Source organism: Panthera onca, chromosome C1 (assembly GCF_046562875.1).
Source record: "Panthera onca isolate mPanOnc1 chromosome C1, mPanOnc1 haplotype 2, whole genome shotgun sequence".
Classification (NCBI taxonomy): Eukaryota; Metazoa; Chordata; class Mammalia; order Carnivora; family Felidae; genus Panthera; species Panthera onca.
Genome location: NC_138346.1, coordinates 2,958,767 through 3,208,065, shown reverse-complemented (window position 1 = coordinate 3,208,065; position 249,299 = coordinate 2,958,767). Strand labels below are relative to the sequence as shown.

The following is a 249,299-nucleotide window of genomic DNA, read 5'->3' as shown; positions in this document are numbered from 1 at the left end:
CCCAGGCCTCTGTCTCCGTCTGTGAGGTGACAGAGCTGGGGGCTGGAGAGAACGGGATTCGATGGGCCAGCGGCTTTCCCGTCAGGCCTTCCCGAATTCTCTGGGTCAGAGACAAGGCCCACGCCGGTCAGTACGGCCCCACTGACAGACTCGTGTTCTGCTGCTGTGCCCTGCTCCCCCCGGGGCGCTCCAGAGGACCCGGGCCCCGAAAGGAAGCCTCCCTTGGGCCTCCTGTCCTCTCCTCCAGCTGACCAGCCGCCCTGGCCACACGGCCCAAGGCAGCGGCAGGGCCCCCCCTGCAGGCTCGGGGGAGCAGGGACATAAGGAATTTTTCACAGAGAACCAGTGTCTGAAGGGGACTCTGGGCACAGGAGGCTGGCACCCCACCCTCAGATGTGCGCTGTTAGATCAGAGAACATACAGATGGAAGGTTCCAAGGCACAGCCACTTCCTGTGTGCCCCCCCCCCCTCCCTGTGTCACCCGCACCCTCCTCCCTCAGAGGACAGCCCAGGTGCTGCAAGGTGTTGAGCTAACATGGCACCAGGGGCTCTAGGGACAAGCCCCGAATGGCTGGCCGCAGATGTGACTCGGCCCCCGGAGGGTGGCCCGCACCCAGGCCACGGGCCCAAGGCGGGCTGGCCCAGAGCGAAGGGGGCTTGGGGGGAGGCGCACAGGACAGTTGTGCCTGCCCCAGCAGGCAGTGTGTGTGTGTGGGGGGGGGGGGGGGGAGGTTTCCAGAACCTTCCTCTGGGAACCGCCTCCTGCAGTCACACCTCCTGGGACAGAGGTCCCCTGCAGGGTCCTCGCCTGCCTGCGGAACCTGGTGGGTGGCAGGCTCACTGCTGGATGGAACACACAGCCGGACGCCCAGGGGAGGGGGAAGGGGGAGGAGCCGCTGGCTCAGGCTCTGTGCCCTCCCGGGGACCCGGCCCACGCGTGAGTTCGCCAATAAAGACCCCCGTTCCCGGCCGGCCTTCACTGTGCTTTTTGTCTCCCGTGCCCACAGCGAGGGGACAGCCGCCTGTGCCCTGAGAGAGTCCTGGCACTGGGTGGGCACCGAGCCCCCTGTCCCCAGCTCCACCAGACACAAGAGCCAACGTCCTCAGCCCCACAGAGCCTCCACGTCCTCATCTGTAAAATGGGCTGTGGTGCTGACCTGCCCTCTCCGGGGGTCGTGGAGAGGGTGCACTGAGTCCCACGTGGGAGGCGTCTCTGTCCTGCGGTGGAGCAGGTTCTAATGAGCAGGGCGCCAACTCCAGGCTCCTGGTCCCCGAGTGTGACCACCGGAGCTATATGACGGCTGGTCCCCAGGGCACTGCCGTCCAGACCCGGCAGGGGTGCGGCTCTGAGGGTGGGGCTGGGGAGCCCTGGCGGCCGAAGGCGGCCGACACTCTGATGTCTCCTTCCTCCTCTCGTGCCGCCTGCACGACCCTGTTGTTTCGAGGGCCTGGCAACGGAGGGGGCCGGGAGGGGGTGCGCGGTGCACACAGACCTGGCCTCAGGGGGTGCTGGCCCCGGGTGCTCAGGACAGCACTGCGCAGGGGGCCACCTGACTTGGGGGGGTCCCTGCTCACTCCCTGTAGCCTCGGGCAAGTCCCTCCAGGGCCTTGGGACCTCAGTGTCCCAGGGGTGGGTTGGGCCAAGGCCAGTAGGGGGCGCCCCACAACCATCCTGGGTTCCGGGAAGACCTGGGGTCCCGGTGGAACTGCCCGAAGCGGGGTGAGGTGGTGGCTGGGACCCAGCTTTGAGGCCTGGGAGGAAGGAGAGGGCGCGGGCGCCTGTGCTGGGCTCTCAGGGGCGACTCCCCAGACGCCCTTCTTCAGACTCTGCTTCCTATGGGCTGTACAGAAGCCCAGTGTCCCAGGAGCAGCCCCAGGAATTCTGGGTCCCTCGTCTGAGGCCGGTGCTGGGAAAGCCATTTTTGTCCTTAAGACGTTCCAGGCGATTCTGATGCTCAGCGGCCTGGAAACCCCCAGCCCACCAGCAGTTCCCCTGAGGGGAGCAGGTGATCCCTGCGGAGTCGGGCTGACCCCAGCAAGGCCACACTGTCAGCTCCAAGCCTGTTCGGCGCCCGGAAGCCTGTCGGCCAGCTGGCGAAACCCCCATTGCCCAGATACAGGCATGCGGAGCTGCAGACTTCAGTGAGGCGAGCAGACCAGTGCCAAGCCCAGGAGCTTCCCAGGGAGCTGGCAAAACACCGGGGAAAGGAAACCCCATCCCGGCCCCGTCAGTATGTGCGGGACAGATACGAAGAAAAACGAGGCTGTGCCAAAGGTGGGGAGCGAACGTCACCTTTCTCAGGACTAGCGATTGTGTTAGAGATGCCGCCCTTGCCACCAACACGTGCAGGTTGGATGCGGAGCCCGACTCTCCCCCCCCCCTCCTCCCCTCTTCCCCCTCCCTCTCCCCCTCCTCCCCCTTCCCCCTCCCTCTCTTCCCTTTCCTCTTTCTTCTCCCCCTCCTCCCCCTTTCTCTCCCCCTCTCCTCCTTCCCCCGCCCCCTCCTCCTTCTCCCCCCTCCTCCTCCCCCCCTTCCCCTCCTTCCCCTCCTTCCCCCACTCCTCCTCCTCCTCCCTCTAAATGACTCTGAAGTTCATATGAAAGGAACAGTGAACAAATGCAGCTGTGGCCGCCAGCCTCCAAGAGGGCCTCCAGGGCCCCCCGTCCCGATAGCACATCCTGTGTATCCCTCCCGGACTGGGCTGCAGAACAGGGCGGAAAGGACCGCTCTCGCTTCCGGGTGGGTAATAAAGACTCCCATCTTCGTTGCTCCCTTCTCTCTGGGGAAAGCCTGCGGCCGTGCAGGTAACAGAGGCCCGTGCAGGCAAGAAGTGAGGCCTCCCGCCCCAGTCCAGCCTTCAGATGACTGCAATCTGGCTGACCCCTGGGTGCCAGCTGAGGACAGGTCCTGAGGCAGAGGCACCTGCTCAAGTGCCCCAGGGCCATGAGGCTGCGTGAGATCGCGTGTTTGTTGTCTTAAGACACCAGGTTTTAGGGCCATTTGTTACGCAGCCACAGGTAACTAACAACAATACCCAAGAAGATTTACGGGGAAGGGTGATGGAGAGGCTTACATTTCAGATGTGAAGACATATTATAGAGCCCAAGTCCACCAACCCAGGTGGTTCTAACCCCAAGATACGCTTCACTCAGATCAACAGTCCACAACGGAGAAAGCTGAGATACTGCACACAGAAAACATTGCCCTAAGATAAAGACACCACAGCACATCCGTGGGGGAAAGAAGGCATCGTCAGTAATGGTCCTGAGAGTGTTGGTAAACTACTTGGGGGAGAGGGGAGCATGACCTTATGGCACCCCATTCCCAAAATAAATCCCAGACGGAAAAATAGACACGGTAAGCCAGTGGAGACGTAAGACGCCCAAAGAGGCGTGGGCGGGTCAGGTGCGCGGGGATGGCTTTCACTGCCTGACGGTGCCGGGCCGAGTGTATGGGACCGCGTTACCTCCTGCTGGAGACAGCGCCTCAGCCGCCCATCCCGGACCACTCTCTGGTAGGTGCATCGAGCCGGAAAGACGATCCCATGTGTTAACTTGGTGATCTCACACTCTGAATCTGTCCCGGAGAAAGAGACACAGAGGTGGCACCATATTGGTTACCACAGTCCAAGATGACACAGCCCGAACGTCCAGTAATAGAAGTGACGAGAGGTCACTTCAAATTCTTGAAGTGTGATATATCCGCAGTATGGTGAAATTTGAAGATCCTCTTGCCAAAGACTGACCACATGGGAAATACTTGAGATGTAACATAAAATGATAAAACAGGACACACGCACACACACACGTGGGGCCATTCTACCGTCAACAAGTGTAAGGCTGGAAGGGAAGATTCCCGTGTGTTAATGGGGACGGTCCTTTGCTGCTTCACATTTTTCTGTGTTTTCCAAACATTCTGCAATGAACGTGTGTTAGTTTTATCATCATAAAAAGAAACAAGCAGCATATTTTTAAGAACTGCACCACTCAGGAGCAATCTGTTGAGAAAGATCTGTTTTGAGCTCCTGGTATCGGGTTTCCCAAACTGACCTGTCGTGTGAGGGGCTGAGTCTCCTCTCCGCGAGTCCCCGTAAGGCCTCCGTTCTTGGCACAGCACAGTGCTGTGCCCAAGGGGAGGCAGCTCCCTGTGACGGGGGCCTGTCATCGGAATACCCTGTCCTCATTTCCTCCAGCTGGGTTGGGTGCACGTTAACGCTTCGTGTTCTGGCTGCAAGCACGAGGGCAGACTGACCCCTCTGTTCCCCGTCCAGTGGCCTCCCCGGGGTGGTCCTGGATAGGTGAGAGCCAGAGACATCCATGAGTACCCGCCTTCCCCCTGCAACCACTTGAGGCTGACGCTGAAGGCTGGGGGGAAATCCTGGGACTATCTGAAGCAGGAGGAGAGCCAGGCGGAGCTGGGCTGAGCTGGACTGGACTGGGCTGGGCTGGGCTGGGCTGGACTGGGCTGGACTGGGCTGGGCTGGGCTGGGGTGGGCTGGGCTGGACTGGGCTGGGCTGGGCTGGGCTGGACTGGGCTGAGCCGGGCTGGGGAGGGAAGCGTGGAATCAGGAAGCAGGAGTGAGCAGAATAGGGAGCACCCTGCGGACCGGTGATTAGCTAGTCAATCGTGGCAGTAACGTGTGTGACAACTGAGTTCTCAACTAGACTGCATGCATCGTGAGAGCAGGGACTGGGGTCCCCAGCTCACAACCTTCTCCCCAGCAGGTGGCAGGGCCAGCAGCTGTGCTGGCAGCACAGGTGTCATCCATCCAGGAATCAAGCTGTCACGATCCCCTGATACCCTTGAGAAGTTGCCCGACTTTGCCAGGAGCGAGGGCTGTCCCACCGGGAGCCACCTGGGCCTCTCTGCCCCGTAACAGCAGCAAGCCAGTCCCAGGGAGGTAGCAGGAGGCCTCTGGCGAACTTGGCCCTCCCCCGACCCTGCACATCCGGCACACTGCACAATGGTGGCTGAAGGAAGGAGGGGTGACAGGCGGACCCTCACCTGGCCACCCCAGGCCGCGGGCTGCTCTCCCTGCACCTGCGGGTCCTTGGCTGGGAAGTTCTGCTTTGACCACTGGCATGAGAGATGTCCAGAGACCCCGCCTCAGCGGCCCAGGTCCCGGGCCCAGCGGAGAAGCAGACTTGAGGGATGCCCCGGGGACCATCGTGAACAGAGCCGCAGGGGAGGCTGCAAGCCGCCGCCGTATTTTTAGATGACCCCATGTCTTAGCCATCTTTGGCTCTCACAACTCATGATGACACCGGGGCTGCCCCAAGGCCAAAGCCGTGATATGACCTGGAGCCTCTGGATCCAGCGTCCCTGTCACCAGCCTGGCGGAGCACTCAGGGATGCCTCCTTACCTCTCCGGGCACCACTTTAACCACCAAAGACTTCCCTACCACCACCCTGGACCCCGAGTTCTGAAAGCCTTTGCTCACGAGCCTGCGTGATATTTACTGTCCCCCACTGGGAGGTGGACGGAGGCCACTGGGGTGCCTGTCGATGACCATTGGAGAAGCCAGTACCTCCCAGGCCCTCCTGCCTCCCAGGCCCTCCTGCCACCCAGGCCCTGAACTGGGGCCCCCATGTGCCCCTGAGTCCCTCACACAGGCTCCACTGTCCCCCTAGAATGCTTCCTGCTATGTGTCCTGGCCCCTGGGGCCTGGGGGACCTCAGCCTTCCTGACGTGGCCAGTGTGGGCTTTCAGAGCAGACGGCCTGGGAGGAGTGCGATCTCTCCCCCCCCCATCGGCCTCTCCCTCCCTCCCCTCCCCCTCCCAGTGCAGACAGCAGCTAAAAATACCCCTCTGTCTGTCCCCACGTGGTGCCCAGCCCAGCCCAGCCCAGCCCAGCCCAGCCCAGCAGGCCCTACGTGCCTGTCGCTGGCTGGGAAGTCCTATTCTCAGTCCTGAGTTCTTAGAGGTCCGGGGGCCGACTGAGAGGTACGATCCAAGGGGCCCTGGAGGGTGGGCACCCCGGGAACAGGAGGTGGGAGGTACAGCAGGAAGCAGCAGGGGAGGGTAGGTTACGGTGACATAGCCTGCTTGGTGCAGAGATCACAGGGTGGGAGAGAGACCCCCCAACCTGGTCAAGCTGGGCCCCTTGGGTTGCGGTGAAGTCTCAGCTGTCACACTCCCCTCCGTGTCCTGGCCAGAGAGGTGGGCAACAGGGAGGCCGGGTGACACCCTCCAACGGCAGCCAGGAACCCCGTGTCTAGTCACTGGCCACAACTGGCTTGAGGCCCTTTGCTGTCCTGTCCGCTGAGCCCTCCTCACTCCTGGCCTGGACAGGCACCAGGCTGAGGCTCTGAGACTCTCCAGAAGCTCCCACCCGTGTGTACTGAGACCACAGGGTCACAGGCATCAGCAGACCCAACGAAAGCCCCACGAGAAGGTGGCCCCTGTGGCGGTAGCAGCTGGCCACAGGGGACACAGTAATGATGGGAATGTGAGGCCTGGGGACAGTGGCTGCGGGCTCGTCGCCTGTCCTCACTGGGCTGGAGAGCCTCCCTGGAAGGGGGTCAGGCAGGACGGGTGCTGGGCGGGGCCCCTGACCTGTCCTGTCCAGGCTTGAGCCCAGCCAGGTCCCCTAGGTGGGTTCCCTGGGCACTGCCCTTCTCTGTTGCGGCACTGGTGTGGGGAGGGGAAGGGCATTGGGCTCCCACCATGGCCACGGCCACGGCCACAGCACCAGAGCTCGGTAGGGCCCCCGCCCCTTGGCACCCACAGTTCATACTTCTCTTTCCCGGGGTTCGTTATTTTGATCACACATTGAAGCAAACATTTGGTCCGCAGAGACGTCCGGTCGGTCTCCTTCCATTTATGGCTCTGGAAGGCGCCCCCTGGTGGACAGACCATTTCCCAGGGGTGCCGCTATTTTTGGTTGTAGGTAGTGCTGGGCAAGATTTGGGGCAGCTTTCTCGGGGTAAAATGTCAGAGGTACATAAATGAATACACGCACATAATTAAGCCCAGAAGTGGATTTGCCGAATCAGATGATATAAACACCGATTCGACATCGCTCTCTGGAATGTTCCCCTCAGTCGTGTTTGTCTTTACCAACCTACACCCCAGGACCTGTAACCTGGGGGTTCAGCGCGTGGGCTGAGCCTGACTCCCCCACTCCTAGCTGTGTGACCTGGGGCAAGTGGCTTGCGTCTCCCCACCTTTACCCGGATCCTGACAGCACGGACCTCACAGGGTTGTCGTGCGGCCTGGCCACGGGGAGCATTGTGTCAGGGTGCACACGGAGTCCCTCTCCCCCCCAGACTCTGGATCTTCACTCCAGAGAACAGGGACCAAGGTCGCCCAGCAAGGTCACGGCAGCCCGAGACTCCGCTTACCTATGGACAGTGGGGATCGGTGGGGCAGGGGAGCTCTCGAGCACTCTCATCACCATCCCAGCAATGTCCGATTTGGCAGGAGAGGAAGCCACTTGGACGTGGGGGGGGGCCACAGGGATCCCATCCCCATGCTCCGGGGGTGGGGGGGAGGCGTCTGTTCCGTGCAGCCCAGAGCTGTGGAGGGGTCAAGGCGTGGCTCTCTTGCTGGCCTCGTCCCGCCCTGATTGCCCGGCCAGGGTTAGGTCTCGGGCCCCCTCTGGGCCTCAGCCTTCTCGCCGCAGAATGGGACTCGCGCAGAGCCCTACTCGCAGGGCTACGGGGCCGGATCAGGCGAGACGCCGGGCCAGGCGCTCGGCACACCGCTGACGCTCAGTGTTTGTTGAAGACAGAAAGGACTGACGGTCGGCCGGCCGGCCAGGCGGGCGGGCGATCGGGCGGACGGACCGCGCCCCGCCCCGGCTGACCCTGCCCGCTTCTCTCCCCAGGGTCCCGGGGGCGTGGGGCCCGGCTCTTCTTCCCCGTGAGCGGGTGGCACTGGCAGCCATGGTGCGGAACGTGGACGACCTGGACTTCCGCGTGCCCTCGCACGCCCAGGACACGCTGGACGGCCTGCAGCGGCTGCGCTCCCAGCCCCAGCTGGCCGACCTCACGCTGCTGGTGGGTGGCCGGGAGCTGCCCTGCCACCGCGCCCTCCTGGCGCTGAGCAGCCCCTACTTCCACGCCATGTTCGCGGGCAACTTCGCCGAGAGTTTCTCGGCGCGAGTGGAGCTGCGGGACGTGGAGCCCGCCGTGGTGGGGCAGCTGGTGGACTTCGTGTACACGGGCCGGCTGACCGTCACGCAGGGCAACGTGGAGGCGCTGACGCGCGCGGCCGCCCGCCTGCACTTCCCCGCCGTGCAGAAGGTCTGCGGCCGCTACCTGCAGCACCAGCTGGACGCCACCAACTGCCTGGGCATCTGCGAGTTCGGGGAGCAGCAGGGGCTGCCGGGCGTGGCCGCCAAGGCCCGGGCCTTCCTGCGGGAGAACTTCGAGGCCGTGGCCCGGGAGGACGAGTTCCTGCAGCTGCCCCGGGACCGGCTGGCCACCTGCCTGGCCGGCGAGCTGCTGCAGGTGCAGCCGGACCAGAGCCGGCTGGAGGCCCTGCTGCGCTGGGCGCGTCACGACCCTCAGGCCCGGGCCGTCCACCTGCCCGAGCTGCTCAGCCTGGTGCGCCTGGACGCCGTGCCCAGGCCGCGCGTGCAGCACCTGCTGGCCACGGAGCCGCTGATCCGGGGCTCGGAGGAGTGTCGGGTGGCCCTGTCGCAGGGTCACGACGAGGCGAGTAAGGGGCAAGGAGGGGAGCCCCGGGGACCCCGCCTGGGAGGGGATGCTGGGGACAGGTGCCCTGAACCTCGCAACTCTGCCTGCCTTGGGCCGATTACCTGTGAGCGCACCTCTGTTCGGTGCCCCGTGCCCCTGTGCGCCCCCCGCCCCCGGCCGTGAGGGGAAGGGGAACCCAGGTCTTGTGATCTTTCACAACCCCGGTCGGCACCCACAGCTGGCGGCAAGCCTGGAAAGGGACCTGAGGCAGCATGGGGAAGGCCAAAGCTGGGCTGGTGGCATCCTGGGGGGGGGTGGCCGGTCAGGGAGGGCTCTCCAGAGGACGCAGCGTCTTAGCTGGGCCTTAGAGGAGGGATAGGAGTCGGGTAGGAGGGAAAACAAGCCGGGAAGACCGCACAGCTTGGGCACAGCAGCAGGCCCCCCTCCTGCCCCTTAGAAAGCTCTCGGGCATTCGTGGCGTCCAGGCAGTGAGCGTGGCAGGCAGGGCAGTTCCTGACAAAGCTTCAGACCAGGGTAGGACTGCGACAGAGAGCCGATGAGCCCGTCTGCGGCTGGCAGCCTGCTCGGGGCCCAGCTCTGGAGGACTCCTCGGGAGCCAAGTCTGGGGACAAAGATGCAGCTCAGGCCAGGGTCAGGGTGTGGGGTGCTACCCTCAGGCACCCCCAGGGCACGGCGGGCCGGCCCGGGGCCCCGCCCCACTAGGCGGTCGCCTTGTAGCTGCTGGCAGCGGGCAGTCTGGGCCTTCTGTAGAAGGGGCCCGAGAGGCAGGAGGGCCCCGGGGGCCCGGGAGCTCCGGGCGGTGGCTTCTTACCAACCAGGGTGGAGGCATTCCAGCGTCTCCCGCCGGACCAGGGTCATCCCGGTTGGGCACGCGGCACGCCCGCCCAGGGGAGGGTCTGGGGACAGAGTCGGGGTTGGCTGCAAAGATGGGTGCAGGGACGCCTCTGGAAGGCACGTGGGGATTTCTGGCAAGGAGCGGCTCCCAGGTCTGGGGCACACATGCACCTGCTGGCCCGCATCTCTCCCAGTCCTGAGCGCTTGCCTTCAGCCCTGGGGCCGTGGCAACCACGTGCATGTGCACATGTGTTCGCACACGCACGCACGCACGCACGCACACACACGCACTGAAACGCACATCACCCCACACAGGTGCCCTGACACGGCTGCCCCACCAAAGTCCTGCCTCCGAAGAGGCCACTGAGGCCTAAAAGCACCTGGGGGCCCCTTGCACGGGGAATACGGTCACCTGCTTCTCTAACCCAGCCTTCCCGGCCCCACAGGCGCTGCCGGGCCTCCCGCAGAAGCTGCAGGAGGTTCTGGTGGTTGTGGGCGGGCGGGCACTGGAGGATGAGGAGGGGGCCGAGGAAGCCACCCCTCACGGCAGGAACTTCGCTTTCTACAACACCAAGGCCAGTGAGTACCCCTCACGCTGTCCCTGTGGCCGACGTCAGCCACTCGTGTCCACCTTGCAGGTGGAGGGAGCGAGGTGCACAGGGGCCCGCCGAGTCCACCTCCTGCTGTGCCGGGGCCTCGCGGGGGGGGGGGGGGTGGGGGGCTGCAGGAGAGTCTAGAGGCCGTGGTGGGGGCAGGGGAGGCTGACAGTGGGGGCACCGGGGCCCCCTAACCCTCTGGCCCCAGCCCCCAGCTTTGGTCTTTTGGGCCCCGGAGCCCAAGGTAGAAGCTTCTGCCGCGTGGGAGGATGGCCCCTGGCCTGCGCGCCCAATGGAACCCCAGCCCCAGGGGGAGGGCGGGCGGCCGGGGGGCAGGTGGCCTGGAGGGTGAGAGCCCAGGGGCGAGGGCAGCTCACACAGGTTCTAATTCCAGCCTTAGGGTGGGTCACCTCACCTCATCTGTGAAATGGGCTCCTCACGTGGTTGGGCAGCGGACCCAGTGGGCAGGGACTTGGCCCCTCCTGCCCGGGGCCCCATCACCGGCGGGGTCTCTGCAGGGGCCACGTTGGCCCTGGGAAGCTCTTCCAAGAGCTCCGACGAGGGTTGGCTGCTGTCCTGGGGCCTCTGGGCCAGTCGCCAGCCACCGACGGCCATCAGTAGCTGGCAGGCTGGAGGCAGTGTGAGGCCGGCTGGCCCAGGTCAGGGGCTGACGAGAGGGGATTTGGGGGCTGACGTCAGGAGATGAGCTTTGCTGGCTCCGCCCGGGGGCAGCTGTCCCTCCAACGCCAAGGGAGGACGGCAGGGGGCACGCTGGCAGGCAGAGAACTGGTGACTGCTGGGCAGAGTCCCCACCCCAGGGTGACACACACATGAGTCAGGGGGACACGCAGTCCCTGCCCAGAGGGCAGGTGCCCGGCAAGGCCCAGAATTCTGCGTGTCTTCCCAGGGGACGTCGCCGAGGCCTGGGTCTCCCTCAGAGCCTTCCACAAGCACCCAGAATGTGTCCGTTTGGACATTCCCACACTATCTCATTTTTATCTTTCCAAAGCATTTTCTCATCTCTTGCCTCAGTTTACCTCCTGTAGCTCCTTGAAGGTGGGTCCAACGTGGGTGCAATTACTCTGTCCCTCAGTCATGGTGACGGTAATCCTAACAGGTACCACGTGTGCCCTGTGACAGATACACGTGGTCAAAGATAGTCCCCGGGAGGTGGGAATCACCCCTAGGCTACCGAGGAGGAGACGGAGGCTGTGGGTCACCCGAAGCCACACAGCCCGCGCACAAGAGCTAGGGTTTGGACTCACACTGCCTGCTGCAAGGCCCGAGTCCGATCCCCTACGCCCTTGTGTAGAGAGACCCCCTAGTGACCGGAGATCGGGCGCTTTGACCCGTCACCCCATCTGACTGAGGAGGGACCCAACCCAGGGGCCAAATTGTCCATTTGGGGTCAGTGAGGCCACCTGCAGGGTCAGGGCGAGACCCAGCTTCTGGAGCCTGAGCCACCTCCCGCAGTCCTGTGTCCAGTCCGGGTGCCGGGGGGGCTCCAGGGGGCGGGGTGGGGAGGAGGGGGCCGCCGAGAGCCAGGCCTGGCAGGGGCACGTGGGGGCCCGGGGTGTCGCCCCCCCCCCCCCGCCCCTTGCTCCTCCCGCCCGTGAGGGAACATCCCCGCACCCACTGAGGGGCGAGGGGGGCCCCGGCAGGCAGCGAGCTCGGCCGCCCTGACCCCCCTGCCTGTCTCTCTTCCTCCAGAGAAGTGGATGGTGCTCCCAGACTTCCCCGACTACCACAAGTGGGGCTTCTCCCTGACGGCACTCAACAACACGGTCTATGTCACAGGTGGGCAGGCGCGGCTCCCGGCAGGTGTCGCTGGTGGGGGTGACGCCGGTGAGAACCAGCCCTCCCCTCCCCTCGCGGGGCCCCCGGCCGTCCGGTCAAGACTCCCGCAGACACTCCCGTGACATGAACACGAAGAGATTGAAAATCCACGGGCCATGGGTGCGAAGAACCGTTCCGTGTTCTGCCGGACGGAGACCCAGGGAGGCTTTGCTAGGAAGGAGCTGTGTGATGGGCAGGAGGGTCGCTCTGTTCTTGTCAGTCTTAGAAGTTGGGGGCCCGTCTAAAAGTTGGTTGGGGAGGGGCGCCTAGATGGCTCGGTCGGCGAAGCGCCCGACTTCGGCTCAGGTCACGGTCTCGCGGTTCGTGGGTTCGAGCCCCGCGTTGACAGCTCAGAGCCTGGAGCCTGCTTTGGATTCTGTCTCCCTCTCTCTCTGCCCCTCCCCTGTTCACGCTCTCTCTGTCTCTCAAAAATAAATAAACACTAAAAAAAAAATCTATTTTAATTTGGTTGGGGAAACAGCTTTCACGGCTGAAGGTCTGAAACCCCTGATCTCGTCTCCCCTACTTACGGGGCCTGGAGCAATCCGTCCAAGTCACACAGCTGGACTGCGCCACCCCCCGTCCCGCCCCGCGCCCAGGCCCCGCGTTGGGAGGACACCGGACCCTTGGTAGCCAGCACCCACTGGCCTGGGGACCCCAGGCTGGCGGCCGCCTGACCCCCTCAGAGCTCTCTCCTGCAGGTGGCTCCCGGGGCACCAAGACAGACACCTGGTCAACCACCCAGGCCTGGTGCTTCCCTCTGAAGGAGGCAGCCTGGAAGCCAGTGACACCCATGCTGAAGGCCCGCACGAACCACGCCAGTGTGGCGCTCAACGGGGAGATCTATGCCATCGGCGGTAAGGCCTCCCTCTCCGTCCTCCCCGGGGCCACCTCCTGCTCCGTGAAGTCCCTGGGGTGACGAGACCCATAGTGGTCCCCCCGCCTTGGCTGTCACCTTTGATTCCACCATGCCCCCAGCCTGAGCACTGAGGGCCGCCTCGTCCCTCCTACCCTCCAGAGCTGTGACAAGGAGTCACCCCAGGGACCCTTACAGTTAGATAAATATTGGAAAAGACAAAGACTGTGGCCGAGAGCAAGAGTGTCCCAAGGCCTCTGTAGGTGACAAAGCGGCCCTGAGGCCCCTGCCTGTCCTGCCTGTCCTGGCCCAGCAGCCAGGCCCCAGAGCAGAGGGCCCACACAGTTCCTGAGCCCGGGGCAGGTGGGGGCAAATAGGAGTGGCCTCAGGGGCCCCCCGCCGTGCAGTCTGGAGTCGAGGGTCCCTGGGTCCAGGTGCCCATGCTGCTTGACGGTATGGCCCGGGGCAAGTGCCCTCGCCCCTCGGAGTCTCGGTTCCCTCTCTGTGAAACGGGGTGAGTCAGCCGCCTCGCGAGGCCAAGCCCTTCCCCTCCCGGGATGCTCCCCGCCGCCTCCGAGAAGCCCCCAGGCCTGCATTTCCGGGAACTTTCCCTTGCCCCTCGCCCCTTGCGGCCCTGACCCCCTCCCGGCCCGACAGGGACCACTCTGGACGTGGTGGAGGTGGAGAGCTACGACCCCTACACAGACACCTGGACGCCCATCAGCCCGGCCCTCAAGTACGTCAGCAACTTCTCCGCGGCCGGCTGCCAGGGCAGGCTGTACCTGGTGGGCTCCAGCGCCTGCAAATATAACGCCCTGGCCCTGCAGTGTTACAACCCCGTCACAGGTAGGGGGCACGGGACCCAGGCGCCCGGCCACGCAGGGACACTCCTTGCGTGGCTGGGGGGTGGGGGGTGGGGCGAGTGGCAGGGGACAGAGGCGGGCAGCCACAGGCCCCCCTGCAGGCCACAGTCCCATCTCGGCGAGCCAGAGGGCAGGGACCCCGGGGACGGCGGGGCCAGGGGCGCAGGGAGCAGGCAGCCAGAGGCCTCTTACAAACGGTCACAGCCCCACCGAGGGGTGGCTGTGACAGCGGAGGAAGGGGGGGGCCCCGGCGGGGGGCAGGGAACCGAGGGGGTGGGTAGCCCGCACGGAGCCACAGCCCCGTGCCAGCCGAGAGGCATGAGGGCGGGGGGCTAGGTGGTGGGGAGCCCATCTCCAGGCCCTGGATGCTGCCCGGCCGCTGCGTCTGCCCGGAGCTGGCCTCACGGGCCGGGAGCGGTGGCCCGGACCCACAAGTCCTGGTGGGCACCCGCTTGGGCTCTGGACTCCGTGCCAGGGTTTGGGCCCCAGCTGGGCTCCCTCCGGCTCGGTGGCCTTCCTGGCCCTGGCTCTCACCCTCCGTTCTGTCCTCTGGGTGGTAGAGATGATAATAGGACCCGTTTTGGAGGGTGGGTGTGAGGAGGATCCCAGGGTCAGGTGGGACCCCCAGACTCGACCGGGTGGGAAAGAGGCAGAGGCCCCGGGGCCCAGGCAGGACGGTGGGGGGTGGGGGCGGCAGCCAGGCCAAGGCCTCCGGAAGCCCTCGAGCCCCTCCTGCGGACCTGAGGACAAAACTCTGCGGAGCCCCGCCCCCAGAGGGAGAGTGGGGCTCCGGGAGGAGAGGGCAGCGGGGTCCACGCCCCGCAGGAGGTCTCCGGGACCCGGGGAGCGGCCACCCTGGTGACGGTGGGCCTGGTGCCGTGTCCCCGCAGACTTGTGGAGCGTGATCGCCTCGCCCTTCCTCCCCAAGTACCTGTCCTCGCCCCGCTGCGCCGCACTGCAGGGGACTCTCTACCTGGTCGGTGACAACACCAAGAAGGTCTACATGTACGACCCCGGGGCCAACCTGTGGCAGAAGGTGGGCCTCAGCCTCACCTCCCAGGGCAACACCCCACCCCACCCCAAGACTCTCGACACCATGAGAGCGGGCCTGGGGACGGTGGGGCTGGGGGGTGTCACCACGGGGGGCTGACCGTGAAGGGAGGTAAGGGGCCCGGATTCCAGGACAGAAAAGCCCAGGACCGGGGACTCCCGGTCACCATGGGTGCTCCGTCCCCAGCGCGGGGTGGTCTGTTCTTCTCGGGGAGCCAATCCAGGCTCAGCCAGAGGTGCTTCAGGGACGGCCGTGGCTGTCCTGGTGCGGGCCAGGCCCGGGAGGGAGGGCGTCCCCCACCCACGGGGGTGCAGGGACGGGGATCCCTTGGCTGTGGGTAAGCTGGGAACAGCCAGCTCCTTGGTGCCCCGCTTCCCTCCTTGCTGCCCCCTCCTCTTCTGCCTCGGGGCCCAGGGAGAGAGCAGCTGCTGGGCATCTCAAGCCCCGGCCTTTCTCTGTGTTCCTTCTGGAGAAAGAGGAGGGGCGGTGCCCAGAGCCATGGCGGCGGCCTCAGCCCCAGCGGGACACCCTAAGCCCACCGCACCTGCCTTGAGGTCCTCGATCCCTGGAGGCCCGAGGAGGTGGCACGGCCTCCTGCGGCCACCCCAGGAGGGCTGGGCGGGCCGGCCGGGTGACAGCAGGGCCCCTGCCCTCCTGCCGCCTGCAGCTGTCCCCTGGCGTCAGAGCTCAGCTGACCGGAGGCCCCCATTACAGTGCAAAACAGGTGCAGGGTGGGCCCTGCCAGGCAGGCCCTTTCTTTCTGGGGCCTCCCAGCTGGGTCACGGCCCAGGCCACCGATCTGGGGGCATCCCGGCCACGAAGGGCTCTGCCTCGCCCCGTCCCGGCCCGGGGTGGCTGCCCATCGTCCTCGTGTGGAGGCCACAGACGGGCTTCTTCCCTCCCGCCCACCCTGGGCTCCTCCACAAGGGCCCTCATGTCTCTCTGGCCTCACGAGCCCTGTCCAGGGCACCCCTGGGGCCCCACCCACCTGTCCCCTCCAAAAGAGCAGCCATGAATCAGAGGCCCGGCCCGGAACGTGCTGGGAGGCAGCTCCCAGCGCCTCTAACACCCTGACTTCAGATATGAGTGACTTTGGGCCTAGGGGACCAAGGGGCCTGGGGACATCATCCTGGGCGATGTGGGCCGGAGAGAGAGCACGGGCGGGGCAGTCTGAGGGTCCCGGGGGGAGTTACGGGGAGCCTGGGTGAGGTCCCAGGTAGCAGGTGTGCCGGTGTCCTGGACAGGGTGCTGGCCGTCCTCCCTGCGTGTCCCCCGTGTCCCGCCCCGAGGGCACTCTGGCCACCGTCCCCGCCCGCCCGCCCACCCGCTGGGCACTGACCGCTGCCCACCCACAGGTGCAGTCCCTGCACAGCCTGCACGAGAACGGTGCGTTGGTGCCGCTGGGTGACACGCTGTACGTGACGGGGGGCCGCTGGCAGGGCGTGGACGGCGACTACCACGTGGAGATGGAGGTCTACGACCGCGGGCGGGACGCCTGGACCCACCACGGCGCCCTGCCCCGCCTCTGGCTCTACCACGGGGCCTCCACCGTCTTCCTGGACGTGTCCAAGTGGACCCAGCCCTTCAGCCCCACCCAGGAGCACTGAGCAGCTCTGGGTCGGACGGGGGGTGGGGGTGGGGGTGGTGGCTGAGCCCCCCACCCGGGGGACGGCCCCCCTTCGTGTGCTGCCTGTCTGTTCAGCTGGTGCTGCCGGGCCCCCCAGGGCTCGGGCCACCAGGGACATCAGAGGACACCGCAGCCGCCACCCCGGCTCTGAGCTGACCAGCGTCAGGGCTTTGGACTCTGGCCGCCCGCACGGAGGCGAGAAGGGGCCGTCCTGCCCGCGGGGCGTCTGAGGCCTCAAAGGAGCCGAGGGGCCCGGGGAAGCACGGGGAGGGCCCCCGCGCTCTCCAAATGCTGCCGCCCCAGCCGTGTGTCCGGCCGTGGCTTCTGGAAGCCACATCACAGAGCGAAGGATCCCGGGGCGGGGTCTACACCAGGCGTCTGTGGGCCTGCTGCTGCCTGGCCCGCAGCTGTGTGACCGCAGCCGGCAGCTGCCCGTCTCTGGGCCTCAGGCTCCGCATCCATGGGGCACTGAGAAGGGAGAAGGCCGGGCTTGGGGCCCGGGAGAGAGGGTCAGTGTCAGGGCTGAGGGAAGACACAGTGAGCAACGGCTTCCCCGGAAGGTGAGCAGGAGGGGTGCTCTCTGGCCAGGAATCCCCCGATCCCAGAAATCCCCCGATTTCTTGGGGTGGTTTGCTCCCATGACGCATCGAGTGTTCCCAGCAGACCCATGAGGGGAAAGGTGGGGGTCCTGCAGGGACTCCGGGGGATGCCTCTCGGGCACGGTGGTGCCCTGCTCCCAGTTGGCCTCCTGAGCGAGGGGAGTGCCTAACGGGCTCCTGCCAGCCTGTGCTGTGACTCAGGGTGCCTCGGGTCTGCCCCAGGGCGCCTTGGGTCTGACGGGGGTCCCACGTAGAACTGGTTCAAGCCTCCCTGCTCCTTCCCACTGGTCCTTAACAAGGTATTGCACTGAAGGACTCTCACTGGGTGCTCAGTGGCCCTCCCCCTTGGTCACAAGCTTCATCAAGGGACCCAGGACTACAAGTCGGGGGTCCTAGGTCCAGCCTGGCTCCAGCCCTGGCACTGACTGAGGTTTGGGGAGCCCCCACCTCCCTCTGGACCTGGGTTTTCTCTTTTAAATTAAAAAAAAATTTTTTTTCATTTATTTTTGAGAGAGAGAGAGACAGAGTACGAGTATGGGAGGGGCAGAGAGAGAGGGAGACGTAGAATCTGAGGCAGGATTCAGGCTCTGAGCTGTCAGCCTGGAGCCCGACGTGGGGCTCGAACCCATGAACCACGAGATCGTGACCTGAGCTGAAGTTGGACGCTTCACCGACGGAGCCCCCCAGGCGCCCCCTGGGTTTCCTCTTCTTTGAAACCCACTGGGGACGGGAGGGGCCTCTGACATCCCCGGGTTCTCAGGAAGGAATCCCTGGGTCCCTCCACGTCCACTTTGCTCCCAGACCTGGTCTCTCATGCCCACTTCTCGTGGGAGGATTGAATGTGTCTCCCAGGGCTTAGGCAGAGCTCCACCAGCTGACTGGGTGTCCTCAGAGCTGGGGGTCCTGCTCCTTCGGAGCGGATGCACATGAAGACGAAGGTTCTGGCACCCTTGAGTCTCTCCACACGAAAACCTTCTGAAATGTTTTCTGAACGGTTATTGAAGACAGCCACGCACTCTTTCAAAACAAAGACTCAACATGTCACATGGACTTCTTTTTTTTTAAATCACAGTTAGGTAGTCGGAAGGCGGTATCTTAGAATAAGGCCCGCTTCTGCTCCCGCACGCCTCATGGCGATGCGGGGAGGCACCTGGGGTGGGGGCGCACATCCCACTCCAGGGCCCGGTCCTCGGCCCGCTGGTGCCAGACCGCCCCTCATCTGATCAGCTGCGCTGCCCCTACACGGAGCACCTGGGTCGGGCCACTCGTGTCCTTCAGGGTCACAGGAGGAAACAGATGACTCTTGGAATCGAGTAATGGGGGACGTTTTCACAAAGGGCTACTTCCAAGGCGTAGGCAGGCTGGAGAGGCTCCCAGCGGGGGGGTCCAGCAACAGTGGGGAGCTGTCACCTGCCCTCTCCCACCGGGGACATGGGAAGGAGCAGCCACAGCCTCCAGCTGGAGGGAGGGAGGTGCCAAGGGTCTGGGGCCTTTGCTAAAGGAACGCAGCCTGTACCACTGTCCCTTGTGGCCCGGCGGGGACCAAGTGGCCGGACAGATACCCCGACCTCACTCTCTTTCCTGCCTCCCGGACTCCTGCCGGTGCCTCCCACTGGCCAGATCCAACCAGAATCAGAGGGAGAACGGGCCACTGGCAGAGAGCAGGTGGAGACAGGGCACCAGGATGGGCAAACGGATTTGCCTCGCAGGAACTGAACACTCAAGGGATCCTCACGGGAGACAGACGCTAACATACATTCGCACGAGGAACGTCTGCAGAGCAACCCAAGCCGTCTTCTTCTCTTCCTTGGAAAACAAGGACACATCGGTTTGGGGGCCAGTATGGACTTCCAGAAAGGAGAACGGATAACCTTGGGACATGCGCAAAAGCCCACCAAACTCTCAGGCCCACAGGAAGGAGAGCACCTGTCCTGCCCCAAAGAGCTCACGTCTGCCGGGCGGGTGCACACTTGTCTTTCTCACAGACGGTGTTGGGTAAACTGAGACTCCTCAGCAGCCCTGAGACTTTGGTGACCAAAGAGTGCTACACAGTGCCCTCGGTGGCCACCAACCCAGGCTCAACTCCTTTGGTTCCCAGATGAGCCAGGGTCCATGGACGCTTCTCACCACTTCCGCTGGACTTGGGTTTTCCAGTATCTCGCAGACAAGACCCTCCTGTTATTGAGCATCTTTCCTGTACCAGGCAGGGACGGTGACTGCTGGAATCAAGCAGTTGACAGTCCCATGTAAATATCTGTAATAAATGAAGTGATCCAATGACTGTTCACTGTGGTCAATTCAGACCTCTACTCCAGTTGGTCGACCAGTTGGCCCGGTGGAAAGTATGAATTTTGACCAGGAATCTGTGACTTAAGAAGGGGTGGTCACAGGGGCGCCTGGGTGGCTCAGTCGGTCAGGCCTCTGACTTCGGCTCAGATCATGACCTCTCGGTCCGTGAGTTTGAGCCCCGCGTCGGGCTCTGTGCTCACAGCTCGGAGCCTGGAGCCTGTTTCGGATTCTGTGTCTCCCTCTCTCTCTGCCCCTCCCCCGTTGATGCTCTGTCTCTCTGTCTCAAAAATAAATAAACGATAAAAAAAATTAAAAAAATAAAAGAAGGGATGGTCATAGCCACACAAAAGGTAAGACTTTCTGCTCCTCCGGGGGGGCCATGTCCTTCATCTTCAGTCCCCAGTGCCACTCAGCCGGAAGTGTGGCTACTGTTGCTGCGTGCAGGTGATTCCCCCAGGCCCCCGGATCACGCACACGGGACGGTGGCCAGGCACGACGTCGATTAATTGCAGGAGGAAGTGGGCTGCAAAGAGAACCTCCTTGCTTGGAATAAATACCCCAGGAGCCAGTGTCACTTCCCCAAAGCTAATCGGCTGTCCCAGGGCTCTTCAGGGCCAGCAGCTGGGGTTATTTGGATTGCAACCACACTTACGAATGTAATTCTTCTCACAATGGCAAGACAGAGCCACCAATATGTACCCTCTTACATTAAACTCAAAGGTGAGCTAGGCTGATTTTTTAAGTTAATCAATCGAAAACATGGAAACGATGAGCAGAAAATACACCAAGAAACCCTCCGGGTGGAAGTAAGAAAGACCAGACCTTCCCTTGCCAGACCCAGGCGGCCCACGGACCTGTCCAGGATTGCACGGCTTACCCCCAGCACTTGACCCGTGCCTGGCATGTAGCGGGGAACTGAGCAAATGTTCACTGAATGAGCTGCTGACGCCAGGTCGTGAAGGCTAGACCTGGACGAGTGACCTTGGGCCAGTCCCAAGATCTCAACCTCAGTTTCCTCATCTGTGCAATGGGGGTAATCACACGATTCGAGAATTAGATGATGTCATGTGTTTGGAAGGTTCCAGTAAACAGCAAAGGTCGCCTTCCTGGACATTGGGAGGCCACACAACAAGTTGACTTCAGGCTCCCACTGTTTTCGGGGGCAAAGGGAGCTTTTATTCCCATGACTTCATCGGCAAAGGTCCTTCCTTTGGAGGAAAAGAGAAGAGTGAGAACAGCTTGACTGCAGCAGGCTGATGGGAAGCCAGGGCTGAGGCCGTGACATGAGGGCCCAAGAATGAGGATTAGGTTTCAGCCAGGCATGAGGGCGCACGGGGGAGGCCACCTCGGGCTCCGTCTGGGCCCCCTTCTGTGCCCACTCATTCAGTACTTCCATCCTGAGACCCATTACCTCAGCCCCAGATGCTGCCCCGGCTCTGAACCCCCGGGCTGCTGCCGCGGGGGGGGGGGGGGGGGGCTGGGGGACAAGCTGTCTGGTGCCACCGGAACCTGTTTCTGGTGCTCCTTGACCTGGGGGAGTCTTTGCTGAGGCCTGCCCTCCTCTGAGCGGATTTCATTCCCGAAATGTGACCCCCAGAAACAGGAAGCTCCACCTGCAGGCCCCATGCTCTGCGCTCCCCTGCCCCAGGGCCAGGCTGTGTCGTCACCTTGGGACGGTGTCATGGGAGCCTGCACCAGCACCAGAACCGATTTGATTTGGGCCCTCCGGCAGGGCCCATGACATCACTAGGATTGTTCACTGTTTGGGAAAATAACTGGGTTTCACATGGCAGCTGTCCTCCAAGCTGGCCTCAGGCGGGCTGGGGCTCTTCACTGGGAGGTGGAAATGAAGTCACGCGAACATCTTAGGGACCCCACGCCCCCAACTGGATCCCTCCATTCCCAGGGGTCCCCGGCACCGTGAAAGGTACACAGCCAGAGCCTCGCCTTCCGTGGCGTCAGGAGGGCCAAATGGCACCCGGCCCTGACAGCAGTACGCCTCACGTCCCTGCGGACGGAATCCAGGCCAGCAACCAGCAGTGGGGAGCCCAAGCAGCCCGGCCTCCATGCTGAGGCCACCTTCCTCCTGGCCTTGGCTTTGTCTGCTCATCCCTCACGTGTGAGTGGGATCCCAGACAAAGGCTCGGGGGCAGCGGCCACTATGCCCGCTCTACAGAATCAGCACACTGAGTCTCAGAGGGATGAGTGCCTGAAGGCCCCATATGTGCCTCTTCCAAAGCCACATATGACCTTTGCTCCAGGTGGCCAAGCAAGAACCAGATTTGCTGAGCAGACCCACTGCCGGGTCTGTCCTGTGCTCCCATCATGCTCTGCCACATGACAAGGCTTGGAGCCTCCGTCTTCACGCAGGTCTGAGGACAGCCCCCCGTGACGTGGTGCTGATGGCCCGGGCCAGGGACCCTCACCACCGAGGCAGCCTGGAAGGCAAGCAGGCTTCCCTCACGGCCCCACACGGCACCCACTGTGACCTCGGCTCACCCTAGAGCAGCCCCAAGGGCATGTGTCCCTTAATTCCAGCTTGCAGGCAGGGAAACTGGAAGGAAACTCCAAGAAGCTCCAGGACAGACCAGCCACCCACCGGGGGTGGGGGGGGGGGAAGCCAGGGCTTGAACGTGGCCTCCAAGAGGTGTCTCTTTCCTCCCACCGCGCAGGGCTGCCCCCCACAGCATTCTACCCACCAGCCAAGTGGGGAGTGCTCCCTGGGTTCAAGAGTGGCCAGCCACGTGCGTTTCCCTGGCCTTCCCTCACAGCCAGACCCCCGTGGGCAATCCCCACCTGTGCTACCTGGTTGTCTCAGGGAAAAGACAGGGCCACGCGTTCATCCATAACCCTCAAGCTCATCACGTAGCTGCAATTTCTCGCCATCCAGAATAGGAAGGACCGTAATGGACAAAATTTGTGGCTGTGAAGATGTGAGCACGCCCAGGGGGTGAGAGAGCCCGGCCCCACCCCCAAGCCCAGGCTGTGTGTCCCTGGGCAGGCCCCTCACCTCTCTGGGCTAGTCAGTGCGGTCCATGAAAAATGGATGAGGTGCTGGGTGTGGGCGTGCTTTTTCAGAAACATGAAATTACTGTTCACGGGCCGCACCTCCTGGAGCCAGGAGACTGCAGGTTTCGGCAAAGAGAACACACCCCACGCTTGGCGTCCAGTGGTCCCAGATAAAGTCTCCCCCCCAGAAATGAAAATGGTCAAGATTTTAGTAGTGGACTCCAAGGCCCGTGTCCCAGCACAGACAAGCACGTCATTACAAAGTTCTGCACACCCAGCTTCTTAACAGACCTTCCTCGTGGGACCAGCAATGAGAACCCACCCGAGAAATGCTTAATCCTTTGAAGGCTTTATAATAGCCTCCACTGATTCGGGAGCCAGTGTCCTCGTTAGTAACAACACTGCTGAACGTTTGCAGAGGAAGTAAGGCCGTATATTTTGTCAAGTACATATTATGCAAGCCAGTATCTCTCAATTGTCTTCTGGAGCATCTGTCATTTCTACAGGAATTTCCATTTTTCATTCTGCTGAGAAATTTTTTTTTTCAAGATTAAAGACAGAACTTCTCTGTTGTAGTCTTAATTTGCCTCTGAAAGATCCTCACAGAATAAGTCTATGGGACACACTGACCCCCGGGGAACAAATTCTCAGGGTGAGGCAGGGTATTTTTTTGTTTAAACACTCTGACCCCCCCCCAAAAACACCCCAATTCTACCACCATATTCACATCCTACTGAAAAAGAGGCAGAATCACAGAACGATGAACACCGAATACCAGGCTTTTTCTAAAATATGAAATATTTCCTGTGTTCCCCACTCCCCCCAGCCCCCCTACCCCTTCCCTGTCTGGTGTAGAAAACCAGCCACCGAAACAGGGCATGAGTGGGGGGGCTCCTGATTTAGGATTACCCACGATCCCTCCCCCAGGCTAGGGAGCCACCGCCTGCCACACTCTGTGAAATAGGACAGGGTGAGGTTCAGAAGAGATGGAAATCATCCCTCGGTGGGGGCAGACCTTTGCAAGGTGCAATCGTTAGCTGTGTCTTCTCTCACTCGTGAACAAAGGACACTGTGTGCCCACCAGGTGCAGGCACTTCGGTGCTATTCCCATGCCCTTACCTGCCACGGGGAGACAGAAAGGCAATGGGCATGTAAGGGAACAAAGCAGCCCAGAGGGGATGAGGGAGCTGGCTCTTTCAGGGAGGAGCCTGGAGTTCAAGCCTGCAGGATCTGGCGCCCCATGCCAGCAGAGCCCTGTGCCTGGCACTGGAATCTAGCCCCCACACCTGGCTAGGTCACCAGAGGGCTCAGGCCTCCCAGCCTGGGTCTAGGTGCAACCATATCCGTGCAGGGTGGCTGCCCCAGGTTGTGGATTCCCCCTCCGTGCCCCTGCACCGGGATGGGGAAGGACAGCGCACTCTGAGTTTAGGGCATCCCAGCCATGGGCAGAAGGCAGAGCCAGAAGCGTAGGGTCCCCACCTGGGAAAGAGGCACTGGGCAGGGTCTTTGGGTGTCGTCCCCGCTCCGGTGTCCTAAACCTATGTTGGCAAGGCCTGGACCTCACGGGGCGCCACCTGGAATAATGGGGATGGGATGCCTCGAGGTCCCCACCGACCATGCACGGAACAGACAGGGATGAAGGGATGCTCCCAGGCTCAGAGGAGGGAAGCGACCCGGCTCCCCGTAGAGAAAAGGCTGTCAAGACGACAGAGGGTCCAGGGCCAGAAGAAGGGGCACCCCATGCCCCCCGAGAAGAAGAGCTGGACAGCGCAAAGGAATGGCCCCGGGGCCTGGAGATGGAACGCAAACCCGCTCGACAGGAGGGGGCGCTCTGGCCAACGCGAGCGAGGCCTCCCCCTCCGCCTCGCCTCCCCGCGCCCCTGTTCGTTCCCGTAGTCCCCTCCTGGCGCCTCCAACCCTATGCCGCGCCCCCGCCCGCACACCCTACTCTCTGTACGCAACCCCCTACCCCCCGCTCCGCCGCGGTCCCTCCTCTCCTCTCCTCACCCCTTCTCTGCACCACCCTCCACGGCTGCAGCGCCCCTTCCCCCGTTTCCCCCTGCTGCGCTCCCCCCACCTCCAGGGCAGCGCCCACCCCGTCCCCGCGCTGTGCGCGCGCGCGTACACAGGCACACCCGCGCGCATAGGCGCGGGCACACGCATTCGTACACCGGCACGCGCGCGCGCGCACAGGCACACGCACCGCGCTCGCACACAGGCACACGCACGCGCGCGCGCACACCCGCTACAGCGCGCGCCGGGCCCGGCAGGGGGCGCAGGGCCGTGACGCGCGAAGGGCGAGGCGGGGGATTCAAGCGCGTTATAAGGCGCGGAACGGGAGCGCGGTCCCCCAGACGCCGCGCTCCGAGCCCAGAGGGAGCCGCCGCCCGCATGGCCCCCGCCCGCCGCCCCGCCGGGGCCCGCCTGCTCCTCGTCTGTGCGGGCCTGCTGGCCGCCGCCGCGGGCTTCGTCTCCCCGGAGCCCGGAGAGCCCGCCGAGAGCCGCGCCCGCCAGGAGCCGCGGCCCGGGAACGAGCTGCCGGCGGAGAACCGCGCGGGGCCGCCCGCCCGCCCGCCGGTAAGACGCCGGACCCCCTCGGGCCTCGGTTTCCCCACCCGGAGCGCGCGCGTCCCTGAGATCCCGGGGAGGGGTGGGGGCACCGAGCGCAGCGCGGCGTCGCGGGCGGAGACCGGGGCTGGCCCGGGCGTCCGCCTTCCTAACGTGCGGTGGAAGCGCGTGGCCGGCGGGGCTCCGGGAAGACGCGGGGAGTGTGGACGCGGCCCCTCCGCGCGGACGGGCGCCGGCAGGGCCAACCTTGGCCGGGACTTTGGGGGTAGTTCTGCGGCATTAAGGGCAAAATTCCACTGGCTCCGGGTGAACCGCCTTTTCCCCGGGGTGGGGGCAGAAGGAAGTTGGGAAGTGGGTAAAATGTAAATAACTTGACCGGCATGAAACTGGGAAGAACCTATTTGTGAAAGTGTGACCGCCGCTCCCCGAATTTACTAGGCGCAGTTGTCTCTGAAAAACAACAAAGAAAGTGCTTCCCTTTCGGTCTGGGGAGCGTGTCGGGGATGGGGGCGGTGTGTGCAGGGCCCCTAATGACCTGCGGCTTCTGGCCCTGAGGGGATGATCTTGAGCTCGCCTTCTGGGCCCGGGGGCGGGGGGAGGGGACTCCAGAGGAGCCCTCAGCTCACCCTTGGAGCCACCAAGGCCAAGGACACCGCCTCCAAAGAGGGTGGAGGTGGCAGCCAGCCGGAGGGCTCCCTGGGAGGAGCCTCCCCAAAGTGCTTCTCCCACCACTGGAAGTCAGGAAGGCCAACCCCACCCAGACCATGGGTCACGCTTTCTGGAGAAGGGTGGCCAGACGTCAGGATACAGTCACCTGGAAGCAAGAGGCCCGGGTGCTCCCAGGAGGGGTTCTGGCCTCGGACTCTGTTTGTGGGGCCCACACGGGACCAGAGGCTCCCCCACCTCCTTTCTGAGAGCCTCTCACAGCTGGGGACCCCAGTGGGACAGGACAGCTGCCTGCCACCCACCCACACTGCCACGGGCCGCCTCCCCAGGCCCCAGGGAGGGCCCCGGCCCTCCACCTGTTTCTGCCCCCGCCAAACCAAACTGGGGTCCGAGTACTGGCCCAGCTGGGAGGGTCAGCTTGGCGCGCCCGTCCAGCCTCTGTGGAACCCTCTGGGCACGCGTTCCCGACGAAGGCAGAGCGAGGCCGTAAGGTGGAACCCGGTCCTGTGTCCACGGTGAGCAGCTAGTAGGACGGCACCTCGCCCGGCCCAGGAGGCCCTGGGCACTCTGAGCCCTTTCTCTGTCCAACCCCAGGCTCTTCTGGCACGGGGGGCCCCGTGTCCCCACCACTGCACACTAGCTCCCGAAGGAAGTCCCCAGGCCCTGCGGAGTGGCCAGGAGACCGCCAGCTCGGTCTCCGATGACAGGTCCTGGCCAGCTCTGAAACCCCGGCGTCCTCCCTTCAGCCACCGTTATTGGCTTGTGACCTCATCTAAGCCCTTGGGCCGATTTCCTTCCCAGCTGGTGGCCTCACTTGGGGCCAGACCACCTGAGGCCCAGTGGCTGATGAGCCAAAGGCCCCTCCCTGAAAGGCACCTCCTGGGATTTTGCTCCGTGTCGGCACTGGTCCGAATGCAGCGTGCACAGGAATGGATGTTTCTAGAATCTCCCCTGTCCTTGTTCTGGAGGTCCTGAGGAGGCTGAGTGGTGTCACTCCGCATTCATAACAGATCAGTGCTAGGCCGCCGGGCCTCCTAACCGTCCCGTTCTTGTGCTGTCAGCTGCCGTAACCCATGTCCACTCCAGCGGGGGCCGCACAGGGGGCCCTGGTGGCACAGTGGCCTCCTCCCGAGCACTTTTGAGCTGGCGGGCTCCCAGGGAGCTCCTGTGGAGGGAAGCCGGAAGAGGCGGGCCAGCCAGGCCGGGATTCTCACCTGCTCGGTGCTCCACGCCCCCCGCCCCCCACCCGCGGCCCAGGCCCTCTTCTCCACGGAGCCCAGGCTGCAGTGCGGCCTGGTCACCCTCCCTGTGTCGGGAGGGCGGGAAGCTCGGGCTGGGGGCTGCGCTGGCTTTGAGGACACCAGTGTTGACAAGGACCAGGCCCCGAGGGTGCGGAAGGCCCGTCCTGCGCACAGGGACATCCCGAAAAGTGTCCTGTCTGCTCAGGGCGGGGGCGGCGCCCACTGCGGGAGGCAAACCGGCCTGACGGCTGGCTGTGTTCCAGGAGCCCCCGGCCGAGGGGACACACGGCATCGAGCCCAGGGATGCCTGGATGCTCTTCATCAGGCAGAGTGATAAAGGCGTCAATGGCAAGAGGGGAGGCAGAGGCAAGGCCAAGAAGCTGAAGGTGAGCACGGGAGCTCCAGCAGCGTGTGTGCACGTGTGTGTGTCCTGGGGGAGTGTGTGTGTGTGTGTGTGTGTGTGTGTGTGTGTCCTGGGGGGGCACGTGTGTGTCCTGGGGGGACCCGTGGGGAAGCAGGGGGCCTCCACCTGCAAGGCCTTCCCTGCACCTCCAGCCCACCACCATCACCCCCTTGCCCCCCTCTGCAGCCCCACGGGCACACCCCGAGCAGTGCCAGCGAGGACAGACCCTCACCCTTGGCCTGGGGTCGGAGAGCACAGAAAGTGCCAAGCTGGGGCCCCAGGTGACCCGGAATTTGAGGCCTGTTGCTATCATTTTTCCTGCACCCCTGGAAAGCCAGGCAGCGCCCTCAGCGACCCCCTTTCTCTTCCGTCTGTACCCTAGGGAGGGAGGCCCGGGCTGGCCTGGGATGGCCGTCCGGGAGGGTTGCAGTCAGGCTGGACTGACACACCCTCTGGTTCCCAACAGGTGGGAGCCTGGGGGCCCTGGAGACTGCGGGGTTCCCTGTCTCATTCCTTCTAGCCCGAGACCTGGAACCTGCTCTTGATCTCTAGCTCACTAGACATGTCTCCTCACTGCTGAGGTTCCTTTTCAGCTTGGCTTCCCAGGGCCCCCGGGGCCCCCTGGTCCCCAGGGCCCCCCTGGCCCCATCATCCCACCTGAAGTGCTGCTGAAGGAGTTCCAGCTGCTGCTGAAAGGTAGGGGTGCGCCCATGTGGACACGCACCCTTGGCGTGAGTGGGGCCGGAGGAGGGTGTCCTGGAGGAGGTGGCTGGGCATGCCCGTGTGGGCCAGCCCTCGAGGAGGCCCCTGCTCTGTGACAGGGGGGCTTGGGTGAGGCTGAGGGTCGGGTTGGGGGTCTGGGAGGAGCGTGGTAAGGGGGAGGCTTCGCAGGGGAAGGAGGACTTGGCCACTCGGGGACCAGCACCCTACCCCATCTGGGATTGGGGCCAGGGGACCCGTACCTCCAGAGTGGGGACCGTCAGTGAGGGATCAGAGCTTCTTAACTTTGCAAAGTGCTCCTCTGATCACAAAGCAACCATGGGGATTTGAGACTCACCCCAGGCCCTGGACTGAGACCCCAGCTTCTTTCCCTTGATCACCTGTGTCCCTGCCTCTTTCCCTGGCAGGTCTCAGCTGCTGGTCAAGAGCCCCACGGGAGGCAGGGAGGATAGTGTCCTGGGCAGTCCGGGGTGTTGGGGGGGGGGGGTGAGGGGGGGGGGCAGGCGGGGCGCTGAGCTGTTATGTCCGGGGGACGGCCCTGCATTTGGGCAGCTGCTGAGTCCTATCTCCCAGTATCTTCCAGAGTTCACTTTATTATGACAACTATTAGGAGAACCTTTCCTCCCCTTCAGCTCGCTATAAGCGGAGAAGACAGGAGTGGGCAGGGGGAGGCGTGGGCAGGATGGAGAGGTGAGGCAGCAGAACCTGGGCGCTGGGTTCAGTGAGTCCGCCCCGAGCTTCCCGGTAGCCAAAGTTCGATGGGAAAACAGGAACAGCCGCGGGCTCGGGAAGCCACGTTTTCCAGGCCCTGCAGGCGGCGAGGGGGTCTCCCGTGGATCTCGGAGCGCGGGCGCCGGCGCGTGGGGCGCGTGCAGTCGGTAGTGGATCCGGGGCAAGGGTCGGGGACGCGGGCAGGTGGGCGGGCGGCGCGGCCACCGCTCGCTCTGTGCCAGGCGCGGTGCGGCAGCGGGAGCGCGCGGAGCCCGAGCCCTGCACGCGCGGCCCCGCGGCGGGCGCGGCCGCCCCGCGGGAGGACGAGGAGGCGGCGGCGGGGGACGCGGGCGTGCTGGCCCTGCTGGCCGCGCCCCTGGCCCCGGGCCCGCGGGCGCCGCGCGTCGAGGCCGCCTTCCACGGCCGCCTGCGCCGGGACGCGTCGGTGGAGCGGCGCGCGCTGCACGAGCTGGGCGGCTACTACCTGGTGAGCCCGGGCCGGCGGGGGCGGGGACGGGGACGCGGGCGGGCGGGCCCGGGCTGACCTCCGTGCGCCCCGCAGCCCGACGCCGAGGGCGCCTTCCGCCGCGGCCCCGGCCTGAACCTGACCAGCGGCCAGTACACGGCGCCCGTCGCCGGCTTCTACGCGCTCGCCGCCACGCTGCACGCGGGTGAGGCTCCCGGCGGGCGGGGCGCGGGGGGTCGCCCCCGAGCGCTCGGAACCCCGCCGCCCGTGACCGCCCCCTCCCCCCCCACCCCTGCAGCGCTCGCCGAGCAGCCCAGGCGGGGGCCGCCGCGCCCCCGGGACCGCCTGCGCCTGCTCATCTGCATCCAGTCCCGGTGCCAGCGCAACGCGTGAGTTGGGGGGTGGGGGGGAACTCTGGCACTAGACCCGCCCCCCCCCAGTCTCCTCACCCCACCCTAGCGCTGCCCAGCTTGGAAAGACCCTGTCCGCCAGCGCCGCCGCACCAGCCGCCGGTGACGCTACGCCTCCTTCCCCTCTTTCCTGATCTCGCAGTCAGCTCCCGGCTCCATCAGGCCATCCTTTTCCAGCAGCGGGGGGTGGGGGGGGGGCGGCGCACGGTGCTTACCCCAACACTTCCCCAGCCTGCCCGCTCCCCTCACCTGCGCTGTCACCCGGAGGCCGCAGTGCCTGTGCAACCCATCACTGCCCCTGTCTCTTCTGCCTGTGAACTTCCTTCTCGCCGTCCGCTCCCTGACACGATCCCTCTTTCTGCGGCACCTGCACCCCGGAGGGCAGGGGGCAGCACCCTCTGTATCCCCAGCGCCCCCAGTGGAGCCCAGGCACAGAGCGCGCGAGCTCCACAGCACTTGGAGACAGAGTGCAGAACTTCCCAGTCCGCGGTTGGAAACCTTCCATAGATTGGCCTGAACCCACTTTTTTGGCATCACTGCTGCCACCACACCCCCACTTCCAGCTGTACCGGCCTGTGTCCTCTTTGCAGCAGGGCCGGGACCTTTCAGCCCTGGCCTGGGCCCAGGCTTGCCTTTCTGGGCACTCGCAGAACCCCCTTGGCCCTGTGGAGACTGTCCCCACTCCCCTGGAGGATCCAGTGCGGATGCCACCCTCCACCAGAAGACCTGGCCAGGACAGCTGTTACCACTGCACTGAGCTGGGCGGCTGTCGTTTGCTGGGGTGGTTGTGAGCACAGGAGGTTGGCGGGGCCCGGGGTGCGGGCTGACGGTCTTCCCATTTTGGCTGCAGCTCCCTGGAGGCTGTCATGGGCCTGGAGAGCAGCAGCGAGCTCTTCACCATCTCCGTAAACGGTGTTCTGTACCTGCAGGTGCGTGGGACAGGCTCGGGCACGGGGGGCACCACTTGGGCGAGGCTAGGTGGGTGCTCAGGATCCCTGGGAACAGTGCCCTCCGACTCCAGGCCTGGGAGAGATCGGGGCCGCACCGGGGAGCTCACACGGGTTCGGGCAGAGCAAAGCCTCCCCCCGGCCCCGGGCACGGCCGCCGTCCTCAGCAGCCGCCCTGCTCCTCAGTCCGCTGTGTTCAGACCTCCCCGGCATCCCACAGAGGACTGGGGCTCCCTGTAGGGACAGGTGGCAGGAGGGAATGGAGGTCGGCTCTGTGCCCTCAGGCTGACACTGTAACACCCTGGGCCTGTTGCAGCCGTGGGAAGCAGATGTAGTTACTTTCTACACAGGATCCTGCGTGACCGTCTCTTCTGGCACTGTGGGGCCCTTGGCAAGTGACAAATTGATATGTGGATTTAGTAAAAGAGAAAGAGTTGAAGTGCAGACATGTGGAGTGACAGCTGACCCTTAAATAGCAGCATGCCAGGCCCCCCCCCCCCCCCAGCTCTTTACGTAAAGTACCTGCCTTGAGGTCACCAGAATGGAAAGTTTTTATTTAAGTGTAGGTGATGGACAGCGTTCTCACTGTTCACAAACACGGGAACGAAGGCACAGGAAGGTTACGTCGTTTGCTTAAGCTCCCACACAGTTGGGAGGCCAGAGCCGTGGTCGCTGTAAGGCATCGAAGGGTCAGGTCCCAGGCACTGCCGGGTGGCACGGGGTCCCCCTGGGGTCCTCGGATGCAGACGGTTGGGGGAGTCCCCAGATTCTGCATTTGGGGGGCTGGCGGTCCCCAGGCTGGCTCTGACCCTCCCTGCAGATGGGGCAGTACGCCTCCGTCTTCCTGGACAACGCCAGCGGCTCCTCCCTCACCGTGCGCAGCGGCTCCCACTTCAGCGCGGTCCTCCTCGGCGTCTGAGCGGCCACACCGGGCCCTTCCTTGTGCCCGGCAAACAGAAGCGGGTCCGAACGATACCCGGGCCGGGCGGCGCCGGAGTGGCGGGGGGCCACGCGCCGGAGGAAGCCCCTGGAACTGCCCGTGTGGGTCCTGCCGCTCAGCCCAGAGACGGCCCAGCTCCAGCGGCCCAGGGAGGTGACGTGCACACGGCACCAGGAGTGATTTCAGGAGGTGGTCTTTCAAGAGGAGGAGAGCCCCATCGGGCCGTTACTCGGCAAACGTTTCTATGGGGCTCAGCGCCCAGAAATACTCGCTTTGTCTTGGGGAAGCTGGGTCCCAAGTTCATTGTGACGCTGTACCAGTGATGGACTGGGGCGGAGAGGCCAGCGGTTGGCGGGGGGTGGTCCTGTGAGGGGACACAGGTGTTTCTTCCCAGGTGCCGCTGGGGAAGTTACACGGCAGCCTGGGCCACGGTGGCTGCAGGGACCTGGTGCCGCAGGGGGGCGGGGGCGGGGGGGGGGGGGGCAGGCTAGTCTGACAAGGGTGTGTTCAGGCCCAGAGGGAAGAGGGCGGTGGCTGCAGTCACCTTACCATCCAGCGGGCTTCAGGACGGTGACGGTGGCCAGGTCTGACCGATCTCCCAGAGCACACAGCTCGTGTCCCCTCTTGGAATCCCAACACCTCCCTCCTGCAGGGGGGAAGAGGGGGGGGCCGGGCACAGTACATGTGAACTGGGCACTCGGTGCCCTTGGCAGGCCTGGTGCGATTCTCAGTAGGACTGGTACCCACCCTACCAGGAAGGGCCGGCTGCTGTGGGTCCTGCCTCCCCTGGCTGTTTGATAAGGGCTGCTGTGGCCACACCCTTCTCTGGATTTCCCTTTGCGTCCAGTGGGCATATTTTAGAGAAGCTTTACCCTTGAAAAAGCCACGGACCTCCTCCATTTTCTCAACCTAAGTGTATTACACACCAGTTTGTTGAAGTATTTATTGTATGATCTTGCCGGGTGGAATGTATTTATATAAATAACTGACTTCGTGATGTGGTTCTAGTGCTAAGAACTCTTATTACAGGACTTACGCACAGGGACAAAAACAAAGCGCAGACCTGAAAATAAAGAACCTTAAACATTTAGGCCAGGTCCACTCAGGACGGCTCTGGGACAGTGGCTTTCTGGGCACTGGGGACTCGGGAGTCGCAGACTGGCTCCTGGTTGAAGATGCCGAGTGGATAAAAAGCGTTCTGCTTCACGCCTCTGGAAAGTCAGGGGTCCTTCTCTTCAGTGACACCCCGTCGTATGGAGTCCCGGTCCCCGGCAAGGAGCCTGGCTCCACACTCTCCGGGGAAGGGTGTGCTCAGAACGTGGCAGGGGGGACTTGCAGGCCACCAGCTCCACTAACGGCGCCGAAGGGGCGATAAGGCGCCTGCGCGTGCTGGGCGGGGCCAGCGCAAGTTACCAAACTGCTGCTTCTAAGGCAACGTGGTGGAAACTTACATCATCCTGAGGCAAACACTTAAGGGAGGCCCAAGAGCTGCTTTACTAAAACTCGGTTGCGGTGATCATGTGACCGGTTTTCCGGATCAATAAGGGCTTGGGAAGTATTTTAGTTTCTTCCTGCAAGTAGACTGCATTTTTTAACATCTTCACCAGAAGGGTTCCTCTTTCAAGTGTCCTCACAACTGACCTCAGCCCAGCATAGAGCCAACTGCACGCACATGCCTAACACCAGAAGCTGGATTTCAGAGGTGTTTGCTGCTCCGACCGGGAAAGCACCTGTTTTACACCCAGGGGGTCCAGATGGGGGGGACTCAGGAGACCCGGCACTCCAGAGACCTGGGGCCCGACTGCACCCATTATCAAGGGAATCAGAAATTAGCCAAATTCCATGTCGTTCCGGGAGGGCCTGCCAGAGGCACCTCATGTATCAGGCTACCCCCTCCCCCCACAGCTAGGCCTAGCACCCCGCCCCCACACAATGTTCTGCAACCTTATTTCGCACAGAGAACTGAAAAAAAGCCAGAAGGCTCCGACAGCCTGTCTGGGCAGGTCACTTTCTCAGTTTCCCACTATAAGATGCCACGTCCCCAACCAGGCGCATTACGAGGGCGAAAGAGCACAGGTGAGGTGCCCATGAACTACAAATGTCACAGCAGCCTGTGGGGTCACCACTACAGGCCAATCCAAGATGCCATGACGGTTTGGCCAAGGAAAGACCCAGAGCATATCCAAAAGCAAACACAACCTCTGAAGGGTCAAGAATCATTCAAATGTAATAATGCAAAAGACTAGAAAAAAAAAAAGAAACCTTTATTTACAACCATGGGAGTCCCACAGGAGTACACGAAACACACGTAATGTGCACACACACACACACACAATGAACCTCTGAAGTCAGCACATGCCGCGCCCCTGGCCTCGCCGCGCCCTCACTGCCCTATCCGCACCACCATCACCGTGACGTTGTCCGCCGAGCCCCGCTGCACCGCCTTGTTGGCCAGCCTGTTGCAGGCTGCTTCATAGCGCGCGTCCACTGTGGGCTTCCCTTCTCGGCTCTGGATCTTCTCATCCTACCGGACAGCAAAGGGGCACAGGTGAGCGGGGGATCCGGTCACCCTCCGAGATGTGGTCTCTGAAAGGAGGAACTGCTCCCCAGCCTCCGTCAGGACAGGCAGCAGGACAAAAGGACCGAGGAGTCCCCTGGGTGGAGTTCACACAGGAAAAGTGCACTGGGGGGCCGCGGGGAGGAAGCCGCGTGCAGCTCAAGCAGCTGGTACCCGGTGAGCTCTTACCTCCAGGCAGGACAAGATGAAGTTGACAGCTTCTTCCGGGGTAAAGACCTTGAAGAGGCCGTCACAGGCCAGCAAAATGAACCTGTAACGGGAAGAAGAAATACAAACGGGTTTTAGCAGCAAACCTTATAAAATGGCTGGACGATGCAGGTAAAACAAACACTTATCCAACTACTCAAAGGCTAAGAATTTTTTAAAACCAATTTAACTTCTGAGAGGTGGAAACTAGCATTTATAGCCATGATACCATCCATCAAAACTGGACTACCCTTCTGTCCGCCCACAAGATGATTATGGACTAACCCAAACGCTAGGTACTTCTTAGGTGAGCTCGAGGTAAATCGTGGAATAAAAACATCAGGTGTTACGGCAAACACTGAATTTCCATCACCACGTGACTGTGTAGACACAGACACGAGGGCCTCGAGCCCTCACGACCCTCACGAAGCGCTGCAAGAGTCCAACACGGCAGGCAGGACAACCAGGTACGTCTATGGTCTGAGAACAGGACCAGGTCCCTTTCAGAGGCCCCCTCCTCTGGACTCTCGAAGGAAGTCCTTGTGTACAACAGGGTGCAGAGGGGGGCTCCCCCACAGCTCTGACGTGGTCATCCCTCTCTGCTCATGCTAACACCCAGGTCTTGGTTTGTCTTCTGGCAGGGCGCTTCCCCCACAGTGTTCAGTGAGCACGCAGGGTGCCTGGAACCCAGCAGGTGCACATCCGGGGAGGCTCCCGCCCCGCCCCCCTCCCGTGGTGACAGAGCCCAAGTAACTGGTCACACAAAGCCACGACTACAACCCAGAGCAGGGGAGCTGGCACAGCGCACGCCACAGGGGGGCCCGGGCAGGGTCTGGAAAACCAGAGGAGGGGCTGGTGGAAGGAAGCATCCCAAGACCCCAAGGCCGGCAAGCGCACACGGCCCCGCAAGAGACGCTGGGCAGGCGGGGCCGTGGGGAGGTGCCCTCGCGCGGTGGAGGGAGCAGGCCCGCTCCTTGCGGCTCCTCGGGGCTCCTCCTCGGGGCTCCTCCTCGGGGCTCCTCTTGAGCCTCGGGCTGCCTACCCAACCTTCAACTCCTCGCTGAGGGGCCCTGGCCGTGGCGGGCACGGCCGTCTCTTTCTGGCCCCAGCCCGGCGCTGCTTCAACACCTCCCTTCTCCACCAGTCAAACTCCTCAGCATGGAACTCAGGACCCCGCACAACCCACCCCCCGCCCCCCAGCACCCTGCTGGCATCCTTCGATGCTCTCTGCTACTGCTGCCCGCCCGCCCGCGTGTCATGCTCTCCTGCTGCAGTGGCGGTGCATCTTCCCTCTGCCGGGAGGCCCTTCTCTCTCCCACAGGGACGTGGCCCAGGTCCCCCAGAGCACCCGTGCTCCCGACACCCGGTGCCGGAACCCCCCCGCCCCCCCCCCCCCCACGTGCGCTAACCTCCTGGACTGGGGGACCCGCCAGGGCAGAAAGCAGTCTGTCTGTTCCTGCAGTCAGGCCCAGGCAGTGCCCACGACAGGACCGCTCCACCCACTCCAGGCTCATGACACAAACTGAAGTCGGGAAGGGAAACCGGACCGTGTGCACGCACCCCCGTGCCTGTGGCACGGCCACGTACCTGTCGTTGGGGGTCAGCTGGCAGCGTCTGATGTCTGGCACAGAGGTGACCCCGCAGCGCTTGTACTGCCCGTCCCCGATGGAGCGCGACACCTCCAGCACACCCAAGACACGTCCGTCCCTAAATCGGGGAAACAGACTCCATGTGACAGATCGTGGGTCCACAGTCCTTCGAGGCAGAGGGAAGACGGAGCCCGCGAGTCTGCTCTGACCCGCGCTGCCGGCCCTGAGCCTCAAGGAACACACGCTCGTCTGCACGTTCCGTGCTGAATCCTGGGCGCCTCCGCCCCGCGGCACCCGACGGCACGGTACACCCCCTGGCTGGCACGGGGCAGCCCCCGACCCCCAACCTGCTATCTTGCCCACACTCAAGCTGGATGTGACAGGACTGGGTCGGGGCCTAGATCTGCTTCTCTATTTCGTGTTTGCCCTGAAGCCCCTCAGGCCACATCTGAGCCCGCAGCCAGGGTAACAGCTGCCGCAGAAGGCCACTTTGAACTTGCACCCAACCGGACTTGGAAAATACCTGAAGGTAACTGTTCCCAGATGCCGAAGCACCGCTTTCTTTACACAGGCTGTGAACGTGGTTTACCTTAACCTGCATCAATTGTAGTATTCTGCACATTAGACTTTTACCCATTCCAATTTTTAATTAATTTATTATTGTTATTTTTTAATGTTTTATTTTACCTTTGAGAGAGAGGGAGAGACAGAGCATGAGCAAAGGAAGGGCAGAGAGAGAGGGAGACACAGAGTCTGAAGCAGGCTCCAGGCTCCCAGGTGTCAGCACAGAGCCCGACATGGGGCTTGAACCCACAAACTGTGAGATCGTGACCCGAGCTGAAGTTGGACGCTTAACCAACTGAGCCACCCAGCACCCCAAGTTTATTTATTTTAAGAGAGAGCACGAACAAGGAAGGGGCAGAGAGGGAGGGAGAGAGAGAATCCCAAGTAGGATCTGAGCTGTCAGCACAGAGCCCGACACGGGGCTTGATCTCATGAACCTTGAGGTCATGACCTGAGCCAACATCAAGATTCGCACACTTAATCGACTGAGCCACCCAGGTGTCCCTACACGTTCCGTTTTCCAATGAGGCATCCAGAGATGGGGAGGCAACCTAGAAGTGGGCCTGCATGTCTGTCAGCAGGGGAAAGGGCCCCCGCTCGATGCCCCCGAGAACAATCCCGATGGGCCTGCGTGCTACGCGACCTCCGGCAGCTGCAGACCCCTGGGGCCGCAGGCCCTCGCTGGTGAAACCAGAGAAGGCGCACACGAGGGACGCGTGAGTGCTCAGCAAACGCCAGAGCCGTTCGCGGGGGTCTACAGAGCTTTTCCAAGTGACGGAACATTAGGAAATGCTCCGCAGAGATGCTCTGCAGATGGCTGCGGGTGGCAGGAAGTTCCTCACTGGCCTGGGCCGCTGTGTTGGCACCAGAATCCAGTCCGGTCCCGGCCCTTCACCGTGGCCACACCGTCGCCCTCCCGGCGGGAGCCTCCTGCTGGCATCTTTAGTACAATCATGGAAACGAACAGCAAGGGGGACAAAGTGCACAGGAGCAGAGGAAGACCTGGGTGGGGGGAGGGGCGCTCTCAGCCTCCAGAGCACTAACTGGGAAGCCGCTCAAAGCGCGAGCCCCACAGGAACCCGAGGAGGCGCTTCTTTGGTGACCTGTGACTAGGCGTGGCCTCCCCCGCCCCAGGCACGAGCCTGGCCTGCTTCGACGCAGCCGCAGGTCCCCAAGACCCGGTCAGCGCCAGCAGCTCCGCACAGAAACCGGCACAGAAACCGGCCGGGGGCGGGGTGTGAGCACAGCAGGCCCCGCCCCCGGAAGCACAGCCATTTTCAGTGTGTCCCACGCCCTGCGGGAGCCACAGCAGGGAGCGCCAACGATCACGGGGCCGGAAGAGCCACCTGTACTTCAGAAAACGACGTGGAGAGCTGACCCGCACTCCCAGGCGCAGGACACACGCACGCCAACAACGGACGGGCCGTGTGAAAGCAGGCGGTGAACTCGGGACGCGGGCGACCCCGCACGACTGTCCTCACGGAAAGGGGAGGGACCCAGGTCAACGTGAATGCCGACTGGACGCCGGTTTCCAACCAAGACAGCGCGCAATAGCTGGGGAAATCGGCCAGGAAAGGAGAGAACCCCGGCAACCAGAGTTACTCTCTGCGTTCTGTCTGCAACGAACCTTCAAACAGGGCAGCCTCACACGTGGCAAAAATGTTCGCTGCTGAATCCAGGCGGTAGATGCTGAAATGTTTTACTATTTTACATTGTTTTCTGTAGGTCTCAAAGTGTCAATGATAGCAGCAGCAGGGCGGGCGTGGAGAAGACAAAGCCGGCCCGCTGCGCTGAGCCACCGCCCCTCTCTGAGGGGCTCGTCCTAGCCACACCGTCAAACGACATCGCTAGGACACCTCAACACCGCTCTCAATTCCGTGGAGCCTGGGGACAGAGGGTAGCCGCCACATGGCTGATACTCCTGTCAGCCACGGGACTGTCAATGTCCAAATTTTTTCAAGGAGTTCGGGCAAAAGCAGAATTTTAAAGTTCTAAGAAAGCCAAAGGAGCTCTCAGAGTTGTGACTCCTCTCCAGAGGCCCCGCACCACTGGCCGGAAGCAGCCTAGAGCAGCAGTGATGGACAGAAAATGCCCCTCCGGGGACAGACGGCCGCGGGCTTCCCCGGACCCCTTCCTGCTCTCTCACCCCCCACCAGACATCAAGTCCTAACGGTCATACTGTAAGACCGACCAGAAAACGCCCTGGCTAAACTCCGGTAAACGTCCTTCGGTAGAGAAAAGACGAGGAAAGAAGTCAGCCTCGTCAGCCACCTTCGAGAAACAGCGTATGAAAATCAGAGCGGGCATGCGGTCGTCAAAGGTGTAGACAGAGACGGAGCCGCAGACGGAGCAGGTCGGTGCGGGCTACGAAGAGCTACTGCCTTCACCACCTCAGATTCTCTCCTGGAGAATCTGCCTAAAACTGTGGCTTATTCAGTTGTGACAAATGACAGTATTCAAGAAAGTTCCCAGGCACACGGTGCGAAATCCCACAACCTCCATTCCCCTGCCTCCCCGGCTTCGACCTTGGTCTCCTCCTGCCACAGACACTGCGGAACACGGCAAGTTCTGCCCTGGGAGGCCCCCCGGCCGCGGTGACGGGGAGCACCCGCCAGCCCTGTTACCTGACATTCCCGCCAGCCTTCTGTATTCTCATCCGCTCCTCATACTGGGTGGGGTTGTGCTCCTTGCTGAGGCTTAAGGCCGCGTGCTTCTGACTCTCCTCATTAAACCGACACAGGATTGCCTGGGAACACGGACAGTCCCACGGTCATGAAGTTCAAAGTTACCAGGTGAAGAGAAAGGTTAACAACAGAGTTTCAGTTCAGTCTCCCGCTGACAAACACGAGTTCAGAGCATCAGGCGGCAAAGAAGCGTCACAGAAACCGCGACCAGGGAGAGGGGCCGTGGTGCGGGTCCAGTCTGGCGCCAGCACCGCGGGACAAGCAGCCAGTCGCTGACCCTCCGCAGGCCGCTGCCCTCTCGTCTGCGACACCCAACGAGGATGAGAGCCCCGGGAGGCGTCGCTACTCCCAGGATCCGCTGCAGGCAGAGGGGAGGGCAGGAGGGCGGGCTGGCCAAGCGCCTCCATTCGCCGCCGCCACCGCCTCCACCACGTGGGAACTTCCGGGGAAACCTCAGTCCTGCGGAGCAGGAAGCTCGGAGGATAGGTGTGTGCCTGAGGTCACAGAGCAGAGCCAGGAGGCAGACAGCATGCAAATTTGGATCAGGCTCAAAGGTTTTGTTCCCCCCCACCGCCCCCCCCCAATTTTACTCATGTTACTTGTTATTCAGTCTCAACACATGTGACCTAGGGACGGTCTGCTAGAATATCACCACATAAAACCCACTGCACAGGGACCGTCTGTGATGCTCACTGCTGTCCCCCCAGCGCCTAGTATTTATGCAGAGATCACTCTAAACACGACGGGGTGCGGGCAGCGGTCTCCAGGTGCTGCCTGAGAGCGGGAAGGCTCACTTGGTCACCGTGACCGCTGCCGCAGCACCAGGCTCGCTGAAAGAGGTCCTGCCGCGTGGGGAGGGGGGCGGAGCCAGGTGGCAGGGCGCTGCCCTCCAGCTCTAAGCCATTCCCCACCGCTGGGGCCGGGACACTGGCTGCCACCAGTGGGAAATAAGCAGGTTCTCGCCCGCGGTCACGTGGCCTGGGCTCCGGACACGGCATCACCTAGTGCTTCTCCAACTACTTTTGACTTATTTGGAGTTGAGGGAAGGGCTCGCCCTGTTCCCTCCCAGCCACCTGAAGTCAGAGACATGCAGCTGAGGAATATTCAAGCTGCTCGCACAGGGATGACATTCTGACCCACAGCCCCATGGCGGCAGAGCGTGTGTGCGTGCACGCGCACACACGCACACGCTCCCCAGGGCCCAAGACGGCCCAGAGAGCAAACAGCTCCGGCACAGCTGCCAGCCCCCTGCCCGGAACGTGGAGTCTGCAGAAGCCCCAGCAGCGGCCCCGCAAGAAAGACCTCAGCCCGTCACCACTTCCCGCCCCGCCGAGCGCACGCTTCCTGGTGCCGGCCACACCCAGCGCCGCCGTCCCGGGAGCGGCTCCGGAGCCACGTACCCGACTGTCTCCGAGGTTGGCGATGTACAGGATGTTGTCCACGGCCAGGACACACGTGGCAGTGGAGCCATCTTTCCAGGCAGGCTTCCTGGGGGCAGACACGTCAGAAACACGGTCACCGCCGACCGACACCCGCGCTTCGAGACTCCCTTCCAGAGCTGAATGGTAAGGTCTGTACCCTGACACGCACGTTAGCGGTCAGGAGAGCTTACTCGGTGGTGGGCGACTGTCAGAAGACCTCCGCGCTCACACACTCATCTTTATGTGATTACACTTACTGGCTCGAAGCTTGTTTAAGGAACTCTTCATCAGTATGCTTAAAAGTGTCCAAAAGGCATCTCTTCACGGTTTTCTCTACGCTGATTACATCTCCTGTTACGGAAGCAACCAGACGACAAACTCTTAAGGGCAAATTCTCCTCCCGCTGCCATTTTGTTTCTGTGTCGTGACCAAGAACATCCCACTTCCTCGCCCGTAAGACAGGGTCAGTGGAGTTTGTTAGCAGTCTCCCAGGTGTGAAGGCAAGACACTCACTCACACACACACAGCTCACGCAAGGTGCCATCACGCAGACGACAAGTCCTACGCCAGGCGCCTACACGGCCCCACCTGCCCACCTCGAGCCCCGCTCCCTTCTGCCCCACCTTCAGAGAGCCACTGACGGTTCTCTGCAACGTGACCCGTCTTCCTGATTTACACCGACAGCAAACACCAAGACGAACACGAACCGACTTTGTTCTCAGTCTCACCTTTAGGAAATTTCCTGATCAAGTTCTGATGCAAGTTCTGTGCAGCAAATTTTGAGGCTCGAATTCCTCCGTGTCCATCAAAAACAGCAAAATATGAAACCCGGGTACTGGAAGAATCAATTGTCAGTTACTGAGATTTTCACAAAGATTGCTCCTGTCCACTAAGGTTTCTAAATCTTATTTCAAACAGTGAGCACTGAAAAGACTGAGGATGCCCCGTGCTAAGACATCAGCCACACTGTCACAACGGAGAAAAAAGACACAACGTTAACTGAGACAAACGTGGAAGTAACTTTCATGGTATTTTTTATTCTAAGTTCATTTAAGTGATTTCTGCACCCAACACGGGGCTCGAACTCATGACCTGGAGATCCAGAGTCACACTCTTCCGACTGAGCCGGCCAGGCGCCTCAACTTTCACGGCATTTTTAAATTAAAAGTAAAAAACTCAGGGCCTTGGCTGGCTCAGTCAGTGGAGCATGAGACTCCTGATCTCGGGGTTGGGGTTTCGAGTCCCACATTGGGTATAGAGATCACTTAAAAATAATCTTAGTTAAAAACTCCCATTTTTCAAAACTCAAGATTAACTGATCTTTCACTGAAGATGAAACTAAAATTCAGAACTTGTATTTAAAACAGATTTCGTTTTAAACCTAACACACCAATACCAGTTACTGATCCGAGACCATGAAAAATACCTCGGAGAGCAGAGGTAATTCCAGAATTGTTACTCAGACTGACCCAGCAGCGAATTCTCAATGCCCACCTTACCACTTATTCCCCTTTCAAATTCTGCCAGAAAGCTTTCATATACAGAATAAACACCATTAACGATTTAAAGCATTTCAAGCAAGAATGAAAATGCCCACGGGAAATGACATTCACTCTGCAGAGCTCTTTCTCAAACATGTTTCGAGTTCCTTTTCAACAGAGACCTCATGAGCTGTGACTAAATACCTTCGTCTGGTTCCTAACACACGGTACCTGCTAAGGCACAGTTTAGTGAGCCCAGTGAGACCCACTCCCCGGGCTCTCCAGAGGCCTTTCCTGGCTTCGAAAGGAACTCCAAAGCATACCACAGTGGTCAACGGCCGCCTAACACCAGGGACTGTGCATACACGTGGTCTTCTCCGCACATGACCAGGTACCAGCAGGGACCATCACTTCCTCACCTGGACAAAACCCACCGACACCAATGGCTCCGGCACACTGTCCGTTAATAACAGATTGTGACTGTGGAAACACGGCGGTGCCCACACACGTGATCCTTGCCCTAGAGTCCCCCGTGTGCACACACGCATGATCCTTGCCCTACAGAGTCCCCCATGTGCACATGGGACGTGTGTTAATGACATGCCTTGATGTCCTGCCTTCTGATGTCTTTCCTCCATGCCTCAGAGCTTATCCAAAGGCCTCATTTTAATCTGCACAGTTGCAGGAAAATTTTCACTGTTCTTCTCCTTGATGTCATTTCTGCTCTTTCTCTTTTGGGCCCTGACCATGACATGGCTCTCCTGGATCACCATTCGCCACTGAAGCAGCTCCCCCCTCCACCTACGGGCTCGCAGAGTAAGAGCGCTCCCTGCCGGAAGCTCCTCAGACACTGGGCAGTCTGTTCCCATTTAACAGGGTTCTCGGCTCTGCCAGAGCCGGGAACAACTTGGGGCCAGACAGCTCTCTGTCGCAGGGCGTCTGGCAGCAACCTGAGCGCCCCCGCCCACGTGACGACCAAAAACGTCAGGAAGGGAAGCACTGTGCAAAATCAAGAACCGAGCAGTCCAAGCGACAGGCCACGCTCCTGAAACCTGCCCACGGAACTCGGGCCAAACGGTCCACAGAGGCCTGCTGGAGCAGGGACACTCACATGAGGGACGATGGGGGCCTGCACTCCTCAGTGATGTCGTTCAGGATGACGTGGGCGTCCTGCATCTCCTCCCGCTCGCCCTTCCGCTCAGCCACGTAGCCTTTCAGACCAAAGATCACCGAGGAGGCTGCGGGAAAGAGAACAAAAGGCCAATACAAAACTGTGCTCTTCCCTCCAGAAGCCCTAGTCCCAGAGCAAACGGGGGGGGGGGGGGGGGGGGGGGGAACGACAGGGGACTCTGGCTGTTTCACTCAGTGATGTCCTAACCGTGCACACGAATAAGCTGCTCCCCCGCAGCCACCTACCTCCCCAGCTGCAATCTGTAACTAAGATCAGACCACTGTTGGACAAGGACGGTCTCTAAAAGGCTGGGCAGTGGGGCCGCCTGGGTGGCTCAGGTCATGATCTCACGGTGGTGAGATCGAGCCCGACACTGGGCTCCACCGCGCTGGGCACAGAGCCCACCTGGGGTTCTCTCTTGCTCGCGCGTGCTCTCTCTCTCTGCCCCTGCCCCACTCTCACACAAACTCCCCCTCTCTCTCAAAAAATAAAAAAGAGAAGGCTGAACACTGAAGAGGGAAGTAGCAGACGACAGCAAGTTAGTACCGACAGCTTCGGTTAAGGCATTAACAGCAGAGCAAGGAATGTGCTGTCGTCCCAAACCGGGGCAAGGGATTGTGTGCAAACCCAGTCTTGTCAGTAATCTAATGAGGGCAGAAAAATTCCTAGTTTAGACACATGCATGGAGTTTATCCCAAATGCCCTGTTGGACACGTGAAACTCTATTCCCATGCCTGAGGCTGGTAATGAATTTGAACAAACAGTAAGACAGTTGCTTCTACTTCAAGTGAGGAAGGAAAGGATAAAGGAGCACACACACCATGGGCACAGAAACCTGCCGACACTGAACGGCCAGGCCTGGTTAAGCTCCTTTTCGAACACCCTAGGGCTGTGTAAACAATAGAACGAACACGTTGACAGAGCCGTTGCTGGTAAGCACGGTGCTCTTGAGGCTCGAGGCCGTGACCAGCTAACCTACGGCCCCGTCCTTAAGCGGGTCAGTAGGCTCCTCACACGCCTCCCAGTGGGGTGCCTCCCGGCGCACCCCACGGCTTTCGCTCGGAAGCTCTGGGGCAAAGGACAAAATGATCTGTACGGTGTGTGAACATCCACGGCTACCTCTCTTTAACTGATACTTTTCATTTCTTCTCCACTCTGACAAGTTACAGAGCTGACTACAAATTTCAACCGGTTTTTCCAGCCCCAGGCTCCTTCTTGGGAAGCTGCCTACTAAGCTGATCACAAATTCAAAGTGCTCAGCAACAGGCTGTGAACAAAGACAGGGGTCAGAGAGAAAGCGGGGGCCCAACAAGCTAACCATTCACTAGACAAGGTGAAGTCAAAATGACCTGGGTTTTCTAACCCTCGAAGAACAAACGTGGGTTTCCGTCCTGACCAAAGATGGGCCAGAGACGAACAGAAAAGTTAGGAGAGGAGGCAAAAGTAAACTCGGAAGTCTGTCTGCAAAAAGAGAACCCTGCCAGTTTCTTAAACACAGACACGAAACAGAAGTGTCCCGAATGGGAAAGCTGAGCTCGTTTTTGCTCTGGGTTGTTTTAAGATGGGAAGTCTAATACATTTGTTTTCAAACTGTCTGAAAACCTTTACAAACTTTCTTTTCCACAAGCTCTTCGCTGCCGTTCTCTTCTTCAGGGGCTCTTCTCTTTGCTCCTTTCCCTTCGTTCTTTACCGTCTGGGACATCGAAGCGTCAAGAGAACCTGGACACGAGGAGAAGCCAGACAGACACAGCTACAGACTGTCAAAGTCCCCAGCCGACCAGGCTCCACCCCAGCCCCGAGACGAAACGACGTGCGGCGCGAGCACCGGGAGAGAGGCAGGCACAGGGATCTCATGGCGAGGACTTGGAGGGGTGGGCAGTGGGCCGGGTGCCCGCCAGGAGGGACCACAGGTCAAGATCCAGGTCCTGCTCAGGCCAACTGTGAGAGGATCTGCAAGGAGGGTCGTCAGTGGTAAAAACAGCCCACATTTTGGGGCTGTGACACACACGAGGCTCCATACCCACAGGCCCTTATTAACAGGGAAGTTTCCAAAATCTGCAAAGTGACACGTCCTGAACAAGTCAAGAAAGCATCAAGTGCCCCGAGAGGGTTACAATGAGGTAAATGTCAGGTTTTAAGAACCGTGTATTGCGAAGGGCCAAACAGGACCGCTGAAGCCATTCACACTTGCAGAGGGATGAGTCTGTACTCAAGCCAAAAAGCTAAGAGCACCTGCAGGGTGCGTGCGTTTTGGAAGGAGAAAGTCTAGTCTCAAATTAAGGCAAGTGACTTGACCTCCCCGCCTCGGTTTCTCGACCCGTAACACAGGGAGAACACTGTCATCTCGGAAGGTGGGGACGAGGTAAGTAGAAGCATTTATCACAGTGCCTGGGTCATCACGTACCCAATAAATGGCAGCCGTTGTCATAGTAAGCAGCCCTAAGTACTCTCTGCATAAAAGCATGTGACCATCTACTCAATTATCCTTCACCAGACATTTCTGAGTACAGAGGAAGGGAAGAAAATGTCCCTGCAGAGTCAATTACTTGCAAAAGGACAGATATCTGCAACAGTAGGACATAACACACACCCTGCCCCACATAGTAAAGCACGTTAACTGAGAAAATTTCACTAATGTTTCCAACATACTTTCCCCCAAGGTCTTTCCAGTAGCCTCCCGTCACGTACTGTTTATCCCAGCTTTCCCGTGCGTATGTAAAACGATCTTCCTCTCTTTTAACTCGCAAAACAGAGACATTTTTATAGCTTTGTTACTGACTCCTAATTGAATCACTTGTAGTCAGAGAATGTGGTCTGTGTATGAAATCAATTCATTAGTGGGACTTACTTTATGGCCTAGAATGTAGTCGATTTTGTATACGGTGAATATGTCTTCTCAAGAAATTCAATATATTGGATGCAAGGTTAGATTCTAAATCCGAAAAAATCAAGCCTGTTAATAATGGTGCAAAATCTTCTAAGTTGTTACTAGTTGATTGTCCTTTGTCCTGGGAAGAACTAAGACACAGCTATGTTGAATTTTCTTTTATTAAACCTGTAAAGAGCCCTGTTAAGTTGATGTTTGCACGCATTAACTTTCATTGTAAGGCTGCTGTCCTTATAGGCAAGGTTTCAGGTTTAACTGTGAATGAGAGAATGCTGTGGTGTTTTAGTAAAGCCCCGAAAGCCTGAGAATTCTCACGTTAGAGGCCTGTAATAACTTGTTCTAAATACAGAACTATGCTAACTTAATCCATACATTCTAGACTAACCCTGATTATTTTTATGTAATGAATTAGTAACGCAAAAGATCGACTTGAAAATCAGCAGCAAGTGTTGTACTTGACGACATAAGGAAGGTATTTACACCAGCAGATAAATGCAGGTGAAAATAGACAGCCTGCCCCCTGTCCCCTCACTCTTGTCCTGTGGGCCCCCCGTCCTGCCCTCACTTAGAGTGATTCCACGTGAGAAGTCCTCGGTGAGACAGAAGAGGAGACTCATCACTGTGACCACTGACCGGAACCTGCTCTTTTCTCCCCTTCGACCTAACTGGGATGTAGAAAGGAAAAAACATTTCCAGGAACAGGTAGAACCAATGTGAACAGGCTTGGCAAAAATGAAATCAAATCAATAAAGGTTCTTGAGAAAAAATAAGGACTGAATGAAAATAACCAACTAAGGTTTCAAGAAATTCCAAGAAAACTCCTGCACATGGTCTGTACTAGTTACTAAACCAGTGTCATTCAGATTGTATTTTCTTGAGATCAAAATTCTTTTTAATGTAGGTGCCATAAAAGAGAAGACTATCTGTTTTTATAGGTTCAGGGATATTAAAAATATTTTAACTATGTCATATAGTCAGAGACTTCTGCTGAATACACTGGAGTCTGTCACTAACAGAGGCAGAGACGGACTGCTTTTTTTTTTTAATAAAATGTTAAAAACAAAGTTTAAATGACTAAGCTCTTAATTCTTAAAGTCAGTTGCAAGAGGTGGAACCCCAAGAAGTAAACAATAATCACCAAAAAGTGATGCTGTATATAATCTTTTTGTTTCCACCCGATGGTGCCTATTTCTTTTGTGATTTTAATACATCTCATGCTGTATGCTGGTTTCATGTCATCCTAAGCTCTGTAGAATCTATTAATAAATACATTTTACATAAGGATACAATTTTTATGTATTATTTCCATTGGCACATTGAACCTTTTCCCTCCCACTTACCTGAATCCCCACTGCTGGCTGGTGGGAGATCATCAAAAAGCAAAGGTCCCCCTGATCCTGAAACACAGCAGAACACTCAGTGAGCCCACAAAACCTGGGGGAGGCAAGAGCTTCAGAATCCATCCCACCAGGACACCTACGCAGGTCAATGAAATCATCTCAAAACTCTCGTGTCAATCCAGTGGCAACTCATACTTCGGTAAATAATGGCTCGAACCTATTTTATTTTAAAGTCCTATCAATCAAAGGAAACAAAAATCTGCCTGAAAGAGTTAAATCTGATTTCAGCTGGTAAAGTAAACACTCAAATGAACCGGAGGAAACTGCTCAACGTTTTTATGCAGCTCCTCAGGGCTAGCGACTAGTGGATTTTTCTGCCTTACCTGATGCCATGGATTCAAAACTTAAGACAGTCCAACACCTAAAACATCTGTGTGTTGAAAATGGGGGAAAGGGAGAAAGATTTGAGACAACTACAACCCCAGGATGACACGTTGACACACACCTGGGAGAGCCTGAAGACTGTACCTGAGTCAGTACTGCTGGCCGGAGGGAGGTCGTCGAAGAGCAGAGGTCCCTTCTGAGCTTCTTTGCCTACAACACAGAGCACCTGCTTAAAGAGCATCTGGTCACCAGCCAGGACACATTTTCGGGGGGGGCGGGGGGGGTACCTTCTGAGATGTTTACTATTAAGTTCAAATTTTCTCCTCTTTGTTGGACAAACTTTTTAAAAGTATTTTCTGGACAGCCATTTAACACGGACATTTGCTTCCAACAGTTACAGTCAACAGAAAAGCGATGAAAGACGACCCAACTGGCATTTGAAGGGCCACTGGGTATTTTGAGGAAAACAAATATTTTTTTTCTCCATAATTTCATGCCTGAAAGTAACAAACGCTTAAAAACCTTTCTTTAAAAATAAATCCTGGGAAGAAAAATACAGATTCTAGGCCAAGAAAACAATTATTGGGTCCCTCAAGATAAAACTTCAAAGACAGAGGGACTCTTCCAAGATATGTGGTCTTCAAAAGTCCTATTTCAATAGCATTCTGAACTGACCACCAAATAGAAGGTCAAACAAATGAGCACAGAGAAGGTGAGGGGCTGAAGGAAGCAAATCGGTGTTAACCCGGCATCCCCAGCAAGTGCCCACGTCAATTACCATCTATGGAGAAAATGAGGAATTTCAGATACTCCAAGACAATAAACTCAGCAGAAAGCCAGGGAAATTTTTTATCTAAAAATTTACACACCAAAAGTACCTGTCTTAAATGCTTTATACTCCATTATCCCTTTCCACATAAAATTTAACCACCGTTCCTTATTCTCCAGCTTTCCCCCAAATTTCTATGTAAGCTATTAAACACTTGAACGGGTGTGTGTGTGTGTGTGTGTGTGTGTGTGTGTGTGTGTGTGTGTGTGTGTAAGGGCTGAAGACGCAGGTGTGCACAATCCCATCCTGCATTTGGCCCCCTCTGGGTGTGTGTGTGTGTGTGTGTGTGTGTGTGTGTGTGTGTGTGTGTGTGTAAGGGCTGAAGACGCAGGTGTGCACAATCCCATCCTGCATTTGGCCCCCTCTGGTTCCCCGGAGTTCAGGTACAGAAATGTCCTCATTTCACAACCAGTTCAATTGTAAGCTCCAAAAGGCTCCGTAGCGTCCTTTTGCCTCTATGTAGAAACGAACTGGGTATCAATCCTACTCTTACAAAAGTTTAAATTAAAATATAGAAACTCCAAGGAAAGAAGTATCTTCAGGGGTTTTTAGGTCAAAAGTACCTTAAATACCTGATAAATTTCTGATTTAACAAAAAGTAGTAACTCTTCTGCTTTACACCCTAATTCAAATGGGAAATGTCTATTTCATTAAATTATACCGTTCTCCCTCAGGATTTCCCAAACTAACGGCAAATACTACCGTTTATCTCACACATGACATAAACATCCTACAGAAAGTATTCAAAAAGCAGCATCGCCAGGCCATTAAATGGCATGCAGAATGACCACTTAGTCAACAGTCCTCCTCCCAGGATCCCTAATGTTCCGACAGGGCACTTCCAAGAGGAACCCAAACCATATTGTGTCTGAGCCTCAAACGCCCATTCTCCTGACAGACTCCAAATGCAGGACAGGCGCACCGCGTTCAGTGGGGCCCGGGGGCCAGGCGTCTCAGGAGACAGAACGTTACAGGGAGGAGGCCGGCCTGAAAAGCAGCCCACCCTTCCGCTGGGGCCAGGTCAGCGGGAAACCAGGTTTTCGCTTCTGAATTAAACTACCCATCTGAATCAGGTCCCCCGACTGCCACTGTCCAACGGGGAAGTCCTCTCTCCCCAGGGAAGACATCTTCAGTTCTTGCAAGCATTCCTCCCAGCACAGCCCCGGCCCGGCCTCTACCCTGTGGCTACAACTCGGACACAGGGCACGGATCCGAGCAGCACCCCAGGCAATGGCCCGTCTCCGCGGGCTGAATCGAACGCGCTTCTCCACTCCTTCTCACTCTGGGATACTGGAATCCCGTAAGTGCGATTTCAATTAAACATGAGAGCATCTCATTTCTTTTGGCCACAGCTGAGAATGGCTTGTAAAAGTAATGAACATTTACTGCCTTCCAGGCACTGTTCTATATTCTAGCACTCTATCTATCTTCAGTGCATCAATCCTTACAACAGTTTTACAAGGTGAGTACCATTACTGTGTTCCTCATGGATGAGGAAACTGAGGCAATCAGGCGCAATAATGCCCAAGGGAAAGCCCGTAAGGGGTGGGGAGTCCAAGCCAGGCAGCCTGGCTTCCCAGTCCATGCTCTCATGAGGTGCCACACTGCTTCCACACGGCATCTCATTTAACCCTTCCAACAACCCCACGAACACAATCTCGAGGCTCTAGGTCTCTGGAATACGTCACTGAAAGGATCAAATAGCTTGCATTTGTATTCTTAAAAAAAAAAAATCTGTGGGGTATCTGGCTGACTCAGTCAGTAGAGTATGCAACCCTTGGTCTCGGGGTTCTGAGTTCAAGCCCCATGTTGGGTGTAGAAATTACCTAAAAATAAAATCTTAAAAAAATTTACGGGGGCGCCTGAGTGTCTCAGTCGGTTAAGAATCTGACTTCGGCTCAGATCATGATCTCGCGGTTCATGAGTTCCAGCCCCACATCGGGCTCTGTGCTGACGGCTGGGAGCCTGGGGCCTGCTTCCAATTCTGTGCCCCCCCCCCCCCACTCTGCCCCTCCCCTGCTCACGCTCTCTCTCAAAAATAAATATACATTAAAAAAATTTTGTTTTTAAATCTGTAAGTCATAGATGCTGTAACAAAAACTTATGATCAGCCAGAATCTTACATTCTATTTTGGATAAATAGTAATTCAAAGTATTTGGGGCTGCAATATTTAAGACAAATGTGACTGTGACCCAAAACTTTGGAAGAAGGCCCCCCAGAATTCTAAATATAAGAACTTAATGAAGAATGAGACAGGGCTAAAGACTGTTTTCCTTTACACTTAATCTCACCTAGGGTTTTCTGTTTCGAGTCCTCTACATTCTGAAGCTGAGAAAACTACTTTTGGGTGGATCATATTCACATCAGCTAACGGCTGCCATGCACACTAAAGCAACAACAGGGTCAAATATTTCGCTTCAACTGTTCTCTGCACCTGAATCTTTTCAGGCTCAAATGCAATGTACCACAGAAGCATCAGAAAAAGCCCCCACTCTGCCCCCCCCTCCCCCCCCCCCGTAACAGAGGAGTGTGCATGTTCCACTTTCTTTCAGGCTGATGCCCTTGTGCACGAGCATTCTAACTTCTGGAAGGCAGAAGCATACTGCACACAACAGTACACACACCCTTGTTCATATAAGCCCTCGGGGCTCGTTCCAGCCAGCACACCTGGGTCGAATTACTCTTCCTGACAGCTAGGTACTTGGGGGGGGGGGGGGGGGGGCGGGTCATCCAGTTCCCTTACTGGTGGGCACGCAGGCCGATTCCAGTGTCCCGCAGGACCAACAATGCCACAGCAAACCACCAACGTGTCCCCTACCTAATGTGCTAGACTGCTGCTCAAAGGGTATGAGCGGTTTAAGCCTGGCAGATGCCAACATTCGTTCCCCCAAAGCTGTGGTAACTTCCACTCCCAACACACTTCACGAGAAAGTCCGTTCCTCTCCATCCTCACCGCCATGTTGACAAATTTCAATGTGATGGGTGAAAACATGGAACCATCAGTGATGTGCTATTCCTTTCCCCAGTGACTGAGGAAGCGCAGCTCTGGTTCCAGCTGCTGGTCATTCGCATCTCTTCTTCCATGAACTTCCACGAATGGCCTTTGACCATTTTCAAATGGGTTATTTGTCTTTTTTTCTTTTTTTTTAGAGAGAGCATGCATGCAAGTGGGGGAGGAACAGAGGGAGACAGAGAGGAAGGGGGGGAAGAGAAGGGAGGAGGGGGGAGGGGGAGAGGGGGGAGGTGGAGAGAGGAAGAGAGAGAGAGAGAGGGAGGGAGAGGGAGAGAGAGAGAGGGAGGGAGAGGGAGAGAGAGAGAGGGAGGGAGAGGGAGAGAGAGAGAGGGAGGGAGGGAGAGGGAGAGAGAGAGGGAGGGAGGGAGGGAGAGAGAGAGAGGGAGGGAGGGAGAGAGAGAGAGGGAGGGAGGGAGGGGGGGGAGAGAGAGAGGGGGGGAGAGAGAGAGGGGGGGGAGAGAGAGGGGGGGGGAGAGAGAGGGGGAGAGAGAGAGAGAGAGAGAGAGAGAGAGAGAGAGAATATGAATCTTAAGCAGGCTTCACGCCCAGCGCGGGGCTCGATCCCACGACTCTTCCCAGAACCCAAGAGTCGGCTCAACCGACTAAGCCATCCAGGTACCAAAGTCTTTTTTTATTATTACTGTGTATGAGCCTTTCATTTATTAAGGCTCATTAGTAATGTGTACTTAAATTATTTTCTGTTCATCTTTTGCCTTTGTGGTTATTTTGTCCCGCAGAATTTTTTATTTTTACATAGCTAAATCCACTTCAATTTTTTATGAGTTTTTTCCCTTGCTTATCGCTGAAGTTTTATAATTAAAGTCTTTTTTTCCCTAGTATCTTAACCTTTATTCTACATTTAGGTCTCTAGGTTTTTTCCCAAGAAATATCCTGAAGACAGACTGTCCTGCAGTATTTAGCTAGTCCCCACAGCTGACCGTCGGTTTCAAAGCATACTGGCGTAGCAACCTAGTAAGTGAAAGAACCACCCTATAAAACTGAAACCAGCTTACTGCCAAAGCAACTTTAAACCAGGACACCTTTAACTTGTTTGGATTATCAATGATAAGCTGTTGACCTTAAAGACATCAAGTGAGCACTTCCAGGAGTAAGATACAGCAGAGAAGTTTCACTCCGGTCTGACATGGACATACTTCCTCTTTTTGACAAGCCCTCTACACACAAAAGACTGGATTCACTCGGCAATCTAATCTGTAAGGGGAGTGAAAACTAATAATTTAGCACAAAATCTGAAAACATTTAATGCGTTCCTTCTCCATGTTTCTTCAGATCATAAAAATTAAAAGGCTTGGAGGCAGGAGCATTAGATGGAACGTCTAAAACAACAACAACAACAACAATCAAAGAGCTACTTAAACAAAATACACTTGATGTGAGCGGAGCAGTGTGAAATCTCCTACCTTTTCACAAAATCCAGTTAAGAGTGCATTTTTACTCCCTTTTAGGTAGCCGCTGAAGTTCACAGTTCATTTACTAACATCCGCTAGGCACTGACCATGTGCTACACCTGTGCTAAGCACCTCACATGTAGGTCCCTCTCTAGTCCACGAGCTCACAGAAGGAGCCAGCAATCCCATTTTACAGATGTGGGGAACGGCCACAGAAGGCAGTTAGTGGATCGGAAACCAGTTTGACTACATGTCCAAAACCACCCTTCTCCAGGACCGTGAGAATGACTAGTCTTTTACCGGTCGCTGCAGTAGCTCAGAAATCTGTGGCACCCGGACATCATATGTGAGGGTCACGATGATGCAGTTTTGCCTCATCTTTCCATACACTGTATTATTTTTTGTAATGTTTCTTTATTTGAGAGCGAGAGAGAGCACCCACGCGTGTGCAGGGGTGGGGCAGAGAGAGCGAGACACAGAATCCGAAGCAGGCTCTAGGCTCCGAGCGGTCAGCACAGGGCCCGACATGGGGCTCGAACTCACAGGTGGCGAGATCATGACCTGAGCCAAAGTCAGATGCTTAACCGACTGAGCCACCCAGGCACCCCTCCATCCACTTTATGAAACCAACCTTATTTTCCTTTCATGTACTCCATTAATTTTATCAGTCAATACCACAGATTTTCTAAAACACAATATGGTGTTCAAATTAATTTTTCAAAAATCACAGTATTTCCACAAGATAGTGAAATCAGAATCTGTCCTTGTTCAAGCGATTTTAACCTGTTACCTCTCATGTTGTCAGTTTTAACCAACTGCACGGCCAGAGAACTTTGGATCCCAATTCTTACCACTCACTTTACTGCTTATCCCGCTCAGCTTCTGGCCATCCACAAGTTCAGAAAACATGCCTTCTTTGTTTTTAAAGCTATTTTAAAAAATATACTCAGCCAAGCAGGGCCTGGGCAGTGTCAGTGCCCTTCCCACAAGCAGGGGGCAGTTTACTCATCCAGGGAACAGGGGTTTAAACACTTTGCAGCCCCTTTGCCACCCTGGCATCTCAGCCAGGGGTTGGAGACACCCTCCCCCCCTACCCTGGATTTGGTGGCAAGCTGCCAAGTACCAACTTGTAAGCCTTCTGAGTTGTCAGATTTTGTATCACCTAAAGGGTGCCCTCCCCTGAGCAAATTAATTTCTGGTAAAAAGTCACAGTTTTTTGTTTTTTTTTTTTTTAAATGATAGGCTTACAGGCACATCCGCAAATCCACACTCTGCCCCAAACATACTCAGAGAGAAGGTATATTCCATCAACGGGGTTTTAAAAAAAAAAAAAGACTGCACACACCAGGCCAGAGCTTTTAACCCCAACTAGAACAATTTAGGAAGTGAATGGTCGAGTTGAGCACACAGGCTCAAAGACAGTTACTCAGATGCTTCTGTACCATCAGAATGGTAAGTGGGGAAGAGTTAACGGTGCCATTACTGGGAATGATGGCCCCACAAAGGCTGGCCAGACGGTTCACGTGCCACAAGCCAGAATCCAGGCCTGGCGCAGGGCAGGACCACCCCTCCTTAAGAGCCCCAAGCTCACCACTCCTCCACACTAGTATGTTCACGCAGTCCGGAGAACTGAATGCCGCCGCCCGATCGCTGCCTTGCCTAGACAAATCACAAGTCCACCCAAGCTCAGAGGCCCCATCCCAGCACCGCCTCCTTCCCCAGCGTTTCTGGATGGACTACAATCACTCCTCCAGTCCCTGCGGCATTTCCCACGGTCGCTAACTTTTGCCAGTTTTAATTATAATCACTTGCATTCCCGTTTAAGCTCTCTGCAGGCAAAGACTGGAGCTCGCTGTACACCTCCCTATTCCCCACAACAGTAGTTTCCAAACCACAGTCTCCAGACTTCTGCCGCACTGGCCAAAAGCCCCTGGGGATTTAACCACACAGATGCAGGACCCTACCTTGGAGGCTTTCCGATTTAGTGGACGGAGGCAAGCCTGGAAATCTGAACTTGTTTTCAAAGTTTTCCAGGTCTTCTGCCACCGAGTTAGGCTTAGAAAGGAGGCCCTATAGAGTGGAGCGTCTCCCTGATCGTCCCCGCGTGTGAAAGCACTGATCAGCCTCGCCGAGCGAAACCCGGGGCGGCCACAACGCCTAGGATGCGCTGGGCTAACAAAGGCCTGGTCCCAGGCCGCTCGAGCGCGGCGGAGCTCACACCACCGCGACGAGAACACGCACAGCCGCCGAGGCCCGGGCGCAGCCGATGCGCGCACCTGCGCGGGTGCTCTGGCCTTTGGGGAGACGGGGGACGTCGTGGGGCCCGGGGAAGGAGGGAAGAAACTACTGAGAAAAGTAAAATCCTAAGAGCGCTGGGAACGAGCCCTCTCTCTGGGCGTCAGAAACGCGAAGGACCGCGCCGCTGGTTGCTTCGGCGTCGGGGGTGGAACCAGAGCGGACCGCAGCCCCGAATCTGCGGCCCGGCCGCAAGGACAGCGGCGGGGAGTCGGCCGCCAGGCCGCGAGGCCGGGTGGTGCGCGCGGGGCCCCGGGCTCTGGCCGACCCTCCGCCGCCGCACGTGCGGGCCGCACACAAAGGACGCGGCGGCCCGCGGCCGGCTCCCGGGCCCGCCCTTGTGCCTGCGCAGCCGACATGGCGGAGACGCGCCGGGGCGCCGCGGGGCCCGCCGCCCCGGCCCGGCAGGCCGCGCTCGCCCCCGCTCCGCCCCGCCGCCCGCCTCAGGCGCCGCGGGCCTCCAGGCCGCCGCCGCGCGCCCTCCCCTGGCCGGCCGGGCGGCCACCCGCTTACCGGCAGCCGGGCGCGGCGAGCGCTCGGGCTCCGGCAGGTCCCCGAACAGGTCCATGGCCGAGACTGGGCGGCAGCGGCGGCGGTGGCGGCGGCAGCGGCGGTCGCGCAGCCCGAGGGCGGCGGCGGCAGCGGCGGCAGCGGCGGCGGCGGGGCGGTGGCGGCCCGGGCGCCGTCAATCACCCGAAGGCGGGCCCGGAACACCACCAATCGGCGCGCGGCGTGGCGCGGCCACCCCAGAGTCCCGCGCGCGGGTGGGCGGGGCGGCGCGCATGCGCCGAGGCTGATTTCGCCCTGGCGGGCGGAGCCGACGTCGCGGCAGCCACGTTCCCGGCAGGCGGCGGGTCTGGCTCTTCCTGCTGTCCTCCGGTAGGGCGTCCGGTGCCAGGAAGCCGGCCTGGGGAGAATTGCCGAAGCTCAGGGGACCAGCGTAGTGGGCACTCTTGTCCGGGAAGGCGTTCCGTGCCGTAGCCCTCACACCGCCGCGGTCGGCCCTGACCCCGAAGCCCGGGGGAGTGCGGGGTGTGGAGGGCGTGTTCCCTCGACCTGTCTGCCCCTGTCCGCGCTCCTGGCGGGCGGGAAAGACGGCGCTTCCGTGACGCCGGGGCTCTGTCCCGCGACCGCCAGCCCGCACGCAGCGAGGCCTCGGCGTTCCCCTACCCAGTACACACAATTTGAGCGAACGTGGACATCGGGCCCTGGCGGGGGAGGAAAATGAGGCCCCTCTGATCATGTCTGAACTCAGACAAAATGTGAAAGTAGTCCAAGCCACGAGCCCTGCCTGATACGAGTGACTGCTGCTTCTGGACCGATCACAGATTTAGCTGTGTCTGATCTTCCTGCCTTTCAGATAAGATCGATTAAGGCATCCTGTCAGGGCATCTCTTCCTCTTGTTGACATTTTTTTCAATCCAGAGCAAAGCCCCCATCCTTAAAATGTTTCCCCAAATTACCGGCCACGCATCCCAGTCTGCTAAGTGCTTTCCAACATCTGACCACTGACGTTTCCAGGGTGGTGGTCTCCCTCCCTCCCTCCCTGCGATGAGTAGGAAACCCACCTTGTTTCCATTGCAGGGGTATTCCTGGTGATGTCTGGCTTTAGGACTTTGAAGGGCCCAGCGAGCCTTCACGCCTCTGTCTTGCAGGACTGCTCACTCCTCGCCCTCCCCAGAGAAATGCCCCTCCCTCACAGCAGAAATACTCTGCAGTAACAATACTCACAGCCTCCCATGCCCTTGCCTCTCATGCACGGGGCAGCCGACCCCAAGCCAGCTTGATCTCCTGACTTCTCCAAAACAGCTCTTGCTAAGCTCTCCGGTAATTTCCCACTCCATTGCTAGATGCGACTGACCTTTCTAGTCATCTTACACGAACCCCAGCAGCATTGACACCTTGGCCACTTCTTGACTCGCAAGACACGTCGTCGTCGCTCTCCTGGTTTTATTTCTGTTCGCTGACTGCTCTGTCTCTGCCTCCTCCACAGGCCCAAGGTCTTCTGCCTGGCTGTTCGTGGATGGAGTTCTTTAAGACTTGATCCTGGGTCCTCTCCTCATCCCATACTCCCTCCCTTGGCAATCTCGTCCACACTTGGCTTGAATTACTGTTCATCTGAACATGGTTTGTTAATTTATATATCCTACCAGCTCCAGATCCACATATTCAAATAAGTACCCACGTGATGCCTCACGGATGGCTCAAAGGTACCTCAAACTCAACAAGTCCCGACTGAAACCATTTTTTTCACTCTCCACCCCTACCCCCTTCAATCTGTTCTCCTTCCAGGGTTGACGCCCTGTGCTCCTACACCAGAACCCCCCTAATGGAAGACAGCCTCTAAGGTGGCCCCCATGGTCTCCACCTCCTGGTATACAACCCTTGTGTGGTCTCCTTCCTTTGAGTGTGGCCGGGGCCCGTGACTTGCTCTGGCCAATAGAGTCCAGCAAAGGTGTCAGGATGCATGTGATTACGTGGATATGATTCTTTCACACGGGTTTGTGACACCCATCCTGCCTGGGGACTCACCCTCCCTTGCTGACTTTGAAGAAGCAAGTTGCCATGTTGTGAGCCACAGTAGAGGAGGACAGCAATAAGGAACTGAGGGTGGCTTCCAGGTGATGGCAAGAAACCGAGGCTTTCTAAAAAAAAATTTTTTTAACGTTTTATTTATTTTTGAGACAGCAAGAGACAGAGCATGAACGGTGGAGGGTCAGAGAGAGAGGGAGACACAGAATCTGAAACAGGCTCCAGGCTCTGAGCAGTCAGCACAGAGCCCGACACGGGGCTTGAACTCCTGAACCGTGAGATCATGACCTGAGCCAAGGTCGGAGGTTTAACCGACTGAGCCACCCAGGCGCCCCTAGAAACCGAGGCTTTCAATCCAAGAACCCATAAGGCGATGAACGCTACCCACGGTTATCTGAGCTCAGAAGCAGATCCTTCCTAGTTGAGCCTCACGTGAGACCCCAGCCCGGGCCAACACGTGACTGCAGCCTTGTAGAGGACCCAGCTGCGCCCAGACTCCTGACCTGTGGAAACTGCGGGATACTAGACGGGTGTGGTTTTAAGCTGCTGAGTTTGTGGTCATTTGTTAGGCAGCAGTAGATGCCTGACACACCGTCCATCACCAAGTCCTCTCAGTTTCATCTTCTGAATGTCTTCTGGATCCACTCCCTGACCCCACCCCCGTCAAGTCTGTGTCACCAAATCACAGCCTCCTGTCAGGCTTCTCTCTTGGGGCTTCTCTCAATCCCTGGTACTTGTCTTTCTCTGTCTTGTCCCAGGGCATTTTCTCAGGTCCCCTGGCTTGAAATGTTCTCCTCGACCCCCTTCTCCTGGGTAAATTCCATTCATTCCTCAGATTTCAGCTGAGTCATCAATTCCTCAGGAAAACCTTTCTTGAGTGCCCCAAGCACCCTTTACAGCTGTTGTCATAGTTACAGTTTTACAGTTGTTTATGTCATCATTTCGTGGATGAACCGTATCTCCCGTCAGAATGTGAGCAGGTGGAGGTCAGGAGCCATGTTTGGTCCTACACATAACTGTACCCTGAGCACCGGCACGTAATAGGTGCTCGTATACATTGGTTGGATGAATGAATGAGTGAAAGACTGTGTCCATTTTTGAAGTTCAAAGTGCATGACACAGCCTTCCTACCTCAGGAATATGAGGAAGGTTGGAGCCAAGAGTGACGCCCCCTGGGTACTTGCTCAGGACTGCCCAAGCCTACTTGACTATTTTGCTCTTAGAAAAAAATCATGACTTCGGATTTTAAGAACTTGAGCTGTCTAGAGACAAGGAAAGGGAGCACCTGATGTCCCAGGATGTTATCTAGCTGCCTGTGTGGCCAATGATATTTTCTAGTTTGTGGCCACAATACCTCCCATCCCTCCTGCTCTTCTGAAATGTATCCTGCCCCCTTCCATCAAGAGGTAGGCTGTGAGTCGTCTCCCATGGCCCTGGGTGAACTGTGACAGCTTTGACTGGTAGAGAATGGAAGATGGGCCATTGTATGACTTCCAAGGCTAGGTCCTAAAAGGCCATGCAGCTTCTGCCTGATGCTCTGGAGACACTTGCTGGGGAGTCGGTCAGCGACTAAGGAGTTCAGTTGCTCCGGGGCTACCGTGCTGGAGAAGCCCCAGATGGGCGCTGTATTCGGCGACGCCAGCCGAGCTCCCAGCCAATAGCCAGCCTTGGCTGCCAGCCTTGTAGGGTGAGTCATTGAGGACATCCATCCCTGAGGAAGCCTCAGATGACCCCAGCCCCGGCCACTATCTATGACCTCGTGAGAGACCCCAAGCCAGGACTGCCCAGCTGAGCCCTTTGAGAATTCCCAACCCACAGAATCGCAAGCAAAGTAAGCAGTGTTTTTAAGCTGCTAAATTTAGGGGTAATTGATTATACAACAATAATACCAGGAAGAGGAATTTGACGGGGAGTGCTGACACATCAAAAGGCCAAAACGTCACTTCTCGGCCTTTTGGCTAAGGTCAGGTGCAAAAACCCAAAACATAAGGGACTATCTTTGGGACCAGGTCAGCAGGTAACCAGAGGGGCCTGGAGAAGACTGTGGGAGGCCCCCCACCCCGATGGGCCTGGAGGCTGTAAATGAGGGCTTAACAAAAAGTGAGGAAGGTGGAGGAAAGAATACCATTGTTACGTACATTTAGCACAGCTGTTACCCACAATATTGTGGGAAATAGAAAATGTACCCAATGAACTGATGAATCTGGCTAAGGAGATTTCCAGGGAAAACACCGGAAGTGCCAAGTGCACAGACAGCAAGGACCTCGAGTGTCAAGCCCCCGCCCTTGTGGGATTCCTGACCCACAAAATATGAACAAAACGGAGTGATTGTTTTAAGCTGCGAAATGTGGGGGCCCTTACAAGGGCAGCAGTAAGAATTGAACAGCCTGATAACCACACCTGTTTTGTGCACTGTGACAGACGGCTTGGAAAATGAAAGATGGCTTGGAAATCACAAATAACCATTGTCTTCCAGGGCGGTGGAAGGATTTTATAGCAGCCCTGGTTTGGGGAAGTTTGAATAAATATCAGAAAAAGTCTCTCACACTGTGAAAAAGTGATCGACTTTACTATTCCTATTGTGAAGAAGGGGAAGAGAACTTAGAACACCACGTGCCTGTTTGGGGCCTGTCACTAGTTAGGCGCTTTGCATATGATAATTTGATCTAATCTCTTAACAGCCTTTGGAGGAAAGTAATGTTGCCTGTTTGGTAGGTCTGCAGAGGGCTCCCCTTGAATCTTCGGGTGAGAACCGATGAGTACGAGCATGTGAGTAAGATAAGTACCTAAGGCTGGGGGAAGGTCAGGAAGGAACAGGGTTAGTAATTCTCGAAGTTCACACCGGGCCAGAAATAGTTCCTGCATCTGCTAGCGGGAGAGGAACATGCTCAAAATACAAAGGACGTGTGTGTGTGTGTGTGTGTGTGTGGGTGGGTGCCTGAGTGCCCGTGTGGAGTGCACAGAAATGGTGAAAGGGCTGGCTGTCAGGGGGCCTGAACTGGACACCTTCTATCTGGGGCCTTTGAAGTCAGGTGTGGGGGCACCTGGGTGGCTCAGCCGGTTGAGCGTCCGACTGATCTTAGCTCAGGTCACGATCCCAGGGTCTTGGGATCAAGCCTCGCATCGGGCTGTGCACTGAGCATGGAGTCCGCTTAAGATTCCCTCTCCCTCTCTTCTCTCCCCCGCCCACACACACTCTCTCTCTCTAAAAAAAAAGAAAAAAAGTCAGGTGTGATTTTTAGATTCATTTTGGGGTAGAGGGCAGGGCACAATGGCATGAATAAGCCCCGTGTTCACAGCTCTGTAAGGAATGGAGAGGAGTTGGGTGGGTGGGTGGGTGGGTAGGACTCGAGGTCTCAAGTTAACTTGGGGTCATTTCACAAGGGGTCCTAAACGCCAAAAGGATGACTTTAACTCAGTGGGGGAGCCGCGGACCTTTCCACAATTAGAAAAATTTCAGTGTCCTTAGAAGGCAATGGAAGGGCACATGCTCTCCTGCTTGCGCCCTCTGTCTGCAGACTGGAGCCATGTCACGGGAGGATAGACCCTTCTTTCAGGGCAGAAAGAAGCCCAGAAGCCTTGTAACCCCACCCACTTCATACTAGAAGGGAAACGTGGCCCACTCGGAATGCCCCTTTTCAGATTCACTCTGTTGGCTTTTCTTCATCTAAACGTTGACCTGCCCGAGGGCACGGTGCGGGACCTTCTTTGGTCTGCAATTTATTCACTTCCAAAACCATATTTTTTAGTTCTTTGGCTTTAAATACGTCTGTATTTTGACGGCACACCTGTGCATATCTCTGGCCTTGGCTTCCTCTTGGAACTCGACATACCTGTATCCCCACCTGTCCACTCAGCAGCCCCACCTGGATGTCTAATGGGCATCTCAAATGATGCCATTTACAATATATGCCAAACACAACTCCTGCCTTGTCCCCAAAACCTGTTCACGCCAGTCTTTCTCAAATCACCATCCGCCCAGTGGCTCCCGCCCAACCCAGGCACCGGCCTCAGTTCCTACCTTTTCCTTACACCATACGACCAGTTCAGTAGGTGGATCTTACCTGTTCCGCTTCCGCGATTCTTCCACATCCCATTTCTGTGACTGTGACCCCAGACCAAGCCCATTACAGGCATGCCTAATTTTACTGCGCTTTGCTTTATTGTGTTTCACAGATACTGCAGTTTTTACAAGTTGAAGGTTTTGGGCAACCCTGTGCCGAGGAAGCCTATCGGCACCATTTTCCAACAGCGTCTGCTCACTTTGTGTCTCTGTCGCATTTGGGTAATTCTCGCAATACTTCAAACTTGTTCATTATAATCGTTGTCGTGGTGATCTGTCACCCGTGACCTCGGATGTCACTACTGTCATTGGGGACACCGCGAACCGCGCCCATATAAGCCGGAAAACTGAATCGATAAATGTCCTGTGTGTGTTCTGTCTGCTCCCCCCGCCGGCCACTGCCTCGTCTCCACCTCTCCTCGGGCCTCCCTGTTCCCTGAGACACAACGATATTGCAATTAGGCCAGTTAATAGCCCTACGATGGCCTCTACGTGTCCAAGTGAAAGGAAGGGTCGCACGTCTCCCACTTTCAATCAAAAGCCAGACCTGAGGAAGCTCGGTGAGGAAGGCTGGTGGAAAGCTGAAACAGGCCGGGAGCGGGGCCTCTCGCACCGAACGGTCGTCCAGGTTGTGAACGCGAGAGATGAGTTCTCGGGGAAATTAAAAGGGCCGCTCCAGTGAACACGGATGGTAAGAAAGCAAAACAGCCTTATTGCTGGTACGGAGAAGGTTTTGGTGGTCGGGATAGAAGACTCAGCCAGCCACAACGTTCCCGTAAGCCAAAGGCCAATCCAGACCAAGGCCCTGGCGCTCCTCGTGAAGGCCGGGAGGTGAAGAGGCTGCCGGAGGAAAGTCTGGAGCGAGCAGGGGTTGGTTCAGGAGAGAAGCGTGTCCGTAACACAGAAGTGCAAGGGTAAGGTGAGGCTGCGAGTGCTCGTGCCGGAGCCGCGGCAAGTTCTCCGGGAGACCCGGCAGGACGATGGTGGGGGCGGCTGCCCTAAACAACAGACGGGCGGTGTGGACGGAGCCGCCTTCTGCTGGAAGGAGACGTGATCGAGGGTTTTCACGCTGGAGAGCAGACGTCAACGCCTGGCTCCAGAGCCGCAGGGGACAGGCTCTCTTACCAGGGGCCGGTGCGACTGGGGACTTGACATTGATGCCAGTGCCCGTTCACCGTCCTGAAAATCCTGGGGCCCTTCAGAATTATGGGAAATACACTCCACCAGTGCCCCGTAGGCAGAATAGCACAGCCTGGATGAGTGCACGTCTGTTCACGACGTGGTTTTCCAAATATTTTAATCTCACTGTTGAGACCCAGGGCTCAGAACAAAAAAAGAGACTCCTTTCAAAATATTAGTGCTCACTGACAACGTACTGGGTCACCCAAGAGCTCCGATGGAGAAGGACAACGAGACGAATGCTGTTTTCCTGCCAGCTATCACAGAACCCATTCCGCAGCCCGTGCATCAGGGGGTCGTCTTGACTTTCAAGTCTTTGCATTTCATGAGGCTACAAGTGTCATCGTGATTCCTCTGAGGGATCTGGGCAAGGTAAACTGAAACCCCTCTGGAAAGGATTCACCACTCTCTGTCTTATATTGAGAACATTCACGATTCACGGGAAGAGGTCAAAATACCAACATTCACAAGAGTTTGGAAGAAGTTGATTCTAGCCCACACGGACAACACGGAGGGTCCAAGCCTTCCGTGGAGGAAGTCGCTGCCGACAGGGTGGAAACAGCAAGAGAACCAGAATCGCAAGCGGAGCCTGATGATGGGACCGAGTGTGTGGCCGCGGTCTTGGGGGAAATCTTGAACGGAGGAGGAGTTGCTTCTTGGGGAAGTGGTTTCTTCAGGCGGAATCTGCCGCTGGTGACGATGCCGTGAAGACTGTTGACGTGACCACAAAGGACCTGGAAGATGCATACACTGAGCCGATAGAGCCGTGGCCGTGTTTGAGGGGACGGACTCCGGTGTCGAAAGATTCCTACTGTGCGTAAAGTGGCGTCAAACGGCATCACGTGCCACAGAGAAACCGTCCACGAAAGGAGGAGTCACTTGATGTACCAGGCAAGCCTCGTTGTTGACTAATTTAGGAAACGGTCACAACCACCAAGCAGCCGTGAACATCGAGGCAAGATCTTCCTCCAACAAGAGGATTCTGATTCACCGAGAGCTCAGATGATGGTTAGCGTTGTTTAGCAATAAAATGTTTTAACTCAAGTCTGTCCATTCCTGTAGACATGAAGCTGTTAACACACCTGACACACTACAGTGTCGTGTAAACACAACTCTCATGTGCACCAGGAGACCAGTGAGCTCACTGGACCCACTTCGCTGCGATATCTGCTTTACTGTGGTGGTCTGGAGGCGAACCCCCAAGATCTCTGAGGCATGACTGCGTTTTCCTGAGACAAATCACACTGCCTCCTCTCTGTTAGATTCTTGTCCTCCTACGGTTGATTTTCCAGAAAGGGAGAGAGATCATTTTAAAACATAACTTCGCCCACTGCCCTCCCCTGCTTTAAGTCTCTCAATTGCTTCCCATTTGCGTAGAATAAAATCCAAATTCCCTGCTATGCTTACGAGGCCCTCCATTGTCTCACTGGGCATTGGCATGGATACCTCTGACCTCGGGAGTCCCAAACCTTGACTGTGGCCCCGACCCCCGGGCTCCTCCCTTTCTCCAGGATGCAGCGGGTTCTGTGGACCTCAAGCCTGGGCCCTTGTTCCCTTTGATTAGAACAACTTTTTCCTGCTCCTCAAGTGGCTGCCCCCCCTCCCAGGCCCCAAACTCAGGTCAGAGCTCACTTCCTCAAAAGGATTTTCTGGACCTCATCTCAGGCACGGAGATGAGCCATACACGTCTCACTTAGGGATATATTTGACTTTTCACAAGTGAGACTTGATCGAGCATTTTCTGAGACCATTTAACCAGGAAAATAAATGTACTAGGAAACTTTTACACCTTATCCACTTAAGACACTGATAAATACGTCACCATAATTCACTTTTTAGATAAAAAATATTTTTATTACTTTATTTCCACCCAGTACCTAATTTTCTGCTATTTGTAATGATCGATTTCTTTTTTTTTTTTTTTTAGTAAACTTTTTTTACTGAAATCCACACTGAATCCAAGTATATTCCTTGATGAAGTTTCACAAAGTAAACACACCCGCCGACGAGGACTCAGATCGCAACACGGAATATTTCCTGCGCCCAGAAACCACTTCCAGTCACAACGCCCCACGGTTGGCACCAGGGCCACGGATCCATTTGGTGGGGGTTTGAACCTCATATAAATGGAATCACGCAGTGCGCGCCCTTCCAGCCCGGACTTCTTTCGCTCGGCACCATGTAGGTGTGAACTCTCAGCGGGCAGACCTGACCTTGTCTTCTCACTGTGTGATAATCCCTGGTGTGGATGCAGGTTCCTGACGAACATGTTCTGGCCTCCGTGAACAGCTGAGTCGTATCCAGTCTGAGGCTCTAACAAATACTACTGGTAGGAACATCCCAAAGCGTGTCTTTTGGCAAACACTGGCACCCATCCCCACTGGCACGTGCCCAGGGATTGGAATCCTGGGCCTGGGGGTGTTTACATTCAGTTCAGTTGATACTTTCCTTAGTCGATTTTTTTATTGTGGTAAAATATACCTAACAGCAAATGTATCATTTTAGCCATTTTTTAAAAGCTTTTTTGGTTTTATTTATTATTGAGAGACACAGAAAGAGCATGAGCATAGGAGGGACAGAGAGACACAGAATCCAAAGCAGGTTCCAGACTCTGAGCTGTCAGCACAGAGCCCGGTGTTGGGCTTGAACCCACAAACCACGAGATCATGACCTGAGCTGAAGTCAGAGGTTTAACCCGCTGAGCCACCCAGGTGCTGCCTTTTGCCTCTGTTCGAAAACCCACATTAAAAACACATCCAAAGGGGGCACCTGGGTGTCTAAGTGGGTTAAGTTTCTGACTTCAGCTCAGGTCATGTTCCCACAGTTCGTGGGTTCCAGCCCTGAGTCAGGCTCTGTGCTGACAGCTCGGAGCTTGGAGCCTGCTTCGGATTCTGTGTCTCCCTCTCTCTCTCTCTCTCTCTCCTCCCCCACTTATGCTCTCTGTGTCTCAAAATAAACATTAAAAAAAAAAAAAAAAGGAAATTAATCCGGCAATTCTCTCCAACTGAAAATAAGTAGTAAACTTTGGAAATATTATTGTTTGTTTCCATTAAACCTGGTTAAGTAAAATCATCAATTGGTTTTATATAAATAAAATATTTAAACTTCAAAATATTTTTAATTTTAATATGCCTACTTTAAAATTTTTCAATGGTTTTTCACCTACTTTATTGTTCTGCAAAAAAAATTAAGCACAAATTTGATTTTTCCTTTTGCTTTGTGCTCCAGTATTGCTAGGCAGGCTACTGACTGGTTGCCTCTGGGTGGGAGTGGGGACTGTCTGAGGAGCATGAGAGAACTTTCTTACTGGTATCTCAGTAGGGTCTGAGTTACAAAACTGTACAGATTTGTCAAAACTCAGCAGATGTTCCCTTACAAGCAGGGCACTTCATTGTAAGTTTTGGATCCAAAGGAAAAGACTGTGAATAACGGATGCTAGTTAATGTTGGAGGGGAATTTACTCTGAAGGCATCAAGAATAAAAATGGATTAACGGATGGCTGCCCAGATGTGATAAAAGTCGAGGAAGATGTCAACGGTACCGCTGGAAATTTCCATAATACAGTGTTGGGGCAGCTCCAGTCCTCTAGAATTTGCTGGTCCATCTGAGAGCTCTTCCAACTGGAGTTTCTCCGGGTGGAACGACTGGGGCAGATCTGGATACAACATCCTGAAGAAGTGGGCAAACCTCCAGGGGCTCGATCAAGCCTTGGAGGAGACAAGGGGCAGAAAAGAGAATTTGGCCCCGGGCAAGGGGAGATCTGTGGTACGCTCCCCAAATCGGGTGGGCCCTGCCCTCCCCCCCCCCCCCAACCCCCTTTTGCCTCATTTTCCTTCCATTCTGTCCAGCACAGGCTGACAGAGGTGCTACTAAGGAAGTCGCGAGCCCTTTCTAGATTCCGTTTATTGCTCGCACAGACTACGGAAGGAAGAATGGCCGAAGGCGGCCAGCTGCCCGGGGCCGTTGTGCAGGGTGACACGGAAAAGTGGCCAGGTGAAAATAAGGAAGCCCGGACGGCCCGCTGCTGGGGGCCGCTTCCCTCCCTGGCTAAGCTCCTGCCCTGCCCGTCGCATCCCACGAACAGCAGGAGGGGTGTTGTCAAGCCTTGGATCCATCTGTGGTTCGAGCCTTGTCTGAGTGGCCTATGCGGGTCCATGCGGGCTGCCAGGGCCCTCCACTTCCTTCTCGGGTTTCCTTCGTGCTCCTGCACTCCCAACACCGTACCTACAGGGACCTCTGGAGGTGTAGACGGGGCACCCAACCTGGCTCTGAGGAAAACACAAATACCTGGTAAGCTTGAGAAAAGATGCCCCATGTCACTCAGGAAATGGGAGTGAGAAACAATCAGATGCCTTGGAAAGGCTTACAGGGAGCGATGCAGACAATTGCTTTGAGCTTTTTTTATTTTTGATGTCTATTTCTTTTGAGACAGAGAGACAGAGCGTGCATGCGTGAGCACAAGCATGGGACGGGGAGAGAGAGAGAGAGAAAGAGAGAGAGAGAGAGAGAGAGAGAATATCCCAAGCAGGCTTGGAGCTGCCAGAGCAGAGCCCACGTGGGGCTCGATCTGCCGAACGGAGAGATCATGACCTGAGCTGAGCTGAATAGTCTCATGTCTAACCGACAGAGCCACCCAGGTGCCCGGACAGAAAACTTTTTAAATTAGTGCACCTCTGGGGCACCTGGGCGGCTCCATTGGTTAAGGGTCTGACTCCTGGTTTCGGCTCAGGTCACGATCTCACGGTTTCGTGAGTTCAAGCCCCGAGTCGGGCTCTGTGCTGGCAGCGGCCGATCCTGCTTGGGATTCTCTGTCTCTCTGCCCCTCCCTCCGCTCATGCTGTGTCTCTCTCAAAAATAAATAAACTTTAAAAAAAACTATCTAAAAACAAACTTTTTGAAATTAGTGTACCTCTTGCCACTGCACTCCCTAGGCCCTGGTCACCTCAAGGCGTACACTTTCAGAACTTAAGGACTGTGTTATCCCAATGCTATTTAAGCTGTTCCAGAACACACAGGAATAAAAGCAAGACTCCCAGGGCGCCTGGCTGGCTCCGTCGGTGGAGCCTGCAACTCTTGATCTCAGGGTTGTGGGCTCGAGCCCCATGTTGGGTGTAGAGATTACTCAAAAATAAAATCTTAAAACAAACAAACAGCAAGACTCCCCATCTTTTCAGAGGGGCAGCTTAACACAGACACCCAAATCAGGAAGACCGCACATACAAAAAACCATAAAGCAATACCCCGTAGGAATTCTGATGCAAAAAAATCCTACAAAACACTGTGGAAAAGGTAAAACTCTGCAGATAGTAAAAAAGATCGTGACTGTGAGACACTGCGGGGAGGGAGAGATGAACAGGCAGAGCACAGGATTTTTAGGGCAGTGACACTGCTCTGTATCATACTCTGTGGTGGATGCATGCCCGACATTTGTCCCAACCCAGAGAATGTATAGCACCTAGAGTGGACCCCAGTGTCACCTAGGGACTTTGGGAGATAATGATGGGTGGGCTCACCGACTGCGACAAACGGACCACCCGGGTGGGGGATACTGATCAGGGGGTAAGTCGTGTGTGTGTGTGGGAACAGGGGTACGTGGGAAATCTCTATCTTCTGCTCAGTTTTGTTATGAACTTCAAACTGCTCTAAAAAAATCAAGTCTATGAAAAGAATCCTACATAAAATTACATACAAACCAAATTCAGCACGACCTTGACCCCATTAAGACGATTCTACAGTTGGGTTAAAACCAGAACCGTGGCTCATTATGGATGAATCCAATCACAAAATACTCCACATGGACAGGCAAAAGGGCAAAAATAAGAAAACATGCGATTACCTCCACAGATGTCAATGGCACCCACTAAATTCAATATTCTCCCCTTAAACTTTTTTTTTATAAAACTTTTTAAAATGTTTTTATTTATTTTGAGACAGAGAGAGACAGAGCATGAGCGGGGGAGGGGCAGAGAGAGAGGGAGACACAGAACCCGAAGCAGGTCCAGGCTCCGAGCCGTCGGCACAGAGCCTGAGGTGCGGCTCGAACTCACGGACAGTGAGATCATGACCTGAGCCGAAGTCGGATGCTTAACCGACTGAGCCACCCAGGCGCCCCTAAACAAACTTTTTTTCACGGTAGTAAATCAGTGAAATAGGGATGTCTGCCACTAAAGGCAGTGTAGATGGGACAGGCGCCTGGGTGGCTCAATTAAGCGTCCGACTTCGGCTCAGGTCATGATCTTGGGGTTTATGGGTTCGAGCCCCACATTGGGCTCTGTGCTGACAGCTCGGAGCCTGGAGCTGCTTCAGGTTCTATGTCTCCCTCTCTCTCTGCCCCTCCCCCTGCTCGTGCTCTGTCTCTCTTTCAAGAATAAACATAAAAAAAAAATAAAGACAGTGTAGAAAACTCCCCTCCTCTGCTGAAGGCAGAAGTGTAACGCAGACAGTTTTTCAGGGCAATGATCTGACAATTTCAACGACATACCATTTGCCCGGCCACTTTAATTCTAGAAGCATGTGCAAAGTACACAGGATGTTCGCTGAGTACCGGTCTTGGAGAAACCTCGGAAACCCTCTCTACATCCTTGGTGAGGTTAATGTGGGCAAGAAGGCTCTGCCCGAGGCCACGTGGTGGGCCAGGGGGGCCCCGTGAGGGAGGGGCTTTTCCTCTTCACTACTGTGTCCCTGGTGCCGAGGACAGTGCTTGCTTGGCACGCAGCGGGGGCGTGGTCCACAGCGCTGAATAGACGATTCTACTGTTGGGTTAAAAAAGTTGCAGAATCGTATGTACAGAATGGTCCCATTGGCAGAAAAAGAAAAAGACATTTTTCCCAGATATATATGCTTGCAGATGCATGGGAAGGATCAAAGAGGTCACCCAAGAAATTGTTAACCGTGGGGACTCCTGGAGAGAGGGAGGAAGGTATGGGGCAAGAAGAGAGAAGGAGGACCCAGACTGTCCATGGCAGGCCTTCTGTAATGTTTGCTTTTTCCTGGGTGTGTGTATTGCTTTTAAAATAAAAATCTAGTTTAGGAACAGTTACTTAACCTATCTGAGCCTCAGTTTCCTCATCTGTAAAAGGGAGAGTAGTAATAAATACCTCCCCCAGAGGGTCACCGTGACATTTGAGGAACGGACAAGATCACGCACAGAGTCTCCTGGCACCTGGTGTTAATGAACATATGGTATTGCTGTTATTATTGAAAGAAATACAGAAAAAACAAGGAACATTTTTTTCTTAAGTTTATTTATTTTGAAAGAGAGAGCACGAGAGCAAGCAGGGGAGGGAAAGGAAGAGGGGGAAAGGCAGAGAGAGAGAGAGAGAGAGAGAGAGAGAGAGAGAGAGAGAGAGAGACTGGGAATCCAAGCAGGCTCTGAGCTGTCAGCGCAGAGCCTGACTTGGGGCTTGCGCTCACGAACCACGAGATCATGATCTGAGCCGAAACCAAGTCAGACGTTCAACCGCTTAACCGACTGAGACCCCCACAAGCCCCAAGGAGCACTTGTTACAAGACTGTAGGGACCCAGCTGCACCGGTCCTGGAACTGGCCCCACACATCTCACTTTCGGCCTTTACACTTGCTACTTCCTCTCCCTGGAACGTTCCTTCTCAGGAGAGCTGCCTGCTCCTTCCTTCACATCATCCGTCCTCTGCTCAGATGAAACCTACCAGACAGGTGGTTCCTAACCAGCCTTCCTAAACCTGCACGCTGTTTCCACACCATTACTCCCTGGCCTCTCGACCCACTTTATGTTCTTCTTGGCCGGGAACACTGCCTGCCATATCGTGTGTTTTTGGTCTGTTTCCCTCATAACGGTATGAGCTTGAGAAGAAGCTTTATCTCCAGCAACAAGAATAATGCCTGACGAAGAGCAGGTATCCAATGAATACCGTGAAAGAATAAGTAAACGTTGTCTGAAATACAGCATCAAAAGAAACTTGAAAACCGCCTCTAACCAGGGTGACCAGGAAAACCTTTCCAACCTTGAAGGCAACGGGAGAGGACTGTGGGGCGGTGGCAGGCAGCCGGTCCCACCCCAGGCAAGGGGGTGGGAGTAGAGGAGAGGGGCCTGGCGGTGGGGCTCCGAGCAGACCCCTGGGTCATGGGCCTCCCACACTTTGCTAATCTGCAGGGTCAGGCTTTTGAAGGACCGAAGTTCAGGAGGTAAGACTGGGTGTGGTTTTCTTAAGGACCATTCCCATTCTCCAGGTGGGAGGTAAGAACCTGAAATAAGAATGTGGCAGCAGGGACAGCGGGGACAAGGAAGATGCAAACTCATTCACTCATTCATTCGTTAGCGCTATTAACAAGGGAGAATTGGTGGCTCCTGGACGCCAATTGCGTGGGCTGGAGGGGCTGAAGGACAAGGAGGTGTCTCCCTGTCAGGGGTCTGCCCTGGGTGGTTGAGGATGGCCAGGGATCCAGAACACGACAGGAGGCACAGGTTTTGTAGGAGAGCAGAGCTCAGGTTGCACTTGCTGTGTCTTTAGAACCTGTGGGGTGTCGAAAGGCAACAGCCAGGGGCATCTGGATAAACCCCAAGAGAGCTCTAGAGAGCCCAGCTGGGCCGGAAGTCAAGTGTGGACTCAGCCACACAGGAGGGAACGCCACAGGGATCATACGGATTGTAGTCTAGAGCTAAGCGGGCTACAGAAAGGGACACAGGACACGGCAACACTTAAAGGGTGGGCTGACAGCCGTCTCGGATCTGAGAAGGAAGGGTTGAAGAGGAAGCAAGAACACGAGACCCGGCCAGGGTTTTTAAAAAGCATGAGGTTACTGTCAGTGTTAAATGCTGCAATATTTAGGCAGAAGAAAACTAAAGGGTCTACTTGGCAGTAAGGACTTCCTCGGAGACTTCTAGAAGTTTCCAGTACAGTGATGGGAAATGTAGGCCGGGGTGAAATTTTGTGATAAGCAAGCAGGTGAGGAAGTGAAGACAATGAGAACAGAAGTTATTTTCAAGAAACTGGACTGTGAAGGAAACTAGGACAGTGATTAGGTCCCAGGGAGGTCTAACAAGTTCGGCTGGAGAGAGTGGGTAAGACAGAAGGTAGGAGCTTAAGGTTTGGGAGCCAGCTCGACAGTGAGGGGTGACAAGGTCCACGGAATGCTTATTGACTTGGATGTCTAAGGGCACGTAGCAGATTTCCGAGGTCAAGGCGGGGCAGGATCTGGAGGGGCAAGAAGACGGTACCCCTAGTGTCATCTGCTGATGGCAGACGGACAGCGAGGCAACGGCAACGACAACGACGCAGCAGCGCAGGTCTAGCCGGGTAAGATGCCTGGGTGCTCCCACGGCAATCCAGGAGGCCTCTCGGTCACCAGTTTAAAACCTTATCGCTTCTAGACCCATCTAAACCCAAGGACAGACATTAATAATCTGATAAGCTCTGGGCTTCCCCGGTTGCTCTCAAAAGCGATGCCACTGTCTACCTCTGGGCAGTGTGCGGTGGCCAGTGGCTCGCTGTGGGCTCTCGGCCGTCTTTAGAGAATGCAAGGGTCCACGGCAGCAGGGGTCCGGTCAGTGTGTCTCGGACCGCAGCACACAACAGGTGCTCGCTCAGCGCAGGCGGAGAGTGAAGGCTGCGCGGAGCCGGGGCTCGGTCTCCGGCACCGTCAGCAAGGCTCGTGTCCCCCTCCTCAACAAACCTGCTTCCGTTCCACAGCCTGGAACGACCCCCTCCTTCTCGACCCCCGTCGCTGGTGGCTTTGGCTGCTCTTTCAATACCCCCGGCCTCCCGGGACCCGCGGCGGTCGGCGACCCCGGGCGGCGGCCCGCGCAGCGACTGCCCGGCCGGCCGAGACGCCCTTGGCCTTCGCGTCCACACGCGGACGCGCGGCTCGAGCTGCGGGGCGCCGGCGCCTGCCTCGCGTCCTCTCTTGGTGCCAGGGCTGCCGAAGGGACGACACTCCGGACGCGACCGGCCACACGGCCACTTACCCGACTGCGCGAGGATCCTGGCCGGCACCTGGGTCGGGACGCTCGCCGGGAGGGGCGTGGCCTCCGGGCCCGCAGGCCTCTGGGAGTCGCGGTCCCGGCTCAGCCTGCAGCGGCCTCGCGGAAGGAAAAGTGGAAGGACGAGAACTACATCTCCCAGGAGGCTCAGCGGCTCGCCTCGGGCGGGGCAGGCCGGGCCGAGGCGGAGGCGGGGGCGGGGGCGGGGGCGGGGCCAAGGCCTCGGCTCCCAGGCCCGGCGAAGAAAGCCTCCAGAAAGCCTGGGAAAAGTCTCCGGAGTTCCTCCTAGTCGGTGCGGCGCGTCCGAGAGCTGCGCGCCGTGGGAGTCCGGCCCGAGACCCCTGGAGCTCCGCTCGCTCATTCCCAAATCCGGCCGCTTTCCCCCGCGCTCGGCGCTGAGCGAGACTGGCCGCACCCCCGCTCTCAGGTTGCTCTCCAAGGCCCGAGGCCAGAGCAGAACTGCGGGAGGGAGGATCCGCGGAGGCAGCTGGTCTCTGGTCCGGCCTTGAAGGCCGCTGCCAGACGCCCCACGTGGGAGTGGGGAGGCGAGTTAGGCCTGCTGCCCAAGTCCAGGTTAAAGGTGAGATGAGGGTGCCTAGCCCTCTGCCGGTGGAAAGATGACGGTTGGAAACTGGAGTTTGGAGTAGGGCTCATGCACTTGATTGAGTGGAGGGGAGGTGACAGGAAAAGAGTATGGCTTGTATAGGTTATCTTCCGTAGTCAATGGGGTGCCGTGAAGGGGCAACGACTGGCGCAGTGACGGTGCGTTTGGGGCCGAGAGTCGGCTGTGCTCTGGCTGTGGTTTGTGATGCGCATCCGACGTCTGAGTGGAGGTGTTGAGTGGACCTGAGGATAGAGGGGCCGACAAGGATAGAGATGGGCTTTGCATCAAGGGCACACGATGGAACAAGCCAAATGGGCCAGGGCAGGGGTGACAGGGAAGGACACAGAGTCCTGAACGTGTATGCCCTCATTCAGAGGTTGGTCAGCAAAGGAGACTGAGGATGGCCAGTGACAGCCTGAAGGATTGGGGGTTTTTGAAGTGGACTTTCCGGAGGGAGGGAGTGATAACCCAGGAGGAGTGCTTCACTGGAAGAAGGTTGAGCAAGCTGAAACTTGAGACAGAATCCCCGGGTCTGGAAACGGTCGCTGGAGATCTTGGCCAGGGCAGGTTCCTTGGAGCGGAGGGGAAGAACGGCCTGACTGCAGAGGAGGGAAGGGGAGTGAGGTGCAGAAGTGGAGACAGCTAGTGTAAACAGTGCTTTTAAGGAATGTTGCTTTAGAGCAGAAAAATGAGGCAGAGCCTAACCAGGGATGGCAGGTCCAGGGGGATTGTGTCTCCTCTTTCTCCAGACGGAGAGATTACAGCTTTGTAGAATGATCCAGAGGGAGGAGGGATTAGTGATGCAGCAGAGCCCCTGAGAGGTCGGAGGGGACCGAATCCAACGGCTGTGTGGAAGGCTGGCACCACACCGTGTCTTGATGGAAGGTAGAATGCCTGGGCAGAATAATGGTCCCCCAAATATGTCCGTGTCGTCATTCCCAGAAACTGTGTGTCACCTTACATGGCAAAAGAGGTGTTGCAAACCTGATTAAGCATTGAGGGCCCTGAGACAGGGAGAGTCTCCTGGATTGTCCAGGTGGGCCCAAATATCATCATGAGGTTCCTTAAAAGTAGAAGGAAGAGGGAGGCACAAAGGTAGATGCATTGTTACTGGCTTAGAAGCTGGAGGAAGGGGGCCACCAGCCAAAGAATGTCGGTGGCCTCTGAAGCAGGAAAAGGAAAGGAAACGGATTCACTTTCGAGCCTCCAGAGGGGATGTAGCTGTTCTGAAAGCACTAGCCTCTTCTTCAGCCTAGTGAGTTCCGTGGCCTAGTGAGTCCAGGGCCTCTGGGAGAATGTGACAAGTGTGCATATGAGAGGAAGGAGTTGATGCTTCAAAACAGTCCCCCCCAATGGCATCAGAGCTCATCACAGTGGCCTTTGTGTGCTGCTAGAAGCCACATGCAACAGAGGTTTTGCAGGGGGACCTGCTCTCCATCTGTGTCTCTGTGGACACCTCCTATGTCAGTTTGTCTGGGACAGCTAAAATAATCCCAGGAATAATGTTCCCATCCCTCTTGAGACCTCTCCTACGGACCTGCCTCTCCGACCCCATCCCACCAACTCATCCCCAGTCGCTAAAAATAAGGTGCATCTAAACTGTGCAGCCACTCTGGAAAACAGTATGGAGGTTCCTCAAAAAATTAAAAACAGAACGACCCTACGACCTAGCAATTGCACTACTAAGTATTTATCGAAGGGATACAGGTATGCTGTTTTGAAGGGATACGTGCACCCTGATGTTTATACCAGTGCTATCAACAGCAGCCAAAGTATGGAAAGAGCCCAAATGTCCATCGATGGGTGAATGGATAAAGAAGATGTGGTATTATATGCAATGGAGTATTACTCGGCAATCAAAAAGAATGAAATCTTGCCGTTTGCAACTACATGAGTGGAACTGGAGGGTATTAGGTTAAGTGAAATTAGTCATTCAGAGAAAGACAAAAATCCTATGAGTTCACTCATATGAGGACTTTAAGACACAACAGATGAACATAAGGGGAGGGAAGCAAAAATGATATAAAAACAGGGAGGGGGACAAAACCTAAGAGACTCTTAAATATGGAGAACAAACAGAGGGTTACGGGAGGGGTTGTGGGAGGGGGGATGGGCTAAATGGATAAGGGGCACTAAGGACTGTACTCCTGAAATCATTGTTGCACTATGTGCTAACTAGCTTGGATGCAAATTAAAAAAAAAATAATAATATATTTGTATAAAAATAAGGTGCATCTGGTTATGTAGGCTAGTGGCTGAGATCTGAGATTGAACCAGAGGGGAGCCAATGTGAACCCCCCCTCCTGGTGGGCAGGACCCGTTGGGGGGCTTTTGTAAGAGGGCTGTTGAGAAAGATGTCCTTGAAGCAAAGGCGCACAACCAGAGAGGAGACCCAGGTGACAATCCTGAGTCGTCACACCTCAGCCCCAGTCTGGGCACTGGCAACCCAAGCTGCTTTGGGTCCTGGAGCAGGAGACGACCGAGTTGGGCTACCTGTGGCGTGACTGTCAACTGACCACGTGCTATCTGCAGGCCCTGCCCCAGCCCAGGAGGGCAAGCTCCCCATTCCCCAACTGCCCATCCCATCGCCCTCCTTCCAAGGCTCCTGGCCTCTTGGGCGCAGTTTGATCTTCAGCCCAAGCTGCCCAGAGCCATGGCGCTTAGACTTCAAGCCATGCACCGGGAGGGTCTCCGTGTCCCTGAACTGCCTGGCACTGAGGGCAGCTCCCTCTAGTCAGGAAGAGGGGCAACCCACAACCTAACACGGGGAGACTGACGTCTGCCTCATGCTCATGGATCCTGACACAGGGCTTTGAAAGAAACTTCCAAGCCACATGGCTAGGAAGTAGGAATGAGTTTATCCCTAGGAGCTCATGTACCAGAGAATGGTCCCGGGACAGGCTGTTTCCCTGGTGCTTAGTTACTCTGGAGACAAACCCCAAGCCGGTGGTACCCATCTCCCAGGGAGGTGGACGCACCATCCACTGTGAGAGGTCGCACGGGGGTCTCGTCTCCACCACCATTCTACTCCTCACTTTGCTGACAAAGGGTGAGAGGTTTTAGAAACATCCACCAGCATTAGATACAAGAAAAATGCCCTTCCTTAGTTTAGTGTTTACACAGTAGACTCAGTAAAGACACCACATCAGTCATACTTCTGAAGGGTAACTAACTCTCCAAAGTCCTTTATTTAATAAAACTGGAACATTTGTTGGTAACCTAATACACAAACTCCAAGTGTGCTAAATGCGAGGCGTTCAGGGAGACTTTGCTTCTGTCTGGCAGAGGACTGGCAATGCTGGGGAATGCACCTGCCTCCTGTGTCCTGAATGAATGCACCATGTCCTGAATGAAGTGGCAAGTTCAAGCTTCTGCTCAGGCCAGGGCCGCCAGGGTCTGAGGTCTCCCTCTGTCCCCGACACTAGTGCCCGGCACGGAGGAGGGTTTCAGCACTTCTGCCCCCAGATCCACACAGTACCTGGGAAGGCTGGGCCACCTGCAGTTCTGGAGAACCGCGGTAGCTCTGTAGGATTCTTCCCGCGGCCTGCAGCTCCCACCCTCCACCCAACCCGGGGCTGGGGGTCCCCAAGAGACACTCGCTTAAGAAACAGGGCTAGGGGCCTGAATGGGCTGGTCATCCTGGACTGCCCTGCAACCCACTCACTGGAGGAAGAGGGCAGGCAGATCTGGGAGACATTCAGGCCCCTGCCCCCACCACATCTGTCCCCAGGGAGGCTGGAACGGAGCAAGGGAAGGCCACACCCACCCTTGCAAACCTGGGGCTGGCGTTAGTCACCAAGGCCTCCAGACGCTCTGGGCTATGCGAGCAGCGGTCAGGCTGCCCAGGGCTGCTGGCACCAAGTCTGGCGCTTCAGCAGGCGCTCGGCTCAGTTCAGCCTCGGGGGCCTCCTCCAGGTCAGAGCACAGGTCGTCCCCGGGGCCCGGGGGACTGGGCAGAGGGGACCCCAAGACCCCTCCCGTGGGCCAGCCGCTTCGCCCAGGGGCTCCCGGAGACCCGGCCAGGGCGTCCCCCAGCAGATCCCGGAAGCTGCTGCCCTCGCGCAGAGGCATGGACTCGAGCAGGTGGTTGAGGAGTTCTGCGGCGACGGTGGCATCGATGGCCTGGCACGTGGACACGAACGTGTGCACCTCGTGCATGCACTGGATGTAGCCGGCCGCGAAGCGCTCGCTTGCTTCCGCCTGCAGCTGCTCGCGCTCTGCACCCGGGAGTGGGAGGGAGAGAGCGGCGCCCCGTCCGGTAAGCAGCGACTGCGGTGGCCAGGCCCGTCCCAGCCCGCGGGGACAGGGCTCACCCAGGAGACCCGGAGGAGCCCCGGGCGCGGGCTGTACCGGGGCGCCGGGCGGGGAAGACCCCATTCCGAGGCGGGGGCGGGCCGGGCGAACGCGCCCCGCCCGCGCGCCCCACCGCCACTCACCGCGCGCCCGGCCCCGCAGCGTGCCCTGCACGCGCCGCACCGTCAGCTCCAGCACCTCGGCGTTCTCCAGCTTGGCCTGCACCTGCGCGGGCGGGAGCGCCGGGGGGCGTGTGGGGGGCCGGTGAGGCCGGGCAGGGCCGCGCCCCCCGCTCTCCGCCCAGCAGCCCCCGGGCGCCCGCCGGCCCGCGCGCCCGTCTCACCTCGGCGCCCGCCAGCAGCAGCCGCAGCTCCTGAAGGCTCTCGTTGATCCGCGCGCGCCGCTTCTTCTCCACCAGGGGCTTCCGGGCCTGCGGGAAGCGGGCGACTGAGCCCAGGTCCCGGGCCTCCCGCCCGCCTGCCCGCCTGCGGCCCCGGCCCGCACCTTGCGGTCCCCCCGAGTCTCCCAGGCGTCCTCAAACTCTCGGCCCGCACGGTCCCGGCCGGGCGCCAGGGGCGGAGCCATGACCCGCACCGCCCAGAGCGCCGCAAGCGCGACGAGCGCCCGCGCCCCTCGCAGCGCGCCGCCAGGGCCGCAGCAGCCCTCGCTCCTTCGCGTCTTCCGCCGGCCGAGGCCCCGCCCCTTTTATAGCCCCTTATTTGCATTTCAATGCACGGATTGGCCGCGCGGCCCTGGAGCCGCCGGCTTCTAGGCGCGCCGCGGCCAATGGGAGCGGCGCGCTTTGTCCGGCCCCGCCGCCGGGGTCCACAGGCAGCTGGTGGGGCGTGGCCGGCGGGCGGGGCCCCCAGCCGGGCCTCCGCTCAACGCCGGCGGCTTGGGGCACCCGAGGGGGCGGTGACCCGGTGCGCTGTGACGGGGGGGGGGGGGGGGGGGGCGTTTGTTTTCCTCCCTACCTGAGCAGGGCCCCCCAGGTCTGCTGTGCGTGGGAGCAGGAGCTCATTCGTGCATTCACACTTGTCTTAGTTCGTGCAAGGTGCCTCCGGAGAGGAGCGCTCCTGCCCGAGTGTCGGGGTGCTAGATTGTGGAGGGCAGAACCGCAGTCAAGGCCGCGGTCTCTGGACCTGGGAAGGTCTAAGGGTCCGGGTTGGGATAGCTGCGGAACCCCGGAGAGATAGAGACCCATGGGGTAGCGGGGTTGGGAGCGGGCCCCAGGACTCCTTTGACTTTCTTGCGGAAGTGTGGGTCCCGACTCGACCCTCGACACAGCCCTCCGCCTTCGCGGGGATTCTAGTGGGGCGGGTCCGGCGACACCGCCCCTCCTCTTCGGGGAGCTCCTTCTCTGGTCACCCTTCCCCCGCTCCTTCTCTGGTACCACGCCCCCACCAGCCGCCCCTCCTTTTCTAATCATCATCGCTGTCCCCCTGAGCTCTCCATGTCCCCCTAATCGCCTTCGCTCCCCTGTCCCCCACTGATCTCCCTGTCCTCCTTCCCAGTTCCCCCTCCCCACCCCCATACACACACCCTGCCCTGGTTCCCCGCCGCGCCCACTCTTCCTAGCCCTCCCCGCTCCTCGCCCGTCCTTCCCTGGTCCCCACTCTCGTTCATTCGTCCCGGCTTCCCTCCCTGTGGCAGTCTCCTTCGTCCCCCGCCACCCCTCCCCCTCGGCTCCCTTTTCTCCCAGCCCTCCCCTCGCCCAGGCTCGCGTAGGTCGCCGTCTGGTCCCCGTAACTTGATGCCCATGACAGTTGGCAGCTGCAGCCGCTTCGGTGGAGAAAAGCGGGGGCCGAGCCAAGAGCGACAGGTGTTGGCCGCGCCTTTGTCTAGGCCCGCTTTGTCCGGCGGCGGAGGGCGGGTGAGCCTGTGTCCGCCCGCCAGACGACCGCCGCCCCCACCGCGGGCCGCCCATCTGCCAGACTGGCCTCCCCGCGGGTGGGGTGAATGGTCGGTGGGGCCCGCGCCCTGGGGCAGCACCCTGGGGATCCCGGCCTGTTCCCTGCTCCACCGGCCTAGGTAACCTTCACAGCAAAGCAAAGCTGGAATGGCAAGATGGGTTCTGGCCACCAGGCCTTTGCACCCACCGAGCCTTCCACCTGGAATGCTTCAAACACCTTCAAATGTCTATTTCCTCACTGTTTAGGTCTCTGCTTCCTTATTCATCTTGCTGGTGGGAGTGCACCTGCCCCACAGTAGTCCTGCCTTTACCCAGTCCTGAACCACTCACCAGGGTTTGGGATTGTCAGGGTCTGGTCTGCACCCCTCCAAGCTCTAACCATCCCTCGTCAAGGGTACCTAGGACCTCCTATCTACCTCCAGCAGAGTTGGGCCTCGGCAGAGCCCGGGGGGATAGGCAGGGTGAGGGGATGCCCCAAGCCTGGCTGGAAAGCAGCAGGGGAAGGAAACATCCAGGGACTGCAGTGTAGTGGGTGGTAGGACTAGGCCACAGGTATCCCCCACCCCAGCCACCTGAAGGTGGATCTTGCAGCCCTCCCTGTGAGTATTTCACTTTGGGCTCCCCACCAGAAGGACCTTTATAGGCAGGCAAGTTTGATGAGAGGTTTGCAGTTTCCCAAAGTCACCTCACTGACCTCCACAAGTACCCAAGAGTTTCTTCTGTTGCTTTTCACCTGTCCACACTCAACCTCTTGTTTGCCTCTCTTTGGGCAGTCTTCGAAGACCTCTCCAGCCCAGCACTGTTCACCCAGGTAGAAACCTACTCCTTTATTTCAGTCATCCCTTGTTCTCGGTCTCCTCCACATGCCAGAAAGCTCAGCTCTCTTCCTTCCTTCCCCCTCATCTGGCTGCTCAGAACCCCAACTGCCCTTCTCTCCCTACACCTAGTGGAGGGGCTGACGGGAGGGGAGGGGGTTCAGTGTGGAACCCAAGAGAGCACATAACTGGCCTGTGACTTTACTGTTCTTAATCACTTAGACATCACTCCAGGGAAGGAGACCCCCAAGTAACTACAGTTATGTTTCCACCCCTACTTTGAGAATCTGAGATATTAAAAAATAGACTCAGTGCTATTTCTCGTGGTCTGATGAATGCCTCCCCTTATCCATTGTATTGTTTGAATAAGGCCAAACAGGTATTTTAGAATGCTCTCCATGAGAGGCAGTCCATGTTGGAACAGGATGGTCAGTGCTCCGGGGGAGGCCTTTGGGAAAAGATCAATAGAACACTTGATTAGATGGAGTATGGGTTTGGGGGGGAAGGCATGATAAAGGCGGATAGTGCAAGCAAAAAATGAGAAGCAACTAGTAATTCCAGGAAAAACAAAAAGCTCCTCCCAAAGAGAACTGTGATCTCAACATACTGACTGACTCAGAAGCTAACAATTCTTCCACAGTCACAACAATATAACACTGTTCATGGGGGCTCAACATTTAGGATCAATCCGTAGAGAAGGCAAGAAAGTCTTATTATGGTTACAGGACATTAAATAAAGTTGACTTTATAAAAACAAAAGGATAGGTGACTATTGTCATGAGAAGGGAGGAGGCTGAAAGGAGGGCGAAGGTCCTCAAAAAGCTTGTCTTACAAAGGAAGGTGGGGTTTGAGGAACACCGTCTAGAGTTGAAGGAAGGAGAAATTAGGTGCTAGGATATGCCTCAGTGTGACCAAATACCCTGAGGTACAAGGACAGAGCAGGGTATAGGAGTCAACAAAATCCTTGGTTGGACCAGAAGTTGCCCAAGGCCCCATCTTTGAAGTTAGCCCCAATTTCCCTTAGTTGATTGGCTGGCTTGGCCTTTTCCTCCAAGAAGCCTGGCTGTTCCATCTCTGGGCCACCAGGCCCTCTCTCTCCTTTGCACAGCCTCCTCTAGTGGACCCATTTCCTGCCATTTGTCCCTTGGACTGATCCTACCTTCAAAGGTTGCTTGAGCACAGACTTCCTGAGCATTTGGGCCCTTTGATCCCCCCCGATCCAGGAACAGAGGCCAGCAGAGGCTGGGCAGGGCTGTGGTGGCCACAAGGGGACCAGTTAGCGGCAGGGGGGGCAGGCCATAAATCCCCAGGGAACAAAGGCAGCAGCCAGCCTATGGACATTCAGGCCCCTTGTGGGCAATCAGCCCAGAAAGCTTGGAGAAGCTCCTTTTGGTCTGGAAATAAAGGGGGGGGGGGTGACTTTGGGGTTATATGGTAAATAAAAATGCAATTAAGAGTCCCCAAAGGCAGTCAGTTTGGTGAAACAGCCCTCTCTGGCCATTTAAGGCCAGTTTGCAGAGGCCTCTGTGCTTACTGGGAAGGCTTTGCCTTTGTTCCCTCACCCCCACGCCGTCCCCCCTGTCACCATGAAGCCAGGAGGCAGGGACTCAAGCCTCCCCCTCCTGCTCAGGGAGCTTCTGGGAAGCTGGGCACTGGGTCCAGGATCCATTCACGTCTCTGCTCCATTCCTCATGATCCTGGTGTGAAAAGTGGGAGGAAGTGGGGAACAGGACCCCACCGCTTTGCCCGGGCCCCACACGGCTCCATCACTGTGGAAAGAAGGACAGGGCGTGTGGAGTGAGGGGACTGGGTGGCTCTGCCCCATCATCTCCGACGGAGACATGAAGCCTCTCTGGCTGGCGTCCTTCAGACCTCTGCCCTTGGCCCTGTGGCCAGCGCACGGCCAGCTCCCCTAGAAGGGACGGACACCCAGGGCAGGGCACAAGAGAAACAGAGGAGGTGCCTGGGGTCACCTTGGAGTGGAGAAGAGCTGGGGGCTGAGCCAAGCAGCCTCACCCCTGCATCTGCAAGTGAAAAGCCCATGGGAGCGCTGGATTACATGATTAGATCTACATTTTGTGAAGTTCACATCCTAAGACTTCACCGGGCAGTGCGACAGCATGTGGTGAGGATGCACGTAAGAGAGACTCACGCGCACACACACGGGAAGGGACCAGCTGTGCAACGGAAGGGGCGAGGGAGGCCTCTGTGACAGAAGTTGTCCCGAACACGGCATTTCTGGAGTTCTCTGTTGAGACACACCTTTTGGAAATCTTTGATCTCCATTGTGATTGCTCTGTGCTACATTCAAAACACACCCAAGGAACAATAAAAAATATACTTGCTTTATTTACCAATTTTCTAAAAAGCAAAACAGTCGTAAAAAGACACGAGCAGTAAACAAACATATTGCACTGGGTGGAGAAAGTTTGGTGGGTGCATGGACAAACCACTTGTCCGGCAAGGCTTACCAAGTCGTGAGACAGACACGGAGAGCGTATTTACATGTCTGTTTAGGAACAGATTAAAAAGAAGGCTCAGTTTAAAATCGAGAGAAAGTTTTATAACCCCTGTGTAAGCACGCACACTAAAGGAAACACATCTCGATGCGCGGCATCGTGTAAACAATTTCACAAAATGCTCCTATTGTCAACTTTCCAGCACGTGTGGAGGCTACGCGGTTAATAACAATCAATGGGCGCGAATCATACGGTAACAATGCCGATGGTAGACATTCATAGCAGTGGAGAACGTCTGGACGGCTGTATGTTAACGTAACATTCACGTAACCTTGACCAGCGTCTAATCCCTTGATGATCGGACTTCAGAGGTGGGAGGCGGGTTTGATACCTCTATTTTCCACACAAACGCACAGGCTACTACCTCATTCTGGGCATGAGAAGGTGATGTTACTTTATAAATTAAAAAAAAAACCCCACAGTATTCTTGCATTTGAGTTTATGGAAAACGGGATTAATATCCAATCATAAGACTGAAAACCAAGCAGGTTACAGGGAGGCTGACTCCAGGAGCCCCTTCTCCATCAGAGAACAAGAGGAAGCCTGCTTTCTTTTCCGTCTTTACAAACTCGGTCCAATTTTAAGTTCATTGTTTCACCTGTGGTAACTTTCCGTTCACTCCAGGGACCTATACGACTTTTCCCCCAAATCTTGGGGGTGCATGGTGCAACATGAGGTTTGGTGAGATAGAGAGGACTCACTCTTCCCCAGCTGTCCCGCTGCCCTGAAAGTGCTGGTGACACCGGGGGACCTCACTGCAGAGACCGGAAGCTGCCCCGAGTGAGGTCAGGCTCATGAAAAGAATGAGGGCCGGCATCCCAGCCCAGGGCGCGGTGGGAGAGGTGAGCTCGTGGCACCCTGGAAAACGCAGACGCGGTCACCAGATCACGATGTCAGTGGCTACTCTTTGCCAGAGCTCCGGTCTGGGAGGTTCCCAACAAAGGACCAACCAACACGAATGGTCCTCTGGGTGGCGATCAAAGCCTGGTCTGCAAAGGGAAGTCACCAGGGAGGTAATCAACCACATATTTTGTCTACCTCTTGGTCACGGTCTGAAAAGGATACAAGAACACGGTAGAAATACACAGGAGATTCTGAGCGTGTGCTAGTCTGGTGGAGCCGGCCACACAAGCCACTGGGCCTCTCTGGTCCCGAGTGAGCATCTCCACGCCGTTCACCCCAAACACAAGCTACGTCAGACTGAAATGTTTGCCGCTACGGGACCTGAAGCCGAAGCTGCTGGTTTGCCAGAGTAGGTTTCAAGCCGTTTAATGCGAAATACTTTGAAAGAAAATCGGGAGAGGCTGTGATCCCCATTTGGCATGTTTTTAAAAACACCTAGTTTGACTAAATGATAATTTAGATAAAAAGCAGCCCCCAGAGGCCAGAATTTGATCTGACCCGCACCAAGCTGGGGAGGCTCCCCGCTGTCTGTCGCAGCCTGCATGATGCCTCCCGACACCCACAGGGACCGCCGAGAAGCCTCCTCGGGTCCACAGACTTCCGGGAGCCCTGGGACAACCTCCCCGACACGTGCAAGGAGGGGGGTTCAGGCTTTCTCAAGTTAAAGAATACTGAAAATCTGTCCGCCGGCCCCCCAACCTCCGTAGGTATGTTTTAAATACAAAAATGTATTTTCCTCCCAGACCCTTCCCACCCTCCGGTTTTAAGTCACCCCTTCAGAAAACTACGTGTTTTTCCCCCCTAAAACAAAAAAAGCGACATAAGCGTATCTGTCCACTTCATGACAAACAGGTGAGAAAACCTCTCCTCTCTCCCGAGCACCTCCTAGTGCAGATCACGGCTGTCCGGGGGTGGGGGGCGGGGCCAGGACCGACTTAGGTCTGTTCTTCCCTTCTGTGACTCAAGGGGGCTCCACTTCCCTCCTCCTTGGTGTCTGGGCCTCCGCTGAGACCCAGAGTAGGAACGTCCTCCTCATATGGCACGCAGATGCTGTCTTCTTCCTTGTTCTCACAGTAAACGCACTCCTTAAAAGGAAAAATGTCAAATCAGTAACAGAAACGACATGCTCGTTACCACGGTGTAGTTCAATCTGAGGAGGTGCAGGTGACCAGGGGTTGGCCAGGCGGCTGCTAGAGGAGGGGTGGGACGTGGGGCGCCTCTGAGGGGCTGCTGGGACCCTGCCTGCTCTTCGGGGAGGCCACAGCGGCCCCCCCCGGGGCCGCGCTGCCCCCTCCCCCAAGGCCCGAGGAGAGTCCAGCCCTTATCTGAGCGGTGAGGCAAAGCCAGGAGACCCAGGCTTGGTCGCAGCCCCTCCTCTTCCTGCCTGTGGGGCCGGAGTCGATCGAGGCCCAGTATACCTGCCTTCGCCAACCTCAGTTTCCTAATCTGGGAAATGGGGCATCAGCGATGTACGGTCTCATTCCCCGACTGTCTGCTGCGTACCTGCTACGCGTCAGACATGTCCTGAGCACTGGGACTCACCAGTGAACAAAGATGAAAACCCCGCCCGGTGGAGGTGACACCCTCGTAGGGGAAGAGGGACGATAAACAGAGTGAGGCGGGTTCCCTAGAGTGTTCAAAATGAAAGCCTAGCTGGACGCGGAACAAGGCACGTGGAGGGGGTCCTAGTATACGGTGGACCTTTAGAAGAGGCCAGAGAAGGTGACTGATGGAGGGCTGTTCTTTGAGACCCTTCCCTCAGAGGGTGGAGCCTCATTCCCCTTCCTCGAAGCGTGGGCTGGACTTGGTAACTCGCCTCCAGCAAAGAGGAGGTGATGGTGTGATGGAGGGCATCGTGGGGCCCAAGAGGCCTGTGGCTTCCTCCCGTCCTCTCTGGGGATCCGGCGCCAGGCCACAAGTACAGCCAGGCAGCCCTGTGGGGAGAGGCCTGTGTGGCGAGGAACCGAGGCCTCCTGCCCACAGCCAGCACCAGCTTGACAGGCATGGGAGGGAGCCTCCTGGGAAGGGGGTCTTCTGGCCTTCAGATGACCACAGACGCCCCAGCCAACATCTTGCCTTTATCTTCAGGAGAGACGGAGCCAGAGCTTCCCCGCCAGCTGCTTTTGAATTCCCAGCCCAAAGAAACAGTGGGAGATCATTAGTGTTTACTGTTTTAGGACACTAAGTTTTGGGGTCATCTGACACGAAGCAGTAGGCAGCCGATACTGTGGCGTGTGAAAGGAACACGTGAGGGAAGCCAGAAGCAGCCACGTGTCTATCCAAGAGGAGGGGGTTCCAGGCAGAGGGAAGGGCAGGTGCAAAGGCCCGGTGGCAGGAGCCTGCCTGCTGCGTTCAGGGGCGGGCGAGAGGCCCATGTGGTGCAGAGAGTGAGGGAAGAGAAACCAAGAGATGTCAGATTTTTATGGCTCTGCAGCACTGGGACTGAGACGGGGCCCCGTTGACAGGGATGTGACTGTCGGGGACAGGGGGAACCACACGAGGCAGGGAGGCTACTAGGAAGATCCAGCTGAAGAAGCATCGTGCCTGGACCAGGGGGTGACGCTGGAGGTGATGGGAAGTGGCCGGTTCCCATCCTGAAGGTGGAGGACAGGGCTGGCCACGGGTTCAGCTACGGAAGGACACCGAGCCCCCGAAATGAGTGGCTGCGGGGGACCCGGGGCTCAGGAGGGAGCGGGGAGCAGGGATGGGCACGCAGGTATGTCTCCGGGAGCCGCGGGAGGGGGTGCGTGGCCTTGTGGGAGCGCTGTTCCTATGGCCACTTAATGGTCCACAGGGGCAGTGAGGGTTTATGGTAGGAGCAGAGCTTCCTGTTTCCTGTTTTGTTTCGTTTTTAATGGAAAACAGAATTGAAAGAAAGAAAAAACATTCCAATTTCAGCATTGGATCTCGAGACTGAACCTTCAGAAGGCCTTTTCGGGAGCAATGTGGCAGAGCCGTTACAAGAAAGTTCCTCAGACTAACGGTATCGTGGTGTCTTTCGTTGTCGTTAGTGAACGCTCTCAAATTCTAGGAGTTTTAAGTTTACAGAACACTGGCAAAGACAGTACGGAGCGGCCCCCTCGCAGTGCCCTTTAATGCGACGTCAGAAACTACGCGCTGTGACTTACGGTGACGTCCACGGCGGGGGGCAGGCGGCCCTCCCGCAGCCAGGGGTGTGCATCCTGCAGCTCCCGCGTCTGGCCCTCCGTGAACTTGGGCTGGGACTTCAGCAGCGGCTCCAACTTCTCCCTATCCTCCTTCAAGACGGTCTCCAAATTCCTTCAGAGAACATGCAGTTAGGCAATTCAGAATGTCTTAGTAAGGGATTTTCGTGGTTTTCTCTTTTACACGCTCATTTTCTGTCGACTCTTTCCATATTAGTATAATTTCTGGTGATTTTGTTTCATGCAAATTTCCTTTTTGTTTAAAATAAATTACCCTATTTAAGATAACTTAATCTCCCTAGTAAATAATCCATAGTTTTCCTACTAAAATGATAACCTGAGTAACAATTTTGATTTTATTATTGTTATTATTATTATGATTTTTGAGAGAAAAAGAGAGCATGAGTAGGGGAGAGGGGCAGAGGGTGGGAGAGAGAATCGTAAGCAGGTTCCACGCCAAGCGTGGAGCCCCATGTGGGGCTCGAACCCATGAGCCGTGAGATCATGACCTGGGCCAGAATCAAGAGTCAGATGCATAACTGACTGAGCCACCCAGGCGCCCTGGTTTTATTTTGAATTAGACACGGGAGCTGGTTACCTGCACAAGCTGATCAGCTGGAGACTCTTGCCATTAAGGCGGTTGGCGGAATAACTCCTCTGCCTCCTGCAAACCCTGACATTGCCCCGGCGATAGAGCCCCAGTGACCCCCCTACAGAGGCCGGGCTGTTCTGAGCCTCAGCGTTAATCCTTCTTTCCCCAGCTTCCCCCACCCTGGGGCTCCGCGGGGGCAGGGACCATGACGGTTCACTAGAACAGCCTGACAAGCAGTCACTGCGGTGGCCCAGTTCCAGTCACCGCAGAGCAGCCGGTGGCCGAGGGCTGCTCACCTACCTCGACCTTGGCTTCGGCATCTCTAAGACAGACACACCCCATCCACCCCACAGGGTTGCTGGGCGACAGAGAAGGGAGACAGACGTTGGCACAAATGCTTCGTGAGCATTGAGTGCGACGCCCAGGAGGGTGGCCGGGAGCCCATCTTCCTCACAGCCCACGGGAGGTCACTCTGCAGGGCTCCGGGGCACACTGTCCACACAGATGGCTCTCTGTGGGACCACAGAGCCACCCGGAGTGACCCCGCTTCTCTGTCTGCTGCACTCAACTCAATCGGAGATGAGGCTTCAGAGGGAAGTCCCCCCGACTGGGTGGGGGATCCCACGTCCCTAGGAGAAGGTCGAGTGGTTACCGGGAAGGCATCTGGTACGTCATCATGATGCTGTCATCTGCGTTGGCCATCAGCAGCCAGACGGGGTCCTGGAGGACGTACTTGATGAAGTGCTTGCTTTCTTCCACGTCCGCCTTCACTTCTGCTTTGTGATTATTCTCCGAAGACTCCACGCTCCCGAAATACTTGCTGGTATGGCTCGTGTCACTACTGCCTTTAAAAACACAAAACGTGGCAAGTCAAAGCTTTCGACACAACGTTAAACCTCGTGTGACGCGCGTGTACAAGGCGACGGCAATTTTGGGGAGCTGAAGAGTTTTACTTGGCGGTGAGTGCCCAGGTTGGTGGATGTTCCTCCCCCCGTTTTCAGTCCTCACATTATTTGGGGAATACCAGCTGGCACCATGGAGGTGATTCTTTCCCTCCAGGGCCAGCCCCGAGAAGTCCAGATGGGGCTAGGTCTTAGAAAGTGTGGTCTTCTTTCCAAGAGCTCCCTGCTCCTTGACGAGGCTAGGCCACAGAGAAGCTGGGTCGGGGATCGCTCTCCAGTGAGCCTCCCGTGGGGAGCGAGGCCAGAGAGCAAGGGGAAGGGAAACCCCATGGGGGGGAAGGGGGGGGTCTCAGTTTGTGGAGTGAGCTCTGCCCCTTACGGAGTTCCACAGCACACCGGGCTCATCCTCGCCGCTCAGGCGTGCAGCCCACACCCCAGCTTCACATGAGGGGGGGCTCCCTTGGCAGGGCGAACACCACCAGCCCTCCTAGCAGCCCAGAGAGCCGGAGGGACGCTCCTAAAGAGCCAGCAGGGGTGAGGCCTGCAATGCCAGGAGAGTGTAAAGCAAACAGGTGCAGGGCATGCCCACGGGCAGAGCTGGGGCAGGAGCAAGGGGCACGTGCCTGCGGGTGTGAACTGCCGTGGGCTCTGGGCAGCCGCTCGGAGGGCCAGCTGGATGCCTGTCGGGACCTGGTCCGCACCCGCTACCGTGGCCTGAGGTCGGGAAAAGCTGAGGATGCCCTCAGGTACATCAAGAGACCATCTTCCAAAAAAGCCCTGAATTGAGGCAACTAAAACACGTCCACTCCCGCGGGACTCGGGTGCTCCCAGGTCACCAACGTACCTGCTCCGCTGCCAGACGTATCGCAGCCCAGCGAGCTGGAGCCCAGGGAATCGGAGGCCCCGCTCCCAGACAGGGCCGACCCGGTGGCCGAGCACAGGTCTTCGTGCAGCAAGAGGTCAAGCAGGCCGCTGGACGTGGAGAGGGCATCGCTGTTTGGCGCATCTGTGGGCTCCTCGCGCTTCAGGAACAGGGAGAAGATGGCGCGGTCAGGATGGACCGGGTGGGGCTGGGGAGCTGCAGGGCACTGTGTGCACAGGCCAACCAGGGACACCAGGGACGCGGCAGAGCGGGGTCCCCAGATCGCTGGCCCTTCCTTCACATGCCAACGAAGAAGGCCCAGTGAATGCGTCCCGCAGCTACTGGGACTACAGCAGCATGCTCGCCAGTGGTCTATGAATGCCGTCTAATCAACCTTAGTTTGGGGACAGTCACACCAAAGACAGCAGTTCCAGGATCCTTGAGGGAAAAGCTCCCGCTTGGCCTTCCACCAGTGCAGACTGGGGAGCGGGGAACTGCCTCAGCAGCACCGGGTGGCTGCTCCTCGCCGTGGGTGGGGCTCTGGCCTGGGGGCGGGGCCTTGGGACCGAGGGAGAGGCGTGGCCTGGCAGCAGCCGGACCCTTCCGTCCTCAGAACCAGAACAGGAGGCCAGGACCCCAGAAACAGGAATTGGGAGGGCAGGGACACACTGGGGAAGTTAGTCTGTGCTCATGAGGTTGTGCGTCCTCCTCCGGGGGCCCCGTGCAGCTCCCCCTCGGGGCGCCCGTGGACTGCGCGGCCTCGCTAACACTGCCACACGCCTAAGCTCATTCAGAACACAGAAGCGGTTCTTTGGAGACACAATTGCAATTTCATTAATCGAGTAAGAACGGCACACTGGCGTCCCTTAGGACTTGGGAGGAAGGGAACCGACCGCCTGGTTCCAGAGCTCTGTCCTCCGCCTCTACGTCCACCCAGGGTGCCTCCGCTGCCAGCTTCCCTGCCCCCCCCCCCCCGACGAGCCTTCGTTCTGGCAGTTAGGCTGACTGTGCTTTATCATCGGACTTTGGTTTAGAATCTCCAGGCGGCTCGTAGCCAGGCATGAAGTCACATGCGGCTATTCGGACCCTGCCTGTGCCGTCCATCAATCCAGCCTCCTTCGTTGGGATCCCCAAACAATGAAGAGCTCCCACCGCTCTACTCTGATAGGGTCGCTTAACTGGAAGACGTTAATTTCTAGCATGAGTATTTGTGTCAAAACAAAGAGTTTGGCAGAAGCCACGGTGTCTAACCACTCCCATCTGGGAGGACACGGGCTTGCCCCACCCCTGCCGTGTTGCATGTGGTGCCCGCCTTAGAGAAGGAACATTGGGGGGGGGGGGGGTCCTTACAATTGGCGAAGGCTTTGGCTGCCAGTCCAAGGCCGTGCCAGGTTTGCAGTCTGGCCCTGCCCCCGTGGTCTCCGAGGACCCTGCCGTTGTTGCGGCCACGGCGCTGCCCTCAGGGGCCTCCTCCAGCTGTAGCAGGTTGAGCTGCAGAGGTGAGCTGCCCCGGGATTCGAAGAGCGGAGGGGAGGCTCTGCCCGTGGGCCCAGAGGCGGACGGCAGGGAGGCTGGGGTGGCTGCACGAGATGCCGGTGGCCCACATTCTGCCCGAGGACATGTGCACGGCTGTTTGGGGGATGAGGTCCGACCAGGGAGCTCAGGTTGCGAGGCAGGGATCATCTTGGGCAGGAAGTTAGGCTGGTCTGGGAAGAAGGCCTGGGGCAGGCCGGGGGTCACCGTAGGGAAGGAATAGTTGGGTAACACCAGTGCCATGACGGGGGCCAAGGGGACAGTGAACGGCGGGTGCTGAGTGTCCATGGGCACGGTGGGCACCGCGAAGCCGGCATGGGGAGCCACGGGTGTGGCCGCCACCGGCCCCGGCGTGGGCATGAGTCCTGGGGCTGGAAACACCGGGAGGGAGTAAGCTGGCATGGAGTCAGGGAAGGGTGTCGAGGGGCGGCTGGACTGGGATGTGTCCGACGGCGACCAGGCCGTGGCGTTCAGGCCCACCAGTGGGGGCCGGTGGGGCGCCAGCCCCCTAGACCCGGTGCTCTCGGAGGAATCTCGAGGCTTGGCCCGTTTGGACTTCAGTTTTCTGTTCTTCCCGGTTTTTTTCCAAGATGAGTCTATTCCAGAGGCATTTCTTAGTCCAGGGGTGGCTAAAATAATGGAAAAAAAAAAAAAACCCACCAGAGTTAAGATGTAAGTGTTTATGTGACTCCTCTGTGTTGGTTTTTGGAGACTTGTAGAAGTTTAGAAACGTGAGGGCACCTCCTAGTTCAGCAGTCTGGGGTTTCCAAATGTCAGCCTGGGGCCCACTGGGGCCTCCGTAAAGGTGTCCCCTGACCCTTGGTGAAGTGAAATAATCAGGGCAAAATACTCATGAAACCAGAGTCAACCAATTTAAGACTGCCCTTAACTACAAGATCACATGCCTGTTTCCTTCTGCTATTAAAAAGTCCCTTCTTTTGCAAAATCATAGTGATGAAAAGTAGTATTTAGAAGGTTTTATTTGGGCCAAAAGAAGTAAAAAGGCTGATGAATCTATGCTGTTCCCTGACACTGGTCTGTGAAACCTGAAGGATAGACCCACTGATCTCATCAAACCTTATTTTTGAATTTTACAAGTGTTATCACTACTGTTCCTTAAAACAAGAGATTTCCTGCTTCACCTGTCAAATAAAGCCCGGACTGCACCTGAGTGGAGGTCTATCAGGTGACCAGTGCTGCAGAGATGATGCTTTCTTTAGAAGGTGGGAGGTCTGTGCTGGTAACCGGAGGACCTTGGCACATCCCCACCCCACCCCGGGCCCCGACTGGTGCGCTAGCAGGACTTTGGGTCGGAGTGTCATGCCACGCCTGGGATGGGTCCCAGGAACCTCAGCGTCTCCTCTCGTGTCACCTAGGGTAATTTGGGACTTTTGCAGCGGGTATGCGGGGACACCTGTGCCAGGGTGTGGTCCACACCTTTGCTCCATGCTGAAGACAAACCAGCCAGTCTAAGGCAAAGTGGTAAGTGGGCAGAGGTTTTGGGATTCAGACTCTGTTTGATGTTCTTCCTATAGGAAATCTGTCCCCTGGTGGGACTAGTGGCTGAAGCACTGGGCTCCTGGGATAGCACATCAGGGTCTAGACAGGGCTGCTGTGGACAGCCGTATAGTCTGTGCACTGCAAAAAGTGGGCCAAGCGGGCAAGAGGGAGCTGGAACTCCGCACCAAGCCAGGCCCTCAGGGTGGGTCTGCCCACAGTGGGAGGTGACACCTTCTTCTCATTTCCACAGAGATTCTCTATGGCCTGGCAGTCACCCTGAGTCTGGGGAAGAAGGAGAAAAGGAACAGAGTAGAAGAGACACGATTCTAGACAGCATCAGCTACTTTACTTCTTATACATTCACCCTGGTGTGTCTGCCTAGAGATGGTGGGAGCTGGGAGCTTGTGGTGCACGTCTCCTGGGCCCACTAGCTCTGATCCCTGTGTCTGGCCCGGGGGGACCAGGGAAAGCGTGGTGTCTCTGATCAGTCCAGCCCTGTCTATCTGACTTCCCCCCACGCCTTTCAACCAGCCGCTGGCTCTCAACCCAAAAGGCAGCTTTCTGCACAACCAGGGGCTGTCCTCCGGCCCTGAGGCCAGACCAGCCAGGAGGACACGTCTCCCGAGGAGAATGGATGTCAGCCGGGGCTCCTCCCCGCTCACGAGCCTGACACCGAATGCCCCGTCAGTACTGCGGACAGGTGGGGTCCCCTGCCCCTCACAGCCACCCAGTGAGAATGTCTGACGTGGCATCCCTGCAACGGCCCCATCCCATGTTCCACGGGGGCCAGCCTGGCGCTGTCGCCGCTCTCGATGGCACTGTGCCCTCGGGGACCCGAGAGGACACCCGTTTCTACCGCAAGAGACTGCATCGCCTCCAAGTTCCAACACGTATGTCACAAACGCGGGGGTCCCAAACTGGGGGCATTTCACGCTTCGAAAGAAGCACTGGACCCCATTCCACCAAGAACATGAAGCTTTTAGAAATCCACCTCTAGGTCAGGTATCGCCACTTACTTCTTTCGCTCAGCTGCCCCTTGGATTTTTCTTGTAAGTAATAATGGCAACGAGACTGGAAGACGTGGAGTTTCCGCATCTCCTTGAACTTGAGCAGGAAGCTCTGCTCCTCCTTCTGGGTGTGGGCGGCCAGCACTTCCTTGGTGAGGCCCAGCGTCCGGAGGGGGTCCTTCTCCGCTCCCAGGCCGCAGGGCCGGCCATCCAGGGACTCGGGCCCGCTCGCAGCATCTTCCACCAGCTCTGTAACATGAGACGGCACCTCCGGTGTGCGAGGGCCCCGGGGGCTAAAACAATGGATAACCCACCCCACATCTCTGAAGAAGAGAAATCCTTCGTGAAGCTGAGATCCACGGTGAGCTCACTTAGCGCCCTGAGAAGGCTAACAACGCAAGACGCAAGTCCATGACGGAAGTCTCATTGCCTGGGGCGGCTCCAGGAGCAGACTTCTAAGCAAAGTGAAACGTGGGGCATCTCGGGGCTCAGCTCAACGTTGGAGACGCTCCTAGTCCCTGGCATTTAGAGCAGCACAGACAGAGCTAGCGCATGACCCCTATCCTGGTTCAGGCGTGACAGCCGTGACGGGACAGGGGCAGGTGGAACCCACTGACCGTCCGGAAAGAGGGGTTTGGACACCGACTCTCTTACCTGCACTGTTTCCTGTCTCTCTCTTCCCAGAAAAGAACAATTCTGGGTTTCATTTCACTCATGGGTGTTCTAAAGAAGCTAACTCAGTGCTGTACGACTTGTGCTGGCTCCTGTCCTCAAACAGGGGAGGGGGTGGGGACCCGAGGATCCCTACTCAGTCCCCCTGCCTCCCCCCTGCCCCCCACAGGCCCAGGCTGAGAACCACCTCAGCGTCTTCCCTGTTCATGCCTGAACAGACACCTGCCACCAGGTGGTGCCAGAGAGCAACGGGGACTCAGGCGCGGTGTGCGCCTCCCCCCCCCCCCCCCCCCCCTTAACCCCCCACCTGTTTTTCATGCTCCAGGATTTCCTGGGTCTCCGTTCCTGGGCAGTGCTAGGGTTCTTTTGCACTTGGACAAACTTAAAGAAAATTTTAGAAGGGCAGCCAAAAATTCAAATTTTTAGGGGCGCCTGAGTGGCTCAGCCAGTTGAATGTCTGGCTCTTGATTTCGGCTTGGGTCATGATCCCAGGGTCTTAAGATTGAGCCCGTGGTCAGGTTCCATCCTCGCTGAGCATGAAGCCTGCTTAGGATTCTCTCTCTCTCTCTCTCTCTCTCTCTCTCTCTGCCCCTCCCCTGCTCACACTCACTCTCTCAGAATAAACATTAAAAAAATAATTAAAAATTTTTTAATTAAAAAAACCCAATTTTTACCGTTAAAGTCAGAGAACCCTCGGCATCGTCCGAGAACCAAGAAGCATACCTAGCTCCGGCTGTGGCTTCTTGTCGCCCACGTGGACGATGGTGCTGCTGTAGCTGCACTGGCTGCTGAGGGACACCACGCTCTCCGCCTTGCCGGGCAGCGTCAGCGAGGTTAAGTGCGCGCTGACCTCCGCGTGGCTGTTCACCTCGGAGGGTGAGGCCGTCTCTTTGCGAGGCAGAAAGGACACAGACACAACCGTGCAATAAAAGCAGACCGTTCAGATAAGAACCAGCACTGTCTGTGCGACGCACCCACACCCACGGGCCCACCTGATCTGCACACGCCCGGCAGGTGACGGTCTGTCGGCAGGTATTTATTCCCGGGGCGAGAAGAGGAAATTCTGAAGTGGGCGGAATCACACCTCTCCCGTCCCGAGTCCTCTAAAAGGGGGCGGGCGGCCGGGCAGCCGCAGGTCCTCTGGGTCAGGCGCCTCTGCCCGGACCCCCTCCGCGGGCCGAGAGAGAGGCCGCACAGGCAGCCAGGGGCCTGCCCTCTGCTGAGCGCTCTGCCCGCAGCCCGGGCACAGACAGTCCCTCACAGTGTGACTGCCCAGCTCGTGCTCTTTCAGCAACGGGACACCCGGTTTCTGGCTCTCGGAATGACCACCGGCGACACTCACAGGGTCTGAGGGGCCTGGGACTTAACCTGGCTTGTAGGGCTGCAGCAACGTTCAGAGGCCGGTGCTCTGCTGAGACACCATGTTGCCCAAGAACGACCGTGTGACGTGCCCCCGGTCCTCCCGCTCCAGCAGCCCCGACAGGACCCTCGTCTCGAAGTCCCAGATCACCTTTACGTCTAGCTCGTGAGACGGCTGCTAACTTTGGAGCTACTTTGGTTACTGAAGAAACAGCCTCCACCCACAGACTGTGTCCTTGAAGCCCTCAGACTTGCCCTGGGAGGGAGGGGGGCTCCAGGCCTTCCGGGACACCTGATCCCACAGCGGGCATCCAAGTTACCACACCCCCCGCAGCTCGAACGGGCAAGACACCTGTGCCATGCGGCCCAAGACCGGCCACCGCCTTCCGCTTATCGCCGGCCTTCTGCGTCGCCACGTTCGCCGGGAACTCACACTTCCTCTTGAGAGTAGCGGCCTCACTGCAGCTCTCCAGGTACCTGCACGGGGGGCCGGGAAGGGCTTCATGTGACACGGGAGCCCCCAGAGCGCACGAACGACAGAGGGGGGGGGCCGAAAGGGGCCGCACCTGATGACGCCGTCCAGGCAGCTGATCTGCTGGTAGGAGCCAGCGGGCGGGCTCTTGCCACCCAGCTCCTCCGGGAAGCCGCCCGGGGGCAGGCTGGCGCCCGAGCTGTCCTTTTCCACGGGGACAGCTTTCATCTGAGCACAGGAACTACTCTGTGTCTCTGAAAGAAGGACCAGATAGCTCAGTTAATACCTGCTTCCCCCAAACAGTATTCTGTATGTTTACAAAGTCTCTTAATTCTGCCTACAAATGAGGCTCGGGGCTCAGAATATGATCCACAGACACAGAAATCCAGGGACAGCCAGATATTCAGGCAGCTCTGTGGGGGCAAGTGTCACTGTGCCACCCACAGAGGGAACCTAGAGGGAGCTGTCACCAGGGCCAAGGCCTGCTTCTCTCTGGGGCTCGGCGGCCCTCGGCCCGGGCTATCCCCAGGGTCAGGGACTCAGCAGTGGGGAAGGCCAGTTCTTACTTAAAGTCCTGAAGCTTCTAGGGCCAATTAGATTGCAGACGCTTTTTAGTTGCTCAATATCATTCCCTGTCTCTGGGAGGGTCAGTCCTTCCAAATATGACCCAGTGGGTGATAACAGTCGTAATGTCTCCAGTGCGGCTTACTGTGGACGTTTCTCGCCCTCACCACGCGCACCAAACCGCGTTCCCCTAAGGGCCCTCATGGGCAGAGCCACGCCCTGCCCTCTGTTGTGTCCCCAACACCCAGCACAAACCGCAGCATGCAGTCTGTCCGCTGGGGGCAAAGTGCACACCCACACGTCCCGAAGGCCAAAAATCCTGGCCGAAGGCCAGGTGTGGGCAGCCCAGGGAGGCTTCGTGGAGGAGGCGAGCCCTGAGTGCAAGGGAAGAGCAAGAACCCACGACGGGGAGAGGACTGCGGTGCATGTGTGTGCGTGTGCACGTACGTGCAGAGGAACAGCATGAGCCCAGGCACGAGGGCGCGGGGACACAACCTGGTGAGGCGGGCTCAGGCGGCGAGGGGGTGCGCGGGCAGCTCCCTGGGCCACTGGCTCCCCGTGAGAGGGAGGCCTTTGACCAAAGCTGGTGCTGTCCACTTCAGACACCGCGTTCACGGGTGTGAGCGCTGTGGGCTGGCCGGGCAGCCCGAGGGGGGCGAGGGCACCTGCTCACGTCGCTGGAAGAGCCGACCCCACGGCCAGTACGCAGAGCTAGAACGGGGCGACGGGGCAGAAACGCACGCCTTGGCCACATCCCAACAGGCCTGCAGGGAGCCAGGTGACCACACAACAGCCGGGGTCGGCGAAACTGAATGAGTGAAGGCCCACGCTGGCGGCACGCCACCGAGCGGGGCTGCCCAATGGGGAGGGGAGGCAGCACGCTGGAAGGGTAAATCCCTGCCACCTGGAGTTAACGTTAAACCAGGTTCCTCTTTCCGCCTCCCGCACTTAGAGTTTTGCCAGGGAGAGGCACCTGGGTGGCTCAGTTTAAGCGTGTGAATGCGGCTCAGGTCATGATCTCACAGCTCGTGGGTTCGAGCCCCGCGCCGGGCTCCGTGCTGACAGCTCAGAGCCTGGAGCCCGCTTCGGATTCTGTGTCTCCCTCTCTCTCTGCACCCCTGCCCTCTGCTCACGCTCTGTCTCTCTCCCTCTCTCAAAAATAAAATAAACATTAAAAAAAAAAAAGGTTTTACGAAGGAAACAGAGAATAATGCTCTACCTGTAGCACGTTTTTCCTTTTGTTCTCCAGAGTCACCAGGATAAGGACTTTTGCTTTTGATCCTGCCGTTAGCATTTTTACAAATTTCCTTGAGGAAAAACACAAGAACGCGTCACTCCCTCGAGGGGACCCTCTGGCATCGCAGCCTGTCCCCCACGGTGAGGTCAGAGAAGAGCTGACAACTCCCAGCAACGCAGAAGTAAGTTCTGAACGAGAAATCAGAGTGTGGCCGAGCTAGAGAAAACGAGCTTGATGGTCCCAAGAACACAAATCAAGGGACCCGGCAGGTTACGGTTTTGTTGCGTCTTCACTTCTGCTTGATTCGTCTGCTTTAAGGGATTTTCACCCAGACTTGAGCCACAGCTCTTGGACGCTTCCCCCCTTAGAGACTCGAGAGTGAGTCCCGAGCGAGCAGGTTCAGAGGGCAGGTGGCCGGGGCTGTGCGGGCTCCAGGGCTGCCGCGGGTCAGTCTACCCGGAGAGGGAGGGACACGGTGGATAGGGACTTACGGTCCGCCTCCGGCGGGAGTGCTTGTGGCCGTTGCTGTCGCTGGAGGACGTCTGGCTCATGAGGGGCTCGTGGGACCCGTTGCTACCCAGGCTCCCGTAGCCGCTGGAGCCGCTGTGGGGGACGGGCTGGGGAGACAGCAGACAGGAAGGCCTTGGACGTGGCTGGGGGACATGGCTGGCACTGCGGGTTCGGTGCCCCCCAACACGGCCGTCTCGCAGAGGCTGTGACCTGCCCTGGGGAGCAGGGCAAGGACAAGGTGGGGGCTGGGCTGCAACCCCGGGTCAGGCTGCGGGATGCATCCCCCGATCCCAGTCGCACACACTCCCTGAAAGAGGGACCATTCGACCCTGTCCCTCAGCTCCCTCATGGGCCAGTCTGGTTTCTACCCAGGGGTTTTAGGAACAAGAAGGGGCGTGCTGTGGTGTCGCCGCGGTCTGAGGAGACGGACAGGCAGAAGCTGCCTGGCTGGGGGGACTGGTGGCCACGCTAAGTTTTCTCGAGTGCTGCGTCTGTCCCCAGAACACGGAGAAGGCATTCTCTGGTCCCCCGGGGCCCAGCAGGTGACCCGCTCTCACCCGGTGCACCGGTGGGGGGCCATGCGTGGGCTAGCACCAGGGCCTGCGGGCCGACTCGGGGGCTGGGTGCCATCCTTCAGTGGCTCGCCCCGGGCTGCCGTTCAGGCACAGACGCCCCAACATGTACGGCTGGGGCTGCCCCCAACGGTGCAAACGGCAGGTGTGCCCAACTGTCCGGGGCCCAGACCAGGGGCACCGGGGCGCAGGGGGGAGCCGGATGCGGGGAGACGAGCCCGAGAGGGAGGGAGGGAGGGGCACCCCGGGTCTCCGAGCAGCCCTGGGCCACTTCCACAGGGGGACAGGAGGGCGCGCAGGCAATGCACCCACCTGTAGCAGCAGCCGGTGTATCTGCTCCGTGAGCTCCTGATCGCTGGGGTGGAGGCCCTTCTCTTCCACACACGACGGAGCCGAGAACACGTCTTCGTTCAAAGGGCCCCTGTGCCGCGTGAATCTGTCTGTTAGTTGGGCCCCATGCCGCACACCCCTGCCAGGCTTGCCTCCCCCCTGCAGACCCGTGGGCTGCCACCTGCCCACTCACGACCTCCTCCTTTCCACTCGCTGTTATGCCTGCGTGAGGTGTTCCCCTACCCCCCCGCCCCAGGAGCAAGGCGTGTGGTGGAAGGTGACTTGGGTCCTGGTCACCCGGTCCCGCCCCACGCGGTGTGCTGGTGGGGGAGCCAGGAACCCCGGGCCGCGCCGTGCACTGAGAGCACTCACACCCTGACTCTGTGTCTCCCGATGATGAAGGAGATTTTTCTGCTCCACGGGTTGATGAAGCTGGACCAGCTGGTGTCCAGGGTGACGTATTCGCCGTTCCGGGCGCGGAACCGGATGGGAGAAGAGTCGAAGGGCTGTCCGCCGGACTGCACGACTGGGGGAGGGGAAGGGTGCGGGCGTGAGGACGAGAGGCTGGCGCTCTCGGGAAGAGGGGAGGGAGAGGCGCTCCGTTCTGGAGTCACCTCGAAACTTGAGAGATGCCAACCTCCCCAACGCTACCGCTGTCGGCGCCCCGCCCCGCTTTAAACTGCAACAACGGACCGTTGCCAAAAGCGCCACCACGCATTTCGGCACACGCGTCTGTAGCCTTGACCGGCCCCCAGGGGGGCGCTCAGCGTCCCCCGTGTCTGCGAGGCCTGGGCTCAGTGGGGACCCGTGTCATCCACTCCCCTGGCCTGGTCAGCACCGGTGTCGCCACAGCTGAACCCGCACCCCTCCCCCCACCCGCCAGGGAGGCCAACCGTAAAGGCGGGATGGCCACGGTTCAGGCTGTGGGCCACAGAGGCCCCACGAGAGATGAGCGCTCCTGACCCACGGGACTAGGGCTCGGGCACGGCCGGGGCACCCGTCACACACACTGGCGGCCGGCCTGACCCATCTAGGCTGGGTGCTGACAGCGGGATTTACTGTGAAAAGGGGACCTACTCTTTTTGTGGATGGTAAGCATCAAAGGCCGGTCGCTGGGGTGAAGCCGCACGAGCAAGGGGGTCTCGATCAGGTCCTGAGGTAGGTAGCCCAGGAGGGGGACCGCCCTGCAAAGCAAGCACACACACGGGGGTCCCTGTGCAGCCCCCCTTCCCCAGCCCCAGCCTCATGGCTGCGCTTTGGGACACGGTCTGGAACACAGCCTCGAAGGGGGGGCCCTAGTTCATCTCTAAGGACCATCCTCCTCCTGGGGGGCAGGGAAGGGACAGACTCCAAATTCCCCAGAGAGCAAAGCTGGGGAACTGGGCTCACAGAGAACAGTCTTTCAGTTAATTGGCAAACAAAAGATGACAACATCCCCACAGGTCTGTGACAGGGAGCTAGGCCCTAGGAGGCCCAACGCATACAGGCCAAGTGCCCCAGCACGGGGCGGCGTCTTCACTCCTGAAAGAGTAAATCATGATAACGTTCTTGCTTTTTGTCTTTTAAGGTCTTTTCTTTCTTCATGTCATTTGTAAGTTTGGCCGGATGGGGCTGGGCATGGCTTCTTTTAAACAAGTTTTGCCTGCACGCCGGAAAACCCTGTTTGGCTCTTTTCCAGCTCAGGATGCTGTGCTTCGGTTACTTCGGCCACCGTGTCTGGTTCTGAGAAGGTGCCACACAGGCGGGGGGCCTTCGCTCTGGGCCACCGGGCTTCCTCCTGCAGCTTTTAGGATGAGGTTTTGGGGTGACCGTCTCGGTGCCCGTTCTGCCCCCACGGCCAGCATTCTCTGCCCACGCAGCCACTGTTCCCTCTTCTGAGCCGCAGTTCAGCCTCCCCACCCTGGAGACCAGCCTTCTCGCATCGAACTGATGTTTCCCCAACCTCTTCCGAGCGGATGCCCTCACGCGAAAGGGCCTTCTCCAAGCCGTTAGAGCCACGCCTGCCTGTTCCCCTCGAATGGAGCTTTCTCGTGGGCCCCGCGTTAGGATTCGATCTTCTCCTCCTGGTCTGACACACACTCTCCAGGCTTCATGTTTTCATTTGATAGGATGTACAGAATGTTCCTGGTGCCCTTCCAGGTCAAGGTTTGGCCAGGGGAGAGGAGGAGGAGGAGGAGGAAGGGGAAGAGGAGGAGGAAGAAGAGGGAGAGAGGGAGAAGAAAGAAGGGGAGGAGGAGAAGGGGGAGGAAGGAGGGAGAGGGTGGGGAGGAGCCCGGGCCACCGCCCGGGTGTCCTGTGCTCCGTGGGCTGGGCCGCCCGCAGGGCTCTGCTGAGGAAGGCCCTGTGCACCTGCTCACAACACCTGTACACGAGTGACAGCTGTGCTGGTTTGCAGGCAGGTGTTCTCAGACTCCTGGAAGAATAAAAATTATCCTGGGGCCGCTTTGTGAACACAGCTCCCACGGCCCCCACGCCGAGCCCTGTTGGATGGGGCTGGGTGGGGCCCAGGAACCTGCGCCTTGAAGCCTTGTGTCTCTGGTGATTCTGCCACAGGGGGAGAGCAGAGCAGCCCTGAGCCGCCCAGAGCTGAAGGCTGACGGTTCCCTGGCCCTGCGTCCAGGCCGGGTACCTGGTGTCTCCAGGTCAGGCGCAGGCAGCGGGGTGGGCTTGATCCTCGACAGCATCTGTGGAGGTCGCCTGGGCCGACTGAGAAAGCCCGGGGTGCTTCTGGGTCCACTTCCTGTGGGTCTTCCGAGGGGGGCTCTTCCCCATCACTGCCGGCAGCCAGCAGGATCTTCTGTCTTTGTGCAGGAGGGGCCGGGGGGAGGCGCTCCGTGGGCTTCGGCCCCAAGTCAGCCAACCCAGAACCCTCTGAGAAGGGCAGGGCTCCCGATTCCCACAGGCACCATGTGTTCCGGCCACAGCACCTTGAGTGGGACACAGAGCGAAGCTCCGGGCAGGAACGGAGGTGACCGCCGGCCCCCCGCCCCACCGCGGGGATCAGGCTGTGACACACACGCTGGTGTGTGGGACACATTTCTGCTGGGATCCTGCCAATGGCGTCTCTGGCTCCAATCCTAACCCGAGCACGCCGTCCCTGGCCATGCCGTGCTTTAGTCGTGTGCGATTTTGAAATGAGTTTAAATAGGATAATGAAGATAGACTCCATTAGAACGATGATCAGCTCCCCAGAATGCTCCATTTACACAACGTTCCTATCTCGGGAGGTTGTTAGTGCAATTCCACAATCGTTTCATTGCCTACAGTTCAACATCTTTGCGGATTACCTTCTCAAACCAACATGCAGCCTTAACTTTAGCTGCATAGCGTTCATGCCCAAAACATAAAAATTGACTGGGCTGTGTTGAGCTGCTATTAAGTAACCACCAAGATAATGATGAAACGCTAAACATCACGTGGTCGAGTCTGCCGACACGAAGGGCGCAACAGTGATTCCAAGACATGCAAAGGGCACCGCGCCAGGCGGCTTACCTTTCGTCCACATCCTGGAACAAGCAATTTGGTGTATGCGTGGTCGTAAAGATTCTCTTTTCAGGAGGAATTCGAGGGGCTGAAAGAAGAGAATTTTACACAAGTTTCTGATTCTAATACACACTTAGTGCAGTTACATTATAGCTACCGGAAAACGCCGTGTCGATTCACAGGATGTGTGGCGGAGGAAGGAATTAAGGGGACTCTGAACCACAGCCTGTCACATAGGGAGCAGAGCAGACCCTATGCTAGATGACCGCCAGCCAGCCTCAACTCCTCTGTGGGCAGGTTCAGTCTAGAAGGCCAAGGACCGCCACACTAACAGAAGCACGTGCTGTCGCGTAGGCTTCTCTCGGCAAAATCGTGCCGGAAGGCCATATCTGTGATCTTTCAGATCCAACGAGGGTGAGCTCAACAAATTGTTTAAAAAAAAAATGAGTTAAGTGCTTAGATTCAACATTCTCAGCAAATGTCACTGTAACGGGGACTTTACAGTTTCTAGGGCGGGCAAAGAAGATAGAGTAACTTGCACAAAGGAAATCGCATATCCGGAATCTCCCTCAGCTACCAAATTCATGGGCAAAACATTCAAAATTCCAAAGCTTTCCATTCGTGAAGCAGAATCCTGTTGGGATGAACAACTCGGTGAAACCCAGGTAACCCCTCTCAGTCTTTCTCGAATATTTGGAAGAGAATATTCCATATGGAGGAGCCCCTCAAACATCTGAAAAAGGGCCACATACCTAAAACATCTCTATCGGTTTTAAGAAATAAATGCCTTTTTAAAAACTGGCATCATTAACCACTGAGACAAGATTGTAAACACAATGAAACGTGGACCAAACTGGATCCCTGTGGCTCAGTAGTTGCACACGGCGCCTGCTTTCTGGGAATTCTGGTCACGTGGCTTGCGGAGCTGCTGGGGCGAGGACCTTGGGCTCCCGGCCCGGTCCTGCAGCGGGTCACACGAGGACCATGTCATACCACAGTTCAGGAGGTGGAGTCACCAGGAGGACAGAATCGGGGTGGCCAAGTGCCTGGGGGCCTTTGGGCTTCAAGGGAAAGTCCAGATTTGGGGTTTTTGGGGGGAGAAGGTGGTCTGAGAAGCCAGCAGGACCAGGAACGGGCACCTGGTGGGATAAGCCTGCTGTACTGTGGTTTTCTACAGGCAGAGGGAGGGAGGAAAGAACCAGAGTGAACAGTGGGAGCCAGGCCGCCAGGCTGCACGTCGGGAAGGCGGGGAATGCAGTAGAAGGTAGGACGAGCCACAGCCTCATTTCCCAAGTGGGCGGATGGTGTGGGGTCCTGAGCAGGCAGTGCTGTCCCTGCGCTTCCGAGGTGGGAGGTGCATGAGGATGGGAGGGACCTGGGGACCCGGCAGGGCCATCCTCACTGTATGGATGGAAGGCAGTGGCTGGGGAAGGGGCAGGGCGCTCTGGACACAGCAACAGCCTGGTCACGGGTGCGAGATGCCGGCACCCAGACCCTCTGATGGACAGGGGGAGGCGGTATGGCAGGGGCCACCGGGGGGCCCAGGGGACGAAGGTGGGCGTGCAACCAGAGGGAGACGGACACTGTGCAAGGTGGGGGGAGAGGCCAGGGCTGGCAGTCAGCCTTACTGACGTTAGGGGTGAGCCACGGGACTAACTGAGGCACCACACGGAGCCTGTGCCCCCGCCTGGGCCGGGCTCTTACCTTCGTAGCCCGAGTGCACTCTCTCCGCCAGCAGCACGCAGCACAGCTGGCCCTCGGCGCCCTGCGGGTCCCGCACCTTGACCAGGTAAGGCGTCATGCGAAACGGGTGGTAACGGATCTCGTTCTCGTGGCTCTTCCCGACACTGTGGAGGACGGCAGGGTCAGCGATGTGGCTCGAGGCCAGAAGGAATCCCGTCCTGCTTACTGCCAGCCACCTCTCCCCGCAGCGGCTGCTCCGAGAGCATCCCTGCATTGGCTGTCCCGAAGCCCGGGAGGCGGAGGCAGGCTCCCCTCTTGGGGACCTGGGCCAAGCTGGAGGTGCCGCCCGGGGTCTGGGTCTGGGCCTCTGCCCCGCTCCCTCGGGTGTCAGCGACATTAAAGGGCACAGCGAAGAGTGAACAGCCCTGGGCAGTGGGAGCTCCTCCAGGAGCCGTTCTCTACAGGGGGTCACGTTTTCACTGGGGGAGAAGACGCTGCTTCACTACTGAGGCCCCAGCCCCAACTGCCCAGGGTACCAGAGCCCGGCCAGGGGGTCACTCCTGACACCGCGGCTGGACGCTCAACCGGTCACCTTGCTTCAGGCCAAAAGCCTGTTGGGGAAGCTCTGGGGGCTCTTTCTGGAAAAAACACACACTTGAGGTACAGGCTGCATGTGCTTTCGGGGTCCTCTTGGGCCCTGGGGTACGTGCCTTCCTGGTTAAGGGCCCGGGCGGCTTTCCCAGGTGACGGACACCAAGTCCAGGCTCCTCGGGCTGATGTTCTCCATGAGGAAGGGTCCAATCACCCCACTGCTGACCATGCTGCCTTAACTCCCCATGCACATTGTTTTTATTTAAAAAATTGTTTTAATATTATTATCGACACAGAGAGACAGAGTGCAAGCAGGAGAGGGGCAGAGAGAGAGGGAGACGCAGAATCCGAAGCAGGCTCCAGGCCCCGAGCTGTCAGCACAGAGCCCGACGTGGGGCTCGAACCACGAACCACGAGATCTTGACCTGAGCCGAAGTCAGACGCTCAAACGACTGAGCCCCCCAGGCGCCCCCTCCCTGTGCACATGTGAAATGCAGTTTTCACACAGACTTTTCAGGAATATGTGCACTGCATGGCAGGGTGCCCGCATAAGCCTCTACCCTGAAGAGGTGCCGAGGGGCGAGGGGCGCGGGGTGGGGTCACGGCACAGCGGGAGCCGGTGGGGGCCACTCCCACACCTCCTCAGCCTCACAAGCGGGGCTCGGGGGGGAAGTGTTGGCACCGTGCCCAGCTTGGGACACCCAGGCACGGGCTTACCTGACTCGGCAGAAGAAAGACTTCTCCTCCATGCAGTCTTGAGTAAACGCATCTGAAAGAAAGAGCCCCGAGTCACACACCCAATCCCATCCGATCTCATCCCATCGCACGACAGGACACACGGGCTGGCACTCTTGGCTTCTCCCAAGCCACAGAGAGGCAGGGGAATCGTCAGGCGCGAAGGCATGTTTACACAGGCACAAAGCAGGGCCCTCAGAGGCTATTCATCACACTTCCGACTGAAACGTGCTTCGTGAGTGTCGCACGTACCGGATCAGGAGGGGCTAAAAGTCTGCCGCCAGAACTTTACCACTTTTGAAACGGTTCCGAAGCTGACACAAACACGCCAACTAACAAGCCATTTAACTCGGGGAAACCGACTGACTGATGGGCCGAACGTGTGTGTGTAAGGCTCTAATACCTCCACCTACATGTTTGGGGGGATATTCGGTTCCAATAGAAGGCCCTACCCAAGCTCACGTCAGTCCTTCTGCTAAAATATTAACCTTCTTCAAAATCTGAAACGCTGAGCAACACGGGGTCATTCAGGCGGCGTCATCAGAGATGAGGGAATGGCGTTTCCACGATAAAGGAATTTTTTAAGAAGAAATCTCAGACGCTGACCTTTCACGTAAAGTTTCGTCTACTCGAAAGAAAGAGGAAAGTAGGAAATCCCTAACGAGGGAAAACAGCATAGAGTTACGGCCTGGAAAGGCCTCGGAGAAGTCACCCGGTCCTTCTTTTTTATTCAGACAAAAATTCAGGGGCAACCATCCTAGGGAGACGGTGCCCGCCTGTTCATGCCGTAAACCACGTGCAGAGCGATGTCCCTTCCACGCAGTGACCTACGGGTCCTCATGACACGCCCTGCAAGCTTTAGTGACCTGACTGGACAGTCCTTGGTGGGATTTCCGGGAGAAGGCAGGCGGCTCTATATCTGAAACCAAAAGTGAGTGTCTCCTTTCACGAGTCAACCCTATGGCCAACTCCCGGCTTGGCTTGTCTGCTGTAGGGAAGGTTCCGCCGTGCAGCTGTGGTGGGTGGGGTGGCGGCCCGGCCGGCAGGCAGACCGGAAGCAGGAGGAGGAGGGAGCAGGTGGGGACAGGGGCCCGCGATCCAGGAGATGGTGTCAGTGGGGCTGAGGAGCATGTGATATGAGCAGAGATGCTGACCCCCGAGCCAAGGGCGAAACGGGAGCCGGTTCTGGGCGGTGCAGCCCCGGGCAGGCTCCAGCCAAGATCACGACTGAGGTCACGCCTGTCTGGGATGACCCCCACAGTCACACTGAGTCCCACTGTGTCCCGTCCCTCCCGGTTCCTTAGTGTTTCTGCCCTTTGGTTCAACTTCAGCTCCGAGAGACCAGAGCCCCACAGGGGACAGGTAGACAGATGGTGGAGGACTTACATGGCAAAAGGGGGGCTTCTGCTGGCCTCCCTGGTCCCTGGAAGTGTGGAGAGGCTTCAGGGAAGGCCTGAGCCGGTTGGGCCCCTCCCCTGTCTGGCACCTTCTGCCAGGACCCGGTGCCACGTCTCTGCTGAGACTCGTCTGGCCACTGTGCAGACTGGAGCCTGACCAGCCCGGAGAGCTCACGGTTTGAGCCCAGGAGGACGTCGCAGGCCGCCAGCACGAAGCCGCCCCTGGCCGAGGGGAGGAGCGCCCGCCCGTCACTGCGACATCACTGTGGCTGACCGCCATGGCGCCCGCAGGACGCAGGGCCCGGTCTCTGCACTCTGCGGGTTCACGCCAAGACCCCAGCTTCTCAGAACGACTTCGTTTCTAAAATGCCTAATGTTTCTTAGAGTCTTCTCAAACAGCTTTCCCTCTCTGAAATTCATGAAAAGACTACTTTTCTAAGTTTATCCTGAGCGAGCAGCTTTCTGTCTTTGGCCTGGACAGCTGTCGGGCAGGGGCGTGCTGGCGGTTTCTGGCAGAGGTGAGAGGTGGCACGTGCCCCAGAGCCCCACGACCCCCGTGCCGCTGGCACACCAGGCCAGGTGGCCACCGCTCAGCCACCCCCCGGGGCCCTCACCTGCTCCGCTGCAGACGCCCCAGAGCGGGAGCTTGTAAGGCGTGGTGGACGCGTGGAACACGCTGACGTCGTGGGGCGCCAGGAACTCCACGAACCTGGCGCCGGGGAAGACGTCTCTTTTACAGTGAAAGATGGAGGCAACTTGGTCGGAGACGTACAGGATTTTCCCGGTGACCAGGGACACCGCTGCAGCAAACATACCCTGGAAGGAAGAAGGGGCTCAGTGGGGACAGCAGATGGGGTCTGGATGGGCTGCCCCTCCCCGGGGCCACAGACTGGGAGCTCAGGGGAGGCGTCTGGTTCCCCTCCTCAGCCCTGGCCAGAACTCTCCTCGCCTCTACCCCTATCTCTCTCCCCTGGGCCTCTCCCCTGCCAGCCCATCTCTCTCCCGGGGAGCCCCAGAGGCTCCTGCCCTGGGCTCCCTCCCCGCCGGCTAGCCTGAGCCCTGGCCCGGGGAGCTCTGGGGGGGGGGGGGGTTCAGCTGCAGTGGGGACACTGGAGGAAGGACGCGGGAAGGACTGGGGAGCCCCACTCTCCAGGCCAGTTCTGCCACGGTTCCAGTATGTCTGGGTCCCCACCTGCCCTTAAGCCTGCTCTCTGACTGAGAAGCAGGGGTGCAGGGAAGGGAGCACTCGCTCCCCTTCCCCCAGACCCCCAAGGGTGCCCCCACCCTAACAGGCTGCTTAAAAAAGCATGAGCGTTGGAGTCTCGGGAACTGAGTTCAAATCCCAGGTGCCCCAAAGTGAGCCTAAGATCACCTGGTCACTGCTCGGTCAAGGTGGGGCTCGGTCTTACACGCACAAGGCATGGGGCGGAGTCGCCGTGAGAGAAGGACAGCCTCACAGAAAGCCGCAAGAGTGTGCTACACGACCCGCTTCTGAATCGCTCACTTGACCTTGTTTTCGTCGTCCCTGCGGTGGCTTAACCGGATCAAGGGCTCGGCTTCTGGCGGGGGGAGGCTCCGCTTACCGCGTTCTTCACGATGAACTCGGAAGTGGCGCCCTCGATGTCCTCCGCGGTGTAGCAGGGCAGGCTGGCGCCGCAGGCCTGGCTCTCGCCCGACAAGAGCAGCTGGTAGTATTCCTCACTGGCTGCGGGAGAGACCAAGGGGCTGAAAACGGCTCCCGCCTCTGCGCGTCCGGACGCGACTGTTCTCACGGGAAAGGGGGGCTACGCACACTAGCCTCCTCGGACGCCGAGAGAACGGAAAGACAAATGTGAAGGCAAAGCAAACAGAAATCTTTCATTTGTCCTGAAAACCCCGAAGACCTGCGATTACAGAACTTCTAACGTGGTGAGTACACAGGGCGCCGGGGAGGCTCAGTCGGTGCAGCGGCCGACATCGGCTCAGGTCACGGTCTCATGGCTCGTGGGTTCGAGCCCTGCATCAGGCTCTGTGCTGACGGCTTGGAGCCTGGAGCCTGCTTCAGATTCTGTGTCTCCCTCTCTCTCTCTCTCTCTGCCCCTCCCCTGCTTACACTCTCTCTGTTGCTCAAAAGATAAATAACAAAAAATAAAATGGTAAGTACACATTATTTTAAGTAACCTGGGTGGAGAGTTCCCCCTAACCCTCACTTTGCCCACAAGGTCTTTAATCGTGACCCAACAAGGGAGTCTCTCTGTAGGATGGCCGTGGCCCCAGTATGTGGTTCCTTGTGGCCCTGGTGCTCCCATCCAGACAGAATCCACTCATCTCAGGACCTACAGCTTTCAAGGGCAACTATCATGGTACTGCCCACCCCCAGGCCTCCGGGGTGGGGGGCAGCCCCCAGGGACAGGTGCCGGCAGCTCCGCCCTTCAGAGAAGCCCCTACCCCTGCAGTCTGTGAGCGCCCTTGGGTAGGCTGGCCGAGCATGGCTTCTGTTTCTACTCTATTAACCCTCACAAAACAGACACAGGTTTAGACAGGAGCCTGAAGAGAGATCTGGGGCTGACGAGGGCACCCAGGAGGCCAGTGGATACCACACACCGCAGACCCCCCATGCCCAGCACCGTACCTTTCCACCAGACTGCACGGGCGACCAAGGGCGCCCTTCTGACAAGAGTTGCTCAAACGTCAGGAAATATGAAGACGATTTGGAGTATGGCTTCGTATCCATCACCGTTAGTGACAAACGTGCTGTGAGCTAAGCCCTGCCTGGAGGGAGTAACTGATGATAACAGAACAAAGCCATTGTTTGAGTCTTTATCTCAACCTCCCGGGTTTTTCTCTTACCCACATTTTCACTGTGCAGGGTCCACTGGGCCCTCTGTGTGCCTGTGACAGGTACACCAAGGTCAAGTGGGTAGAGCGGGGCTGGGGCTCCCTGGTAGAGGGACGTGTACCCCCTCATCCGCCCTAACGAGATGCTGGCTTTTCTTCTGTCTCTGTTTCCTGCTCATAAGGGGCCCAAACAGCTGAGAGATTCCTCAAAGTGCAGGAGTGGGGGGTTCCCAGCAAAACGGAAAGGTTCGCCTGAGGGTTCACTGCTCGAAGATCAGGGATACTTCCCCCAAGCTGTCTGCTGTTCTCTCTCAAGCACTGCAGGAAATTTAAAAAAACTCTCAAAGCTCATATCCCCATTCCCAGCAACAGACCAAAAGGCGAGGCTGCACGAACCTTTCTGACTGTCCCGTAGCTAAAGCATCCCGAGGTGACCCAAACAGAGGGGTCACAGCCCAAACTCCTCGGGATGGGTGTCTGCAGAAGGCCTCACCCAGCAGTCAAGTTCCTGCTTCTCTAGAAAAGCTGGTGCGCGCGCGTGTGTGTCCTTAGGGCAGTGTGCCCCTTACCCGTCCCGGAGACAGAGGCACCTGCGGTTGCCTGAGTCCCAGGAGATGGGGGCGGGGTACCTGCTCAGTGCGAAGTCCAGCCGCAGTGAGTGAAGGGAGTCCCCACTCTGCCGGCAGGTACTTAAGGGGCTTGGAGTTTATGGAAACGTCAAGTGTCTGAGCCGGACGATGCAAAGGTTTTGGAAACTGCAGTGTTTGTTCAGATTCCCGCACTGCATCTATGAGGACTTGGGCACAGGCACCCTCAGGTGGAAGCCTTAGTCTAGACCACGGGCAGCCCTAAGGGCTCTTACATAATCTGCCACCTGAGAGTCAGATCCAAACATGCCCCCAAGCGGGAGTGGAGTCTGGGCGGGGCCTGTGATGGAAGGAGGCTCCCTGCTTGGCTTCCTGGGTGAAAGACACAACCACACGGAGACTCACATGGAGATTTTTACACAAACCAGAAGGTCTAAAGCAGGGGCCCTAAAATACCGTCCTGTGAGGGTGAGATCTGGCAAAAGCCTCCCTCGTATCTCTTTTTTTTTTTTTTTTAAGTTTATTTATTTTTGAGAGAGAGAGAGGGAGAGAATGCACTGGGGAGGGACAGAGAGAGGGAGAGAGAAAAATCCCAAGCAGGCTCCACACTGTCAGCACAGAGCCTGACATGGGGCTCGATCTCACGAATTGTGAGCTCATGACCTGAGCTGAAATCAAGAGTAGGACGCTTAACCAACTGAGGAGAGGAGCATCTCTTGTTATTTTTCAAAGGAGCCACCGGCCCTCAGTTCAACTCACATTCGTGCTCCGAGCTGCTCACACAGTAGGGCCGCCAGCTCCCTCCTGAGCCTGGAGGAAGCTGTGCTCTTTTGAGCACCACCTGACCCCAGCCCAGAGCACAGAAGCTTTACGCTGTAAATACACGTCTTATATCAGCTGCTTTTCTGTTTTTCTTTTTTTTCTCTCTAATTGCCAAGTACAATAGAGAACTTCCAGAGAATTAAGGTTTCCCATCATTGCCTTTTCCCAGACTTCCACAATTTCCTTCTGCAGTTTCAGGACTGGGTTTTAGAAAGTCGACACCACCCAACGGATTTCTACGAGTTTGGATCAAAGACGCGGCTGGACCTACCTTTCACCTGCTTCACGCTCCTCAGCGCATACTTCAAGGTCGCCAGCGTGCTGGCTTTCCCTTTGGCCTTCTTGTCTCCAGGGAGGTGGACCCTCAGCTCCTTCAGGGTTTTTATCAGCTCCTTGTGCGTGTCTGCTTTGGCAGACTGCTCGCTGCTGTGGCATTAAAGAAAGCCATCACACGTTGGCTTCCTGACTCCTCCTTCCTGTGCCTCTAGTCCCATTTCTGCACCAGGCCCCCAGGACATTTCGGTCTGCGTGGTTCTCTGTGGCGCACTGTGGGACGCATCGCAGCATCCCTGGCCTCAGCAGCAGAGGCCAGCATCGCCTCGCCACTTGTGACAACCGGAGCTGTCTCCCGACCCTGCTAGACATCTCCTGCAGGGGGACGAGACGCCCCGGCTGGGGACCACTGCTCTGACCCAAGTGGGTGCGGCACGAGCCCCTTCACCTGGGTTTCCTTCCCCCGTGGCTACAGCCGGGCTTTGCCCAGCATGGCCTGCTGGTCGACCCGCAGTCTGGCTGAGCAGGCTACCCCTCGGGAGCCCTGCCTGCCTGACCCGTGTCAGACAGAAAAGCATCGGGTGATGGCCATTACAGAGCGCAGCAAACTGGTTTCCCGGGGGGCAGGAATGTGAATGAGGAACACGAGAAGTCCTCAAAGAGGAAGGTTCTAAGAAGGACATCTAAACTTAAGGATACAGAGAGAGGAGGAAGTCAGAACAGGTGGGCACCTCCTGGTAAGAGCAGAGGGTGCTGCAGAAAGAAGGTTAGAAACCAGGTCTCTTTCTAGGGCGAGGTGGCCAGGTGCCCACACACCCGGGCTTAAGAGCCGGCGTCTGCTCCGGCGGTCATACGAAAATGTCTGTGGCTATGAAGTTAAGGATGCCTGTGTCACAAACACCTAACGTGGGCGCGGAATGTTCCAGGGGGGACGTAACCTCCAGTAACAAATCTCCATGTCTCTAAAGACCCGAAAGCAAGGGGGTTCTAACCGGCTCACCTGCAGCCGCTTGTCGTCGTGCTGTGTTCAGACTTCGCCGTCAGGAGGCCAAAGGCATCTGGACTGTAAGCACGAGCGAGAGGTAAGGCCAGACTCAGAGGGCGGCACGCTCCACCCACTTCTCCCCCATCCCGCCAGAGACAACGATCCAGATTTATACCAGAGCAAGGCAACTGAGGAAAAACACGAGGGAAAGGGGAAGCGGGAGCATAAAACCTTCAGATACCAGGAAAACTGAGTGTTCTGAGAAGGACTGAGGGAACGAGTTCATTTTCTGGAGGCCGCCCGGCCGCTAGCGGGGCTCCCGAGTCCTCGGCCCCCAAGACCTCACCACTCTCGTGAGCGGTTGTCTACCGGCAACCAGATACGCGACACCGACGGTCGCATCGCTACAGTAAATTTTAGTTATTCTGGGTTAATGAGATTTCTCTTTTTAATGTTGAAAAACCGGGTCATCGTGATTTAAAGATCACAAAAGCGATCCAACTGGATGAGATACAGAGAAAACAGACACCCAGCCCGGCCTCGGTGGGCCGAGGGTCCCACCTACCCCGGGGGGGCGACAGGCGGCCGGACCAGCACCCCCAGCTCCTTGCTGCCCCGCGAGCCCCGCCCCGAGGGGCAGTTTTCAGTTTCATTTCCGCTGGAGCCACTGCTCATGTCGACGTCTTCCTGGAGGGGGGCTCCGTGGGGCCGGGGCGGCTCCACGGGCTCCTGGGCCGGGCGGCTGGGGGGGTATTCCGCGTACGTGCTCATGTTGGCTCCACAGTGAAGCTGGGAAAAGAGAGAAATGTCATCAGGCCTCGAAGAGCTCAGTCACCGCAGCCGCCGCGTGGGGCGCCTCACTGGGATCTGTCTCCACGGTCCGCTAAGTAAGCCGGGCGCGGTCAGAGTCAACCGTGGGCATTCTTTGCTCTTGTTCACTGAGCTCCTACCTGCCCTGAATTAGGAAGCGGATGAATCGCGTGGCCGCAGCCCCCCGACGTCTCTAATTGCCGACGGCCTGGTCAGGAGGCGACAAGAGCATCAACGACCGCCGCCCGGCACGTGGGGAGCTTTGGCAAAAACACGGATTCCCACCGGATGGCTGGTGGGGCCTAGGAACCTGCATTTTACAAGTCTCCCCAGGTGACGCTGGGAGAGCAGGAGGGCTCAGAAGTCTTTCCATCACAAGCTGCAGGAGACCCCGAGCCCAGGCTGTGGGCGGGGGAGACCCTCCGGGAGAGAGAAGGCCGTGGGGCAGGCGCTGCCCTGTGAGGAGGGCAGAGTGGGCGGGAGCCCGGACAGCGGCACAGGGGTGAGTGCACGCGGGATGTGGAGGGAGAGGGACCGGTGTGAGGCCACTGAAGGATTCGAGGTAGCAGACGTAGCAGACGAGTGAACTCTGTTGCGTTCGGACAGGTCCTCACCACCGTACTATGCGGGAACTTTGGCGCATTAGGGGCGGGAGGGTGGAGGGGGCTGAGGTTAGAGCCAGGCCAGCCCTAAGGTTTCTGCAACAATCCTGGAACACAACCATGAGAATGAGATGACCGTGAGTTTGCAAGGGGGGAGGGGACTGACCGGAAGCCTAGGGATGGGCAGAGAGGTGTCCCTGGGAAAGGACGACCCAGGATGGTGTCTCCCTCAGGGTCTCTCGGGAAAGAAAAGCTAGGCAGGTGGGGGAGGGGCAGCTGCTACTCCACCCCCCTTCCCCCCCCCCCCCCCCCCCCCCGCCCCCAGCCCCGGCCGGAGGGGCAGGAGGAAGGAGGGTTATGAAACCAAAGAACCGAGACGACCTGCAATTTGGGGGAACAGAGCTGGGGGCATAGACCCCTGGCTCCTCTCTCCTGCCCTCAGCGGTCAGAGAGCCAGAAAGCGAGGGGACCCTGCTGGCACAGGCCTGGAAGGCCAGCCCTTGGGCACTGGGCTGGGAGGGAAGATCCAGAGGGCCCAGCCGAAGCGCCCTGACTGAGCGGAGTCCCCGGGGGCACAATGTGTCCCCACGGCTTCCGTGCGCTCAGAGAAACAGAGCAGACACCCGGTTGATGGCAGAGACTATGGACACAGTGTTTCACGTAACCCTCGTGATCACTCATCGGATACCACATAGGAAACCATTCCTGGTATCAGTCTACGGATGAGAAAGCAGGCCAGTGACCCACTCAAGGCCACGCATGGCAGGTGACAGGGCTGGATCCTGTGTCCACCTGCTCCCGAAGACGGGCGCCCACGGGGAATCCAACCACATTACTCTCCGGAAAACAGCAGGCGTGATGAGACCTTGTCTTGCGCGTGAACCAACAGATGGGCAAAAGCCAACGTGCGGCTTCTCAGATGTGCCACAAGGACCAGATGAACAGAAGCCACACGGCGTGGGGGAGACCAGCAGAGTTAGGACGGCACCTACTCCGTATCATAAATAAAAAGCGAGAAACGGCGGGTTCAAGGAAACAAGTAATGAGGGATGAGCCGAAGCCACAGAATGAGAAGAAAATGCCACCTTAGACAGAACACCAGAGAGACTGAGTCCAGAGTCCCTAATGCACAAGATGGCCTCAGCGACGGGGAGGTGAGCGCGAGGAACTTTGAAAAGCGGCAAGAGAAAGGGCGATGCTATCGGAGCCTCGTGTTTTCACCTGTGGTGATAGCTCTTCCTGAAAGAGACCCCGCACCTTAAAGCAGAGATTATAACGGAAGATACACCCCAAGAAAGCCAGCCTGGCTGAAGACGGATTCCCACCTGCCGGCTGAAGGACTCCCTGAATTCCGGGCAAAGTTAGAGACGGTCGGAGCCAGCGACGTCCCGATGACAAACGATGTTTCCGGGGGGGTGGGGGGGGGGGAATCTACCCGCATCCAAACAGGAGAAACAAGCGGATTACCTGCAAAGGATGGAAAGTCACGTGAGTCTTGGGTGGAAGACACAGTCCACATGCAGCTCAGAGAGGAGGCGGCTGTGGTCAAAGGGAGGAGATCTCCGCCCAGCATACCTGCTCATTATGGCCTCAGCAGCTGGCCAGCGGGGTCCTGGATCAGAGAACCCACAACACCCGAGCAAAGTCAGGAACAAAACAACAAGTCTACTACTCAGCCTTCGTGTTGCCGATTCGCTTGTTTGTTTTTAACATTTCAGGCAAGTTCTGGCTGATCCGGTGACAGAACGAAAGGTGTTAACTCTGGGAGAGAGAGAGACCGGAGACTAGGAACAGGTATTCCCACCAAGGGAAACACCAAAGATCTAGAAAGCCGGAGAGATGCTCGACCTCAGTGGTCACGAGGAAAAGGCAAAGGATGACGTCACCAGAAATTAAGGGGACTGACGACATCCAGTGTCCACAAGGCGGAGGACTTCTGTGCGTTGTGGTCACTAACTCAGTCTTTCTGGAGGGGACTCTGGGCATGTTCAGCAACATTTATAAGCTGCACCCCTTCCCACTGCTAGGAGCCCCTCCGCTCCGTGGGAGGGTCTACACACCTGCACGAAGACCCGAGTGTGGTGTTTGGAGAGGCACAAACCACCAAAGGTCATCTCGGGCACCTGGTCCACCATGAGCACCCCGGCCAGTGCCAGACTCGACTTCAATCTGAGCGTGTGCCTCACCTGTCCACGCAGTAGTGAGTGACCTCCCCGCTCCCCCGGCTCAGAGCACAGCCTCGGTCTGCATGACGGTCCACAGTTTTGCGACGCCTCCCTGGCTGCCTCCTCGGCCCTGACACTGAGCTCCGACCTCAGGACCTTTGCACGTGCTGCTCCCTGGTGCCTGCAGGCTCCATCCTGCAGACAGCCTGTCCACCCTGCACAAACAGCACCGACTTCCCCACCTGTTCCACATCCCCGGCCTGGCTTCCTCTCCTCCATGGTGCTGACGCTGCCTGCTGCCGGACTCCCCCTGCCCTCCGCCCTGGTGTGCTGCAGCTTTGAGTCGTTCCCTGCTGTCACCCCAGGGCCCCGCACAAATTGCTAAAGGCATGAGGCCTGGGACAGCTGTGCTAGGGGATACTGTGCACCTCCTGAAAAGAGGAAGACAAGACCCACTGATGTAGGAAGATTCTAAGACACAAAGGAACACCTCACAGGACAAGAAATAACAACAAAGCGACGGATGGCACTCAGGCGGGGCTGGGCGCTGCCTTCCGTTGCTTCACGCGCTCCTACGGCACGTGGCGCTTTGGGCTGGAGTAGGTCAGGGATGGGGACAGGTGTCTTTCCTGTCCCCGTGGAGCTTACGTTCCAACGGGGAGAAGATCATCGGCAAGGGAACGGCAGAGGTAGTGGACGAACTGCTAAGTGCTGCAGAGAGGCGGCAGAGCAGGAGACCACGGGCTGCTGTGTGGGAGAGGCCGGGCGGGCCGCCGGGCAAGGCTTGTGCGTCGGCAACGTCTGACCTTGTCCTTGAGCCCCGCCACCCCGGGTGGTGCCGATTCACGGCCCCTCGGCCTCACTCTCCCTCAGGCCTGTGGCCGCTGCTCCTCCCCAGCTGCCGCCAGAGGGCCTGGTGGACCAAACGGGCCCGAGGGACGTGAACTCTGGCCATGGAGGATGGGGGAGAGGACCGGTGAGCAGGGAAGCACCCCTGCACCCCTCCCTTGGACGGAGTTCCGAAGCTTTCCTTTCTTCTCCTTCTCCTCCTTTTTTTGGATAGCCTTTGTGACAAGGCCCCAGTGGGCTGAGAGACCAGCTGGGCATCTGTGAAGCAGGGCGTCATCTCAGAGGGGCACCGTCTCAGCGGGATGTGCTCTCAGCGGGGCCTCATCTGAGCCTTCTCTGCTTCCCTTTCCCCTCACTCTTGCTGCCCTGGGACTGCACCTCCCAGTGACATGCTACCATTGGGTCTCGGCCTGGACTCTGCTTGTAAGAGTGAAGAGAGTGAGAGAGTGGGCCAGGAAGGTGCTGGAGGGAGAATATGCCAGGTCGGGGAGTAAGTGCAAAGGTCCTGAGGCAGGGGCACGTGAGGAAGATGGACCAGTCTGGAGCAGAGCAGGCGAGGCGGAGGGCAGGAGGGCGATACAAGGTCAGAGCTGGACCACAGGGCGCCTCGCTGGGGCACAGACAGGGCTCTGGCTTTATTCCGAGTAAGATGGGAAACGGAGTTCTGTGTGACAAGATCTGCCTTACGCTCTGACACGGCAACGGGTAGAGGCAAGGTGGCAGCAAGGAGACCTTTAAGGGGCCTTGCTACAGTTCAGTAGAGGTGCCAAGGGGCTGCCCGGGGCGCCGAGGGCATTCTCCCCCCGCTGCCCTCCTCCTGCCCCAGCACTCTGGATGTCACCCACCTCGTCCCACGGCCCTCCCCAGACGAGCGGCCCGTCCTCCCTGCTGAGTGAGGCTCAAGGCTGAGGGGTCAAGTGAGCCGCCACGGCACGGGCTCTGGTGGGTTCCACCTCTTCCTGCCTGTGGTGTGAGTTCGGGCCGGTTCCTGAGCCTGCCGTGCCTCGTCTCCTCACCCACGACGGGGGTGACAGCGGCACCCGCCTCTCGTTGGTTAAGTGAGCCAGCCTGTGCCAGCTGACCGAACGCAGTCGTGTCCAACAAAGGCTAGCTTTCATCAGGACCACCAATCACTACAGGCAAACAGATGGGGCAACAAAATAGTGTGTTTCTTTAAAGGAGATATTTCACTGCCACCAGAGCTGCCCCTGGCTTGTACTTAAAGGACAAGGAGCTTAGCCGGCCGCCACCCCCCCCCCCCCCCCCCCCCGGACGGAGGCATCGCACACTCTGCTGGTGTCTCAGCTCCCCGCCTCGCGGCCCTGCCGGCCCCCGGGAGCCTGCCTGGCCTGGCGGAGTAGGATTCACCGGGTAGGAGCCACAAGATCAGCTGAGCTGGAGGGCAGATCTTCACCAAGAGGGTCGGAAGAGGGGGCAGAGATGTGAAGGAACACACACCATCCAAACCACCCGAAACTTCATCATCCCAGAAGATGCGTCGCTCAGCACCGAGGGCCCTGACGGACCGACCTCGTTTTGCCAACTTGGCAAAACCAACATGCTCATCAGGGCGGACTTTGCCTCCTGCCTTCCACAACTGTTCCCGGAGCACCTGGGGAGCCCTGGGCACACCTGTTTCCACCCCCGGGGAGAGGTGCTCAGAGCTTGGGGCGCCAGGGGCCCCAGAAAGGCAAAGACACCCAGGCCAAAAAGGGGACTGCTGGGGAAGCTGGGGTGCTCCTGTCCCTAGAGGCCCCCTTGCTGCCCCCTTCGCAGACATCCATCTCCTGGCTCTGCCCCTGAGAATGGGCAGACCCAAGGGAAGGACCCTGGTCACTGACCACACTTGACTAGCGAGGGTTGTCTTGACTGGACAGGGGAACATTTAGAAAGCACAGTCCACAGTGAGATCACAGTCTGGACGGGCCTCACAATACCACGGGGTGGGGAGGGGCAGGAGGGGGGTGGGGGCGTGGAAGGAGAGGGGCCGGGAGCCAGCCCGTCCAAGCCGGCTGATGAGTTCATGAGGGTTCATTACACCATCCTACTTTACAGGCATTCAGAGTTTCCATGATAAATAGCAAAAAAAAAAAAAAAAAAAAAAAAAAAGCAAGTCCCGGGAACGAATGCACAGCCTGGTCCTCGGTCTACCCACCACGGCCACTGGCAGGCCTTGGGGACAGTGGCGGCTTCTCAAGACTCAATACCCTTGGACCACTTCATCTCTTGGTGGAAATCAGAAGTCAGCGTATATGTGGTTCCATCGCTTCAGGTGCTCGCGTTTTTTGAAACATGTTTAAGATACATCCAGAAAAGTCCTAAATTGTAAGGTTTTGATGTACGTCCACGAACTGAGTTCACCCGCATACCTCGCGCCCAGCTCTGGAGGTGGAACACTGCCAGCCCCCCCAGAAGGCCCCTGGGCTCCCCCTCCCGCCCCCCAACCATCACCCACCCCCAGGGTCATCGCCAGCCCGACTTCTCCCGGCCGGGTTACTTCTGCCGCTTTTCACACTTTCTACGACGGGGATCTCACACTCTGGAGTCTGAAAGCCTGCGGTATTTTACAACCCCGAATATTATAACACGTTTGCTACTTCCTGATAGGAGCCGATTCCCCCGGGGCCAGCCTGCCGTAATCCAGAGAAAATGTTTGTCCTGCTAGATAAACACCCGCGCTCTCCATGGTGACGGCCGGGTGACTGGGGAAAACGCCGACCAAATATGGCAGGAAGAAGGCAGGAGAGAGGCGCCTCTCGGCCTCACCGAGACTCCTTTTGATTCTCTCGGCCCTGCCTTCCAAAGCCTCAAACGTGGATAGGCGTGAGACTTAAAACCAAGAATGCGGCAACTTCAGCTTCCTGGCTCCAGCGTGCAGGGAGGGGGTGCTACCCTGGGCACCTGTGACCCGGCGGGAACACCCGGAGCCCTCAGGGCCTCCCGCCACCTGCTTGCGATTTGCTCTAGACGAGCAAAGACGGTAACACGCCTGTTGCAGGCCTGCACACCGCGGGCTTACAGAGCTGAAGCCGGGTCTAACGACAGCTCAGGGGCAGGGCCCATCCGAGGCCCGTCAAGCCCCCCGGCTCTCTGCTGGGTCAGCAGGTGGGCCAGCTTCCCATGGGGGTCGGCGCCCAGAGCGGATGCGCAGCGGAGGGGTTGTGTGTTTCTCCTGAGCTTTGCCCAATAAGGTCGTTTTGAGGGTCACTTGTTCTTTGGACTAAACGCCGAGAGGTCCTGCCAGCCACTCGGTGACCTGACGGAGCCTGTGGTTTGCTGAGGCCCCGTGAAGTTACATCACCGTCTAAAAACAGAGGCGTGTCCACCAGGATTTCTCTGAAAGTCGAGCGTGTGCGTGAGAAACACAAAAGAGGGAACCTTTCCTACTTTCTTCGAAGCATGGCGGACACACCTCACAGGGAAATGTCATGTGACCGGAAGGAAGGAGAGAGCGCATCAGACACCTGTCTCCTGCCCAAGCGCCTGGAGAAATCAGCCGTAGAGGAGCCAGAATCCAAAAGCCTAGGAGTGGAGACAGACCTGGCAGTCTGGCTCATCTGAGCCCCTCCGTGCAGACAAGGACACTGAGGCCCAGAGGGGTGGCTGAGTCACCCCCTCTCTGCCCAGCACCTCAGCCCCCACAGAAAGCTGGGCTGCATTAGTTCTGTCCTAGTGAGTCACACCGAGATGACATTGGCAGATAACTGTGAACACCCACAGTGCCAGCCCTGCACTGGCATATCACGTAGCTCCCACTGAGAAAAAGAGGAGTCCCTTTCCTCGTTTTACTCATACACCTTATGAAAAGTGATGAACTTTGTATGTAAAAACTCAATTTCCAGTTAGAGCCTTCAGACAGAGCCCAGTTTCTTCTCCACCAAATCCAGCCTGGGGCAAGAAACCCCCAGTGGGGCTGGGGGCAGGGCATCGCCCCTCTGCAGCCGGGAGAAGACAGTTGCCCCCCCCCTCCCCCCCCCCCCCCCCCGGCATCAGACAGGGGAGGTAAGAAGTATTCATGGAGGAATTTCTGCCATGGTTCTGCGCTTAACATTTGGGGGACCTGGGACTCCTCTCCCCAGATTCTGGCCCACTCAGCATTCAGTACCCAATTTCAGGCCTTTGTAGAATGTGTGAAGCTCATCCCGCCCCAGATCAAGACCCTCAGGATGACGGGAAGACCTTGGAGATCTTCCTTGGTGTGTGCCCAGCAGGGATGAGGGCCTCAGTTTCCTAATCTGTGAAGCCAAGGTGTTACCCTGGATGATTTCCAGGGTACCTTCTGTCTCTGTTGTATGAATCAGCTTTCCAAACTGCTTTCTTCTGTGTACATTACAGAAACCCTGGCAACCCAATTCTCATCCCTTACCCGGCCCTTCTGGAGCGCTTAAGCAGGCCAGTACCTGCCCCCGGTCCATGTCCGGGCCTTGGAAGCCAAGGTACACCCCAAAAAGATGGTGTGAGTGCTGCATCACAAAGTGGGGCCCCCTTCTACTCAATCTGGGGAGAGGGAGTAAATACAAGGAGGTCCAGGGGAGGCAAAGGGGGTGGGGCCGCCTCCCTGCCCACAGGGCTCTAGGTCCGGCCTGGCACAGGAGCTCTCTTCTCTTTCTGCTTAACCAGCCCAGGGGACCCGTGGGCTGTCCAGGTAAAGCTCCTAGACCAGCGTCCATCAGTGGCCCTTCCCCAGCCTGAGACTTGGCTCTTTGGCCTCAGAGCAGGAAATCAGCCCCCTAAGGGGCTCTGCACGTTCCCAGAACCGTGGCACTGAACCTGTGGCCTTAGCCTTCCCAGGACCCTCTCCCCATGGGGCACAGGGAGGCGAGGCAGGGCTCATTAAAGAAGATCATCTAGAGAAGAACAGTCCCGTGTGGTAGTCACTCGGTAGCTCCACGACCTTGGACAAGTTGCCTAAGCTCTCTGGACCTCACTCTCTCCATCTGCAAAATGGGGATAACAGTACTCACCCCAACCCACCCCTTTGAGACGAGAAGGAGTCAAATGGCCCGGAAAACTCTCGGATCACGCCTCCGTGGGCTGCAGGAGCCGCCGCCGCCCGCCCAGAGCTCGTCCACCGGACCCCAGACCGCTTGCCCGAGGCCCAGCCCGGCGGTTACGTAACCAGCCAGCCGGGCTGCCGGACCGCGGTCGGCGCCCCAGCCTGGCACCCACCGGCCTATCCGCTCGCCCCGCCCGCCGTCACGCCGCGCCCTCACCGAGCCGCGTCCCTGCTGGTCCGCGCGTCCGTCCGCGCGTCGGTCCGGCCCGCCGACCCGGCTCCCGCCGCCGCCGCCGCCGCCGCCGCCTAGAGCAGCGCGTAGCCCGCAGCGCCGCCGCCGCTGTCACATAGTGGAAAACGTGACAGCGCGCGCCGCGCCCGCCCCCGCCTCCCGCTATTGGCCGACGCTCAGCCTCATCTGCATACCGAAGGGGACGGGCCTGCGAGCGCCGCGTGCCCATTGGCTACAGCGCCCGTCGCGCTCTTTACATAAGACGCACATGGAACTCCATGTTCACCGCGTCGGTTCCTCAATGAAGACGCGGCGCGCTCCTCTCCCCCTCCTCGTCCTCCCGAGTGATCCCTCCCACTTCCGGCCTCGGAGTCTTCCATTCAAGACAGCTGGCGTCGTCTGGCTGGGGGAGCCCGGAGTGGCGCGTACCACCGCGGGCCGGGGGGAGCTGGGTACCGGACGCGACCTGGCCCAGTGCACCTGGGACCGGCCGGCGGGGCGGCCGAAATGCCGCGGAAGCCCGGGCCCTGGAAGGCTGCCACCTGCGGCTACGGGCCAGAGGCGCGCCCCCGCGAGAAACTCCCTGCGGACATCTTTCATTCCCATTCATTCATTTACTCACTCCCATTCATCCTTCCCTAGGCGCTGAAACTGCGTGGGGGACCAAGCCAGGGCTGCCCAGCAGGAGCGCCGGGTGCACGCCCACCCCGGCCGCCGAGGTCCACACCTGCCAGGACGGTCAGCTTCTTATTTTTGAGATCATGTGTTGCAAATTTTGGTTCAGCAAATAGAGACATTGTTACTAGGAGGGGGTACCAAATAAATGATGTCCCTGCTCCCAACCACGTCATTAGGGGAAAAAGACCATCTCATTCATAAAAAGGGAACTTAAATACTAAATGGGGCGGTGTGGGTCATAAATTCACCAAGGCCAGAGTTATCCGCAGAGGGTCCATGGAGGAAGCAGCACTTGAAGAGGGGAAAGGAAAGGCATGGAAAAGGGAGGTTTTCAGAAGGCGCAAGCCGCAGAGACACGTGGGCCAGAGGTATAGGGTTCTGGGAGAGAGTAGGTCTGGAGCATCCTGGCTGCCACTTTTTCTTTCAGTAAGCGTTTTCTGGGGGCACGGTTAAGCCAGAGTTTCTGTTTAAAGTGCCAGGAGAGAGTGGAGCTTACTCTCAGACCATCTGGAGGGCCGAGGCTTGCTTGAAGGACATGGAACAGCACGCAGGCTCCCAGGCAGTTCAGCTGAAGCAGGCTCTGTAACTACAGGGTCTCAGCAGGCAGGGGAGGCTGGCTGGGCTCTGAAGGGCTGAGGGGGCCCTAGCATCTCCCTCCACTGGTCCCGTTCTTCCTGCTCAATAGCCTGCAGGCAAACTGAGCTGCTAGTTCCCAAAGCCGAACCCACATCCAGGAATTCCTGTGTTGGAGCCACTTCTTCCCCTCCCCTTGACAAGGTGTGTATACAACTTTGTGAGACACAGATGTAAACTGGGCAATCACCAAGTTCATCAGCACAGCTCTTCCCACATCAGCCCTGGGATGCCTGCTCTGTGGCTCAGACTCCAAGGTGAGAGCGGCCCCTCCTCCTGTGTCTCTAACACTGACACCTAGAAACCCTCCGTGCCTCCCTGCCTAACACACACACACACACACACACACACACACACACCAAGTAAATCCAGGCCCAGCTGCACCCTGCACCCAAAGGCCTTTTGTTTCTTCATGTACATTGACGTCAACGGGGAGCTCCACTGTTCTGGAAACAAGAATAAACAGCTCATCCACATCACAGAGCTCCTCCTGCTCAGCTTCTCCTTGGTCTCGCTCCATATTCAGCCTGTAGCCTAATGTCACATTTCCTCCCTAAATTTAGCTCTTTCTATTTCTACTGTCAATCTGGTAGAAAGATGTTGGAGTCCATTATTTTAAAAATTATCAAACATCGCGGACCCCTAGAACCCTTCAGAACCTAATCTATTTTCAGTGTCTTCCTGCAAGGTTGTTTTTTTCTTGTTGGAAACTTTCATTCGCTCCACAAATACTTGTTGAGACCTAAGTGTTGGGGGTTATGCAAAAATGTATCTCACTGGATCTTTTGTTTGCAACATGGAAGAGGTGACGCCCCCAGGACCAGGCTTAGTCCGTGGATGCCATTCTCACTGGACCAAGAATCATGAGGGTGTGTGTGTGTGTGTTGCGGCATTAGGTGGGAAGGTGGAAAGAATCCTTTCTTGACCTAGAAACGTGTTGGGGTTGCTGTCACCTCTAGCACAGAACTCTTGGCCAAGCATATTGCTGTTAGCACTAGGGGAAGCAGGCTGGCAAGAAGGAAGTCGGGGGAAGGGGATGGTGAGCCCTGGGGAATGCTGTCGGTGGAAGGAGCTGGCCTCCGGTGTCAGCCTTCACCCTGCCTCCCAGCCAAAGGCGGCTCTTCTCCAGCCCCCAGTCCATTTCTACCAACGGTTCCTCCGGTGGGCGTGGCTCAAGTCAGCCCCGCCCACCCATGCCTGCGCCCTGCCTGGAGGGCCGGTCTGCACCTGGCCTTCCCGGCCCTTGCAGAGTCTCGTTCATGTTCATTCCGGTGCTCAGTTAGCCAGCGTTTCCTGGGCAACTACTCTGTGACACGCCCCGTGTTGGCCAGACTTACCCGCCTTGGTCAGAGTGGACATTCCCACCCCGTTCCCAGTCTGAGGGAGAAAATGCTCAATGTTTCACCCTGAAGCGTGATGTTAGCCTCAGGTGTTTAGTTTTTTGCAGATGTTCCTTATCAGGTAGAGAAGTTCCCTTCTCTTACAGTTTGCTGAGAGGTTGGTTGTTTTTTAAAATCGTACCTAGGTGTAGGGGGCCTTTCATCCATGGCAGTTATTGTTATTTTCCAATACCCCCTCCCAATCAGTCTATTTTTGCAGATCTGCAAATAATTTAAATCACCACAGCTTTGTCTCCACTCTACAACAATCTGTATACACTTGCTTTCTTCATTATCGTAATTTACAACCAAAAATGTAAGTGAATGAAAATATTAGTGCCCAAGATTCTGCTTTTCTTATGTTATTGTTATCTGCTTTCTAAATAAAAGACATGGTTTTAACGGAAGCCCAAAACCTGTTTGCTAGCATGTCACTTGAGAAAGGACTAAAACTTCGAATGCCCTGGCCATGAGGGCGTTAAAGCCCAAGGACAAAGTGAGGAGAAAACTGTCCCCTCTGGTGAGGAGGGTTGGGGAGGAAGGGGGCAGGTGGGGTTGCTGGCCAGATCTTTGCCTAGACCTTGAGGGCTGACTTCTGGGCCAGTTGGTCTCTGGCAGCTCAACTCCCTGTCCCCCACCCCCCAAGGTCCTGGGCCACCAGTATCCCTCGGTCTCCTGGAAAGACAGCAGGCCAACAAGCTGACCTGTGTACAAGGTGATGCCCGATGTCTGAGGCGACCCCCATGTCCGAGGTGTCTCTTTCTTCAGAGGGCGGAAGTCTCTCATCGGCTGGCATGCCACTCGGCTGGACAATGCAGCTCCCTGCAGTGGCATCTCTTGTCCAGTCGCACTCTGCCCGTCGTGTGTCCTCAGCTTGGTTCTGTTTGTAGTGCTGGGGTGGGCTCTGAGGGGTAGCCCAGCAGGCGCCCCCCAACCACAACGTCCTGGGGCAGTGTCGGGAACTGGGGCTCTGCGTGTCCTGGGGGACAAATGAGGCCCCTCCCCATCCGGTCCTTCAGGAGGCTGGGGTCTGGGCGGCACATTCTTGGGTGGGCACGGACCTCAAGGTGCCCCTCGCCCTTGACAAGCTATGATTCAGCACGTGCTTACTGTGTCAGGCACAAGCTCGGTGTTCCACACGTGGGCTCTTCCTCATCCCTCACACCTCTGTAGGGCACGTGTCCGGATCCCCACTGTCCCTTTGCAAAAGCACCCTTGATGTCATGATGCACCAAGGAATCGTGTGGGGCTAGGTCTTATGTCACCAAATGGGACAACCTTTGCCTACATAGAATGATCTCGCGGCCACCCTCGCCACCCTGTGCCTGTGGAGTCTGGGAGCCAGGTGATGACAGAGTCCAAGCTCCGGTGTCCCTCTTGTCCCCTAAACATCCTCCCCACCCTAAATCTCCCTCTATGACGTGGCTGGCAGGTGCCCCCTGAATCCTCGTAACTCCTTTTCAGATCCGTAGAGGCTCAGAGGTGTAGACAGCAGGAACACAGGTCCTCCACATGTCCCAACACATACCGTGTGTCTGTCCATGCAGCCATGTGGGCCCACAGTGCCTGTCCTGGCATGAAAGGGCCCTCTGAATTCTGCCTCAGTCTCTGCCTCCGGTTTTCCTCCGGTGAATTCTGCCCTGGGCCTCACAGCGCATCAGTCGCAGTGTTTGCCCTCGTTCACCGGCTTCTCCTTGCTGCCCAACATGGAAAAAATACACTTGTCCCCAGAGCAGAGCTTCTTGGACCGCTCTCAGAGTGGGAGCCACCCCCTCTAGGGGCGGTGGTGGGTCACCTGACTGAGCGCAGGTGACTGTGGACTGCAGTAGCCTTGGGGCACACAGCGGTCCCACGTGGAAGGGAGCTGGAGGAGAAAGGCTGCCGTGTGCCCATCTCCCGGCTCCTCCTAAACAGGTCGGGTCCCACGAGGGAGGAGGAGGGAAACAGGACACGCCCACCCCCTGGCACCATGGAAGCTGCTGGGCCCCAGGCTGCAGTGGGGAGACCTTACGGGTGGGAGTACACAGGTGCTCAGGGGAGAGCCGGGAGCTCCCAGAAAGCCCGCGTGGTCTGTCTGCACGATGAGAGGCGACATCAGTGCTGCTGAGCAAAGCAGATGGCAGGCGGTGGGGACCAGCCCAGGGCCCCGCTGCAGAGCCGGCGGTCCGGTCCACGGGGCATCCCTGCCTGCGTCTTGGAATGCGAGCTCGAGGGAATTCGGCAGACCTGTCGGCGGGGGAGCTCCCTCAGACCCGGGGCGTAAACTAGGACACCCCACGGAGGCCAGGAGCCCCTGAGAGAACTGGTGGGGATCCAGAGAGCCCCCCGACAACACTCTCTGGACTCAGAAGGCAGTGGGCGGTTTCATGTGGGCGGGCCCTCCAGAGAGGGGAGGTGGGGGCTTTGCCCCTTGGGAGGCAGGCTTAGGGATGGGACAGTCCTCCCAGATCCCTGTCTGGGGCAGGGAGGACCTGCCCTTCTCCCAAGCTGTGTAGCTATGGCTTGGGAACACAGGACACCCAGAGGGAAAAGGATGGCCTGCCAAGCCCTGGACCACAGAGGGAGACGACCGAGGGGGACGAAAGGGGGCCTGTGGCAACAGTAGGTAAGGGGCTGTGGGGCGGTGGTGAAGGAAGACAAAAGTGGAAGGCCGGGGCCCCTGGGAGATCAGAGCCTGTCATTCTCACCTGGGAGGGCCACCTGGCAGAGCTTCTAGCCCCCCTGAAGGAAGGCTCAGCGGGTGAAACGGAAGAGCGAACGCACCACAGTCTGACAGTCTCAGCCCGGGATTCCTGTGGGCAGAGCACGTGTGGCTCTAGGGCCCCCCGTGAGGCCATCCCTGGTCCGGCCTCCCTGCACCCTGTGTGAGTCCTTCAAAGCGAAAGAGAATGAGGGATGAGGCCGGCTCCTCTGTGCTCCCTTCTGGGAGATGGCAGACCGTGTGCTCCAGTCTGTACGTGCCAGAGAGGGGCGGGGTCCCACATAGTCTGGGGCCGGCTAGACCTCAGAGCCCAGGTAGCTGTCTCCGTCACCCAGAAAAGTCACCGTCATACATGCTATTGGGTTCTTCCCGTATTTCCTCCATGGGCACCGCAGGGCAGGCCTTACACTTAACTAGTGAGAGGCAGGAAGGCACCAGCCCGCCTGTTCCTCGCCTGTTGCCCTCACGGGGGCAGAGACCCTAGGCGTGGCTTTTTGCTCAGCCAGTCCAGAGAAGCCCCGTAGGCTGAGCACGGGCACCTGCTGAATGTCTGGTTTGTCCCGTGTGGCCATCAGCAAGGAGTGGCCGTGTGACAATGCCTCCTCTTGCCTCTCCCCCTGTCCTTCACTCTCGCTTCCCTGGAATTGTACTTCCAGATTAAAGCATTCGTTCTTTCTTTTTTTAATTTTTTTTATTTAATTATTTTGAGAGAGAGAGAGAGCGCGTGTGCATGAATGAGCAGGGGAGGGGCAGAGAAAGGGAGAAAGAGAATCCCAAGCAGGGATTCTCCTGATGCAGGGCTTGAACTCACAAACTTTGAGCCGTAAACCAAGAGTTGGATGTGTAACCGACTGAGCCACCCAGGCACCCCTAAAGTGTTGGTTCTTATGCCTATCCCGAGGCTCTGTTTTCTAGGGAATCTACACTAAGACATTGGATACTGCAAAAGGTTCTAGAAAGCAGACTCTTGGGGGTTCATTTTGGGATTGAACTGCCTACCTGTCTCAAAGCCATAGGGACCCCATTCCTAGTGGTGAGTGGGACATGGCCCTTGAGCTAAGAATGCCTTTTACATTATTTAAAGGAAAAGGAGAAAAGAAAGCCAAAGAATATGCTGCAGAGATCGGACAAGACCCACAAAATGGACATTATTTACTCTCTAGCCCTTTACAGAAAAAAATTTGCTGACCTGGGTAATAACCCATCATGCAGTGGCATTGCATTTCTGGAAGTTTCCACCAGCGGTCCATTACGATGGGGGACCACAGAGACCAAGGCCCTGAGGGAGCGAAGAGATGCAGGCCTTCATCAGCGAGGCCACCATGGGAATGTTGCTGATGATGGAGAAGGGTGGTTCCCTATGTTGGTGCGGAGACCTTGGCAAGCAAATGATAGGCTTAGGACAGTTCACGGCCAACCTCAGACCAAGCGTGCAAGCCCGAAGGCCTCCATGGCAGCCCGGCAGATCCCCATCTTCTGCAGTCTCTGGGTAGACTGTCGGAACTCAGCCCTGGACTCTGATTATAAGGTTCACAGAGCTACAGAAGAGACCAAAGCCACGGCCTTGACAGTCCCCTGTACAAGGTCAGGAGTCAGACAGGGAGTGATCTTGGGCCATGGATGTGGGCCGCCGGATAGATGAGCTGAGAATTTCAGAGCCCCAGGTTCCCAGGAGCCTCCCCATTGGCAGAGGTAGTGCCTCTGACCTTGCCAGGGAACAGACTGTCCTTGCTAGCTTCTCACCTGGAGCAGGTGCCTTGCATAATGATGCTTGTTCTCAAGGCCTGCCCTCAGCACCCCGCCCCCCTTTGATTCCAGGCCTGGAACGAAGGTCCCGTGTCAGCTGAACTGCAGGAGAAATCACTGGCCCAGGGGCACTCATCTGTGATTTAGAACACAGCCGTTTTGGCAAGTACCCCAGAACTCGTTCTAATCATTTCCCGGGATGACTCCGGCAGCCTGCTAGTAAACGTTTAACAGCTGGCTCTCTGAAGGGAAAATTTTTGTAGCGTTTGCCAGTTTTTCTGGTGTAAATAACCACACTGTGGCCAATTTCAAGCTACCAGCGTGAGTCGGTTATGAAAGAGGCAATGCCTCCAAAGGCCAAATGCGGGAAGAGAAGGGGCCCACCTCTCCTCACCTAGGGCTGTCACCACGCCCCACCCAGCATTGCCTTAGAAATAGCCTGGGTTTGGGGTGCCCGGGTGGCTCAGTCAGTTGAGCATCCGACTTCGGCTCAGGTCACAATCTCGCGGTCCATGAGTTCGAGCCCCGCGTCGGGCTCTGTGCTGACAGCTCGGAGCCTGGAGCCTGCTTTGGATTCTGTGTCTTCCTTTTTCTCTCTGCCCCTCCCCTGCTCATGCTCTGTCTGTCTCTCAAAGATAAATAAAGATTTAAAAAAATTTTTTTGTGGAAATAGTCTGGGTTTGCTCGGTTACAAGGAGAAGCGGGTCTCCCAAAGTTCAGCACCTACAAGGCTATTTTTCCAAACGGTTTAGGCGATTTTAAAAGGGGCTGTTGTCACAAAAGAATCTCATTCAGGTTTCTGTTGTTGTAAAAACAGCTCTCAAAGTCGGTGAGACCCTTGGTTTCTGGCATGAGGAGTCTGTTGTGAGCCAGTTCGTGTGGGATTTATAACAGTGGCCCTCAGGACATTGTTTGTGGCAGGGACAGGCCAGGGCTCAGTCAAGCCACTCCTGCTCTTTGTGGCCATAAAATGTACTGTCAGCAGAAAGGAGGCTACTCAGGCTTCTGGCCTCCGGGTGAGGGCCCCCCGCTCCCTCAAGTGCTGGTGTTAAGTCATTAGGGTTCCGGGGAAGGAGAGATGACTGCCAGGCATCCCTGTTTCACCCTTCCGGAATGATCTGGCCCTCGAGACCTTTCCTGTCAGCCCACCTCTCACCATCTGAGCCTGGAGAGCCAGACGATTGGGCGGACCTTGGCCCGAACCGTTTCTAGCCCTCAGGGTCAAAGGCCAGGAAGAGGTCACTGAAAGTCTCAGCGCTGGACGGATTGTTCCAAAGTGATAGGGAGGGTGGGCTTGGCCAGTGGCTGTGCCCGAGTCCCCCTGCCCTTGATGTGGAACATCGGCTTGAGAGATCCAGACTTGCGGTTTAGGAAAAGAAAATGGACTTCCCTTGTACATGAGCGTGACAGTCTCTGTTTTTAGGGGAGGATGTTTGTATGCACGTGTACACAAGAGAGAATCAAAGAGAAATGTCAAAACTTCAGTGGGTTTTCTCTGGGTTGTGGAACATGAATGACATTAGTTTTATTCTTTGTATTTTTCAGTGCCCTTCATGTATTCCTTAATGGGTACTTCTTATGTTATATATACTTGTATATGTAAATTGTAAGTTCTATCTAATCTGCATTTATGGATTATAAGCATTTCTTTTTTAATTGTTTTAATGTTTATTTATTTTTGAGAGAGAAAGACGGGGGCGGGGGGAGGATCGGGGCAGAAGGAAAGGGAGACACAGAATCTGAAGCAGGCTCCAGGCTCTGAGCTGTTAGCACAGACCCTGATGTGGGGCTCGAACCCACAAACCATGAGATCATGACCTGAGCCGACGTAGCATGCTTAACCGACTGAGCCACCCAGGCGCCCCTCTTATAAACATTTCATAATTACAAAACTATGGTTTTAAATGTTATAAACTACTAAATATAAAGTAAAAAATTAATTTTGAACAGGATGTTTAGTATCCGATTAAGTGGCTTGTTCTGTGACCGGGGCTGTATTCACAGAGACAGAGAATAAGGACCAGTGCAGTAAAACAGCCAGAGCCCTGGATTTTTTTCTCATTGCAAATTCACTATTTTTGTCTGGCTTCTATTCATTTCTCGGATTTTGTCTTCAATAATCAGATAAATATTAGCTCCATGCTATTTTGAGCAGCCACGGCCGGAAATTTACCAACCTTACATTTATCGTGCAAATCTGCCAACAGGTAAATAACGAAAATAGTCTACAGAGGTCAGGGAAACAATAAACAAACTGCAGAAAACAATCTGACGATGGAGACCAGGTGCAGGTGGGAGCCCAGCGAACCGCCAGCGGCGGCGAGAGCCGTGAGCTCTCAGGGATAGAGGACACACTGTGGTATTGGACATACGGAACACGCAGAGGCTTTTAAGCGTCACGGCAAGACACAGATGCCACAGAGAGGTAGAAAGATAAAGCGATGGGCGTGGGTGTACCCGCGAAGCCAAGGCAAAGTCGACGCGGCGACATTGCCGAAAGGCGGAGCAGAATTCGTGTTTTTCGGAGGGTCTTATGCGCGTGATGGAGCGAAACACATGCTGATGGAGGGCACTGGAGGGAATACAGAACAGTGATCCCGTTCTGTTGGGTGGATGCAGTGAAAGGATCGTCCAAGCTCTGTACGTGGCCTTCCTGTTTTGCTTGTACAAAGAATCCAGGGTTTGGGTTGCTAATTCCTGTGCTCTCGTTCTCACGTTGATTTAAACACAAACAAACAGCCTTCAAAGGGTGTTTGCTTAGAGGCCCTGCATGTGTCGTGAGCGGGATTTCAGGCAGCCGAGGCAGAGACTTAGCGTGGCCAGCGGGGAGGAGGCCCTGGGGGGCCGGTGGGCTCACTCTGCCCTGCCTGGGCCTGGTCCCTCTGCAGACGCTTCCTCGTCTGACGCCCCACAGGCCCCGGGGCTGGAACGTGGGACTACCCATGCTCTTCCAACAGTGAGGACCGGGCGGATCCCTGCGTGTCGTCTGGGTGAGGACACGGGGCCCCGCAACAGCGCTGCCGGTCAGCACTGGGTGGGAGCTGCTTGGGGTCCTGGCAGTCACCTGATGAGGAAAGTCTCCACCTGTCCCAGGTGCCTGGGACGGGGACACTGTGTACCCTGGCCCCCCACCTTGTTCCCAACTTCCATTCTCGCTCTCCCCTCTGTCCTCCACTCAGGACTCCGGACTTCTTCTAAAACTCAGAACTCATCAGCCAATGGCTCCTTTGAGGCAACTTTCGATGGCACCCATGCCAGGATAATGGAGGCTTTTTAATTCTTAGGGGCTAAACCTTGGGCTGGAGGTTGACGAGCGTTCTCCAAATCTGTTTGAAATGCACTCAAAATAAGAATTATCTCCCGGGGCCCCCGGGTGGCTCAGTCGGCTGGGCGTCCGACTTCGGCTCTGGTCATGATCTCGCGGTCCGTGAGTTCAAGCCCTGCGTGGGGCTCTGCGCTGCTGGCTCGGAGCCTGGAGCCTGCTTCCGATTCTGTGTCTCCCTCTCTCTGCCCCTCCCCCCGTTGATGCTCCGTCTCTCTGTCTCAAAAATAAATAAACATTCAAAAAAAATTATTTCCCCTTTTTCCAAGGAGGAGCTTTGCCTCATCCTCTCCAAGGGGTTTGTTGTTGTTGTTGTTTTAACCCTTTTATCCCCACTTTTCCCTCTGCTCAGTATTCAGGTCATCGGGGTTTCAGGCCACATTTAGGTAACTCCAGGGATGAACTGCCCTCACGGACGCCCTTCGCCGGCAATAAAGGGACTGACGCTGACTTGCGGGCGGAGCGTCTATGATGGAGAGTTGTCCCTCCAGGTCTTCGCAGGGTGCACAGGCCCAGGCCACATGACCCCTGCCACAGCCCTGTCGTCCCCGGCGGCTCTGGGCCTCCAGCTCCACGGCGCAGTGTGAGTGTGGTGTGTGTGTGTGCATGTGGGTCGTGGGTGTGTGTATGTGTGAGGGTGCCCGTCGCCGGGGACCCGCATCTTTCATCAGCCTCAAAAGACTGACCCATTTTCCGTCACCGCCTCCCCACGGCCAGCGGAGCCTTTGTTGGGTTTGTATAGCAGACCTGAACTGGAGCCGGGTCGTGTTTAAGAGCAGGGGTGTGGGCCTCGCAGGCGGCCGAGGAGGCGCAGGCCTGGCTCTCCTGTGAAAGTTCAGCTTCTTTCCTCCCGGAAAATTTCGAAGACTCTCGTTTCCTTTTCCTCGGTCGTAGCTGAAACCTGCCTTCAGACACGAAGCCGACGGCGGACAGTGGGAACACCCCGAAAGCATAGCCCGCGGTTGGTAACTGGGACACAGAGCCGGCTGTTAGGGGGGCCCCCACCCCCCCGGGGCCCAGGTCTTGCACCCAGCCGACCTCGTGTTTGCAGAGAGAGGTTCGGGCTAAGACAAGCCCTAGTGCGCTCAGCGTTTGTCCAGAGCCCATTGGGTCCCAGCAAGTTGAATTGTTTTTGGTTTGTTTGTAAAATGGCATTGCACTTAGAACAAAAACAATTGCTTTCATCTTAAAATACTCCATGCTCCTATTGCCTGCGGACCCCTGAGTCGTCGGGTGGGGGGGGGGGGGCTGTCTCATCCAGTGGCTGCATTCAATGATGTAGCCCTCCTTTCTTCTAGACGCTGGAGTTGTGCCTAGTATTACCTGTCTGACACTTACAATCATCGTTGGGCACGTATCAAGTTGACCTATTCGGATTGAACAAAGTCACCCTGAGAGAACAAATGTCTAAATTGTTAGCTAGGGGCGCCTGGTGACTCAGTTGGTTAAGCGTTCCAGTCTTGATTTTGGCTCAGGTCATGATCTCATGGTTACTGAGATCAAGGTTCATGTCCAGCTGTGTCGACAGCAGGAACCTGCTTGGAATTCTCTCTGCCCTTCTCCCGCACAGGCGCACGTGTGTGCACTCTCTCTCTCTCTCTCTGTCCCTCAAAATAAATTAATAAACTTTAAAAATTAAAAAATTTTACTGCTCATTTATTTTTGAAGAGGTGAGAGAGGGGGGGGAGGGGGAGTATGAGTGGGGGAGGGGCACAGAGAGAGCAAGACACAGAATCTGAAACAGGTTCCAGGCTCTGAGCCATCAGCACAGAGCCCGACGTGGGGCTCAAATTCACGGACCGTGAGATCACGACCTGAGCCGAGGTCGGAGGTTTAACCGACTGAGCCACCCAGGCGCCCCAAAACTGTAGAAAATGTGAATTGTTGGCTAAATATTGCCATTCTGAAGAAGCACATCATGCCTGGGCTTTTGTGTCAGTAAGAAACCAGCAATGGGACGTTCTCCCCCTTGCGGGGTCATCGAAGGGGAAACCTTCTCATCCATCAGGAGCCCTGTACGGTTGCAGAGAGCAGGCCCTGCAGGGAGCCCCAGTCCCCGTCCTGTCCTGCCGTCGACCTGGTGCACGATGCTGGATATATTCCTGAGCCTCAGTGTCTCTTCTGTAAAGTAGAGTGAACGGCAGGACCTATCCCGATTTTGTTTTAAAAATCGACGTTTAGGGGCGCCTGGGTGGCTCCGTCGGTTAAGCGTCCGACTTCGGCTCAGGTCGTGATCTCACGGTCCGTAAGTTCGAGCCCCACGTCGGGCTCTGGGCTGACGGCTCAGAGCCTGGAACCTGTTTCAGATTCTGTGTCTCGCTCTCTCTCTGACCCTCCCCTGCTCATGCTCTGTCTCTCTCCCTCTCAAAAATAAATAAAACATTAAAAAAAAATTACATTGTGGTGAAATACACGTAACATAAAGTTGCCATCCTCCTTATTTATTTATTTTTTTAACGTTTATTTATTTTTGGGACAGAGAGAGACAGAGCATGAACGGGGGAGGGGCAGACAGAGAGGGAAACACAGAATCAGAAGCAGGCTCCAGGCTCTGAGCCATCAGCCCAGAGCCCGACGCGGGGCTCGAACCCACGGACCGCGAGATCGTGACCTGAGCTGAAGTCGGACGCTTAACCGACTGAGCCACCCAGGCGCCCCATCATCCTCCTTATTTTTTTTTTTCAACTTTTTTTTTTTTTTTTTTTTTTTTTTTTGGGACAGAGAGAGACATAGCATGAACGGGGGAGGGGCAGAGAGAGAGGGAGACACAGAATCGGAAACAGGCTCCAGGCTCTGAGCCATCAGCCCAGAGCCTGACGCGGGGCTCGAACTCACGGACCGCGAGATCGTGACCTGGCTGAAGTCGGACGCTTAACCGACTGCACCACCCAGGCGCCCCATCCTCCTTATTTTTAAGCGCAGCTCTGGGGTGCCAAGTGCATTCACCTTGCTGTGCAGCCAGTTTCCAGAACCGTTCTCATCCTGCAAACCCAAAACTCTCCTCGCCCTGCCCCACCTCCCCCCAGCTCCCCGGCAGCCGCCAGCCACCATTGTTCCGTCATTGGGCTTCCACGACTCTAGGAACCTCATGTAAGTGGAATCTTACAGTTTTTGCCTTTTAGTGACCGGCTGGTGCGTTGCGCTGGGCCTCACATCCTGGAGCCTCATCCACGTTGTAGCACAAGGTGTGGGCTGGGCCTCCTCCCCACCGCAGCCCATAGGCTGCACCCCTGGCCTGTACTACCTGTCCCCTCCTTTTCCCTTCCCTTTGCCTGTCAGGTTGGTCTCTGATCCCCTCGAACTCCCCGGACTTGAGAGTTAAACCTCCTTTGGAGCCCCACCACCCTCGTGATTCATGGTGGGCCTGGTCCTCAGCCATTTCTGACCTGCGGGCTGCCAGGGAGCGGGCCCAACCCGGCTGCCTCTCCTGGGCCTCCCCTGTCTTCCTGCTCTGCCCAGGCAACGCCCATCCGAGTCCGGGGTCCTCTCGCAGCCCTCCGGTGGCGCCCCCTGCCGGACGGCTGTGTGACTGCAGCACCAGGGGCTCTGGTCTCCCTCTGACCCCCATCCTGGGGACTTCAGGTCAGCTGCCAGTGGGGGATGCTGCCCCAAATTCTCCCGTTAGGGGCTGCCTCCCCGGACTGCTCCCGAAAGCAGCGATCTCAGCTGGAGGTCCCTGGAATGTGGGTTTGCGCCCCCAACTCGATCAGCCCTCTAATGGGGGCTGCCTCTGGGGAGCAGGAGGTGAGTAGACCCCTCTGGTGGTGTCCCAGAGAGGAGCTTAGCCGGGAGCTGACAAGGACCGATACTCCTCATGGAGGGGCACCTGGGGGCACTAAGGTGGTGTAAGCCTTCTCCTTCGGGTTTAGGTGGCCAAGGTTCATGGTGTGCCCCGAGAGACCGTAGAATCGGTTCCCTCTCCTGGAGCCTACGGTCTCCCGGGGCGGGGACACTGTGCAGCCAGCCACACAATTCTTCAGTCGTGGCCCCGAGGCAGGGGCACCATGAGGCACAGGTCAGGTGGCCCCTGAGAAGGGGCCCACGTGTTGGTGGGAGTCCACTGCAGGGTGGCAGCTGGGGAGAGCTCAGGTGGGAGACTCCGCTTTTGGGTGATTCGAAAGGAAGCTGTGCTCTTGAACTCCAGCCTGGCTTGCGTGAGAAGGACGCACACACGGGAAGGGCTGGGCACAGGGAGGTGGAGGGAGTCCCCGGGTGGGGTCCCTCGATTCCCTGCCCTCTTGCTGACACCCACTCTGGCGGAAAGCTCCGGGTCCGCACACGTGCCTCGTCCTCATGTACTTCTGGAAGGAGCAAATACTGACCGAGTCTAGATACTAGTTAACCAGACCTTTGGGGAAGGGGCTTGCTTGGGACTCTGGCAGCAGAAGACTCTTGCCCTTTGTTGGAGAACCAGCGTCCTGTGCAAAAAGCATGAGAGCCGTGGTCGCTGCTCCAGGACCCTTAAGCATTCATCTGCGTGTGTTCTCAGGGATCCAAGGGCCATCCGTCAGGCCCCCAGGCTCTAGGAGACCCGGTTTAAGGGAACATGTGGGGGGGCACCTGGGTGGCTCAGTCGGTGAAGCATCTGACTTTGGCTCAGGTCATGATCTCACGGTCCGTGGGTTCAAGCCCCGCATCGGGCTCTGTGCTGACAGCTCGGAGCCTGGAGCCTGCTTCGGATTCTGTGTCTCCCTCTCTCTCTGCCCCACCCCTGCTCCTGCTCTGTGTCTCTCTGTCTCTCTCTCAAAAACAAATACACATTAAAACAATTTAAAAAAATAAATAAGGGACCGTGTGGGATGGGGGCTCTGCCCTGATGGTTCCCGGGGCATGCTCTGAGTGCCTGCTGTCACAGATAGTTATTGGGAGAGATGTTTGAGCTTATGTACTTCACATCCTTCACTTTCCTGACGACTGACGAGGTCGGAACCCACCCAATTGGGACACCTGGTTACAGGTAAAGGCCGCCCCAGGTGACAGCTACCCTCACCACTAGTTTGGGATGCTTGCCACAGAACCTTCACGGGTCAACTTAAGTCTTGTAAATGACCCTGTTAGAAGCAGTTAGACATAAATGAGGCTACAAATGGGACCTGGGACTCAGTTTACCAACACAGTTTATCAATACCATGATTTCCTCCTCTGACAACTTTTAACTTTTGTTTTTGATTAAAAAGTTCTCACGTATTGAGAAATAAATCTAAATTACAAGGAGGTATAAAGAAGCAGAAGAAATGTCCCATTATTCCAACTCCCAGATAGTCTCTGAAACCTTGAAATCGCTGGACGTATTTACACACACACATACTCCCACTCGCACACATAAGCGTTCAACGTCACTGAGATCCCATCGTTTACACAACATTGCAGTTTAATTTTTTTATTTAAAATTGTGGTATAAACAAATCATATTATTAGGAGCCCTTTGAAAGAGCAGTTTTAGTAAGAGCATAGTCTATTCAACATCCAGCAAACAGGTATCGAGTGTCTGGCAATGTTAAAGGTTTAGGGGGTTCAGGGGTAGGCGAATCAACCGGGCCCCTCTACTAATTGAACTCACTTTCTAGGGGGTGAATGGGGTGGGGGAAGAGATAGACAACAAAAGCGCAGATAGGAATAAAAAAATACTTTCACAGAGTGATAAGTACTTTGAAGGAAATAAGGTAAAATAACAGGCTGGAGAATTCAGATGTGATCTATTTTTGATATCTCTGAGATGTCACATGTGAGCTGAGACCCAAATAATGGCAAGGATCCAGCTGTATGAAGATCTGGGGGATGAGTGCTATTCAGTTAGCGGGACCAGCAAGTGCAAAGGTCCTGAGGCAGAAATGATCTTAGCCAGTGTAGGAAGAAGGTCTTGTCTTCTTTTTCTCGAGGCTTAGCTGGAGAGGACAGGACAAAGTCTTCTATGCAGGCCCCTCGGGATTCACAAAATGGTGTCGGTCACCTCCCAGCTTAGATGGGGAGCACACAGCAAGGTGCTTGACTGGCCGCACAAGCTGATGCCTTCCTTTCTGAGCCTGCCAGGGAGTCCAGTCTCAGATCCAGGGCTGGTGAGGCTGTCTCCAGGCTCTGGGTCACTCCTCTTTCACCTGGGCTCACCTCCCCAGTCCTTCCCGCAGGCTGACCCACATCCTGGGCTCCTGGCCTCCCCTGGCCTTTGTCTCGGGGGAGGAGAGGCAGGGTCTGGACGCCCTTTGCTTTGCGGAGCTCTCTCTCCTGGGATGAGTCACGGCCACTGACATCTTCACTCATTCAGAAACTGCTTGTTGCAAAGCATCCTGCTGGCTCTTTATTCCTCAAACACTTCCTGTGCCGTGATTTCCTGTGCTTCTTTAACCACTTGCCACTTTCATGAATGGCTCTTTTTTACGTTCTCTTTTTCTCTGATCCTTACATGACTCTGAGGTGCTGAGGGGTAATTCAGGCTGCAGGGCCCCCATGACGCCGGCCCCCGGAACTGGAGGCCGCCGGCTGGTCCCTGGGCCCCTCTGCCTCCCCACTGTCCTCAGGTGGATCCGTGTCTCTTTCTCGGCGTCTGGGACCCTTCGCTGCGTCTTGCCGGCCCCGCTTGCCCAGGGCCCAGCGCTCCTGCCCCGGGTCTCCGTGTGGAGGCCTCAGGATGATGCAGCGGATGGCTGGAGCATGTTCCCACACTCTGTGGCCTGCTTCCCCCAGACAGGCCCTCAGTGGGATCTGGTGGCTCAGCTTCCTTGTCCCAGAGCCTCTCAGAGACCCTCTCTCGTGGCCCTGTGGTCCCAAAGAGAGCAGCGAGGCCTGTACCCGCAGGCCTGCATGGGGCCTCCTCGGCCTAGATGGCTCCCCTGCTCTCCACAGGCTGTGGGAGAAACTGGAATCGGGCTTCCCCCTCGTGTGGCTCTGGCTGGGCTCCTCAGTGGACCCTCAGGGGCCCTCCGTGGCCACGCCCCCTGGCCCCACTGCTCTGTCCGACCACTCATAGACCAGCCATTGTTGGCCATGATGTCCCATGGCTCCGGGCCCAGATGATTCTGCCCAGCATGAACTTCCAAGGAAAGGGTCTAGGCAGTGTCTTTGGGGAAGGGAGGGCACTTGGGGTCAGAGGCCAGGCAGTGACCTCCCTGAGTGCCCCCTCTACCCTTACTCAGGCCAACCCCAGCCGATGTTCAGAGTTCAGAGGTGGGAGTTCCTCATAGGAGCCTCTGGGCTCCCAGCTCGGCCACGGTGAGATCAGGGAAGACGTCAGGACCTTCCAGCTCTCAGACACTATGGCATCCTCTGTATCTGGTGCAGCCCCGAAGGGCTCCATCCGGCCGTCCTGTGAGAATGACATACCACCCTTCTCTCCCCAGCACCTGGAGGGCAGGAAGCTGGTGGTCTTTGTCTGAAGGCTTAATCGCTTCAGAGCTTTGGGCCAGCTTTCGGGAACGAAGGGCACAGCCGTGAAGAAGGACACGGTCTCACTATGGCCCACCCCGCCATTTAGAAGACTCTCAGCGCCGTCAGAGGGGGGGTGGCAGGGAAGGGGAAGAGAGGGGCTAACCTTGTTCTCCATTTGAATAAGAAGTGTTTCAACGTGGGCAAGGACGTTCAGAAATGGTGAAGTGGTTGGGGAACTCTTTTCTTCTTCTTCTTCTTTATGGAGTTTGATTTAACGCTCGTTCTAGGAAGGCGGGACATGTGTGTGATAAAGACAAATATGTGGACAAACCACATGTGGACAGTGAAGATCTGGAACCCCGGAAGGACCTGATTCACAGCGTCCACCATCACGCTGGACTGTTCCAAGGGACTGAACTGCTAGGCAGTCCTGCCCCCGCCTTGGGCTAAGTCTGGAATGGAGAACCCAGTGCTGAAAGAAAGGGGGTGGATGAGAAGATACGTATGTAGATGGTGGGGTTTCTAGAAAGTCAGGGCAATTTGACGAGGCAGGGGGCAGAGGATGGAAGTGCTCTGGCCAAGGGGGTAAGACCTGAAAGTTGGGGGGGAGGGTTGCTAACTGAGGGCCACCCAGGAGGGAACACCTCTGAGGGTGCAATTTGCCGCGTGCTTTTTCCCCACGGGGCACGGGACAGCTCTAAATAACGAGGCTTGTCGAATTCCTTCCCTCCTAGGTTGTCATTCTCTTAGGTGGCCCCTAACTTCTCAGTGAAGTCTCAGACAGCCAGTCTGCCTGCCTGGTGAAGTGCAGAAAGAGGCGAGGTTGGCACTGTTGGAGGGAAATGAGCCCTGGTGGCTCACCTGGCCTCTGTGTGGGTGACCAAATGCTGTCCTGGGTGCCATTAGCAGCAGGGTGAGTGATGTGCGGATATCAGAGGATGGGATGGGTATTGCTTACTGGAAGGTACATGGTTCTCCAAGAAGTCCCCAGCCCCTGTTAACCTTACAAATAAAGCTGTTGGTTATTTTGCCAGCCAAAACAGGTTTATTCTGGAATAGCAGAGAATTGCAATCAGGGACAAGCAACCTACAGCAAAACCATAGGCAAGTCCCTAGGACAAAGGAGAGAAATTCTCTCCAATAGAGGAAAGGGTGAGTTCAGAGGGCTGTTACAAACAGAGTCCATTGAAGTAAAGCGAGAGTTGGAAGTACAGTGGCTTCTCATTGGCTGAGCTGTGACTGTCTCTCATTGGCTGGGCTGTCGCCTGGCCAGGAGGAAATCTTCCCTCCTGCTGCTGGGATGGTAAAATAATATCCATGTGCAAGTTCCCTCTCTTCCTGTCGGATCTGCAGTTGCTAACCAATGCTAGGAATGAGAGCTCAGCCTGCTGGCCTTCTGACTATGCTAAACACTCTTTTCTTTTATTAATTTTCACAGCACATAGCACTGATTCCATGAACACCTGGACACTTTATGAGTTATCCTCACCAAATACATATGAATACCCAATTAGTACATGAAAAGAGGCTCAAAATCACAAATCACTAGAAAAATGCAAGTTATAATCATAATAAGATGCCATCACAGCACCACTAGAATGACTGAAGTTAATTTTTTAAATGTTTATTTATTTTTGAGAGAGAGAGAGAGAGAGAGAGAGAGAGAGATCAATCCGGGGAGGGGCAGAGAGTAAGGGAGACACAGAATCCGAAGCAGGCTCCAGGCTCTGAGCTGTCAGCACAGAGCCCGACTCGGGGCTCAAACCCACGAACCGTGAGATCATGACCTGAGCCGAAGTCGGACGCTTAACTGACTGAGCCACGCAGGTGCCCCAGGAATGACTCCAGTTAAAAAGAGTGACCTAGGGGGCGCTTGGGTGGCTCAGTCGGTTGAGCGTCCGACTTCGGCTCAGGTCATGATCTCACGGTTCGTGGGTTTGAGCCCCGAGTCGGGCTCTGTGCTGACAGCTCAGAGCCTGGAGCCTGCTTCGGATTCTGTGTCTCCCATCTCTCTGCCCCTCCCCCACTCGTGCTCTCTCAAAAATAAATAAATGTTAAAAAAAAAAAAGAGTGACCTAAAAAAAGAAAAAAAGGACTGACCTGTCAGGTCTTGGCAGGGATATGGAGCAAGTAGAAATCACACACGTGGCTGGTGGGAATGAAAAATGATGCCATCACTTTGAAAACTTGGTGGCATCTTGTAAAGTTAAACATATTCTTACCATACAACCCAGGAATTCCACTCCTAGGTATTTATTCAAGAGAAAGGAAAACTATGTTTGCCCCGACTTGTACGTAAACGTTCTCAGCAGCATTATTTTTTTAAAAAAGATTTTATAGCTTATTTACTTATTATGAAGAGAAGGGAGTGGGGACAGGAACAGACAGAGAGGGAGAGAAAGAGAGGGAATCCCAAGCAGGCTGCACGCTCAGCTCAGAGCCTGATGCAGGGCTTGATCCCATGACTGTGAGACCACAACCCAAGCTGAAATCAAGAGCCAGATGCTCAACCAACTGAGCCACCCAGGTGCCCCTAGCAGCATTACTTATAAATAATCAAAACCCAAAAGCAACCCAAATGTTGATAAACTGGTGAATGGATAAACAAAATGTACTATGGGATACTACTCAGCCACAAAAAGGAATGACATATTAATGTATGTTGCAACATGGATGGATTTCAAAATTGAAAAAGAAAGAATTAAGCACAACAGACTATGTACCTTATGATTCCATTTATATGAAACTCTAGAAAAGGAATAATTATCATGACAGAAAGTGGATCAGTTGTTGCCTCCTGCTGGCAGAGAGAGGAGATAGACTGCATGTGAGTGAGAGGAAATATCTTGATTGTGGTGGTGGTAACATAATTGTATATAGTGACCAAAATGCATTGACCAGTAAGTATACTCAAAATAGATAAAGCTTATTGCATATGAATAATAATCAAATATAAATTTTAAGTTAAAAAAACTCCCACACCTAGAAACATCATGGGCACATTTTTAAAAACCAATGATAAAAGAAAATCTTGAAGGCAGCCAGATACATAGAACAAAGGACTACAGCAGACTTCTCTTCAGAAACTATGTAAACAAGAAGCCAATGGAGTAAAATGTATAAAGTATTCAAAGAAAAAGAACTGGTTAACCCAGCTTTGCATGCTCTGGGAAACAATCTTTCAAATGTGAAGGTGAAATAAACACTTTCAAATAAAGAAACCGTGGGAGCACTCTTTGCCTGCTGATCTTTGCTAAAAGAAATAGTAAAGGAAGTTCTTTAGGCAGGAGAAACATGATACCACATGGAAATTTGAATCTACCCAAAGAATGAAGAACATTGAACATGGTAACAATAAATGTAAACAAAATTTTAAAAAGTACGATTAGTAGAAAGAAACAGATAAAGGGGGTCAAAGGTACAAATTTCCAGTTATAAAATAACTAAGTTATGGGGATATAATGGACGGCATGGTGACTTTAGTTAATATTGTGTCACATACTTGATTTGAAAGTTGCTCATTACAATAAACAGCTTTTGAAACTATGGTGGTGGATGTGAACTAGACTTACTGTGGTGATTATTTTGCGACGTACACAAATACCAAATCATTATGTCCTACACTTGAAACTGATGCCATATATGTCAATTACATCTCAAAAAAAGGATTTAAAAATGGGGCTACAATCAGCATCTTTTAATAAAAAAGAACTAAAAACGGATCACAAAGCCTCCAAACTGCTGGAAGGACTTCTGCAGTGAACTTTCGCGCGGCGGCCCGCAGACGGGTGGGACACAATCGCCGCCACCTGCTAGAACACCAAGGGCGTGGCTTCGTCCAAGTTGCGAAGCGCGGGCGCGACTTCTGGGGCAGACTTCTCCCAGCAGGCGCTGCGGGCGGGGCGGGGCGCCGCGGCGCGTCCGTTGCTAAGGCCGCGCCGCCCTGGCGACGGGCTCCTGCGGCCCCGCGCACGCGCCGTAGCCGACTCCGGTGCACTGTGGGATGGGAGCCCGGGCGCTGCGTCCAGGCCGGAGCGGACGGCGGCGGCGGCGGGGCCGGCGGCGGCCCGGGAGCGCGGCTTAGGCTCGGCGGGTTGGCGGGGGCGGCGGGGGCGCGGGCTCGGGCGGCGCCGCCATGAACGCGGCCGTGGTGAAGCGGACGCAGGAGGCCCTGGGGAAGGTGATCCGGAGGCCGCCGCTGACGGAGAAGCTGCTGAACAGGCCCCCGTTCCGCTACCTGCACGACATCATCACGGAGGTGCGGGCCGGGCCAGGGGCCGAGGGTCGGGGGCCCTGGTGCGGGTCGGGACGCAGGTGGGGGTCAGGACCCAGGTGAGGGCCGGAGTCAGGGTCCCAGGTGGGGGCTGGGGCCCTGGTGCGGGTCGGGACCCGGGTGGGCGCCGGCGCTAGGAGTCAGGCCCCAGGTGCAGCCGGAGTTGGGGTGCCAGGTGCGGGCCGGGGCCCAGGTGCGGACGAGCCAGGGTCGGGACCCGGGTCAGGGTCAGTGCCGGGAGTCAGGGTCCCAGGTGCGGGGCCCGGGGGTTGGGGGGTGGTCAGGGCCCAGGTGCGGACGGGCCGGGTCGGAGCCGGGGATCGGGGCCCAGGTAGGGGTCGAGGCCAGAATCAGGGTTGGCGTTAGAGTCGGCCTCGCCTAGCCGAGCACAGCCGCTGCCCGGGCCCGCTGGGCCCAATCCCGCGGTGCCTGTGCACCGAGTTCCTTGCCTTCACCCCTGCTCTGCCCTCTCATCCACCCCCACTGGGCTGCCTCCCTCCGCCCCTCAGGGAGCCTTATTTCTTTCCTATGTATCTGTTAGAGCTCATCTTCCATTTAGCCTGGCAGGGCCGTTTTTGTGACCTCCCCTCCTCCCCCCTTTCAGTGCCTGGCTCGTGAAAGGTGACCAGACATTGTGGGATATTGAAGTTATTCTTTTCTATCCTCATGTTTCCCAAGCATTCTCCACACTACTCTGCACCGTGGTCCCCATGTTTTAGATGTTTGATAAATACCTTGGGGTGAATTTGTTGAAGGTGGTTGTAGTGGGACCCCAAAGGGAAAACTCTAGAAGAGCAGGTTGATACTTGCTGCTGAAGGGCACAGCCTGGCCTCCATGGAGATTGTCTGTAACTTTTCCCCAGTGGATGGTGAATTAACCAAACGGTGGAGACCGTGTATGTTTGTTGCCATATCCTGGGTGAGCTGAACTGAGTAAGGTACACAGAAGGTGCACAGCCAGCCTTCGTCGTTGTGCTGTCAAGGCTCCTGGTAACTCAGGCCACGGCGCGTTCCGTGGTGCAGCTAAGAAGGGTATTGAACCCAGCAACTTGGGCGTGGCGTCTGGGAGTTAGGAATCAGGTTGAACTTGCAGGCTTCTGAGGGCTCCCCGAATTGGTGCTCGTCTTCACTTCTCTTTCTGACAGGGGGGTGCCTTCCTCTCCACAAACTGCTTTACTTATCCGCTCTCTCAACTTAGTTTATAATGTGCACCTCTGTGTTAAACACCCTAACTGTGCTTGAGACTCTGGAATCCCAGCCACATCCCAGGGCTGTCTTGCCTAGCCTTTACCTCCTTCCACCTGTCCCGGCCAGTGTTTGGGAGGGGACAGGGCCGTGTGGAGAGCCTGGTGGGAGCTGGGCTGTGTGCTGTGTTATCCTGCGAAGTAGGCAGGTAGTGACCTCTAAGCCAGGAGGTGAGGTTGCCTGACCCCAGTGCTGGCCACCATGGCCCGCCATGACACCTTTATCTTATGTGTTAGTCCTGTCTGGCCACTGAAGTGGGGAGGCAGGGGGCATATGCCTCATCCTGTGGGTCTTGGTGTGGTGCTGGGCTCCTGGAAGGCCAGAGCACATTGAAGTGGAGGAGGAGGGACATTCTAGCAGGAATTGACTCGATTGACCAGGCAGCCAGACTGTGTGGAAGGAGTTACATGTTCTCCATTGGGAACCAACGGTCTGCTTTTCTTTCATGGGTTTTCTTTCCTAATCTAATGCTGAAATTAATTTCTCTGCCCTGTGTAAAGGTAAATTGATTAATTGGCACCTACTTGTTAAGGACATTAGGATGATTGACCTATCGGAAAGCATTTTCAGGTAGGGGGTGAAGAGTCTCTGAAAATTCTTCACTGCCTCTGAGTATTGTGTTCAAATCACCGTTGGTATCTTAGCTACAGCTCAACTAACTCAGCCTCTTTCATAAATCAAAGCATTGATCTTGTGAGGTTAATGTTTTGTGTCCCTTAAAATTATTATTCACAATTTTACTGCCTGCAAACTAGGAAAACGTCAAAAGAGACAAAATGAAAAGGTTCCAGGAATATTAAGGATTCTCTCTCTCTTTCTCTCTCTTTTTATGTTTATTTATTTTTGAGAGAGAGAGAGAGAGTGGGAGAGAAACAGAGTGTGAGTGGGGGAGGGGCAGAGAGAGGAGACACAGAATCGGAAGCAGGCTCCAGGCTGTGAGCTGTCAGCACAGAGCCCGACGCGGGGCTCGAACCCATGAACTATGAGATCATGACCTGAGCCGAAGTTGGTCACTTAACCGACTGAACCACCCAGGCACCCCTGTACTGAACTCTTTTGCTCCCTTGAACGGGACCCTCTTGGCCCCGGGACCTTGCAGGGACCGTTCAGCCTGACACGTGTTTCCTAAACACCCCCGCCCCCCACTCTCGTTTCCTGGTAGCGGTGGCCTCAGTTTAGATCTGATTTCCTCTGGGAAGCTTTCCGTGACACCCTTGCCCCTCCTGCATTTGGGTTGGGGACCGATCTTGTGCTCCCTAGTGCCCCGCAAGTCTTTGTAACGTTCACCTGTCCCCACTTCCAGACTGGGTCCTGCCTGGTAAAAGACCGTGCGTGCGGTAGATACTCAAAAGCTTGTTGAGCAAGTGAAGGAATTAAATCCTGGATGTGGACAGGCTCTGACAGCTCCTGACCGTGGGGGCTCAGGGGGTGAGGCTGATGAAGGGGCTGTCCCGTGAGGTGCTGACCATGGCCTTGATCTTTTGAAGGTGATCAGGGTGACTGGTTTCATGAAGGGCCTCTACACGGATGCCGAGATGAAGTCCGACAACGTTAAGGTAGGCTGGGGGCGTCACACCCTCACCTTAACAAATGGGTGTTTTGTCAGCGGCGTGCCGGGTGTGTGTCGGCTCGAGGGGTCGGTTACTCCGTGGGCTGCGGTTCGCCCTTCCCGTTCCGTTTCCTTTTTTCCGCCAACTGCGCATCGTGCTGATTTTATCCGTTAACAAATGGGGTCAGGGTTTCAAGGTTTCTTCCGGCCTCTCCGCTAGAATTAAAAGCGTCAGCGAGTCGTTTTGTTTCGTGACAGAGGGTTCATATTTCCAGATTTGACATCTACCCACAGTAAGCGTGCCTGTTGAACATACCGAAGAGGGTGCAGAGTTCTTTGGAAGTACTTTTTTGTTTGTGTTTTGAATGGAAATCTTTCAGGATAAAGATGCAAAAATTAGCTTCCTTCAGAAGGCCATAGACGTGGTGGTGATGGTTTCAGGAGAGCCGCTGTCGGCGAAACCAGTGCGGATCGTGGCTGGGCACGAGCCTGAGAGAACTAACGAGCTGCTGCAGAGAATTGCAAAGTGCTGCCTCAGCAAGGTAATGCTGGCGAATCGCAAAGTGTGTCTCAGCAAGGTAGTGCAGGGGTGCAGAGCTGGCAGGACCAGAAAGCAAGATGGGGACGGCAGTGTCGGAAGCGTGGGGAGAGGGTCTGGTGGCGTCTGTCAAAGGCTATGCTTCGCAGCCTCCGAGTCGCAGGAGAAGCGATTTAAAACCGTACCGTGAAACAAGTAAGGGGATGCCACGCACACCTTCTCCAGGCTTCACTGTGAACCAGGGGACCTCACAGGCGCTTGCTCTCGGGGCGGGTGGCTGGAGGCTGCGTGCCCGTGCACCCAGCCCTGCCTGCCTTCTGCTTTTGGGCCTCCTTGCAGCGCAGGGGCGGAGACGGGGGCAGGGGCAGGGGGAGGGCAGGGCGGAGGACCTGCTTTTCTTCTTCTCTGGGGCTCGTGGGATGTTCCTGTCCTCTGCCTACCTTTCCAGTCTCTGTTTTCTGCTTCTCTCCATCCCTTCCTTCCCTCCCCCCACCCTGCACTGTCCCTCCACTCCTCCTCCCCTCCTGGCTGTTGGCTGCAGAGCTGTGCTGCCTTCAGAGACACCTTGTGTCACTTGTACAGGGGCCGCTTGGTTACTTCCTGGGATCCTCACTGTGGGTTTGAAGCTGGGGTCTCTGCTTAGACCCAGCCCGGGTCATTCTTGCCAAGGACGTTAAGGACATCTCAGCTTGGTGATGGCAGCAGGTGTCTCTAAGGCCTGGGGAGAGGGCATAGCTGATACAGCCCTTCGTGGACCCTATGGATCGTGGGCGGGGCTGACCTTCCACGTTGCCAAAGTGGGAAAGGGTGGCCTTCAGCCCACACAGCGGTGGTGGGGGTGGGGAGCAGGGCCCCGAGGAGGCCTCCAGAGACTCTCGCCCTGGTCTGCATCCAACTCTCAGGCTTGGAAACGAGGAGCTCATTCCGCCAGTGCCCCGGCTCTGTCCCCAGTCCCCACCCCTGCATCCTTCATGTTCCTTCTCTTTCAAAACACATTGACTCCTGCCTTCCCTGCTGAATCCTTTGCCAGCTTCCTGTTGTGTCTGGGCACAGCCTCTCCATGGCCTGGCTCACAAGGCTTCTGGAGATCTCGTCTACTTCCTGTCCCCCGGCTCCCTCTCAGCTCTCACGCCCGTGCCTGAACCCTGAGGTCCCCTGCATGGTCATGCTTCCTGTTTCTTTGTCTGGCAGCAGGTGTGGGATCGGCTGTCCCAGAGCCCTGGCCTCTCCTCCCTCCCAGTCATGTAATTGTTGCATTTGGTCTCTCCAGCCCAGTACGCACAAGCGTCCTTGACCTGTGGTCTAGCGCCTGGCGTGTGACAGTCGCTCAGGGCATCCTTGTGGAATGAACAGGCGGGATTCCTGAGTGGAGGTGTTCGAAGCCTCTGCGTGGTGGCAGGGACGCTGCAGGAGGGTTTTTGTGTTTCACAGAGCTCGAGTTAGATCATTCCGTGAGGCCCTTTCTGTGCGGGGCCCCGTTGATCCTGGGCAGAGTTCAGGCACTTGTGGAACTGTGTGGGTCGCCTTTGTTGTCCGTGCTGACGCACCAGAGGCGACAGTTACCAGGAGAGGCCGTGCTTTGTGCTAACAGCATTTCCTTCTAGTATTTTCTCCCAGGACCTTCCTGGGGAGACGCAGAACGTGTTTAACGAGCTGTCCCTGAATGCCGACACTCGCATTTGTCACTTGTGGTGATGTCACTTTCACCTTGCCTTTTGTTTCCTCCCGCTCTGATGACAAGCTCTCCAGTGACGATGCGGTGAAACGAGTGTTGGCTGGAGAGAGGGGGGACGCGAAGGCAAGGACCTCCCTGACGTCCAAGTCTCAGGAATTGGACAATAGGAACGCGCGAGAGGAAGGGCCCGGAGTTCGTGAAGATAAAGAGGTGAATTGCAAGTTGTGCATATCCGGAAGGGAGATAATGAGTCTTTTTGTAGCCCAGGTAAAGGCGTTTATAAGTGATGCTGTTATTTGACCTTTTCTTCAGGATAAAAGGTACTCTGAGATCAATGAGGAAAGTGCAAGCAGAGACCGGAAACAGAAGGAAGAAGTGAAAGAAGAAAGCAAAGCACGGGACAAGGACAAGGACAAGACGATGGAGAACGACCGTGAGAGACACAAGGAGCCCGAGAGGGACAAGTACCAAGAAGGAGAGAGAGAGCGAGCCAGGAACCGGGCCAAGCAGGACAGGGACAGAGGCACCCGAGAGCGGGACGAGGACGTGGAGCGCGAGAGAGAGCGACGGAGTGAGGCCGGGAAGGAGAAGGAGAGACGGAAGGAGCGAGAGCGAGAGCGGGAGCGAGACAAGGGCCGGGACAGGGACCGCGACAGGCGGAGGGGCAAGGACGGGGACCACTCCAGGAACCCCGACAGGGAGAAGAGCAGAGAGCACGACAAACCGGAGAGGAAGGTAAAGTCCTGGTTGCAGCCCTCTGCCTTTAACCTGCAGCGATTTCTGTCGTTGTCGTGGCATGATTAGGAAACCGCTTCTCTCCAGCACCACCTACGGCAGGCTTGGGTTCCCAGGGGAACCCCAGACCGACCCCAGGCGTTGCCAGGTGTTTTACGAGGTGCTCCCCTCACCTCTGCACCGTGGGCGTGCACGTGGGCGTTTTGGAAGACGGAGCTTCACGCCGTCGCTGTGCGCGCAGTTCCTACGTGTGCCTCAGCCGTGTGCAGGCTCTTACGCACCGCCTGGCTTGTGGGCACGGCTGACTTCTGGCAGGGTTAGGGCCACGCTCCAAGTCCTGTGCGCATTAGTGGAGGAGCACGAGACCTCTGATTGCTGTAATTCTCATTTGATTAAGTTTTCAGGTACATTTACGACAGACCAGAAAATTTGTTTGGTTTCAGACGGTGTTTTCTAAACGTGCAGGTGACTTTTGGGCTCATAGAGGTGGGGAGGCCTCCGTCAGGACTGGCTTTGCAGGTGCCTGTTCTCACGGGGACACTTTGGCGTCCCAGAGGCGGAATGTGGCGATCTGCTGGTTTCCAGCTACTAGGAAGGAGGGGCCGAGGTCGGGAAAGGTTCAGGGTCTGCCCAGGTGAGGTGGTTGGGTAGTGAGGAGCAGGGCCAGTGCTGGCACTCGGGGTTGTGCCTCCCGGCCCTGTGGCATCTCTGGGATGTACTGTACTGGGCGATGACGGGCCCAGTGGGCATGACCCTGGGGGAGCCTCAGGGTCTCCCAGGAGCCCCCTGGAATGATGGGCCCTGTGGTATGTGTCCTGAAAACCAGGCTTCCCTTAGAGAAAGGCTTTAGAAATAACAAAGGCATTCCGCACCTTTTGCCTCTTTTTAGAGGTCTAAGAAAAAGTATTTTTTACTGACCTCATTTTTCTGAGGCGCTGGCACGTTCTCTCGTTTTTTTCTGTGCCCGAGTTGGGCAGCCCCCGGAACGGGATGACCTTCTCAGCTGTCCAGGTCTTACGAAGTTTCCCATACTGTACGTTCACTGAAACTGCTGGTTCTGTGACCGGTGTTATAAATAGAAGGCTAATTCCAAAGACGAGTTTTTATAGGCGGGTCTGTGGGACCCTGGAGCCTGGTGGGAGTGACGGCTTGACTTCTTCGCGGGTGAGACCAGGGCGAGGGGCCTGTGCTGCTGCTGCCTTTTTTTTTTTTTAATTTATTTTTATTTACTTATTTGTTTTTTAATTTTATTTTATTTTATTTATTTTTTTTTTTAAATTTTTTTTTTTCAACGTTTTTTATTTATTTTTGGGACAGAGAGAGACACAGCATGAGCGGGGGAGGGTCAGAGAGAGAGGGAGACACAGAATCCGAAGCAGGCTCCAGGCTCCGAGCCGTCAGCACAGAGCCTGACGCGGGGCTCGAACTCACGGACCGCAAGATCGTGACCTGGCTGAAGTCGGACGCTTAACCGACTGCGCCACCCAGGCGCCCCTGTTTTTTAATTTTAAGTAGGCTCCTTGCCCAACGTGGGGCTTGAACTCACGACCCTAAGATCAAGAGCCGCCTGCTCTACCGACTGAGCCAGCCGGGTGCCCTGGGCCTGTGCTTCTGCTCAGAGCTGGTCCTCCAGGCCCCCAAAGCCGGCTGTCGGGGTGGTTTTGCGGGGCCAGCTGCTCCCGTGTAAATCTGGGGTTCCTCTGCGGGGTCTGCAGGGCAGTGCTCGCTGGTGGTGAGGACACCCCGTGTGGACACCTCCCAGGGAACCAGGCTCCGGGACTTTGGTACAGGCGGCTCTGGGGAGGCTCCCGTCCTCACCCTCCGTCAGCTCCCTTGACTCTCTTCCACTCGATTTCTGTCTGGAAGAGACGATGATCAGACCTTCTCAGTCCCCCTCAGGCTTTTTGTGAAGATGAGGCGGGTGGTTGGTGTGTCTAGAGTGTGGGGGCGCGGGGGGGGGAGGGCCAGGTGTCAGGGCTGGGGGTACGGTGACTCCTCACCCTCAGGGGACAGCGGGGCGGGCGAGGGGCTGCGCACAGAGCCTGATGCCTTCCGCAGGGAATTAGGAGGACAGCCTGGTGCCTTCTGCAGGGAGTTAGGAGGACACGTGGTGGTTGACTTGAAGCGTTGTCCTTTGCTTTTCAGTCCTTGAGGAGGACGATCTCTGTATAGTCTCTCCTGCTTTCTCCTCCTCGCATCAAGATGTGTCTGTTAGAGACCTGACTGTAGGACTGAGTTGGCGTGTGCAGTTTGCGCGTAATTTGCTCTGGGAGAGCTTTCCCGATGCACAGCCTGAAGCCTTTGCTTACAAAGAAGCGTCCATTCGGACGTTGCCCCACTCTCGGAAGCATGGACTGTGGCTGTGTGTCCGTTTCTGTTCACTCCTTACCCCGTTTCCAGATTCCTGCGTCTCGCTGAGAAGTTTGGCCTGGTGTGGGGATCCCGCGTGTCTAGGAGATGCCGTTCCGTAGTTTCCCAAGAGGCACCGCCCTGACCCCGTGGCCCTGCCCGGTCTGCCCCGTGGAGAAAGGTCCCGGAAGGCCCTTTGGAAACATGGGTGGCGTCAGGCCTGGAGTGTGACCGATGCTCTTAAGGGAAAGTGATCTTGCTGCTGGTCAGCAAGAAACGTCTCGCATCTTGATGTGTTTGTAGATGTCACAGATTTGAATACCAACAGAATATGATGGATTATTGTTGTTGTTTTTTTTAACAGTCCTCGAACTCAGGGGAGGTGTCTAAAAAGTTGTCAGATGGATCTGTGAAAGACTCCAAAGCTGAAACAGAGGTAAACTTTAAAAAATAATCTCAAGAGACGTAAACGGGTAGCTGTGTCGATGTGGTGACCGCAGCACTGTGGCCTTTTCCCGCCCACGGAGACCCGGGCGCGGGACATGGCCAGGCTCACGCAGGAGTCCGGATGTCCATGGTGGGCTGTGGGCTTTCCTTATTCGTTTATTTGACAAGTATGATGTACGGGGTACAAAGGGTTGGGGGCGTCATCCGGGAGAGGGTCCAATCTCCAGGCAGACAGGGAAAGCAGGGGCACTGGAGGGACCCCTCCAAGCTGTGTCCAGCCTATGTGGGACCCTGCGGTGCGTATCCTACGGCTGGGGGACAGCCGAGGCTGGGCCATGTCATCTCTGCGCCTCTGGGCCCCAGAGGTTAGACTCATCCCGACTTTCACAGTCCAGTTTGCATTTCAGAAAGTGTATCCAGGCAGCTTCAGGGAAGATGGACGAGGTGTGGAATGGAGGCTGGGGGCCGGTTAGGAGTCATCCTGGCAGGTGCAGCAAAACCACAGCGGCTGCTTTGTGCTGTCTTTAAACGTGAACGCTCGCACTGTGAATTGTTACGGACGGACGCGTGTGAGTGAATAGCGTATCGCCGCCGAGAGTGAGTCCTCGGGAGCACAGCTGCTAAGATAGTGTTTCTCAGTGTGGCTGGTGGCCTGCTGGCCTTTTTAGGCCTTTGCAGAAGATTGGTTTCTGACTGGAGAGTGAAGGGGCCTCCGTGTGTTCAGTTCAGCCTCGGGTCTGGAGCAGCCCCGTTCCGCTCTCGGGCGTCTGGATGGCGGTGTTCGGTTTGCTCTCCGTTCTTCGTTAAGCAGAGCTTGAATAGGAAGTCTGCTCAACGTGTTGCTGTGACACATGCCCTGATTCGTTCCTTCTCCTTCTCTTTTCTTTAAGACTGAGGTTTCCACTAGAGCGTCTGGGTCCATGACAGCAAAGATGTCAAAACGGCGATCCAAAAATTCAATGGAAGGTACTGCAAATTTATCATTATAAGTAACTGAAAATATGGAAATGGGTCACCGTATCTGGTAGAAAAAAGTCCTGTGGCTAGAAGGCAGATGTACCATTGGGGGAATGAACAAAGACTATGTGAAAGGGGTGAAGATATGTCTGTCTGTCTGTCTCTTTCTCCCTCTCTCCCTCCCTGTCTCCCTTCCTCTTTCCCTTCCTCTCCCTCTGTCTCCCGTGCATGTGTGTGTGTGAGCCCATGACACCAGGGGCGGGGGAGCGCCTCTTTGCTGGAGATCTGTTGCAGTCTGGAAGATGTGCTCAAATTTTAATCTTCCAGAAATGGTTGCCAGTCGCCCGTGTTTCCTTGACTCTGGTCGTGTGAATCGGTAGGCTCAATTTAATCCTGATGCAGAGTGGCCGACGAAAGCACCCTGCTCTTAGGTGATGTTTACCATTTAAAGATCAGCAGAAATGGTCCCCAGGAATCATGCCAAAAGCTAAGAGCTGGAGCTCAAGTGGGCAGGCCCGGCCGGGGCTTGGCCTATGGGCAGTACCCGGTTCTGACGGACCGGTAGGTGGGAGCGAGGGTCAGGCCGGTGCCAGCGAGCGCCCCTGCAGGCTTTCCAGGGAAGTGTCACGTTACTTTGAGCAGCGGTCGTGTCCGAGAAGGCATCCTTTTCCTACATCGTAGAGGTCCAGGTAGCGTGGCAGCGTGCCCTAGTTGGACGTGAGAAGTGGCACGGAGATGAGGCCGAGTCCTCTCCTCATAATGGTATGCGGTGCCCTGGAGCGTCTCTGTGCCGGCACCTGGCCTCTTGTGGGCGATCTCTGTGGGCGAGGCTCCCAGGAGGGGCCCCTGGTGCCCGGGGCAGGCAGGCTTTCGGGTGTCAGCCGAGGTGCACACCAGTTCCCCGCGCCCGACGCCTTTTCCGGTGTCTTTGAGGCTTGCCAACTCGGGTCCGTGAAAAATGAACAGTGCTGGCTCTTTTTAATTGCTAGTGAAATTGTGCATTTTTAACGTGTGTTAATCATGTGTATTGACCTCTCGGGCCTGTCCTCTCCTTTGTGGGCTCGTCACCGCCGCGATGGAGTTTCCGTGTTGTCCTTAATTTGCGCAAGCTCGCTGTCTGTGAAGCATGTCTGCCGATTTTTAGATACGTGTTTGTTCTCCACCCCCCCCCAGTTCATCTCTACTCGCTGTGTTTCGTTCCTCACTTGCCTGAGTGCTTGATTTTTCTGCACTGGAAGCGGCCAGTCGTGTTTTGTTTTTTGTGTTTTTTTGTAGTTTGTCTAGAGATTCGAGAGACGAAGATTTGTGCTTTATCCCGCATTTTTATATTTAATCTTTTTAGTGACTCTGTAAGGTGAGGCTCTCAGTTTATTTTTTCGGAATAGCTCACCAGGTGTTCCAGAATTATTGATATTAAGCCATTTTATGCGCTTATTCTTCCAGGTTATTTTACAACATTGCATCAAAGAGTCTCACGTCCCTCGAACAGAACTAATTAGTTTGTCAGGATTAGGTTGCCTGTGCCCTCACTGGGGAAGACTGGACACCTGTGGTTTCGAGTCACGACGCATGTCTCCGCCTCCCCAAGAGGACGTGTGTGCCCGTGCTGGGCGGTGTCGGCGGTCAGGATTGCGCTCGTTCGTGGTCACTTTGTTCAGCGATGGTGTCTTCTCTCCCCCCTGTTGTTAGCGATGAGTGTCAGAACGTGTGCGTGTCGCTGACTGTTGTCACTGCACCCCAAACCTGGCCCGTGTTCATCTCAGCCCATAGTTCTGTTGGTTTCGGGTTGTTTCAAGCTGACGGTTGTTACTGTCTGCTTTTCTAATAGCTCAGGGCGTGTACGTCTGAGTTGACTGGGGAGCTTGTGCCTTAGGGCTCCTTTCCCGTGGTCTCCCTGAGATCCGATTACCAGAGATTCCAGGCTTTGTGATGCTGAGCTTTACCGAGGTGTCAACCAGCTGGTGGACTCTCCCCTGCCTGCCAGTCAGGCGCGGACCTCAGCGCCCAGCCTCCCCGACCAGAGCTGCCGTGCTCAAATGGGTACGGCACAGGGCACTCGGGCAAATGTCCAGCATCCGCAAGGTGCATGAGGCACAGGACATCTATGTTCTACTCAAGGAGATGAGCCTACGTTTACTGGAGTGTGGGGTCCCAGGTTTGTTGGACACACAGACTCTTAAAGCTCTTCTAGAATCCCCACAGAACCCAAAAAACATTCTTCGTAACAACACGATGATTTTTGCTTATGATTAAGTAGTGTCTTATAGCAGAAAAATATACTACGAGTGACTGTACAATGAAGCCTTACAAGTTAAGGTTAACACATACTTTCATTGTGCAATTTCACATCAGGAAGAAGGGACTCTAGAAGCAGTGAAAATAGTGCCTCCCCTGAAAAACAACATAACCCTTCCTACAGTAAAGCTAAGAAGGAACATACCGTGAAACAGCTCGGTAAGACGAAGCAAGCCCTCGTGGGGGCTGTGAATGTTGGAGAGTGACGCCGCTGCTTCTCTTTGACCAGGGGACAGGTGCAGCTCTGCGGGTGGAGCCCTGCTTGAGCCGGGCCGGGGCTCTGGAGGGGTGGCTCTGGCCAGGGTGGTGCAGGCTCGGGGCGTGAAGCCCTGCCCGCCAGAGCTGCCCCAGCCGTGAGTGGGTCTCCTACCATAAGTCAGTGACGGGCTGAAATTGCCCATTTGAGTGTTCTGCAGATATTTCTGGGGTACCTGCCCCCCCGGGGAGTGTAACGTAGGGGGACAAGGCAGATGATAAAGAGAACGAGGGTGCTGCCTTCACGTTAATGACGAGACTTTTGATGGAAACTGTAGCCGAGAGGGGTGGGTGCGGTAGGGGCAGGGTGCGTAGGCAGAGAGGCTCCGAGGACGGGCCATCTGGACAGAGAGTTGACAAGGCGACGTGCGGGCGTCCGGGAATAGGCAGAGGCCCTGGGCGGGGGACAGCCTTGCCTGTGTGAGTGACGGGAGGCCCAGCAGCGAGGCGGGCGGGGAGGGGAAGGGGGAGGGGCCCCTGAGGAGGGAGGCCCGAGGTGTGGGCCACGTTGGTCAAGTGTTTGTAGCGAGTGTGAGCAGAAGCCCTGGGAGGACATGAGGCCGGACAGAGGCCTGATCAGACTCAGGTTTTAGAAGCATCTCCTTTTGAAACTAGAGAGGTACAAGTATGGAGTCTGGACGGCAGGTAGGTGTCCAGGTGAGGCCGTGATGGCAGGGACCCGAGTGTCACTGGTGAGAGCAGACTGGGTGTAGGACACATTTATAGAAGGATGACAGATACGCGGGGTGACCGCGGGGCACTTGCTAGAAAGGAGAGGGCACGGAGGTAAGGTCAGTGGGGAGGGGGCTGGGCACCTGTGTGGCCCATTCACTGAAGCGACGGGGCTTTGGGAGGAGACGGTTGGGAGGATGGGCGGCAGCACGAGGAATTCTGCTTCCCGCGCACGAGGTTCAAGTGCCTGCGAACAGCCCGGTGGCGTGTGGAGACAGCAGTCGGAGGCGTAGGCCCGGGGTTCAGGGAGGGGCAGGAGCCACTGAAGGTGACGTCGAAGGAGGCGGGGGTCTTTCGCACGGTGGTCTTTCCCCGACATGGAAACTCGTGTGAAATTCAAGTAGGGGACCGTGGAGATGAAGAGGGCGGGCTCTGGAGCCCGCCAGGACCTGCAGGGCGGAGGCGGTACTGCTGGGGGTCCCACAGTCCGGAGAGAGGGTGTCCTGAGAGCCGGGGGCCGGAGGGGCGGCGGGAGGAGGGGGGGGAGGCGTGTGTCCTGTGACTCTGGAGGGGACGAGCGAGCATGAGCCTGGCGTAAAGCCCTGTCCGTCCCAACGGGAGGACCTGCGGGAGGACACGCAGAGTCCTCTGCAATGTTTTAATCTGTTGTTAACTATTTTGTGTCAGGAAGAAAGGAAGATAGTATGTCAGCTAAAATTTTAGGCTCCATAGTGTGTGGATTAAATGATGAACCAGATCAGGAAACTACGACCTCGGATATAGGTAAGAAAAAGGTATTCTTTAGTTTAAATTCTTTACCACTTTGACATAAAGTATTTATCTCGGTGTAGTTATGTTTTTTATTATTCTAATCATGATATACTGAAGATCAGAAATGATACCAAATGTTGATACGATATCAATGACATTGATATTCCACTTGCTTTAATTTGCTAAGTTATGATAAAGAATATTAACTCAGTTTTAGTTAACTTTTACGTGCCTTTTTACACGTAACTCATTTTCGCATCTAGATCAAGATGCTTTCTTCATCTTGCTGTTGGGATTTAGAAAAACGACGTGGACGGGTGGATAGAGAAATTATTCAGCTTTCTGGTCCTGCTCTGCTGTGTTGTATTAAGGGAATGCCCCCGATAAAGGTTTTAGGGTGCTTGCTGCGGCACGAGGGGACGTTGTTGCCCGTGGCTTGCGCTCTTACCCTGAGGCGGCAGTGGGACATGTGCGTCGCGTCCCCGCCCTGCTGCTGTGGGGCCATTAGGTGCATGAATTCGGGATTTCAGATGGGGTGATCCTTGATGAGTGTCAGTATTTGTGACGTTAAATTCTTCAGAGATATTAAGAAGCTTGAGTGACATTTAAGAGAAAATATAGCGTAAATCTTTTTTTTATGTTTTTTTTTAATTTATTTTTGAGAGAGAGAGAGAGAGACAGCGTGAGCACGAGTGGGGGTGGGGCAGAGGGGGTTCTCACCGATGAACTTGACGGCGGGGGGGCGTGTTGCCGTTCGGCCACATCCTCTCAAAGTATACGGATCTCCTTTCTGCGGAGGCTCAGCTGCGGGCAGCTCCGAGGAGGGGAGCCCCGGGCAGCCCCCGTAGCACGGGAGAGGGGTGGGTGGTGCCGGTCGTGTGAGCGGAGACCGCCACCTGGGGCAGCCGGCCGGGCGGTGACCGTCTGCCCGTGTCCCAGACCAGAGGGAAGACCCCATTCCTGCTGTTGCCACCTCTTGGCCTCGAGCAAGCTTCCTGGGTGCGTGGTCCGAGCCGCAGGCCCCTCTGCGCTCAGTGGGTGTAGAAGCACCTGCCTGGAGGCTGAATGAGCTCCGCCCACAAAGTGGCCAGCTTGTCGCACGGGGGCCACACGGCACCTGCTTTGCAGATACCCCGTTAGTTACTGTGGGTCTCGTGCTGAGATGGTCTGATGGGATGGAAGTACACCCGAGTGGCTGTTTAGACCTGTGCCCTCACTTGGTGGGTGTTCTCTCTGGAAACCTGTGGCACACAGTTCTCAGTTGAGAGCTTCGCAGAGATTGGAATGGAGCCCGGTGCCCCCTGGCGGCCACGAGTGGAGCCCTGCACCCCGTCCCTGGGCGGTCCCCTCCCTCCGCCCCCTGCCCCTACGTCCCGCCCCTGCAGGTCACCAGCATGCCTGTCACAGGGGTCATCTCGTGCTGTCGGGACTCCGCTTCCTCAGCTGCCTCACTGTGGCTGATTTTCCAGTTGGGCGTGATTTCCAGATCCAGTGCTGGGTCTGCTCACTGAGCCTTTTGTCCTGGGTCCCCTCACCCTGAGCTGGTGCTGCTAAGCTATGCTGGCCCCTGTTGTGCCTGTTCCCCGGAGCCCTGGCCTGACTTCGGCCACAGTGGCCCGCCCGCGGGACCGGGGCGTCACAGGAGTGTTCCTGCGTTTTGCTGTGTCCTCCCTCTTGCTCTCCCAGGCGCCCCGAGCCACCCCACAGGGAAGCTGTCTGCTTCTTCCCTGCTCCGTATCGGAGCGCCAGCTGCGTGATGGGCCCGTTCTCTCTGCCGCTGTTTGACGGGACATGGGGACATCCTTAGAGCTGCGTTGTGCTCGGGTGCTCTCACCCATGTCCTGTTGCTTTGTTGTGTACAACTTTTTATTATAAAAATGCAGAGTTGGGGCACCTGGGTAGCTCAGGGTCAAGTGTCTGACTTCAGCTCAGGTCACGATCTCACAGTCTGTGGGTTCTAGCCCCGTGTCGGGCTCCGTGCTGACGGCTCGGAGCCTGGAGCCTGCTTCGGATTCTGTCTCCTTCTCTCTGCTCCTCCCCTGCTTGCACTCTGTCTCTCTTTCTCTCTCTCAAAAATAAACATTAACAAGAAAGAAAGAAAGAATGCCACAAGACCTTGGAAGAGGTGAAATGGTGCAAAGTGTCATTGGTCCCCTTGAGACATAGGCAGAGGCGATGCATTTGGAAATCACTTACCGTGTGGTGGGTTTGTATAGTGTAGGAAAGTTTTGACACTTTCAAATAAAGTGTAACAACCTATAGTTCTAGGGTTTTCTTTTAAAATTGATAATCTACAGTTGCCAAGCTGATGTTTAAGTTTAGATTTATTTTTGAGGTTGGTATATCATATTGATTGTTTGGTTGTCTTATAGATCATAAATAATTATTGGAATCAGGCTGTTTAAAGCATTTTTATAGATCAAACAAAATTTCCTTAGAAAATTGCGTGTCTTCTGTTGTATGTAGTTCTGTTACATAAAATCAGGTCTTTGATAGTCAATGAGAGTTTGATTCTGATATAAACTGTTCATTTGAATACTTTGAAGAAATTGTAAGGTTGTGTTTCAGGAAAGGGAACAATTTTTCTAATTTTATTTTTGTCTCCTGATTTCATTTTAGAGAGTGAGGTCCTGTGGTGATGGCTTAGCTTTCTACCCTGGGTCCTGCCACAGTTTAAAATCTGTTCCTCTAGCACCTCCCGCCCCTTATTTTTAGTATAAAAAATGTTTTATTAGGTGTTTGATATTTTTTCTATTTTCATAGACATTGGCACATTAGTCAGCCATCAGTACACAAGTTATTTGGGAACTTTCAATCTCTAGGACTGTGCACCGTGCTGGAAGGATTTTTCTCTTCGCCCTGCTTTCCTGACACGGCCACCTATTTGCGGCTTCTCAGTTGGGCCTGGCCGCGGTGGGGAGGCGGGTGGAGAAGGTTCTGGAAATGGCGGTGGAGGGGCTAGTTGGCTTCGGCCGTGGGGACTCCACGCCTCCGCCTGGGCTGAGTGGGCCTGGGGTCTGCTCACAGTCTGGGCACCCCTTCCCTCTCCTGATCCCACAGCCACGCTGAGAGGAACGTTCTGGGTGTGAGTTCTCCAAAGCTGCCTTCGGTGGGTGTTCTGGGAGTTTGTGGGGTGGGAGAGCCGGGTAAGTGCTGGAGCCGGAGGGGACCCGCCTGCGCGTGCGTCTTCATGACCCATTTTAAACTGTTTTACGTCAGGCACGAAAGAAGCTAATACTAACTCAGCTAGCGTTTCAGACGATAATTCAGCTAGTCTGAGGCGTGAGCACGTCGAGCCAGAACCAGCAGTGAAGCGGAAAGGTAAGCGGGACACTGTCTCCTCACTCCTTTCTCGGTGAGGGAGAGGGGTCCCCCCAGATGTAACCCCGGGGGGCTCCTCTCTCCCCAGAGGGCGGCGGTCAGGTCCCCTTGGCTTTCTGACCCACACGGAGTCCAGTCCCTGGTTCTTCATCGGGACTGGATGTGGTGGGTGGCCCACTGTTGCCTTTTCACATCAGCTGGGCTAGGGCAGGCTGGTCACTGCGTGGTGACCCCAGTGTCCTTTCTGGGGTGGCGGGCGGAGCCCAGGTGGACTCGGGAACGACCCGAACCGAGCTTCAGAGTCACTGCTGGAGTCCCGTCGGCCCAGCCACACACCTCCCACGTTTCGTGTTCAAAGAGGACTTTTAAACAGCTCGGGACACTGCCCTGACCCGACGTTTCTGTCATGTCCTCGGGGTGTCCTAAGTCGCACCTTGGTGAGATTCTGCTCTGGGCCTGGCTTTTCTCTGCATCGAGAAAACATTGTGGTGAAAGTTGCATCCGGCGTTTGTCAGGCACGTGTCGGGCTCGGAGGGGACGTCCCGCAGCCAGCGTCTGCGGGCCGGGTGACACTTGTTGGCTCGTGCACGCCGCAGGCCGGGTGCATGGCAGGCCCGAGGCGGTGGGCGCGGGGACCCGGCCTGGGGGGCGCCGTGTGGTGAGGGGTGCTGGCCGGGAGCGTGGGGGCCACGGGGCCTCATGGGGCCGGGTGCGTGCTGGCTGAGCGGCTGAATCACACGTGGGTCGCGTCAGTTTGGTCCAGGCGGGGGCGGCCTGGGCCGTGTGGGCGGTGGGGGGACAGGCAGGTTCCGGGGTGCTCCGGGCAGGGTCTGCCCAGGGAGGGGGTGTGCGTGGGCGGGGAAAGAGGCAGAGCTGGTGAAGGGAAAGAGGCAGAGCTGGTGAAGGGTCCGGACGAGACCTGCGCCCCTGAGGCTGGAGCCCTCGCCAAAGGGCGGGGGACCCCGCCTGTGAAGGGGTGAGGCCGCTGTGAGCTCACCATCCGGGTGTCGGCCTTGAGCTCCAGCAGCTGCGGTGTGTCCCCAACCCGATGGCGTGAGTTTCGACGAGAGCTTAGGAGTCTGGGGTCCAGGGCCAGGCAGCACGGTGTCGAGGAGAGGGTCTGCTGCTACCTGCTTTGGCCCCAGGGCAGGCCCGTCCCGGGGTTGAGCCCAAGCCCCCCGTTGCCATCACCCCGTCCTTCCAGTGGTGCTGTCTGGAAGCGCCATTTCCGGGTGCTTCCTAACCACCAACCCACAGTTGCGCTGGGCCTGGCCCCTGCCGTGTCTGTCACTCTGTGCAGCGTGACCTCCAGGGGGCTCCTGTGTTCCCTACATATGGGCCCTGTAGGGCCTCCCGGTTCCCGTCGCCCCGGAGGCGTGGTCTCTCCTGTCCCTAGAGCCACCTTCTTTGGGGCACCATTCACGTGGCTCTATGACCGGTGACCAGAACGTTCTCAAGTGCGCCTCAGCGGGCAGGCCCGAGGTGTCCGAGGAGCACTCTTCCCCCTGTGGGTGCGTGTGTGCCCTCGGGGCGACCCCGGGTCCCTGGCGCTGACTCGGACCCGTGCAGCTTCAGTGCTTCTGCAAACGTGGTCGTGTCACACAGAGATTGTCCTCCTGTGACTTGGGGTCCACCCCACCCCTGCCGTGCTTCCACTCGTGTGCTTGTGGCCACGTAGGTCCACAAAAAGCTTTGTCCCCAAAAAGCAGCCCTTGAAGAAGGGTCCTGGGTGAAAAGAGCAAAGGTAGCCCATAGGGAGCTAGGCCGTGGCAGAGCCCTGCTGGCCAGCTCTGCGGGGAGGGCCCCGTCGCTCTTGTCCAGTCGTCAGAGTGCCCAGAGCCTTGTTTGCCAGGTCACCCCTCTCGTCCCTCGTGTCCCCGTCGGTCTGCTGGCGGCTCCCTGGGCGTATCAGCTGTTGCCGTGTATCTTTCATCTGTGTGTGTGATCCCCTCTCTTCGTATCCCTTTTGTCTTTTCACTAATGGCATTTTATGGGTCATAGTTTCCTTTCTTCTTTGTCTTTCCATCTTTGAAAACGAAGTGATCACAGTGGGACACTGGAAAAGGCTCCGAGGAAAGGGCCGTGTTTTCCCGACAGGCGTTTGTGTTACTTAGTTTGTGTTTTTCTCTAGTCCTGCTCGTTTCATATTCCGAGCTTCACTAAAACAAAAGTCGGTTTTCTGATGTGCCTTTTTTTTTTTTATTTTATTTTTTAGGTGACTCCCCTAGTGATACAGGTAAGGAATGGCCTGAACTAAATGTGTTTGCTATAAATTGTGTGTGTGTGTGTGTGTGTGTGTGTGTGTGTGTCTCAATATGAACATATACTCTCAGATTTGTTAAGGAACCATATGTGCACCACTTTAAGATTTAATCTACGCACCTTATGTTCCAGAAGAATGCATCTTAGGACTCTTTCCAGAGTAAAAAGTACATTTCTAAATTCAAATTTTGATTCATTCTATTCTCTAAAATATAAAGGCTTCTTACTTTAAATAGTGGGGTGAATTTAATTGCCTTAGTAGAGTTTGTTACTTACTGATTAAGTCTTTTCACCAAAATGAAGAAGCTTTATTCAGATTATAAAAACAATTTGGTCCATACCCAAAGTAGAATCTGTTTAAATGCAGAAAAACATGAAGAAGGAGATGAAAAGCACTGTTTCTCATGGAAATGACCGTCCTTCTAGAACCCCTGTCGTGTGTGTGTGTGTGTGTGTGTGTGTGTGTGTGTGTGGTGATGAGATACGCCCGTTACTGTTACACGTTGGAGTGATGACGTTTTGTGCAGAGGGCCCGGTGTGCGGCTGGAGTTACCCACCGCCCGTCACTAATACATGGTGGCAGGTGACCCTCTTGACACCGCTGATTACACACGTCCATCCTTCTCAGGTTGTAGCTGACCGGATCCACCCACCTTTTGAAAGAAATGGAATCGGTTTGTACTTCCAGGGTTTGAACGCCGTCTCCCAGATCTTCACCACCTCTAGAAACGACTGTTCTGTCTTCATTAAAATGATGGATGAATAAAGCTCGTTTGCATTTGCACTTACCTGATGGCTGTCTTTCAAGCACTTACCTATTTGTGTTTCTTCCTTTGTGAATTGCTGATGCGATTGTCACGCTTCAGAAGAAGTCGGACCTTCTGTCCAGGAGAAATCCGAGCTGCCGAGCGAGCTTCCGGCCAACATCAGGTCTGTGGCCAACGTGCTCTCTCTTTGCACCTTCTGCCGTTTGTCCGGTGCTTGAGCTTAATTATGAGGAAATACCTGTACAAAGAACGCAAAAACCGTTTGCTTAATTTTCACATGCTGGGTATAAGTAACTACACATAGGGCATTTTAAAGATTTAGGGAAATTCATAATTATGGTAATGTTTTGATTACTTTTTGGATCTTAAATTTAATGAAAATATAGGATTAAAAGACGGATACTTCCAACTTGTCAGGTTACTGGAATGTTCTTAATGCTCTGCAGACTGCGTCCTGACCAGTTGACGGTGGGAGATTAGCGATGACATTGACCTGGGTTTTCTGTCGTCCCCTTTGAAATGTGCAAGTGTGTCACATTCCCTCTCTGGTTTTCCAATATCTGGGTTTAGAAAACCACCTCGGCCTGGGAGTGCGAGACCAGCGCCTCCCCGGGTGAAGCGTGAAGACGGGGCGGAGGCGCTCACGGCGGACAGGTGAGGCCTCTGCTGCGAGGCGGGGTGAGGGTGGAGAGGGCTTCCTGATGGGGGAGTGTGTGTGGGAGGGGTTCGGGGCACGCCGGGGGCGGTGGGGGGGGGGGGAGAGCACGGGGCGAAGCGAGGCTGGGCCCCTCCGGGGGCAGGATGATGCTTTTGAGGGTTGAAGGGCCTGGTGCCGGAGAAACGTGTACTGTTTCAAGAGCTCACGCCCAATCACAGGTTCCCTCCTGACCTTGTACAAGGTCCCCGAAGCCAGGAAGAGGGTGTGCACGTGTGCATGCGAGCCTGCATGTGTGTGCGTGCACTTGGCTGTGCTGTGATCGTGGGGAGGGAGTTACGGGTGCTCGGTGAAGCGTGGTTGTGTTAGGTCGGGAGGAGGAGAAGGCAGGTGGGAGCCGCAGTGCGTTTGGTCTGGAGGCTTGTGGTCCAGGCACAGGTGCAGCAGGAGTTAGTGTGCGAGCAGAGGGGAGCTGACAGCGGCCTGCAGTGGGGTGGCAGCGGGCGGGGCAGTTCCTGAGAGTGGCCACGGGAGGCCTGAGAGAGCCCTAGGATGGAAGCGGTCACCTGGGGGGACAGGGCCAGGCCTGCGGGCTGGGCAGCTGGGTGTTAGGCTGACTCAGACCGGTGGTAGGACTCGGGGGAGAGGAGGTGCTGGGCAGGGAGCAGGACCCAGAAAAGTGGGACCAGGGGAGGCTGCTGTGTTCCTGGGAGAGACCCAGAAGCAGGGGTCTGTGGCCACATTGCCACCCCTGCCCTGGTGTTGCAACTTGGAAGAACAGGGCCCTCCAGGTGAGGGGCTGCTGGCGGAGGGCTGGTGTCCAGAGAGTGTGGCCAGGGGAGGGGCAAGGCTCTGGGTGGGGGAGGCTCTGGGGGCCCTTGTGAGATAGGGGCACAGGGAGGGGGCTGGGTGAGGACCAGAGGCCAACATTAGTGGGGGCACAGAGGGCAGGACTCACAGGGACCCAGGCCTGCATTCTGTGATGTTCTGGAGGTGGTTGGTGGTTGAACTCCTCCCCTGGCGCCCGGGGTGCATGGGATTGATGCAGACGTGTGGCCAGCACATTCCTGTGTGATGTGATTTCTGGTGCTCCAGGACAGGGAGTGGCAAAGCCGTGGCCAGTGTAATTGTGGATGCACAGAACTCCGACGGTGAGGAAGACGACCAGTTTGTGGTGGAGGCCGCCCCCCAGCTCCCTGAGATGTCCGAACTTGAAGTGGTGAGTTAACGGCAGCGTGTTTTTGTAGTTGTGCTTGGACGACACTGGAATCCACGCCCTGCATTCAGGTTCCGGAGACGAACGTTCCTCTAACCTTTCAGTTGGATGTCCGCCTTCTTTACTTTTGTCGTTGCTTTGGGGACCTCCGCAGAGGCAGGATTTCGAGAATCAGCTTTTTCCTCCTTCCTTTCCTGCCCAGGTGCCAGCGGTAGACGTGGAGGAAGAGGAGAAACACGGTGAGTGTGGGGTGCGCACAGCTGCGCGCGGGAGGGGTCCCGTGCCCCGGAGCTCTGAGCGCCCCGTGTCGGCCAGGGTTCTGAGGAGCATCGGTGAGACACCGCAGCACGGATGGGCTCCTCCTCGGCTGGTGGCTCGTAGTCCCGGATTCGAGGGGCGCAGCGCCCCGGGACCCTGGGGCTCGGTCAGTAGCTTCCAGCGTGGCGTGGGGTTAGGGTAGAGGTTCGACCTCTGAGGTTGTTTCCAAATCGACAATATTTGTAATATTTGTTCTCTTCCCAAATGTCTTTGACTTCAAACGGTTGCAAAAGCAGGAAGAGTCTCCTAATGAACCCCCTTGTACCCATCACATGGCTTCAGCCGTGATCGGCTCATCTCGTTTTCTCTAAGCCTCTGCCTGCTGCAGACCCCCATTCCCCACGGTGTTTTCTTTGTTTTGTTTTTAAGTTTTTATTTATATTCCACTTGGTCAACATATATTGTAATGTCAGCATCAGGAGTAGCATTCAGTGGGGCACCTGGGGGGCTCAGTCACTTGAGTGTCCGACTTCGGCTCAGGTCATGATCTCGCAGTTCGCGGGTTCGAGCCCCGCGTCGGGCTGTGTGCTGACAGCTCAGAGCCTGGAGCCCGCTTCGGATTCTGCGTCTCCCTCTCTCTTTCTCTGCCCCTCCCCTGCTAGTGCTCTGTCTCTCTCTCTTTCAAAAATAAACATTAAAACACAATTCTTCAAAAGGAGTAATAGCATTCGGTGGTTCATCCCTTGCATAAAGACCCAGTGCTCAATCCTGACAAGCTCCCTCCTCAATGCCCATCACCCCTCTGACCCATCCCCCACCCGCCTCCCTCCATCACCCTCAGTTTGTTCTCTTTCGTTAAGAGTCATGGTTTGTTTCCCTCTTTTTTCCCCCTCCCATGTTTGTTTTGTTTCTTAAATTCCATGTATGAGTGAAATCATATATTTGTTTTTCTCCGATTTATTTCACTTAGCATAATATACTCTAGTTCCATCCATGTTGTTGCAGATGGCAAGATTACCTTCTTTTTGATGGCTGAGTAGTATTCCAGTGTGTGTGTGTGTGTGTGTGTGTGTGTGTGTGTGTGTGTGTGTGTATACCACATCTTCTTTATCCATTCGTTAGTCGATGGACATTTGGGTTCTCTCCATAGTTTGGCTATTGTTGATAGTGCTGCTATAAATATTGGGGTGCATGTGCCCCATCAATTCTGTATGTTTCTATCCTTTGGGTGAATACCTATTCATATTTATCCAAATTACCCAATTGCTGGGTCATAGGGTAGTTCTATTTTTAACTTTTTGAGGAACCTCCATATTGTTTTCCAGAGTGGCTACACCAGTTTGCATTCCCACCAACAGTGCAAAAGAGTTCCCCTCTCTCTGCATCCCTGCCAACACCTGTTGTTTCTTATGTTGTTAATTTTAGCCACTCTGATAGGTGTGAGGTGGTATCTCAGTGTGGCTTTGATTTGTGTTTCCCTGATGATGAGTGACATTGAGCATCTTTTCATGTGTCTGTTGGCCATCTGGATGTCTTCTTGGGAAAAGTATTCATGTCTTCTGCCCATTTCTTCACTGGATTATTTGTTTTTTGGGTGTTGAGTTTGATAAGTTCTTATAGATTTTGAATACTAACCTTTTATCCAATATGTTGTTTGCAAAGATCCTCTCCTATTCCTTTGGCTGCTTTTAGTTTTGTTGGTTGTTCCCTTTGGTGTGCAGAATCTTTTTGTCTTGATGAAGCCCCAGTGGTTCATGCTTGCTTTTGTTTCTTTTGCCTCCGGCCATGTGTCTAGTAAGAAGTTGCTGTGGCCGAGGTCAAAGGGGTTGCTGTCTTTGTTCTCCTCTAGGATTTTGATGGTTTCCTGTCTCCTCCAGATTGTTTTCAAGTCCTGGAGAAGATCATTTCTTCTGTTAACATGTCATGTTAACATGTCCCTCTAAAAGAGAAGGGCTCTTTAAAAATATATATATAACTATAATTCTACTGTGGTAACAAAACAATTTCTTAATGTCAGCAAATACTGTTTTCCTAGTTGTTTTGTATATTTTTTCTACTTTGAGTCAGAATCCAAATAAGGTCCCTGCGTTGCAGCTGATTGATGTTAACTCTTAGGTCTCTCTTAACCTCCCTCCCCTTTTCCCTCATAATGTATTTGTTGAAGAAGCTGGTTGGTTGTCCGTAAGAGTTTCCCACAGTTGGGTGTTGCCTGTGATATGCCTGTGGTTTTTCACATGCTCTTCTGTGCTTGTAACTTGGTTCTAGAGACCCAATCAGGTGCCAGAATACTTAGTAGGTGGTGGTGCTTCTTCCTGACGTCTGCGTCTCTCTCTGCTTGTGATGTTAGCCTGGTGGCAGGACGGACCTGCCCTTCCTCAAGGTTAGCCGGAGGACGCCATCGTGCACAGCTTTGCCTCCCCAGCCGTGGCCCCAGGGCTCAGTCTCTATGGGAAAGGTGGGCGGCATGATTCATGCTCTCCCTTTGTTGATGGGTTTTCCTGAGTTTGTTTCCTGTCGCCATCCAAGCTGACTGTTGAGGGTTGGTGTTGATACCTGTATGAAATCACAGGTTTCCTTTTTTTTTTTTTTTATTTTTTTAAATTTTTTTAAAATTTTTTTTAATTTTTTTTTTTTTCAACGTTTTTTATTTATTTTTGGGACAGAGAGAGACAGAGCATGAACGGGGGAGGGGCAGAGAGAGAGGGAGACACAGAATTGGAAACAGGCTCCAGGCTCCGAGCCATCAGCCCAGAGCCTGACGCGGGGCTCGAACTCACAGACCGCGAGATCGTGACCTGGCTGAAGTCGGACGCTTAACCGACTGCGCCACCCAGGCGCCCCATGGGTTTCCTTTTAATACACGTAATGTGCTTCATTTCAAGCCAAGTCAGTCTTTCTCATCAGTGTTCCGACTGTCCAGTGTTGACTCCGTGGAGCCTGTTCGAGTGGCTGTCTGGGACCTTTTGACACATCCCGGGAGACTTTGCAGCTTCCTCGTCTTCTGATATGGGGAAGATGTTTCAGTCTCGCTCTGCGTGTTTCCCGCCCCATATCTGGAACCTTCCATCTCTCCACGGAGCCTGGCTGCATGTTGCCTCTGGATTGGCCATTGTGTCTAGGGGTTTTCTTACCTTTTTTAAGACGAGAAAAATGTATCCAAGTTCACGTTGGCATTTCTTTTTTTTTTTTTTTTTTTTTTTTTTAAATTTTTTTTTTTAACGTTTATTTATTTTTGAGACAGAGAGAGACAGAGCATGAACGGGGGAGGGGCAGAGAGAGAGGGAGACACAGAATTGGAAACAGGCTCCAGGCTCTGAGCCATCTGCCCAGAGCCTGACGCGGGGCTCGAACTCACGGACCGCGAGATCGTGACCTGAGCCGAAGTCGGGCGCTTAACCGACTGAGCCACCCAGGCGCCCCACGTTGGCATTTCTAACGCAGCTTTACTCTTTAGAGTTTTTCCTAAATCTTTGATTTTATACATGCATATCTGTCTCATGCCCCGCATCCTGGCTCCTAGCGCCATCAGCCGTCCGATTGCTGTCCCCTACGGCACGCACAGCACTTGGAGAACGCCACCACCGGTAATGAGCCGCAACAGATGACTGAAAACACTAGGAGTTTTCTTGGTAGGTCTGTCTGTTCTCAGGGTGCGTCCCACTGGGGACGGACAACCAGTTAACGGAACAGTTCTTTGTTAGGCTACGCTTGCCACTTTGATGTTAAGTTTCTTAGTTTCATTTTGGCTTCAGTTTTTAGGCATTGAAAAATTGGATTTAATTTTGTTTTATGTATGTAAAGTAGTCACTTGTTTCCAAGGTCAAATGTACCAAGCAAGATAGATTCAGAGATTCGGGGCTTCTGCCCTGTCCTCTCCCTCCCTCTGTAGGAAACAGAAATACGGCTTATACTTTCCTTTAAAAAGTATATGTGAATGTGTGTGTGTGTGTGTGTGTGTGTGTGTGTGTGTGTGTTCACCGGGATCTATGCTTCTCCATCTGGCTTTTGTCACTGGGCAGCGTGTGCTGGCATTTGCTCTGCAGCGGTGCGGGGAAGTGGCTTCACCCCTGCCCCCAGCCCCGGCCTCCCTCACCGACCAGGTGCTTGGGGTTTACTCAGCCAGTTTCATGTTGATGTACATTTGGGTGAGATGGTGTTTTAAAGAAAATGGTGGTTTTTTTTTTTATGGTATTTACCCCGTGGGTAATTCTTTTTTTCTAAGGAAGCTGAAGACTCTTGACTTAATATAAAAGGAGTATCTTGTGCTTAGAACCAGCTCAGAATTGTCACACGTGTTTGCAACACTTACCTGTTTAATTTACTCTTCCTCTTCATCCTTTTCCATTTACAAAGTTGTTTTTTTCACCTTTGAGGAGCTCATTTCTTTGAAACGCTGAAATTTTTTAAAATTTAAATCCAAGTTATTTAATATACCGTGTAATAATGATTTCAGGAATAGAATTTAGCGACTCATCCCTTACATACAACACCCAGTGCTCATCCCAAGAAGTGCCCTCCTCAGTGCCCCTCACCCCTTTACCCATCCCCCCTCCCACAACCCCTCCAGTAACCCTCTGTTTGTTTTCCATATTTAAGAGTCTCTTAGGTTTTGTCCCTCTCCCTGTTTTTATCTTGTTTTTGCTTCCCTTCCCTTATGTTCATCTGTTCTGTGTCTTAAAGTCCTCATGTGAGTGGAGTCATATGATGTTTGTCTTTCTCTGACTAGTTTCACTTAGCATAATACCCTCCAGTTCCATCCACGTCGTTGCAAGTAGCAAGATTTCATTCTTTTTGATTGCCAAGTAATACTCCATTATATATATGAACCACATCTTCTTTATCCATTCATCCATTGATGGACGTTTGGGCTCTTTCCATACTTTGGCTCTTGTCGATACTGCTGCTGTAAACATTGGGTGCATGTTCCCCTGCGAATCTGCATTTTTGTATCCTTTGGATACCTAGTAGTGAAACACTGAAATTTTATCCTTAATTTCCACCACCAGCTACTTATCAGTGTATTGCAGACTCTCTTGCACCAAATAAAGATTATTTGAAGCTGTTTTCAGTATAGAAAGAGGAAGAACAAGAAATTAGTGTCCTCCCCACCCCCTCCCCGTTTAGAATGGAAGGGCTCCTCAGGGCGGACAATAACATAAAACCGCTGATTCTCAACAGGAGGGCTTGTGAAGAAGATTCTGGAGACCAAGAAAGACTATGAGAAGCTTCAGCAGCCGCCCAGACCTGGAGAGAAGGTAAGGAGGGCTTTCTGCAAAGGCTGCACACACTTGGAAGGTTCCCCCCACCTCCTCGGCCGGGAGGATAGAAAACTCAGGGCTCCTCCAGTGTGTCCCGGGTGGGGCCGCGGCCTCGCCCGGGGGCTCGGGAGTCAAGGCCAGAGGCCTGTTCTGCTCTGACCCCGTGGCCGTCCCCTTCCTGCCTGGTGCATCCCGTCTCCCTGCTTGCAGGGCCGGGAGGCTGGCCGCCTGGCCCTGGCCGATGGCAGGAGAAGAGCCTGGGCAGCTTCCGGTCTGGCTTTTCAGTCTACCTGCTGTTAGTATGTGGCCTCCAGCGGTCTTGCTTACCGGTGTGGGACGTCCTTTTGTCGGGACCCACGGGCTTCCCGCCAGCCGCCACCCCTGGGCGTGTGACCCTGGCCAGGTGCCTCCAACGTCACGGCCAGGTTTCTGTTACAGCCACTTTAAAAAATCAGAGTGTATCTTCACTTACTGGTTTTTTAATAGAAAGATGTTTTTTGGATAGTTTTGCTGGCAGCCAGTAATTCCAATAAGTTTTACACACACACATGCACACGTGGATAATTCTGCCTAAAACGTCCTAGTTTGTCATGAAGATGTGGCCCGAAGCCGCCAGTGAGAAGACTGGTGAGAGTGACATTCGAAGGGCCCCTGTAGTGTCACGGGGAGGGGGAGGGGCGGGGGGGTAATGCTGCTGAGGCCTCGCTGGACAGCCCCCGCCGCGCTGGCTCCTCTGCGGCCTGTTGTCTGTTGCTGTGGAATTTTAATGTGTCCTGCTCCCGTTCAGGCCTGCGGAGCTGGCCTGGTGTCCCTGGCCGTGTTCCTGGCACTTGAATGTGTCCCTCCAGGCTGTTCCTGGAGGTAACCTTTGAGGCTTCGCTTGGTTTAAATTTTATAGCCTTGGTTTTTATGCACAGCACGCTAGGTCTCTGCTTCAGACTTCCTTGGAAGAGTCCACTTCAGAGTAGGTATTTTGACTTTAAAGATACAAGGAAAAAAACGTCCTTGTTTGGTGAACAATTTGCTGCTTTAAAAAAAGGACAGTTAGTATGGGGGTGCCTGGGTGACTCAGGCGGTAGAGTATGCAACTCTTGATTTCGGCTCAGGTCCTGATCTCACGGTTGTGGGATCGAGCCCCTGTTGGGCTCTGCGCTGGGCGTGAAGCCTGCTTCGGACTCTTTCTCTGCCCTGCCCCTTCTGCTGTGTGCACAGGAGCGCTCGCTCGCGCGCTCTCTCTCAGAAAAATAAAAAAGTACAGTTTATTTTTTTTCTCATTATTTTTAACATTTATTTTTGAAAGAGCGCAAGTGGGGGAAGGGCAGAGAGAGAGGGAGACACAAGACCGGAAGCAGGCTGCAGGCTCCGAGCCGTCAGCACAGAATCTGACGCGGGGCTTGAACTGAAGAACTGCAAGATATGACCTGAACTGAAGTCGGTTGCTCAACCCACTGAGCCACCCAGGCACCCCAAAAAAGTACAGTTTAGTAAGTGTTTCAAGGTCTGTGTATTACAGGCAGGGGAAACGCATGCTGCTGTGTTTTCTTTAGTGTGTTGGTAAATGTCAGGTTTACATTTCACTGACTGGTCTTCTAAAAACCTCTTAGAGATTTTTAAATAAAAGAAATTAAAACACACCGGAAAAGTTGATGTCTTTTCTGCCTTCGCCCCAGGCCCATTGTCCCCAGGGCAGTCACAGGGAGGAGCTGGTGTGAGCCTTACTTGATAAGCAGTTCCTACTGCTTCGGGGGTTTTCGGTGCTTCCCCCCAGTGCTGGTACGTTTGCTGGTCGCTTTCTTCAGGCCGCAGTGTGCTTCTGAGACCTCCCCCGTTTGGATACCTGTGGATCTAGCTTGTTCCTCTTAACTGGTAGCTAGTATTCCGTGGTTTATTAATTGTTTTATTGATGGATGTCGTGTTGACTCCGCCTTCCACTGTTGTGAACACGCCTCCACGTCTCCAGGCAGATGGGAGCCAGTGTCTCCGGGAACAGTAGTCAGCAAACATTTTCTGCAAAGGGCCACGCGGTAAATATTTTAGGCTTACGGGCCATGCAATCTATTGCAACTTCTCAGCTCTGCTGATAGCCTGAAAGCAGCCCTAGGGAGGACAACAGGAAACGGTATGCGTGGCCGTGTTCCAATAAAACTTTATTCACAGCAGCGGGGACCCAGCCTGGGGCTGGGGTTTGCGACCTTGCTTTAGCGTCTGTGCCCAGACCCAGAGCTCCTGAGCGTGCACAGAGCTTTGATTTCACCCCATACCGCCAAATTACTCCCCGAGTGGCTGCACTGATTTACTCTCCCAGTGGAGTGAGACTCTGTTTCCACACGTCTGTGCCATCCACAGTCAGGACGGTGAACGTGTGCGTCGCCCTCCACAGTGGCCTGTGCCCTTCGGAATCCCTTCGATCACCTCTCCCCACGCCCCGCTCCCGCCAGGACCCGCCAGCTGCTCCTCTGCTCCTGGTCACTCTTGTTTGTTTCCCAGAATCACAGATGGTGGAGTCACATGGCGTGTGCTCCTTTTCGGTCTGGCTTCTTTCAGTCATCGTGTTACTTTGAGATGTATCCATTTTTCAGCATGTGTCCTTTTGCTTGCTGAGTCGTGAGCACGTTGTAAGATACACCCACTGCAGTTGTAAGGATTTATCATCCTCTGTAGTGGGTGTATCCATTTGTCAGTTGACGAGCCGTCGGGTTGTTTCCAGTTTCGGCCAGTTACATTCCCTTACGAGCCCTTGTGGGGACAAACCCTTTCGTTCCTTTGGGTGAACACCTAAGAGTAAGATTGCTGGCTCACGTGGTAAACGTATATTTATCTTTTCCGGGAACCCGCCGGGCTGTTTTCCAAAGTGGTTGTACCATTTACATTTCCACCACAGCAGAGGAGAATTCCAGCTTCCCCACGTCGTCGTCAGCACTCGGAACGGTCAGTCTTTCTAATTTTTTGTGTTTTAATTTGCATTTCCTTAATGGCTGATGATTATTCTCTCTTCACTGCTGGTTCCCCCTCTTGCTCTTTTCTTCGTATTGAAGTCTTAATGTTGCTAGCTTTTCTGTTCTCTTGAACGAATCCTTTCTTTTTGTTTTGCCAAGTCAATTTCTCGAGTGAGTATATTCTGTTTTCCTATTTCCTTTTTGAGTCTCTTTGGGTAATTCATATTTGAATCAGTTAGGATTAGGTTCACCTATGAGTGAAGGAGAGATCGAAAACATTAGTGGCTTAAATGACGTGGAAAGTGCTTTAGCTCCTGAGTCAGAGTCTGGAGGTGGCGCCCGTGTGACCCCCGTGCCTCAGGGCACCTCATGGGCCAAGGCAGCTGTCCCAGGTCCAGCCAGGACTGCCTGCCAGCCAGCAGGAAGGGGAGAAGGAGAAAAGCATGCCCCTTTCCTTCCAGACTCTTTCTTGGAAGCTGTGCCTACCGCTTCCACTTCCGCGATAGCGGCCAGGTCTTTGTCACTAAGGGACCAGGAAGTGAAATCTTTATTCCAGGAGTCAGCGTGCTCAGTTAAAAATCAAGGTTTTCACATAGACGAGAATTTGCCAAAATTCCTCACTGCCTGGAGTGCTCAGAAGATGATATTTGCAAGGCACATGGGTGAGTGGAGGAGGCTGGCTGCCTGGCTAGGGCCCGAGGGTTTCTGGAACCAGCATCTCCCACATGCGGGCTGCACATGGGGCAAAGAAGCTTTGCTGTAGAGGCGAGAGCGGAAATCGGCGTCCCCTGGCTGTGCCTTCTCCAGCCTTTCTCCAGGCAACTGTTGCGTCCACGTTTTCCAAAGTCGTGACATAAACATGTTTCAGCTGTGCCTTTATGATTTTAAAAATACGCCTACAGTTCCAGTTTTCCTTTTCTTCCCAAAATTTTGTGTCTTTTTACCTTGAGACTTTAAAGCAACAGTTGAAATAGACACCCTCTAGCAAAGGATCAACTTTTGGTTTTGTAGATAGACAACTTTTGTTTTCATTTCATTGATTTCTATTCTTTATTTTTCCTTTTAATTTCCTTGGTTATTTATGTTTTTAGTCCTTGTGTAAAATACTTAGCTCTTTTATTTTTAGCCTTTATCATTTTATTTTATTTTATTTTATTTTATTTATTTATTTTTTTTGAGAGGGAGAGAGAGCATGAGTCAGGGAGAGGGGCAGAGGGAGAGGGAGACCGAATTGTAAACAGGCTCCACGCTCAGTGCAGAGCCTGCCTCGGGGCTCAACCCCACGACCCTGGGATCATGACCTGAGCTGAAATCGAGAGTCGGACGCTCCACCGACTGAGCCACCCAGGTGCCCGAGTCTTTGGCATTTTTAAAAATTAATTAATTAATCTATCTGTTTTAAGTTTATTTATTTATTTTGAGAGAGAGAGAGAGAGAGAGAGAGAGAACAAGAGTGCAAGAGCAGGGTTGGGGCAGAGAGAGAGGGCGAGAGAATCCCAAGCAGGCTTCGTTCTGTCAGTGTGTAGCCCAGTGTGGGGCTTGAGCTCGTGAATCGCGAGATCATAACCTGAGCCAAAGTCGGGCACTTAACCAACTGAGCCACCCCGGCGCCCCCTGAGTTCTTGTCATTTTAAACAAATATATGTAAGGCCGTACATTTCTCTTTAAGCATGCTTTATCTTTGAATTTTTAATATGAATATTAACAGTTCCTTGAACTTTAAGATGAAATACTTTATTTCTTTTTATCACGTGGGGTATTAAGGAGTCTGTTCCATAGCTTTGAAACGTAAGGGTTTTTAAAAAGTCTTTTTACTGGCGATTTCTAATACAATCTCACGTTCAAAGAATATGGTCTATATAAGATCGATTATCTGGAGTCGAGCTTTCTCTGAGGCCTAGTCTGAGGGCAGTTTTCACAGGTGTTCCGGAAAGCTCGCAAGGTGTGTGTACCTTCCGTACTTCGGATCCAGACTCCGACGCGCCTGGTTTGCTGAGAGGCGGCTGTGAGAATCTCTTCGAGCTGCGTCGGCCGCGTCTGCCTGTTGCCGTTATTGGTTTATACATACCCGTCGTAATAGTAATTGCTTGCCTTCTCTGTCTCTCACTTAAAACTCAAACGGTAGAGGTTTCCTCTGCTTTTCACATAAATCGTAGTTGCCTTTAGTCTCGGTACTTTGTATTTTCTTTGGAGGCAGCGTGTGTTTTCAGCATGCCTGTAGCCCAGCTGTCTCTCCAGCCGGTCTTTGAAGTTGTGTTGGAAGAAAAGCTATTTCTTATTGCACTAATGGACTTGAATAACACATTATAGAATAAATATGTGAATCAGGCCGCTTTGGGCATTTTCTTCATTGTCCTGACCAACTTGCTCTCTTTTCAAGAGGAAATATAAACTCTGCTAAGAGTAAGATACGAAGCCCATGCCAGCATTTTTTTTCCTTCACATCTATGAAGGAGTTTTTGAAAACCAGCCAGAAGAGCAGTTTTATTAGTGTTTCTTACGCTTTAAAAATACTTGCTTTTTGAACGTCATAAATAAGATGCTTGAGAGTGATAGGGGGCAATTCAGAGATGGTTCCCTCACCGGGAAGTGCTGCTCGGGGTTTCTCGGGCCTGCTTCTGTCTCCTCCTACATTCTCTTTCGGGTTTCTCCACGTCGTGTCCGTTCTAATCGAATGTAAATTTTAGATCCTTTTTCTTTTCATTCAGATTATTTTTTTAAATTTATTTATTTTGAGAGTGATGGTGTGAGTTGGGGTGGGGAGAGAGAGAGAGAGAGAGAGAGAGAGAGAATGAGAATCCCAAGCAGGCTCCCTGCCACCAGCCCAGAGCCCAGTGTGGTGCTTGAACTCATGATCCATGAGACCATGACCTGAGCTGAAATCAAGAGTCAGACACTTAACTTGACTGAGCCACCCAGGCGCCCCTGATTCAAATTCTTTATTTTGAAATAGAGTATTTCTCTTAGTGGATTCTTTTTTAGTTTATTTAAAGTTTTTGTGATTTTACTCTCTTCACCTTTTTAAAAAAATTTTTTTAATGTTTGTTTTTGAGAGAGAGAGAGAGAGACCAAGAGTGAGTGGGGGAGGGGCAGAGAGAGAGAGAGGGAGACACAGAATCCAAAGCAGGCTCCAGGCTCCGAGCTGTCAGCAGAGAGCCCGATGCGGGCCTCAAATTCACGACCCGTGAAATCATGACCTGAGCCAAAGTTGGACACTTAACTGACTGAGCCACCCTCCCCTACTCTCTTCACCTTCTTTCTTGGCCACGTAAACTGCATCTTCTGGAGGTTGTACATCTTTTCACATGTGAAGTTGGTGTGTGTGTTTAATTTGACGTGAATGTATGTATTTTACTGCCCTTCTCGGTGAAAGTTGTAACGAGGGACTAATGTAGCTATCAGCTGTCTATAGAGATTATGGACAGTCATCTGAAAGAAGCATTTCTGTGGGAATGTGTATCTTGACTCTTGACATGACCTTTTTTTTAATGTTTATTTTTGAGAGAGAGAGAGAGAGAGAGAGAGAGAGCGGGGGAGGGACAGAGAGAGAGGGAGACCAAGAATCCCAAGCAGGCTCCACACCGACCGCACAGAGCCCGATGTGGGGCTTGAACCCATGAACTGGGTGGGGAATCGTGAGATCATGACCGGAGCCAAAGTTGGACGCTCAACCTACTGAGCCACCCAGGCACCCCTTGAAATGACTCTTGACGGATGAAATGACCTTATCACGCACATGTTGTATTTTAGTTACAGTAAGTCGTATATAGTGAACAATTTGTTAGGTAAATTCTTACATGAACGTCGGGGATTTCTATTTTATTCCCTTAGCTTGGCGATCTGAATACATCTTTAAGTTATGTCTCATTTTGGTCACTAGGTGGTGCAGTTTCATCACAAATACTTGAACCCTGTCTGAAAAATGCTCTTCAGAATCCCCCCTTAACTGAAATTCTGCACCTGATAAAAAGTATGTTTAGTTTGGACGTTTGTGGTCCCAGTATTATTGGGAAAATAGAAATACTTTTTCCATTTAAATTTCTATGAAGGAAACAGGGGACACATACTACGATGTTCTTCACTGATGAGACTTCGGTGGCCAAACGGGGAACCACTGACCCTGACTTTAGTCAGAAAGGGTGAGTTTTTGTTTATTTCAGGAAATAAGGCCATCGCTTCATGTTCCCAAGAAGTGCAGTTTCTTCCAGTATGCAGGCTGTGGATTTTAGATTTTAGATGTAAAACTAGATTGTCACCAGCAAATTATCAACAATATCACTTAAAAATATTTACAGATACATGCCGTGGATATATCCTAGACTGTGAAAATGGTGTGGAAACCATCAAAATATCACATGTATGTAAACTTTGTGAAGATCATTGCGAGTAAATAGGCCTTCTTTGTGTAAACAAAGGTCATAATGTGGATAAAGTATCGGAGTCCTTTTCCTGAAAATACATATGTGTGACTTAAAATTGGATTGCAAAACTGTGACTAGCTGTAGTCTTAAAAACATTTCCAACTCAAATACCCATCGTCTTCTGTTTCGTACGTTCACTCAGGGAATGGTAACACAAATAAAGATTTTATTTTTACTCAAAACGTCAACTTGAAATCCGTATCATTATATTTGTCACTTTTCTAGATTTAGTCAGTTTTGGCCTGACCAGTCATTGTGGCCTCGTGTCCATCGATATCCTATCTGCTTTGTGTAAACAAGTCTTGAGTTTGACTTTCACAGCCTGAGTCTGTGGAGCTGGGGGCTCAGTGCAGGTGCCAGTGTTTACACATGGTCCCTGCAGCACGTTAATGAGGGATCGAGTTCTAGCCTCGGGAAGAAAATCAGTTAGTGAGGATTAGAATGCAGATCGAGGTCAGTCACAGTGACTGTAAAAGGCGGGTGAAGCTCAGCGCACCCCAGTGCGCTTGTGCGGAGAGCAGTCGGGGAGCAGTTCTAGAAGCTACGGCCGCCCAGCGAGAGTGGGCCTGCCGCGGGGCAGACTGGTGAGGCCCCGGCCCTGCTGGAGTGTTCTCTCCGGTTTGCAGAGCCGTGAAGACTTTCAGAAGTACCCAGTGAGCCCTCACGAAGGTGTTAAAGGGAAAAAGACCCTTGGAGAGGAGAGGCTTACCCGCGATCGGGCTCAGCCTGGGCGAGCCATTGGCGTGGTCTGGCTTCATTCTTGTCTGGGAGCCATGTTGCTGGGCGGGGGCCCTGGGGTCTCTGCTTGCCCGGGGGCGAGGGGGGGGGTTCCTCAAGTGACAGCGGTGAGGAGAGCCACGGCAGCTCTCCCCTCTTGGGTCTCGTCCCCACACGGGACCACCTCCAGTGTCACCCTGGCGCCCGGCACCCACAGGGTCGGGGCGCCCCAGCACCCGGCCCCAGGCCTTGTGCTCCAGGCCTATGTCCCACCTGTCATCTGGCTCCTGGACACAGGGTCTTAACTCAGGAAGGCACACGGGCTCCTTGGCCACAGCAGGCGGGTCTCAGATTTCCAGGAAGCCCCGCACGTGTTGGGACACAGGCCCTGTCGTGCGTGGAGCTCTCGGCTGTAGGTGGAGCAGTTGTTTCCAGAGTTATTTTCATCCCGAAATTCCATGTTTCTTGGCTTCGCTTTAGACAAATTTATTTCTTGGTGACTTTTTTCCTTATTCTTATTTTTGTCCTTTCTAAAACGTACACATTTGTGCTCATTGTTTTAAGTGAGAAATGCATTTGTTTTATTTTCTGAGTTCCCATCTGTGTTGTTCCTGCCTGTTTGCTTCTGACTTGAGAAGCAGCTTCCCGTGAAGCACTCTGCTGCCCGAGGGACAGGCTTGGCGGATAAATGACCCGTTAACCCGGGCGACATGGGCTCAGAAGGGGCCGACATGGCCAACCAGTGACATGGCTTTATCCCTTTTCTCTGGGAGATGGGTTTCAAGGCAATTTTTAGGGTAAAAAACTGAAATGCTTGACATCACAATACATACTTTGATTTCCTACTTGTAGCAGTGATGCACGTATAATTTTTCATATTGGAGCATTATCAAGGTTTTCTGATTGAATTCTCCAAACCTTTCTTTCTGGCCAAAGACCCCTCCCCACCAGCCGGGACCCCTTAAATAACTAACAGAGCCTCTTGGAAAGCCTTCTCACCGAGGCCAGGACTGACAGCCACTTAGTGAAGAGCTTGCATTATGTCAGGGTTTTGCTCTACATAAGCCTTAAACTTCACAGAAAATTCTTGGGGCGCCTGGGGGGCTCAGTCGGTTAAGTGTCTGACTTCGGCTCAGGTCATGATCTCAGGGCTAACGAGTTCGGGCTCTGCGCTGACAGCTCAGAGCCTGGAGCCTGCTTCTGATCCTGTGTCTCCCTCTCTGTCCCTCCCCCACTCAGGCCCTCATGCTCTCTCTCTCTCTCCCGAAAATAAGAATGAACATTAAAAATTTCTGATTTCACAGAATATTCTTAAATCCCTTACAAGAAAAAAATTAAGATAAAACAGAAATGTGTTTATTTCAGACATTTGGTTTTCTGTAAATGATGAATAAAATACACCGCGTGTTAACGCATGGTCTGAAGTTCACTCTTATAGGTGTGCTTCCTGTTACAAACACGATGCATTCTAAATGTTTTCTTCATTAGGTTTTGAAACTCAGGAGTAATTTCCAAATACGCATATTTTTGGTACTCACTAGGTTTCCAGGTAGCTTGTGAAAGCTTTGTTGTACTACAAATAGAGTTCATTTGCATTGAAAGATGATACAAAATTATGTTGTAATTGTAACAAATAAGCCAAATGGAGTTAATCATTTTACACAGCGTTAAAAGCAACTTTTGAAGAGAAGCAGATTTAGAAGCAGGTCAAACATTTTAAGTTGTGAGGGGCACTTTTGGGAACTTTCAGATCCTCCCGAGATCTGATCACCGTGTTGAAGGTCCTGGCAGAGCATGTCGCGTTGTCCTCGCGGGGTCGGCCCTGCTGGGCCCATTTGGGGCCTTGTGGGTTGCGCTCAGCCTCCAGCAGGTGGAGCGGCCCCCGGTCTGGGAAGGAAGGGCTCCTCCGACCGCGTGTCCCCGTGCGTGGTAGCGGCCACCATAATGTCCCAACGCTCGGCCAGCTTCGCTTGGGTGTGCTGTGGCTCAGAGAAGGGCCCCTCACCCCCACCCGCAAACTGCTCAAGAACCAATGGCCGACCTCATCCCTGAGTACTTGACCGATTGCTGCAGACTGGGACCTTCTGCATCAGCACCGCAGGAGCCCGGGCCTCCCAGCGCGCCCTGCATAGAAGCGCCCAGCCTGGAAACAGTGCGCCCTCTGCACTTCCGTGACCTTGTCGACCTTGAAGAGGGTCAGCTGTTTTGTGGAGGGGCCCTGGGGGTGGGGGTGGCGGGGGTTGCTCACAGTTAGATGCAGGTAGTGCCTCCGGGGCAGGAATCTCCCAGAAAGGAGGCGGCTGATGGCCCAGCATCCGTCCCAGGGCGCGTTTCCCGCCACCCCGTGACTGTGGTGCTCGCCTGGGTCTCCCCACGTGGAGGACCCTGCCAGGCTGCTCCACTGTCTGCCTCCTTTTCCCCCTGTGATGACTCGCGTTTTCTGGAAAGTACCGTGAAGCGTGAGTGTCCTGCTCTTACTCTCAGTGTCACCTCTTGTTCGTATCATCGCGGGCTCACGTGGGCGGGGTTCCTCGAGGGCGTAGACGCTCTGCCTCCTGTGTCTGTGCTCACGGTGTGTCCGCTTTGTCCAGTGGGGGCCCCTTCAGGTGGGCGTCTGCGCCCTTGCCGGCGGCTCTGGCTGCCTTCTTAGCTCACTGGGGTGTCCAGCACCTCCTCTACTCTCCCTGCCCCCGGAGCCGCCATTTCTCCTGCTCCCTCTTGGCGGAAGCCAGATCTGCTGTCTGTGTGCCCACTGCCTTTGTGGTGTGTCAGCTCCCAGGCCCGCTCAGTGTCCGAGCCACAGGAACTGAGTATGTGTGTATGTGTGTGTGTGTGTGTGTGTGTGTGTGTGTGTGTGCGTGCACCATGGGCATCGGGCTAGTTCCTTCCCTTTGTTTATAATTCCCTTGTCCGGTCATGAGGAACATGTTGTTGTCCTTAATAGATCGAGTTGGTGAATGCATCCCGTGTCTCCTGTTGCTGCTGTCACCGCTGTCCAGGGTGCATGTCGTCTACACCCACCTTGGGCTCCAGCAACCCCTGCCCCGTGGGCAGGCGCCTCATCGCTGCTGGGGTAGCCATTTTCCCCGGATAGGACTCCCTCCACCCTGTGCTGGCTGCTGCACCCCTCTCCCACGTGGATGTCCTGACTCCGGGCCTGTGGCTCCCCCCGTCCCCCACGCGGATGTCCTCACTCTGGGCCCTGTGGCTCTCCACTCCCCTACCCTGGTGCAGGTGCTCCCTCGATTGGCCCACCTAACGGGCTTCAGAACTGAATGGTTCAGGAGGAAAGAACCACCACCGACTTTCCCCTGGAATGGAATCTTGTCAGGTGGAGACCTATGTCTCTTCTGTGGCTGGCAAGGTGCTAGACGAAAGTTACCCTTAACTTGTTGACTAGATGAATTTCAGCGAATGAATTAAACACAAGTTACAAGAGGCGGGTAAGTGGACGGGAACAAATGATCACGTATGAGGCGGCACCTGGCAGAATGAACTAAAACCCTGTGCGGAAAGATAGTGGAAGTTTTCACGGTGCTTCTGGAGGAAAAGGGGACCTGGTAAGCAGGTGCCGTAGCCTCGGGGAGCCCCACACTGACCCCTCACCCTGTGTCCTGGTGCGGAGCCCTGCATGGCCTGGCCCCAGGCCTGGGAAGCAGGCACGGCTGTCTTGCCCCGTGGTTTTCTGCCCCAACGTGGACGTTGTAGTTTGGACAGTAATACAGATTTCAAAGTAAAGTGTGATGAGAATGGTAAGTTTCTGACCTAGATGGGATGTTGAACAAAGTATGGTTTTTTAGAGGCACTTGCGTCCTTTCACAGAGAGCGAGCACTTAGCCTGCTGTGGGTCTGCCCTTAAAAGGGCTTTTATGTTCCAGGAGAGAACATATTGTAAGAAACAATAGGTTCTTTTCAAAAAAAACCAAAGTCAAAGTTGCTTTTAGATTTGCTCTGCAGCCCTGACTGCTGGAAGAAGAGGGAGCTGGGGCTGCAGGATTTGTAGGGAAACAGGTGGACTCGGGATTGTTACTATTTAGTCACGTTGGCATTACAGATGTAGAGTCAGGAAAGATCTACCCAGATGTCGGAGGGGCTCAAAAAACATTGCTCTTGGATTCTCGAAAAAATAAATTGCCTAAGACCCAGTTCACCCAGAGAACTAGGAAAAGCAAACGTGAAAAACCCACACCTCTGCAGAAGCAGCGTGCAGACCTGTGCCGACGGGTGCAGGGGCCACCTGTCCCCTGGGGTGTGTAAGCACCTGAAAAGCTCCAGTCCGACCTGAAACACATAGTATAAAATTCGCAGTGGGGGGGGGGGGGGCGCGCCTGGCTGGCTCAGTCGGTTAAGCATCTGACCATTGGTCGCGGCTCAGGTCATGATCTCACAGTTCATGAGTTCAAGCCCCGCTTCAGGCTCTGCGCTGGCAGCATGGAGCCTGCTTGGGATTCTGTCTCCCTCTCTCTCTTCCCCTCCTCTGCTAGCGAGTGCTCTCTCAGGAGTAAGTTTTGCAAAGAGAAGAAAAGCAGCCAGCCTGGCCTGAAACACAGTTTTATGGAAGAATAACGTAAGAATCGACGGTAGAGGGCCAAGGGAGGTAAAGTCACATTAAAATCATCATTCAGAACTTGCCCCCTTCACTTTCTTTTAGGTGTTTTTTGATGGCTGAGTTCTTAATTTTAATGTAATTAAATTGCTCGGCCTTCGCGCTTACATTTCATGTTTTTGGTGTCTTAGTGAAGAAATCCTCCTCTGTCCTAAGGCCAGAAAGATACTTATTCTCTTTTTTTTTTTAAATTTTTTTTTTCAACGTTTTTTATTTATTTTTGGGACAGAGAGAGACAGAGCATGAACGGGGGAGGGGCAGAGAGAGAGGGAGACAGAATCGGAAACAGGCTCCAGGCTCCGAGCCATCAGCCCAGAGCCTGACGCGGGGCTCGAACTCATGGACGGCGAGATCGTGACCTGGCTGAAGTCGGCCGCTTAACCGACTGCGCCACCCAGGCGCCCCCGATACTTATTCTCTTTAAAAGATGAAAACTTTGTTTTGACACTTCAGTCCTTAATCCACCTGGAGCTGAATTTCCTGTGTTGTGTTGAGACAGAGGTGCCGTTGGTTTTTTTCCCAGTAGGAATAACCAGCTTTTCATCCTCCCCACATGGCTCCGTGATGTTACCTCTGCTGTATGCGAAAGTTACGTGTGCCTGCGGCGCTCTCTGGATCCTGGACCCCGGAGCTTAGCAGGCTTTTTCTAGAAAGGGTAGGCACGCACGCATTTGCAGCTGTGAGAACCACGCCCGCTCTGTCACCGGTCTTCAGCTTCGCAGCCATAAACAGCATGCAGACGGGCGAGTGTGGCTGGGCTCCGGTAAAACTTTATTTACGGGTGCTGAAAGGCAAATCGTCTAGAATTTTCTTGTGTCCCAAAATACTACCCTTTCGATATTGCTTTCAACTATTTGTTTTGTGAAAGCCGCTCTTCGCTTGTGGGCTGAACCAAAAGAAGAGGCCGTGGGCCCGGCTGCAGGCTATGGTCTGTTCTCCCTGGCCCTGCCCGATTCCACACAGCTTCGATCAGCTTTATGAACAGGCCTTGTGTCTGGTGATATGCCTCTTCCCGGTCCTTACCTCCCGTAGAGGTACTATAAGCAACTTCTTTTTTTTTTTTTTTTTAATTTTTTTTTTTAACGTTTATTTATTTTTGAGACAGAGAGAGACAGAGCATGAACGGGGGGAGGATCAGAGAGAGAGGGAGACCCAGAATCGGAAGCAGGCTCCAGGCTCCAGGCTCCGAGCCGTCAGCACAGAGCCCGATGCGGGGCTCGAACTCACAGACCTCGAGATCACGACCTGAGCCGAAGTCGGACGCTCAACCGACTGAGCCACCCAGGCGCCCCATGTAAGCAGCTTCGTGAATGCCACAAAAAACCCTCTTGGGAACTCAGCAGGAGTGTTGGTGACCACGATCGCTCCGTGTATTTGGCCGCCTCTGATGCCTCTCAGTGAACATCTGTGACTTTTTTCTGTGGCGCTTGTGCCCATCATTTGGTAGATTTGTATCTGGGCACTCTAGAGGTGGTTCTGCTCTTGGAAGACTCTGCTTTAGGTTTTTTTCCTGGTCATTGGTGGGTACAAGCTGTTGAGTGCTTACGATCACTTCCTCGATAAAACTGTTGTTTGAAAAAGACAGCTGTTGATCCTTCGGTGTTTCCTGTGCCATGGGAGCAGCTGGGTACTAACCCAGAGAGGAGTGAGGTACAGACAGGTACTGTTGTCACCCCCGGTTTGAGGCGGGGGCATCAGCGGGGACTCGTCTGGGGCCACGGGACTGCTGAGAACCAGAGCCCGGGCGCAGGTGCAGGCGTGTGGCCCGCGTCTGAGCTCCTCCCCTGTGCTGTGCCCGTGTCGCCGTTGCCCCGAGACCCAGTGGCCTTGTTCCTCCTCTCCGGTCCTAACGCCGTCCTCACCACTGGCCAGTTACTCCCACTGGACCTCCAGTTCGAGAGGAGCGATAACAGCGATAGTAACACCTTCTTCCTTTCTGATTTTTAGTAACAGTTCTGGAATCTACCCGTTTCCGACTGACTTAATGTAACATCGAGCAACCTAACAGACTGACAAAGTCTGATTTTTTCCTCCTATGGAGCTTTCTCATGAATGGGCGTTGAATTTTATTGAATGCTTTTTCTGCATTGAGGTAATTCCGTTTATTTCTTTAGTTCGCTAAATGGCATTTATAGCTTTCTGATATTAAGTGATCGTTCCATTTCTGAGATGAAACCAACATTGCTACACTGTCTTCTCTTTTTCATCCGTTGGTAGATCCTGGTTGCTAATTAGTATTTTTCTATTTATATTCGCGGGTGGGATGGGCCCATGATTCTCTTTTCCTCATATGATCCTTATCTTGTGTTAGTCCCAAGGTTAAGAGTGAACCAGGGAGAGTTCTTGTCTGTGTTCTAGAAGATACAGTAGATGATGGAAAGAAAGGTATGTTTCTTGACATTTTGGTGGGACTTGTCCATAGAACCATCTGAGTGTGATGTTTCCTTTATAGGAAAATTTTAGGCTCCTGCTTTTATTTTTATATTAATTATGGGAGCATTTAGGCTTTCTGTTTCTTCTTGAGTCAGTTTTGGTTATTAATTTCTTTTAAGTCCTCAAGTTTATTGGAAAGAAGCTCTTGATAGAATTCTTTTAACATCTGCTTTATTTGAAATTCAGTTTTGTTCTGTTTTTATTAATAATGCTACTAATTTGTATTTTTTCTTCCTTTTTTGAGGCAGTGCTTCCAGAAGTTTGTCTGTTAGTCTCTTTAAACCAATAGTTTTTGGTTCCATTGACCTTCTGTTTTGTAACTTTGTTCTTTTCACTGATTTCTCCCGTTTTCTTAATTTCCTTCCTTTTCTCTCTTTGTGTTTATTCTGTTGTCCTTTTGATTTCTAAGTCGGACACTCACATTACTAATATTTGTTTAGCCTTCTTTTAAACCTTAACATGAACTTGTTTTATGATTACAAGTTATGGTGTTTTGTGAGTCCGTATTCCCTCACCAGCCATTTATTTATCACCTGCTGATTGTTGGGCGATCTCCCGGGCTTGTAATCAGAAGTGGATGTGTAACGTTACCAAATGTCTTTTTGGCAGCTGTTGAGATTATCATCTATTAATAGATTCCTAAAGCTGAGCAGTTCTTACGTCCCTAAAATAACCTTTGCCTGGTCATAGTCTGTTAATTGTCCAATGCAAAACCATATTCAATTCACTAATATTTAATTTATTTTTTGTTTGTTTACATTTTATTTATTTACTTAAGTAATCTCTACACCCAGTGGGTCTCAAACTCACAATTCCAAGATCAGGAGTCACATGCTCTTCTCACAGAGCCAGCTAGGCCCCTCAGTTTACTAATATTTTTAAATGGAAGTCTATATTCAAGTGACATTGGCCTGAAGTTTTCACACACGTGTGTGCTGTTGTTGTTAGTAGTTAGGAACACGATTATGTTCATTTTATGTAATTTTTTTAAGTTTATTTGTTTTGAGAGAGAGTGAGTGAGCAGAGGAGGGGCAGAAAGAGAGAGAGGGAGAGAGAGAATCCCAGGCAGCGCAGAGCCCGATGTGGGGCTTGAACGCACGAACCGTGAGATCGTGACCTGATCCGAAACCAAGAGTCGGACACTTCACTGACTGGGCCCCCCCGGTGCCCCTATGTAATTAATTTTTATGAAAGTTTTTCCCATGCCCTAGAATAGTGTAAGTCAGAGGAGTGATCTGGTTCACGGAGGTCGTGGAACTGTGGGGCTGCGTGCCCTTCCGTCCTCTCTGGGGGTGCGTCTCCCCAGGGCTGCTGCTTAGAAGCAGGAGCTCGCTTCCTGTTCGATGACGACTTGAGGTCCAGCGGCTCGGAGCCCGCGTGGTTCTGTGGGCAGCCGTTGCCGACACGGCCCGGGTTCCTTTGCTCTTGCCTGCGGGGCACGTGGGTGTGAGGCCTGGGGGCCTGGGAGAGTCCTTCTCCGGTGTGGTCCCAGTGACTCCTCGTGTTGTCCCCCTTCCGTCCTGGCCCCAGGAGCCCTGGGATGAACAGAGTCCAGCTGCCCCGTGGCAGGGGCTCAGCAGGATCCCAGAGTTACGCGGTTTGTTCCTCGCGGGTACTCCTGCTGTCCTTGGGAAGTAGGGAGGAGCAGGTGTCTCTACATAATCGGGGGCCTGTTTTCCTGAGGCCCAGGTCTCTCCCTGCCCTCGTCTGTGCTGCCGGTCCAGAGTTTTCTGGAGGCAGGCTGCTGGTATCTCGGGCCTGCTGGACTGTAGGAGGACCTGTCGGAGAAAACTCCCATTTCGCTTAGAGACCCTTGCCGTCACCACGCAAGTCCCTGCGCACAGGCCGCCCTTCAGAGGGGCCTTCCCTGTCCAGCGGCTCCATTAGTCCTCCCCCCACCCCATCGCCCACCAGTCTCTGGCCCTGCTTGACCTCCTTCCCCGGCGTCCACTGCTCACTGAGACTGTGGCTGTGGTTTTGGATTGACTTCTGGCGGCTGGAGGAGTCGGGCGTGGCGAGCACAAGCCAGAGCTCACCGCCTCGTCTGCGCCAGTGGGTCAGGGCACCTGCCGCACGTGGTTGCCAGCGTGGCCTCGCCACTTGCAGGGGTACCCGGGACCTGACCTCCTGTATTTGAATTTGCCTTTGCTCTTCTAGTGTTTCGACTCACTCCCTACAGTCTCCACTAACCCCGTGACGTTCATTTTCCGCCGAAGACCTCGGATAGCCTGACTTCTCGTTTCTTTGCCAGTTCACGTGCCGACCGTTGACACGCGTGGCCTTCACGTTGCCCGGAGACTGCCGGGTATGATGGATGGTGAATTCGATCTGGTACTTCGGGGCTAGGAAATACAGTCAGAATTTAGGAGGCTAAATATGTAAAAGCAGAACTGGAACCAGAACTGTAAGAAAGATTATCGCAGTAGGCCTGGCAAAAAATGATGAAATCTAAAATAGCAAATCCAATTAGTTAATAAAGGGATGGAAATAAAAAGCAAAATAATTTAATAATCTTGGTGGTCATTTCCAGAGATGATAGGAAAAAGGGAAAAATACTTAAAAAAAATTTTTTTTAATGTTTATTTGTTTTTGAGAGACAGGGAGAGCGTGAGTGGGGGAGGGGCAGAGAGAAAGAGGGAGACACAGAATCCGAGGCAGGTTCCAGGCTCTGAGCTGTCGGCACAGAGCCCGACGTGGGGCTCGAACTCACAGACCCATGAGATCATGACCTGAGCTGAAGTCAGATGTTTGACTGAGCCACCCAGGCACTCTGGGAAAAATACTTTTAAAGTGTATTTTTAGGGACACCTGGGTGGCTCAGTCAGTTAAGCATCCGACTCTTGATTTTGGCTCAGGTCATGGTCTCACAGTTTGTGAGTTCAAGGCCCATATCGGTCTCTAAGCCTGGTTGGGTGTCTCTGTCTCTGTCTCTCTCTCTCTCTCTCTCTCTCCTCCTCCTCCTCCTCCTCCTCCTCCTCCTCCTCCTCCTCCTCCTCCTCCTCCTTCCCCCTTCCCCCTTCCCCCAGTCCCTGACTCACGTGAGCTCTCTCTCTCACAAAAATAAATAAACACTAAAGTGTATTTTTTTTAAGTTTATTTATTTTTGAGAGAGAGAGTGCGAGCAAGGGAGTGGCAGAGAGAGAGGGGTGGGACAGAGGATTCAGAACAGGCTCTGTGCTGACAGCAGAGAACCCAATGCAAGGCTTGAACTCACGAACTGTGAGGTCATGACCTGAGCTGAAGTTGGACACTTAACTGACTGAGCCCCCAGACGCCCCTAAAGTGTATTTTTAAACTTAGATTTTTTGTGGCCCCTGCCTGTAGCATGGAAAGTGATTGTAAAATGTAAAGCAAGTGAACTTGGAATCTTACGTCCTTTGAAAGGTACTTACAGGTACGTCTGCTTAGAGCCATTGGTGCATTAGGACCATATTATTAAATACTGGTGCCAGGGCCCCTCCTCAGACCCGTTAGATCAATCTTTGGGCACGGTCCTGGCATCGGTAGCTTACAAAGTTCCCCAGGTGATTCTAATGCACAGCCAGGGACCAGAAGTTCTACGGCGGCTTCTGGTCCAGATGGTGCCGGGCCCTGGAGGAACAAGGTGGGAAGCTGCCTATGCCGGCCTCTGGTTCCTGTGCACAAGGCTAATCACCTCAACCCCTCCAAAGACCCCCCCCAGAAGTCTTAATGCTAGGAGAGGACAGAGCCTGTCCCTGCCTGGGTCCCTGGGTGGTGGCGGTAACTGGATCTGGCTCATTTGAGCGGGAAGCTATGGAGGTGAGGCTGATATTGAAGCTTCTTCCTAACCAATAGAAAGCGTGCCCCGCTGCCCTTGCCCGGTGGCCTGGGTGTGGGCCAGTTATACATCTTCCCTTTGCTCCCATGAGTGGATGGGGACCTGGACGGATCCCTGGATGCCCCATGTGCCCAGGTTGCTGTGTGAGCACCAGGGATGAGCCCATCCCTCCCTGAGCACATTGGCTGATCTCGTGGCGCTCTGCCCTCCAGGTAGCACTGCTGTGAGAGGCCTACACACACCTGGCGATCTCTGAGCCCCGAAACCTACGTAACACACAGGCGTAAAGAGACCAGGGGAGCGTGTGGTGGGATGAACGTGGGAGAGACGCGTGTCCGTGACTTCGATTGCGTGCACATGTGTGGGGGGGTGCGTAAACGCTAGTGCGGCGGCAGGAAAGGTCCGCAAGGACCTTCCTGGGAGCGACTTCTGCGATGATCTCAGTTCTTCCCAGTCTGTTAAGTCTGCTCCTCTGGTTTGGTTTTCCGAGGGTTCTCCTGGAGCCCGCCGTCCTGTTCACAAAATGCCACCGGTTTTCTCGCCACAGACGGCACGCAAGATGGTGCCGGGTGTCTTTCGGGGCTGTGTGCATGGAGCTTCTGGGGCTAAACAGCTGGGGTCCAGAAGCGATCTTCCTCCCCTGGTCGGCATTTGCGTGGCGCGTGGGTGCTCTGACCTGGGGTGCATGTGTGTTTACAGTGTTCATGTCCTCTGGACGAGCTGGCCCTCCTCAGCAAGTAGTGACATGACCTTCTTTGTCTCTCGTCACAGGTTTTGGCTGAAAGTCTGTTTTGTCCGCTGTAATACATGTGGCCTCTCCTCTCTTTTGGTTTCCATTTGTAGAGGATCTTTTTCCATCCTTTTGAGCCAATTCGTGTGTCCCTAAAGCTACAGTGCGTCTTGTCGGAAGCCTATGGCTGGGTCTCGTTTTTTTAATCCGTCCGGCAACTCTATGCCTTTTGATTGGAGAATCTAACCCACTTATATTTAGAGTAATTGCTGATAGGTAAGGATGTACTAATGCCATCTTACTTCCCGACTGTTTTGTAGTTCTCTTGTTCTGTTCTTCTCTTGCGATGTCTGTTGTGAATTAACGGTTTCACACATGGTATGCTCTGATTCCATTCTCTCTGTGTTTTGGGAATCCGCTGCAGGTCTTTACTTCGTGGTTACCACAAAGCTTCCATAAAACATCTTATAGGTAAGGTTCTACTTTGCACTGGTCATAAGCTAACTTCAAAAGCACACAAAAACTCTTTTTAAAACCCTTTGACTTCCCCCTTTTTATGTTTTCAGTGTCACAGCTCAGCTCTTTATATTGTGTGTTCATTAACAAATGGTTATGACTGTATTTTTAGTACTCTGTTCTTTCACCTTTATGCAGAGTTAAGTGGCTGACACCCCTCCTCCCGGCAGCGTGAGGGGCCTGAGTCTGGCTGCTCATCTCCGCCAGTGTTTCCTCGGCCCCGCTCACGTTCTCATCTGCGCCTTTCACTGCGGCTTGGTGACTCTTCTCGGGATTTCCTGTGAGGCGGGCCTGCTGCTGGCAATCTCCTCCTCTCTGTCTGGGAATGTGTTTGTCTCCTCGCCTTCATTTCTGAAGGACAGCTCTGTGGGGTCGTGTTCTCATGGGCACTTGGTGTCTCTCGGCCTCTAAACGTATCCTCTTGCACCCTCCTGGCCGGAAATCTGCGGCCTTATGGGGTTCCTTGTGAGGTGCAAGCTCTTCTCTTGCTGCCTTGAAGATTCCCTCTTTGTGTGTGGTCCTGTTCTGTTATAAGGTGTCTGGAGAGGATCTCCTGAAGGTGAGTTTGTTTGGTGAACCTCGTGAGCTTCGTGAACTTGGAATACCCAGACCTCTCTCCAGACTTGGGACGTTTCAGCCATTGTTTCCTTGAAGAAGCCTTCTGCCCCTCCTTCCCCCTCCTCCTTCTGGGCTCCAGTAATGCTCAGATTGCCTCATTTGATGGTATCCCACGATCACGTGGCCTTTCTTTACCCCCTTCACTCTTTTTGTCCTGTTCTGTTGTCCTCAGAGGTCTGTCCTGTAATTCACACATTCTTTCCTCCTGATGCATCATGACGTTGGTGCAATCTCCGTCGTGTTGTTTTCATTTTGTTCATAGGATCTTCCGCTCCAGAATTTCCGTGCGGTTCTTTTTTATGATTTCTCTCTCTCTGTTAAACCACTCATTCTTTTCATGTATAATCTTCCTGATTGATTGAACTGTCTTTCTGTGTCTTCTTGTAGCTCACTGAGCTCCCTTAAAAGACCCGTTCTGAATTCCTCACCAGGTAGATCGCAGATCTCCCCGTTTTGGGGTCAGTTACCGAACAGTTACGGGGATACGTGGTGGTGTCGATGTTTCCCTGTCATGTTCCACGGAGTCCTGTGTTGCTGTGTTCCCCTTGAGGTAGCAGTGATCGCTTTCATCTTGCCTCACCGACTTCAGGAGACACGTAACCTCTGTCAGCCCTGCTGGGGATTCAGATGCTTTTTCAGACCTGGTGTGGACCCACCTGCCCTGTGTCTCTTGCTCCCTCTTGGGGCAGAATTCTTGAGTTTCTGTGCCTTCTCTCCACGCTGCAGTGCCCCAGGGCAGGCGGGCAGGCGCTGACAGCTCCCTTTTGCTTCCCCAGGGGCCGACTACAGCTGTTGTTTGTGGCCGCTCCCTGGCCCGCAGATTCGCACTGGCTTTGCAGTTCTCCCTGGCTGGCTGTCAAAGCTTGCTTGTGTTGCCATCAGGAGTGCACACAGGGAGCCAGCAGCAGGGTGGGGGTGTGTGGGTGTGGGCCCGTGGGGGTGGGGATCCACGGGCAGGGTGGATTTTCTGGTGGGGTCTGCAGTGCAGTAGGACCTGGGTCCCTCTGATGCCCTGCGAGAGTCCTGTCTGCCTTCTCCCAGCTGCTCCCTGCATACGACTCCCTAGTCATACGGCTCAAGATGCAGTGGTCTGGCGAGGGTGAGAGAGATGTTGGGCCTCTTCGGCAGCGTCCTGCATGGCTGAGGAGGCCAGGTGCTCCCTCACCCCCTGTCACCCTGTCACTTTCCCCCATGGGAGAGATCATGAGCTGAGGTCTCTCCTGGCCCTCCACCCTGCCCCCTTGGAGAGGTGATGGGGGTAGAGTCAGACCGTTCCTCTTACCCTTCTCAATGCTTCCAAACTCGTGTGTGTGTGTGTGTGGATTTTGTTTTTTGTTTGTTTTTTCCTCCATCGGTGTGCTGGAACTTCTCTGGAAACCGGGGTTTCCACACAGGCTCTCTTCGTCCATGGGTAATTGTCTAAGACGGTTCCCGGCCCCTCCTGGAGGCTGGCCCTCCCCGTCTGCTGCCTCACGGAGGGCTCTCTGCCTCCTCGGCTCACCGACACCCTCACGCTCTGAGCCAGAGCCGGGAGATTGTCCCCACACAGCGAGCGAGGGTGAGGGCGGGCTGGCCCCCGTCCGTCTTCGGGCTCTCAGTCAGATGTGGGCTGGAAACAGCTGCATCCGATGTTTTGTTGTTTTCTAGTTGTTTCCTACTTCGGCTCCAGCCTTTCCATTCTGGCCAGAGTCTCCTTGGGATATTTTAACAGAATTACAGAACCCTAGAAATCATGGTTAGGAACTAATATTTTGTTCCTAAATCATGTATTTTATATAATTAAGAGTGAGCTAGAATATGTTCTAGGACTGAAGATCCACCTCTATCAGATAAATATAGTTCTGTTTCCATGAATAGCATTTCCTTTTCATCTCTGCCGCCACATCCAGGGAAGAGGCAGCCTTTCAGCTAAAACCAGGTGGAGGTCAGTGGTTGCAGCACCCTTTGACCATGGCTTACCTCCCAAGAAACTATTCTTGAACCAAAAAAAGTCACTAGTAAGTGTGTTATTTCTCTCTCTCTCTCTCTTTTTTTTTTTTTTTTAATCTTCTTTTAATGTTTATTTTTGAGAGAGAGAGAGAGAGAGACACTGTGAGCAGGGGAGGGGCAGAGAGAGAGGGAGACACAGAATCCGAAGCAGGCTCCAGACTCTGAGCTGTCAGCACAGAGCTGACGTAGGGCTCCAACCCATAAACCATGAGATCATGACCTGAGCTGAAGTTGGACGCTCAACCGACTGAGCCATCCAGGCGCCCCGTGAGTGTGTTGCCTCTTTTTTTTTTTTTTTTTTTTTTTTTTTAATTTTTTTTCAACGTTTTTTATTTATTTTTGGGACAGAGAGAGACAGAGCATGAACGGGGGAGGGGCAGAGAGAGAGGGAGACACAGAATCGGAAACAGGCTCCAGGCTCCGAGCCATCAGCCCAGAGCCTGACGCGGGGCTCGAACTCACAGACCGCGAGATCGTGACCTGGCTGAAGTCGGACGCTTAACCGACTGCGCCACCCAGGCGCCCCTGTGTGTTGCCTCTTAAGAAGACATGGCGCTTATAAACTTCAGCATCCTTTGCAACTAGAGTGTGCAGTCACCTGGGAATGGGAAGGTGCCTCCGTAGGAGAGCGCGTGTCCCCATCAGCACCCTACGTGGCAGCGAGCGACTGTGTGTGTTCCCACCAGACTCGGGAACAGGGCTGCGAAACACAACCCTGTCCGACTATTCTGGGGGCTCTAGCCAGCACAGAAAGAGGCGAGGCGTGGAGTTCTTTAACGGGGGGAGACGGGGTCATCATTAATTGAAATGACAGCAGTCTGCCAAGGAAATTGATCCCCAAAAGGTTAACTATTAGAGAAAAAGTGCATAGGATGGCCAGTGACAAAATAAATATCCCAAGTTCATGTTTTTCCTGCAAGTCAGCAATAACCCATTGAAAATAATGTGCCTGAAGTTCCTCTTCAGAACTGGGAACAAAAATGTAACTTACCAAGCCATGCATTTAACAAGAAGTTTACAGTAACTATTTTGAGAAGCCGCAGAATTTTACCAAGAGATGCAAAGGGCCTGGAAAAAGTCAAGAGAGTGTTTCTGGGTGGGAAAATCAATACGATAGGGATGTTATTTGCCTCGGCTTACTGTATAAATTTAATGGAATTACAGTAAGTATTCAGTGGATGTTCTGGAGCTTGGCAAAGAATGTTCTCAGGTTCATCTGAGAGTAAATATGTGAGAATAGCTTTTCATAAAAATGTTTGAAAGGACCAGTTTTAGGCCAGTATGACTCTGGTTACTTTAAGCAGAGGAGAGATTGTCGGGGCTGAGAACTGGAGCTCTGCATTTCCCTGTTGCCTGCTGGCTTTGTCAGTCAATCGGTTCCCTGTGGGATAAAAGATGGCTTTAAAACTATTTCCAATTTTCAAGGAAGTCAGAAAGGCCAATCTGAAGAGCCGTCTCTTCTGTGCCCTAACCTGCAGCCGCTGTGGTGACCCCGCTGGGCCTCAGGCCGAGCCTCCTCACTCGTACTTTCCACAGACTTCCACGACGGTTCCTCCCCCGCCCCCTGCCGTCCACGGCTGCCAGTGTCTGTGAAAGGAGCTAACGTGTAGTGAGTTCTGGTTCTGTGCCGGGTGCTACGAGGTATGCTGTGGCGTGCGTTTTCCTCCCGTGGAAGTTTACCAACCAGTTCTCAGTCAGAGACCACTAGAACAACAGCTGCCGTTTCTAGAGTACTTGTTACGACTAAGGAACTACAGACATCGCGTCATTTAACTTGACCGTAATTTATTAGATAAGCGCCATCCCCGTTTCCTAGGCCTGGAAACAGAGTCACAGAGTTATTGTGTCTGAGGTTGTTAGACCGTTAAGTGGCAGAGGCGGGTCATCACCCTCGTGGCTGTGTGGCCCTGTCTGGGCACGCGGCTTCTCCTGGAAGGTTTCTCTTAACAGCATCTTCCTGACGTGCCGGTGGTTTTCTCTCCGCTGCCCGTGAAATAATTGAGTAGATATTACCCGCAGCTGTCAGATTGTGGAAATGCCATAGGAGTTGATGTTCCTTTATATGCACAGAAACAAAATGCCGGTTCATGAAAAATGTTTGCTGTCAGTTGGTACAACCATTAAATGGAAAACTCTTTGACATTATGTCACGAAGGTGAAGACCTACACACCCTTTGGCCCAGCAATGCCCTTGGTCATTGCACATCCCAGAGACTCCTGTGCACGTGTGTATTGGGACATATATAAGATTGTCCACAGTGGTCTAACAGTTGTAGCGACTCATTACTTAGCTGTTCAGAGTAATCACTTTTCCTAAATAGTTATTGTCAGAGCCCCAGACCAAAAACAACCCAAATGTCCATCAGCAGTAGAGTGGGTGAATAAAATCGTGGTATATTTGTGTGATGAAATACCTACCGTTCAGCAATGCAAATGAACAGTATACAGGTGCTTGTAGCTACATGGTTGATTCTTAAATACAACGCTGAGCAGAAGAGGCAGACACGTGTGGAAATGTACTGTGTGGTTCTGTCTGCACCCTACGAGGGAGACAGGCACACAGGGAAACACGCAGGTGCACACAGACCCCAGTAGTGGACCACGTGGAGGGCGGTGTGGTCGTAGCCTTGGGCTTTGGGGACCCTGGGAAGGTTGGTTTTCTTGACCCAGGCGAAGGCTGCTGGAGTCACTTTAGCATTTTGTTGTACCATGTATGTTTTATGCGCTTTTTTGTATGTGTGCAAAAAGGTTAAAGCATTTGATGGCAGACTGTTTTATTTTACTGTGCGTTCAAGGGATCGGGTTTGACCCACGCTAGGGACACATGTTTGGTTGACAGAGAAGCTTGGCGGTAGAATATCTCTGGATGAACAGGACACTCTGAATAGTTACTCTGTCGATCTCTGCCTTTCTCTTGTAACTCGGATGCAGGCACTCTCAGCTTACGAAGAAAATGAACTTTTGGCAGGTTGTACATAAATCAGTTCCTGAGGTCATGGGAGAGTATATTATTTAAAGCAAATACTCACACTCTTTGATTTATTATTCCCTCTCCCCACCCGACATTACTCAGGCCTTTGTTTATTGGGTTTGCTTAATGTAGGGTAGAGCTCTGCCCGGCAGCGTTCGTGACCCCTCGGATCCAGAGACAGAGTGGAAGGCAGTGTGCACATGCCACAGCCCTCGTGTTGCACCCTAAATCCTGCTCCTGAGACACTTCTGGCGGTGCCTAAGGGTCAGGCTTCTAAGGCATTCTTTTAAAAACAGCATTTTCTTCTGGTGAAGCATCGCGATTGAAATTTAAAGGAACAAATCTTTCACGTCAGTGGTTCTTATTTATTTGACTTAGAATAAATCACCATAAACTTAAAAAGTCACCATAAGCACAAACGCTTACATTTCTGGGGACAAGTGTGCGTGCGGTAAATGCAAATCGTATGAAGTCCCAGAAGCAAGTAGCCGTTCACCTGGATAGTCTTGGGAACTCACGCTTTCCGAAGCACATGTGTGAAGGGGGCAGCCAGACGCCGAAACGCTTTGTCAGAGGCCCTTCCTGCCGGAGAAGCAGCTGAGTAAACAGTGTGCAGCCTGCACAAGGAGCCGGAGGCCACAGGCCGGTGGGTCTGTGTCCCCGCGAGACCCGCCGCTGCCACCTCCGTGCGCGTCGCCCGTGGAGAGCGAGGCCGTGGCCGGAGTGCCACGGAAAAGTGTGGCCCGGAGATGTGCTCTCCCGGCAAAGAGTTTCGAGATCTGATTTCGTGACAGCGGGGCATTTACATGTTTACAAAGTAGAGCTGGGGACGGGACCGTGTCAGGGAGGAGGGTGTATTCTCCATGAACGATCCTGTCTCTCTGAAGCTGGTCAGTTGGTGCCGCCGCTCCACCCGCACGTGTTTTCCGGTACGTGCCGGAGTGCTCGGAGCAGGCCCGACTTCGAGTCTTGTGTAGCTGACGAGTCCGCCCGAGAGAGAAGGGCCACGTCGCCGCACTGGAGGCAGAGCACGCGGGCCTCGTCCCGCAGGGGCTCGTGCTTCCGTTCTTTCTGTCCGAGAAATTTATGGCAACGGTTAACGCCCATTGAAGGTTTACTACGTGCGAGGCTCCGGGCTGCCTATTTTATATGATCCCATTTAATCTTACCTACAAGGTAAATATTATTATTTCCATTTTATGGTGAGGACATTGAGCTACAGGCAGGTCAAGCGAGGCTCCCGGGGCCATAAAGTGAGGAGGTGGCGAGGCTTCGTACGTGCAGAGCACGTGTTCCGACCGCTGGCCCGCGCGTTTCCCCAAAGGCTCCCTGTGTTCCCCGTCGTTTCGGTAGTGGACGTATAATGGTGGAGTTTCACTGTATCTTGCTCTTGTGTTTCCAGAAATTAAGCGTGGCTCGTGTGACTGATTCCTGGGTGGTGGATACGGTGCTAGATTCTCATATTTCACTATACGTATTAAAAGTCTATAAAACAAGGGTTTATAATGGTTACGTTTGTCTGGAAGTTTGCTGACACAGCTATACGGGCTGTATATAAATCAGTCTGTCGTCAGAGGGGTGTGCTTTTAAAGCAAATAATCACTGGCTTATCCACCCCACCCTGCCATGTTCGTTTAGATGGAAGTTGTTTGTTGTTTTTTTTTGTTTTAATGCCAGAATTTTGATGTTTTGCCACAGCGTGTTTGCAGCAACGATAAAAGTTTCTCCCGACTCATAATCCCAGCCCAAATGCATTTTGTTTTGAATTCTTAACCCCTTAAAAATAAAGTTATAAACGTAAGATTAGTGTTCCCAATTCTGCTTGGCGCTGTGATTCAGAGCTATGAGGGAGTTTGACACGGTGACCCAAAATAGGGAGCTTGGCCAGATAACCCCTTAGTGTCTTTGTCTCCCTTGCAACTCACCTGTTTTATCGCACATTTACACATATTAGCCATGCTAAGCTCTGCACCCTGAACAGTTTTGTATCAGACTCAACGCAATGCCAAGTACGTGGGAATTATTTACTAAGCGTTATGAATGGGTTTTAGTAGAATTTTAAATTGCTCAACTAAGAGTTTTACTAATCTGGATGTAATAAAGACAACATTTTTTTTTTTTTTCCCTTGAGAAGTAGTTTTTTATTGTCTTGAGTTCATTTTAGTCATTTAGCATTTTACTTGAAAGGCATTTGTGTGGCCACTAACTTTTTTCGTCAGCGAAGCTTATTTTTACATAACTGTAGACTCAGCGTGCAGTTGCAAGAAATAACGTACATTTGACATTCCCACCAGCCACGTCCAAGTAATCGAGTTTTGCCGCATCCTCACCGGCCTTTGGAGACTTCCCGTATACTCCGTTTTCCCCACCGATATGTCGTGCAAAGCCATGTTCAATATCACACCAGGATATTGACCTTGATGCAGTCAAGATACGGAACGGTTCCATCACCACAAGGGTCCTTCCTGTTGCCCTTTTACAGCCACGCCTATTCCTTCCCCTCCCACCTCACCCCCTCCTCAGCCCGTGGCAACCACCACCTGTTCTCCACTTTCACAATGTTGTCATTTCAAGAATGTTCTGTGAATGCAGTCAGAGAGCGTGTAGTCTTTGGAGATTGGCCGCTTGCATGCAGCATAACTGTCTGGAGAACCATCCAGGTGGCTGTGTGAATCAGCGGTTCGTTCCTTTTTATTGCTGAGTGTTGTCCCACGTGTGAGTGTAGCGCCGTTTCTTTAACTGCTCACTTGTTGAAGGGCATCTGGGTTGTTTCTAATTTTTGGCTACTCTGAGAATAAAGCTGCTGTAAACATTCACGTACAGACTTTGTGTGAACGTAACTTTTCGTTCCTCTGGAATAAGTGTCCAGGAGTACGGTTGCTAGGTCGTCTGCTGGTTGCATGTTAGTTTTTCAAGAAACTGCCCAACTGTTTTCCAAAACCTGTTTGCAAAACCTGTACAGTTTACATTCCTACCAGCCATGTCCAAGTAATCAAGTTTCTCTGCATCCTCACCGGCCTTTGGTATCGTCACTCCTTTTTTTTAAAGCTACCCTGGTAGGTGTAGGGTGATACCACATTGTGGCTTCAGTTTGAATTTCCCTGATAAGTAATGATTTTGAACATCTTTTCATGAGCTTATTGGCCATCCGTGTATCCTCTTTGGTGAAATGTCTGTCTGTGTCTTTTCTCATTTCTAATTGGATTTCCTGTTTGCTTTTTTACTACTGAGTTTCGAGAGTTTATATTTTTTAGATACTAGTCCTTTGTCAGATACACGGTTTGGAAGTATGTTCTCTCTCCAACTTGTCTTTCAGCCTCTCGACAGGGTCTTCAAAAGTTTTTGACTGTGACAGAGTCGGCTTTGTCACCTCTTCCTTTAATGAGTCATGCTTTTGGGGTCAAGTGGGAGAACTCTTTGGCCGTAAATTCCAAAGGTTTTCTCCTAAAAGTTTTGTACTTGTACGTTCTATATGTAAGTCCATTGCCCACTTTGAGTTAATTTTTGTACAAGAAATGAGACTTAGGTCAAGGTTCCTTTTTCCCCTCTGGATATCCAGTTATCCAGTGCCACACGTTGAAAGGCTCTATTTCTTTCATTGAATTGCTTCTGCACTCTTGTCAAAAACCAGATGGGCATACTTGGTTGAGGGTCTATTTCTAGATTCTTCATTCTGTTCCATTGGTCTATGTGTCTATCCTGCCAATACCACACAGTCTTGATTGCTGTAGCTACATAATAAGTCCTGAAATTAAATAGACTGATTGCTCCCTCTTTATTTCTTTTTTAAAAAATATTTTAGCTATTCTAGATCCTTTGTTTTCTGGATAAATTTCAGGACAGTCTTTTCTGTGTCTCCAAAAAATTTAGTTTGGATTTTGATAGGAATTTTATTAAACTTGTATATCAATTTGGGGAGAATTGACATCTTCACGATGTTTGAATCTTGCAGTTGAGGAACATGGTATGTCTCCCCATTTATTTAGATCTGTTTTGATTTCTTTCATCCACGTTATGTAATTTTCGTATGCAAGTTCCACACATATTTTGTTAGATTTACACCTAGATACTTTTCTCTTTTGTTTACGTATACGATTGTAAATGACACTGTATTTTTAATTTCAGTGTTCATGTGATGACAATATATAGGCATATAATTTATTTTTGTATATTTATCTTATATCCTGCAGCCTTGCCTAACTCTTACTAGTTCTATGAGTTTTACCTTTTGTTTCTACTCACGTTTATTTAACATTTTCTGTGTGCCAGGCATTATGTTAAGACTTTCCACGTGCTTGTCCAAGTTCAGTAGGTAGTAGAGCCAGAATCTTGAGAGGCAGACTATTTGGTCACTTCATTTGTTACTTTGACAGATATTTAAGGAGAACCTATATGGGCCACAGTGGATGCAGACACAGGGCTCCTACCCTCCTGGATCCTACAGTCTGAAACTGGCATTAGAAGTAACACAAATGGTTATATGATAAAAAACAAGTTAATTAGTTATAATTTAATTAACAGCATTTGACTCATACTCTAAGTCAGTAAAGCAGTGACACCTTAGCCAGCCTTGTGGAGCGGGAACATCCAGGGAGGGCTTCCTAAACAGTATCCATTATCTTGGGAACGGTTTTCCAAGAAGCCAAACTATTCATTGGTTCTTGTCACTTACATCAATTTCTGAAATTCAGAGATGTCTGTGATAAAAGCTCATATGAAGAGAATTGTAAACGTTGGTTGCCAAAGAGCCCAGCAACTCCTGGCCAAAACTGAATGAAGTTTTCCAGTTGCCTCTGTCTCCTTCCCTCCTTTGCCTGCTACTGTGTGAGACCTCCCCCCTACCCTCTGCACCAGTGATTCCCACCGAGGCCCCAGGCTCCTTGACCTCTGTACCAGCCAGCTCAGTCCAGCCCTCTCCAGCTGACCCTCTGCTTGGCTTGGTGCTGCTGGCCATGCCCTGCTTGCAGACTTCCTCTCCTTCCCTTCCACGTTGCCATGTTTCCTCCTCTCTGGAGGGTTCCCTTCCTCCTTTCGCCTGGCGAGCTGGGTTGCGGTGTCATTTGAGATGGAAAAGAGGTCCGTTCAAGGAGTGAGGTGCAGGGTCAGATCCCTTTTCTGCCAGTCTGTCTGGGAAAATCATCAGTGTCCCTAAGCCTTGGTAACAGTAACTACAGTAAGTTTCTGGTCAGTTGGGGAATAAATCTTACTTGATAGAAATTTGCCCTTCAGACAGCCTTCCGGGTCAAGACCCCTCTACCCTTGAGAAGGGAAGGCACGGACCCCCGGTGGGCACAGTGTACCTGCTCCCACGGCTCGGGGCTGCGGCTGGCCCAAGTGTCACGTTCACAGGAGGGACAGTGGGTCCCGAGCCAGTGCTGTCCCCACTCCCGTGTCTTTCCGCCCTCGGCAGGCCCGCAGAAATGAGGATGTTTCCTTCTCTTCCTGTTTCCCCCACTGACCACAGGAGAAATTGCTTGTCTCTGAGTCAGCGTGGAAGAAGGAGAAGGACATCGTTTCCAAGGAGATAGAGAAGCTGCGTGTGTCCATCCAGACCCTGTGCAAGAGCGCGCTTCCCCTGGGGAAGATCATGGACTACATCCAGGAGGACGTGGACGCCATGCAGAACGAGCTGCAGCTGTGGCACAGTGAGAACAAGCAGCACGCCGAGGCCCTGCGGGAGGAACAGAGGTCGGCAGGGGCGAGGGGGGCGAGGGGCCCCCACATCTGCCCAGGGCCCCGGGGGGGATGGGGAGCCTTCACCTCTGCCCAGGGCCTGGGGGACATCTCCCCTGCAGGAGGAACAGCGGTCAGTGGGGGCATGGGGCTGGGGAGGGGGGCCCCACATCTGCCCAGGGCCGGGGGGACATCTCCCAGGAAACCACCACCCTCCCCAAAAGCAGCATCTTCTGCATTCATACCGCAACATGCACTTTGTAACAAGTAGGAAAGATTTGGAGTTACCTTTCGCACGTGATTAGACGTAGGCAGTAAAAACTATGGGGAACTGTGCAGTAGGGGTATTATTTTTTTATGTGTCTTGCCACAATCCCCCCAATTTTGTAACTGTTTGTAGTTTGACAGTGTTTTCACTTTTTACTCCAGAAGAAATAAATGCAGGTGAACCCATTTTGAAATTGCCACCGTGAAGGAAATGGAACCACTAAAGAGAGATTTATCTTGGGGAAATGTTTGACAGTCTGTATTTATAATCATCCCAGCATGAAACTATATCAATTGTTAATGTTTTTTTTTTTTTTTTGTTTGTTTGTTTTTTTTTCAGAAAAGTATCTGATTGGACTCAGTGATATATCTCTAAGCCCATATAATAAGCTGTGTTATAACGAAGCTATACTCTTTTATTAGTGTGCTTATTCTTAAAAATTTCCTTAAGATTTAAAATTCCAGCACGACAGGAGTTAGGAAATCACCGAGAACTTTTTGGTGCCGGGTCCAGCGTGGTTACTTGTTAGCACGTCTTACGTTTCGTTTAACATACTAAAAAGTAGCACCCAGATGGTTCTTCCTTCGCAAAACTGATGTTGCTTTATGGCAGGGTGGTTGGACACCATCACTCTTTTTGTATTTATTCTGTATTGATATGCTTAAAAAAAACTAAAGGGAGAGGCTGATCTGACCTCTGCCTTCCCAAGTATGTTCTAGATTTTTCCGGGCATGTAACCCAGCACTGAAAGGCCTCATGCCTTGGGCAAGGGAGTCCGGAGGGAGGGTGTCTGGGGGGAAGCCCTTGCAGCTGGGTGAGCCTCCCCCTGGAGGAAGGTGAGGGAGGCGGAGGGCTGCCCGGGGCGGCGGTCTTGGTGGCCGCGCCGTCCCCAGGGCTCTCTGCAGCATACGTCACGTAAGGACTTCAGACACATTAGGCTCCTGTGTATAATTTCACGTTTGACTCCACTTCGGGTCGCGGTGAGGCTGTGACCCCCGTCGTTCCCAGGCGTGAGGCTTTCGTCCCTCCGTGTCATCACCCGAGCGTGTTCGTACTCCTAGCCCTTTTCTCTGGATGCCGTGAATAACCTCCGTTTGTCTTCTTGCGTCGTTTTGGTCAAGAAGCGCGCGTCCGCGGGGCCGCGTGGTCCTCACGAGCCCCTGTGTTGTTTCCCGCCAGCATCACGGACTGTGCCGTGGAGCCCCTGAAAGCCGAGCTGGCAGAGCTGGAGCAGCTGATCAGAGACCAGCAGGACAAGATCTGCGCCGTGAAGGCCAACATCCTGCGGAACGACGAGAAGATCCAGAAAATGGTGTGCAGCATCACTCTGAGTTCCAGAAGGTGAACGCTCGGACGTCTCGGAAGCCGCCAGTCCTCCTCGGGCCGAGAATAAAAAGGGAGAGAGAGCCTCGCTCCTCTCTAAGCTCAGTTTCCCGAAAAAAATGAAGTTTTCGGTGTCCTCCGACCGACGCGCAGGCACGCTCCCTCCTGGCAGGGCCGTGTTCTCGTACCTTCCTCCCGCGGGCGTGTGGCCCGTGGAGGGGACCCCCGCACGCGTGTTCTCCGTGTCTCGGCCGCGGCCTGTGTGCTCAGCTCCGTGCCAGAAACCTCCAGCAGGCGAGCGGTGCTGGCGCGCCGAGGGAGACCCGCGTCCCTCGTCTTCGGGTCTCGGGCCTCAAGTCGGGCACCGGCACTTACACGCAGAACGGGGCCCCAAGATGAGCGAGGTTGACTTTGAGTTCATCCCCCCTTGCAGAGGGGTCATTTGAGCCTGTATCTCTAGGAGGCACGCGGGAGGTTTTTAAACCTCTTACCCACGGCCTGCGCTGCTCGAGGTCATTTTCTCATGGGTCCCTGTTGCCTCTGGCTTGTGTTTACAGCCTTAAAGTTCAGAGATTTGAGGAGGTTTCAGTATGTCCTTGGCGGGCGTCTGGCCCCCGGGTTCTCCCCACGGAGGCAGCAGTGAGCCCGGGTGGGGGGCCTCGCTGTCCTGCGCCCGCGGCTTCGGCCTCTTCCCTCTTCCGCGCTCAGTCGTGCGTCCCTGGGAGGCAGGAAGACTTCGAAGGATGCACCAGTTGACCCCGTTTTTTTGATGTTACCATTTTTTTTTGGAAATTGTTTTTTAAAGCAAGGCTTTTTAAAAACATGGTTTATATTTAGTTTTTCACATACGATATCGTCAACACTTACGAAAGTCTTAACTCTGTATGTAAAGGATTTCCCCCGGTCAGAGACATACTCACAGGTCTTGGGTTCTGGGTCCCGATACCGTTATTTCTAGATATTTGTTGTGTGACCCACGCAGTGCCATTGAAACGCTAGAATTGCCTGAGGAGTTTTGCTTCTTTAAGGATTCGCACGAGTGGCATGGGTAGGTTTTCTTCCTGGCATTTCCAAAATACGTCCTTTTCTAAGGTCGTTACGTGATCTTCCAAGCTGAATACGCTTGACATCCGATGATTAAGTTCCGCCGTTTCCACACCCGGACCATCTCCTCGTTTCTACAGCGCACCGTTAAATTGTGTGATCAGATTGTGCTGAGTATGTTGTGGGAGGCGGGCGGCCGGCGAGTTAACTGTCCTTTGTACACTTCTCTCTCTCCTACTGAGTTGAACGACTTAGCCCTACAGGGACTGTTTTGCTTCAAGATGTCTGCCTTTTATGAATTTGTATATCTGAATAGAGTTTTTGTGTTGCAAAAAAATTGCATACATTTTATGTGAGTCAGATTTTGTATGAAGTAGTTTATCAAATTGTATCATAAAATTTATTTTTATTTTATACATAAATCATTAAAAACGATCACATATTTTTGCTAGAAGCGTATGGGTTGTGCAATTCAGTTCGCACCTGGAAAAAACATTTATAAGCATTTGGGAGTTTTTTTATTTTCAAATGTGCGTATTTTGCTTTTTCTGGTGAAGAAAGTTCAGGGAAATTTATCTTTTCATTCATATCATGACACCTACACCTCTTCTGTGTAAATTGAGGTTTTATAAGCCAGGTAAGCACTTATCAGAAATTTCAGGATCATTCATGAAGTTGTAGAAAGTCTCTGCATGTGATTATGACCGTATCTTATCATAGGCACAGTCAGTCCTCAGGTTATTCATTACTTTGAGAAAATACACAAAGGAGATCATTAAGTGTTTTCCTCTACTTCGGCTGAGACATTTCCAGGAAGTACTGAAGTCACACTGCAGGAATTTTAATTTAAAAGTTGAGCTCTTCGAAGAGAATGCGTAAAGCTTTGGAAAAATTAATTCGGGACTAAAATTTGAGCTTTCTGCTCCCGTATTCACGCTTATTTTTCTTTTCAGTAAGCAACTTAAAAAAATAGTAACGACTGAAATCTGTGAAGATGATGTCATTCAGTGGCACGAAGTGCGGGTTAGGATCTGGGGTGGCCTGGAATTGCATTCGTGCTGACAGGTCCCCTGAAGCGTACTTGGACTTGATCGCTAAGCTGCGCCCGCCTCGCTGAGACGCATCTTCCGTCCGTGCGCAGTGTCAGGGCGTAGAGCGAAAGCAGGGCCAGCAGGGCCGGGACCCGCATCCGAATGAACAGGTAGATGTCAAAGGTCACAGGCCGAGGGTGACCCGTTCGCTCGAGCTTCCGTAAGAATCCGGCTCAAACGAGGCCGCGCACAGCAAGACCATGTGCCCAGCGGTTCCCGCCGATGGGGAAGACATTCCGCTCAGAGCTGGACTCTGAGCCCAGCTCCGGAATCTTCCACCCACGCCGGCGATGCAGAGAGCCGCTCGCCTCCTCGCCTCCGTGGCCACGCCTCCGAGGAGCCAAGCACCGCCTCCTTCGAGCAGGCTTCCGCGCGGTCCGCAGCAGAGGGTGGAAGTGAGAACGGGAGTCGCGGAGGCCCCCTAGCGGCAGAGGCCGGAACTCCTGTCCGGCTCCGGAGCCGAGCTGGGGCCTGCACTTGGGCTCTGAGGTTAGCTGTCCTGCGATGCGCTTTATAAATAAAAAGCTTTTATATTTTTCTAAGAGGTGTTTTGATAAGTATAGTTTATACAAGCCTTACAGTAAGGCAGAAGTGAGACCCTGCAAGACTCCCTTTTTTCATTAACGAGCGTCTTCATAAAGGGAGATTGGGAAGGACATTTTTTTAACTTTTTTTTTTTTTTTTAATTTATTTTTGCAAGACAGTGAGAGACAGAGTGCTAGCGGGAGAGGAGCAGAGAGGGAGACACAGAATCCAAACCAGGCTCCAGGGTCCGAGCTGTCTGCACAGAGCCCGATGCGGGGTTTGAACTCACAAACCGTGAGCTCATGACCTGAGCTGAAGTCGGTGCTTAACTGACTGAGCCACCCAGGCGCCCCAGGGAAGGACTTTTTTAAAATTCAGCTAGAGAAAAGACATTTAAATGGCTTTGGAACTATAAAAAATTTTAAATCCATATTTAGAGCTGAGTTCCGAATTGATGGCTTCTTCAACCAAGCAAGGAGATCTTTCTGGTAAGAAAACAGGGTTCAAAACGTGAAGTCCGTAAATGACACGGAGGCTGTGCCCGGTTAGCCGGGGAGGGGTCCAGGCGTTGTAGACCACAGTGTGATCAAAACCTACGCTGCCCTCCCCGGGCCAGAGCTGCCAGCAGGGCGCCCTCGGGCCCCCGCCCCCTTGTCACCTGCCAGGCAGTCGCAAGGGCACGCAGGACGGAGGGCCTCTGGGCTCATCAGTCACCCTCACGTCGTCTGTTTTGTCCTTCACTGTGCTCTCACGTCTCCCACTTGGGTCTCAGAAAAAGCCTTTTAGCGCCACCATTGCCACGACCGTAACGATCAGAAAGCACTTAAGTTTGCCCTTCAGAACCTTCCTCGAAGCCGGTACCCCCGGCTGGACGCTACCAGCTGGTGTGCGTGGGGCTCCCTCCCCGGGGGACACTGGTGTGAACACGGGCGCTGCTGCTCCCCTGCGGGGGCGTGGTCCCTCCCCGACGGGCTCTGGCTTTTCTCCAGCGTCCTTCCCGGTAGGGACGGCCCAGGACGTGCGTGGTGGCCCATGGCTGTCGGGGGCATCGAGGGCCGTCAGGCGCTCTGCAGCCCACGGGGAGGGGTTGTTAAGCCAGATCGATGCTGTGCTGTCTAGACCTCACGCATCTGGCGAGGTGTCCGCTCCCCTGGGGACAGATGTGGGAATGTCCAGATTCGTCATCGGCGGAAGGACCTTGCCAAAGAGGCCGCGTCTGTGAATGGTGTTGCCCTGGAGGGAATTGCCGGTGGGCCTGCCTCCTGGACATCCTTCCCGACCACTGTCTGGGGGGGGAGCTGTGGCAGGCGGGTCTGTGTGACTCACACCCGGCCTGAGTGCGTGGGCCGGACCCACACACTGGAGAACCGACTCCGCACGTGGGAACGTGAATCGGGACCAGCCCTGCCGCGGGGAAGGATGGCAGGAAGCATCAGGACGTGACGGGGGCTGCATGGTCTTGGAAGCACCGTGGAGACCCCCGTGTTGTCTCATGAAGCCGGACTCTGCGACCTTGGGAGGCGTTGGAGGAGACGAGGCCCGGCTGGCCCTGGGCCACGGCCTGATCGTGGCTCCCACCAGAGCCCAGCAGGGCACCCTGTGACTGTGCTGTGTGAAAATGAGTTTTTAATATTTTTAAATGTACTTTATTTTATTTTTTCAATATTTATTTTGAGGGGCATCTGGGTGGCTCAGTCAGTTGAGCGTTGGGCTTTGGATCAGGTCACGATCTCACAGCTTGTGAGTTTGAGCCCCACGTAGGGCTCTGTGCTGACGGCTCAGAGCCTGGAGCCTTCTTCAGATTCTGTGTCTCCCTCTCTCTCTGCCCCTCCCCTGCTCACGCTCTGTCTCTCTCTCTCTCAAAAACGAATAAACGTTCAATTTTTTTTTAATATTTATTTTGAGAGAGAGAGAGAGAGAGAGCGCAAGCAGAGGGAGAGGGAGAGAGAGAGTCCCATGTAGGCTCCACAGTGTCAGCACAGAGCCCTCTGTAGGGCTCGATCTCGTGACCACGAGATCATGACATGAGCCAAAATCCAGAGTCAGACACTTAACCGACTGAGCCTCCCAGGTGCCCGAAGATGATTTTTTTTAAAAAGAAACTTACCCTTTCTTTTATGTATCATTATCCTTAATCATTCCAGTTTTTTGTGTATTTCTGTATGGCATCATTATAATTTTTAAAACACGGCTCTACAGTTTCATTTAAGGTGGTCTTTATTTTTGAAGAGGTGATCTGTTGACACGGATCAGTAACGTAAGTGGCAGGAAGGAGACCACACGGAGACCTCCCTCCCTCCCGTCCCTGCCCCTGCAGGCAGCCATCCCATCTCCCTCCCGTCCCTGCCCCTGCAGGCAGCCATCCCATTGGCCTCCTGTTTCTTTAGGGAAAAGCAAGCAGACTGAGTACACACTCTTCTACTCCCCACAACACACAGAGTCACGAAGGGTAGCATGCCGTATACACTGTTCCACACCTTGCTTTTCAAGCGTGCTCTGGGGCGCCTGGGGGGCTCAGTCGGTTAAGCGTCTGACGTCGGCTCGGGTCATGATCTTGCGGTCCGTGTCGAGCCCCGCGTCGGGCTCTGGGCTGACGGCTCGGAGCCTGGAGCCTGCTTCGGATTCTGTGTCTCCCTCTCTCTCTGCCCCTCGCCCTCTAATGCTCTGTCTCTCTCTCTCTGTCTGCCCCACCCCTGCTTGCGCTCTCTCTCTCTCTCTCTCAAAAATAAACATTGAAAAAATTTAATAAACTCCTCTTACACTCATAGATTCAACTCCCCATGATCAGGATGGGTTATTCTGACTCATCGATTAGTTCTGTTACGTATTCATCACCCCTGTTTCTTGTCGCCCAGTGCTTGCCATCTGGTTGTGAGAGATGGGCCCCCCGCCCCGCCGTGTTGTCAGTTACCCCAGTCTTCTGTGGGTGCCCTGTCCTTGGGGCGTGGTCCCCCAGTGCTCCTGGAGTGCCGCAGGCTGACGGTGCGGGGAGCTGTGCGTCCCCTGCCAGAGGCTGCCGCTCCCTTCCTCACCTCTGCACCACAAGGGACACTGGTGAAAGCTTTCTCCGGTGCCTTCCGAGACGGTGTGGAGGACACCTGTGAGGAGGGTGCAGACCCCCGCCGCCCACGGCCCCCGGGACTCACGTTCTTGCCCGCCGGCAGCCACCCAGGGAGCCCGCGTTCCCGGCCGGGCTGTGTTCCCCACTCTCACTTCGGATGGATGGTCCCCTCCTGGGTCTTAATCCAACCCATACCTGGAAAGGCCCTTGGCAGACTTGAAAATCAAAACCAGGACCCGGACGCTCGGGTGACTTTTCATCGCTGGCTTCTGTGCCGTGTTCCTGGGTCACCGCATTTTGCTGAAGCACAGTTTTGTATCAGCGATGGTCGGTGGACGGGTGTGGGTTTCAAGCGTAACAAGGCGGGAGCCCGGGCCAGAAGCTCGGCCTGCTGGCCCGCGGGGCACGACAGGCCTGCTTTCCCTACGACGGGCCTTGGGGTCATCCATGGGACTGTGCCCCTCGCCCACGGGGAGGAGACGGGGTGGGGAGGGGGGCAGGAGCCGGTGACACGCACGGGCTGGGCCCTGTGTCGGTCCTCGCCTCACCTCGCCTCCGCTGGCAGAGAAGGACAGTCTGGTGAGGCCTGGGGGGCGGGCGCCCCACCAGGTGCCTTTTGCCCTGATGAACTGTTCTCATCTGGTGACAGAGGCTTCCCTTTCCCTTAAGAAACCCCCAAGGCAAAGACAAGATCTTGGTGGGAAGAAGGCCACGGTGCCCTGGGAGTGGAGCTTGGGGTTTGGGGTCCGTGTGGCCTGGACAGCCCCTCCTGTACCTCTGAGCCTGTGGTCATGGCCCCCTCAGGCTCCGGGGGCCTGGCAGGAGCCGTGGGGTGTTCCCAGCTGGTTGGCCCACGTCCCCTTGTGGGCAGAGGTTCTCACACCTGATTTTCTACTAGCGGAGGGAAGCCGCCCACTGAAATGTGCCGCAGACACGCAGTTACGTCCAGATACAAGTCCAGTCTTGCGCGGTTAGAGAGCCCACGACTAGCATTTTCCTGGGAGGGAACAGGACAGCGGTCTGAGCTGAAGTCTCGCAGGAAGGCCTTGCCTGGTCCTCGAGCCTGAGGATAAACAGGGCAGGGAAGGGCACAGGTCTGCCATGGCCGGCTGGCCCCTACGTGGGGGCTCCCGCCTGCCGGGTGGTGGCACTGAAAATAGAGACGCCTGCCAGAGGTTCGTGGCTTCGAAGCCGGGCACGGGGCCCGTTAGAGCTAACAGGGGCCGGCACTTCTGGAAAGATTTGTTTTGTCTTCCCAAAGTGAGTGAGGCCCTTCTGGCTTGGCAGTGAGAAGTCAGTGAGACTCTGGGCTCCCCCAGGCAGAGGAGCCGCTTGCCCGCCCCACCCGATGGCCGGTCAGGTGCGGGTCCCCCGGGCCCTGGGCGTTGTCATGGTCCCAAGCGCCAGCAACCCTGGAGGACTGAGGCGCAGACGCCCTCCACCGCCCCAAACCAATCTGTAAATTGAATGCAGTGAAAAAAAAAGTCCACATGGGGATATGGAAGAAATTTAAGCCGATGCTATACTACAGAGCTATCGTAATTAAAACGAAGTATAGGAAAACATAAATTAATCAATAAAACAGCACAGGAACTTCCGACCACAGAGGTAAACCCGGGGATTTCGTTTCTGATAAATGTGGTATTTCAAAACAGGCGGTTCGGATTGTTGTGAGAGTAAATGGTATTGAAGCCTACGGTTATCCACGTGGCAAAAATAAAGTTATAACCTTGCCTCGGACCACATGCAAAAATAAGTTCCAAAAAAATTAACTTAAAAATATGAGACTACTAGAAGAAAATAATTGAAGAACACTTTGCATTGATCATATTCATAGATGTTTTTGTTATTTCTTAGCGCATTTATTATCATACTATTTATATATTTATGTCATTTAAAATAGTTCTTTTTTGGGGCGCCTGGGTGGCTCAGTCAGTTAAGCGTCCGACTTCAGCTCAGGTCATGATCTCACGGTGTGTGAGTTCGAGCCTCACGTCGGGCTCTGTGCTGACAGCTCAGAGCCTGAAGCCTGCTTTGGATTCTGTGTCTCCCTCTCTCCTTACCCTCCCCCCCCCACTCACTCTCTCTCTCTCAAAAATAAATAAACATTAAAAAATTTAAATAGTTCTATTTTGGGGCACCTGGGTAGCTCAGTCGGTTAAGTGTCTGAGCCTTGAGTTTGGCTCAGGTCATGATCCCAGGGTCGTGGGGAAAATATCTCAGGGTCTAGCCAAGCAAAAGTAAAAATCAGATGGCCCCCTTGGAAGAATATTTACAACATCTCTAACAGAGTTAATATTCATAATAGATGAAGACTTTTAATTAATAAGCAAAATACTTATGGCCCAATTGGAAGATGGATGAAAGATATAGTCAATTCATAGAGGATGCCAGTGGGGAAGAACGCGTGAGACCGATGTTTAACCTTCCTGTCAAGAAATAACGTGGCCGAGAGTCTAGAATCCAGACAGGACAGAGTTAACCTGGGTTGGAATCCCAGCAGGTCAGGGCGCCCTGCCTTCGGCCTGTGCTGGGCTCCCTTACTGGCTTGTGACTTTGGGCAAATGGCCGAAACTTCCTGCCTCACTTTCCCCTGTATTTGGGTTAATCCACATGGCACCTACTTTGTGGGTTATCGTCAGAAATCGCATTCCTGGTTACGAAGTACAAATATCAGTCATTGGCATACAGTAGGCTCTCTACGAGTATTGGCCATTCATCACGATCTGTGTCAATATCATAGGGCACAGTTTTCAGCTGGCAAAAGTTAAAAAGACCCAATACTACGTGGTGTGGTCGAGGATGTGGTGGTGTAACTTGTTCACTATTTTTAAAGGGTGTTTTGGAAGTACTTCTCAAACTAAAAACGGGAAATCTTTTTCCGACCCAGGAGAAAGCTGAAGCAGACACATGAGCGCCATCGACAAATAAAAGGTCTGGAGGGTGGGAGCAGGGTAGCACCTGTTCTCTGTGGCTGTAGGACTGACCCCTGGGTGACAAATGTGCAGTGACAGACTTTGGGTCTGAATAAGGAAGGAGTCTCCACTCACATACAGATTGGTTCAGAGACGGTGTGGCTGGTCCGGGTAGATAGTGAGAGCCCCGTCACAGGAGGTATGCAGGCAGAACTGGTGACCATTTCTCAGGGAAGCTGTTGAGGATTCCACTGGATGCTCCTGCAGCTACTCCCGGTCCTTGCCCACCCCCAGTAAGGAAGAAACCAGCCCACCATCCCGGGTCCCCACCCCAGCCCCTTACTGCCCTGTCTGCTGTCTCTTAACACGCACACCCCCTCGTGTACAAAGGCTAGAGCTTCAGGCCTCAGCAGAGAAGATCTTCAGGACCCCGGCAGGCTGAGCCTGGTTGTGGTTGCTGGTCCCCTCAAGGCCCCTGTCACCGCTCAAGTTTGCCTGGAGAGGCCTGTCTGGGCCCCAAGTGCCCTCCTCCAGCCAGGGAGCTTCCGTCCTTCTCTCCTGCACGGAAACCGCCTCCGCCACGGCCCCGGGGACACCAGGGGAACATTGCAGGCAGCTCCTGATGAGATGTGCCTCTCGGAACAGATACTGACTAGGACGAGGGCATTCCCTGTGTGAGACCCTTCCGGGATTTTCCAAAATTGTCATTTACACTCCGGGGCTAGGCTGTCTTCTGCGATCACAGGCCCGGCGCTGGCCGGCTGCCTGGCTGCCTGGATTGGCTGCAGTCGCCCTGGGCTTTGAACCTCAGTCAGGGCTCCCTGTCCGGGAAGTCTCCTCTCCCGTTCTGCTGGGGCCTCGGGGAAAAAGAACCCTCTTGGTGGGAAATCGTTTACAAGGATCCTTCGCTTCCAGTTTCCCATGTGAGCCTCTCCGGGGCTGGGAGTCAGGCCTCCTACCCATTTTACAGATGAGAAAGCCAAGGCTGCAGGGGCAAGTCACAGGCCTCCGCCAGCTCTAAATCCCAGGCACCTTTGGGGTAAACGGGGCCGGGGCTGAGTTGCAGAGCGTGTGGCCCAGGGGAGCAGCCCTGGAGGCTGCTGCTGGCGGTGGGGCCGCTTTGTCCTGTCATCTGAGCACAGCGCTAAGGAGGCCCTTGCTCTAAGGGAGCCCAGCGCGCCGTGGGGGACCCCGGCCCTGCTCCAAACCCCGCACCCGGGCTGGACTCACAGCCACCTGTGGGCCGCAGCTGCTAAATCTGAGTGGGTCTGTGGGGCCCCCGGTACCTTAGGGACCCGTGAAGGTGTTTTGATTTCTTTTATAATCAGATAAAAAGGAACTTTTAGGTCAGAGTAGAAGTTTTCATATATACTATTAACATAGTCGTCTTTCTATCAACACAGTTGTAAAAGATCATTTTTAATGCTTTTGGCGGAGGAAGGGCCCACGAAGACACAAGTGCCCGCAGCCTGAGTGGGTGCCGGGTCCCACCCCATCCCCCGCACGGCTGGGCCCACCTCGGAGCTGCCCTCTGTCTGCTCTCCGCCCGGCGCCTCGTCCAGGGGGCCCACAGAGCTGGCGCTCTTCCGGTGGGTTTTCCGCTTCAGGGATTATGCGTCTGAAGGGAACTGTCTTTGGGGCACGTTCAATACAAACACTGGGATGCATTTAAAAATAGAAGATTCCAAAAAAACCCCTCTTAAACCCCGGATTTGTAGCGTTCAGCTTATGGGGATGGTTGTGAAATCAGAACCTTGGCCGTGGACTTGGTTCTCTCAGCCCGTGTGCTCCTCCCCAATGCACCCCCCCCCACCACAGTGGCCCCCGTGCCTCAGCCGAGGGCGGTCCCCACACCCCCCCCACCCCCGACCCCACGGGGCTCCTGTCCTGCAAGGCTGCACACCCGTTTCTGTATCTCCCTCATCTGTACACCTGCCCAAACAACCGTGCGTGCTGTTTAGATTCTCGGACCCCTCAGCAGCGGAATGAGGAAGGTCACAGCTTGTAAAGAGCAAGGTGGTCTCCCGGGGGGTGAGGTGGACCATGTGTCATGCGGCTTCCCCTCCCCGTGCCCTGCAGAGGGGCCTGGCGGGGCCCAGCCTGCGGGGCGCCTCCAGTCCACACCCGGCCGCCTGGCTGCCTGCCTGGCCGACCCCCAGATGCTGGCACTCGAGGCCCTGAGCTCTGGTCGCCGGGCGCCGGGCAGGCTGGAGCAGCCTGTGCCCCACGAATGTCACGCTTCCGGGAATTGTGTGTGATTTTACAGTAAAGAATTGCTTTTAATGTTTATTTATTTCAAAAGTTTTTAATATTTGTTTTTGAGAGAAAGAGAGAGAGACCCAGAGGAGGCAAGGGGGAGGGGCAGAGAGAGAGGGAGACACAAAATCCGAAGCGGGCTCCAGGCTCCGAGCTGTCGGCACAGAGCCCGACGTGGGGCTCGAACTCACGGACCGCGAGATCGTGACCTGAGCCGAAGTCGGACGCTCAACCGACTGAGCCCCCCCAGATGCCCCACACACTTTATAGTAAAAACAGAAGTAGTCAGCAGGGAGAATTCATCACTGGATTATCTTCCTGTGCCCCTGAGGTTATTTTTTATCTGGACTGCTCGTCTCTTCCCAGCTGCTGTTTCGTTTCATTCCCTTCAGCCAGGCTGGGAGTAGTGACACTATGGAAACGGGCAAAGTGACAGAGTGACCCCAATAATGACGCACGTGTCAGAGCCACACTTGTGAGTCGCGGCCACAACGCACACAGGAGTCCAGCCAAAATCAGCAACATCTTCTATGAGAATAGATGTATTATATCCCTGTTAATATTTATAATTCACCTCTCCCCGCCCCACCCCGACCAGGGGAGGAGACGTCTCAGGTGTGGTCCTCTGGCTGGGATTGGGGGGCAGGAGGGTCTCCTTGTGGTGCGGGGCCTCCCCCCTGCCGGCTCCGCCCACCGGAGGGCAGCCCCTGCAAACCCCCCTAGGTGCCTGGGGTGATCCTCCCTTCCAAGACCATCTCCTTCCAGAAGTGGTTCATCAGGTGGCATTCCTCCCGAGTCCCCAGGCCCCTGTAAAGGCGGGTCCGCTGGATCTGGGGGGGGCTGCCGCGGGAGGAGCGCAAGGAAGGTGAGCTGATCGCTTTACAAACAACCGTACCTGCCCCGCAGCAGACAAAACGGCCTCCTGAGGTTCTAGCTCCTTCAGCCTCTGTTTTCTGGAACAGGCGCATTTGGGGGCTTTGGAGGTGGCCTCCTCCCCGTCAATTTAGTGGCTCCAGGCTGCTGAGGCGCTCCTAGGGGTCTGGCATGTGGCAGGGGGGTTCCAGAACCAGAGAAGAGCTGGAGCACGGGGGGTGGGGGTGGGAGGCATTGCAGATGGGGCAGAACTTGCCTCCTCCACCCCAGGGAAGATCGGCTGCCCCAGCCAGGGTCCTGACCTGGGAAGCAGGGGAGGGGCGGGGTCCCCCGTGTCCTTCCCTGATCACCGGTGCCTCTGTGGATCCTGTGTGGGGCAGGCGTCAGGCCAGCAGCAGCAGCACTGAGTGGCTCAAGAGGTAGGTGGGTGGCGGTTCCCGGTCCTTTGCCCCCACAGCTGCTGCTGCTTCTGGCTCAAAGACCTTTGTTGTTTGAGCTTTCTGCTCGCCGAGTATTTGTTCGGCCAGAAACCAGCACCAAGAGGGAAATAAACATGGCTCACGGCCCCGCCTTCCTAAGTGAACCCCCATTCACATGCTGGCGGCTGGCGTGGGTCCGTTTTCCTATCTTTACAAACCGTTTTTACAGGGGAGCCCAGGTGGCTCGGTCATCACCACCACCTGCCTCCGGAACTTTCTCGTCTTCCCCAAACTGAAACTCTGTCCCCAGGACACCCTGCCCACCCCCCCCCCAGCCCCCCCCAGCCCCTGGCGCCCACCCTTCTGCTCCGACCCTGTGGGTGTGACGGCTCTGGGGACCTCACGGAAGTGGAACCACACAGTGCTGTCTTTCTGCGACTGGCTCGTCTCACCAGGCACGACGGCTGCGTTTCATCCAGGTTGTAGCAGCGGCAGCCTTTCACTTCAAGGCTGACACACATCTCAGTCCATGGAGAGACCACATGTGGTTTATCTGTTCGTCCGCTGATGGACACACAGGTTGCTCTCAGTGCTTGGCTATCGCGAGTAATGCTGTTGTGAACGTGGCTGTCCAGATCCCCGTTCGCGTCCTCGTTTCCCGTTCTTTTGGGTGGATGCGCGGAACTGGGGTTGCGGGGATCACATGAGGATTCTCTGATTGTTTGAGGAATCCCCGGTCTGTTTCCCATAGCAGGGGCACCGTTGTATTTCCCCACCAGCAGCGCCCAGGGTTCCCATCCCCCCACATCCCTGCCCGCACTTATTTTTGTGTTCTGCGTAATTTTGAAAAGGATCTGGGGCACCGTGTTATACCATCCAGGCCCATTCGGTCAAGCCCGTTGATGGTCTCACCCAAATTTGCATCCTGGAAGATGTTTCTCCTTCTTGTTTCATCACTTACTGAGAGAGGTATTGAAAAGTGTGCTGCCCACTAGGAACATTATTTCCCTTGATATGTATTTTCATCCTTTGCCTTTACATCTCTCTGAATTTTCACATTTTGTGTCTCTTGAAACATTCTGTCAGGCAGTCTTTGTTTTCACCTGTAGAATCTATTCCATTTGGACGTATTATACTCTCTCATTACGTGGGCTCAGTTTTTCCTTCTTTTTTGTTCTTGCTCACTTCCCCCCACCTGTTTTTTTTTTTTTTTGTCTTGTTTTGGAAAAAGAAAAGTTTTTGTCCTATTTTTTATTTTTCTTACTCCATTTTCCTAGACCTGTCTAGTTTGAAAGTTATGCTTTCAAACTATGGTCGTTATTTTAATAGTTACTTTAGCTACTTTAAACTCCTTCGAGTTTACAAAGTGTAAGATTAATCCGTATCTTTAGCTTCCTTCCAACAATACGAGGATAACCCTGACTAATATGATGTAGTACCTCGTGTTTTAAGTTTCTTTTAATTAAATTTTTTTCATTTATTTATTTATTTATTTATTTATTTATTTATTTAAATGTTTATTCATTTTTGAAAGAGAGAGACAGAGCACAAGCAAGGGTGGGGCAGAGAGAAAGGGGGACACAGAATCCGAAGTGGGCTCCAGGCTCTGAGCTGTCAGCACCAGAGCCTGACGTGGGGCTTGAACTCACGAACTGCGAGATCGTGACCTCAGTGGAAGTCCGATGCTCAACCGACTGAACCACCCAGGCGCCCCTAAAAAATTTTTTTTAACGTTTATTAATTTTTGAGAGAGAGAGAGAGACAGAGCATGAGCAGGGGAGGGGCGGAGAGAGAGAAGGAGACACAGAATCCCAAGCAGGCTCCAGGCTCTGAGCTGTCGGCACAGAGCCCAACTCCGGGCTTGATCCCACCACCCTGGGATCATGACCTGAGCCCAAACCAAGAGTTGGATGCTTGACGGTCTGAGCCGCCCAGGCACCGCCCCCACCTTGTGTTTCGATTTTGCCTTTTTTTTTTAGTTTGCAAACTGTTTTATTGTTGCTTATCTGGGCAGCCAACTCTCTCAGAATGTATTCACCTATTTACCAGTATCTGCTCATCATTCTGTCGTGCATCTCAGACTTCCATCCGGGATCCTTCTCCTTCTTTCTAAAACTGATCGATCGCTCAGAAGTCTCCTGAAGGAACACGTGCAGCAGCCAGCAGACTTGTGTGCACAAAGCCGTGGGAGCACCCGTGAGGCTTGCCTGGACAGTGAGTCTATGGAAACCGTCTGCCCTCGGCCAACCTGCCTTCCTCCGGTGGCAGGGGCCACACGCCCAGCTCAGCCTGAGGCCCCAGGTCATGGCATCCCCATGCCCCATCTCTGGGGCTGTGGGCGGCCTTCGCCAGCCCCCTGCCTCTGCAAGGAGTTGTGCTCAAGCTGGTACTTAAACTAAACAGACTTCCTATAGGAAACACACACACACAATCACACGTCTGCTGACGTCGCTTTTATGGACATTTCCCCAAGAAATATTTCTCTCTGGAAAAATAAATTCACAGGATGTAATTAAAACCACTATATGTGTATGTTGGCCTGGGCGCCTCCTAAGTGCTTCACCAAATGGGCCACCAAATAAAGAAATAAAGGCTGGCTTTGTTCACGTCTAGGAACAATGATCTTTATTAATTGTAGCCCAGGGCATTCTTGGGTTACTTTATGCATTCAGAAGCAGCCAGCACGTGCCCTCGGTGCTGACCGCAGTGTGTCCACAGCTGCAGGGGACAGGGCAAGGGTGGCTCTGGGTCAACCGGATAGAGGCAACTGAAGGTTGAATGGCAGGTACTTTCTGGCTGTGACCTTTGAGAAAAGAATATCGCCATCTCGTCTTCAAACATCGGAAAAGTTTCTGAAAATCAAAATCAAAAAATCTCTGGAAGACAGTTACCAAAGCAACGTGCTTTTGAGTGACGTGGCAGAAAGGGGCTATGTGGCTGCGTTGTCTTCCGTGGCCCTCTTGCTCTGTCCCTTTATCTACTTTTGGGGGACCTCCCGGGCCCTGGGGGGGGTATCCAGCTCTGGGACTGGCACTGGCCCCTGTGGTGGGCACGGGGCCACAGGACGGCACTCAGAGTATTCCCTGGCATGGAGGGAGCATGAGGGCTGAGAGGCTGTTTTCTCACAGTGGCTGAACGAGGTGTTTGAAGGTCGATGGTGACGCCACGCAGAGGAAACTGTCACAGGGGAGGCTGCACACAGAGCAAAACAACTCTAAAGATGGATGACACTTGGGGCCAGACTTTGGGTTCCAGGATCCAGCTGTGCCTGAAGACCATCCCACCTTGGACACCCCTGCTCTATAGACATCTTAGGGGGTATTCAGTTTTGTCAGCTTGGCTAGGTCATGGTGCCCAGTTGTTTGGTCAAACAGCAGTCTGGATGTGCGGTGAAGGTATTTTGCAAATGGAATTAACATCCACAATCAGGTGACTTTAAATTAACATTATCCTTAATAATCCGGGTGGGCCTCATCTAATCAGTTGAAGGCCTTAATGGCAAAAATAGGTTTCTCTGAAAAAAAAAGCAGTTCTGCCTCAAGACTGCAGCATACAGACTCTGGGTTTCCAGGCTGCCAGGCTGCCCTATGGATTTTGGACTCAAGACTACAAGATCAGCTCTCGTCTGAGTTTCCAGCCTGCTGGCCTGGATTTCAGACTTGCCAGCCTTCACAATCACATGAGCCAGTTCCTTAAAATAAGCCTCTTTGTGTGTGTGTGTGTGTGTGTGTGTAATAATAGACACATATAAATGCACATACACACATACACACACACACACACACACACACACACACACACACACACATCCTATTGGTTCTGTGTCTCTGGAGAACCCTGACTGATACAGAGGGCTTCCCAGGGCAGACCCTAAAGTGTGTGCAGGAGATTAAGCATGGGCTCCCAGGGGAGTGGAGCAGGCAGTGGCAGGGGACAGGGAAGGGGGGACGCAGGTGGAATGCGATTTCAGGCATCGGCAGGAACCAAACCGTGGGAGGCTCGGAGTGGGAATCCTGCCTCCGGCAAGGGGTGTAACTTCCACGTACTTCTTTGTCTCTTGCCTCTTTGCAGAATGGTGGCTGCGGGCATGAACAGTGTCTGCTACAACGGGATAGATGCTTCTGTCCCTACTGGTTTGAGTTGAGACCCTCATTAGCAGTGGGGGGTCCTGACAAGTCACCCACGGGCTGCGTGAATGAGGGGAACCGAACCGCCTTCCCAAAGACCATGGCAGAAACTCGTAATCATCCAAGTGGCCAGACTCTGCTGGTCGATACAGGCTTGGAGCAGGGGCTCTGGGGCCAGAGGAGCCTGACCCTGGCCCACTGGCTGTCCAGGGCTCTGTCTGCAGAATGTGAACCGAGAGACCCATGGTGGGGGTGAATGCCTGAGCTGATGGTCGCGAAGGGTCAGGCTGGAGTTTCTGTCTCTGAGACCAACGACCAGTCACAGGGGGAGGGGCTGAAGCTCAGAGAGGACCAAGGAAACCCATCTGCGGAGAGGGGTAGAGGAGAGGCTGGCAAGCTGAGAGAGGGAGGGTGAGACACACAGGGTGCTAGAGGGAGAGAGTCAGGGAGAGTGAGACATCGGGGCAGAGCAAGACCAAGGTTCAGGGAAACAGTGAGAGGCAGAGACGGAGAGACAGAGTGATGGGGAGAGATCGACGGAAAGGCAGAGAGAGCGACTGAATTATCTAAAATAGCGGCAGCAATATACGTCCCTCCCCCACTGCGATCCTTGCTTTGGAAACGACATTGACATTCCTTATAGAGAGGTGGGCAAGGTCTACTCTCTCCCTCTCTCTGGACACTCCCCTGGGAATCCAGCCCTCGTATTGTGAGGAGCCCAAGCCCACAGGGAGGCCACGCGTCGTGCTCGGATGGCACCAGCCCGGGAGCCGGCGCCCCTCAGACGCCCCCAGCCCCAGCCTTTGAACTCCCAGCTGAGGCCTCGGACATCGTGAGGCAGAGGCAAGCCTTTCCTGCTGTGCCCCATCCAAGTGCTTGGCCCGCGGACACCCTGGGAGATGACCCAGGATCGCTGTCCTTGGAAGTTGCTAAGTTCGCGCTTACCTGGTAATGGATGAGGAGAGAGAGAAGGGGCACGAAGGGAAAAAGACAGGCAGAGATAAATACAGAGACCCGTATCGGAGCGGGCTGCAAGAGAGAAACACAGCAAGAGTCAGAGAAGCTTCTGAGTCCAGTGCAGCCAGCCTTTCTAGGCCACCTTGTGTCCCCAAGCCAAACTGAAGACTCCTTTGGACCAAAAGCGGCTTCAGTGGGCCTGGTCTGTGTCCGTTGGCCACCGGGCCTCTCGCAGGAATGAACGCAACCTTCCCGTGCCCCACGCTGCCCAGCCCACGGGACACAGGTGTTTTCTGTCCTCTGGGCTCCGGCTGGGCTGGTGTGGGTGGCGTGGGGTCACCCCGGGTCTCCTTGGAGTCCTGCATGCGTTTCCTCCTCGTCCCTCTGCACACGGCAGCCAATGTGCCCCTTGTCAAACCTGATCCGATCCCTGTACCCCGAAGCCTTCCCTGTGACACCAGGGGAGGCCCGGTCAGTAAGCCGGCCCCTCCCTGGCCTTCACCCGACTGCCCAACTGCCCGTTCCCCGGACTTCTCTTCGTGGTTGACTTTCCGCCCTTCTCTCCCTCCTGCGGGAGCCTCCTCGCACCCCAGCCCTGCTCTGTCCCTCACAGCCCTCGCTCAGCCGGTGATTTGTGATTCTGGCTCCATTTACTGGGGGTATTCATTGCTTGCAGCCGCCCCCATAAGTCACCACACACTCAGTGGCTTAAAAACGCAGAAATGTATTCTCGCACGGTTTGGAGGCCAGGGGTCTGAAATCGAGGTGTCTGCAGGGCCGCATTCCTCCTGGGGCTTCCAGGCCAGGTCCTTCCGGTCTCTTCCGGCTCCTGATGGCCCCCGGCTTCCTTAGCTTGTGGCCACATCCTCCAATCTCTGCCTCCTTCTCATGTGGCTTCTCCCTGTATGTCTGTGTCTCCAATCTCCCTCTGCCCATCTCCTATCAAGACACTTGTCATTGGGCTTAGGGCCTAGCCTGAGTCCAGGGCCATGAGATCATTGCCCGGATTTCATCTGCAAAACCCCTTTTCCGAACAAAGTCGCGCTGTCCGGTTTCAGAGGTTGGGAGGTGGGCTTCTCCTTTTGGGGGGGGGGCCACCGCGCACCCCACCACATTGGGCCACAGGTGCCGTGGGCCGGGGCCGGGTCCACTCACCCCTGCACGCGGGACCACGCACAGCGCCTGGACGAGGACGCTTGTTAGCTCTGGTCGATGAATGACTTTATCCGTTTGTTCAATAACAAGTGCTGGGCAGCTCCCGTGAGAGAATCAAAATATTTGTCCGACCAGAGGCAGCTTTCGAGGAAGCTCCGTGGCCGCCAGCAGAGATAACACGGCTCTGAGTCCAGGTGGGAAGAGATAAACGAGGCGGATGTGTGCGTGGGGGCTGGCGGGGAGCCCAGGCGCCCCCGAGAGGCTCGGGTGGGGGCAGGGAGGCATCTGGGGAGCCGGAGAAACACGTCGCCCTGGGCTGCTTTGTGGGGGGCCGGCAGGGTCCGGGTCGTGCAGACACTGGCTTCTGGATGTGTCCTGGGAGCTGCCCGAGGGAGGAGGCTGGGGTGAAGGGCCCCACGCGTCCAGCGAAGGAACACGTGGGAGTTCCCAGGATGTCATAGGAACTGTCAGCCCACATGACAGAGCCGGAATCTCAGCTACTTTCTCTGCAGGGAAAATTGACCTGGTGGCGAGGGGGGGAGGCAGTTCAGGGCCGGGCGACGGACAGCAATTCCAGGGCTGGGGGAGGGGCCCGACTCACTCTGGTTTTAAAACCGGGAGTCCTGTGTTCGGGAACCCCCTCGGTCGGGGGCGCAGCGGGAGGGTTGGTCCCTTAGGACTGGGCGAGTCGTCCCTGAGTCTGTGGGCTCTGCCGTGAGTCACTACCCCCTGCAGACTCAGGCACAGGCCCTTCCTGTGTCTGGAGGCCTGGGGCTGAGATTTCCTCGCCAAGCCCCAGAATCTCCCTCCCCCTCCCTGTGACGGGAGCTCGGCAGGTGCTTAGGCAGGTGGTGAAAGGAGAAGATGGAGGACACGTGGTCTCACTGCCACCTGTGGGGACACACGCCTCAGCAGGTCAGCCCGGGGCTCCACGCTGTCCTCGGCCATCTCCGGCCCGGGAGAGTGGGTGTGTGAAGAGGCATTGTGGGCCACACTGACCACTCCCCACCCTTCTCCACTGCCTTTCCCTGCCCCAGCCTGGCTGGAGGCCTGCTGGGACACTGCCTCTGACTTGCTTTGACCCTTGCTTCCCTCCCAGCCTGGGCAGAGAAGGAGGGTGGGTCCCCAACCCGGGATGCAGTGTGGGAGAAGGGGGGCCTGGCCTGAGGCTCCTGGGAGGAGATGCCCCAAACGCAGGCCCAAAGGGTCCCCAGAACCAGGAAAGCTGCCCTCTCCCACCCTGTCGTTTGGTGATTTACTGCCTGTTCCCGGAGCTGGGTGGTGGGGATCGAGCTGCCAGCACCCCCGAGCCCAGGCCGGGGTCCTCACCACATGCAGCTGTGGGGCTCAGGCTTCTAGCCACTGGGAGCACTAGCAGTGTTTTGGGAGGAGGGGAAGGGACAGGAGCGGGGACGAGGGGCCCCAGCCCAGACCTCCTGAGCCAGAAAGCTATCGTTGGACATTTTTGCTATAAAGATGATGCCTGAGGAGTAGCACCATAGCTGAATCTCTCACACATCTGGTTACTTCCCTAGAATAAATGCCTAGAAGAGGAATTTCTGATCAAGGTGTCCTCCAGGAAGACTGGGCTAGACTTCGAGGAGGGCTCATCCTGGGGACAGTGGGCATTTTGTTCTGGGGACACAGATGGGTGGGCTGCTGTGGGGGTGGCCTGAGCTGTCAGATGGCAACAGGAGGCCGTGGGTGATCTTAGGGTGGGAGGAAGCAGTGGGTGTGGGAGAATGTGAGGGTGCTGCCGGGACTCGGAGGGGGGCAGACACAGCCCCCACTGTGCCCGGGGTGGCACCAGCCCCGTGTCCATGGGCTGGCATGCCCCGCGAGCCCACGCCTGGGCTGGCACTGGCAAACTCTGTTGGTTATAGATTACGCGAGCTGAATTACTCCCATCTGCAGAATTCACTGATCATCCTCTTGTTGGTGGGTGTTCGGGGCTTAAAGGACCTGGAGGAAGTGGGCCCTGGAGAGAGGTGAGGCCCGAGGAGAGCGGCCCCGGGGGTGCCGAGCGCCGTCTCAGCCGCTGTGTGCTTTGGGAATGGCACCAGGCCCCTTAACCTCAAGCTCCTGAAAAACGGGAGGGTTAATGCCTCTTCCGGCGCCTGCTGGCATTGACGGTACTGTCCTCGCCTGGTGGGCGCTTAGGAGGAGGGGTGGGAGGCCGTGAATGGAGTGGGGCCTCAGATCTTTCTCAAGAAGAGACAGGATTCCGAGGGCAGCATCAAAGCCAGGCCTAGGCACAGAGTGACGCTCTGCTCTGGCCACTTAACCCCTAGATACAAAGGCACTGATGCCTGGGGACCGGGAAGGCAGCATTGCTGAAGCTGGTTGGGACAGGGCTGCACATTAGAATCACCTGAGCCTCAAAAATCCTGAAGGCCCAGGCCACACTTCAGACCATCTGCATCAGGACCTCTGGGGTGGGGGTAAGTGGGGCCAGCCTTCCTTTTTTTTTTTTTTAAATGGTGGTAACATTTAGGGGTGCCTGGGGGGGCTCAGTCGGTTGAGCTTCCGACTTCGGCTCAGGTCATGATCTCACGGCTCGTGGGTTTGAGCCCCGCGTCGGGCTCTGTGCTGACAGCTCGGAGCCTGGAGCCTGCTTCCAATTCTGCGTCTCCCTCTCTCTCTGCCCCTAACACACTTCAATTCTGTTTCTGTCTCTCTCAAAAATAAATAAACATTAAAAAAATAAAAAAAAATAAATTGTGGTAACTTATACATCATAGACTTTATTATTTTAAATTGTTCCCCCCCCCCCCCCAAGTTTATCTTGTGAGGGAAAGAGAGAGCAAGCATGCACATGTGAGCGGGGGAGGGGCAGAGAGCTAGGGAGGAAGAGAGAATCCCAAGCATTGTCAGCATGGAGCCCCCTATTCGGGGCTCGAACTTACGAACCGTGAGATCATGACCTGAGCCCAAATCAAGAGTCAGACGCTTAACCAACTGAGCCACCCAGGCACACGTATTTAACCTTTTTAAAGCGTACAGTTCAGCAGTGTTATGTGCATTCACACTGTTGTGTGATTGATCTGTGGTCAATCTCCAGAACTTTATCATCTTCACAGACTCAAACTGTGCCCTTTAAACAAATCCCCATTCTCCCCGCCCCCAGCCGCTGGCTCCGCTGTGCTGTTTTCCTTCTCTAAAGAGTTTGACTCCTCCAGGGACCTCACACAAGTGGAATCACACAGCATTTGTCCTTTTGTGAATGGCTTATTTCACTTAGCATGAGGTCCTCAAGGTTCATCCATGTCGTAGAATGTCCTTCCTAACATGCATATCATTCCATTGTATGACCAGACCACACTCTATCTATTCCGGCGCTGATGGACACTTGGGTTGTTTCTGTGATTCCGGACCCAGTGGGCTGGCCACACCCCTGGCTCCCGGCGGTGCAGCACCAAGGGCGTCACCCCCAACCCTCTGCCAGGGATGCTGTCTGCTGTTATCAAGTCCAAACAGCACTGCAGGAAGCCCTCTTCCCCCACCAAACAGCCCCGCGGGCCTGCCAGGTCTGCGGCCAAGGGAATCCGAGCTCCAGAACCCACGCTCAATACACACATTGTACTGACAACGTTGCAAGAAGCGAGAGCGCAGAAGTTATTCCTTTGTTCACTTATTCAATAAATGCTTTGTATCAGGCAGTCAATAAATGCTATAATTTAATAGACGAGAGCCCTGCCCTCATAGAAAGCATTCTGGGGGTGCATTCTGCTAGTAGCACGTTGATACATGCACCCCGTAGTGGCGCCCGGCCAACAGAACCGGCCGCGGGGAACCGAGCTGGAAGTCCGGCGCCTTCGCATCCACGCTCTCCCGGGGCTGCTCCGGAGCGGGCCGCTGCTGCCCACGCAGGCCTTCTTTAACCCGCACTCCCGGGAGCGCGCCGTCAGCCCCGCACAAACCCGATTCCCACCAGCCTCCCGACCCGCCCGTGGTCTCGCAGACACCCGCGCGCACAAGGCCGCGCCCCCTACCGGGGGCGGGGATGGGGCCGCCCAACCAGCGCTCGCGGGAGAGCGCTAGGCTCCGCCCCCAGGTGAGGTTGTTTTTCCAGACCGCTCCACTGTCGTGCAGAAACCGCCGCACCGCCGGGCCCAACGGCGCGCACCCCCGACAGGCCGCGCCCCCGGACAGCCAGCGCCCCGCTGCCGGCGCTCGTTGGGCCTCGCGTCGGGACGGGAGGCGTCGGGACCGGAGGCCGGAGCCCCACTCGGAAGCCCGCGAGGGAGGTGCGCGCTCGCCGGAAGCCGCGCCCCCGACGCGGCCCACCTGCCCGCGGCGCCGGAAGTGGCTGTGGCCGCTCTGCTTCCGGTCGGCGGGGCGCTCTCGGGCCGGGGCCGCTGACCGGGGGAAGTCGGGAGCGCCCATGGCGGAGGGCGGCGGCCCCCACGGGCGGGCCGGGCCGGGGCCCGCAGGTAACGTGCGCGCCGCCGCCGGGCCGCGGGGGCGGTGGGGCAGCGGAGGGCAGGGTCCGGCGTCCCCGCGGGGGGGGGGGGGGACGCGGCGGCCGCGCCCGGGCCGTGCTTCCTCGTCCCCCGCCGGCCGGGCCCACGCAGCCGCGCCCTGCCGCCGGGGGCGGGTCAGCGCGGCTCTCCGTGCGGGGCGGCCCGGCCGCTGCGTGTGCCCGCTCCTCGGCCTCGCGTGGACGTCCTCGCGCCGGAGTTACTGCCCGGTGGAACTTGCTTTTCTAACTGCCGGCTCCTGAGCCGGTGGGGATGTGATAGGACCCCAACTGTAACAGTAGGACATGGATCATCTCCCAGCTCCGAACGCACGGGTCAGGAAAGCCCCCGGAGGCCAGCCCCTCCGGAGGGCAGGTGTCTTTTTCTCCGCCCCGCCACCCACGGCTTGCCTGGGGAGGTACATCACACGCACAGGCAAGGGACAGCGATAACACCGTCCCCAGCGAGCTCTTCGTGACACAGCATGTCCAGGGGCCCACCGGCAGAGGAGGCAGCTAGGAAGGCTCACGGCGACCTCCCTCAATAGCCCTCAGACTTAGGGTTTCCAGCTTGAGACCCTCCTCCCAAGCACAGGAGAGGAGAGGCTCGCCCTAACCTGTGGCGGGATTTCCTCCGTGTCAGTTGTCTGGGTTTGCCCTGCCTACCGAGTGCTTCTGTGTGCTCTGCACTTTACGGGCTCGTCTCCCGAGAGTTTCTTACACCTGGAGACTGGCTCAAGTGGGCCTTTTCATCCCTCCATTCTTCCACCAGACGTTTATTGAGGAACTCCTGCAGGCCAGACCTTGCCTGGGCCGGGGACAGCCCAGCGAACCGGGGCAGGTCAGACAAAGCGCCTTCCATCCTGAGATTCGGCTGATACTGACTTTGACCGCAGGCATCAGGACTTTGGTGCCTGGGCTGTCATTTCGGCCTGAGGGAGAGGAACGGGCTGAGAGGAGGCCTGAGGGCCCCTTCCCAGTAGGGACGGGAGCCGTGTGGAAGAAAGGCTGCTCTGCCCCTGTATACAGGGCTCTTTTGTATCTGTGCAGTGCTGTTTTGTTATTTAGAGTGTTGCAGGCCCGGGAGTGGAGGGGCCGCGGACATGTCCAGTGAAGGTCTAAGTGCTCTGCGGAGTAATTGCGTTGACCGTGGAGAAGCTGATCGGAAAAGCACAAACTTGAAGTTATCCTGGGATCTGGAGCTGGGGAAGAGGAGGCTGCACTGAGCTGGGCCAGGGAGCGGGTTGAAAAGCGGCCAGCGAGGGGAGGCCCGGAGAAGAACCTAGCAAAAGTCCATGGCCCCCCACTTAACCTGTCAGGCTTTGTTCTATGTTTTCTGCATCTTACCCCCTCCTGCTTTGAACTCTTTCACTCTGTGGGGTGAGACTGTGGGTAACTGCAGTGGAGGAGAGTTTGGGGTGGCCCTAAGGGTTCCTTGGGGCCTGCCTGTTGATCTGCCACAGGTGTTGTGGGATCAGCTTGAGGGACCCATGTGTTTGTGAACCCTTGCTGCCCTGCCCATCTGCCAGTGATCCGTTGAGTCCTGAAGGGCAAGGAAACATTCGTCACCCCCACTGTGCCAGGGCCAAGCCTTGTATACAGTAGGTATTCAGAAGAGATACGGTTTGAATATAAAAACCGACTTCATCGTTGGAAGGAGTGCACCTGCGGAGGGGTGTCCTTCTGTCGCGTGCTGGAACAGGGTGGCAAGGCAGGAACTTGAATGCAGGGAGCCGAGTTCGTGTGCTTTCCTTACGCCCCTCCCTGTCTGTGATGTTGTATGCAGAACTCTTGATTATCTGGAGATTATTTCTGAGCTCTAGTGTCAGGTGAAAAACTCGAGAATTTGCAAGTAGGTATCTGATTTTATAAATTTGTTGACTACTTATAGTCCGTTCAGGCTATAACAGAATACCATATACTACTGGGTGGCTTAAAAGCAATAGAGATGTATTTTTCTTAGCTCTGATGGTTGGGAAGTCCAACACCAAGGCCCCAGTGGATTCTTTGGGGGAGGCCTGCTTCTTGGTTCATAGACAGCAGCAGTGCCTTGTCCTCACGTGGTGGGGGGGTGAGCGGGAGCTCTCTGGGGTCTCTCTTAATAATGGCATTAACCTCATTCATGAAGGTTCTGCTCTCATGAGCCAGTCACCTACAAAGTCACTACCTCTTCAAACCATCACCTTGGGGGTTAAGATTCCAACATATTTTTGGGGGAGACACAAGCATTCAGTCTATAGCAACTACTCTCTCTATCCCTTACAGATTTCGACACCCATTTATCTTTATATTAAGGTCTTTCCTGAGCAGTGGATTCTGTTTATGTTTTTATTCTGATGACAAATAATCAGTTCTGTTAACTAACTGGTAGGGTAGATTTCGTGTCATATGTGCTGAAAAAAAATGATTCCCATTCCTATTTCCAGATAAACTTTTATGATATTTGTGTTGCATATAAGAACCCTGAAGATGGGGCACCTGGGTGGCTCAGCCGGTTAAGCGTCTGACTCTTGTTTCGGCTCAGGTCATGATGTCACGGGTTTGTGAGCCTGCTTGGGATTCTCTACCCCTCTCCCGCTGGCATGCTCTCTTTCTCAAAATAAGTAAATAAACATTAAAAGAATAAATACCCCCCCCCCCCCAAGAGATTTGTTAAACCTCTTAATTTATGTGGTACCATTTAAAAGTTTCCTAGCATCGGGGCGCCTGGGTGGCTCGGTCGGTTAAGCATCCGACTTTGGCTCAGGTAATGATCTCACGGTCTGTGAGTTCGAGCCCCGCGTCGGGCTCTGTGCTGACCGCTCAGAGCCTGGAGCCTGTTTTGGATTCTGTGTCTCCCTCCCTCTCTCTGACCCTCTCCCGTTCATGCTCTGTCTCTCTCTGTCTCAAAAATAAATAAACGTTAAAAAAAATACTAAAAAAAAAAAATAAAAAAAAAAATAAAAGTTTCCTAGCATCGACTCTTAACCCGGGTGCATGGTATGTGCTCACCGCTTCTAGTCTTTGTTATTTTCCAGGTTTATAGTCTATTACGCGAGGCTGGCCTTCTATTTATATGCACATATTTTTAAATTTTCCTTCTTACCGAGGTGTAACTTATATTTAGTGAAGTGCCCCCATCTTAGGTTACCGGCTGATGAGTTACTCACGTAGACTCCTCTGAGGTCATTACCCAGGTCAGCTTGTTACAAACAGCCGCATTTGTTTGGCTGTTGAATTTTGCCAAGGGCAAGTGTCTTTCTGTAATACGGAAGGTGATCGTATGGTTTTTTCCAATATTAAGACACTCCTACATTCCTGGGATAGGTAGAGTGATATTATGGTGGATTTAAAAAACATTTTTTTTTAATGTTTATTTATTTCTGAGACAGAGAGAGACAGAGCATGAGTGGGGGAGGGGCAGAGAGAGAGGGACACAGAATCCGAAGCAGGCTCCAGGCTCTGAGCTGTCAGCACAGAGCCCGACGTGGGGGTCGAACTCACAGACCGCGAGATCATGACCTGAGCTGAAGTCGGAAGCTCAACCGACTGAGCCACCCAGGCGCCCCTATGGTGGATTTTTTGATACGTATTTTAAATTGAACCTTGCTAATATTTTATGTATGACTCCTCACCTCCCCCCCCACCAGCGTTTTTAAAATTCTTGCCCTTGCCAGGTTTGGTGTCGGGAATGTGCTTCTTTCATTACGGGAAACTTTCTGTATTTCTCTGTTTTTCTGGAGCACGGGAATGATTTGTTGTTGAGCAATTTGAGGGGTCCCGTAGCCAGAGGACAAAGGGCTCGCTGCAGATGGCGCCCCCTCCTGGCTGGTGTTGGCAGGGTTTCCCCTGGCTGACAGGAGCCCCTCTCTTCAGTGCAGGTCCTAATCTGAAGGAGTGGCTGAGGGAGCAGTTTTGTGACCATCCGCTGGAGCACTGTGAGGACACAAGGCTCCATGATGCAGCCTACGTGGGGGACCTCCAGACCCTCAGGAGCCTGTTGCAGGAGGACAGCTACCGGAGGTGAGCGTCACTGTCCTGGGGCTGGCCCGGTACTTGGGCCCCGTGGGTCTGCGCGGAGCTGAAGTGCGTGATCCACGGGGGTCCGTGTGACTCCCTGGTCTGCAGGTGAAGGCCCTGGTACTTTCCAGGCCAGGGGGAGAAAGGAGACCGGGGAAGCACGGTCAGACTTGTAGGGAGACCTGAGTTCAAGTCTCGCTCTGTCATTGACCTTTCTATTTCCTCGAAACTTCTGGCCCTCTCTGGTGTCAGTTTTCTTGATGGCAGCACTGTTACTCTCGTCGACAGTGGTCCTGTCCCCTTCCAAGTCTCTTGCGGCTCTTTTTTTTTTTCTTTTTTTTTTAAATAGTTTTTATTTTTCTTAATTTTCTTAAAGTAGGCTTCACGCCCAGCACGGAGCCCAAGGCGGGGCTTGAACTCACGACGCTGAGATCAAGACCTGAGCTGAGATCAGGAGTTAGATGCTTAACCAGCTGAGCCACCCAGGCACCCCCAAGTCTTTCGTGGCCTTTTACCCTAAGCTGTATACATAAGTTCCCCTTTGTTATTTTCATTTGGTTACCCCTTGGTGGGCGCGGACTTCCTGATGTACCCCATTTATACATCACCCCTGATGTGCTCTCCTCTAGCTTCTCTGGTCCCCAGTTGTCTGCCTCCTGGGCTTGGGGCTCTGTCTCAGGTCAGCTGTCTCACCCTCCTGGGATCTGCTCTGTGCTCACCTTCTTATTCCCTCTGTCCATAGAGCTCTGCGTGTTGCCCGTCAGATTCTCCAACCCCGTCAGGCTCTTCCTTCGTAGCAGCGGGAGCGTTGATGTTACCTTTTTCCCACTGGGGACACGTGGGAGAGCGTAGAGTCTTCCTTGCCTCCGGGGGTTCTCTGTTTTGTGTGTCCAGGACTGGAGTCCCAGCTAGATTTGAAACTGACCTGCCACCGGAAACTCCTCATGCTCTGTGTTTCTGTTTCCCCTTCAGGGAAGTTGATAGAAGAAAAGCCTGCGTATGAGTGGTGAAATTAATGCCACATTTTATGAATAGCTCCCAAGAGAAGGATTTCTAACAATACAAGAGTAGGTTTCTTTTTCTACTTCTAATGTCTTAGCATTATTGTTCAGAATAGATAGCAGTATTAAAAAAAAAAGCTGTAAATATCTCGGAAGGCTTATCATACAAAGACATCAGATGGATTCCACATGAATATTTAATATGAATGACTCAAGCCCAAAGAAACGCTTGAATTTGCAGAGGTAACAATAAAAACAACAGAATGAGACGGAGTTCAGCTGGGTCTTAGACTTTTCGTACTGCTTTTCCAAGTACTTTTTTTTCTTTTTTTATATTGGGGTTTAGTCAATCTGTCTCGACGATATTTTCCTGTTGCTGTGTACTTCTCTGATGAGGAGTCCTTGGAGCGTTCCTCGGTCTCCTTGGCTTGTGGAAGCCAGTGCGCCGAAGGAGGAGCCCCTGGCCCACTACGTATTTCCGCGTCACTGCTTCAGTGATCCGGATCACCAGGCTCTGGTCACAGCTGCCTCGGGAGCGTGAAGTGAACTGCGTCTTGACTGAGGACGTGGTGGGTCAGTGGACTGCATGGCCGTGGCACTCCTTGACAGGGAACCGTGGCCTGATTTTCCCTTTTGATGAGAGCTGAGTCTGGCCAGTTTCCCTCTGCTGATGTTGGCCAGGAGGGTAGCCCCGTGTGGCCTTAGTGATTCCTGTAGGCTGTGACTTGTGCTGTGTCACAGGTAGAGGGACCACAGTGGTCGCCTGGCTCCAGCGACGATGCCGAGGCCCGACCTCAGGCCTTCACAGCTGGTAGCGGGTGAAAAGGGGCCTCGGGACCCTGACCCACATTCCCGGTGAGTGTCCTGCTCTCCACCCTGCACTGACGCCCTGGGCAGACCCGTCTACCCTTTGTGGAGCAGAGAGCTCTGGACCGAGAATCAGGAAATCTGAGATCTCAGCCCTAGTGCCCATCTGTCTGCCTGTGCCTCAGTTTCCTCTGCCGTGGAACGGGCCCTTCAGATCTGCTCTGCCACGTGCACGGATCCAGCATTTCATAAAACAACGCACGTGGGGGCATTCTTAAAGCACAGGAGTGTCCGTCTGAAGAGGTTGCCCTCCTGCTGTCTGTTTCATGTAGGTGCCAGTAAGAGAGGAAGCCGAGCGGCTCGTCAGTTTTCCAGGCTGCCCCTCACAGCCTGGCTCCCCTATGTTCTTTCTTAGCCGCATCAACGAGAAGTCTGTGTGGTGCTGCGGCTGGCTGCCCTGCACACCGCTGAGGATCGCGGCCACTGCCGGCCACGGCAACTGTGTGGACTTCCTTATCCGGAAAGGGGCCGAGGTGGACCTCGTGGATGTAAAGGGACAGACCGCCCTGTACGTGGCTGTGGTGAACGGGCACCTGGAGAGCGCCCAGATCCTCCTGGAAGCCGGCGCCGACCCCAACGGAAGCCGGCACCACCGCAGCACCCCAGTCTACCACGCCTCGCGGGTGGGCAGGGCTGACATTCTGAAGGCCCTCATCAGGTCAGTACTGCGGAGGCCCGGCCACCCTTGTCCCGCACGGGTCCCTGCGGGGGGGGGGGGTCATGGCTGCTAGTTCCTGTGGCCGTGTTCTCATTCCTTGTTGTCTGTATTTGCCCCTCTCTGTCTCACGTTAGGCTTGTTGAAAGATTTGTCTCTTGTAGGTCTTTCTAAACAGCTCCTTCTTAGCTCTATCAGTTGTCTTATTTTTGTGCTTACTGGTTAATTTGTTTTAATTTTTTCCCATTTGCCTTACTTTATTTTTCCCCAAACTTTTGCAATCGAATGATTATTTTTTTTTTTCTTGAAGTGTAAACTTGCAAGATTATTAATTTGTCTTTGCCTATAGCTTCGGTCATATCTGCTAAGCTTTTTCCTCATTTTGAAATTGGAAATTTTTGAAGTCGCTCTTCTCTTTGTTCTTATGGCCATGGAGGAGAAGGGTTGAATACAAATTTTTATGAACCAATTGTATAGTATTGTGCACAGGTAATGTAGAGTGTGTAATTTGCATTTGGGGGATTCTTTTGAGTTTATTATTTTTTTAATGTCGAACTACATTGTTGTGGTTGCTCGAACAAAGTACATGACCGTGGGTGTTCTATTTGCGTAGTACAGTATGGTAGCCTCAATTGTGTCTCATGGCCCCTCTTTTTTCTTTTTTCTTTTTTCTTTTTTCTTTTTTTCTCTTTCTCTCTCTCTCTCTCTCTCTCTCTCTCTCTCTTTACATTTTTAGCCATTGGATCTGCCACAAGTTTAGAGAAGTCTGTTGGTCTTTAATCACTGTTGTGATTTGTCAGTGTCCCCTTTTATTTCTAGTATTTTTTGCTTCCTATGTTTTGATGCTAATTGAGCCCCTAGAAGTTCTTGCCTGTGGGTTGTATGCACATTATCAAAACCAAAGGTAACTATAGGTTTCACTGAAGGCTCATTTACATAGCATTCTGCCATTTAGTTTTACTCTGGGTTTAAGTGGTTCTTTGGGTGCTCACCTTTCTTCTTTGCATGTATGGGATTCTTTGTTTTTTTAATAGAGTTAACATTATTGCCATAGTTGATGTCAGGTCTGTGTCTGTCTTTTCGTTTTTTAGCTGTTCCTTAGTTTGTATCATGTTCCATGATCTGTATTTTCTTTGCTTTCTCTGTATTTTATTTTACTTAACATTTTTAAAATTTTATTTTAAATTTTATTTTTGAGAGGGAGAACGACGGAGAAAGTGAGCAGGGGAGGGGCAGAGAGAGAGGGAGAGAGGGAGACACAGAATCTGAAGCAGGTTCTAGGCTCTGAGCTGTCAGCACAGAGCCCGATGCGGGGCTTGAACCCACAAACCACAAGATCATGACCTGAGCTGAAGTCGGACACTTAGCCGACTGAGCCACCCAGGCGCCCCGCTTTCTGTTACTTTACATGGTTTATGGTCTTATTTACTTACTTACTTTTGCTTACTTACTTGCTTAATTAACTTATTTTTGGTCTTATTTTAATTGTACTAATAGTTACCTTTTTAAAACTCTGAACAAGATTACGTTTTCATATTCTGCCTCCAGTGACTTCTTTCTACCGAGGTGCCTTTTTCCGTGCCTTGCTCTGGAGGCATTTTGTTCTGCGGTTGGACAGAGTGTAGTTGAGGTAGCCAGTTTGCAGTGTGGAAAGGATTATAAGGGTCCCATCGTGCCAGGCCCCAGTGGGGGTGGTTCTGAGGAGCAGGAGGTCTGCCGTCCCCCATGCCCAGTGCAGAATGTGGGTTTTGAACCAGGTACTGACAATATATTTACTCCATCAAAAAAAAATTTTTTTAAGTGACCAAGGAATTGGCTTTTGGAGAGACAAATGAGGGTAATATGGGTTTTGCTAGAAGGTGATAAAGCCGTGATGCTTTTTGCCTTCTTTTTAAGGATTTTTAGCTTGATGATCTAAGCCACCTCAGTCCCGTCTTTGTATCTTGGAGAATGTTAGTCATTAATTTGGAAGTATTCGTGAGTAGGATCGGTCGGTGAAATTTCATCTTGGTTCCAGAAATCCTTGAAGGCATCTCAGTCAGTTCACGATGCATACCTGCTTTGGGTTAGCTGCAGGCTCGTCCTTCAGAAGTCCACACACAGATGCTCTGTTTGAGAAAGTGTTACTGTTAGTAGACCTCTCCTTCCCTCACCAAGAGCATATACTAAAAAGTTTTCTCTGAATTACCAGGCAATTGACTTATTGACTTGGAAAATAGGGACGGGGTGGTTCAGTTACTGAACAAGTAATACAATCTACATACAGTGTCAGCTCCTGCCTTGAGTCATCGTCCCTTATATGCGGGGCCCTTTGCTGTCACGTTGTAATTTGCTGTTTCTCTGCAAGTAAATTCCATTTTGTTGCTTTTAAATTCCCTTGATATATGTTGCTGATGGTTTTTTTTTTTTTTTTTTTTTTAAAAAAGGTAAGGAGTGGTGTTTCTATATGTGCAAAAGTTATACTGATTCACTGAGTTGTCCCGGTGGAGCCTTGCCAGAATATTAAAAGCAGGAGGGGAATTTTGGAAAATATTCAGGATTAAAATGAACTGGATCTTATCCAGTATGTTTTTATGAGGGGCTGTCTCTCCCGTAGCTCAGCTAATACCAGATTGTCCTATTGCCCAAAATTACAAACAGTTTGGAACACCTATCCCCAAGAAAAGGAGGGAAAGAAAAATCACTGTGTAAAATCGAGCTCTCTTTTTCTTAATCGATTGAGTGTGTGAAACGAAACACCAGTCTCTGCTTGGTTTGGTATGTGTTTTAGGATGTTTCCATGGTCTAAGAGGATAGGCGATGTCTGCGTTTGTGGTGTCTGACGATGCTACGTGGCATCCGTGGGGCCGCGGATGGTCTTGTGAGCACATCGGCCTGTGTGCCCCTCCTTCCTCTTCCTTAGGCCCGTGCTGCCTGAGTGCAGAAGTGTCGGTTTCAGGGAGGAGTCCCTTCGGACACTCAGAACAGTGCTTAAGAGACGGGTGATAGAACACAACTGCTGGCCAACCGTGGAGAACGATGCTGTTGCCCGTGCCCTAGACCCCTGCTCGTTGGCCCATCGTCACTGCTTTCCACGATTCCCTATTTTCAGTGACACGTGCTGATAGAGCCCGTGTGGCATTGCAGGGCTGTGTGGGGGAAGCTCAGGGAGGCAGGTGCTGACTCCGCTGGGAGCCGGGGAGTGCGTGCTGGGCGGGAATCTCACAGGGGTGAGGCTGGGCTCTTCTCGTCACACCCTATCAGGTTGCACCCGATTGCACTTGTCCCGTTACCGCTGGAGTTCGCTTGGATCTTTTGATTAAGGTGGTGTCTGTCACGTTTCTCCACTGTAAAGCTATTCTTTTTCCCCTCTGTAATTATTTAATTAGTAAGTGTTTTGTGGAGGGGTACCATGAAACACGTGTTTATCCTATTTCTTATCAGATTTTTACTGTATTCATTTATTTGTCTTAGACCTGTGGTTTCCCAGTGAGTAATAATCCCTTACTTTATTATTTTGATGCTCAGATTGTCTTAAATTTGGCTACAGGGAGCCCTGTCAAACTGGAACCCAGCTTTGTCCTTATGACCTGTCCCCCAACATCCTTTGAACAATTCCTTACTTTCTCCTATAACAATATATTCTAAGCTCATCTAGTACTGTGCCTGTCTTAGCTCTGGGATTAGAGATTTCTCCAAGGAGTCCTGGCTTCTTTTTAGTGGAGAATGGTGTTTAGAAGCCAAGATCTGGTTACTGGGAGTGTTTATTGCTTATGGGCTGTTCTTTTCGGGCTCTTGGACTGGACAGAGCTAAGGTTACTTATACACGTTTCGTTTCTTTTCTTTTCTTTTCTATTTTATTTTATTTTATTTTTATTATTTTATTTTATTTTATTTTATTTTTTATATTTTATTTTATTTTATTTATTTTTTATTTTATTTTATTTTATTTTTTATATTTTATTTTATTTTATTTTATTTTATTTTAATCTTATTTTTATTTTTAACATTTATTCATTTTTGAGAGACAGAGATAGACTGAGCAGAGCAGAGGAGGGGTAGAGAGAGAGGGAGACACAGAATCCAAAGCAGGCTCTAGGCTCTGAGCTGTCAGCATAGAGCCCGATGCGGGGCTCACACTCACCGTGAGATCATGACCTGAGCTGAAGTCGGAAGCTTAACTGACTGAGCCACCCAGGTGCCCCACATATACACATTTCTATCTGTATTTCTGTCTCTAAATACAGTCACAGTTGAGTTCACCCCAATACTTCTAATCCAATCTGGTACCACAGGGGTCATCTTACTTTTCTCCCTTTCCAGATTTATTGTTGGCTTTTGCGACAGAAGCCTGGTTCCACTTATCCTTAACATATTTATTTATTTTGCCAGTCCCTCCATCTATAACCGATGTCTTAATGTTGCTGCCCCCTCCCACACATGCCTCCTCACCCCACGTGGGCTCTGACACCCTGTGCCAGGCAGTGTTTTTTAGCAGACCTCCTCTAAGCTTTGCCAGGACACTGATAACCTGAGCCAGGCCACCCTTTGTGCTTTAATCAGTGGCCTCTGCTTAAAGTGACCTGGGTTGGTAGTTTGCACTTGGGCTGGGGGAACTCCAAATCCTGACAGTAAGGTGTGTATTTGGACTTCCCTGAAGTCCCTTGTGGGGACCCTGAAGACTCTGCCTTTGTAGAATGGTTTAGAGATGGGCCCTGCTGAAGATTGAGGCTTCTAGGTCTGGCCGCCCACGCACCCGTCCCGTGAGAGATGCATTTCCTCACGTCTGGGCTGTCACCGGGCCTCAGAAGAGAAGAGCTCGCGGACAGCCATAGGGTTAGCTCAGGGACCGCCGTGAGCATGCCCATCTGGGAGCGGGGGGTGTTGCATGAAGCTGTCCTACTGGCAAGCTGTGCTTCCTGTCTTGGGTTCTTCTAGGTGAATCTGATGCTGGGAGTGGTCTGGATCGTCTGGTTGTTTTGCAGAGAGGAGCCACCCTGCAGGCAGGACGTGATGGCACCAGGTGGCTACACAGTTGGGTTAAAGTGGTTTCTTTGGCTTTTAATTTTTGGGGATTGCTTTCTATTTAATTTGTTTCACGACATAGATTTAGCTGGTTCCAAAGTCAAATCTATAAAACAAAGTATATTTAAAAAGTCTAGCAACTTCTATGCTGGTCTCCTTCGACTCCCCTGTAGATGACCATTTAAAAACTTTTATGGTTTATTCCCCCTTGTTAAGTTGTAAGCCTAGCGTGGATGTGTCTAGGAGTGTCATACACGTACATGTTGCAACCGCTTTCCCCCAGATAAACAGTAGCATACTACGCACTTTGTCCTGCCTTTCTCACTTGTGAAACGTATTCTGGAGGTCATTCCAGAGCAGTCTTTAGCGACAGTCCTCACGCCTTTTCATTGTGGTACAGCCCGGCTTTATGCGGGTGGAGCACAGTGTATTCAGCCGGTCTCCTGTTGAGGGACCTGTGCGTTGTTTCCTGCCTTCAGCCGTTGTGGATGATGTTTCAATGAATTGTGTGCATGCTTCTTTTCAGAATTGTGCAGATGTATCTTGGGAATAGACTCCAAGAGTGTGATGGATGGGTCAGAGGGTAAATGCATACGTAACTTTGCCAGCTGTTGCCAGATGTCCTGCTGTAGGGACGGTTCCATTTTGTATTGCTGCCAGAACTGAACGAGACTGCTTGCTTCTTTAGAGCCTGGTCAATAAAGTTTTGGGTTTATCCCTGTCTGATAGGTGAGAAGTGGTATCTCAGGGTAGTTTCTCTTGTTTTCTTTTTTTTTTTTTAATTTTTAAAGTTTCTTTTATTTACTTTGAGAGAGAGCGAGCACAAGCTAGGGAGGGGCAGAGAGAAGGAGAGACAGAATCTCAAGCAGGTTCCACACCATCAGCACGGAGTCCGACGTGGGGCTTGAACTCACAAACCGTGAGATCATGACCTGAGCCAAGATCAGGAGTTGGATACTTAACCGACTGTGCCACCCGGGCATCCCTAGTTTTTCTTTTTTTAAACTATAGTTGACATAATGTTGTATTAATTTCAGGTGTAAAGGTAGTTTTAATTTGCATTTGTGTTATGAGTGAGGCTGAGCATCCTTTTACATGGCTAAGCCTCTCTAGCTCATTTCCAATAGAGCGGTTGATCTTTTCCGTTTATTAGCTCTTTATATATTAAGGATATTAATCCTTTGCAACATTCCCCTAATTTTGTACATACTGCTTTACTTTGCTTATGCTGGTTTTTTTTTTTTTTTCTATGTAAAAGTTTTTCTTCAATTTTCATGTTAAAAACCTTTGCTTTTACATCTTTCCTTATTTGATCTTCCAAATGACCTTTATAATCAACTTCTATAACTCCAGGGATGTTACTATTATTTGTTTATATTTATAATGAACTTACTTAGTTCTCGAATGGGATTTTCATTTATGTAATAAACTCAGGGAAAATTGACCTCTTAATGTAGACCCTTCCTCACCAAGGCAACGGTGGTGGGTGTTTCCATTTCTGAGAGCTACTTGTGTGATGCCTTCAGTAGTATTTTATAACTTCCTTCATGCACATTTTAGACACGTACCGTTAGGTTTATGCTTAGATATCTCACTTTAATTTTGCTGTCATAAATGAGGTCTTTTCCGTTTTGCTTTTGAACTTGTTTTTGTTTGTATAGATGAAGGCTATTGGTTTTATAGCTTTATTAACGTACTTAATAAATTCTCTCCTTGCTTATTGTATTTTTATTAATTATTCAGGACTTTCCAGACATAATCATACCTTCTGAAAATAGGGAAGGTTTTTCCTTTTCTTCCTAATCTTAATTGGCTAATTGCTTTCTCTTGTCTGGTTGCACTAATACTTTTATTTAAAATGCCTGACTGATGGTAGGCAGGAGAGTGGGCTCCAGGAGGAGAGCCGCCCCTGTTTGCCCCCCATTAGGTGAGACTGCGACATCTGGGTCTTATCTGGAGAAGGAAATGTCTACCACTTCTTAATTTTATTGAGTATTTACGAACCTGCAGTAGTGTTGAGTTTTGTCACATGCCTTCAAGTTTTTTTTCCCACCTGTAGAGATAATCGTGATTTCCCCCTTAGTTCTGTGAATATGATGGACTGTGTTAATGGAATTTCTAATACTGGAACTACCCTTGCATTCTTGGAATAATCCTCATGAGGTCATGGTACGTTGCTTTTTTAATATACTTTTGGATTCTCTTTGCTAACATTTTACTGAGGGTTGTTAAATTGATATTCACAATTGAAATCGGTTGGTAGTTTGTGGTGGGGCCTTTGTCGGGTTTTGGGATTATTTGGCCAATTTCATCAGATGACTTTGGAGTTTTTCCTTTCTTTTTCTTTGCTTTGAAGGAGCTGAAATAGCTGTGGGATTGTTGGCTCTTCAGAGGGTTTAGAGAGTTCCCTTGTAAATTTCTTGCGTGAGTGGATTCCAAGTTCTTAACCGCTGTCTTACCTTTGCTGGAAGTCACGAGACCCTTGTGATCTGTGGAGGCTCCTGTGCGGCCCCCCGGTGCTCACGGAGGTCGGGCTGTCTCCCGAGGGTGCCGTGGGAAGCTGCCGACCCGGGTCTGACTGTCCCTGTGCCTCCCCTGCAGGTACGGGGCTGACGTTGATGTCAACCACCACCTGACTCCTGACATCCGGCCCCCTTTCTCGCGGCGCCTCACCTCCCTGGTGGTCTGCCCCTTGTACATCAGCGCGGCCTACCACAACCTCCAGTGCTTCAAGCTGCTTCTCCAGGCGGGGGCGAACCCCGACTTCAACTGCAATGGCCCCGTCAACACGCAGGGCTTCTACAGGGGCTCCCCCGGCTGCGTCATGGACGCCGTCCTGCGCCACGGCTGCGAGGCCGCCTTCGTGAGCCTGCTCGTGGAGTTTGGAGCCAACCTGAGCCTGGTGACGTGGGACTCCTTGGGCCCGGAGTCGAGAGGCAGAAGGAAGGTGGACCCCGAGGCGTTGCAGGTCTTTAAAGAGGCCAGAAGTAAGTGGCCCGACTTCCGTTCTGACTCGCAGGCTGTTTGGGTCGGTTGAAGGAGTCGAGTGGCAGGGACGAAAAAAGCCTCCGACTGAGCACTTAGTCAGAGTCTTCAGTTACGGCTAGGAATTTTCGAGAGTGCTTCCAGATGGGTCTTTCCTTTTCAAATTCCTAGACACCAGGAGTCGATATAAAGACATCCGTGGAAGCGCGTGTTCTCAGAGCGCCTGAAATTATGTGCTCTTTGCCCCTTTGCTCTGCTCTGTGGCCCCCCAGTTCTCTCCCTGACACACGGTTTTTAAATGTTGGCCTGACACCAGACTGCCGGCCCTGCCTCCTCCAGGGGTCCTCACCCCCTTCTTCGGTTCCACACAAATATGTTGTTTTTATTGTGTGGTACCTCTGATTTTTGTTAGGATAAAGCCCGTCGTGCGCTTGTTTCGGAAGAACGGTTTTGCTAACGAATTAACAAATCGATAGGTTGTTTGCAGTTGATCCGGGGCTTGGTCTTGTTGCCAGAGTCCGTCTCTGGGACTCAGAAATTGACCTTGTGCGCCTCTGCAGGCTGCTGCGTGCCCTCTGCGACCTGCCCGCGCCCGGCCTCATTCTCGCCTGGGTCTCCAGGGCATCTGGGTTGAATACCTTTGCCCCCACCCTTACCTCTCACAGAACTTTGGTTTGTTGTGTTTTTGTCGTTGGGGTTTCCGAAGGCTGTCATTAGAACCCGTTCCTGCCGGGGCTTCCCCGGAAGAGTTGGTGGGTGGCCAGCGGGAGCCGCCCCGGGGGAGTGGAGCCTCCTGCGTCCTGCCCACTCCACGGGGCACAGCCGTGGCTGGGCTCTCCTGTCCCAGAGCAGCATTGTGGGCCCGCACGCCTCACGTACTGCTTGGCCTGTGTGTCCTGGCCCCCTTGGAGTTTCTGGACATGACCGAGCACGGAGGCCGACTGAGCGCGTGTGGGTCACTTGCTGACACCTGGCGGGGCCTTCTGTAGTCGGCCCTTGTTTCTCCCTAGGAAACGAGACGCGGTCAAGGAGGGGCCGTCACGGTGAGCAGGGGCCCCGGGGAACGAAGCTCTCGCCCCTTGGGCAGGCGGGGGAGGAGCAGGTGACAAGACCTTCCTCGCCAGGGACTGCCCTGTCCCCCGTGAAGCTGGGCGGTTGGCAGTGAGCGTCAGTGCGTTCTGTCAGTCGCAGCCAGCCTTCCGTCTTCAGGCTTAGGAGAGGAATTAACCTCCCTCCCTCTCTGTCCCTCTCTCCCATGGCGTTCCAGGTGTCCCCAGGACCTTGCTGCACCTGTGCCGGGTGGCTGTGAGAAGAGCTCTTGGCAAATACCGACTCCATCTGATTCCCTCGCTGCCTCTGCCGGACCCCATCAAAAAGTTTCTGCTCTACGAGTAGAGCTCAGATGCGGCGGTCGACTGCGCGAAGAGGAAGGTGACTGTGGTGAAAGCGGACCCCGGGTCCTGCCCCTGTGAACCAGCCACCCCCTGTCCTCTGACCAAGTCCCATTTGGCTGTTGGTAAAGCAGAAACGGCCTTGTTCCCACGGCTTGTAACTCCATCTCGGGTGCTTGGGGCACCGGACAGTCCTTGGGTCATTGTCGGCTGAAAAGTTCATACAAAACCTAATTTCGCTCTTCCTCAGTATCTCTGTTTTGGATTCTCACAGTCGCATATTAACGAAATGGGCCGTGCCGCGTGTGCAAGGACGGGCTGAGGTCGGAGACCTGCGGATAGCTAGCTCCGGCAGGGAGGACGGCTAGCACTTTCCAGAACTGTACTTCTGCCGATGTTTGTACTTCTCCATTCAGTTGTTTGATTCAAGCCTTCTAATGCCTAAAGGCAAGGAGAGTTTGGTGGAAAAGTAGAGCTCTGGAACGCAGTTCATGGACGTGCTGGGTTGTTTTCCCTGCCCCCCGGGGTGGCCTGTGGCACCTGTCTACACACGGCCCTCCCTTGCCACTGGAGCGTTGTCTTCTCGTGGTGGCGGTGTCCTCCGTTAATTGTCCTCACTGCACGAGGGTCCCCTGGCCTCACGGATCGGCTGTGTTGTCTCAGTGCTGCGTTTGCTCACCATCTAAAGAGGTACCTTCCGCAGCGCTGCCCCTGTCCTGATACTGACCGTGCCCGGCACTGCGCCACCGGGTCTCGCGGCTTCTCTTTGAGGAGCTTCCCGACGGGGATTGATCTTGGGAGGCGCACACCGAAGAAGTAGCCAGTAAACTGACCGCCTACACTCGGACCAAGGACCGCTCCAACAGCATTCACTGCCAGTTCCGACGAGGGAGTCCCCGCGGCGCTGCCTCCTAGTCCTTGCGCGCACCGGGCCGGGGAGACTCTCGGTCGTCCTCCGGGTGGTTCCACAGTCTCAGTTGCTTGGTGTGCAGAGGACAAAACATGCGGCGTTTGGTTGATTGGTCTTCACCGTTGGGGACCGAACGTCTTGGTCATTGCTCCTAGAACCCGAGGACGGGGATAGCGGTGAGGTCAGAGGGCCTCCGCCGGCCTGCTGGGGTGCCGGGAGGTGACATGAGCCGGGTCACCATCCCCAAGGCTGCGGTTGTGGGCAGGGCTCACTCCCACCTGGGCTGTGCGGCTCGGCTGTGTCCACAGGGGTGGGGCGGGCCGGGCCGGGCTGCCGGCTGCCCTTGCAGAGCCCCTCCAGGAGATGCTGCTTCTGGAGAAACCACATGTGGCACTTTGAAGCCTCCGAGGACCATTGTGTGGAATCGTGGCGACTCTAACCTTTAGAAGGCTTTAGAAATGGGCAGATTGCCAATCTGCGTGTAGATATTCTGTAAGAAGAGATACCTTGTTTGTAACAGTTGCACTGATGAGTGATACAGGTTTATTTAATGACTAACAGCGTTGTATGTCGTAGCCCAGCAGACAGGCGGTGTCGGTCATTGTCGTATGCGGTCGGGGAGAGAATTCTAAGCCCCGCCTTGTGTGTGCGGTAGACGGCTCCACCGGAAAGCCGTGCCGTGACCTGCGGGTGCCTGCGTCAGGTCTGAGGGCAGAGGAGTCGCTGGATGGTTCAGAGGGGAGACGCAGTCACTGGAGGCTTTATGCGGCCGAAGTGATCCTGTCACAAGCTCTGGCCGTGCGTGGTGTCCGTGTGGGATGGCTGTCCGAGCCCGAGATCGGGCTTGTGTGCCGCCACCAAAGACCTGGGACCCTGGATGGCTGGCGCGTGCCGAGCCGGGAGCTGCGGGTGCGGGTAGCTGGGGACCAGCGCCATTAGAGCCGCGGCCGAGCGCTGCCAGGGTTTCCGCCGAGAAGGGTTGGGGGTGCTCCTTGTGCACTCGGGGTGGGAGCAGGCCCACGGGCTGTGCCAGGACCTCGGGGAGGTAGGGCTCTGCCTGGGCACAGGGGAGCTTGAGCGCCCCGTGGGTGGACTGGATGCTGGTAGGGGCAGCGTGTCACTGGAGGTGTGAAAGCCGTGGCTGGTCACCTTGGTAGGCCTGAGAGAGGAGTCCGGAGTAGGTGGTAGTTCACCTCACTTCTCAGCTCTTCCGGCTCTGGGTCCCCTTGCGGCCCGGGTTCTCTGGGTGAGTTGCGTCCGGACTCGGGGCACGCACGGTGTCTGCCCCGCTGGGTGCTTTCTGCGGAGGCCTGTGAGGGGCAGGGCCTCTCCAGCCCTGCCCAGGGTAGGAGGGTAGCTCCGTTCTCGGACCTTCTGGAAGGCAGCACCTGGGCACGCGGCCAGTGCAGAGGTCTCGCACCTGTAGGCGCAACCTTCAGGCTGCACGGAGCCAGGGGCCCAGCACAGAGTGTTGTCAGCGTCCATTGCCCAGTGGAGCAGGTGCAGGGCTGGTTTCTGGGGGGTGGAACCATTTTCCCAGGGTCTTTCTAAAAGGAATGGACTGAGTTGATCCTCCTAGTTGGGCCTCACCCAGACCTGGCCAGGGAGGTAGCATGAGTCGGGGGTGGGGGGTGGGGTGGGGTGGCGGGGGTGTCTCCCACTCTGCCCCTAGAATGTCGCCGTGCCCCAGGGCAGTCTGCAGGGGACTGGGGCCTCAGCATTTCCTCTGAGGAGGACAGGTCTGATCAGCCAGACTCTGCTGATTGTTTCGGAATCCTAGCAACTTTGAGGTTCAGCCTCTGGTTTGAAACTTCTGCTGCCAAACACAAATCTGAAAACAGGGATAGTTGCTTAAGGTCATTCTTACCTGTTTTGAGTGACACTGTACTAAAGCCTCCTTTCCTTTTGTTGGCAAGGATAGGATCCTGGAGAAGAGAGAGTAACTGTCAGAACACTTCATACAATCGCGTTTCTGTGGCATGGGGCACCCGAGTCCGGGGTAGCAAGGAAATGTGGTGATGAGGCTGCTGCCTGGCTGGGCCCAGAGTCGTCCCCAGGGAGGGGCACAGCGAACCAATGGGAAGGAGCTGGTGTCCCGCCAGCCTGGTCCCAGGAGTGTCCTTACTGTCCCCACACAAGGGGCCTTGGCTGCTGTGGACAGATGGGCAGGGATTAGGGTCCGGGGCAGCGTCGATATCTGAGAACTCAGCTCTGGCATCCTGGGTGGGGATTTTGAGTACATTTCCCAAAGCCACCGATGTCACGCCCAGCCGTGCCTTTTCATGTTATTTATGTTATTTATGTATTTATTTATTTATGCCCTGCCTTGCTCACGGAAAGGGATTAAGGCAGCGATGCTTGGCTTTTGATGTTCTGTTTTGATCTTTACTAAGGTTCCGTCAACACTCACCTGTCAGGTGATTTTGAAAAGAGAGGACAGTTAGCAGTTTCCTCATGTTGAGCGTGTTTCCATTTTCAGGCTTAAGTGCCGTCCTATTTTCTTTTTTCCCTCTCCCACAAATTGGTTCTGTAAACACAGGTTGGGGCAGAAGGAGGAGAGGAACGTGCCGTGCCGCGAGCGTGGGCCTGAGCAAAGGGAGATCGGCCTGAGAGAGACGCGCTTTGTGCTTTTCCGCTCCCTGCCGTGTGGCCCGGGCAGGTCCCAGGTGACGTGGAGGCTGTGCTCTCACACTGGCAGCCGGTCGACTGTGCCTTCCCACGGGACGTCGTGAGGACGCGTGAGAGAGCGTGTGACGGCACTTTGTGCGTGAGCGGTCCCTGTGACTGTAAACTGCTTTCCCTGTGACTGTTGTCCTTCTTCTCAGCGGATATGCGTTAGAGGTGATGATGGTGCTGAAGAGTCTGTGACCTTGGGGATCGGGCTTGTCCTTTGTGTCTCATGGGGCAACGAAGGTCATGGGAGCCCACAGCGTAGGCCTTGGCACAGGGGGCTCTGGGCAGGTCACAAGGATAAGGACATGTGTTAAATAACGTACAAAGTCAAGTTTATTCGACCTAAAGGATATTTTATTCTGAGATAATGACCTTCCTAATTTGAGTGATAAAATGTACTTTTATGTAATCAAGGAGATAATATAGGGCAATATTTTTATTTTTTAAAATGCTCTTGGTTATAATATATTGGCTGCTCTTTGTCAAGCCCCAGAATTTCTTTCTAAGTTTGCCAGTCTCTTAGGTCTCAAAGTCAGGGAACCGCAGTCTAGCTATGGTGTGTGTTTACATGGTGATGAGAAGTTCCTCTCAGACTCTTCTAACAGCTTATACATTGTTGACGGGAGGGCATCACAGCATTTCTGCTGCCCGCTGATCTCACGATCACCACGTGCGGCGTTAGGAAGTGCGTGCTTACGTCCTGGCAGTGACGGAAGCTCCCTGTGGTGATAGGCCTCTGGCCTTTTCCTGGGTCTGTGAGAAGCACCCCCGGGAAGTTTCGCGAGGCCTTCTCGGGCCTTCTCAGCGACGACTGCCCTTAACCTCAGGCCCTGGGGGCCTGTGGCACGGCTGAATGTTGGTGACGACGCTAGTGGTGGGTCTTGTGCCTGCCGGGCACTCAGCGACCAGTCCTGAGGGGTCTGGATTCCCTTCCGGCTTGTGTCTGCTCGCTGGGAGTGCCTCATTTGGCCGTGTGACCTCTTTGTCTCTGGCTTACTCATTAATCCTCCCCTCCACCCCCAGCCTGACCCCCTTGGTGTGGAGTAGAGTAACTGATGTGCACTCATTAATGGTTTGTGGGATCGTGTCCACGGAGGGACGTGCGGGTTTTGAAGTGGAGGGTAGTGACGTACACGACATGTACTATAAGTTCTGGACAGACAATCAGATGGGGGAGTGAGGCAGGGAGAAGGGGTGACTTCTGTTGCCTTAACACGTAATTGCTCAGTGTCTGGAATACGTGGGGATCTTTTTTTTTAAGTTGTTTTGCTTCCAGGTGTGCACAAATGCATTTGGAGTATGGTGGGTGTGCACACAGCTTTCCCGTACGTACGACACCACAGCAGCGTCCCTGCTCGGCTCCGTTTGCACGGCTCCCGGTGCTTGTTGGGTGTTGGGCACAAGAGTGTGACACGCAGGGGGCCAGTGTGCCCGGAGGCGTGCTGCAGGGTGTGTTCACCGTGGCCTGCTTCTCCCTTCCGCTTTGGTGATGAATGAGTGTCCCCCGCAGCAGCGGGGACCGTGACTGTGCCTGCCCTTGTGCCTGGTGACGAGTTTCTCTAAGTGTGATGAACGTCTTCGATACGTTGTTGTAACTTTAAGAAATGCTTTATTACCCTTTAATTCACCCTGCCCATGCCTTAATTTGGGGGACTGTTTATCTCAATGGGTAGAAATGGGTCTTGTGAAATCTTTGAATACACATTTCGGGAAAGTTTCTCTCTGGAAAGTTTCTAACAATATGGAAGGAGGGACTTTTGGGAGCTGCCCTGAAGGATCTTGCTGTGTTGTAGGGAGGCTCCCAGAGTGTGGCACAGGCTTATACTGCTGGATGGAACCTGTTTTACTTAGTGGGGTTTCCAGTTTGAAGAGACCGTGCCCCTAAAGTGTTTGAAACCCATGGCTTTCAAGTAAGGTGACATCCCTACAGTGCTCTGCAGGGGGGAGGTGCTGGAGAACTGTGGGAAAAACCATGGTCTCTGGGCCCATGTTATACGTGACTTATTTTGACAGCGGGAGGGATGAACCCAGGAATGGATGAACTAAATAAAGACATTTATTCATATCTCAGTGATGCTCTAGCACGTTCTCTGTGTGTGTGATTTCAGATATTTTCTTCATTCTTCACCCCGATCCCCCTCACCCCCAGCCACCCCCCCCCCCCACACACACACCCCTCCTGCTCTACTGAAAAGGTGGCTTGTCTCTGTCTCAAAACCAGCTCAATTTGTGTGGCACAATTGCTAGTTTTCCTTCACTGTCCATTTTTTTATCTGTGATAATAGAACCCACAGTTTTAGCTGGACGCTTAAATTCCCAGAATAGTCTTCATTTTCCAGTCTCCTGTATGGTAGGTGTGGCTGTTTGCCAGAACTCCTTTCTGAAATTCTGTTAAAATGATAG

The 249,299-nt window shown here is 54.9% G+C and overlaps 7 protein-coding genes and 1 long non-coding RNA gene across 25 annotated transcripts; 4 read left to right on the top strand and 4 right to left on the bottom strand.

The window, feature by feature from the left end:
- The first annotated feature begins 5,840 nt into the window (after positions 1-5,840).
- On the top strand, positions 5,841-19,204 carry KLHL30 (kelch like family member 30). Its single transcript, XM_060624298.3, has 8 exons — positions 5,841-5,945; positions 7,831-8,662; positions 9,946-10,078; positions 11,806-11,892; positions 12,633-12,788; positions 13,445-13,633; positions 14,541-14,686; positions 16,057-19,204. The coding sequence occupies exons 2-8, from the start codon at positions 7,889-7,891 to the stop codon at positions 16,306-16,308; spliced, it is 1,737 nt and encodes a 578-aa protein (XP_060480281.1). The 5' UTR covers positions 5,841-5,945; positions 7,831-7,888; the 3' UTR covers positions 16,309-19,204.
- A 5,307-nt stretch (positions 19,205-24,511) lies between these two features.
- Positions 24,512-32,387, top strand: ERFE (erythroferrone). The gene is made up of 8 exons (XM_060624314.2): positions 24,512-24,802; positions 26,964-27,086; positions 27,697-27,799; positions 28,777-29,021; positions 29,097-29,205; positions 29,299-29,389; positions 30,261-30,339; positions 31,178-32,387. The coding sequence occupies exons 1-8, from the start codon at positions 24,617-24,619 to the stop codon at positions 31,274-31,276; spliced, it is 1,035 nt and encodes a 344-aa protein (XP_060480297.1). The 5' UTR covers positions 24,512-24,616; the 3' UTR covers positions 31,277-32,387.
- A 1,157-nt stretch (positions 32,388-33,544) lies between these two features.
- ILKAP (ILK associated serine/threonine phosphatase) lies at positions 33,545-55,801 on the bottom strand. Of its 3 annotated transcripts, XM_078450679.1 has the most exons (12): positions 55,643-55,801; positions 47,727-47,792; positions 47,199-47,255; positions 44,574-44,690; positions 42,912-43,038; positions 41,048-41,154; positions 40,577-40,670; positions 40,299-40,386; positions 38,839-38,960; positions 35,649-35,768; positions 34,044-34,125; positions 33,545-33,821 (listed from the first exon to the last, which is right to left on the bottom strand). In XM_078450679.1, exons 1-12 carry the CDS (start codon positions 55,695-55,697, stop codon positions 33,681-33,683), a joined length of 1,176 nt encoding a protein of 391 aa, XP_078306805.1. In that variant the 5' UTR covers positions 55,698-55,801; the 3' UTR covers positions 33,545-33,680. The 3 variants fall into 3 exon arrangements, with proteins under 3 accessions (XP_078306805.1, XP_078306806.1, XP_078306807.1); XM_078450680.1 differs by lacking the exon at positions 44,574-44,690; XM_078450681.1 differs by lacking the exon at positions 55,643-55,801 and having other exon boundaries at positions 47,704-47,760.
- A 5,617-nt stretch (positions 55,802-61,418) lies between these two features.
- LOC132672360 (uncharacterized) lies at positions 61,419-72,965 on the bottom strand. Its single transcript, XR_009607486.3, has 3 exons — positions 72,555-72,965; positions 64,836-67,171; positions 61,419-61,952 (listed from the first exon to the last, which is right to left on the bottom strand). It is a non-coding gene; the product is annotated as an uncharacterized LOC132672360 (long non-coding RNA).
- A 3,655-nt stretch (positions 72,966-76,620) lies between these two features.
- Positions 76,621-78,462, bottom strand: HES6 (hes family bHLH transcription factor 6). Of its 3 annotated transcripts, XM_060624319.2 has the most exons (5): positions 78,263-78,458; positions 78,102-78,188; positions 77,902-77,983; positions 77,242-77,682; positions 76,621-76,969 (listed from the first exon to the last, which is right to left on the bottom strand). In XM_060624319.2, the coding sequence occupies exons 1-4, from the start codon at positions 78,341-78,343 to the stop codon at positions 77,258-77,260; spliced, it is 675 nt and encodes a 224-aa protein (XP_060480302.1). In that variant the 5' UTR covers positions 78,344-78,458; the 3' UTR covers positions 76,621-76,969; positions 77,242-77,257. The 3 variants fall into 3 exon arrangements, with proteins under 3 accessions (XP_060480302.1, XP_060480303.1, XP_060480301.1); XM_060624320.2 differs by having other exon boundaries at positions 76,621-77,682; positions 77,942-77,983; positions 78,263-78,462; XM_060624318.2 differs by having other exon boundaries at positions 76,621-77,682; positions 78,263-78,457.
- A 4,346-nt stretch (positions 78,463-82,808) lies between these two features.
- PER2 (period circadian regulator 2) lies at positions 82,809-122,338 on the bottom strand. Of its 5 annotated transcripts, none has more exons than XM_060624302.3 (23): positions 122,196-122,338; positions 113,122-113,345; positions 112,572-112,634; positions 111,570-111,724; positions 108,656-108,777; positions 107,687-107,888; positions 105,658-105,709; positions 104,371-104,513; positions 102,676-102,754; positions 100,261-100,367; positions 99,556-99,709; positions 99,166-99,274; positions 98,263-98,388; positions 97,754-97,841; positions 96,065-96,224; positions 95,851-95,975; positions 94,863-95,027; positions 93,477-93,716; positions 90,778-91,589; positions 89,410-89,587; positions 88,316-88,508; positions 87,036-87,186; positions 82,809-84,992 (listed from the first exon to the last, which is right to left on the bottom strand). In XM_060624302.3, the coding sequence occupies exons 2-23, from the start codon at positions 113,325-113,327 to the stop codon at positions 84,843-84,845; spliced, it is 3,780 nt and encodes a 1,259-aa protein (XP_060480285.3). In that variant the 5' UTR covers positions 113,328-113,345; positions 122,196-122,338; the 3' UTR covers positions 82,809-84,842. The 5 variants fall into 5 exon arrangements, with proteins under 5 accessions (XP_060480285.3, XP_060480286.3, XP_060480282.3 ...); XM_060624303.3 differs by lacking the exon at positions 122,196-122,338 and adding an exon at positions 121,947-122,166; XM_060624299.3 differs by lacking the exon at positions 122,196-122,338 and adding an exon at positions 120,395-120,899.
- A 21,666-nt stretch (positions 122,339-144,004) lies between these two features.
- On the top strand, positions 144,005-207,206 carry IFT54 (intraflagellar transport 54). 8 transcript variants are annotated; one of them, XM_060624307.3, is made up of 18 exons: positions 144,008-144,289; positions 147,037-147,105; positions 147,479-147,640; positions 149,378-149,521; positions 149,624-150,046; positions 152,760-152,831; positions 153,733-153,808; positions 156,152-156,253; positions 157,709-157,804; positions 161,012-161,113; positions 163,329-163,349; positions 164,245-164,305; positions 164,713-164,796; positions 165,893-166,016; positions 166,216-166,252; positions 171,450-171,526; positions 202,730-202,953; positions 204,386-207,206. In XM_060624307.3, exons 1-18 carry the CDS (start codon positions 144,167-144,169, stop codon positions 204,549-204,551), a joined length of 2,163 nt encoding a protein of 720 aa, XP_060480290.3. In that variant the 5' UTR covers positions 144,008-144,166; the 3' UTR covers positions 204,552-207,206. The 8 variants fall into 8 exon arrangements, with proteins under 8 accessions (XP_060480291.3, XP_060480296.3, XP_060480294.3 ...); XM_060624306.3 differs by having other exon boundaries at positions 164,242-164,305; XM_060624308.3 differs by lacking the exons at positions 202,730-202,953; positions 204,386-207,206 and adding an exon at positions 199,560-199,994 and having other exon boundaries at positions 144,005-144,289; positions 164,242-164,305.
- A 19,596-nt stretch (positions 207,207-226,802) lies between these two features.
- Positions 226,803-248,966, top strand: ASB1 (ankyrin repeat and SOCS box containing 1). Of its 3 annotated transcripts, none has more exons than XM_078450678.2 (5): positions 226,803-227,199; positions 231,272-231,413; positions 233,634-233,936; positions 241,539-241,924; positions 243,190-248,966. In XM_078450678.2, the coding sequence occupies exons 1-5, from the start codon at positions 226,956-226,958 to the stop codon at positions 243,315-243,317; spliced, it is 1,203 nt and encodes a 400-aa protein (XP_078306804.1). In that variant the 5' UTR covers positions 226,803-226,955; the 3' UTR covers positions 243,318-248,966. The 3 variants fall into 3 exon arrangements, with proteins under 3 accessions (XP_078306804.1, XP_060480299.1, XP_060480300.1); XM_060624316.3 differs by lacking the exon at positions 226,803-227,199 and adding an exon at positions 227,209-227,385; XM_060624317.3 differs by lacking the exon at positions 226,803-227,199 and adding an exon at positions 227,209-227,385 and having other exon boundaries at positions 231,267-231,413; positions 233,551-233,936.
- Positions 248,967-249,299: the final 333 nt, after the last annotated feature.

Coding starts and splice junctions, on each gene's coding strand:
- KLHL30 (XM_060624298.3), top strand. CDS start 7,889: ATGGTGCGGAACGTGGACGACCTGGACTTCCGCGTGCCCTCGCACGCC. Junction 12,789..13,444: donor GGAGATCTATGCCATCGGCG/GTAAGGCCTCCC, acceptor CCGGCCCGACAG/GGACCACTCTGGACGTGGTG. Junction 14,687..16,056: donor GGGCCAACCTGTGGCAGAAG/GTGGGCCTCAGC, acceptor GCCCACCCACAG/GTGCAGTCCCTGCACAGCCT.
- ERFE (XM_060624314.2), top strand. CDS start 24,617: ATGGCCCCCGCCCGCCGCCCCGCCGGGGCCCGCCTGCTCCTCGTCTGT. Junction 24,803..26,963: donor GGCCGCCCGCCCGCCCGCCG/GTAAGACGCCGG, acceptor GCTGTGTTCCAG/GAGCCCCCGGCCGAGGGGAC. Junction 30,340..31,177: donor ACGGTGTTCTGTACCTGCAG/GTGCGTGGGACA, acceptor CCCTCCCTGCAG/ATGGGGCAGTACGCCTCCGT.
- ILKAP (XM_078450679.1), bottom strand. CDS start 55,697: ATGGACCTGTTCGGGGACCTGCCGGAGCCCGAGCGCTCGCCGCGCCCG. Junction 40,387..40,576: donor CTTAAACAAGCTTCGAGCCA/GTAAGTGTAATC, acceptor GTCTGCCCCCAG/GAAGCCTGCCTGGAAAGATG. Junction 33,822..34,043: donor TCATCTTGTCCTGCCTGGAG/GTAAGAGCTCAC, acceptor GCTGTCCGGTAG/GATGAGAAGATCCAGAGCCG.
- HES6 (XM_060624319.2), bottom strand. CDS start 78,343: ATGGCTCCGCCCCTGGCGCCCGGCCGGGACCGTGCGGGCCGAGAGTTT. Junction 78,189..78,262: donor AGACTCGGGGGGACCGCAAG/GTGCGGGCCGGG, acceptor CGCTTCCCGCAG/GCCCGGAAGCCCCTGGTGGA. Junction 77,984..78,101: donor TGCTGCTGGCGGGCGCCGAG/GTGAGACGGGCG, acceptor CCGCCCGCGCAG/GTGCAGGCCAAGCTGGAGAA.
- PER2 (XM_060624299.3), bottom strand. CDS start 120,439: ATGCGCTCTCTCCTTCCTTCCGGTCACATGACATTTCCCTGTGAG. Junction 99,275..99,555: donor GGGAGACACAGAGTCAGGGT/GTGAGTGCTCTC, acceptor CACGCGGCACAG/GGGCCCTTTGAACGAAGACG. Junction 93,717..94,862: donor GAAGCCACAGCCGGAGCTAG/GTATGCTTCTTG, acceptor CTCATGTTACAG/AGCTGGTGGAAGATGCTGCG.
- IFT54 (XM_060624306.3), top strand. CDS start 144,167: ATGAACGCGGCCGTGGTGAAGCGGACGCAGGAGGCCCTGGGGAAGGTG. Junction 156,254..157,708: donor ACATACCGTGAAACAGCTCG/GTAAGACGAAGC, acceptor ATTTTGTGTCAG/GAAGAAAGGAAGATAGTATG. Junction 164,797..165,892: donor GAGGCGCTCACGGCGGACAG/GTGAGGCCTCTG, acceptor CTGGTGCTCCAG/GACAGGGAGTGGCAAAGCCG.
- ASB1 (XM_078450678.2), top strand. CDS start 226,956: ATGGGGCCGCCCAACCAGCGCTCGCGGGAGAGCGCTAGGCTCCGCCCC. Junction 231,414..233,633: donor CAGGAGGACAGCTACCGGAG/GTGAGCGTCACT, acceptor GTTCTTTCTTAG/CCGCATCAACGAGAAGTCTG. Junction 233,937..241,538: donor ATTCTGAAGGCCCTCATCAG/GTCAGTACTGCG, acceptor CCTCCCCTGCAG/GTACGGGGCTGACGTTGATG.